The sequence below is a fragment of the Girardinichthys multiradiatus genome, chromosome 6, assembly GCF_021462225.1.
Source record: "Girardinichthys multiradiatus isolate DD_20200921_A chromosome 6, DD_fGirMul_XY1, whole genome shotgun sequence".
In the NCBI taxonomy this organism is placed as follows: domain Eukaryota; kingdom Metazoa; phylum Chordata; class Actinopteri; order Cyprinodontiformes; family Goodeidae; genus Girardinichthys; species Girardinichthys multiradiatus.
In genome coordinates, this window is record NC_061799.1 from 36983595 (window position 1) to 37187406 (window position 203812).

At 38.6% G+C, this 203812-nt stretch overlaps 8 protein-coding genes and 3 non-coding genes across 15 annotated transcripts; 1 reads left to right on the plus strand and 10 right to left on the minus strand.

The window, feature by feature from the left end:
* Nucleotides 1-14460: 14460 nt before the first annotated feature.
* Nucleotides 14461-27765, minus strand: acadm (acyl-CoA dehydrogenase medium chain). Its single transcript, XM_047369216.1, has 12 exons — nt 27627-27765; nt 23337-23442; nt 21349-21446; nt 20925-20994; nt 18677-18777; nt 18097-18177; nt 17709-17839; nt 17511-17619; nt 17272-17412; nt 16004-16099; nt 15650-15898; nt 14461-15576 (listed from the first exon to the last, which is right to left on the minus strand). Exons 1-12 carry the CDS (start codon nt 27639-27641, stop codon nt 15505-15507), a joined length of 1269 nt encoding a protein of 422 aa, XP_047225172.1. The 5' UTR covers nt 27642-27765; the 3' UTR covers nt 14461-15504.
* Nucleotides 27766-34023: 6258 nt separating this feature from the next.
* LOC124869438 (40S ribosomal protein S8) lies at nt 34024-36839 on the minus strand. Its single transcript, XM_047367279.1, has 6 exons — nt 36764-36839; nt 35927-36033; nt 35615-35714; nt 35261-35436; nt 34686-34815; nt 34024-34177 (listed from the first exon to the last, which is right to left on the minus strand). The coding sequence occupies exons 1-6, from the start codon at nt 36765-36767 to the stop codon at nt 34068-34070; spliced, it is 627 nt and encodes a 208-aa protein (XP_047223235.1). The 5' UTR covers nt 36768-36839; the 3' UTR covers nt 34024-34067.
* Nucleotides 34909-34977, minus strand: LOC124870720. The gene has a single exon (XR_007038878.1). It is a non-coding gene; the product is annotated as a small nucleolar RNA SNORD38 (small nucleolar RNA).
* On the minus strand, nt 35510-35577 carry LOC124870721. The gene has a single exon (XR_007038879.1). It is a non-coding gene; the product is annotated as a small nucleolar RNA SNORD38 (small nucleolar RNA).
* On the minus strand, nt 35785-35893 carry LOC124870712. Its single transcript, XR_007038871.1, has one exon. It is a non-coding gene; the product is annotated as a small nucleolar RNA SNORD46 (small nucleolar RNA).
* Nucleotides 36840-37406: 567 nt separating the features above from the next.
* hectd3 (HECT domain containing 3) lies at nt 37407-51071 on the minus strand. Its single transcript, XM_047369529.1, has 20 exons — nt 50980-51071; nt 50174-50632; nt 47719-47972; nt 47499-47634; nt 47212-47333; nt 45846-45959; nt 45592-45674; nt 44519-44684; nt 44297-44378; nt 42338-42520; nt 42209-42261; nt 41955-42123; nt 41747-41860; nt 40712-40801; nt 40164-40370; nt 39955-40084; nt 38842-38916; nt 38627-38708; nt 38470-38541; nt 37407-37634 (listed from the first exon to the last, which is right to left on the minus strand). Exons 2-20 carry the CDS (start codon nt 50525-50527, stop codon nt 37550-37552), a joined length of 2571 nt encoding a protein of 856 aa, XP_047225485.1. The 5' UTR covers nt 50528-50632; nt 50980-51071; the 3' UTR covers nt 37407-37549.
* Nucleotides 51072-56142: 5071 nt separating this feature from the next.
* LOC124869620 (bestrophin-4-like) lies at nt 56143-70692 on the minus strand. 2 transcript variants are annotated; one of them, XM_047367576.1, is made up of 10 exons: nt 70576-70692; nt 67935-68093; nt 67762-67862; nt 67447-67680; nt 65436-65590; nt 65044-65121; nt 63617-63769; nt 61726-61806; nt 61496-61650; nt 56143-56461 (listed from the first exon to the last, which is right to left on the minus strand). In XM_047367576.1, exons 2-10 carry the CDS (start codon nt 68084-68086, stop codon nt 56233-56235), a joined length of 1338 nt encoding a protein of 445 aa, XP_047223532.1. In that variant the 5' UTR covers nt 68087-68093; nt 70576-70692; the 3' UTR covers nt 56143-56232. The 2 variants fall into 2 exon arrangements, with proteins under 2 accessions (XP_047223532.1, XP_047223533.1); XM_047367577.1 differs by lacking the exon at nt 70576-70692 and adding an exon at nt 68181-68210.
* Nucleotides 70693-86001: 15309 nt separating this feature from the next.
* Nucleotides 86002-95599, minus strand: si:ch211-106k21.5 (peroxidasin). 2 transcript variants are annotated; one of them, XM_047368875.1, is made up of 3 exons: nt 95319-95599; nt 87793-87933; nt 86002-87711 (listed from the first exon to the last, which is right to left on the minus strand). In XM_047368875.1, exon 3 carries the CDS (start codon nt 87707-87709, stop codon nt 86489-86491), a length of 1221 nt encoding a protein of 406 aa, XP_047224831.1. In that variant the 5' UTR covers nt 87710-87711; nt 87793-87933; nt 95319-95599; the 3' UTR covers nt 86002-86488. The 2 variants fall into 2 exon arrangements, with proteins under 2 accessions (XP_047224831.1, XP_047224832.1); XM_047368876.1 differs by having other exon boundaries at nt 87793-87971.
* Nucleotides 95600-100786: 5187 nt separating this feature from the next.
* On the minus strand, nt 100787-163102 carry LOC124870293 (zinc finger protein GLIS1). The gene is made up of 9 exons (XM_047368887.1): nt 163008-163102; nt 135996-137076; nt 123162-123323; nt 120301-120414; nt 116961-117087; nt 113649-113805; nt 101526-101662; nt 101346-101444; nt 100787-101211 (listed from the first exon to the last, which is right to left on the minus strand). The coding sequence occupies exons 2-9, from the start codon at nt 136878-136880 to the stop codon at nt 101069-101071; spliced, it is 1824 nt and encodes a 607-aa protein (XP_047224843.1). The 5' UTR covers nt 136881-137076; nt 163008-163102; the 3' UTR covers nt 100787-101068.
* Nucleotides 163103-173601: 10499 nt separating this feature from the next.
* Nucleotides 173602-186419, plus strand: LOC124870251 (heterogeneous nuclear ribonucleoprotein C). 3 transcript variants are annotated; one of them, XM_047368817.1, is made up of 9 exons: nt 173602-173758; nt 175605-175715; nt 177062-177330; nt 178929-179001; nt 179162-179215; nt 179391-179554; nt 184510-184623; nt 184729-184916; nt 185872-186419. In XM_047368817.1, exons 2-9 carry the CDS (start codon nt 175711-175713, stop codon nt 185971-185973), a joined length of 969 nt encoding a protein of 322 aa, XP_047224773.1. In that variant the 5' UTR covers nt 173602-173758; nt 175605-175710; the 3' UTR covers nt 185974-186419. The 3 variants fall into 3 exon arrangements, with proteins under 3 accessions (XP_047224773.1, XP_047224775.1, XP_047224774.1); XM_047368819.1 differs by having other exon boundaries at nt 179165-179215; XM_047368818.1 differs by having other exon boundaries at nt 173635-174393.
* A 2285-nt stretch (nt 186420-188704) lies between these two features.
* On the minus strand, nt 188705-193998 carry LOC124870313 (putative ferric-chelate reductase 1). Its single transcript, XM_047368924.1, has 7 exons — nt 193913-193998; nt 193420-193499; nt 192632-192841; nt 190892-191002; nt 190334-190487; nt 190067-190192; nt 188705-189585 (listed from the first exon to the last, which is right to left on the minus strand). Exons 2-7 carry the CDS (start codon nt 193495-193497, stop codon nt 189533-189535), a joined length of 732 nt encoding a protein of 243 aa, XP_047224880.1. The 5' UTR covers nt 193498-193499; nt 193913-193998; the 3' UTR covers nt 188705-189532.
* Between the last annotated feature and the right edge of the window lie 9814 nt (nt 193999-203812).

Here is a 203812-nt window from a genome sequence, read left to right on the forward strand (position 1 = left end):
CAAAAACAAATATTCTTCTAAAATAAATAAACCACTATTGAAAAGACCTCGGTCCTGCTTAACTTAAAACAATATAAAAAAGCATAGCAGTATAATGCAAAACATTTTCGTAATAGTGCATTTAGTGCAAACAAGAAGTCTGTAGAAAAGTTCACTACAGTCTCTCGGGAAAAGGCGAAGTGTCAGTCCAGTGGAACAGCAGAGAGGTGGATGCAAGTTCTTCAGCAGCTGACATCCCCAACATCCAGGCTATTGTACCCTTTGTCCTCAGCATCCCTTCTTCTAGTGGGTTTGTAGAAAATATTTTCTCCATCATGAAAAATAGGTGGACTGATGTGAGGAACAAATGTTCTACTGAATTAATGAGAAGTGAGCTAATTGTCAGTCTAATTAATGAAATGTCCTGCTCAGAGTTTTACTCGGTAGTCCTGAAAAGCAAACAACTCCTTGCAGCAGCAAGAGCTCAAATGAAATATAAATGGAAAAAATAGGTTGTTTCCACATAATTCAGCACTGCAGTTTTTAGTTCACTAGTTCAATATTTTTTTCACTACACCTGTACAGTCATGGCCTTTAAGGCACAAGTGTTTATGTTTACAACTTTTCTACAGACTTTTTGTTTGCACTAAATGCACTATTACGAAAATGTTTTGCATTATACTGTTATGCTTTTTTATATTGTTTTAAGTTAAGCAGGACCGAGGTCTTTTCAATAGTGGTTTATTTATTTTAGAAGGATATTTGTTTTTGTCTAGCAATTTTATTTTGCAAAAAGAATAAATTATTTTATAAATTGCTGAATAATTATTTTTCCATGGATATTTGTATCAGTCAAAAACATGCATCGAATTAAACTTGGGTTCGAGTCCAATGTTTCCAAAGTCATTTCACACAAAGAAAAAGGGTGAAAAAAATCACCAGGCTGCTAGAGGTGCAGACAGTGGAGTTGGATAGCCCTACCAGGAGGTGTCCCTTATTTATTTATCAAGGAGTTGGCAACCCTACTTACCACTACTAGAAAACCGTGTAAGACACGGAGAGTTCCCAAACGTTAAAAGTAGCAACAGAAATTATGTGTTTTAACGTGCTTATATATTAGAACAAGTAAGAGATATCACAGTAGAGAGAAATCAGATCAATGAGAGAGCCTTCACACACCAAACAATTCACCGAGTGCAACAGTGAAAACAGGAAGTGATGAATACGCCTTACCACGCCTTCACCATGCCTCTTCTCTTACAGCAGAAGAGGCATTTTTATTAAATGGTTGTTGTTTATAATTGTCTATGTTGATGGTTGTGGTTTCATTTTTTTTCATTTTATACTATTTCAATCACTTTTTTCTCCTTTATGAATTTAAATTATTATATATGTGTATATTGTACATTGTAAATATGTATATTCTGTAATGCAAAAACAAAACCAAAAAGCAAAGTGTACCGGAGTCAAATTCCTTGTTTGTATGAACGAACTTGGCAGTAAAGCTGATTCTGATTCTGATTAAATACTATCAATATTTTAAAATCAAATTTATTAAAAGGTTTTAGTCATTTATTTTTTGAATCTCTTTTTGGCTATTTGGAAAGTAAATGGTGAACTAATAAATACAGGCAGGGTTAGGAAAAATAAATTTTATGATTAAGAATTTATAAAAAATGATTTAGGTACTTAAAAATATTTTATAAACAAAAATTATATACAACACTGGTTGAAGATTTTCTTTAATATTAGTTTTTTTCTGTTTGTACTAAGTCCCATACCAACAGGAAGACTGGATTATTATGGTTATGGCTGCCAATGCTGTCATTCGATTGGTGGAGCTGACCCAGGTTGTATTAAGAGGTGAGGGGTCAACTGATTTCAGATTTAACTCTTCTATTTTTTTCATTTATTTTTTCCATCTTCTCTTGTTGCGGAAAAAAGAAGTGTTAAATAAAAAAAAAAATTACAAGGTTTGGGAAAATGTTTCAATAAATAATTGTAATTAGAGTCTTGATGGACACTGAATGTGACATACTTGGTCTGTACTAACTTTTAAAATTACGGAATAATTTTGTGTTCTTGTTATTTTTGTTTCTATTCAGCCGTAAAGTGTCTGATAGATGGGATTTCTCGCTGTCTATCTGCCGTTTATTTTTCCATCACATCGGTGGAGCTAACCCTTGGACCTGGTCATTTCAACGTTGGTGTGTCCGTTGAGTTCAGATGTGCGTCATCTGTATTCTATTTTATACTCTTCATCCTCGTTTGTTGTAGAGGTAAAAATATAATTATTTTTGTTAACTTAAAAAAATTTAGACAAGGTTTGGGAAAATACATAAATGAATAAATTGCAGCCTGATGCAAATTGAGCTGTGAATGTTGACCTGGTCGACCTTTAACTTGTAGAAATAAAATCACAACTTTGTTTATTTCTTTTTTTTTTTCAGTCCTACTTCCTCCTCTTCTCCCTTTTGATCCCTTTTATTTTAACATCACATTGGTGGAGTGGACCTTTGGATATCTTCATTTCGAAGTTGTCCTCTCAGGTAAGTTCAGATTATCTTTTTGGTTCATGGTTGATGGGGGGTGAAGAAAATGACTTATTAAAAATGCATACAAGTCCAGGGAAAGTAAATAATATTAATTAAAATAAAAAAAAGTACAAATGTATTACAGAATACAGGTTATCAAAATAAAGTGTCTTCAGATAGAGCTGCTAAATGATTTATTTTGGATTCTGTTTAATCATATTAACCATCTAACCATCTGGAAGATGGTTAGGTGGTTAATGCACTATTACGAAAATGTTTTGCATTATACTGTTATGCTTTTTTATATTGTTTTAAGTTAAGCAGGACCGAGGTCTTTTCAATAGTGGTTCATTTATTTTAGAAGGATATTTGTTTTTGTCTAGCAATTTTATTTTGCAAAAAGAATAAATTATTTTATAAATTGCTGAATAATTATTTTTCCATGGATATTTGTATCAGTCAAAAACATGCATCGAATTAAACTTGGGTTCGAGTCCAATGTTTCCAAAGTCATTTCACACAAAGAAAAAGGGTGAAAAAAATCACCAGGCTGCTAGAGGTGCAGACAGTGGAGTTGGATAGCCCTACCAGGAGGTGTCCCTTATTTATTTATCAAGGAGTTGGCAACCCTACTTACCACTACTAGAAAACCGTGTAAGACACGGAGAGTTCCCAAACGTTAAAAGTAGCAACAGAAATTATGTGTTTTAACGTGCTTATATATTAGAACAAGTAAGAAATATCACAGTAGAGAGAAATCAGATCAATGAGAGAGCCTTCACACACCAAACAATTCACCGAGTGCAACAGTGAAAACAGGAAGTGATGAATACGCCTTACCACGCCTTCACCATGCCTCTTCTCTTACAGCAGAAGAGGCATTTTTATTAAATGGTTGTTGTTTATAATTGTCTATGTTGATGGTTGTGGTTTCATTTTTTTTCATTTTATACTATTTCAATCACTTTTTTCTCCTTTATGAATTTAAATTATTATATATGTGTATATTGTACATTGTAAATATGTATATTCTGTAATGCAAAAACAAAACCAAAAAGCAAAGTGTACCGGAGTCAAATTCCTTGTTTGTATGAACGAACTTGGCAGTAAAGCTGATTCTGATTCTGATTAAATACTATCAATATTTTAAAATCAAATTTATTAAAAGGTTTTAGTCATTTATTTTTTGAATCTTTTTTTGGCTATTTGGAAAGTAAATGGTGAACTAATAAATACAGGCAGGGTTAGGAAAAATAAATTTTATGATTAAGAATTTATAAAAAATGATTTAGGTACTTAAAAATATTTTATAAACAAAAATTATATACAACACTGGTTGAAGATTTTCTTTAATATTAGTTTTTTTCTGTTTGTACTAAGTCCCATACCAACAGGAAGACTGGATTATTATGGTTATGGCTGCCAATGCTGTCATTCGATTGGTGGAGCTGACCCAGGTTGTATTAAGAGGTGAGGGGTCAACTGATTTCAGATTTAACTCTTCTATTTTTTTCATTTATTTTTTCCATCTTCTCTTGTTGCGGAAAAAAGAAGTGTTAAATAAAAAAAAAAATTACAAGGTTTGGGAAAATGTTTCAATAAATAATTGTAATTAGAGTCTTGATGGACACTGAATGTGACATACTTGGTCTGTACTAACTTTTAAAATTACGGAATAATTTTGTGTTCTTGTTATTTTTGTTTCTATTCAGCCGTAAAGTGTCTGATAGATGGGATTTCTCGCTGTCTATCTGCCATTTATTTTTCCATCACATCGGTGGAGCTAACCCTTGGACCTGGTCATTTCAACGTTGGTGTGCCCGTTGAGTTCAGATGTGCGTCATCTGTATTCTATTTTATACTCTTCATCCTCGTTTGTTGTAGAGGTAAAAATATAATTATTTTTGTTAACTTAAAAAAATTTAGACAAGGTTTGGGAAAATACATAAATGAATAAATTGCAGCCTGATGCAAATTGAGCTGTGAATGTTGACCTGGTCGACCTTTAACTTGTAGAAATAAAATCACAACTTTGTTTATTTCTTTTTTTTTTTCAGTCCTACTTCCTCCTCTTCTCCCTTTTGATCCCTTTTATTTTAACATCACATTGGTGGAGTGGACCTTTGGATATCTTCATTTCGAAGTTGTCCTCTCAGGTAAGTTCAGATTATCTTTTTGGTTCATGGTTGATGGGGGGTGAAGAAAATGACTTATTAAAAATGCATACAAGTCCAGGGAAAGTAAATAATATTAATTAAAATAAAAAAAAGTACAAATGTATTACAGAATACAGGTTATCAAAATAAAGTGTCTTCAGATAGAGCTGCTAAATGATTTATTTTGGATTCTGTTTAATCATATTAACCACCTAACCATCTGGAAGATGGTTAGGTGGTTAATGCACTATTACGAAAATGTTTTGCATTATACTGTTATGCTTTTTTATATTGTTTTAAGTTAAGCAGGACCGAGGTCTTTTCAATAGTGGTTTATTTATTTTAGAAGGATATTTGTTTTTGTCTAGCAATTTTATTTTGCAAAAAGAATAAATTATTTTATAAATTGCTGAATAATTATTTTTCCATGGATATTTGTATCAGTCAAAAACATGCATCGAATTAAACTTGGGTACGAGTCCAATGTTTCCAAAGTCATTTCACACAAAGAAAAAGGGTGAAAAAAATCACCAGGCTGCTAGAGGTGCAGACAGTGGAGTTGGATAGCCCTACCAGGAGGTGTCCCTTATTTATTTATCAAGGAGTTGGCAACCCTACTTACCACTACTAGAAAACCGTGTAAGACACGGAGAGTTCCCAAACGTTAAAAGTAGCAACAGAAATTATGTGTTTTAACGTGCTTATATATTAGAACAAGTAAGAGATATCACAGTAGAGAGAAATCAGATCAATGAGAGAGCCTTCACACACCAAACAATTCACCGAGTGCAACAGTGAAAACAGGAAGTGATGAATACGCCTTACCACGCCTTCACCATGCCTCTTCTCTTACAGCAGAAGAGGCATTTTTATTAAATGGTTGTTGTTTATAATTGTCTATGTTGATGGTTGTGGTTTCATTTTTTTTCATTTTATACTATTTCAATCACTTTTTTCTCCTTTATGAATTTAAATTATTATATATGTGTATATTGTACATTGTAAATATGTATATTCTGTAATGCAAAAACAAAACCAAAGAGCAAAGTGTACCGGAGTCAAATTCCTTGTTTGTATGAACGAACTTGGCAGTAAAGCTGATTCTGATTCTGATTAAATACTATCAATATTTTAAAATCAAATTTATTAAAAGGTTTTAGTCATTTATTTTTTGAATCTCTTTTTGGCTATTTGGAAAGTAAATGGTGAACTAATAAATACAGGCAGGGTTAGGAAAAATAAATTTTATGATTAAGAATTTATAAAAAATGATTTAGGTACTTAAAAATATTTTATAAACAAAAATTATATACAACACTGGTTGAAGATTTTCTTTAATATTAGTTTTTTTCTGTTTGTACTAAGTCCCATACCAACAGGAAGACTGGATTATTATGGTTATGGCTGCCAATGCTGTCATTCGATTGGTGGAGCTGACCCAGGTTGTATTAAGAGGTGAGGGGTCAACTGATTTCAGATTTAACTCTTCTATTTTTTTCATTTATTTTTTCCATCTTCTCTTGTTGCGGAAAAAAGAAGTGTTAAATAAAAAAAAATTACAAGGTTTGGGAAAATGTTTCAATAAATAATTGTAATTAGAGTCTTGATGGACACTGAATGTGACATACTTGGTCTGTACTAACTTTTAAAATTACGGAATAATTTTGTGTTCTTGTTATTTTTGTTTCTATTCAGCCATAAAGTGTCTGATAGATGGGATTTCTCGCTGTCTATCTGCCGTTTATTTTTCCATCACATCGGTGGAGCTAACCCTTGGACCTGGTCATTTCAACGTTGGTGTGTCCGTTGAGTTCAGATGTGCGTCATCTGTATTCTATTTTATACTCTTCATCCTCGTTTGTTGTAGAGGTAAAAATATAATTATTTTTGTTAACTTAAAAAAATTTAGACAAGGTTTGGGAAAATACATAAATGAATAAATTGCAGCCTGATGCAAATTGAGCTGTGAATGTTGACCTGGTCGACCTTTAACTTGTAGAAATAAAATCACAACTTTGTTTATTTCTTTTTTTTTTTCAGTCCTAATTCCCCCTCTTCTCCCTTTTGATCCCTTTTATTTTAACATCACATTGGTGGAGTGGACCTTTGGATATCTTCATTTCGAAGTTGTCCTCTCAGGTAAGTTCAGATTATCTTTTTGGTTCATGGTTGATGGGGGGTGAAGAAAATGACTTATTAAAAATGCATACAAGTCCAGGGAAAGTAAATAATATTAATTAAAATAAAAAAAAGTACAAATGTATTACAGAATACAGGTTATCAAAATAAAGTGTCTTCAGATAGAGCTGCTAAATGATTTATTTTGGATTCTGTTTAATCATATTAACCACCTAACCATCTGGAAGATGGGACTCCTCTCTGTTTGGGTGCCATTTGTTAATATTAATTATGGCTTGATCCAGAGATGTTTTTATCATCCTCAAAACAAAATTTTCAGATGACTTCAGAGTTTAAACTATGGATAAGAAAAGTGGTTAATCCGATCAGTCTAATCTACAGATCTCTCCTGGATGGACGGAAGAATCAAGGCCAAGTTTCTGATCATTTGCACTTGGAATAACTAGAGGTCAGACTGTGCTCCTCATAGCACATTATCATAATTTGCCCAACACTTTGGTTTGGTTCCATGAGATCCACATCATCACTTGTGCTTAAATATTCAGTGGACAACATCAGCATGTGCTCTGGCACCACATCAATTTGATATTCTGGTATTCTCAAACCTCTGGTATCACTTGAACCAAATGATGATGTGGATCCCATTTCCGCTGTGCTTCTAGCTTTTCATTATTTTTGTTGTTTTACATTTTTCAACAGGGCATTATTTTCTATTTGCGATGTTTTAATCATTTAAATTTCAGACACAAATCAGCATAGGTCTGTTCTATGGGAAACAGAGGGGGTGCACACACTGAGGGCTGCAGGCAGTTGCCGGAGAGATGGTAGAGTTATGGTCCATATGCACTAGACACATTGATTGATGTGAGGCGGGTTGTTCCCACCTGAACAGGGGGATTGTTATGGCTGTATGATTCTGTGGCCTTTTCTAATTACCTCTTTGCTGCCTTAATTAAATATACAAGGGTTGGACAACAAAACTGAAACACCAGGTTTTAGACCACAATAATTTATTAGTATGGTGTAGGGCCTCCTTTTGCGGACAATACAGCATCAATTCGTCTTGGGAATGACATATACAAGTCCTGCACAGTGGTCAGAGGGATTTTAAGCCATTCTTCTTGCAGGATAGTGGCCAGGTCACTACGTGATACTGGTGGAGGAAAACGTTTCCTGACTCGCTCCTCCAAAACACCCCAAAGTGGCTGAATAATATTTAGATCTGGTGACTGTGCAGGCCATGGGAGATGTTCAACTTCACTTTCATGTTCATCAAACCAATCTTTCACCAGTCTTGCTGTGTGTTTTGGTGCATTGTCATCCTGATACACAGCACCGCCTTCAGGATACAATGTTTGAACCACTGGATGAACATGGTCCTCAAGAATGGTTCTGTAGTCCTTGGCAGTGACGCGCCCATCTAGCACAAGTATCGGGTCAAGGGAATGCCATAATATGGCAGCCCAAACCATCACTGATCCACCCCCATGCTTCACTCTGGGCATGCAACAGTCTGGGTGGTACGCTTCTTTGGTGCTTCTCCACACCGTAACTCTCCTAGATGTGGGGAAAACAGTAAAGGTGGACTCATCAGAGAACAATACATGTTTCACATTGTCCACAGCCCAAGATTTGTGCTCCTTGCACCATTGAAACTGACGTTTGGCATTGGCATGAGTGACCAAAGGTTTGGCTATAGCAGCCCGGCCGTGTATATTGACCCTGTGGAGCTCCCGACGGACAGTTCTGGTGGAAACAGGAGAGTTGAGGTGCACATTTAATTCTGCCGTGATTTGGGCAGCCGTGGTTTTATGTTTTTTGGACACAATCCGGGTCAGCACCCGAACATCCCTTTCAGACAGCTTCCTCTTGCGTCCACAGTTAATCCTGTTGGATGTGGTTCGTCCTTCTTGGTGGTATGCTGACATTACCCTGGATACCGTGGCTCTTGATACATCAGAAAGACTTGCTGTCTTGGTCACAGATGCGCCAGCAAGACGTGCACCAACAATTTGTCCTCTTTTGAACTCTGGTATGTCACCCATAATGTTGTGTGCATTTCAATATTTTGAGCAAAACTGTGCTCTCACCCTGCTAATTGAACCTTCACACTCTGCTCTTACTGGTGCAATGTGCAATCAATGAAGACTGGTTACCAGGCTGGTCCAATTTAGCCATGAAACCTCCCACACTAAAATGACAGGTGTTTCAGTTTCATTGTCCAAGCCCTGTATCTGCCCTTGTTGCTTATCTGCCACACCGCTCACTGCTACAGCTTACACAACATCCTTAGGTGCATGACTACAACTGTTAGGGTTTGAAAACTTTTGTATTGTTTATCACTCATGTCTGTACTAAGTGCCCATATGCCACAGAGAGGGGAACATCTGGGGGCTGCTCTCTGTTTAAAATCAAAGCATATGCACCCTAACCTTTCTGACCCCCCCCCCCCTAAATGTCTGTTGAACTGTGTGTGAACCAGCATGTATAAATAATGAGAGAGGGGTGCCAAAACTTTGTAGTCTGTACTGCAGAGCTACCCTTGCCGCAAGTAAAACTGACTGTATCGTTCTTGCCTCTGAGTTGACTAATTAATACCTAACAACAACCATGGACTTCATGGACTCAGGGGGTCCGAGAGTGACAACCGCCTATCAGATGCAAATAGTTAAGGGGTCGGGCCCCTGAAATCAAGGCTGTAAGAAAGAGGGGGCCGTGATCAGGCTCACTGGATTGACAGAGGATAACCCATAAGTGAAAAGGGGGGCCACCATCTGACCCGATATCCTTTACAGTGAACTTAATGAACAATGTTGATATTATAGGAATCAGAATATTTGATTTATTGGCATGAATGCTGTACAGATAATCAGATAAGTTAATGACAGATTGATTAAATAAAATTAGTTAAGCACATGTCATGAATGAAAGTATTAATAGGAACTCGCAGGTTATTTTTAGTTATGTGTTCACCTCCATAGGTTGATTTTTAGGACGTGTGTTTGGTAATAAATGGAAGCTGCTTTAAAGTAAAACGTTTTCTAATTGTGCTAAATAGGTACATTGTTTTTGATAATGATGACATATTTTTGACTAAGATCCATTTGATTAAGCCACTATGTGGCCTGCTTTAATGATAATAGTAGTAGTTGATAATTACCTACAATTGGGCATAATCTGCCCGGTATGAACATATGATTTTATATTTCATTTTAAGACTCACCTTTTCAGGTAGCTGAACCTGCCAAAAGACGCTTGGGGATGGATGTCGCTCAGAGGGCAGAGAAGACGGATGAAGACAATCAACACTTAGGGTCTACATTAACTGATTCACATGATGTTAGACAGAATTTTCTGCTGTGCTTCAGGCTGTTGTCCTTTCTTTCTCTCTTTTCTCTAAATCATATGCATACAGGTTTGATGGGGTTAGACTTGTCTCCACTAGGTGAACTGTTGCTTAGACACAACCAGGGGTCTACTGGAGAGATGGCGTTCCTCCGTGGGGGGGGGAGGAACCACATGACAGCTGGAAGGAGATTCCCTGGTCATATATAGGTTTAACACACACATACAGGGTTGAATGATTGTTTCGGGGGGTGGGTACCCAGTTGCAGGTGGTCCACTACCCAGTGCCTAGGGGGTTAACTGATCTAAATTAGTGAGGTGCCTTTAAATGACACCTCATCAGGGGGGTTGTTAGGAATAACCTTAATTAATATGCTCATAGCTGGTTTTCCCTTTTATACTATAGTGAAATAAATATAAGTTCTAATGTTTCCCTTTTGTTACAATAGGATAAAAATGCTCATAGACATACAGTACAAAGATAAATGGCCCAAGGTTTGTCACAAATGACCAGAAGCTGGGGCACTGGGTTTGATAGTGGAGCAGCTGGTATAACGGGGTTGATTAGAAAGCTACAGCACACTTAGATTAAGGATGGACACCTGCTACTACACAATCTAACAGATAGACACCACAATGGTGACACAGTCTACTGATAATCACTGAGGGAGGGAACATCCATTGCATTGGAGTCCCAGATATAAAACTACATGTGACCTTCTATCGAGGCTCTTCGTCATCCTCTAACAGACTGCGACGTTCCAAGATGGGAGCCTCAGCGCTGATGTCTGTAAACATTCCTCTGCCTTAATTTGGATTAAAAGAGCTAAAAGTTGGAAACTGGTTGAGAGTCGTTCCTTTAAGAGTCAGAGTTAGATAAAGTGTGTGATCGCTTCTGGGGACCAAGTACCGGAGGAGCTCCGAGGCGTCGGACCGCCAACAGGGTGAGGACATAGCTAAAAACAAAATTTAATTATCTTATAAATTGGGCTAATTGGCTAAACAGTCATAAACCTCTTCTTTGACTTCCATGCAATATTTGCACATTTCATGAGTTTTAAAAGGACCGTGTTGGAGTGAAACAGAAGGGACACTAGTAACTTTTAGTGTGCATCAGTCCCAAACAATCCCTCAGGTCTTTATAATTTGCAATAAAATAGTCAGATATTCCTGCATGTAGTCTTCTGCTAACTGCTCTTTAGGAACCACAGCTGTCTGGTGTTTGGACCACAAAGACACACAGCCTTGTTTTATGGGCCATTTGTTACCTTATGTCAGACTTACTTTGAAGTTTTAACACACAAACTCTGCACAGCCTATAAATCACTTTTATATCTGTATATTATAGAGTTTAGACGAAAATTCAACTTGGAAGACTCACATCCACTTCCGACTCCATCTAACTACTCCGTTCTCCGCTCCAACCAATTAGGAACTAAGGACAGTGTGGAATTAGTTGTACAGGTCCTTCTCAAAATATTAGCATACTGTGATAAAGTTAATTATTTTCCATAATGTCATGATGAAAATTTAACATTCATATATTTTAGATTCATTGCACACTAACTGAAATATTTCAGGTCTTTTATTGTCTTAATACGGATGATTTTGGCATACAGCTCATGAAAATCCAAAATTCCTATCTCACAAAATTAGCATATCATTAAAAGGGTCTCTAAACGAGCTATGAACCTAATCATCTGAATCAACAAGTTAACTCTAAACACCTGCAAAAGATTCCCGAGGCCTTTAAAACTCCCAGCCTGGTTCATCACTCAAAACCCCAATCATGGGTAAGACTGCCGACCTGACTGCTGTCCAGAAGGCCACTATTGACACCCTCAAGCAAGAGGGTAAGACACAGAAAGACATTTATGAACGAATAGGCTGTTCCCAGAGTGCTGTATCAAGGCACCTCAGTGGGAAGTCTGTGGGAAGGAGAAAGTGTGGCAGAAAACGCTGCACAACGAGAAGAGGTGACCGGACCCTGAGGAAGATTGTGGAGAAGGGCTGATTCCAGACCTTGGGGGACCTGCGGAAGCAGTGGACTGAGTCTGGAGTAGAAACATCCAGAGCCACCGTGCACAGGCGTGTGCAGGAAATGGGCTACAGGTGCCGCATTCCCCAGGTCAAGCCACTTTTGAACCAGAAACAGCGGCAGAAGCGCCTGACCTGGGCTACAGAGAAGCAGCACTGGACTGTTGCTCAGTGGTCCAAAGTACTTTTTTCGGATGAAAGCAAATTCTGCATGTCATTCGGAAATCAAGGTGCCAGAGTCTGGAGGAAGACTGGGGAGAAGGAAATGCCAAAATGCCAGAAGTCCAGTGTCAAGTACCCACAGTCAGTGATGGTCTGGGGTGCCGTGTCATCTGCTGGTGTTGGTCCACTGTGTTTTATCAAGGGCAGGGTCAATGCAGCTAGCTATCAGGAGATTTTGGAGCACTTCATGCTTCCATCTGCTGAAAAGCTTTATGGAGATGAAGATTTCATTTTTCAGCACGACCTGGCACCTGCTCACAGTGCCAAAACCACTGGTAAATGGTTTACTGACCATGGTATCATTGTGCTCAATTGGCCTGCCAACTCTCTTGACCTGAACCCCATAGAGAATCTGTGGGATATTGTGAAGAGAACGTTGAGAGATTCAAGACCCAACACTCTGGATGAGCTAAAGGCCGCTATCGAAGCATCCTGGGCCTCCATAAGACCTCAGCAGTGCCACAGGCTGATTGCCTCCATGCCACGCCGCATTGAAGCAGTCATTTCTGCCAAAGGATTCCCGACCAAGTATTGAGTGCATAACTGTACATGATTATGTGAAGGTTGACGTTTTTTGTATTAAAAACACTTTTCTTTTATTGGTCGGATGAAATATGCTAATTTTGTGAGATAGGAATTTTGGGTTTTCATGAGCTGTATGCCAAAATCATCCGTATTAAGACAATAAAAGACCTGAAATATTTCAGTTAGTGTGCAATGAATCTAAAATATATGAATGTTAAATTTTCATCATGACATTATGGAAAATAATGAACTTCATCACAATAAGCTAATATTTTGAGAAGGACCTGTATGTGTTATTCTGCACTTGATGTTAGATTTGAATACATTTATAATCTGGAGAAAAGCAGATCAGTTTTAATCCTGATACATGAAAGCCTTGAAGTGAGAGAGGGTTAATTTTTTTTCCTAGTGACTGTTAATCTCATTCATTATCAGATCTTCAGTTGTTGATAATTTTCACATAATTGGGTAACAACAGAATGTGGAATATAAGAATGATGTGATCATTTTTATAACTAAATTCACTAAGTTTCAAATATTTAAAGTTGCTGTTAGTTTGTCTCTGATATAAAGACACTGGATACCATTCTGCTGGAGGCCATCTTGTTATTCATTCATATAAATATTATACATTCATATTTTGGCATATTACATTTTTTCATGCACTTGTTGAATTTTAAAAGGCCAACTTAAAATTCTCTCATTTCAATCGGGTTTTTCTTTCTAGGAACTGCATGGCTGATGTTCTCATTCCTGTTTACTTTTAGGGTATTGACTGAATGTTCTTCAGTTACTTAAAGCTTGTGCTCATTCAATCCTTTCAGCGACTGGTGTTGAAGCACCTGAAGGACATCACAGGCCTCCTGCTGGACCCCCTAAAGTTTGCCTACCAGGCAAACATGTGACAGATGATGCAGCCAACCTGGGACTACACTTCATCCTGTAACACCTCGACCACCCAAGGATGTACACCAGGATCCTGTTTGTGGACTTCAGCACGGCCTTCAACACAATAAGATCAAATTCCTTGTTTATGGGCACAAACCTGCCAATAAAGATGATTCTGATTATAGCTCTTTCATTTCATTGTGTTCTTTATTGCCTGCAAGTAAAATAGTAAGTAGTTATTGATATTTTGTTCAAATAAATAAAATCATTCTCCTCTCTGGGCACCACACCTACATTTAATTGATGCTCCAGCAGTTATATTTTAATTATTGTTTCCTGGCTGCATTTTTAGGTCTTCCTTTCTGATCACACGTTTCTATGTTGTCCTGTAAGCACACCTTGTATAGTTGTTTCACAGGGAGCTATAGGGACAGACAAGCTCAAATAACTGATCTCCTTTATGCCCCTTAAATAAATCCAATAAATGTAAAACTATCTGCAGTCAGATCAGATCAAATCCAGGAGCATTTCTTCTATTTTGACTTGCAAAGCTGATGGAGTTTTTCCTTTTGTTCCGGCAAGTTCACATTGGAAAACAAATATGTAAGCAAAAAACAGGGTTTCACAAATAAATGCTCATTTTACTTTCAATATTTATTTTGTATATACACAATGGCCATTTTCATACTAATAATTGTGATCAATTAGACAAAATGAGCCGATAGAGGAAAACAGTCGAAAATACAATGTGCTTAAAATGAAATGAACTTTTCTTGATTTCCATATTAAATCATATCAACCTCCTAAATAATGAATTTAGTTTTAGTTTAAAGAATTAAGTGTATTAAAGTTTAACAAAAACATTCTCTATCAAAGACATTAGAGGAAACAGTGAACACTTTTCTTAAATTGATCAAATCTCTTAAAAATAAAAACACTCATTTCATAAATATAAAAGAACCAGAAACCCATCAGAACCTCTGAGCACAAGTATAATAGTTTAATGAGTTGATGGCATTCAGGTTTCTGAAGAAACTCTTACAGTCCAACATGACTGAAGTCTTACTGTAAAACAGTTTTAATCTCATTTTGAATGCAAAACGGGCAGAATATAAAGATATAAACAGCATTTAGACATCATGCACTTCTAAACATCTTTCTACACATTCTGTTCAAGTTTAAAGTTATTTTACAAATTTGATCTTTTAGAGATGTGAACAAAGTCAGTGAGATGTTTGAGGCAGAATAAGGCAAAAAAATTGGCAAGACCATCATCTTAAAGAGTCACTGAAATTTAACTGTAGAATAACTTTAGTTTAAGTTTACAGACAATCATTGATTATTGCTTAAAATGTATTTCTGAAGCTATAATAAAAGACAAGCAGTCTAAACAGTTCACAAGAGAAATGATGCTCCTTACAGTGAAACGTTTTCATTTGGGCACAAAAACTATTCATGTCGTGTTGAGCTGATAAAAGTTTTATTATATGATCTGAATCAAACCATAAGAATCATGACCTCGTCATTCAGATCATCAATCTGAACCACCTGTTAAGGCAGAAAACATTGGAGCTGCATCCTGAATAAGCGGCCCGATCTATTTTTACAGAACCTTTATGTACAAGAGCTACAGAAGTTAACAGTAAATTACTGTAAATGAGGACGGATCAGGGAACGGTTCATTTCTTGAACTTTCCCAGATGTTCTCTGGCAATAATGAGCCTTTGGATTTGAGCTGTTCCTTCGTAGATCTACAAAGAAAAAATACAGATTTAGAAAGTCTGCATGTTTGACGACCAAAAGTAAATAAAATATGTTCCTCACCTGGTAGATCTTTGCGTCCCTCATCAGCTTCTCCACCGGGTACTCGCTGTTGAAGCCGTTGCCTCCAAAGACCTGAACGGCGTCAGTAGCCACCTGATTGGCGATGTCTCCGGCGAAGGCCTTGGCAATGGAGGCGTAGTAGGTGTTCCTGCGGCCTTGATCCACTTCCCAAGCTGATCGCTGGTACGCCATCCTAGCCAGCTCCACCTTCATTGCCATCTCGGCCAAGAGGAACGACACGGCCTGGTGCTGTCAAAAACAGTTCGTAGATACTGTAATCGTCATGTTCAGCCATAACTTTTCTTCTCTCAGAGTCTAAACTAAATAAATTCTGTCATGGATGTTCAATCAAACCTCAGCAATAACTTTGCCAAAGGTCTTCCTCTCCAGGGCGTAGTTTGTGGCTTCATCGAGAGCCCTCTGTGCCAGGCCTGTTGCTCCTGCTGCCACCTGGAAAAATTCATCACATTAGTTACTGCAAAAGCAATCCATTAAAAGATGGAATCTGGGAGACACGAAACAGGAAAACACTCTCTGAAATACACTGATCACTCAAATGTTGTATATACCAGACATTTACTCATCAGGATTAATGGGACTGTTACGCATTTTGTTTAGATCCTGAACAAGTAAAGAAGGGCTTGAGCCAATAAAAAAACAGCTCACTGCAGCTATACCTTTTTCTAAATATGCAAATAGAACAAAGAATATCTAAACACTAAAGAGTAGCAGAGTAGGTGGTGTCCGAACCCAGAATTTAGGCAGTGGTCAGGAAAACATTTGCTGCATTTAACCTTTTTTTCACATTGTGTCAAAGTACAAAGAGTTGATGGAAAGCTGAATGGAGCTAAATTCAGAACAATCCTGAAAGAAAAACCGTTAAAGGCTGTGAAAGACTTGAGACAGGGACAGAAGTTCATCTTTCAGCAGGATGACGATCCTAAACATACTGCCAGAGTGACAATGAAATGGTTTATTTTAAAACATATTCAAGTGTAAGAATGGCCCAGTCAAAGTCCAGACATAAACCAAATAAGAATCTGTGGCAAGACTGAACAAAGCAGACGCTGTTTATCCAATCTGATTGAGTTTGAGCTGCTTTGCAAATAATTTTCATCCCTTGATCTGAATTTTAATTGTAAAAAAAATAATAATAATATTGAAAACCATGTTTTACTTTCCTTCCACCTCTAATATGCACATTATTGTGTTAGTCTAACAAACTTTGAGTTTATAATTTAACAAAATGTTGAAGCAGAAGAAAAGCTTTGCAATCTAATAAATATGCAAATATACGCCCTCAAACCAAGAAACCTTAAAGCTATAAAACAATATATTTCGCCTTAATGTGTAGTACAAACCATATTTTTAAAGGCATAACCTCACAATAGAAAAAGTCCATAGATATTTAATTCATCTTCAACTCAGATGAAAAACTCAAGCCATCATGTCCATCTTTCAAAAATAAAAGCATCATTTGCTGGTTTGGATTTACAAGTTAAGATTTTCTGGAAATAAAAATAAATACCAGTCCCCACTGCTGTCCAAGATCAGCAACATGATTCTAAACATTTTAATTATTTTATAACTGGTTTTATAACTGGTTTAAATGGAGCACTTACTGGTGGCCTGGTGTTGTCGAAGGCACCCATAGCGATTTTGAATCCTGCTCCCTCTGCGATCAGGACGTTCTCCTTCGGTATCCTGACTTCTTCAAATGTAATGCCTCTGGTGTCGGAGCACCTCTGGCCCATATTCATCTCCTGAAAGGACAAAACGGATCAGGAAACGCCACAAACATGGACCATCCCTGCTCGATAGAAGAGATTTTATTTTTATTATGAGATTTTGTTCATTTTACCTTCCTTCCGAGCTGAATCCCTGGAGTATCTGCATCCACAATGAAGCCGGTGAAAGCTTTGCTAGCTGAACATTTGGGATCAGGATTGGTGCGAGCAAGGAGGAAGTACCTGAGAAAATAACAGACGTTGTCTACTACGGCTGCAGCCTCATAACCCCCATGAGTGAAGGAGATCACCAGCCAGGTGCTAATACTCACCAGTTAGCCTTCCCTCCGTTGGTGATCCACATCTTCTGTCCGTTAACGACGTACTCGTCTCCAATCTTCACTGCTCGGGTCTTTAAACCGGCCACATCAGAACCGGCTCCGGGCTCAGTGACACAGTACGCCTGCGGAGAACGAGGGAAACGGTGTCACAGCTTTGGGTTTTTAATCATTTCTGCTGCTGTTGAGATGGTACGACAGAAAATTATATATTTGTTTTATTAAGAAAAAAATGTCTTAATTGAAATTCTTTAATGTTGCCTGTGTTTAAAAATGCTTGGATTTTTAATAAGGTATAAATAAACAAGTCATGATGTCTGTTTCGAACCTCAGGAAGCAGAAACAAACTAGAAACCAGCAGTTTGTCCGATCCCAAACTTACACACATCAGCGGCTCCTCCGTCATCCTTCCCAGGTATTTCTTCTTCTGGGCTTCATTTCCAGCAAGAATAACAGGCATTTGCTGCAAGGTGGAAGCAATAATTTCATTAATACTGAGCTACAATACCAATTATACATTATCGTTATGATCGATGCAGTGCAAAAACTGTCAGGAAGGAGGTGAAGAACCATAAGATCTGTCTGGTAGCAAGAAAGGAGCATCTGATTAATGACATACTAGATTTGAAACATTGCTGCACAAGATAAAATTATTCTCCGGCAAAAGAGTTTTGTTTTTGAGTTGGATCGATAGTGCAAGACAGGGAAGGACGGGTCGGGGGAAAGTTCATCTCAACTAAAGAAGAATTAAACAGAACAGGAAGTCAACGTTTATCTGTAGCTCTTTTTACAATCCATCGATCCTTTGATTAAACTAGAGACCCTTAAAACTTAAAATAAAACCCAACCAGCTTTCTTATAGAGTTTCAACTGAACAATTTACTAAAACTTTAAATGGCCCGATGTTTGTACGCGTGTTTCAACCATTCATGGATTTGCCATCTCGATCCAGTCATACTTACTCCCAGAGAGTTTGCCTCCATGGCCGTCTGCATTCCTGTGCAGGCGTAAGCCAGCTCCTCTGTGATCAGGCAGGCGTCAAAGATCGACAGACCCATCCCACCTTACGGGAAAAACACAACATGAGGAGCTCGTTTCAGCAGAACAGCTGGAATAGCGTCCCATTTAGATCAGGATCACTAATCTGAACATTGTTATGTTGTAAATGTGGCCAAAGTTTAGTTCATTGTGCATCTACTGATTCATATGATGTGGAGTTCATTGAGATGTATTTGACACCATAATTGATGAAATTTTTAAAAAAGCAGGATTTTTTTTTCTCCACCAGAAGCCTCTAATGAATAATAAAAACGAAGCCAAAATCTGAGCCATCTTATTTTGTTTTTCTTTACATCTGAAAGTGGAGATTTACCTTCAGACCTTGCAGTCAAGGAATCAACGGATTTTTCATTTAAAACTGTAAGGTTTTATGATTATTGATTATAAATATTTATCAAATATTTTTATTAAAAATCATGACAACTTCTAACGAAAAATCATTCCTTACATGTAGATATCAAATACACTCTGGGGCTGTGATAATTGGGCTAACTTACAATTAGTTAATTATCATTAATAAGTGATAATTATTAACCGAAACTACGCTGAATGTCAACCGTTTTACCAAATGGGATGATTGAACACTAACTTTAGTTGACATGTCCAACAACTTTTATCTAATTAAAGCATGCCCTATCCTACCAAAGTAAATTAATGATAAACAAAATGTAAGAATTCGCACCAAGATGGAGATCAATGGAGATCAAAGCAGCAGTTTATGGATTGAGAGGGAATAGATCAAAGCTTTGGATTGACTTGGAATACGGAACAACGGTGAGTCTTTATCTACAGAGACGATGCGTTCAGACCAGCAGCCATCAGCCAAACGGTAGAACCAGGTGCAGAGCAGCCGTGCTCCTTAGCCACTGGCAGCTGACAGCGAACTGGTCCACACAAAGGGACATAAAAAACTCAACATGGGAAACCAGCGAAAGACACAGGGGTGAGACAATGGGTCAGGAATCAGCCCGCTTCGACTGAATACTTCAATAGCCCAACTTTAACCTCCGGCTGATTTAGGGTCAGCCGTTAAAAACACAGTGAGCACACGGGCATTAATAAAGTACAAACATTAAAACAACACCCAGCACAGTTCAGCATCAGCTTTTCAATAAAACATTGTATCAAAGTACAAGTTTCCCCTTAGGCCAGGGGGAAAACTATGATAAACAGTTGGTGGTCGACTGGAACAAAACAAAGACAACAAGGAGGAAAGTTTGTCTTATTGGAAAACCTCTGTGGGATTTTTAATTGCAAGATTTTCAGATTTGTCGAGCTCTTCTTGTAGTTGGCCAGTGGTAGAGAATCGAGTCAAACCCGCCCGCGAGCTTCTGATTCTCCAGAGATGCCTCCTTTGTGTGGTTGTCGGTAGGGGACCACGTTGGAAAGACGAGGGCGTTAGCCTGAGCCAGAAAGACTCGGTCAGTGACATCAGAGCTCCAATGCATGCTGGGAGCCCGTCTTTACCTGACCAACATGGACAGTGGCCCAGAAAAACTATCCAAGGTTTTTCAGAGACAAACTTAATGATTTTTGGTTATAACATTGTGAACATCTGAGCACAGAACATTTACCTTGTTGTATTTAATAAGAGACTTGTTCAGCAAATTATGAAACGACAAAAATTCAGTTGGCTTCCAGTTCATTACTGTGATAAAGGGCTCTTTATTCAATCTATCCCACTGTTTTAATTTTGGACCAGTTCAGATCAGCTCTGTTCCAATATTGATAAAGTTCTGACGTGTTAAACCCGGACCAGGAAATCCAGCCCCAACATCAGATTCTTTCTCTGCTTTAAAAATATTTTTTCAGAAATTAAGTGTTATTGCTTTGTTTTGGTACCTACATCAAACTCATCAAAACTCAAGGAGGCTATAAAAACATGTTTTTTTTAAAGACAGTATACAGTTTTCCATTAGTAAATAAAAAAATGGAAACAATAAATGAGTTGGACGTTGTGATTTGGTAAAAAACAAACAAGGAACATCATCTACATCAAATAGCATCCTTTTCCTAACTTTTTTAAAACCCCATTGAACTGTTACTTAACATCTAATTAGAGCTTGAGTTGTAAATAAAATATTAATAAGAGCAAAACAAAAATAGAAGAACAGTTAGATTTATTGGAGATGTATAAAATGAACAGCATACCATATTCCTGTGGAATGTGACCATTCACCAACCCGAGCTCCCAGGCCTTCTTGATGATGGGGAATGGATACTGGGAGACAGATTTAAGGCAAGTTAATCATCAACCACATGATTATAATCATAAAAAATCCCACATATTCAGATAAAATAGCAACTGATGGACTGAATCTTGGGGTTCTTAAACATTTATTATCACATGATTGTGCTATATGTTACTGTACTTGTTATTATTTTAGTTCCAAATAACAGTTACGTTTTATAAATACTAAACAATAGAACCACGTTCTGTTGCAACAGCATTTAAACTCAGCTTTAGATCTTTTAAGAAAACACCACAGAGACCAAGGATATAACGTTTTCATATAAAATTCTCTAATTTTGGTTTTAAAATAAAACCTTCTGCCTCCCCCTTCACCACACGTACTTCAGCACTCCTGTCATAAGCAGCTGCAACAGGGATCATCTCTTCACGAGCAAACCTCCTCGCCAGCTGCTGGAACTCCTTCTGCTGATCCGTCATTTCTGTACATCCAAACAACAACAGGAGCAGAATAAGACAAGTCAAAGAATAGATATACTTTTATTTTTTGTTTTTTAAAGATGTGGGTGCAACCTAGGGATGGGTACCTTTCACATTTGAACCGATACGGAACCGAAGCCCGGTACCTGGGAATCAGTATTGATACCAAGTTTTGGTATTGTGTGTGTGTTTATGTGGTAGTAAATCTCAATTCGTTTAATAATAAAATCTCCAAGTTTTTCAATTTAACATATTTATTTCTCATCATATAAACATTAAGGAATATATCAAAACAACATCCAGCTGTTAGTATTGTAACATCTCAGTTGTTTCAAACATTTCTTCTCCCATGTTGCTGACTGCAGACGACGAGTCGCTAACGGATGCAGACGTGCCAACGTCTGCAGGAGTTGTAGCCGTAGATCTGAGGCTGATGAAAACTGTGCCTCTTCAGCCTTGAGAAAAATCTTGTGCTTAACCAGGAGCTTCCTCAGATTAGAAGTATTCCCACCGCTGGCCTTGCACTCCGCTTCACAAATATTGCAGCGAGCGTAATCTGCATCGCATTTTGAAAAGTGGAGCCATACTTTCAAGCGTTTTCTATCAGCCATGACTCCTGGATAAAACTATGAAGGACCAAGGTGGCAATTCATTTTGAAAGAAAAACTGTTTAACAATACAGAAGCAAAAGTGTTCTTTGTAGCATCGCGTTTGTACAAATGCGCAGCAGGAGTGGAGAGGCGCTGAAAGCCGGCAGAGATCACTGGTCTGGAGGAACCACTGCTTTTCCCATTTTGTTTAATGTAGGGATGCTCCGATCAGGTCCTGTGATGGACTGGCAACCTGTCCAGGGTGTACCCTGCCTCTTGCCCGTAGACTGCTGGAGATAGGTACCAGCTCCCCCTGACCCACTATGGAATAAGCGGCTATAAAAGATGAATGAATGAATGTTTCGATTTAGTAAGAAATGCTACTGGCCATGGGATCGGAAAAAAAAGAAACTATAAAAATCACCTTAATTTAGACAAAAGCATGTTTTACTTACTTTTTCATGAGAAAAAATACATAAAACCTGCAGGCACAATGCAGCAACTATTCAGTCGAAAGGACAACTGAAAAACCTGCCATCACTAATACAGTCTTAAACAGATTGCAAACAAGGCTCAAAACAGGCTAAATAATACAGAAAGTCAAATAAATCTCACATCATTGCCCGAATCAAATAATGTCAAGTAAAAAAAGAAACGTTCAAAGTCAAATGCTGGTTGCATTCCAATAAACTATCATAGGTTACTGAGAACATGGCTAACTGTTCTGTGAATGGGGCAAGGCTACATCTGTAACACCCAGTGTCTTCCACCAGTGAGAAAGGCTGGTCACCTACCCCAATTAATTCAATTATTTTTCGGATTTTTTGTTTAGCCTTCTGACTGTCACGCTCAGTAGGGCGAGTGCTGACAATTGCGGGCTGCATTAATAGCCGTGTCACTGCTCCGGATGTCTTTTCATTCTCTGCAGTTAAGCTCAAAAACTCACCATACTACGTCAAGTGTTTGTTCTTTAAATGTCATATTAAACTCCTTGTGTTGAAGCATTTTGACGTGTTTCCCTCGAGAGGTATTTTTCCATTGCATGTGTTGCAGGACGCAAACACAGGCAGGTGTTTAGGATTTGTTGCTGCGCGCTTGCAGAATGTGACAGAAGGGGGAGATTCACTACATTGTACTCAGGGCCTCTGCAGGCTGCACAGTATGAGGTACAAGTTATCAGCAACAAAAGACATTGAAGCAAACACCGATCACCAACTTTTTAAATGGAAATCGGCAGATAATGATCGGTGGCCAATCAATCAGAACATCACTTGTTTATTGTCATGTTTTTCTCCTACTCACCGAAAGAGAAGCCAGGGGGTCCTGCATGGCTGCTGGAAGGTGCTTTGGCTGCAGTAGCACTGGAGCTCTGCAGACGAATCCCAGACCGAAGACTGGCTCTGAACACCTGCATGAAGGGCATGATCAGCATTACAGTCACTCTATAGTTACTATCTACAGCAGGGGCCTGCCACTCCAGTCCTGGAGTGCTACTTTCCTGTAACTCTAAGCTGCAGCCTGGCTCCAGCACACCTGAATCAGATGAATGGTTAAAGATTAGGCCAGGGGGTAACTGAGCCTTTTGATTCAGGCATGACAGTGGCACTTGGAAGACTGGAGTTGCAGATCCCTGACCTATACCAATACTGGCTCGTTGCATCTCAGCACATTGTAAACAAACTGAACCCCGAAAGAATCTCCAGTTAAATCAAAGCCTGATAATGAAGAGAAGATAGACAAAGTCAGTCACACTTTGCCCTTAGCTTTAGTTTCAGAAGAAATATATCATTAGAACAGGAATTGTGGACAAAGACACTGAGAACAGATCAAAAGATATCATTTGTGACAAGACCATAAATCAGTGAAATATCTACTGAGTCGCAGAAGGATAAAGAACCTGCTGCATCAGACAGATTAGTTCGGCCACCCAGTGTTAACATGTTTCTTGCCTGGTCCAAGAAACTGATAAAATTATAATCTCAAATAAAAAAGTGATTGTAATAACAAAATTAAATTAATCACATCTCATCATTGTCCTTTAGCTGCATTGATTTCCAAATGTTGGCATGAACAACAAAAACCGTGTATCAGTCGACATCTAACAAACACACTTTATTTACAGCAATCTTAACTGACCACATTGCTACAGAGGCATTAGACTGACAAGGATGTTTTCTGCACTGCAATTATTGTTTCAATGCTTTGGTCTCATAGGAGGCATGTTACTAGGCAAGTCTGTCCCTGACATTTTAGCTTCAACTGCCTGATTGGCAATAACACTACTGCCAGTGGCTTCCACTCAAAAATAGCTTTTAATTTGGTAATGTGGGGCGCAGCCTCAAGATTTTCTGACACCAAAGTAAACATACCAAGAACCTCAGTAGTTGTCTTTTTTTCCCCTATTCCTATTAACGACATAGCCAGAGAGTTTTGCTGAGGTTTAGGTCGAACAAAACTGTTTCACTTGCCTGGATGCAAGTAGATTTTTATTATCATTTTAAAAATCAATTGATTTGATGAGTGATGCCTAAGTAGCACATGCAAGGCTCAGTTTCCATCATAAAAACGGAAATACTTGACAACCAATATTATAAATGTAGATTAATTTCATGGTTTAACCGTTAGGTTTATAAAAAGTAGAATTTTCTCCGAAACCTGTTTTAAGCTCTACAGTAAGAACAATGAGGAATATTCCAAATGAATTGCCAGACTTGTAATCCATCCATCAGCTGTCTATAAGTGTTTATCCTTGCAGGGTCATGGGGGAGCTGGTGCTCATCTCCAGCAGTCATCGGGAGAGAGGTGGGGTCCAGTTGTGTTTTTGTGGGAGGAAGTCAGAGTACCCAGAGAGATCATGCAAACCCCATGCAAAAAGACCCCAGGCCAGGATCCGAACCCAGGACCTGCTTGCTGCCAAGCAATAGTGCACCACAGTGCAGCCCCAGACTTGTATTCTAACCACTAAAAACACAGACCACTGGCCTAATACTCTTTTGGTGAGCAATATCTAAAAACATTAAAACCATAAAGTGCATTTAGCATTTTGTTAGATTTAGTGTCTAAATTTGGTTTTCAGTAATTGAGATAGCATTGATATATAGTGAAATACATCATTTATAACCCAGAATTTGAACGCCTCTTTCAGAACCTTTGTCAACATATCCAATTGTTATGTTTCCTCACTGAAAGACAAAGGGACAGTCCTGCAACCATCCTCCACGACGCCCCCCAACAGCTGCAGCCACAATCCACCACCCCCATCTCTCCAACCTCAAGAGGGGCCTTGGCACCTCCAACCCCCACCTTGAAGTTCCCCCCCACCAGCCCCCTACCCACGCCGAGGACGGCTCTTTCCATCCAGGAGAGGGACGTCAACAAACTCTTCAGGAGACAGAACCCCCGGAAAGCTGCTGGTCTGGATTCTGTCTCACCAGCCAGCCTGAAGCACTGCGCTGATCAGCTGTCTCCAGTCTTCACAGACATTTTTAACACCTCACTGGAGACATGTCATGTGCCAGCCTGCTTCAAGTCCTCCACCATCGTCCCTGTTCCCAAGAAGCCAAGGACCACAGGGCTTAATGACTTCAGACCCGTCGCCATGACCTCTGTGGTGATGAAGTCCTTTGAGCGCCTTGTGCTCTCACACCTAAAAGACATCACCGACCCCCTCCTGGACCCCCTGCAGTTTGCCTACAGAGCCAACAGGTCTGTAGATGATGCAGTCATCCTCCGGCACCTGGACTCCACAGGAACCTACGCCAGGATCCTGTTTGTGGATTTCAGCTCTGCCTTCAACACCATCGTCCCAGTTCTGCTACAGGAGAAGCTCTCCCAGCTGAGTGTGCCCAACTCCACCTGCAGGTGGATCACTGACTTCCTGTCTGACAGGAAGCAGCGGGTGAGGCTGGGGAAGCACGTCTCTGACTCCCTGACCATCAGCACTGGTTCCCCCCAAGGCTGTGTTCTCTCTCCTCTGCTCTTCTCCCTGTACACCAACAGCTGCACCTCCTGTCACCAGTCTGTCAAGCTGCGGACGACACCACCCTGATCGGACTCATCTCTGATGGTGACGAGTCCGCGTACAGATGGGAGGTGGACCATCTGTTGGACTGGTGCAGCCAGAACAACCTTGAGCTCAACGCTCTAAAGACAGTGGAGATGGTTGTGGACTTCAGGCAGAACCCAGCCCCACCTGCCCCCATCACCCTCTGTGACTCCACAATTGACACTGTGGAATCTTTCCGCTTCCTGGGAACCATCATCTCCCAGGATCTCAAGTGGGAGCCAAACATCAAGAAAGCCCAGCAGAGGATGTTCTTCCTGCGGCAGCTGAAGAAATTCAACCTGCCAAAGACTATGATGGTGCACTTCTACACAGCCATCATTGAGTCCATCCTCACCTCCTCCATCACCATCTGGTACGCCGCTGCTACAGCCAAGGATAAGGGCAGGCTGCAGCGTGTCATTCGGTCTGCTGAGAAGGTGATTGGCTGCAGTCTACTGTCGCTCCAGGAACTGTACACCTCCAGGACCCTGAAGCGGGCAGGGAAGATTCTGGCTGATCCCTCCCACCCCGGTCACAGACTCTTTGAGACTCTCCCCTCTGGCAGGAGGCTGCGGTCCATCCGGACCAAAACCTCACGCCACAAGAACAGTTTTTTTCCCATCTGCCACCAGCCTGGTTAACAAAGCCCGGAAACCACCTTGACACTCCCCCCCCCCCCCTTTTTTTTTTTTTGCTGACAGGACACCTGTAACCTGTAACTCTATGCGTTACATTAACGCTCAGCTTGGACTCCTGCTTTACTTGCACAATGATCACCTGCACTGTTGTATTGCTCTTGCATCTTATACTGCTCTATATTTACTCTCACTCACTTAAAACTGTGCACATATATTTATATTATATTGTAGATATGTTTATACTGTTTAATTTGTATTGTATTGCACCGACTACGCCAAAACAAATTCCTTGTATGTCCAAAAACGTACTTGGCAATAAAGCTTTTCTGATTCTGAATGGCAGAGTAACCTTTAACATACAATGAGTTTACATATTATACACACTTTATACCGGATTAAGTTGTACTCCTAAATGTAGCTTTAATCAGCAAAAACAGTGCAAACTAATTTAAAACACAATTCGTAATTTATGGAAGCATTGAAAGCACTTCCTTCTGTATACTCAGACCAGGTTTCAGTTAAAGTGAGTTATCTCTTTTTAAATATTTTCCCCGCACCTTGAAATGGACCTTGAGACTGTAAACATTCAAAGCTAAAGCTAATGTTAGAAACACAGGCGCAGATATAAGCCTGTGGTTAAGATCCAGAATATGCTGAATATAAGCCAAATAGTGCCTAAAAACACGAGCAAAATATACTTGCAATAAATCTTTAGAAACCGTATTTCTCAGTGTTTTTAGCCGTAATAGTGACCTGCTAACTAATGTTAGCATGTGACGTAACAGTTAATACTCGCCTTGTTTTAGTTAAAAAATAAAAATGAGGCAATTTAAAGTTCAGGCGAACAAGCTAGCTGGTTAAATACACATCACCGTGCCTGTTAATAGCATTTAAAGTGCAAAAACATACCTTGTTGAGCAGCATTGTTGAACCTTTAGCATAAACACAGCCAACTTGTTGTCAGCTATCCCGACTCCTCTTCTACGTTAACGTCCTCTCAACCAATCACAGTAGCGGAGGTCGGTCACGTGTCACTGCTCTGGTTTCTTCGCCGTGACTTTTGTCCCGGATTTTTTCCAGCTTGTCTAATGAGGTTCACCTCTACTGTTTATTGCAGGGTTCATTCAAGGTAATGGAAATTTTAAACAGAGCCACAAACAGGGGCCTCAACACCAGATAATACTACAGATTAGACGTGTTATAATAACACAAATGCAATTCACCAACAGCTCAGAAAAAGCATGGATGAATGAGTGAATAGGTTTCTGATCAAAAGTATATTAAAGGTTGGACAACAACATTCAGAACAATCACAGAGACACCAGACTGCAAACTGAACAATCACAGACATGTGGTGACCAACAACAGATTTAAAACTGCAAAACAGATTTAATATGAGAGGAGAGGACCAAAGTTTCTATAGATTTTTTCTCTTGTTTCAACGCACCCCATTTTGACCTCGGTTGGATTGATATCTGGTAACTGTGGAGACCATTGGAGTACAGGACACTCATGGAAGTAGCCATCAGAAGATAGGTACACTATGGTCATAGAGGCATGGACACAGTCAGTGGTTGTACTCTCAAACAACGATTTTTCACTGCTGGTCGACAACAACCCCTTGTAAAAAGAGCAGAAATCAAAGGAGGTAAATATATGTATTGTTAAGTTAGTTTTCTCTATGCCACTCGCACACACCTGTACACGCAGACACACTGAATGGTGGTGCCTGTTGACCAGCTCCTACATACAGTGGTACCCAGGTGCGTTGTTAGACCTGTCACCTGGACCTCTGGGGCTGAAGCTCCAGATGTTTTCAGAACTGACCCAAATCTCACGAAAGAAGACATTTAGGAGTTCATGTCTGTTCAAAAGATGCATTAAGCCCCACAATGACAGACTTCACATTTTTATTTAAAACAATCAGATTTGTTTCTAGTGAGTTGCATATAATCACTGCCCGCTCCACCTAACCTGACAATGAGTCTAAAGGAGAAGAAGACAAAAAGTGGTTATTTACGCACAGGCGCTACCATGAGGTTCACTAATGAGCATCATCAGGGTCATGATGAGGGACTTTCACCTGAGCTACAGGTGAAGTTAAATGACCTGGCCGTGATAGAAAACAGTAGAACCCTCTCTGTGAGCATCTAGCTGGATCTGCATCATGATGTGAAAAATATCTGATCCTTTACTTTAGTCAAAATCAGAGGTCCTTCAGATCACCACATTGCATCTCATGGCTGCAGCTGGTCCTATAGTCCAGGTCTACATGTAGACAGAACCAGGTGTTGCTCAGTAAACCAGGAAAACATCTCCTGGTGCCAGTAAGACATAGTAGAAAGAGCAAAATGTATGTATTCATTTATTAATAACTGTAAAATTAGTACTGATAACAAGACAAAAGATAACCATAACTAACCGGCTCAGTTATGGTTGAGGTGCAAACACACCCTTCATTTCTGCTACCGATGGTTATAATCAGTCTGACAGAGGGAGGTATCCCAATCCTTGTGGTTTTTAGTATAACAATGACCATCAGTGGGACCCTTTGTGGGGTTTCTTGAGACGACATTGTTGTAAATAAGCGCCGTTTAACTAAATAATCTGAACTGAAACTATCTCTGTAGTTATGCTGCTATAGGCTTAGGCTGCTGGAGGACATAATGACCACTTTAACCCTCTTCGCTACATTCTCACACTACTCTCCAATTTTGCATTATTTGCTGTTATTTCAGCTTTTAACTTTGTTCTCTTTTCTCTTCCTAGAAGCTACACCTGGCCTGACTCTGTGTCTACCTGTGACACCTTTCTGGAGAGGGGAATCGTCCGAGCTTCTGCTGGCAACAACTTAATGCTCACCCTCTACCAATGATCCACATGGCCTTGTCTTTCAGTGTTTAACCCTTTCTCTCCTAGACATGGCGATTGACTGAGCTTAACTGTGACTAACTCTATGTGCTCTTTTTCAGACTCTAACCTTGAAAACTGGCTCAGAGTTTATCTGTTCTTTCTTTCTAGGTGAAACGACTAAAGGAGCTACATCCATTAACATTTACTTTTCCTTCCCATAGAAAGTACTCCTGGATCAGTGCTTCTTTGTTCTCTTTGTGTCTCTGCTCTGTTCTCTCAAACCCCCAGTCGGTCGTGGCAGATGGCCGCTCACACTGAGCCTGGTTCTGCTGGAAGTTTCTTCCTGTTAAAAGGGAGTTTTTCCTCTCCACTGTCGCTACATGCATGCTCAGTATGAGGGATTGCTGCAAAGTCAACGCCAGTGACTGTCCACTGTCTCTACATGCTGATCCAGGAGGAGTGAATGCTGCAAGTCACTGACTGGATGCAATCTGCTGGGTTTCCTTAGACAGAAAAACTTTTTATCCAATTTGAATAAATAACTGAATCTGACTGCACTGTTCAATGGTTAGGATTAATTGGAATGTATGTACCTGACTGTTGTGAAGTGCCTCGAGACATGTGTTGTGAATTGGCGCTTTATAAATAAACTGAATTGAAATAAGAGTCCAAGAAAGGTCCAGGATGAGGCCCCATGTTCCATTTTAAACACCTTTTTTTGTACAGAAAGTGTTTAATAGTAAAGACTGAACTAATAACTCAGTGGAGAAAAACAGACTAAGTGGAATGAAGGGCTGGAGAGAAGGCAGTAAAACAACAGGTTCATGAAAGAAGGAACATATTTAAATGAAATGTTGGGATAGCTCACAGCACAATTAAAATAAATAAATGTGTATTTAGGGTCTTACCATTCCATTAAAATCTACGGAAATTAATTTTACACCAGTTGTCTTTTTTGGAAATGTAAGAAATTCTGACATTGGAGCTTCAGGGGTGTGAGAGAGAGTAAAATAAAAAAAAAGTAATTTACATAGATGAGAGAAGAAGCACATTTATTTGAGCCACAGTAAACAGTTTCTCTGAGTTTAAGAACAATTTTAGCCCGACGGACTAAGCAGAATGTTTTTTTCATCAGTTGTAAACTATAAACTGTACCAACAAAAAATAAAACCAAGTCAAATTATTGTGAAGCTTTTTAGTTTGATTCACAATAATTTACATTCAGTGGAAACCCAGCCAAGGCAGAGAGTTGCTACAACATGTCCTGTGTCACTTTAACTTTAAATGACTTATAAACTGGGCCGCCATCTGATGAAAATTAAACTATTTAGTGCCTGGGTTAAAGACCCCAATGGTTCAGACTCTAATAACGCCCCTGGTGGTGCTTCTACTTTATAAGTTAATTTGTTCCACGATGGAGCTCTTAACTGGAATTATTCATATGTGGAATCCATTTTCCACATTGAAATGAATTGAAATACAATTAATCCATTCTTGTCCCCCGAAACACTACAATGCAGCATTCATGAATACGAAGGTGCTCTAAAAATGTTAAATATTTGGTTCTGTGTTAGAAAAGTGATGAAGTAAAAGTAACCCTTTTATTTAATCCTGAACTGAAGTGGAACAGAAAAACTGCAGAGTAAATACAAAGAAAACAGAAAAGTTTAGTAAATCACAGTAAAAGCATTTAAATTAATACCTAATAAAGGAACACCAAATTTGCTTGACTCCTTTTACAAAAGTAAATGATCCAATAAATAGATAACGAGACAGAAAGCTTCAAGGTTCGACGTGTTGTGCGTTCAGAGATGCTCTTCTGCGTGCCTTGGTTTTGAGTTACTGTTGCCTTTCTATCAGCTTGAACCAGTCTGGCCATTCTCCTCTGACCTCTGGCATCAACAAGGCATTTATGCCCACAGAACTGCCGCTCACTGGATATTTTCTCTTTTCCGGACCGTTCTCTGTAAACCCTAGAGATGGTAGTGCGTGAAAATCCCAGTAGATCAGGAGTTTCTGAAATATTCAGACCAGCCCGTGTGGCACCAACAACCATGCCACGTTCAAAGTCACTTAAATTACCTTTCTTCCCCATTCTGATGCTCGGTTTGAACTGCAGCAGATCCTCTTGACCATGTCTACATGCCTAAATGCATTGAGTTGCTGCCATGTAGATTGGCTGATTAGAAATTTGCTTTAACAAGCAGTTGGACAGGTGTACCTAATAAAGTGGCCGGTGAGTGTATTTTTGTCATAACTTTTGGAATGAAAAGCAATTTAAGGGTAGTAACGCCTTTCATTTTGTTGGATCCATTGCTGTTGCTTTGTCTTTTGGCTTGTAGATAAAACGAGTATCCCAATGTAGGCGTATGAGTTCCATCCACCTCTTTCCAACTATCTCCATACACGCACCTTCCCTCTAAATTTGTTGCCTCAACTATATCCTTTTCAATTGATTGTGTGTATGAACAGCTCAAATGCTGATTATATGTATTGGACATGGCTGACAGTGTATCTGGTAGGCTCTGGAACCATTTTAACAATGTTAGCAGCACTGAGTCTACCCTGTTGTGGAAATGTGGATACAGACCACAATAACTTTCCATTTTTGAGAAGTAGAGTGTTTGCTGGGAGTTGAGAGATTACAGGAGGGTCAACACTGATTCATTAGTGGAATATGCCTCATAATCAGGGTCCTCCTCAATGTTATCCTCTGTTTCAGACATGTTCTCGTGTTACCTACACGGTCAAAGAGTTTGACAACTCCTCATTTACAGAAACCTTTTCTTAGGAGTCTTTTTCATTACAGCAGAGAGCAGAAAGGGAGCGCACAGCACCAAAAGAGATGAGTCAGAAGGCTGCTGGGGAAAACTTATATGGTTTCTTGTTTGTTGAGTGAAGTACAGTATGGTAATATCAAACTTCTCACAGTGTTTCCCCTTTTCCATGTCGTTTGAACTATTCGTCATTCACGCACTACTGTAGTTATGGTTATGTAGGGTTGCAAACAGTTAGGGCCCTTAAGTTTTTTAAGATCTCACATTATAGTGTCGTCCAAAACACACGTGTGTAAAATATTGATATTTCTGATATGTTTTATACAGCTAAAACAGCCTGGAGTCAAACTGACCCCAATGAACACTGATGCGTGCAACATGTGTACAGGACATTGAAAAAATATTGTCGTGTTATTTTGTTTACCCTTAAATTTGGAAAAGTAACAAAATATGAAGCCAAAAAATGTCAAATATTAATATGGAGACATAAAACTTTGAATAGTCACATTAACCCCATGGATAATAAGAGGGTTAAGATTTGATTCTATAAATTCTTCAAATTTCCTTATTTAGTTTCTTTACAATATGATAGTGATGTGAACAGATGGGGTCCCTGCCCAACATCTCAATCACCAGCTTATTTTTAGTCCACAGTAGATTGAAATAGATGTTACTTGTGATCAAGAGGTCATTCAGTGGCTTTGTTTGAAAAACATGAACTGAAGTTGCAAATTTATTCTTCCAGTTCTGTGAAACATCTTTGCATGTTATCCAATCCTAAATAAGAATCCAGCATGACACCAAGATATTTTACATCTGAGTATTATGTGAAAAGACCGAGCACGACCCATGTTGACATTTCAGGCCAGAGGAAATGAGCTCTGACTGCTGAAGAGTCGTGTTTCAGCCAGTAGATCGTGTGACATTTCTGCTGACGGGGGGTGGGAAACATGGGAGTACCCAGGGAAAACCCAGTTAGAACCTTGAAACTCAAAGAAAAAAACTTAGCTAGAATTCATTATCTTTCTTGCTGCAGATAGAAGTGAAATACTATACATAAAGTAGACCCTCTATGAGGTCCAGGCTTATTGTAAATCTGGTCTAAACTGAAAGACCGACAACAGGACAGATTTTATTCTCAAATGAAGCAGAGATGGAAGAGTTGTTAGTGTATAAAAAGTAAGTACACCTGAGGATTCAAATTGCAGAACCACCAACCTGTAGCATGAAGTTACAAAACGTTGCCAATGGGGAAAAAAGCTTATCTGAACAAGGCAGGTTCTGTCCTTTAGTGATCTGTTCTCCCCCAGACCCAGTTTTACACTTAATGGGTTCATTGCCAAAGAACAGATGTCCAGATAGTTCAAAAATGTGCCTCAAGTTTATTTAAAATGCAAAAATCCTTTCAAATTCTTGTAACACATGGTATTTACCTTCTTGTTTTTAACCAGATTAACATCTGATTAGTTTTTTTTTTTTGCTGAAAAACTATTTTTAACTTGGCCAAATTAAAGACTTTCCTTTAAAACAGCATTGATGATTTTACAAGGTCAGTTAATCAGAAGACATCATCTAAAAGTTTCCACTAGCTCCTGCACAGTTACACCTTTTCATTCTGCAGACCTCAGACAGAAAACTGTTCCTCTTTAACAATGACCCCAGAAGAAACAATCAGGTGTGGGACATTTGAGTTTTATTGGTGTATCAAACAGCTGTACATCTATTTGCCTTTCTTGGCCTTGATCTTCCTCAGGTAGAACTCCAGCTCCTTGCCCTCCAGGAGATAGCCGTCGGCCCTGCCACACTGGCCGGGTCTGGAGGCAATGCAAGCTGTGGAAAAACAAGCAAAACCAAATTTATTAGAGGAACTTAAAAACCAAAGCAGCAATCAGGTTTAACAGAAACATATTGTAACGTGATTTCTAAAGAAATTAAACACAAACATGTTCGTCTAGGTCCTTAAACTTTTTAAATTCTACACTACAGCAGTTTCAGCTGCTTATCCTTATTGATGCCTTGCTTTAAGGAGCATTCAACCCCCCAAATGCCTGCAGTATCAGTGCAGCTCAAGTCAAGTAAATTCTCATCCTGATGTGGGCGCTAGTAAAAACATACCAAACTACAAGCTGATATTCTAGAACAAAACCCATTTATGACCAAAAACTGACTGCAAGAGATTTTAAGCACTAAGGTACCCATGATTCAAAATGTAGACATTAAACAACGTTAGAATCTCTTCTTAGCCAGAGATTTACAGGTTTGATTTCTCGACAGTCAACTTTGTTTTCATCCATACTTTTAACTCCTTTCTGGATTAGGGGCCAAATGTTTGACTTACCAAGCAGTTTTCCCTGCAGGAACTGCTCCTCCAGGAGAGTGCTGATCTTGGATGTCTTTTTACGATCATCATACTTCTTCTGGGTCTTCTTGGACCTCTTCTTATTTAGGATTTCCTCCTCTTCAGGAGTCTGCAAGCAGAACAGGAAACAACTTAGGATAAGAAATAAATCTGTCTCGATAAATATAAAATTTCTGACTTTTTTTGGTGCTTCTAGCCAGTCTTTCTCAGAGACTCTGGTGTCACCACTTCCATTCAGTAGCAGAACTGGTCAAAGTTATCATCATGGAAAGACGTGCTTGAGATCAGAGGATAGTTGTGCCACGGGGCGTCAAAATACAAGGGTCATGTGACCAACCTCAACCAGCTAAAAGCTAACTTTTTAACTTCTAAACATCTCAAAATGTTATGTTCTAAACCAACAGAACACAGAAGGTAGGAGTCCTTAGAAAGCGACCATATACAATCTAATGATGTTAAACAAAAATCAGACAAATTTACTGAATTTGGCATCAATTTACATCTTGTATGTTAAACTACATCTTTAAAAACAATTTAAGAAGTATTAAACGTACCAGCTTGGCTCCCTTCTTGCGTCCCAGAGGAGTGGCGTAGTGAGCCTCATACCACTGTCTGAAGGGAAGGCTGTCAACAAGCACGATGCAGTTCTTCACCAGCGTCTTGGTTCTCACCAGCTCGTTGTTGGAGGCGTTGTAGACCACATCAATGATCCTGGTCTTGCGCGTGCAGCCTGAATACACAGAGCGAAGCAAACTTAGAAGAAAACCCAACAGTTGAAGAAAACTTTAGTTTTACAGGAGGTTTTTCTCAGAGTCTTTGAATTCACCACTTACACTCAGTAGCAGAACTGACAAAGTTATCATCATGGAAAAGAGGCATCATGGGAGGCCAAAACAGGAGACACTCACCCTCAGAGCCCCATGAGAAGTTTCCAACGTCCAGCCTCAGAGCACGGTACTTCTTGTTCCCACCACGGACCCTCACTGTGTGGATGCGACGAGGTCCAAGCTAAGAGTAAAGTTCTGTTAAAGCAATCCTTTGAACTACAGCAGCAGTAAAAGCAACTGGTTTGCACTGCAGCATGTCAGTGTAACTATGACAAGTCCTACCATTGGTAGGTCCAAAGTTTTGAACCAAAACGGCACAAAAAGGAGCCTACCTAAGGGCAAGTTTTCATCACCCATGCTGCTTTAACAAAGCAAGCCAGTCTTTTTGCTCACCTTTGTGTTTGCAGGTGGACGCCCGAGCTCATACTTCCTCTTCTTGTGGTACGGCTTGCGTTTACCGCCGGTCTTGCGGCGTTTATGCCAGTTGTCCCTTGAGATACCTAGAAAAATGTTTTAAAAAGGTGTCACATCACAGTTTCTGCTCCGACATTCACTGAAAACATTCCTGTGCTTGAGTGGTCAGTTCTCCAAGGTAAGGTTTGTCCGCATTTTGGATTTAGGATCCGCATAATAGAGCTTCATCACACCACTCAAGCAATTTCAACCAATTTAAGGCCTCTAATGTTTAATTGTGAAACAACATATCGCATAAAGCTTTTAAAACAGACAGTGACATTTCTAAACTAGTTATATTTACTAATACACATCATAACGTAGTGAAATGTACATTCCTTACCCTTAAGTGCATCAAACTCCGCAAGACATGATCGCCACCAGCACGCTAGCTACTACCAACAGCCCACACTACAGCTTCAAACTGTTTAAACCTTTTTAAATAAACTTCCACAAACCCAGCACGAAACGTTACTCATACTACCTCCCAACACGGCATCTGGCCCATTTTTAATAGCTCTGTGAACCGTTTACGACCACATTTCAGCTGCAGCAGCTAGCTATACATATGTGAGCAGCCATCTTGGAGCATTTCACACAACGTCTAAAAACTATAACATTAAAACACAATCTATTGATTTTAGGAAACAAAGTTCGAGCTAGACACATTTTAAAATCATTAAGCTGCAGCATTGCAACCCATTGATGGAATATTCCTTCACTAAAACAAGAGATGGACAAAGATTCTGCTTCGGAGCTTAGCACGACAACACGTACCCATTCTCAGGCGCCGGCTAGAAAGAGGAACCGCAAGGGCTCATGGGAAAGTTTGAAGCCTCGCGACTCTCGCGATAACTTTCGAAGTTCCGTTTTTGACAAACCCATCAATGGTCCAAATGAAACCATTACTTCTGGGTGCTGGGTTCTGTTTTTGTAAGTACATATTGGTTCAAAAGGACTCACTATAATCCAGGAAACGGATTCTCTGCGGTAAATAAAGCACCTTTTTAAAAATATTCCGTCAGAAACAATGTATCATGGGGCGGTGATAAAAAATATGGAAAAACATCCTTCGATTTTACCGTACATTGATTTTATCAGCAGAGGGCGCTAAAAACAGTCACAGCTCACTATTACCAAATAATTCCCTAGGTTTAGATATTTAGACACATCCCATTCCTAAAATTCCAAAACACCATTGATAATGTCCTATCTGTATAATCACTTTATTTCAATTTTTTCGTACTAAACTAAAGTTTCAGAGACCTTCAGAAAGACTGAAGAACCAATGATAGAAACAACTTGACACCATCTCTGTCTGCTTGGATGTAATGTAGAAAGATGTAAAGAACTGTACTTGTTTAAATCATTATTTTGGCTGGAACATATGACCCGTTTACACAAACATCAACGAGTCAGGTTCATGTTTCCTTATAAGTTCTTTATTATATACAGCTATTGTTAACCGGCAGTTGTAAAGATGTGATTATAAACATGGTGATATACATGTTTTTGTTTTAGAAGGGACTGTAGTGAGCAGCATTCAGTGAGGCAGCAGAGAGATCACTCTTCCCAGGGGCTCATGTCGGTGTCGATGGCCACACAGTTGTACGCAGCGTAACGCAGCTTTTCCTCACAAACCTTGGCACTGAAGAGGAGAGCAGTGAGAGTTTCATTATCAGGTCGCTTCATATATACACAATTCTGGTCAGAAATAAACTAAACAAAAAATTAGGTTACCTATGGTAACCCCAGATTCTACTTTGTACAGGCTTTGGCCTTTTAGGCTATCGCTGGTGGGTTAAAGGTGAAGCAGGATGTAGTCTATGCCTTACTGGGTTTGTCCGAACCACAAGCTAAATAATCTGCTAGGCCAGAATAGCTTCAAAAGCCCAGCCCTCCGCATGCGTACTTATGCACTCAGAAGCATCCTGCGCCAATATAAAAGTGCAGTGAAATAATAATCATTCTGTCAGATCTCAATACAGAATGAGACATGGAAAAAGTGAAAACTTAACACAGGTAAAACCTAATAAATAAGGAGATAAACAGGAAGCTGCCGTGCAAATGTCCTCTACGGTCATTTCTCTGTCCAGAGCTGTGGAGAATGGATCCCCCAGGCGGAGTGAGCTCTGAGCTTCTCGGGAGGATCCAGTGCAGAAGAAGTACAAGCGTGTAAAATAGCCTCACATAACCAATGTGAAAGGTGCTAAGCAGACAGCTGCTCAGCTCAGTTTAGGTTAGACCAGAAGTCTGCAGCCTGTGGCTCTGGAGCAGCATGCAACATTTACTTTGGCACATGTTGTCATAGAACTGTGCAATGTTTTAATTTATTCAGGTAATAAGAAAGGCCTTCATGCAAAATCTGGAAAGAATTTGCACAAGAGAATGACAATGATGGGACAAGAAATGTGGGGTTTTTTTTCAGCCTTTTTTTATTTGTCATTAGGCTGCAAAGAACAAGACACTTAACTTGGTCGTACCTTGGATAGTTGGGTAGATACAGGGTGCTGGAACACGTGGACGACTGTGGAAGTGCGTCAGTTGTGTCAGACCTGATTTAGTAAACAAAAACAAGTTGGAATTACTCTGTTATTCCACTATTGTTATACAACTCTTAAATATAACACTTGTGCATACCCTTGTTTGTCAGGGAAGACATAGATTGGTGCAGGGAGACGACTTCTACCCGTTACAAACCTCAGAAACCTGCTACGATCCTCTGGAAATGGAAAAATCACTGTGTTTAATCTGAGTTTAATTCATTTTTAGTTTGTTCAGTTGAATTTAAAAGACCTATCTTAACAGTTCATATATATGTTGTTAGTTAGAGTAAAATGTAACGGAGAACTAACCGTTGGTGAAGTTTGTCAGCGCCTCCCATAAGTACTGCACTCTGACATCACCTTGTTCCAGGTCTTCGTAGCGTGCTGGTTGGTAATGAAAACATTATTATCATTCATGTAAATTATCTAAATGAGTATTTTTTGGGTAGATTTTAACTTTTATTGAACACAACATGCAACAACACTTTAAAGGGCTCAGATTTCAGTATGAGCTGCCCGGGACAAACTGATCATTCATAAAATAGCAATGAAATGTTGAGTAAGTGTTTTGGTGCTAAAACACCCCTGATTGCTGCAGGTTTTTACACTTTAAACTTGCAAAAAGCTTCCTTGCTTTGCAAGATATTGATCCTAATCCTAAATGCCAATACAAGAACAAGAGTCTTTGCTTTCATCTTCCCCTTTCAGTGGTCATAATGTTATGGCTGGTAGGTGTAGGTAACATGGCCAAACCTGAAGCCAAGTTAGATGGGTAACTAGATTTCGTAATAAGTAACAGCCTAAATAATAATTAGGATGCAGTTTTTGATGTTTTTCTGGGAAAGATCACATATGAAATTCCTAAAGGCTGTGTTCTTGGAACACTTTTATTTAAGATCATCATGCTGCCACTAACTGAGGTGATATTGCATCTTTATCATTATGACACAAAAATTAGAGCTGAGTTTTATTTTCAATAGGTTAGATACAAAAAACCCATCATGCACAGTCCTTTGATCGCTGCATTGGCTCCAGTTTGTTAAATAAAATACTTTACAATCTTTCTATTTTTCTATCTTACCAGGACTAATAAACTAAACGAAGGGGTCCAGCATTTAGTTTCTATGCTCCTCAGTTCTGGAACCAGCTCATGAAAACCTAATATGTTCCTGAATTTGGTGGCTCCTTTATTTTTGGACTGATTCGCCACAGCTTTCCAGTGAATGAATGTTTTATAATCTATGTAATGGATTGCACTTTATTTGTTCTAAATTATTTTAATTATTTCTTTTTATGTAGTGCCTACATTTTGGCGCCATTCTTGTAATATATTTCCCTGCCTCTAAAACTGAAGTTGCCTTTTAAACTTGGTTTATTGGCTTAATAATGGTCGTCATCACCTGTTCTAAGAGTAAAACTTACTGAGCCGTTTTAGGGCTTCCACAGTAATCTCCGGGTCTCCACACACTTTCTTTTCCACCTCCTGCCATGTAAGGAGGTCCAGTACGGCCTGAGGAACCACCTTCAGCAGCCCTGCCTGCATGGCTGCGATCTGCAGCAATACACAGAAAATCAGACAACGACAACAAAACGCATGAAGCGTCAACAAGTTACAGGAACTCATCTCTAACCTGCTGCTTGCTCTCCTCCAGCCGAGCCTTCTGCACCAGGCGGATGAACTCGCTGCGGTCCTCGTATCGAACTGGCACGTTGCTGCCACCTGGGATGAGGTCCATCATCTGACCATCAGTCAGCTGGGTCGTGTAGACCAGCTCCTCCCCGAACCTGAACTCGAACGTCTCTTTGTCCATGTTCTCCATGGCTTCCAGCAAGTTTACCTGAACACAGATTGGAGCCAAATTTATGGAAAGCCATCAAAGACCAAGACACATTTATTTTTTAATTCTGTGCAAAATTTACAATTGGACACAGGAAAACCAAGAGAATATACCAAGTATTAAAAAAAAAGAACATAAATAATTATTTCACAGCAATTCAAAATATAACAAAATAACTTGTTTATAAGCATAAACTGTCACCAAATAAATATTGCAATAATTTTTGGCCATGACAGTTTACTGAACCTAGAGTCTCCTGTTGGTATTAAGCTCTGTTCAGAGTCCCCTCCTGAGGATTGAGATGTTTTGTATTTTATGACAGCTAGTATAGAAGTCCTCACCAGCACCGAGTCCACTGCTGGGAAGTCTTTGCTCCAGCTGACTGCCTCCCCTGTTAGCTGCTTCCAGACCAGGCCAGGCAGAGCCAACACCTGTAGGATGGACAGAGTAATGGACAAAGAGAACTAATCACCGTCTTCAAAAAAAGTCCCCATTGTCCCCTTTTTTCTCATTTAGTTGACGTTACAACCACAAACTTGTTTTTATTTCATTTTATTTGGTTTTCAGATACAGAAACAATGCACAGTCCATAATTTTGAAGTGGTTTTCAAAATGTTTCAGAAATAAAAATGTGAGGAGCACTCTGGGTCAATACTACTGAAATAGCAAAATAGCTTAAGATCAGTCAGACTGACCAGATCTGTAAACATCCATTTTCAAATTCTCGATTGGATTTAGCTTGGGACTTTGACTGGGCCATTCCAACACATATAAATGTACAAGTCTTTTGGGGCATGTCACTAACAGTTTTTCTACATCTAAAACCTTTGTGAACAGAAAACAAGACTTCTTATGGCTTTTCTCTTGTTGCTCTGTCATAAAGGCAGCATAAAAATTCTTCACTTATGTCGCTTAATTATTTATGCTTTTTACACCACGTTGTTTTTATATCAGATGGTTACTCTGACTGGAAATGATTTATGTTCTGTTCTGAGTGTTTCACAAAGGAAGATCAATGGTGGCGCACCGTCTCCTGCCTCCATTTCCTGTGTGAACAATCATCATCTTCTGTGTAAATAATTGTGCATCACAAACGAGTTTAATATGTTTGTAAAATACCACTTCCTTACAATGCTATGATGTTTTTGAGCTTGGAGTTATTTGAATATGTTAGAAGTCAGCTTTTGTGTTGGCCTCCTTAAAACTATCCCTTAGCTTCAGCCTCTGAGCTTAACTAATGTGGATTCATATGAAAAGAAGACACTAAAACAAGGTATGTATCAACAGCTTAATACATCTAACAGAACCTCACCTGAACTACGACTTTAGGTACTAAATTCTTGCTTCCATTGTCCTACAGAGAAGGTATAACTCACCAAGAAGTCTTTTCCCCTGAGAGCAGCACCCATCAGCTGACCGATCCACTCATATATTTGGAAGTCTTTACAGGACGGGTTAGGTACGTAGTAATCTCTGGCCTCAAAGTCTCCCTGACAGATAGAGGGAAATGATGGTTTGAGAAAAGTGAGGCTCATTGAAGCTTGGTGTGGTCCTTAGAAAAAGTGTTGGGGTTGGACCTGCTACCTGGTTGGATGTCCGAGTGAAGAACGGCAAAGGCATGGGACACTCAGCTGAGCTGGGGCAAAGCTCCTCCGACATGTCTGCCAGGCTGTCCCGAAATCCTCCTCCTTGGTCGATGATTCCCTCAGCAATGAACTTGCATTCCCACCACTGGTCATAGCGAGCTGGCCATCTGGTGAGACAAAACACAGTCGTTTATATCCAAGTTTATGATCAAACTTTACTGAGCTTAATATCATGAGGCCAAGAAGAGGTACCTGTAATCTAAAGTCTTTTCATGTTTGTCGGATGGCTTGAGACCTTGATACACCTTCAGGAGCAGAGATAAACATGAGACCACAGCTACAGCATCTGAATGAGCTGAACCACTGAAGTTAACAACCGACCTGACTGAACACGGCGTTCTTGCAGCTTGGGTCCAGAGACGGGTTGTCTCTGTGCTCCATGGCCAGACGTCTGTTGATGTAGAGGCGAGGCATGAAGTTAGGCTTGCTGGTCTCTGAGTCCTTCAGGCACTGAATGATGAGGGCGGAGCGCCGTTTGGACAGCAGCAAGAACTGCTTTATGCTCTAGAGGGCGCCACAGAACACACAAAGAGATAAAAACACAAAGAAGTGAGTACATTTCTTTTGGAGCATATTTCCTATACTTCCAGGTGTGCGATTTCAAAGAAAGACATGTCAGAGTCGAAAAAAATAAAATCTTCTGTGAAATGTAGATCTTATTCTAAAGGTCCGCTGCTTTAGTCCGGTCCAAAAACCGACTTTTATTTTTTCATTTGGTGCAGTTCGCTTACACTTTGTACTTTTGGCAAATGAACTATAACTTGTAAACAAAGCCACGTGGGTGAAGACAATTGTTCCCATTGGACAGAAAAGACCGGGGCGAAACAACTGTGGAAATCCTGCGAGCAGCACCTCTATTCTCCATATTTGTGTTGTTATTACAGCTGCAATATCATCGTGAGGGTCAAGAGCAGCTCATTCAACACTGATTTTGCAACGTTCTATTTATAATTTTGGAACGGCATCAGCGAATGCTTGCTGCACGCCGAGGGTGACGCTGTCCTCTGCACTGAGGTAAAACACGCAGGCATCAGTGTTGCTAAGCAACAGGGCACGGTTCAGGTAAGATTTCAGTATAACGTTCACTGCTATGGTGGCTTGTTAAGTCCAAAGAGACATATGTTTTCTGTTGTTGGGTCAGATAGAGGTTTCTATTCACACCAGAAGTGAACTGTACAAGAGTTTGTTTGGAAGTGGACCAAGACCACCACAAAAAGTGGGCCTCGGACCGGTTGTTTGGACCGAGGAGGGGAAAACGAACTCTGATCCGTTTAAAGTGGACCAAAAGTGGCTGGTGTGATCACAGCCTAAAGACTTTATAGAAGGAACAGTGTAACGTGGGAATCACTAATACCTTTCCATATTGTTTTACATATTTCCATACCTACCTAAATCTGGAAAATACTTGAATTAAAGTCCAGTTTTCCAGTCTGTATGGGAACTATATTAAGGGCAAAAGTCTCAGGAACTATTAATAAAAGCTTTTCAACCAGCAATGCCATAAAAAAAACTAGCAGGCTTTCTTATGGCAGAGGAAAGGAAAAGTACAAGTTTCTGCAATATGTGCATAACAGCTATTGGAATATACTGAGAAAAATAGAGGCTACTACTACAAAAACAACTACAATAGAAAATTACAAAATTCAGACTCACTAAAGACTAGACCTTTTATCTGCAAATTTAAATGTGATTTCTTCTTTTTAAAAAAAATCAGATTTGTGTTTTTTCCTTCAGTTTCATGTTTCGAGTCAGCTGATAAAATCCTGCTGTGACCCTGCAAATTAGGCAGTTAAAGAAAAAAGATATTTCCTATTTTTGAGTTTTACTTTTGTTTCTTTCAGATGAACGTTTTTAGTCTTGAGGTGAAGAAAGCAGCAGTAGAAAAATAATTCTGATCCTGCTGCTTTGAATAATGAAATAAGATGCAGCAACATTTGTGTTCTGAAAGCAGAGGCTTCGTTCCCTTTAATGCTGTCTTTAGTTTTGATTCTCAGATGTTCTGACCGTTTTATTCATTCCTTTATAATGTTTTTTTTTAACGATCTCACTTATATTTGCATTAATTCCATCACTAGGCACCAGAAGGAAACTTCTGTTTTATGAAACAAACCTTGTACAAATAAATGAACCTTGTCTGATTTAACCTATTCAACTGTCTGTTGATCTTATGTTTGTTTAGAGTAGTGCAGGTCACCACAATTTAAACACTAGCAGTGCCTCAACTTTCAACTGGTTTTATTTTATTTGTTGGACCAGATAAAGACATATGATCTGACTCACTTTGATCTGGCTAAACATTCCCAGGCTGTAATCCCAGGCTGGCACCAGGTGTGGCAGCACATTGTCAAGTAGACTGATGAACCTGAAACAGACCAAATATGAAACCAAACTGAAGGTAAAAGGCATCATGGGCAGTAAGAAAACATTACTGACCTAAATATAAAGTTCAGTCCAGCCATAGAAAACAGAACTGAAATGGCAGCAGGTTAGGTTCTGGCCTACCTCTGGATCACCAACGCTCTGCGGTACAGGACGTCGGGCGGCGTGCCCTGCAGACGGGGGTAACGCACCAGATTGGAAGAATCAAAAACATCGGCGTTCAGACCCAGATCCCTTTCACAGGACGACTTGATCTTTAAACCTCGAATTCGCACATCTATCCCCTCATCTGTGAAGGACAAACAAGTGGAAACCTTTTATCAGGATACACTAGAACAACAATTAAAAAATGGGAAGATAAAAATCATTTTCAAATTTAGTTTTAATTCTGGAAACCAAACCCTCATATCAGAGCTTTATTACCCACATTTTAGGCCCAAATGCTCTAGTTACTTTTCCAATAGAACATGTGTTTTGCAGATGGATACAAGTTCAGTTTTATTTTCTGTTTTTATTAATAACTTCAAGACGAAAACGATTAAAGCAAAAGTGCACCGTTACGCAGATGACACCATACTTTACTCAGTACGTTGGTTCTGGAGGGAGGCCGCATCAAACTACCTTTCACCTGCTCTAGACATCACTTTATGGCTTGAATTTGGCTCTTTAATGTGAGTTTTCAAAAATCCACCCCATCTCTTAGACAATGTTGGTATTTCTACCCGTGGTGGAGCTCTTCTGCAGAGAGTATCATCCTACAAATATATTGGGTATTTGGCTAGACGACGGCAATTCCTTCTGAGCGCATTCTGAGCATTTAGTAAAACAGCTGAAGGTTAGGCTGGGTTTTCATCATCAAAATATTATTTATCAGTCTGCAAAAACTTGTTTAGGCTACATTTATGAACATCACTGATTATAGTGACACTATTTATATGCATGCTGCCTTCTCTGAACTTTGTTGATCTAAGAGATCACATCAACTGCTTTTCTTAAGTTGGACATTTTCTCTGTGTCATGAAGACTCTAACCTGTTTGATTTTGTTTCTGTATTTCTTTATTGATGTTGAACCTTAAGCTTGTAAAATGTAAAGACATAACTTCTTGGACAGGTCTCCACTGGAAAACAACTGGCAATTTTAAGAGACATCCTGAAAAACAAAAACATAAATTTAAAACAAACAAAAACAACCCACCTCTACATTCCTCGATTCGAATTTCAATAACAGGCAGATGAGAAGTCATATCCTCCAGAACACACACCTCTCCAATCAGATTGCTACAACATAAATGAGAACCGTAAGCTATGAAATACACAAAACAAAATATTTTCTGGTATTATTCTGGTGTAAAGGCAATGATGAGGGGGAGGTCTTCACAAACCACCAACAATTCAGCTGATATAATACTAATCAGTGAGAGTAAGAAAAATGTATTGGCCGAAGCTCACTCATCTATGGTGACATCACTCAGCTTCTTCAGATTGTCTCCTTCTCCTCCATAAACAGTTACTCTCTTGGGCATGTAGTTGTCATCAGTTGAGTCAACAGTCAGTATCAGCTTACTATTGGAAGAAAAAAGGCTCTGGATAAACAATAAAACCTTGTACAGAAAAAAAGACTTAATGCTTGTTGTGTCAGTGTTAAGGTTTAGGTTGTAGGAACCTCTTCAGAAACAAATCCTCATGGTCACTTCTCTGTTTGCTGCAAATCTCTCCTTACATGTTTAACTATACTAGCAAATCTCCTATGAGTAAATGAGGCTTCGTACGTTGTGTTTTTGTTTTGTTTTTGAGGAGAAGGACTAAAAATGCAAAACTCCTGGTCAGAAACCAGACTGTGAAGCTTCCAGAAACAAAAGGCTGCAGGAGTTCCAAGAGGTTCTGGAACAAATTGGGTCTTAGGTAAAGATATGAGAAAAGCAGGGGCTGTTAAAAAATATTAAGATGAATACATTTCACTTTTTACACAGTGGAAACAGGTCTTTACACAGCGACTACAACATGCATCTAAGCAAAAACTTTAGGATGAAACTTAATAAATACTAGAAAATAAACCAAAAATAAATGCTGTCAGTTTGCAGATGTTGGGCTGCAAATGGTGGCGCTGCACAATATTTTCAAATACATCGTCATGGTAATACCACTCTGGGCAAAGTTAATATGGCACAGGACTCTTTGAATGCAATACGTTTGGGCTGATATAGTCCAGTTATCAGGAATTCACTTTTCATCCCAGCAATATATTAGAGCCTGTTGGATAGAGTCTCGCTGCAGCAGATCTGACATAAATGACCAAGAAGGTGAAAGTAATAGAGAGGTGGATTAGCATCGTAATGTAAGATGAGAAAAACACAGGTGAGAAATATTGGGTATCGTCATTGCAATATTTAACTATAATGTTGCCATTGCACGATTTCCTTACAGGGCTGCAACTAACGATTATTTCGGTAATCAATTAATCTGTAGACTATATTTTCGATTAAGGTGCTTAATAGGAGATTGTTTTGCAGAATTTGTACCAGATGAAGGTAAAACTATGCTACTTGAGGAGTTCTGGATAGAGCATATTTCAGACAAAGAAGGTTTTCCATCTTAAATGCCAAATGTTTATGTTTTGTTAAATTTTGGCCTTTTAGAGCCTGTATACTCCAGTTAACGATTATTCAATCACTAAATTAGTTGATGGTTATTTCAATAATCGATTAATCCGATGAATTGTTTCAGCCCTATTATCTTATATTGTGCAGCCTTTGCCAAGGGTTGATACAGAAAACACAAGTTGAGCTTCAAACATAAATAACCAGCAGACTCCTACTTGACCACAGTGCCTCTCTTCATGTGCAGGCGGATCCAGTGCTGCCCCTGCATGCCGTCGCTCTCCCAGTAGGTTTCTGTATCACCATCAGTCAGACAGTTCAACCCCCCGCTGGGATCCTCCTGCCATTGAAGATCAGGTCAGTTTGATTCATGCACATTATTCACAAACATGTTTGCACCACAGAAACTAAAAGCTTTACAAGCATTTCTGTCCAATGAAAGGGGATGAGTTCAGAGCTGTGAGAGTAAAAGCCGTTAAGAGTTAACTGTCTGAATGTTTCGCACCGAACTTGAGGACACGTCGATGCTGGTGACGCATTGCTTTACACTCCCCAGGTTCTCGTCCTCTTTTCCTATGTGGTCGTAGAAGTAGTGCACCAGGTCCTGGTCGCATTCATAGGTCCAGGTGGGAGGAACGTACCTGGAATATGCAAAGTTAGTTTTTAAACTTACAACATTACGACCTCATAAACAGTAAACGGTCACTTCATACGAACATGTTCACCTCAGCTTCTGGACAGCCTCGGAGTCGCACTCTGCGATTTTGGGTTTAGAGCCGATGTAGAGCGCGTTCTCCACGTCCACCACCTGCTCCCACCTATGGCAGGGTTTGTGGTCGTAGCCAAATAGTTGCTGCTGCCTGCTGATCGTCTCCGCTGACTCCACAGGAACCAACCTGTCGCCTCCCTCTGTGTGCTTACACACCAGGATCCAGCCTTCCTCCAGCTCCTGGCCGGGGCGGAGCTCCTCCAGCTGCTCCTGGGAGCAGAGGCGGGTCATTGGGTCATCAAAAACATCAACAAAACATTTCTCCAAATAACAAACCTTCCACTGAGTCAGGCTGCAAATGTTTCTTTCTGAAATGCTCTCTGCATGGGGGAAAAATGCAGCGTGAAAACCACCATTGGATGACCTTTCTAATTAATCTCAAACAAAAAAAAAAAAACATCTAAATGACTTTAAAGAAATCAAAAAAGCCAATATTTTTAATTAAACTTGTGCCAAATAAATGTCTACACTAAAGATCTTAGGTCTAAATCTAAAGGTCTGGGGCTGAGATGGGCCAGGTTAGCAAAGGAATAGTTACCTTTTACTTTTGAACTGATACGGTACCAATACCCGGTACCTGGGAATCGGTATCGGTAGTCAATGGTACCAGTTTTCGGTACTTTTGTGTGTGTTTATGTGGTAATAAATGTTAATTTGTTTAAAAATAAAATCTCAACATTTTTTAATTTAACATATTTTTTCTCAATATATAAACGTTAATGTATATTTCAAAACAATCAGTTGTTTCAAACATTTCTTCTCCCATGTTTCTGGCTGCAGACGAAGAGTCGCTAACGGATACAGACGTGGTAACAGTGCTGAATGCAGGAGTTGTAACCGTGGATCTGAGGCTGACGAAAATTGTGCTTAACCAGGAGCTTCCTCAGATTAGGAGTATTCCCGCCGCCGCCCAATTAAACAGAGCTCTTCTGTTTATTTGGTGCTGAAACGTTTCATACCAAATACTACCCCAGCGAACACCAAGCTTTCCATGTAGCACTATAACCACATATTTCATCATAAATAACTGCTTAAGAAGAGAGTAAATCCCCTTTTATTGTGTCACTGTCCTGTTTTTCTTTTCCATACTTAACTCCCTGACCAACTTGGGCTGAAAGTTCAATGCTCTGTGCACAACCAGTGACTGCCCGCATGCTGCCAAATAGCCATTAGCTGAAATGCTTAGAGGGGGCCAAGCACCAACTTCAGAATTAAATTTAAGCTACTCCTCATTAAATTCAAGACCATCCACAACCTTGCCCCACCTTACCTCTCTCAGCTCCTCCATGTTCACACGCCCTCCGGTCTTCCTCCTCCATTCACCTCTCTGTTCCAACCTCTGTCCATTTCAGCACCATGGGGGGCCAAGCCTTCTCTTACTCTGTCCCCCGGCTCTGGAATCAGCTGCCACTCAATATCCGTAATATTGACTCCCTTCCTCGGTTTAAAATCTGTCTCCAAACTCACCTTTTTAAATCTGCATATTCCCCTTAATGTCTTATTTACATTGAGTTGCTGGTGTTTTGTTGGTTTTTGTGCTTTGTTTACTGTTTTTAATTTGTCTTGTACAGTGTCCTTGAGTGTTACAAGAGGGTCTTTTAAATAAAATGTATTATTATTATGCTGCAATGTCAGCCACTTGAACCATTCTGCATTCTAAAGCTAGTAAATATTTAACTTTGCAGACAGAGCTTTGCATAGTGTTGCCTGATGAATAAGCAACATCGGGTAATTGCTGCAGCATTTGGGTGGCACTTGCTTAATATTTGGAAATACATAGAGCTGAGTTGCATATTTACTGCATTTTTTGACATCTTCTTCCAACCTAGCTTAGCTACAGATCACACTTCATGTCTTACTGTAACAGATACGTAGAAAGGCGAGACTGGAGCGTTGTTTACTCAAAGTCGCACATCTTAACACACCACAGAAACACCAGGCAGATATGTAATATTGTGATGGGTTAAAAGACATTAATCGCACTAGAACTGTAGAATTTATAAAACTGCAATCATCATAATTTCTGAGTGCTGTCACAAAGGACTATTTTTGCAGACACCCATTATAGCTCTAAGTGACCAGAATTGGAAAGCTCAGGGAGAGTGGTGGGACTTTATGCACAGCAAGAAAACAACAAAACACTTTTCCTAAATATTATTACACAGACCCCTGTAAAGATATGACAATAAACATTAACCATTAAAGTTGCTGCAATGTGATGAGGTTGTGGATTCATTCTAGTTTTTTATTCTTTTGATTCTGAGGTGAATTATTTTGAATAAAAGTAGTCAGAAAAATGTGTGAATCAGTTTTTACAATCTCTGGTTTTAACAGCGTTGTTGACCAATCTTCAGAGGGATGCAGTCCTTTGAGAAGCTGCATGAGAGTGAAGGGATGGTTGATGAGCTTACCTTATTCACTTTGACCCAGAGACCCTGGCTGTTGCAGTACTCCTCCCCTGTGGTCCTGATGCAGGTCCCTTTCTTCGGCCCAATGTTGTACTTGCATGACTTCTTGGTGTGTGGAACCTGATGAGGACTTTCAAAGACAGACAGGAGGGTTTTTCCCACTGTGGATCCTCCTGCAGAGGGTCCGGCAGAGGAAGCAGAGCTGGATGATGAATCCTTGCAGATTTTGTAGCACACCTCTTTGGGGACGTAGCACAAACTCTCTGGGACCTGTTCACCCTTCTTGAAACTCATGATGCACCTGTTCAAGAAGCGGATCCTTCCCAGAAGGAGATGAGGGTTGTCTCCCAGAGACATGATGGAGAGGATGAACAGATGATCAACAGCTCCGCAGCAGGGGGAGATCAGCTGACATTACACTTCTGTCCTGCTTTGTTTTCCAGCCTGGATGCAGGGATGATGCTGTCAAACCAAACAACACAGAACATTCAGAGGAAAAGTGGCCTCATTATTCTGCTCTAAAGCTCAACTTATAAAGAATGATCAAGCTCTCAAAGGTCAGACATGATTCAGTCAGAGTGTAAAGGTCACCCACTCTGCAATTACAAAGTCCCCTCATTTCAAAATGTAGAAGCCACTGGGCTAACGTTAGCATGGTAGCTGTTCTGGAATTACTGAGACTCTTCTACTTTATTAACAAAAACAAATAAATAACCCGCTAAATATTTTCTATACTATGTTGGAGAAACGTTACACAGTTTAAGAACAAATCCAGAGACTGTCTTCAGAAATAGTAACTGTTAACGTACCTGCTGACAGCGCTTTAGGTGGAGTAAGTCTCCTGTTCGTGTAGGTTTCTAACAACGCGGAAGTGCCGCAGACTAAACGGATCCTCTTTAACTTCCGTCCAGTTTACATTTCAAAATAAAAGCTCAAGTTTTTATTTTAAACGCTCAGTAAAACAGTTGCTAAACGTTGTGAGCTGAAATAACGTGTTGAAAAGTAAATACAAAGTACGAAGTACAAAACCAATTAATAAGAAAAAAAAAATGAAAGTAGAGGTAATCTTTTCAGTCAATCCACAATTTAGTTTTATAAATTCTAATAATTAGACATTGAATGTAAACGTTGAAATGCCTGCATATTTATTTATTTGTTTGGTTAGTATTCTCACTCACACACACGCACCCTAGGTGTGTGAATGAGTGTGTGCTTGGTTGTTTGTGTGTTGCCCTGGGATGATCTGGCAACCTATCCAGGGTGTACCCCGCCTCCTGCCCATAGACTGCTGGAGATAGGCACCAGCTATGGGAGAAGCGGTAGAAAATGACTGACTGACTTTCATAGGGGAATTAAATCAAATCCAACATGAATGCCAATGTGAATTAATTTATGCAGCACATTTAAAATAACAGAAGTTGACCAAAGTGCTTTACAATTCGGCAAGCAAAACAGTTGAACTGTATAAAACCCTAAAACAAAAGAGGAAACTAACAAATAAAGTTGATCTAAAGTTGGTCTCATATTTTGCTTCAGTCAAATGCCAAGGAGAAAAGATGTTTTTTGGGCATAGCTTTAAAAGATTTAATACTGTCAGCAGTCCAGATATGAGAGGGTAAACTATTCGGTTTGGAGCAGCCACTGCAAAGGTCCAATCACCTTTTAATGTGGATCATGGCACATGTAAGAGAAGGTAGTTTGTTGACCGGAGAGCTCTCAGTAGAATCTTGAGAAGATTGCACAAATTAGTCAAAAGTGGTCAGTAAAACGGACCTGGAGTCAGTGGACAGAAGAAAGAATTGGAGATATGTGTTCATGTCATGTTCAGTAGGTTCTAGCAGTACGTAATGTGTCCGGTACGATTTCTCTGTACTTCATGTTTTTAAACCATGAAAGGATCAGTTTCAGCTCATCTTTCTTTCAAGTTAGAAAAAACAACTAGAACATCCCCTGAAGCCATAATTCCTGCCTGGAAAGTTGAAGGTTCCTCAACAACTAGGTGAAGCTCAGACTAAGGCCACTGCTCAGAAATGTTGGTGAGGGCATCTGATCTAGATACTACCCTTAGAGGTTTTCTGAGCACATTTCACTTGGAGGCCCAGGGGCAAACCAACAACACATCGAAGGGACTTTACAGTGCTAAAAAAAAGTATTTGTCTCTGTACAGATTTCATCTGCTTTTCTTTTTGGTTACAGTTAAATGTTTCACAACATCAATAAAGTTTTTGTAAAGAGTAAAAACAAAATGCTGTTTTCAAACAATGATTTCAGTTAGTAAGGAAAAATGAAACAGATGACCCTACGTTCAAATGTATTTTTCACAAACAAAAATTCACCGGACTCCCTGCACCACCCAGTAAGCCTCTCACTCAATTAATCTCCATTCTCTGAATTCTCAAACCCACTTCTGTTTCCATTCCAGAGATCCCGGTTCCCCACGTCGCTGTTTTTCCCCGGAACAAAGTTCCCATTGCATAATTATCTCTTTGTACCAATAAACCTCATTTAACTGATTCTTCATCTCCTGAGTTTGTTCTGCATGTGGGTCAGAAGTATCCCAAAAACGACGACATCTGACTGTTTTCATTATTACCAGTCTGAGTAAAGGACTAAGAAAAACTTGGTAAGGTTGCTCTTTAACTCACAGAAACTTTGTTCACTATAAATATGATTCTCTCTGCATCTTTCTAAAGTTCCTAATTAGGTCTTATGGTCTAATCCAAGTCTTGCACTCCTCAGTTGTCTCAGGTCCTGGTCAGACTACATCCTAAAAACTACATTATTCTATTAAAAGTATTTTGTTAATCCTTAACAAAACTTTGAACACCAGTAAGCATACAAATGTTTTATCACTGGCTATAATCTTTAGACTTTCAAATGACCCTTTTCATTATATTGTCAAGAAGTCGGGTTTTATTGTGATTGCCTCATCCAAGTCTTTGTTTCTTTGTATGTATATTTTACGTATTCAGGTATTAGACATCTTTATGCTATATTAATTTACTCTTTCACAAAATCTTCTTTTTTTTGTTTCTATTTTTGTTTTTTCAGTACTTAGATGTTCCCCCAGAGACAGAAGACAAGTGAATACATCTAGATTTATAAGAAAGAACCAACTTTGTTACTGAGGAAGAGGTCTCAGAAATATGTGTATTGAAAATCATGTTTGGGATAATAGAATCAAGATTTATATTCTTTCTCTGTAGTTTAACTGCTAATGTCTAATTCTAAACAGTTTGCTTAATTTGGATAACATGAGCATATTTGTGAATAAGGGGTTCCTACAGCAAATACTGAGGAAGCACAGAGAGACAGAGACTTTTACAACATAAAACTAGAAAAGAAAGTCATAAAATAAAGGTTCAACACAGGTTAGATTCAGTTCTACGTGGCATCTAATGAATTGATGTCTAAAATATGGGTGTGACTGTCAGTCATCATAGCTATCGTCATAGCTTTGCCTTCTCTGGCATCTAATCATGATTTAGGTTTAACTGCAACCATCAACACTAAAACAAAAATTATGTTGGTTGCCTGGGACATTCTCATCATCAGGGGCATAGCCCACAAAATATTTTATCATTACGAGGATGATTATGTACACTAAAAAAGTTAGAAATCATTTAATCCGTTGGCGTGATCACAAATTTAAATCAATATTAAGCCCTTTACGCATCTTAAAGTTTAACCAGTTGTTCTTTAATTATAGTGACAGTATATACCAAGAGTATATATGTTCCCATTTGAATGATGAAATGGACAACCACTAATGTTAAAATTCTGTCTTGGTGTCACCCATCTTACTCAAAGTACAGAATTGGATCCAGTATGCCACCTATATATTAAGATTTATTGCACATTTAATTATTATTGCCAATTCAATACTGTTAGGGAAACAATTAGTCGTCTGAGGGAATATAAGTAAGGAGTAGGCCTGAGTCTGGATGTCTTATGCAGGAACAGTTCATTACTATAGTTGCAAGACCTTTAAGCAATTTCCCCTTGGGATCAATAAAGTCTATTCTATTCTAGAGACACAAAAACAAGACATTGTGTATAACTACATTAAAACTAGTTATACACAACAGTGTTGATCCATTTTAGAAAAAGTGGAAGAATGAGAGAAGAAGGGGTTTTATTTAAACAGAGATGCAAGCATTGAATATCAGAGGGGGTAAAAATGACCCCCTTTGTGGTTTCAGTATGTAGGATATTTATCAGGTTTAGCCCATCACTGCACTTTTTCACAAACCAATGCTCAACTAGTCAACTATGTAATAAAACTCAGTGGCACCACATTATCACATTCTATCACAAAATGCATTCATCCATCATTTTGAAACACACATCTTTGCTCACTGCATAACAACATAACATAATATCTGGATGCTAGCAGGGACCAGAGTTTGCAAGAGTTATGAGGAAGGTAATAAACTGTGGACACAAGCGGTGTCATCTTTAATGATAGGTTTGTTTATACTTAGCATACGTGACCACTAGCAACCAGAAAAATGTTAGATTGTGTTAGTCTGATCTCTTACTTCTCTGCTCTGCCTCCCGCCGTGAATTAATGTTTAAGACCAAGTTTAGAGGATAGTTACGACGTTTTTTGGACGGTTTGCACGTATTGTAATTGACAAGACTGCTTTTCAACTCTAATAATAATAATAAAAAAAGACTGATAAAAAAAAAGAGGGCTTTCGAAAAAACATCCCAGACTTAAGTCCTCCCCCCTACACTGGTTGGGCAGAAGTCTCACCTGATGCAATACACCTGCATTTATAAGCCAGTGAGGAGGTGTACCACTTCCTATTGCCATCGGGACTGGAGCTGAAAAGGTATGCGGTCCTCTACTTTTGGAACAATTGTAATTGTGAAGTTTCTCAAAAAAAAGCAAAAAAACCCACATGTATAATTGCTGTAATAACAACGTTAGGTTTCAGAGTGGATGTTTTATTTAACCTCAAACTGAAATTTGATGAATTGGGAAAAGGTTAATGTCTTCAGTAAGTGGGTACCATAGATGTGTAATGTATATGAATAATATTTTCTAAATACTTTATATGTAAAAGTTGTTTAGTCAACCTTTTGTCTTATCCTTTAAAAAAAGTTTAATCTGTATTTGCAATACTAACGAGTTCAGTTCTTGTAAAAGGTGTGGATCAAAATATTTTGGACATGATGGTGCCACGTAAGCAAGCTAAAAATATCGTCATACTAGAAGCTTCCTCGTTGTTGTGTGTAGGTTCCTGGTAATAGGAACAGGATGTAAATGATGTAAACCCATTTTTTTTACCTTAAATGTTCTCACACTTGAGATTGGCAAGATTTAAAGGTATTTCCAGATTTTGTCATGGAAATCTATAAAACAAAACAAATCGAAATATTTTCTTGAACTTCAAAGACACTTTTTCAAGTTTAATAACTTTGTTGTCATATTTAGGTTTCTTGGAATTTAACTTATTCCTGACTCTCTCTTCATTTAAGATTTGCTGTATTTTGTTGTCAGTAAAAACATTTTTACCAAATGTTTTTAATAGTTTTTATGTACCAAGGTTGGATACTGTATGAGATTTATTTTGAAGGCATCTGTGGCATTTGATTGATAAAAGTTAGCTAGTTAACTGCAAAATAGCAATAAGAGTACAATACAACTAGGAGTGAGCTCTTCCTAAAGGGAGTGGACAAATTCACAATTAACATGGAAATGTTCCTGATGGTTGTAACAATCAAATTAAGATATGAAGCCAATAAGGAAGAAAATCTTTAGAGACATGCAATTGCTAATAAACTTCAATGTAATATGTTCCAGTCTAATACAGTGACATGTCATAAGGCAGAATGTCAGTTTACACAAATCAACACACTTTCTTTCTCAAACCCTTCAGGTATTCTTATTTCTGATCCTCTGCATGTAATCCAGACCAGTCCATGAAATCAGATGCTTTTATTAGAACAGACGTTTCTCTAAACAGGTTTCAACATTTTTTTATTTGACAGATTTTCCTTAGTCTTACATGTGAAGAGTGTTAAGACATCTTAATAATTACCAGTATTTCACTTTATTTGTCTTTCATGGGATTTGTGTCTGGTTTGGCTTCAACAGCCTCATCTTCCTCGTGCTGAGTCACCACATCCAATAGGTAAGGGAGACTCCCGCTGCGCTGGATGCCCTTACTCTTCTGAGAGAAGCTGTCCAACCCGTCTGCCAGAGAGGCCCGCAAAGGTAAATACTGCATGTTAACAGGCACGTCTGTTGGCTGATGAATCTCAAGATCTTCGGCACTCACTCTGCAAATGTGTTCAATATTTTAGGGTCAAATATGGCTCAGTGTGTTAGACATACAATTGATGCTTTGTTTTTATTTGATTTGAATATGTTATGTGTTTGGATTTAAAGAGAAAATTGTTTTTAATCTCACAAAGCGAAGCTCTTTTGTTCATCATGCAACTTCAAAGAAAACAACCAAAACCACAATTTTTATAATTAATGTTTTTATTTTATTTTATTTCATTTTTGTTTTTATAATTTACTCTTTTCCTTCCACTTCACAGTTATGCACTACTTGTGGTACACTACACTACTGTGTTGGTCTGTCAGAAATATTAGCCCAATAAAATATATTGAAGTATGTGGCTGTAAAGGGGTAGGGATGCTTTGGAATCAGGATCGAGATTTAACTCCCATAAGCCCATAACAACCCATTCAACATCATGCTGGCTGGGCGTAAGTCTCACCTAAACAAACATGATTCAAATCACATGCAAATTTAAGCAAACAAGGAATTTTATTTGATATTGCCATCAGGAGTGGGGCTGAGATGGTATGCATGTTGCATCTATTCTTATTACTATTGATGTCAAGATACATTAGTGAATTAACATTATGATTTACAGGGGCTTTTTTCATCTTATACTGAAATTTGTTAAACTGAGCAATTGTGTTGAAGGTTAATGGCCTCAGTACATTGGTGCTCATGGAAATTTCTACTTTTCATCATTATCTTATGTATCAGTAAAGATAATATTGTTCTGTAAAGTTAGATTCCGATTTTAGTCCATAATTTATTGTCAAATATTCACATTATTGTTACAGTATTTTTTAGGGGACGTTACTTTAAATGAAATATTCTATTCTCTTGAGTAACAAAATACTGCAGCTAAATTTTTAAAGTTTAAAACTGGTTATGTATGGTATACATAAATTTTTAAATTGTTTAGATTTTAGTATTTTAAACATACAGTATACCATTTCTTTCAGTGATTAAAAGTTCAAATTTCTCTTGTTTTTTGTTTAGTCCTTACAAGGAAAGAAGGAAAGAAAATAAACTAAACATGGAAATATTCCTGATGGTTGTGTAACATTCAAATTAACATATGAAACCAGTAAGGAAGAAAATCTTTACAGACGTACAATCGCCCACTCCCTATCCGTCTACTCAAATGACAAAAAATGTATAAATGTATAGTACAATATTTATTTCTAAAAGAAATGGGAAAATATTCAAGCTACAAATCTCAGTATTTTATAGAACTTTAGTGAAACCATCCAAAGCTCAGTCATATTGTTGCAACATTTTCATTTATTTTCTTGCCATTTTAAACATTGTTGTGCATCTCTCTGATGAAGAATGAATAGACTGTCCACTGTAAAACTTTATGACTTCTAGGTTTCGGAACAACACATCTTGTGATCCTGAGCAGTAATCGAGCCTAAATGACAGGACAATTTAGCTTGAAATTTTGACACAAGTAGGCTTTCGCTGAAAATTGCTAATGCATATGTTGCAGTTCACTCTAAACCACAAGCTACCACACAGCTGAGAGCCAGGAGGGAATTTCCTGTGGTGTAATGTGAAATATCTTTGGAAACATCTACCAGAAAGATTACCAGTAAGTACATTTAATTACTTTAATTCCTTACTTTATTCTGTTTCATTATCACCAAACACTTAAGGAGGTCTGATGGAGGTATGTTTGGAATAAATACTCCAAATATTTTGTTGCCGCAATCAGGATTACTACCATTCTTCCAAAATACAAATAAAAATTATTGCAAGCGAGCAAAAAAAAAAGAAGAAAAGGGGTAATTACATTAAATATTTGCCAGAGGAGGATAGTGACTAGTTAAATTTACTTTGTTACATTTATTTGAGTAACTTCTTGAAAAAAAACATCACCAGTAGTTTTACTACATTAAACTTTTTTAGCTCTGCTTGAGTAAAAGTTCAATATAATAAAGTAACACTTTTCTTGCTTGACTACAATTTTGGGTTTCTCCACCCACCTCTGGGTTTTGTGTCAACATTGAGTGAAACTGTTTATAACTCCCTGTACCTTGGCTGAGGTTACACAAAAACCACCATGCTGCCACCACCATGCTTCCCTGTAAGTGTGCTATTCTTCTGGTGATGTTTGTTGTTTTGTTTTGGGACGAAACAGCTGAGGATTATGTTGTTCCAACAATATGTTGGTCAAATATACCAGAGACAGTTGTACTTTGTTTCATTTAGTTACTATTGATTTTATACTCTATTCAACGCTTTGGTTAACTGTCGCTGCTTTAAATATGTGGTAAAAATAAACTTTGACTTAACTTCTAAACGTCATTTTGTCTCGTAGGACCCAGAAGACTAGGGGAAGTTGGAGAATTTTCAGCTGGACACAAAATCAAAGGTTACTTGGGCTTCCTGCTTTCTCCAGGCCAAACATATAGATTTAAAAAGAACATATCTTACTAACGTGTTTAAACCTCACATCATCTCTTTTTTTGTGCCACAAACATTAGAGTAAACTAGATTTTCTTTAAGTTTCATTTCTACTATTTTCTAACTGTAAGTGGGATATTTTAGCTTTCCTCTCTTGTTTTTGTCAGAAGCATAATGGCAAGAGAATTCAGTGATACTTATTACACTTTGGACATTTTAGATGTTGAACAAGCTTTACATCATTTCAGAACGTCTTTCAATGCAGTAGTTAATAAGCACGCACCTCACATCCATGCAAATTATAATCAGAATAGATCTGGGGGATACCGCTCAGCAAATGGGTCCTGTCGCTTCCTCCCTCCACTGGTCATTGCAGATGAACGCACAATATCAGATCATAAAGAAATCTGTGAAGCTTTTAATAAGCATTTTGTAGATACAGGTAAGCTGTTTGAAAAAACCTATAAAGGACCACCTGTACAAACAAATGATGCCGAGGTGACACCAAGGTATTGTTTTGAGTTGAAAGAATTTACTTGTGAAGAAGTTTCCCAAGCATTGCTACATATGAATTCGAATAGTGCCCTTGGTGCAGATGGTCTTGAACCTTCATTTTTAAAAAGTGAGGCACCTCTGGTGGCTACCTGCATTACACACATTTTTAACCTCTCAGTTTCAACTGGGACCATTCCTGAAGTCTGGAAGGTGGCTTACGTAACCCCCAAACATAAAGATGGTGAAACATCTGACCTTAATAATTACAGGCCCATCTCTAAACTATCATGTTTGGCCAAAATTCTTGAACAACTGGTAAAGAAACAGCTAATATTGTTTCTCACAGAAAATTCAATTTTATCCGAACACCAGTCTGCATATCGAGAAAAGCACAGCCCTATGACAGCATCCACTGTTGTTTTAAATGATATTATTACTGATGTGGACAATAGTAAACACTGTGCAGCTCTTTTTGTGGACCTCTCCAAAGCCTTTGATACAGTAGATCACACTGTGCTTCTCCACAAAATTCACAGTATTGGATTTGATAAAACTGCTTTCAACTGGTTTAAAGATTATCTCCAAAACAGACAGCAATGTGTCTCCATTGGAGAAGCTAAATCGGATTTTCTACGAGTTGAAAATGGTGTTCCACAAGGCTCTGTCCTTGGGCCAGTTTTGTTCAACATCTACATGAAAGACATAGCTTCATCTGCAACAGGTTGTAAAGTGCACATGTACGCTGATGATACTGTTCTGTACTGCAGTGCAGGTGATGTACAAACTGCAGTCACAACCCTTCAGCAATGCTTCAGTGATTTACAAAATGAATTCAATAAACATAAACTAGTTCTTAATGCAAATAAGACAAAATACATGATTTTTACATCAGATGAAAATGTGGATGCTAGTCTTGTCATCTCTAGTTTGGATGGCACAAATATTGAAAGAGTCACAAAATACAAGTATCTGGGGCTGTGGATTGATGAGAAGTTTAGTTTTGAACATCATGTGACAACACTAGCGAGTGATTTGCAAGAAAAAATAGATTATTTTCAAAATCAGTCACAGAATAAAAAAATCTTTATTAAAAATTATATTTTGCACAATTTTAATAAGTGTGACATTTTGTACATGCATGCCGCACCTGAAAGACTTGTACAGTTGGATGGTGTTTATCATTCTGCTTTAAAGCTTCTCCTAGGGAATGGAAATGATACTGATCATCATGAACTGTATCATAGAATGGGATTGCTTTGTCCCTCTCTGATGCGTGAGAGCCACTTGTTACTATTTATTTATAAAGCTCTGAAAGGCCTTTTACCCTCTTACATTAGATCTATGCTTGTCTGTGATGAAGCACACTCCAATGGATATATTCGGTTACACGAGCCAGAGGTCTTTACTATAGTTGGAAAAACCAGATTTAGCTACTTTGGACCCATAACCTGGAATAAAATGCAGGAAAAACAAATACTCAATCCTTCTGTATATGTAAAGAAAGCCAAGTCATTAATTTTATCGTATCTGACTTCCAAATGTTCTTGTCCTTGTCGGAAATTGAAAAATCCTAAATGGGGACTCTAGATCTCATTTCCTTTGTTGACACTTATTTTTTGTGTCAAACAGAAAAACAGGAGTTAAAAGTAAGATATGCATGTTTATAATATGATGAAAGGTTAAAGATGGTTGAAAACTGGGAATGTGGATCAGGTGTTTTCATTCAAATTTGTTATGTTTTGTCCCAACTTTTATGTAGGGAACTTCTAAATACGTTTTGCCTTGGGGAAATGGTTCTTTAGACTGGACAACAATTTATTTTAAATGTAACATTGCTTAATGTTTTGTCTCTAATCAAATTAATTTGAAAAATATTATTTTACATTTAAATGGAGCTAACCTAAATTCATATCTTGCAGAATTGTATCCAGCAGTTGCATTGTACTTTTTCTGTTTTACTTTAAGCTATTTTTTGTTTCATGCTGAAAAACTGTAAAATGAAACTGACGTTTGTTAATTTCAAATAAACCAGATTTATTTCACTCAAATTCAAGCTGTTTCTTTTTTTATCGGAATTATTTTAATGATAAATTGTAGTTACTGCTCAGCTCTGTCTGCTTACCTCATATCAAAAGTGGAGCCTTTGAACGCTGGTCTGAGCATCTCCGCTGCTGTCGACTGGGTGTAAGGGACTGAAAAGAGGCTATTCTTCCAGTGTTTGTCCTTCACAATCGGAGCCAGGTTCTGGTACATGTCGTCCACAGCCAGCATTGAAACCTGCAGGAGATAGGAACCAAAATAAACTCCATATTAAGGTCTGGTTGTATCAGAGCGAGGCTTTGAAATACAAACCTGAATGTTTCGGTCAATCAGCTGGTTGGTTTCAAAGTCATCATCGTCTTCGCCAAAAGGGTTGATGATGAGTTCTCCTACCTACAAAACAGAGATGCAAAAAATCAACTTTAACTAACACAATTTTATTGATTTAGAAAGATTATAGTCTTGATAGTATTAGGGCGGAAACAATTAATCAGATTAATTGTGAGTAATCAATTATTGAAATATTTGTCAACTAATTTTGTAAATGAATGATCATTATATCCAGACTCTAAAACATGCTATTTGCCGAAAGAACAACCCACTCAGAGCAATAATTAGGCCAAAACTGTACAAAGACATATATACATTTTGATGAAAAACCTTCTTTGTCTCTAAATATGTTCTATCTACAACTCCTCAGGTGGCTTAGCTTTAGTTTCACCTGGTTCAAATTCTGTAAAAAAACTCCTATTAAGCACCTTTTGCTATCCGATTATTAATCGATTAATCAAAAAAATTGTTGACAGATTATTGATTAGCAGAATAATCATTAGTCACAGCCATAGATGGTATTCCAAATTGATTGAAACCGATTTACAAGGCTGCCAATGCAGAAGCATCTAACCACCCTTATTACTATTTGGTTTGCTACTTTGTAATTACAGCCCGTTAAATCATAAAGAGAACAGATTGATAATAGTTGTCATTATGGGTGGAGGTGAAGCAGGACTAAAGTGCATACAGGAGGATGGGTGCCGCATGGTGAGTAGAGAAGTGATTTTAATATTGCTGAACAGCAGACTTACAGACAGGGAGGACTAGACACATGGCAGGGCAGGAACAAGGAGCACACAGGGTAGGTCTCAGGAATAGCAAGGATGACATCAAGGCGATCTTGGGGAAATAAGGTGGTGATAACATGAGGAACCAGGGACGAACTGTGAAAACCAGGGAGCTTAAATACAGAGGGAGTGGGAATGTGGATCAATGGACTAGGAGGAGAGCTGATAAGGAGATTTAGAAACAGGTGGAAAAAAAAGGAGCCTGAACAATACAGGGAGAGAATGATTAATTAAACAATAATGAGCAGGAGAACAGGGAGGAGGAAGGAAACAGGACATGTCTAGATAAACAAAGGGACTAAATAGAGGACATAAACAATTGGAAACCAGATCTAGAAGGAATTATAACTAAACACGTCTAACACAAGAATCCAGGAAGAACCAAAAACTAAACAGAAGAAATCTAATAACCTGAGACGAACAGAGAGGAACCTGGCTGTGCAGAGAAAGTAAACAAACACAAAACCTAACACAGGTGGATCATGACAATATTGTGCTTTGACTTTTGGTAGAAATACAAAATGTGTTTACAAAATCTGCAAAAGCATCTTTGGAAATGAGAAGACTTAGTCCTTTTTGGAATACCATAGCTCAGCCGTACTTTACAGTAGAAATACTGTTTAACATTTAAATAGATCATAGACAGTTGGGCTTTACATGACAGAGTTGGCATTTGCTGCTGAAGCACTTCATCCCCATTATATTTCTGCTCTGAAAGATTCCTTTAACCTGTAGCATCTCCGACATAAAACACTGTAGACTCATAAGAATACAGCTGTGAATAAAATATGCATTTGTCAATTTTACTCATAGTTTTCACATTGTGACGTTTTATTTTAGGCTTAAATATTTGTTTGTTTGTGTTTTCTTTGCCTGGCTGTGGGCTACGCCCTCTCCACAGCTACGACAGGGTTGCTAGGAAACCTTAGCTTCATAGCAACCATGGAATGCTATCGCCATAGCAGCCAGTGACCCAGCAGTTCCACCTAAAAAAAAAGCTTAGAAATGAAAGAAAATACAGAATTTCCTCCCTGAAATGTAGCGAAGAAGAATTGTGATGCAGTGTGGAGGTGTCAGGTCACCTTTAGCCAGCCGGTGTAGAAGAAGAACTGCAGCAGGGTGAAAACAGGGATGTATATGTCAAATCTGTGACTGCTGTAGCCCTTCTCTGGGTTTAAAAATTGTCGGCCAATCACGCAGAAGGCAAAAAATGAGTAAACTGCAATGGTCACCACCTATTAGAAAGAAACAAATCCTCACAGGATAAGTACATACACCTCAGCTTTGAGTTCATCCTAAGCAAAACGTTGGTGATGATTCTCAGTAATCCAGGACATGACCATCCTAAGTACTTAAATGGAAATATATTGGACTTCTTCTCTTGTTTCTTAAAGATGCTTCCATTCGGATCCAAAAGGCTTCCTCAGTTCTGATCAGAGGTTGTAAGTTTTAGGATTATGTTATGGTCAAAACAATTGCACGAAAGGGGCCTTTAAGGTCACAAATAGGGCAGTGAAGATCACATGAGACACTCATACTATCCTGTGTTTGGTTCAGTGTTTCGGGCCGTTTGCACTTGACAATCCAGCCATTGGCCCAAATGATGCCAACATGTGGATTGTTGTGGTTACACGTCTTGGGTTACAATGATCTGACTCCAATTTATAACCCTGATACTTTCAACTCAGGTTCAGAACTGAAGAAACTTATTAGATGAGAGGTAAAACATCTCAAAGAAACAGGAGTAGAAGACCAGTTGCCTTCTATTTGTATGTACCTGACTTTTGTGAAGTGCCTTGAGACAACATGTGTTGTGAATTGGCGCTATATAAATAAACTGAATTGAAAAACTGAACTGAACTATTTAAGCACTTAGAGATCCTCAGCAAAACAAAACTGAGGAAAATAAGAAGCTTAAACAGGAAACAATCAGCAGTTTACCTAATTATTAATTATGCTTTTATTAATACTTATACATTTAAGGATGTTTTGATTGATTTTATTATCTAATATTACCATTTACAAGAATGTTCTTTACACCCTAAAAGCATTTGAGTTTTCTACAGTAGGTTACCATACCACTTAAATTTTAAAAATAATATTTATAACATTTCTATACCATTTTTCTGTAAAAGATTGTACTGTGTCAGCTCTATCAGTCAAAAGTATTTTCTTGTTAAGTAGCATCTTGTTATTATTTTATGCCAGCCTGCTGACTAATCAGTATATTGTTTCAAAACGTTTGGAAAAACATCTTTATACTCAAACATGTTTTTAAAAGAAGTCAGTCATGCGATCATGACTAGTTTATTATGTAATATTTATATGCCTTGGGTTTTGGTGTGTCTTAAATGTGTGCATTGCAAATTAGCCATGGCAATACATGCTATAGTACATGTCATGTAAAATGTATATACTTGTCACTATTAAATAAACAGATAAATAAATAAATAAACCTTAAAAACAGCAGATTTTATTTTAAGTATTTTGATGAGTTTCCAAAATGTACCTGAGTGTAGACCAGAGGGATGCTGATCCAGTCGTAGTGGAACAGCAGACTGCACTTGGCTCGGTAGTTGTTGAGCTCCTATTGACACAGCAGGAAAACAACCACACATCAAATATGTTTTTATTCACATTTATAGTACTTTACTTCCAACCATGTGAACCACCTAATCTTGATGAACACTTCTTCAAGATTTCAAGTCTTGTAAGGATTTTGTGTGGAAAAAAACAGCCAAAGTTAAAAGAATTATTGATAATGACCACTAACAAATGGCAATAAAATCTGGCTCTTTAAAAGCTAATATGTACTGTATATATGTTAAAAAGGAACTATGTCATGCATGAAGTAGTTGTGTTTTAGTTGTCCTCGTTTGCACAGAATAACAAAGCACTTACGTCCATCAGCAACCTGAGAGCGATGTCGTCCCTGACTCGGCCCTCCTGTCTGGCTTGGGCTGCCAGGTTCGAGAACCACGTCAAGGGCATCCAGTACTTGTTGAAATCAGAGTGCAGAGACTCAAAATTCTTCAGCTCGTGTGTTGTCATGAAACCTGCATAAATGTTGGTAACACAAACATATTTTATCTTCTATTTTTTTTACCTATTTCAACTATTTTGATCAATGTTAATAGTAAATGATTGGTGTGAAAATTATCCAAGTATTCACATAGTAAAAATATAAACGCAAATCTGAAACAGATACTACTTCAAATCTCAAGCAGCGATGCCATTTCTAAATAAAACAAAATATAACTAAAAGAGCGATATAAAATGAAAGAAACCAAGTAATTACTAGTAATTAATTAACAGAAATGATTTATAATGATGATTAACAGACATTACTTTTAATTTCTGGAAAGGGCCCCAGTCTGTTTTAGCTGATGAACCTCAGGCTCCAAGTTTATCAGCCCAGCTGCTTTCACCAGTCTGACTTGATATAAATACCCATTAGATATATCAAGGGAAGTTGTATTCAAACATAAACATTAACTGTAATTTTACTTTATTTTGGATGCATCTGTCTTACATGTTCTCCCCGTGCATGCGTGGGTTCTCACCGGGTACTCCGGCTTCCTCCCACAGTCCAAAGACATGCCTGTTAGGTTAATTGGTCTCTCTAAATTGACCTTAGGTGTATGAATGAGTGTGTGCATGGTTGTTTGTGTGTTGCCCTGTGATGGACTGGCGATCTGTCCAGGGTGTACCCCGCCTCTCGCCCATAGACTGCTGGAGATAGGCACCAGCTCCCCCGCGACCCACTATGGAATAAGCGGTAGAAAATGACTGACTGACTGTCTTACAGGTTATGGGACCTATACTGCCCTCATGTGGAGGACATTGTAAAATATGTGTGCAGGTAACTGTGGGCAAATATAATCATGATTTATAGAAAGCTTATCTTAGTGCTGTAAATATAAACCTTAACTGTATCTCTGAGGTATTTGTAACAAACTGTTTCAGTTTTATGTTTCTGCTGCATTACATTGCATCACCCTGAAGACCAAGGAACACAGCAGATATATCAGGGAAAAAGCTGTGGCGAGATTTAAAACAGGGTCAGCTTATAAAAAAAAAGGGGACACGGAGCATTAATCAGAGGAACAGCCTAGATATCCATATCACCTCTGAGGTAGCCGCAGAGATCCACAGCTCAGGTGGATGAACCAGAACAACTCTTTATCATGCACTGCACAAATCTGGCTGACATGGAAGAAGGGAAAGAAGAAAACCATTGCTAAAACTTAAAGCTTACAACAAGCCATGCAGGAGGCGCAGTAAACATGTCAAAGACAGTGCTCTAATAAGACGAGAACAAAACTAACACTACACACCTCCCTAAACCCATCATCCTCAAGGCAAAACATGGCAGCAACAGCATTATTATGTGGGGAAGCTTTTAGTCAACTCTGACTGGTAAGCTGGATAGAGTTGATAAGGGGGTAGCTGATGTTAAATACAGGGAAATCCTGAAGAACAACCTTTCAGAGAATACAGAAGACTTGGGGCTTGTGGCGATTCACCTTCCAGAAGGAGAATTACCTTAAACATACATCCAGAGTTACAAAGAATGGCTTAGATCAAATAATATTTACTTATTAGAAAGTCCAGTCAAAGCTGAAACACAAATCCAACTGAGCATCTGTGGGAAAAGCTGAAAATGTATGTTTACAGAGACTTAAGAGATATATAGTTACTTGGAAATATGGTTTTCATTTCAGCTTATAGGCAGGTAGCTGGCTGCAAGTGATTAAAGGGACAAAAAGATTGTTTAAAAAAAAAAGATTAGCAAAATTATATATCTTTATGGCTAAAAGGGTCCACACCAAGGTTCACAGACAATGGGCTGTGCATGCTCTCTTTTTACCCCAATAAAAGGCAGTTTTTCTTTAGTTTCTAGTGCTCTTACCTGCCTCCACGATGTGCTCTAATGTGGGGAAACGTTTGCGGACTCTGGTGCTGATGGAGCGCAGGATCAGGACTGAAGATAGGTTGGCGTATCTCATGAGGGTCCGTCGCAGCAGACGACCCCTCTCGTCGGCACCGTGCACGTTTCCTGACACCACCATCATCAGGTTGTCCGGCAGAGGGAAACTTGTGTACTGACCCCACCAACGGGTGAAGGCCTGGTTCACATAAAATCCTACATATAAAAGACAAACAGATAAACATTTAACAGGGAATTTATGTTCAAATCAAGGCGAAGATGATGACTGAATTTTACCAAGGACAAACAGAACAGGGATGAAGTTTGTGTTGGTGAACTGATCACAGTAAAGAGCGACCCGCTCAAACAGATCCTGCTGCCTTGGCGTGAGGAGGAACCTGGATAAAGAAAGAGCCGTCAGCGATGCTGCAGTAAAGAGCCGAGTGAAAACGTAAAACAAGTTAATTTACCTGTAAAACACACTGAAAAACAGATACACTGCACAGAAAACCAGGAACTCCTTATACATCAGCTTGTAGATGCTTCCCTTCCACCTGAACAGCAGCCTGGAGAATCCATGAAACCTGGCATTGGCCACTTCAAGCGAGTACGAAACAGTCATGTTTAGGCTGCAAAAATATATGAAGCCACAGGTAAAATGTGTAGAGCGTTAGATATAAACATGTAGGTGAACATGTAGCTGCAGTACGTCTCACCTGGGAGAGTTTGTAAGTGTTGTATCTGCAGTCCACTCTGCAAAAAGAACAGCTGTTCCTCTAAATCTCAATTTAAAACTCTCTGCTGAGCTGTCATAAATTACAGCCTCAGCTTTATGACCTGAGAACCTGCAGCCAGAGACAATCACACCTGCTGAGATTGAAGAGCATTTCTCTTATCAAATAAAGATTGTTTAGGTGTTTCTGATAACATCAGAGCTTTTATCATTTGTGTGGCTCTCACAACACTGTTGATGTTTATGTTTCAGTGGCAGATCCTGTGGTGATAGACCTTTAAAAGCCTAAATTAACCATTGATGCATTTCTTTTTAAGAAATGACACAAGTAATAGCCGTGGGAAATTTCATGAATATTATTTCTAAAGCGCCAAAAAGCATTAAAAAAAACCCATAAATTTTCTGTAATTAGAAACTTTTTCTTCGTAAATAAGAAACCTTTTGTTTTGTATGCTACTCTCAGGGGTCTCCATAGCAGATCTCCATTTTTCAGCCTGTCACCTCCGTCCTCTACTGTTACTCCAACCACCTCCATGTCTTCCTTTGTCTCTGAATCCTCTCTGTGATCTCCCTTTTTTCCCACTGTCAGGTAGTTTAACCAATTTTATCAAGCAGACTGCTCAAATATTCGTCCAGAATTATAGCGTCAGCTTAATGGCTACAAAAAGGAAGGTGCAATTGGTCCACAAATCCCTAATTAATCCAAACCTTCTTGTTTTTGAACTGATTTCAAGTTGGTTATTGTATAATCATCCATGCATCCATCCATTTTCAATACCCGCTTCTTCCATACAAGGTCGCGGGGGACCGGGGGACACCCTGGACGGGTCACCAGTTGTATAATCATTCTCTAATAACAACCATTCAAATGCATCATTTATAGCCAAACATTTTTATGACCACAAGCTGAGAATATGTAAACGTTTGACCAGAACTGTACATTATTATGCTAATGGAGCATTTAAATCCCAGTTTTTTTTTTTATTTGAATATATCAATAGCTGTTTTTTGTTTGCATTTAGAGGGCATACAACATTTTGACAACGTAATATGCTGACTAACAGAAGAAAAATAACCTTTTCTCTTTACATGTCAACTGCAAAAATGTCAGCTACGATCTTTGAATCTCCCATCTTAACTGAACAAATATCTCAGCATAGAAAATCAAACAAGACACGCAGCCTGATTGAACAGCAGAGGTTTCTGGTCTATTGTGATAAGAAAGGTCCAAACGTCAGACTGGTCGAATGGTTTCATCCTCCTGTCTATTAGGCTTTGGCACTGACTGTTGTGTTTGGTTCACTTGTTTGTTTTTCACATCGTTAATCCAGTCCACTGTAAATCAGACCCTTACGTTTTAGTCGTATTTTATCCTCTGAAATGAATTGCTTTATACTGGATGGACATTTATAGGGCAATCCTGTATCCTGCATTCACCAGTGGACTTCCCTTTTCCCTGCTTGAATCTGCAGACGGACTCATGAACCTTACAGGCCCATCCTAAATCTCAGATTTATGCAGGATGTTGGTCACTAGATGGCGGTGTTGCCTACAATATGACATGACATACTCTTCGCTACAACTTGGCTATAGGACCGGTGTCTATCTAATAAACAAAGATATCTCAAGAGTCTTTTAGAGCCAGAATACAATCACAGAATACATTAGCATCTGACACATCTCATGGGTCATTGGTGAGGTTTTTTTTATGACCACTATGTGATCTTATCTATTACATAGTGGTCATATGTGATAGATAAGATCACATATGACCACATATTTTGGTGGAAATTTCTTGTTTTCATGTGTCTGAAAACTTAATCAACTACCCAATCTAATTTACGTTTTTGGATTGCTTCTAGAAGCAGTAATATTTCAATTCAATTAAATTCAATTCAATTTGGTTTCAATTCAGTTTATTTATATAGCGCTAATTCACAACACATGTTGTCTCAAGGCACTTCACAACAGTCAGGTACATACATTCCAATTAATCCCAACCATTGAACAGTGCAGTCAAAGTTAGTTATTTATTCAAATTGGATAAAAAGTTTTTCTATCTAAGGAAACCCATTAGATTGCATCCAGTCAGTGACTTGCAGCATTCACTCCTCCCGGATGAGCATGTAGAGACAGTGGACAATCACTGGCGTTGACTTTGCAGCAATCCCTCATACTGAGCATGCATGTAGCGACAGTGGAGAGGAAAAACTCCCTTTTAACAGGAAGAAACCTCCAGCAGAACCAGGCTCAGGGTGAGCGGCCATCTGCCACGACCGACTGGGGGTCAGAGAGAACAGAGCAGAGACACAAAGAGAACAAAGAAGCACTTTCCACTTTATTTGGTTCCCTTCCTGTCACATCACACACTAGCTTACCTTTGATCCTGATGGGAGATATTTGCACATCACTGTTCACGGATAGCCTACTCCAACAAGTCATTTCCTGGCTTCAGCCACAGGATCCACTGTCAGAGCTGAGCCCTTTGAGAAAGGCACAGGCCGAGCCGTTCCATGTTTATCCCCTCTGTAACCCAATGCTGTAATTACAACTTCCCACGGTGAATGAAACTAGAGCTCGAGGAAAGGTGGGATTTCAGGTAGATGAGGTTGGCCCGAGTCCTTGTTGGGGCTACAAAGCCGAGGGGCCACAGGGAATGAAAAGGTCTGGAGAGTGTTTTCCATGACCCAGTTGAAAACAACTACAGATATACTCTGGAATTTCTCTCCTACATCCTTTATTGAGGTATTTATCATTTCAAAGAAGTAGGCTTAAATAATGAAATATTTTCACTGCAGTGGTCTCAGTGCATTACTGGATATGACAAAAGCATTGGCATTTTTTGTAAAAGATCCTACATGTTTTGCTATAACTAAGGCAGTTTGGGCATGTAGGTTAACAAGTCTGTAGTGCTCAATTTTAAAGTTTCATGACAAAACAAAATGATCAACCTTATGCATCTACCTGCAAGTGTTTACCTTTTCATTAGCTAAAATGCAACAGCGACCAATAAACACTATCAAAGTTTGGGTTTCGTGTGATTGTAGTAGCACTCATGTACTCATATAGTGCTTAGTGGCCTTACTGCCTGAAAGCACAAATACAAAAAAATGGAACATATTTTGCTGCATTTTAAGTGCCATCCCAATTTTTTACATTTAAAGCAGTCGTACTGGATTTCTAGATTGGAGCTGGTGAGAAATACTCTTGGCAAATTGAATTTTTTTACCTTAGAGGGAATTGCACTTTATTATCCATTTTCTAATTTCCATTTACAATGGGAATGCAACATTGTTTAATTTTTTTCCCCAACTGCATGGCAGGTAAAAGAAACATCTTGATAGCTCATCATGTCAACTTGGTAATCTTGAGTCTAAAATTAACTAAAAGGCTGTTTTTGTTTAGATTATTTGAGTTTTTAGTAATTTCAGGAACTTTTTCAGCATATTTACTGTATTTTTCTGTGTTTCAGTAGTTACCTGATCCCTTAGTTCCCCTGTGTATTTATCCTGTCAGCAAGTAATTTTTCAATCAGCTCCTCTAATCATGCTAGAGGAGCTGCATGACTAGCAACTGTAGGGCATTCAGGTGATTTATGCCTTGCTCCAGTAATAATTGCCCATTAGTAGGTAATGATGTAGTCTTCATTGACTCGCTGGAGTCTTCTGATGTAACCTTTCATGATTCCTACTGCTCTTATTTTATCCTCTGTGTTTCTAAGTTGTCATTTCATTGCTTTATTAAATCATGTCAACATAATTTTGCCTGCCTCCTGCCTGCATTTGGGTCCTAAATAGCAATAAAAGGCAACACAGTATGTTATGGTGCATTGTGTTTGTCTCTAAAGCCTGGAGATGGGAATGTTGGCATGTCCTACTTAACCATGTTCTAGTAGGACAATCAGTGAAATTTGATGATTGCTGTGTTTAGCAACCAGGCTAGTACACTAGCAATGGAAGCTTAAAGCATTCAGTCAATGAAGGAACATGTTCGCTTACAAAGGTCGTACAGAATGTGGTGTACTTTGGAAGATTAGATTTTGAGGTCAAGGTTGGTGAGAAACCTTCAAGTCAGAGTTAAGACTTCATGGGACATTGTAGAAATTCTGACCTCAAATAATGAATGTGCCATAACATATTACAGCTAATTTTAAATATTAGCACCTTAAGCTAACCAGCCAAAAGTTGTTACTGTTCGTGAGTTCCCCAAAAAATAGCACACAATTTACAAATATTATTTATCATATTACTATAGTATATTAGTATTATGTGTTAAAAAGGAAGTTGACAGGTAAGTTCCCTGCAGTATTTTAACAAAATATAGACACTGAACATAAACAGCATTAGCTAGCTAATGACTGGACTTTGGACCCAAGTCTACTGAATTATGGTACAAATTATTAAGTGAAGATATCTCAGCCACCTATACTTAAAAATGAACAGTAGGTGATTACCTATGTTGCCAAATGTGCAGTTATTAAACTTCTTTTAGGTACATAAGCTCCTTCAGTAACAATTCATGGCTGCCTGCCACGCATAAAACTGTAAAACATTGTCATGTGATGAGTAAATGATACATAAAATTACTACAAGTTTTGAATGAATTTAGACTCCTACATGTTCCTAAATTGTCATTTTCCCATAATATTATCTACAACAGTATATTTTCCCTTCAGAACCTCATAGTATTATTTGCCTTATATGATTTAAATCAAAAATACCTTTTGTCTGATGGATCAGCTGACTGGTGATGTCATCAAGACAAGAAGGAGAAAGCCTGAACTGCAGAGGAGGCATTTTATGCTGGTCCCTTTATTTCCTACATAAGGCAGCCATGATACATTTTCAGCTTCCTTTTACAAATAGAAGCAAAAACTTGGAAACTGGGAATGTTGTAACCAAGTTATCAATGTTTCATCTGTACGCTGGAAAACTGGTGGAATTTATTAGGCCCGAGCAGGAAAACTGCAAGGGCCTATTGTAATCGCTCGAATTCTTATTATTATTATTCCGGGGACTTTTGGCGGGGCAATATGGGGACTTTGCCATATCCCACTACTCACCAAATTTTACCCAAAATTGTCCCCCGCGTGAAATTTTTGTTCTTTAATGTCGTCGTCAGTGGGCGTGGCCAAACCACTTAGCCACACCCCCAAACGTGAGATAGGCCAAACCGTAAGTCGTACAGATATGAAATTTGGCACGATGCTAGAACTCCTCAAACCAAGAAAAAAAGTCTCTTGGGGGTATGCACTAAAATGCACAGGAAGTCGGCCATTTTGGGTCAAAGGCCGATTTTTGCCCATTTTTTACTTTCACTCACCTCGAACTTTAACAAACTCCTCCTAGGGATTTTGACCTATCGGCTTCATATTTGGTCAATATGCAGTTAAGGCATGGGGGGTTAAAAGTTATAAAAATTTTGAGTTTTCGGCCATGTTTAGGGGGCGTGGCCGGGGCACGAACTTGACGTTCGCGCCAAAAGTGAAAAATTGCAATAACTTTCCCAAAAAAATTCCAAATCACACCAAAGTTGGCATGAAGGAGGACCTTCGGGTTCCCGACAATCCTATGGGGTCATATGCTGACATCATCAAAGCCACGCCCCCTCAGAACCGGAAGTCACTTTTTTCACTTGGAAAGATGCCTCTCTGACCCTCTTGACCCAATCAACTTGAAAGTGTTTCAGAACACAGATAACTAGTGGGTCTAACTTCGTTTGAGGCACAGTGACTTTTCATAAAAGGGCGTGGCCATGGCGGCACGGCGAATTCAGACGTCACGCCATGGCCATACGTTTGCCTCTAATTTCCACATAGATCATCTGATCTGCAACAAATTCAATGTGATTGATCCTTGTCCAGTCCCCAACAGATATCTGATGACATATTCGGTGGGCGTGGCCTAATTCGTCCACAGCGCCCCCTAAATAATTAGAAAAAATCAGCCCCAAGCCATGCTTTGACCGAGGATTCTGAAATTTGGTACACATATGTAACTTCTCTGGAAAAAAGTATATTGGAGCATTGGTCCAAACCCAACAGGAAGTCGGCCATTTTGGATTGAAGTTGCCATTTTGACCCAGTTTTGACCGTTTCTAGCACGCATATCTGAGCGAACTCCTCCTATAGCTTTGGACTTACAGACTTCAAAATCACTCAGTATACTCTTAAGGCACCGGGGATTAAAAGTTATCAAAAACATTTTGATACATGAAAGCGTGTGGGCGTGGCCACGCCTCAAAATATGACTTCTCACCATAAAACACTAAATTGATATAGCTCCTACAAGGAAAGTCACAGACAAATGAAACCTTCTGGGATTGATCTGCCTCTAGGCCTCAACAATATTCACTTGTCAGATGCTGACATCATCGAAGCCCCGCCCCCTGACAACAGAAAGTGTCCCGTTTTCCTTTACAGAATCAGTGTTTGATGTTCTTCACCTAATCAATGTGAAACTGTCCCAAGTAACAGATAACATGATGGTCTTAGACAGTCGCCAGTACTTACTGCTTTAGCTGGAGGGTGTGGCTATGATGGCGTGGCGAATTCTGATGTCACGCCACAGCCAAACGTTTGGCTCTAAATTACACATGCATGGTCCGAATCACTCCAAACTGAATATGCTTGATCTTTGTCAGCCCCCAAACAGCTCTATTGGATTACATTTAAATCTGGATCAACAGCGCCCCCTTGGACACTTCAAGGACTATATCTCCCTCATTCATCATCGGATCCACTTCAAATGTAGTATACATGATCATGAGTTAATGATGGACATTTTGACACAGTCAATTGATGATTTTGTTTTAGCCCCGCCCACAAACAAACAAGCGACTACAGCGTCCTTCTGGAAGGTCCGATTTACTCGAAATTTTGAATGCTTTTTGCCACACTGAAACTCTGCATGACCGAAGATCATATGACATGTTGCTCACAGTACCACTTAGTGACGACGTGTTGAAGTGAAGCGGTGTCATCGTTGGTGGTGTGTATGAGCTGATGCCAGGCTCCTGCGGTCGCTCAACAGCCCGAGTTGCGCTGAGGGGTGCGAGGGCCTTCAAAGCTGCTTGCAGGTTTCTAGTTAACTGTTGTGCTCAGTGACCAGGCTAACTAACTTTAGGGTCATACAAGCCAAGCAACTAGGGATTTAAACATTAAATGAATAGGTTAACAAACAGGGATTGTGCAGTATTATGTGTAAGCCATTGATTTAATCAGATGAACACTGATAGTGCTAATGATTAGTTTATTGCTCCAATTTCCACACTAGCCTACATTTTAGTTGCATGTCAGCCACTTTTTCAACTCAGAACCTGAAAATTGTGACTTCCAAGAATAAATCAAGCTAGCTTTAGGCTTCAAACATTAGGATTTTGAGCTAAGCAGCCACCTAGCAGTTATTGTTACTCAGTCCTCTAACATATTAGCACACAATTAACAAAAAGTGTTTTATAGGTTGTATTTAACAAGCTATTGAAATTTACATAGAAGTGAAACTGTAGTGTTTTAATAACAACGTGCAGGCCACACAAGTTAAACCTAGCATTAGCTTGTAACACAGTTTATGCAAACATGTAGATGCACATGCAAACAAGAGAAAACGTCTTGCTCTATTAATGAGTATTTCTCATTTTTCTGTGCCAAACATATCAAGTTAAAGCAGGTCTCTACTTTGCATTGCAGCCTATAGTGCATGTCATTTAATAATATGACTTTTTAATTACTGAGTCAGAAAAATTCAATACAAGGGATAGAAACCTCAAGAATGTGGCTAAATATTAAAATAAAGCTACAAAAATAAAGGAAATATGTTTGTTTAGTGTCTGAATACATAAAATACATTTCTATCGGCTTGTGTTGCAAATAGCATTCAGCCTGGTCTCTTATTAAGTCCTCCTGTTTTTTTTTATTTGCAGCTAAATCATGGTTTAGTTGGGTGTATTCACAAGTCTAAGTTCATGCTTAGAAACCGTATGGATCACAGAGAGACCTTAATATTGTGCAGTTGTATCATATTTTTTTCCACATTTATTTATTAACAGCAAAATGAAACGAATAATGTACTTTATGATTTATGACTTTAACTTACTTTTCTGTCTCACATCAAATGTGTCCCTGACCAAGGAAGAATATGAGAATAGAACAAAGGAAGAATATGTGTACAAATCTATATGTATATATATATATATATTAAAAAAGATAAACTGTTGAAGAGCAGATACGGGTATTTTTACAAATAAAAATAAAAAGGTTGAAGTAGAAGCATTATGGAGAAAAAATGACATCTGCTGTATGTTCTTCAGCTACTCAGATTCTCAGCTACTTGGTGTCTGATCAGATTTACTAAAAGACAAAGACATTTTTTAGCTGTCAGTCTTTCATGAAGGAGTAAACCTCAAATAAAGCTTAAATGGAAAATATGTGTAAACCCGTCTGGAAAATCCTCCTCAGCTCTTTCAATTCCAGGAAGTTCCACACCCTCGCTGCACCATCCGTCTCCCACACAGAAGCCAATTAGCTTTCAGAGGTACAAAGTGTGAGAGTGAGCCATAAGTCTGTTTTCCACATCAAAGATTACAATCAAGTGTCTGTGTCGTGCACTTTTACAGTGACCTCGATGTTCGGCCTTGTCTATTGTGTGGCAGGTGTGCTCTTCAGCTTACTGAAGAAGCTCTCAGAAAGATTTTGATCTCAAACCAGCATTCATGCGCACTTAAGCCTCAACATCTCTGGCCTTTTCCAGAACAGTTGTGAGTTATGTCAAGGCATTCCTCAGTGTTGAGCAACGAGTACATTTCTGATTGCAGAGCTTCAGTATGAAATGCATTGTTTATTATAATTTAAAATTTGGAATTAATGTAACCAGTGCAGTTAGATTTGGTTAAATTATAATAAATACAACTTCAATGCTTGGAAAGTATTCATTCCTGTTAAACTTTTTCACTTGTTAGGTGACTTCTGAAGGTACAACACAGCGCTGGATTTTATTTTGAGGTATCAGAGTGAAGGTGGCTGAATACAAACTTTTCAAATTCGTATGGTTAAACATAACTGAAAACTACCCATAATATTCCTTCCATTTCCCAATTATGCACTGTTAAAACTGTTTTTTCTTTTTTTTCATTCTCCTTTAGCAGTTGCTGCGTTCTTTATGTCCCACAGGGAAAAGGTCCAGATTAAATCATTTCCTCTTACATTGTGATACTTCAGAGGTTGGACTTCACTCAGCTTTTGTGTAACACTCTCCAACAGTGCCTCTCTACGCAAATAGGGGAAACATTTTTAACATTTCAACACAGAGAAAGAGAGGTGAAGCTCTTATCCAAGCAAGTATAGAAATTGGAGGATTTAAAATGTTTGACCTCATTTGCCTAAAGATTGTAACCAACAGAGCTGTGTACAAAACAAAGACACTGAATTGAATTCAAGCATTTAACTATATGAAAATTAATAAAGACAATTAACCCACAATCAGGTGAGGTGGCTCAGTGGGAAAAGTAGTCCCCAAAAGTTGTACGTTTGACCCCAACTCCCTGTCGATGTGCCCCTGGGCAAGGCACTTATCCCCAAATTGCCTACCAGTCTGTGCATCGGTGTATGAATGTGTGCGTGTTTGTGAGTGTGAATGGGTGAATGTGGCTCTAGAGCATGGGTGTCCAGCTCCAGTTCTCAAGGTCTGGTGTCTGGCCAGTGTTTGGCTGTTCCAACATAGATGGTTCAAATGGTCCACCTACCTCCTCAGCATGTCATAAAGCTCTGCAGAGGCCTGCTAATGAACCATCATTTGGTTCAGCTGTGTTTAACCAGGGAAAGAAGTAAAACATACAGGACTCTTGAGGACTGACTTTAAACACCACTATGTAAATTGATACATATAGATGCATTGAGAGCTGCCACCCAATGACAACATGATTTATATAGGGAGTCTCTCTTCCTTTCCCTGTTTAATTACAGAACTGTTGCTTGGTTTGCTGGAGGAGTATGCAGCTGAGTGTCACCTTCTACCACCTAGAACAACCTCGACTCTACAGCAACTCGTCACCAAATCTTCTGAGTTTTACAGTTACTGCTGGCCCCTTCTAAGAAATTCAGAGTTGTTCAGTCTCATTTGTTAAATGTACCTGAAAATAACAACCTTTAAGCAGGTATTAAACATAGTTTTCATTAAGCTCATATGTTTGCATTAAAAATGTTTTTTACTGGTCTGATGTAATATTCTAATGTTATCTAATATTATGTTTTTATTAGCTTTAAGCAGAAAATCATTTGAAACATAAATCTGTCTGTAATTAATGCTTTTTATGTGTTTTACTAAGTCAATTAAGTTACTGAACTCAATTAACTTTTCAGTAATATCCTACTTTTTTGAATGGGTCTGTATTTTGAATACATTTCAACTGTTAAATCTTCTAGAGAAACACATTATGTTTTTATAAATTGTGCATTCTATGTTTCGTCAGTAATATTACCTCCAGCAATATAATTTTTCTTTAAGTATAAAGAAAAGAATGTTTTTACACATTTAATTATATTCAAAATGTCTTGTGTCTGTTTGATCTGCTGACTGGGTAAAAATTGAAGAGTGTGCGAAGATGTCATGAGGACAAGGAAGTTAAAACCTGTACAGCAAAGAAGACATGTAAACTTTGTTTTCTTACTTTGTTGACATTAAATTAATAAATGTTTCTCATTTTTTCCTCTTCCCTAAATGCCAGACTAGTGAGGAAAATATTATTTTTAGACATTATATTATTAAACATAAAAGCAACATGTCAAAACATCAGCTGGGAGGGCTCAGCTGGCACACACCGCTGTAACATACCACTAGATTAATTACAAAGTGGTTTAATACTGACAATGTCAATGTTTTAGAGTAGCCATCACAAACCCCTGATCTCAGTCTCATAGAAAATTTGTGTTCAGAGTTGAAAAGGTGTTTTGAGCAAAGTGGCAACAAACTTGACACAGTTACACCAGTTCTGTCTGGAGTAAAGGCCAGAAATTTCAGTAAACTATTTTCAGAAACTTATGAAAGGATGCCCAAAATGTTTGACCCAACTCATAGAGTTTAGATTTGGTGTAAACTTTGGAATCCTGCAAACCTACAAAGTGCCTTTTTAATCAAACCACGGCATGAGGTAAAATAGCTCTTGTAAAAAGTAACAAGATTTTGTTTTTTGGTTTTTTTGCAGTATTTTGATGTCACTGGAAGTTTAGTGTAGATCAAATTTGCTGGAGACTCAGCCAGTGGCTGTTCTTGCATAAATTGCACAATAAGTGATTGGGAAATGATCTAAATTCTGGGGCAAAATAAATATTGGAGTCCCACACAAATCACATAAAACATCAAGCACCATCTCCCTGCAGACTGCACCTGTCAAAAAATAATGGAAAACCTGTCAAGATGCAACTGGCAGATAAGTTATATTTTTTTTAATCTGGTGCTTGTGCTCCTTTCTATGCCGCCCTGGGCAACCACTCAACTGGACAATGTCACAAACTCCCCTGGGCTCAACAATAAAATAAGTATCTAAAGAATCAAAAGCAACTTTATCCTTGGGGAAAAAAAAGAAGAAAAAACAAAATTGTCGAGTTTCATAAATATATAAAAAGTAGATTTTTATTGTAAAATGAAACAATGGCTGTTTAATTTATATTTTGAAGTTAAAGAAAACTTTTATAAAAAGGGTAAAAATATACAATGTAGGATAGAATGAAGTTAGTTGAGTCCTTTGTAAATAATGGAAATAGTCTGTTGTTAACTTATATGCAGTTAATACAGATAAAAGAAAATGTAAAGTCACTATTTCCTGTTTACTTAAAAATAATTTTTTATTTTATTATAATTTTCATTTATCTGTAATGTGTCACGGTGTGACATTTTGGGCTTTGGTTTTGGTGTCTGGTGAGGGTTTATTTTGTCTAAATGTTTCTATTTTGGTTTTTGCATCATGTTTATTTGTTTCTTTTCCTCCCCCTACCATCTCCTTGTGTGTACTCTGTTCCTCTAACTCTTAGTTCTTTTTGTTGTTGCTTTCTTATTATTTTTTGTATTATTATTATTATTATTATTATTCACCTTTGGATTCTTATTTAGTATCTCTGTGTTTAGTTATGGTTTGGTATTTGTTCTTATTCCAGCTTTAGTTATTTTTTACATTTGTTTATTTTGTAATTTAGATTCTTTTGGGCTCTTGTTTATTTCTTAGGTTATTGTTTTAGTTTCTCTGTTTACTTTAGTTCATAGTTATTCTAGTTCTTTATTTCCTCCTCTGCTTTATGCTCTTGCTTAGTTTGTGTTTTCTGTTTGTTTCTTCCTTTCACTCTTCCTCAGCCTTTGTATTTGTTTCACCTGTTCCTTCTGCTTCCCTGCCTCCTTGTCACACCTGTTCTCTGTTCCCTTGATTACCTGCCTTTGTCTTTCCACAGTATATTAGTTAGTTTGGTGTTGGCTCCTCCTGTTCTCTACCCATGTATTTGTGCTGAGTTCTTGTAATTCTTGTAAGTTTTTGCATCTGGACCTTTGTTTGTATCTACAGTGCCTTGATTAGTCTCTTTGGAAAATCTCTGGAAATAAAGCTGAAGACTTTTTACAACATGTTGCTGCCCAGCTTTTGTCTGCACTTTGGTCCGAGTCAAAACCACATCTTGACATAATGTTTGTCACTGAAATTCATCCAGAAAGGTCAAGGAGCTGTGTGTGGCCCCAGAGCAGTAGGTTGCAGCCCCCCACTTTAAACATTTGTAGCTGTTAATTTTAAACATAAAAATGTGGCAGTGTTTAGCAGGGAGCTTTTAAATGTCAACAATGTTTGTTATAATATGGCATATTGTGACCCAGCAGTGACTGCAGCCAACATTTCCTTTAATCAACTAACTAAACTGCCTCTCACCTGTTGTGGGAGGATAAAGATCCTTCAAACTTATTAACAAATGTTTACATTCTTGAGAATAAAATCTTTAAAGCTGAGCAGGTAAATTATAGAAAAACTGAGTGACTCCTCCACTGAGCTTTCAAGCTGGTGACAGATAATTGTTTTAATTAAAGCACAGAACAACAGTGGTATTTAAGTACTTTGAAGCATACTTTCCAAACTTAAGCATCTGTGCAGCAGTGTACAGGTCCTTCTCAAAATATTAGCATATTGTGATAAAGTTCATTATTTTCCATAATGTCATGATGAAAATTTAACATGCATATATTTTAGATTCATTGCACACTAACTGAAATATTTCAGGTCTTTTATTGTCTTAATATGGATGATTTTGGCATACAGCTCATGAAAACCCAAAATTCCTATCTCACAAAATTAGCATATCATTAAAAGGGTCTCTAAACGAGCTATGAACCTAATCATCTGAATCAACGAGTTAACTCTAAACACCTGCAAAAGATTCCTGAGGCCTTTAAAACTCTCAGCCTGGTTCATCACTCAAAACCCCAATCATGGGTAAGACTGCCGACCTGACTGCTGTCCAGAAGGCCACTATTGACACCCTCAAGCAAGAGGGTAAGACACAGAAAGAAATTTCTGAACGAATAGGCTGTTCCCAGAGTGCTGTATCAAGGTACCTCAGTGGGAAGTCTGTGGGAAGGAAAAAGTGTGGCAGAAAACGCTGCACAACGAGAAGAGGTGACCGGACCCTGAGGAAGATTGTGGAGAAGGGCCGATTCCAGACCTTGGGGGACCTGCGGAAGCAGTGGACTGAGTGTGGAGTAGAAACATCCAGAGCCATCGTGCACAGGTGTGTGCAGGAAATGGGCTACAGGTGCCGCATTCCCCAGACCTGGGCTACAGAGAAGCAGCACTGGACTGTTGCTCAGTGGTCCAAAGTACTTTTTTCGGATGGAAGCAAATTCTGCATGTCATTCGGAAATCAAGGTGCCAGAGTCTGGAGGAAGACTGGGGAGAAGGAAATGCCAAAATGCCAGAAGTCCAGTGTCAAGTACCCACAGTCAGTGATGGTCTGGGGTGCCGTGTCAGCTGCTGGTGTTGGTCCACTGTGTTTTATCAAGGGCAGGGTCAATGCAGCTAGCTATCAGGAGATTTTGGAGCACTTCATGCTTCCATCTGCTGAAAAGCTTTATGGAGATGAAGATTTCATTTTTCAGCACGACCTGGCACCTGCTCACAGTGCCAAAACCACTGGTAAATGGTTTACGGACCATGGTATCACTGTGCTCAATTGGCCTGCCAACTCTCCTGACCTGAACCCTATAGAGAATCTGTGGGATATTGTGAAGAGAACGTTGAGAGACTCAAGACCCAACACTCTGGATGAGCTAAAGGCCGCTATCGAAGCATCCTGGGCCTCCATAAGACCTCAGCAGTGCCACAGGCTGATTGCCTCCATGCCACGCCGCATTGAAGCAGTCATTTCTGCAAAAGGATTCCCGACCAAGTATTGAGTGCATAACTGTACATGATTATTTGAAGGTTGATGTTTTTTGTATTAAAAACACTTTTCTTTTATTGGTCGGATGAAATATGCTAATTTTGTGAGATAGGAATTTTGGGTTTTCATGAGCTGTATGCCAAAATCATCCGTATTAAGACAATAAAAGACCTGAAATATTTCAGTTAGTGTGCAATGAATCTAAAATATATGAATGTTAAATTTTCATCATGACATTATGGAAAATAATGAACTTTATCACAATATGCTAATATTTTGAGAAGGACCTGTATGTCTCACTAGAACATGATTTCAGTTAAATTACAAAACCAAAATCTGTTATTTATTTCTAATCCCACAATATCAATGGTAAAAACGATCTGGAATGTGTCTTTTTGTTGTTGTTTATTGGTAAAACCATAAAGGAGAATTTGTACAGTCATGGTTAAAAGAAAGTACACCCTCTTTCAATTCTAGGTTTTTAACAGATAAATTATTTTGTTTATACAATGTTCTATAATAATTAATTATTAAAACCAGCCTCAAGTGTACAAAACTACATACTTCAGATTCTACCATCATCACTCATTTAGTGAAGATAAAATCCCAATGAGACAAAACAAAAACATTTGCTAGTTGCTGTAACATCGATTCAGGAGCTGCGATTAGATATTTCCCGTAGGTCCATTTTCATATCCAATTATGGAAGTACTTACTTTTTTACCGGCTTCTTGACCACATTGGCAGCATAAGACCCAGGAGAACATTAGATTATGGTGGATAACCATTATTGTTAGAATTCTCATTTTAAACTTTTACTGTGACTTAAAACACAATAAGGACACCAGAAATGGTTTAAAACGCATGCTCACATAAATTTTGATAATCTTATAACTGATGGCTAGCTCTGCTGCAGTGGTAAACAGGAATAAGTGAAATATTTATTCTTGTCTGGCTTTATTACAGAGTTCACAACATTTTTATTAGCTTTAACTCCAATAAAATATCTTCTTTGCTGCAGAGTTTCTGTTGGGTTTAGCTATATTTTTAAACATCGCATGATGCTAATGCTAATACATTGTTGTTAGCCGGATTACACCTGAAACAAAAAAAATGCACAAATATGTTACCACAGTGAAATCTGATTTTTAAGGGCTAAAGTGGATGTTTGTAATTTTACTCGGTTTGTATCCTGCCTGGAGCCAGACTCAAGTCTGAGGCTAATGTAGCAATGCAACTTGGACACAAATAGTAGAGCTTACATAAAAACAGCTTTTCCTCTATTCTAATGTTGAGAGAGTTCTTCTCAGGTTTTTAATCTTCATGCAAATACATTTCACAAGAAATCTCCATTGTGGGAAATAATCATCTGTTAGCATCAATGCTAACTCATAGCTTAATGTAAAACTCCACTAGAAAAAACCCTTTGAAACCCAAAACCAATAAAAAACTAATCTTAAAAACCTGAAGGTCTGCTGGTTGCCATTTCTCTTTAGTGATGATTTGCGACTGTGATGATTTTTTGGGGGGAAAGTTTGTTTTTATTTAATCAGATATTTGTATCAGTGTTCACAATGTGAAGAGCAGCACCTTTCATGTTGCTTTGTTTTAGGCTTCATGATTTGTCAGTTGCCTTAACTTTGATGAAAATAGGAGTCTTACAAATCATTAGTTAATAGTTACTCTGAAGTTTTCATACACTCATCAGGGCTATTAATGTCACAGTAATTTAGCTTTTTAATTAATCATTTGAAAACAAATTTTCACATGGAAATTAATTATAGAGTAAACGTCAGTGAATATAATAAGAACTGGATACACACGTTTCAGCTCATGGCTTTTCTCAAAAAAACACAAAGTCCAAATTATACACACAGACTCAAATACAGTGCCTTGCGAAAGTACTCGGCCCCCTTGAACGGTCAACCTCTTGCCACATTTCAGGCTTCAAACATAAAGATATAAAATTCTAGTTTTTTGTGAAGAATCAACAATAATTGGGACACAATCGGGAAGTGGAATAAAATTTATTGGATGTGTCAAACTTGTTTAACAAATAAAAAACTGAAAAGTGGGACGTGCAATATTATTCGGCCCCTTTGCGTTAATACTTTGTAGCTCCACCCTTTGCTGCAATTACAGCTGCAAGTCTCTTGGCGTATGTCTCTATCAGTTTTTCACATCAAGAGACTGAAATTCTTGCCCATTCTTCCTTGCAAAACAGCTTGAGCTCAGTGAGGTTGGATGGAGAGCGTTCGTGAACAGCAGTCTTCAGCTCTTTCTACAGATTCTTGATTGGATTCAGGTCTGGACTTTAACTTGGCCACTCCAACACCTGGATACATTTATTTGTGAACCATTCCATTGTAGATTTGGCTTTATGTTTTGGATCAAAATCTCCATCCCAGTCTCAGGTCTCTTGCAGACTCCAACAGGTTTTCTTCCAGAATGGTCCTGTGTTTGGCCCCATCCATCTTCCCATCAATTTGGACCATCTTCCCTGTCCCTGCTGACGAAAAGCAGGCCCAAACCATGATATGATTGCTTGCACAGTGCTCTAGGGATGTTTAAAACTTGGGAAATCTTTTTGTATCCAAATCCGGCGTTAAACTTCTCCACAACAGTATCTCAGACCTGCCTGGTGTGTTCCTTGGTCTTCATGATGCTCTCTACGCTTTGAACAGAACCCTGAGACTATCACAGAGCAGGTCCATTTATATGGAGACTTGATTACACACAGGTGGATTCTATTTATCATCATCAGTCTTTTGGGACAACATTGGATCATTCAGAGATCCTCACTGAACTTCTAGTGAGTTTGCTGCACTGAAAGTGAAGGGGCCGAATAATATTGAACGCCCCACTTTTCAGTTTTTTATTTGTTAAACAAGTTTGACACATCCAATAAATTTTATTCCATTTCACGATTGTGTCCCACTTGTTGATTCTTCACAAAAAATTAGAATTTAATATCTTTATGTTTGAAGCCTGAAATGTGGCAAGAGGTTGAAAAGTTCAAGGGGCTGAGTACTTCCGCAAGGCACTGTATATGCATTCACCCTCAACAATTTGGTTAAATTTCCCTTAGGGAGCTGCTCCATGACCATATGCTTTTTGTAGCCAACAACAAGCTTCTGGCATAAGTTATTTATCTACCCTTTTTATCAGAAATGGTAGAGCACATTTAAATTTGTTTTCTGTCGCAGATCCGGCTTTTAATATCTCACAGATTTTTAAAATGGTTGAGGTCAACGCCATTCCAGATGCTTTTTGTATTCCAAAACCAGTCTTGATATGTGTTTGGGACCATTTCCCTGTTGGTACATCCAACAATGTCCATGTTTCAAACATGTAGCTTTTGATTTAAAATAAAGTTGAAGAAGTTGAAGGTAGGGTACCTTAATCATTATTTCATATACTTTATGTAATACACTAGTGTCACTATTAAAGTCACTGTTGATGGTTTTGTTGTATTTGAAAGCCTCACATAGACTTTTTCAAACACATTTCTTGTCAACAAATTTAAGAAGATGAGTTGTAAGAATTTTGTTTTTTCACATATCATTGCATACATCTTTTATGAATTCAAGGACTTAAAACTCTAATGTGGCAAGTTTGCTACCATACATTTCTGTACCAAGAAACTAAGCAGCGTATTAGAAATTTCTACAAAGTGATAAAGATGCTAAAGTGTGATCAAGATAAACACAAAAAAGTATCCAAAGATTAGTTAGACGTGTATGAATGTATTTGAGTCTGGAAAAAGAACAGGTGAAAAATATTTTTAGAAGTCTACAATTATTTCTGACATTGATGCTCATGATGATTGCAAGTCATATGTAAACTTAAACATATCTCTTCAAAATGTTTAACTCTTCTTTTCGACAGTGTCATGACAGATTTACGTTCTCATACTCCCCATGGTCAGAGTCCTCCAGATCGATACCCGGCACCAGGCTGTAGTACTCAGTGGACTGAGTCATATAAGCCTTCTCCCTGTCAGCCGAGTCCTTCATCACTTCTGTCACACTGACCGTGTCCAGCTCTGTCTTGCTGGCCTCGTCGGGCTCCTGGGAACCTTGCCTTCTCTCTGTGGAGCTAGAGCAGGAGACTCGGGGAAGAGACTCCACTGGGCTAAGCTTGATCTCCACCTCCTCGTAGATGTCCCGAGTGCTACCAAGGAGCGCCGAAGCCGGTCGAAGAAGCAGCTGGTTGTTTAGGATCCCCTCTTTCCCACGGTCAGCTCTGCCCTGCTCGGCACCTGAAGGCTGCTGTTTGTTGTCGTGTTTATAGTTGTTGTAACCAAAGTTGGGAGTCCTCTTTTTGGAGGAGCTGAAAGCAGATGTTTCCTTTTTCTTCCTCTTCCTTCCACAGCACCAGCAGAGCAGCAAGGCAGAAAGGATGAGCAAGGGCAGCACGATGAAGAGCGCTGTAAGGCCGGCTGGGCGACAAATGTCACTGATCTTCAGCGACCACACGGTCCTCCGGACCAGGTGTCTAGGTGAGTAGCACGTCAAGTTCCCCACGAGATCCTCCAGTCTGGTGGTCCTGTTAGCCTGCCTGCCTGCCTCCAGCCCTTCCAGTAGCAAACAGGAGCATTCCCAGAGGTTCCCATCCAGATCTAGTCTCTGAAGACTAGGTATCTGAAATACATCATCAGGAAGGGAATGTAGTTGGTTCCCCTGCAGATCCAGCTTCTGGAGACTATCAGAGTCCTGTAGAAAGCCTTGGGGAAGCTCCTGAAGGAGGTTCTCACTTAGGTCCACCTCGGTAAGACTAGGCTGGCCTGCCAGGAACTGCTTTGGCAACGCTCTCAGTTTGTTATGATCTAAATAAACTCTCTGCAGTGCAGAAGCTTGTTTACCACTAATATAAATAAAGCTGATGTTACAGTTGGAGAGATCCAGAATCTGTACATTGGTCCCATTGCTAAACACAGCCCAGTGCACATGACTGAAGGTAGAGCTGGAGAAGTTCAAGCAACAGGCATCAGCAGGAATCTCTGAGGGAAACTGGGACAAAACAGTAGCTGCTGGACAAACACATCCACGAACTGGTCCGGTCAGCAACAGCAAGGTAAAAATCACAAGAAGGTACCACTGGAGAACCATCTCTGCAACACAAATCACAGGAAAAATGACCTCATCAGCACAAATCCCTACAGTGACCCACTCTGCTTCCTCCTCCACCCTACCTGCCTCCCAGTCTGTCCCACGGAGCAAGATGGAAGCTGATATATGGTGGTAAACTCAGCAGCTTCTCTGAGGACTCCTGTTTGCTTTGAGGACTGTAAAAGTTGGCATGGCGACAGGGATCACTGGGGAGCGGCAGTCCTCTGCAGGAGAGAAAACAGATGCTCCAGTGAAGGTTTCGCTGTGTATTACAAGACAAAGACAAAGATCTTAATTTAAATTTTTTTTAAAGAAATTTGTCAAACTTTCTGTGGAGGCATAACCTTCATGTTTTATTGCCCCAGAAGCAATCCTATGTATTTGATTTACTACAGCATCATGTTTGGACTGGTGTGTAATATCAGTGATAGCACGTCTTGTTTTATTACCATTTAAAGCACTCCCCCTGTTTTAGTGAGGAGGTGATTGTGCTCTAGGAACAAAGGAGCAGGGTGGTTGTGAACTTAAAGCGTGCATTCTTGCTGCTCATGGACACCGAAACCACAACTTTAAAACCTGAACAAGAGTTAATTTATTTTAGTAATTCAATTTAAAAAGTGAAACGTATACATTATATTTTCTCAGAAAAATGTGAATATCACGTAAGACCAATAAAAAATAATTTTTTATACAGAAAATGGACAATGTCAGCCTGATGAAAAGTATATCTGGCTGGTGCCAACGTCCAATAGGCATTGAGCGAGTGGCGGGGTACAACCCAGACAGATGCCCATTCCATCACAGGATGGATTTAAAATTAAAACACTTTATTTACTTTTATCTGAAAAGAACACTTTGGACCACTGAGCAATAGTCCACTATGAGGCCTTTTTCTCCTTATCCCAGCAAAGACTTTTATGACATTATCTCCAGTTCAGGAGTGGCTTAATACAAGGAAGGTGCAGTTGTAGACCATGTCTTGGATAAGTTGGTGTTTGGTTGCTCTGGAAGCTCTGACCCTAGCTTTAGTCCACACCTTGTAAATCTCCCCAAGATTCTTGACTGTTGCTTACGCACCCTTTTCTACGACAGTTTTTTCTTATACTCAACCTTCCATCAATATGTTTGGAGACAGCACACTATGAAGAGACAGCTTTTTTAGATTTTTTGATGTTTTGAGGTTTACCCTCTGATTATCTGCTGCACAACTGAAAGTCGCCAGTCTTCCCCATGACTGTGTAGCCCATAACATTACATTTCTGTGCTAAAAAATTTTTTTTATCGGGTTTATTTGATATTCAAATTAGGGAAAAACGGAATTTTGGAGTTTCTTCAGCTAAAAGCAATTCAATTAAAAACCAACATATACCGTTTACACGGCAAAGCGTCCACAAACTGGCACTGAAGAGGGTCTTTTTTCACACCTCCATTTGCTGTCACCTTATTTTTTATTTCTGTTTTGAGAGACGAAAACACATGGGAAAAACTAATGTTTCCAAGGCACAAATAAACTAATTACTGGTCACATCCTGAAATACTGGTTTACAGTGTGGCTGTCTCAGCCTAACTGCAGCACATGTGGTGAACATAAACAAGGCCTGCCATCCCTAAATGACCTACTGTACATGTGAAGCAAACAGGATGCAGGAAAGGGTGTTTGTTTTAACAGTGATGATGCAAGCTGGTCTCCAGTGCTGAAGACAGGAGCTTCATGTGATCACGTTGACAACAATTGTACACAAAGTACATTCAGCTTATGAAGTAAAGAGTAAGAAGATGATATTCAAATATGCAATTAATTCTGAGGCCAACAATACTTATCACGATAAATATGCGACAAATAAAATGCTGCAACATGAAGGTTTTGTCCTTCATCCCATGTTTCTTTGCTGCAACAACCTATAAAGCAGCATAATTATTAAAGGGGTTCTGGTTAGCTTAGATGATCCACACTAAAAGATGATCATTGCATTGTGCTCCAACTGAGAACCCCATTAAAACTGCAACTGCTATCTGGATACAAAGAGCAGTTTTTTCTGATGACTTCATTTATAAAGGGGAAAAAACTATCCAAACCAATCTGATCCTATGTGAAGAAGTAAGTCCTGCCTTTGTTAAAGATACTTGAAAGGGATTAACTTAATTTTGTTAGCTCAGTTTCACTCACCTAACCCAGGCATGAATACTTCCTGACCTGCAGAATTAAGAAGCCCCTTAAAAAGACAACATGAAGTAAGCTAAAATACCTCAAAAACCAATCCATCAAATCCTGATCTAAAGAAGTTAAAGAACAAATGAGATACAAAGTAACTGGCATCTATCAGTCTGGAAAGGGTCAAAGGGCCATTTGTGAGGCTTCGGAGAACCACAGTGAGAACCTTTGTCTACAGAGGAGCGGCCAAAAGCACAACAACTGATCCAGGAGGTCACAAATGAACACAGAACAACATCTAAAGCTCAGGGAGGAAATCTGTTCATTTAAAACGTTCAACATGTAAATGAATTATTTTGCAAAAAACATACTTTTTTAGCACCAGCAGACAAAAAAAGGGACATATTTACTCTTGTGCATATGAGCTGACTCCCAGCATCCCTTCATAAAGCTGGGTTATTTCTCCTGGAATTACAGGACTTATAATAACATTGTTACTGTCGCAGAAGCCAGTGGGAATCTTTGAAGATATATAAACAAAATAATTATTTTCCACATTGTTTAAGGTCAAGTAATTTAGGCCTGGCTTGGATTAAAGATAAAGATAATGGCTAAAATTATCGCTAAACAAAGAATGGTGTGTTTTTTTTATTTTAAAGGTCATCTGTGCTGTCTGCATAAGCACTGAATAAAAGCAAAACTTGAATGTGGAACAGCTGTAAAGTCTTTTGATTTCCCACGACCCGACCTTTACTTTTTTAATGTGATGCAAAGCAAAAAGATGCAAAGTAAAAAAGACAAGAATGGGCTATTTCTGAGAATATCAGCAGGTCCAGCGAGACTCTTAAACAAAGGCAGGAAATGAGGGTCTATAGAAAGAAACCGAGCGCGTTTATGTGCTTTCTGTAACAAACTGTTTCTAAATAAACCTAAATCGACATTTCTTGCTGCAATCTCCTGTTAATTATTTGCTGGCTACAGCTGCAGAGAGTCAGGGATTTATTGGTCCAACATACAGGCTGAACTGTCCAACCCGGCAAACATGTTATTTAGCAGACATAGAAGCACGTATCTGTTGTTAGTGAGATCCAGATTATGCCCCCTTTGACCTCAGTTTGGGTCGACACAAACTTCAGAACATATCAATGCCACAGATCAACCATACACTCGTTTCACAGACAGAAAGAATCACAGTAAGAAGATTGGAATTAAAATTCACACAGTTCACAGATTAAATTGTTAAAAGTGAAAATTTTAACTATTGTTAGGCATTACTTAACAGATAAAAAGAAAAAGGTTGATCTATGTTAGATAAACTGTCTTCATGGACTGTATTCCTACACTGAAACTAAGAATACAGCAGAGAGAGGTTAAAACAAAGACAAAGGTGACATTAACATGATATAAGGACAAATATTTGGTTTGTTTTTGGAAAATAAACCAGTTGTTAGCTGTTTTTTTCATTACACTGGTAAAAAATTAGATAAGAGATGCCCAGCTTAACAATTCATATTGATGACTATATCTGGAGACAAGCTATTCATCGTTTCATTATATCGTTATATAAAGTTAAAGTTTATTTTCCCTTCTGCTCTTTTTACAAAAACAGATTTCTATGTATTTTGTTGAGATTTTATGTGATAGACCAACAAGATGCAAGATAAATCTGAAAAACATGTTTCAGAATCCATACTGTGTGCATTCTGCTCCCATTTCCCTAAAACCTCTAAATAAAATCCAATGTAACCAATTGCTTTCAGAGGTCAGACAGGTCAGGGATGGAGTTGTGGAGAAGATTAAAGCAACATCCCAAGCTTTGAATCACAGCAACTCAACTAAATTGACCTGCCAGGTAAGAAATGTTATAATCAGAGAAGTAGATAAGAGATGTGTTGTAACTCTGGAGGAGCTGCATAGATTCACAGCTCAAGTGGCAGAATCTCTTGACTGGACGACTATACAGGTCCTTCTCAAAATATTAGCATATTGTGATAAAGTTCATTATTTTCCATAATGTCATGATGAAAATTTAACATTCATATATTTTAGATTCATTGCACACTAACTGAAATATTTCAGGTCTTTTATTGTCTTAATACGGATGATTTTGGCATACAGCTCATGAAAACCCAAAATTCCTATCTCACAAAATTAGCATATCATTAAAAGGGTCTCTAAACGAGCTATGAACCTAATCATCTGAATCAACGAGTTAACTCTAAACACCTGCAAAAGATTCCTGAGGCCTTTAAAACTCCCAGCCTGGTTCATCACTCAAAACCCCAATCATGGGTAAGACTGCCGACCTGACTGCTGTCCAGAAGGCCACTATTGACACCCTCAAGCAAGAGGGTAAGACACAGAAAGAAATTTCTGAACGAATAGGCTGTTCCCAGAGTGCTGTATCAAGGCACCTCAGTGGGAAGTCTGTGGGAAGGAAAAAGTGTGGCAGAAAACGCTGCACAACGAGAAGAGGTGACCGGACCCTGAGGAAGATTGTGGAGAAGGGCCGATTCCAGACCTTGGGGGACCTGCGGAAGCAGTGGACTGAGTCTGGAGTAAAAACATCCAGAGCCACCGTGCACAGGCGTGTGCAGGAAATGGGCTACAGGTGCCGCATTCCCCAGGTCAAGCCACTTTTGAACCAGAAACAGCGGCAGAAGCGCCTGACCTGGGCTACAGAGAAGCAGCACTGGACTGTTGCTCAGTGGTCCAAAGTACTTTTTTCGGATGAAAGCAAATTCTGCATGTCATTCGGAAATCAAGGTGCCAGAGTCTGGAGGAAGACTGGGGAGAAGGAAATGCCAAAATGCCAGAAGTCCAGTGTCAAGTACCCACAGTCAGTGATGGTCTGGGGTGCCGTGTCAGCTGCTGGTGTTGGTCCACTGTGTTTTATCAAGGGCAGGGTCAATGCAGCTAGCTATCAGGAGATTTTGGAGCACTTCATGCTTCCATCTGCTGAAAAGCTTTATGGAGATGAAGATTTCATTTTTCAGCACGACCTGGCACCTGCTCACAGTGTCAAAACCACTGGTAAATGGTTTACTGACCATGGTATCACTGTGCTCAATTGGCCTGCCAACTCTCCTGACCTGAACCCCATAGAGAATCTGTGGGATATTGTGAAGAGAACGTTGAGAGACTCAAGACCCAACACTCTGGATGAGCTAAAGGCCGCTATCGAAGCATCCTGGGCCTCCATAAGACCTCAGCAGTGCCACAGGCTGATTGCCTCCATGCCACGCCGCATTGAAGCAGTCATTTCTGCCAAAGGATTCCCGACCAAGTATTGAGTGCATAACTGTACATGATTATTTGAAGGTTGACGTTTTTTGTATTAAAAACACTTTTCTTTTATTGGTCGGATGAAATATGCTAATTTTGTGAGATAGGAATTTTGGGTTTTCATGAGCTGTATGCCAAAATCATCCGTATTAAGACAATAAAAGACCTGAAATATATCAGTTAGTGTGCAATGAATCTAAAATATATGAATGTTACATTTTCATCATGACATTATGGAAAATAATGAACTTTATCACAATGTGCTAATATTTTGAGAAGGACCTGTAAAATGAGCACTAAATAAATCTGACCTCTGTGGAAGAGGGGCACCTATTACACACAACATTCCACTGTGAAACATGGTGGTGGCAGCATGATGCTGTTGGGCTACTTTTCTTCAGCAGGACAGAGAAACTGGCCAGAGTTAATGGGAAGATGGATGGAGCTAAATACAAGGGAATACTGGGAAGAAACCTGTTAGAGGCTACAAAAGACTTGAAACAAGGTTCACCTTCCAGCAGAACACCAACCTTAAACATAAAGCCCTACTTACAATCAAATGGTTTAAATCAAAGCATGTTTAGGTGCTAGAACGGCCCAGTCAAAGTCCAGACCTAAGTTTAACTGAGAATCTGCAGTGAGAATTGAACATTGATGCTCACAGATGCTTTTCATCCAATCTGATTGAGAAGAACAGGCAAACATTTCAGCCTCTTGATGCGTAAAGACAGTAGACGGTTTATAACACGACAAAAGAGTTCTCCAGATCACACTATTGAACTGATTGGGTTATCTTGAGATAAAAAAAATAATTTACTTGTGTTTTTAGGAAACCCACATAAAAGAAATGCCTGTATTTCTTGGGTTTAGTAAGTACCGCTTGTAGCAACAGTTCAGAACTATCACCAGATCCACTTTAGTGGAAAAGGGGTGAAAAAGATTTTGTAACAAATGACTGAAACTTTAAAGCTGCCAGGTGATTTAATAATTTACACTAACTCAGAAGATTTCCAGAAAATGACATAATATTAATGGTTTTTTTTCTTTATTAATTTCTTGAAGTTTTAGGTAGAGAGCAGTAAAAAGAAGAAGAAAATTAATATTTACTTCTTGCATTGGTGCAGGACGTTGCAAAGACAAAATTTGGACAGAAACACAGGTCCTAAAGTCCAGTCTGGTACCCTGTATGTTTTTGCTACCATCTAGTTTGTAACTATTAATAAAGATGTAGCGTCATCATTTACCTGCATTAATTCAAATTAATCATTTTTGAGTATTTTAGGAATTTTTTTTAACCCCTGTGGTGCTTTGTGTATATATATGGTATCCTACATGCCATGTCCTTTAGCTCCATGATTATTTGCATGCTGTGAGACCATGTGCAGGGCTTTTGTTTCAGTTGATAGCTATCAACAGATACACTGGAGCTGCATCAGTCTCATGTGCCTTGGTTATTTGATTAAATTTGAAAGTTTTAAACTAGGACAAAAATCTCCGCATTCTTCAAGATAACTGAGATGTCAAACTCCGGTCTGAGTCAGATAAGTGGAGTGAAGGTTGGGGCCGAATCTGACTGGAGGTTCCTGTATCAAACATTCAGAGTAAACACAGAAAAAGATGAGCTGATTACACCACACAGAACAAGAATACGCTGGCTGACCTTTTGAAAGTCTTAAAGAGTGAACGAGGATTTAAGTCTGGAGACTGTGAATGATCTCAGTCTCTAACAATGTGAGCTGCTGCTTCCTTTTCGGCAGCCAGGCCTCCTCTGAAATAACGGTTCCATGCATCCTTTCATCTGGATCTATTAGGGTCAAGGCTGCAGCTGCGGACACATGACGCAGGTCTCCTGTACTTTTAATGTCCAAAGGTTTAAATTTCAAGGCAACGTGCTACATTAAAACACACATTTTAAGTTATGAGAAATGGAAATAAACTTGACTTTATAACTGTGGTGTTTAACATGTTCTAATTACCCATTAAGCCCCTGCCCCAAGATTTGGCCTCAGTACCTTACTTATCTTTAGTTCAGTTTTAAGTTTGTACTGTAAATATGAGTAATCCAAGCTGTATATGATGACCAAAGTGACAGGTACAAAAAACAGTTAAATCACATATGTTTATTTATGGCAGTCCAAGTGTTAATAAAAGGTCAGCGAGGTGTTTTCTTACCTACTGTCTTGATCATGTCTGCAGCCTGTCGCTCTCTGAGACTCCCATGATGGAGGGTTCAGTCACACTCTGTGTCTTCTCTCTGTATCCCATCAACTCCTTGGGCTGTAGCTCTCCTCCTGATCCTCCTGCAGATCCAAGGGCGTATCTCCTCTGTGCGGAATGTGGAAACAGTCTCCTTTCTGAATGGGATTGTGTGAACAGGCGGTTTATTTATCTGAGAAGGAGTGTTGATAAGGTTTATCCGCACTCAGTGTCCGCTTAAGGAGACTTTATGTCGCTGTTTAACTTATTCTGTTCGACTGGTTTGATTCTGAAAGACTTCAGGGCAAAGTTTGAGCAGAGTCAACGCGGATTGACAGTAACAAAGCGCCACCTGGTGGCTGAAATTACAACTGCGAGAGTATGTCTCCCCCAGCTTGGCACATCTAGAGCATGAAGTGTCGGTCTGTTTTAGATTGGATGGAGAACGTCTACAAACAGCAATCCTCCATTTTTACTACAGATTCTTTAATCTGAGCTGCGCAGTTGGTAGCACTGTTGCCTTGCAGCAAAAGGTCCTGGGGTTTGAATCCCAGTACAGAATTTCCTTGTTGCTCTGGTTGGATGTTAAGGGTTGTTGTCCTGCTATAAGGTGAACCCAGTCTCAAGTCTTGCTACCTATAACAGGTTTCTTCCAGGATTGCCTTGCTTTGAGATAAAGCTTTCCTGTCTGTGCTGAAGAAAGCATCCCCACAGCATGATGCTGCCACCACCAATTTTCAATTGCAGATGGTGTGCTGATCAGGATGATTCGTTTTGGTCTCACATGATGGCCAAATTTATTAAGTATACAAGTACTAGTTATTCTATCAACATATCCCCGTTGAGCTGTAGAAAAATTGCAGGAGAAACCCCTTTTCCCAGGTTCTGTATGTGCTGAGGAAACACTGAATATAATAAAGGTTTATGAGCAGGTAGTAAGGCAATTATAGATTTGTAAATGAAAATATACCAGGGCAAGAGTCTGCATGAGGATAATGGTGGCCAGTTGACCAGTTGGTATGGTGGATAAGAGGCCTAACTCATGTGATGAATCTCAGGGCTCCATGTTAAACATCTGCAGAGAGTCAACTGGAGTGTTCATGTAAATGATGTCACTGTAGTCAGTATAAGGTAACAAGGTGGCTGCAACAAGTTGTTCTTTTTTTTACGTTAAATGAAAAACATGATTTATTTCTGTGAAAAATGCTTGTTTTATTTTTGTTTTTTTAACAAGATGTTTAAATTGATCAAATGTATTCAAATACCAAGATTTTTACAAGAAGACCCAAAACCACAGTTATCTTGTGCAGGCATAAATGAAGAGAACCACAAGGATTTTGATTTGAAAACAATAAATCCTTGGTTTTCTCAGCACATAGTCCCAGTTTGAGGTGGAACAAATGTGGCAGATTAATGTAGATGCAACTTGCAGACGATCAAACACCAGGGGAACTGTTACCAGTGAAAGTAAACAACTGTGTCATCAGCATAAAGACAAAGAGATAAATCAGGTGAATTCTGACCCAGATTATTAATTAAATTAGTAAAAAGCTTTGCCCTAATACAAAGCCTCGAGGCACATCTTTTTCTCCATTTAGTTAACAGGGGAGAGACCACTGTGTTGAACTCTCTGCTAGTAACCAGAAAGATCAAAAGATCTCTGGTATACCATGTGATAATCTACAGTGTAGATGCAACATACTATAAATGTAATGTGACAATATGTGAAAAAGTTTAAGGCATACAAAACTTTTGCAAGGCAATGAAATTGTTACATTTGAACAATTGCCGGAGAAGGGCTTACTGTGTAAAAATAAAATAATCTAGCTGAGGTACAGCAAAGGCTACTCAAATGGAAAATTACAGTTAAGGAAACACCTTTACAGAGACGAGGTAGGACTATTTGGACACATACACATAAGCTGTTTCTGGTTCCTGAACGTTTCAACCAACAGATGGCAGCATCAGCTCACTGAAGTCATCCACATCTGCTCTATTAGGTCTACCTCTATCTCAGGTCTAACATCCTCAGACATATTTCATGCACAAAGCTGGAATAAAACCCTTTAGCTTGGTCTTGACTAAGTATTCAACCTGGCAGATTCCATACTTTGGTGATTTATTTTGAAAATAAAAGAGACGTTTCTGACAAAATCATAAAAACCAACAAATACTGTTTTTATTTAGATGTAAAAGACAGAAGAATGTTTATACAGTCTATACAATGATCAGTGATAATGAGACATTTCTGATATGCTACAAAATCAGTGTAAACATTTCCTGGTTGGTCGGTTTTAAAGGGTATTTATGAGAAAGCAAAGAGTCCAGAGAGTTAATTGTAAACATCTCCCACCTTGCCCTCATTGTATATAAAACACTGTACAACAGATATGTTAAAGACAGCCCACTAAAGTAATGATGAAACATATATCTTTTAAAATAAAGCTTTCTTTAGGGTTAGTTTGTTTTGTTCTCTTTCACTCTGCACATTTTTTCTTTACAGTTTATAGAGTATTTCTGTACATTCACTCTGACACTAGGGAGCAGCTGACTCATTTTGGTGCAGTTTCAGTTATGAAAGCAAGCAGGTCAGCATTTTAAAAATGTTACAACTTGAATGCTATTAGAGTAATATCACTTTAAATGAGTAGAGGTTTAAACTCAATATCTCTGGAAATACCTGCTCAAAACCTGCTCCATCCATCCAGCCTGACAGATACTGGAAGGATCTGCAGAGAAGAGTTGGAAAATATACCAGGCTTCCTACAAATTTCCAACTAAAAGTTCCTTTTGGGCATTTGAAGCACTTTTACTTTGGGTTTTATTATCAGCATGTTCGGCAAATGATTAAACAACAACATTCCGAGTATGGCTTCGATTTGTGATTATATCACAGCGTTTCTTGACATCTGCAACAATGTGGATCAGCTCTATTTAATTATTTTTAGGGCTAGGATTGGGCTTATATTGTGTTGTATAAAAATCCACAAATTTGGCATAACAATTCCTTGGCATCTAATTTAAACCAGGTTTAAGAACCACAGGTCCAGTTTAAAACCTCGATGAAGAAAATAAGTTATCTGGGATTTCTGTCTGTAACCTAAAAACCAAACAATCAATGAGTATGGAAAAAAGTCTGGTTTTGATGTGGTAAAGATAATAATAATAATAATTTAAATCAAATTCTATCCTTTTACAGGCATTTTAAAACTGTGTAGGAACTCTGAAATACCCTGAAACAGGCGTGACAAGTTTGTAGAGACATACCCAAGAACACATCAGGCTGTAATTACCGCTAAAGATGATTTAACACATTACTAAGCCATGATTGTGAATACTCATAAAAAGCAGGATTAACAAGTGTTTACAACATAAAAAAAGGCACATGGTTCTAAAAAGCTGGTTTTGCCTAATCAATATGGGGTCATTAAGAGAAAACATCTAGAATAATCTTTAAGGTCATTGGATTGTGTATTTTTCAAACAGGTGGAAATATACCTTTCATGGGTCAGTCGTACAAAATAATGACCTGATACTCCCTAATGATGGATCACTGAGTGTCTAAAATACAGACAACATGATTTAATGTTTTGTTTGCTTTTGATTCTCTTAAAATAAATCTTTTGTTAAGGTTTGACAGCCATTCTTCTTTCAGTCATTCACACATTTCTTTTAGCTCTAAATAGTTACTGACCTCTTTTATAATCTATTGGCAGTTATTCATTGACCCCAGCTGCAGAAAATATGTGTCATACTGCAGTTTGTTGTGTTGTGCAAGCAGAAACATTCACAATAGTTGAGATTGGCATAGGTGAAGGAGCAGAGATGAATATGGAGCAAGTATTGTAGCTCGTTTCATCCAGATCACAAATGCTTTGGTCATCTCTGAATACAAAGTTCGCTGCTATTTACAGTGCCTTGCGAAAGTACTCGGCCCCCTTGAACTTTTCAACCTTTTGCCACATTTCAGGCTTCAAACATAAAGATGTAAAATGAGAAGAATCAACAACAAGTGGGACACAATCGTGAAGTGGAAGGAAATTTATTGGATGTGTCAAACTTTTTTAACAAATAAAAAACTGAAAAGTTGGGCGTGCAATATTATTCGTCCCCTTTACTTTCAGTGCAGCAAACTCACTCCAGAAGTTCAGTGAGGATCTCTGAATGATCCAATGTTGTCCCAAATGACTGATGATGATAAATAGAATCCACCTGTGTGTAATCAAGTCTCTGTATAAATGCATCTGCTCTGTGATAGTCTCAGGGTTCTGTTCAAAGCGCAGAGAGCATCATGAAGACCAAGGAACACACCAGGCAGGTCGGAGATACTGTTGTGGAGAAGTGTAAAGCTGGATTTGGATACAAAAAGATTTCCCAAGCTTTAAACATCCCAAGGAGCACTGTGCAAGCAATCATATTGAAATGGAAGGACTATCAGACCACTGCCAATCTACCAAGACCCGGCCGTCCCTCTAAACTTTCATCTTGAACAAGGAGAAGACTGATCAGAGATGCAGCCAAGAGGCCCATGATCACTCTGGATGAACTGCAGAGATCTACAGCTGAGGTGGGAGAGTCTGTCTATAGGACAACAATCAGTCGTACACTGCACAAATCTGGCCTTTATGGAAGAGTGGCAAGAAGAAAACCATTTCTCAAAGATATCCATAAAAAGTCTAATTTAACGTTTGCCACAAGCCACCTGGGAGACACACCAAGCATGTGGAAGAAGGTGCTCTGGTCAGATGAAACCAAAATCAAACTGTTTGACCACATTGCAAAACGATGTGTTTGGTGTAAAAGCAACACAGCTCATCACCCTGAACACACCATCCCCACTGTCTAACATGGTGGTGGCAGCATCATGGTTTGGGCCTGCTTTTCGTCAGCAGGGACAGTGAAGATGGTCAAAATTGATGGGAAGATGGATGGGGCCAAATACAGGACCATTTTGGAAGAAAACCTGTTGGAGTCTCCAAGAGACCTGAGACTGGGACAGAGATTTATCTTCCAACAAGACAATGATCCAAAACATAAAGCCAAATCTACAATGGAATGGTTCACAAATAAACGTATCCAGGTGTTGGAATGGCCAAGTCAAAGCCCAGACCTGAATCCAATCGAGAATCTGTGGAAAGAGCTGAAGACTGCTGTTCACGAACGCTCTCCATCCAACCTCACTGAACTCCAGCTGTTTTGCAAGGAAGAATGGGCAAGAATTTCAGTCTCTCGATGTGCAAAACTGATAGAGACAAACCCCAAGCGACTTGCAGTTGTAATTGCTGCAAAGGGTGGAGCTACAAAGTATTAACGCAAGGGGGCCGAATAATATTGCACGCCCCAGTTTTCAGTTTTTTATTTGTTAAAAAAGTTTGACACATCCAATACATTTCATTCCACTTCACAATTGTGTCCCACTTGTTGTTGATTCTTCACAAAAATTAGAATTTTATATCTTTATGTTTGAAGCCTGAAATGTGGCAAGAGGTTGAAAAGTTCAAGGGGGCCGAGTACCTTCGCAAGGCACTGTACTTCTGTATATTGGTAGCAGATGTCCTGTTTTGCTCAATCATGCATGTCAGTTTGCCCGGAAGTCTCCCTCTCTCCAGTTATTTGTGTACAATTAAAGAAGAATAATCCTGGAATGACACATATTGTACAATAGATAAATGATCCTTTATGCTGCATTTCACTTGGTCTTTATAGACATTATGTTCAGTTTTTCATCATGAATCCAAGTAGATGGAGTAGATCTGACTTAGGCAGCGGTCCACACCTCCACTCTGAAAGAGGAAGCTGTCCTCTGGGCATGGAGATGAGGAATAATCATCCTCAACTTGGCCTTGCATGTCCTGCAGCAAGTCAAACCCTGACAGAAGGAGAACAGAAGGCTCAGCCATTGTGATTCTGTCTCAATGATGCACAATCACAGCAAAATGTTCTTGTTTTGCTAAACTAAAGCTGTATAATTCTCAGATGATTGGATAGAGACAAATATCTTACCTGCAGAGTGAGAGGCAGATGGGTTTGTGAAGTAACTGGCAGGTTCAAAGCCTCCATTGCTAACTGGAGGAACCACCTTTCCCTCTTGATAGCCACATTCTTGGAGAGGCACAGAATAGCAAACAAAAGTATTAAACAGAAGCATTTGGCGTTTCCTGAATGTAACTAGGCTATCAATACCTGGCTGGTGCTGCAAGAACACTGACTGCTGATGACTGAAGGTTTTCTGGAAACCCTGGAGCTGAATGTCACATCTTTTTGAGGAAGAGCTCACTGGTCGCTGCTCAGCAGACTCAAACATGGGTGTCGATCTTTGCCTAATAAAACAAATTATGCTTACATTATTCCAAATATTAATATTCATGTAGGTTACTAAAGTACATCATCCTTCCATGCATCTATTTTCTTCTGCTTATCTGGGATCAGGGTAACAGGTCCAGCAGGGAAACCCAGACATCGCTCTTCCTAACCTGATCAGATGCCTGAACAATCTCAGCGCACATCTTTCAATGTGGAGAAGCAGCAGCTCTATTTGAAGCTTCCCCCAGAAGACAGAGCTCCTCATCGTGTGTCTAAGGCTGAGTTCAGCTTGTATCCGGGATCTTGTTGCTTTGGTCATGAACTATCTCTCATTACCACAGGTAAGGGTCAAAACATAGACTGCAGTAAATCAAGAGCTTGTCTTTTTGGCACACCTCTTTATCCACCACAACGGACCGGATCAGCGCCCGCATTACTGCAGACGAAGCCCAATTCCACCTGTCCATCTCCCACTCCATCCTTCCATCACTCATAAACAAGACACCTAGATACTTTATCTCTTCTGCTTGAGGCAGAGACGGACCCTCAGCCCAGACATTGTATTCCACAGGTCATATCTTTGCTTCGTGGTTCTTTGAACTTCTTAAGGGCATGATTTGCAGCGTACACTGGATCGGTTTGCAGCTCAATGTGAAGCAACCGAGAGGCCCATGGAAGCTCTGGAGGAGCTCTAAAGATCCATAGCTCAGGTGGGAGAGTCTGTCAACAGGAGAACTATCAGCTGTGCACTCCATAAATATAGCCTCAATAGAAGAGTGGCAAGAAGAAAAATGTTAAGACCATAGGAAGTCGTGTTTGCATTTGCCAAGTAGAAAACATGGCTAACAAATGGACAGAGTGGTTTTCAGGTCAAATGTGTGGATGAAAACTAAAACTGCACATCACCCTTGAACAAACTATCCACCTTGGTGAAACACCATGAGGATTATGCTTATCTTCACCATGGACTGAAGTTAAGCATCAACAGTGCTAGAGTTGATGGGAAGATTGGTGGGGTTAAACACAGGGAAATCCTGGAAGAAAACCTGGTAGAAAGTAGAAAAGACTTGGGACGGAATCAAACCTAAACATACCGCCAGAGATATAGTCAAATGGTTTCGATTAAAGCATCTTCGTGTGTTGTTAACTGCCAGCTAGCTGTAGTTTTACATTACGCATAAAAGAAGTACATGAGATAGGTGTTGTGCGAGTTGCTTTATAGTGGTATTCCATACATTAAAGCCAAAATACCAAATTACTTTGAATTACCCATTTCCTGTAGATAAACACAAGCACTTTCACTTATTTCAGCTTTAAGTTAGCTTAGCCTTCACCTTTCTGTAGCTAAACTGAAACATCCAGGGTTAGCTCACCTAAAATCACAGAAAGACATTTTTAAAATACACAAAAGCTAATTTAAAAAATCCAACTAGTCCTTTAAACCTAAACATCTGATGGTTAAGTTACCTTTTAGGTACCCTAAAATGTACCCTAAATAGGGTACATTTAGGGTCAGCTAATTTTGTTAATTTTAGTTTAGCTTTAGGTTAGCTTAGCTTTAGCTAAGCTGTAGCTAAGGCCAACCTTATTTGTGGGACTCTAAAACCTCATGTATGTGAATCACATCGCCAGAACCTCAACGGTCCCTTTATGTAGTAAAGATTTGGTCGTTAAAGTCTCATTGCCAGTTATTACAAATGCTTGATGGCAACTGTTGCCACCAAGGCTGGCACAATCAGTTATTAGGTGCGCATTTACTTTTTCACATTGGGCAAGGCTGATTTGGATGACGTTTTCTCCATTAATAAATTAGATCATTGCTTGAAAATGGCATTTTATATTTTTATTTGTTTTATTTGTTTTCTTTGTTTCCTATTAAAATTAGTTTTGTGATCTAAAGCATGTAAGTGTCAGAAAAAAAGCAAAAACAGGAAAAAAAAAAAAGTGGGAAAATATTTTTTCACAGCACTGCATATTGATAAATTTATTGATTAAAGATTTTGCTTCCCAAAATGGGGTTGGACTGAAATACACCTCTTTTATTAAACCAACCTGGCATTTTACATGATGTAGAAAACTATCAATCATCTTTTTTCTGAAGAAACACTTTTAATCTACAAACAGCATGGTATGTAAAAAGTGTTTTCCACCTCAGAGAGTGTAATGTTAACACCCCCTGATGATTTGTGCAGAGCTGTATCCGTTGCTGCAGAGCAGGAATGTGCTGACTGTGCACAAATAGTCTGACTCAACATGGAAACAAATGAGTCAGTGCAGCCAGTTCGACTAGAAGGAAGAAGGGAGCTGGATATCTCAAAGGAGATATGCACCTGAATCCCCCTATCCCCCAGTATGGTATTTCAATCCCTCTCTTCAAAGAGTCCCAGGACTCTACATTTCACGAGTCCTGGGACCTCTCCTGGATGATGTACTGTAGCATATCCATTCCTAGGGAGCCGAGTGGCCTTGTTTTCTGCTGGGAGGGTTTTAGTGGGGTTCATAAACAAGCTGGACTTTGTCAAACACTCGGATGGCTACTGGCCCAAATACAGTCTATATTTGCATCTGACCAGCTGTAAAAAAAAAACAAATATTTAGAGATTTCTTTTCATTTCTACCATTTATCATCCTCAGAGCCCTTTATTATGGATTTACCACGTCAAATGCTTTTACATTTAATTTAACAGCCTCTGCTTTCAGTGGACAAACCCAATAAAAGCCTAAATTAATCAGAAGGGCTTTCTGAAACTCGAACTGATATAAATCACAGATGGCTGCGGTTTCTTGAGGTAATAAAGACCAGGCTTTGTATACGATTATGTAAACAAAGTAGGCTTTGATATAGTGGGACTGTTAAATGCGCTGCAATGACTCTAAGCCCCAAAAATCCAGCACGTCTCTGGATTCCCCTCAGTGGCCCCTGAAACTTCAGGGCTGACCTTGGCTATAAAAGTCTGCTCCACAGCTTACATTCCTGTAACGATGCAGCAACATAGCTGAGATGTTTCAGCAGCGCTGGGCTGATGTGTCGCTTTGCGGCCGCTGTTCCCCAACTACTCCGATGCATAAGATTAAGATGGTATGATCCCATGTCTGAGAGCGCGCCTGTCAGCAGGACCTTAGGAAAATGGGTCCTCTGATCATATATTATCAGCTAACCACACTCTTACTCAGTTTTTTCTTTCTTTAACTAGAGCCAGCTGTCGTACATACTGTATATCTAGAAGAGGAGTGGGCAACACTTTGCTTTTAGAGCCTCATATTGACTTAATAACAACATTTGAAAAGTAAAACTTTAAAATGAAATATTGGCTCAGTATGCTGTCCACTTTTATCATCTTTCAATATTGTTAACTCTTACAGTTTTACTTCCCTTACAGTAAATTCTGGCTGCCCATATTACTTAGCAAATTAATATATATATATTTTTAATGTTTTTAAGATCTAGTGTTTAACTTATGGCAAATATTGCATTTAAGTACAATTGAAAGGTAGCTCCCCCTTACAGTTTCTTTTTGCTTTTCTGCCATACAAATATTTCCGGTCATCAACAAATTTAAATATCTGAGCAAATAAATAATAATTCATACAAACTGCAGTGGGACTGCACGGTGGCACAGTTGGTAACACTGTTGCCTTGCACAGTCCAAAGACATGCCTTTTAGGTTGATTGGTCTCCCTAAATTGACCTTAGGTGTATGAATGAGTGTGTGCATGGTTGTTTGTGTGTTGCCCTGCGATGGACTGGCAACCTGTCCAGGATGCACCCCACCTCCCGCACATGGACTGCTGGAGATAGGCACCAGCTTCCCCGCGACCCACTATGGAAGAAGTGGTATAGAAAATGACTGACAAACTGCAGTTTTGAAATTATGTTTACATTTTTTTTATGGAAAACAAGAGCTATCCAAGCCAGCCTGGCCCTATGTGAAATCGAGAAAGACAGTAGTAAACCTTCATAAGAAGTGATTGGCCTAACAAAATTACTCCAAGATCGCATCCAGGGGGTCATAAAAGAAGGCAGAACAACATCTAAAGCACTGCCAGCCTTACTTGCTTTGATTAAGGTGAGTGTTCAACAATAAGAAAGAGACTGGGCAAAAATGGCATCCATAGGTCGAGTTCTAACGTGAAAACACCTGCTTACCAAAAATAGACATCTCATCTTGCCAAAAACATCTTTGTAATCCTCAAAACCTTTGGGCAAATATTCTGTGGTCTGACAACACTAAAATTGTGTACATGTGGTGTAAAACTAACAGCACATCATACCGAGAGTCAATCGTGGTGGTAGTAGTATGCTGGTTTGGGAGTACAGGTCCTTCTCAAAAAATTTGCATATTGTGATAAAGTTAATTATTTTCCATAATGTCACAATGAAAATTTAACATTCATATATTTTAGATTCATTGCACACTAACTGAAATATTTCAGGTCTTTTATTGTCTTAATATGGATGATTTTGGCATACAGCTCATGAAAACCCAAAATTCCCATCTCACAAAATTAGCATATCATTAAAAGGGTCTCTAAACGAGCTATGAACCTAATCATCTGAATCAACGAGTTAACTCTAAACACCTGCAAAAGATTCCTGAGGCCTTTAAAACTCCCAGCCTGGTTCATCACTCAAAACCCCAATCATGGGTAAGACTGCCGACCTGACTGCTGTCCAGAAGGCCACTATTGACACCCTCAAGCAAGAGGGTAAGACACAGAAAGAAATTTCTGAACGAATAGGCTGTTCCCAGAGTGCTGTATCAAGGCACCTCAATGGGAAGTCCGTGGGAAGGAAAAAGTGTGGCAGAAAACGCTGCACAACGAGAAGAGGTGACCGGACCCTGAGGAAGATTGTGGAGAAGGGCCGATTCCAGACCTTGGGGGACCTGCGGAAGCAGTGGACTGAGTCTGGAGTAGAAACATTCAGAGCCACGGTGCACAGGCGTGTGCAGGAAATTGGCTACAGGTGCCGCATTCCCCAGGTCAAGCCACTTTTGAACCAGAAACAGCGGCAGAAGTGCCTGACCTGGGCTACAGAGAAGCAGCACTGGACTGTTGCTCTGTGGTCCAAAGTACGTTTTTCAGATGAAAGCAAATTCTGCTTGTCATTCGGAAATCAAGGTGCCAGAGTCTGGAGGAAGACTGGGGAGAAGGAAATGCCAAAATGCCAGAAGTCCAGTGTCAAGTACCCACAGTCAGTGATGGTCTGGGGTACCGTGTCAGCTGCTGGTGTTGGTCCACTGTGTTTTATCAAGGGCAGGGTCAATGCAGCTAGCTATCAGGAGATTTTGGAGCACTTCATGCTTCCATCTGCTGAAAAGCTTTATGGAGATGAAGATTACATTTTTCAGCACGACCTGGCACCTGCTCACAGTGCCAAAACCACTGGTAAATGGTTTACTGACCATGGTATCACTGTGCTCAATTGGCCTGCCAACTCTCCTGACCTGAACCCCATAGAGAATCTGTGGGATATTGTGAAGAGAACGTTGAGAGACTCAAGACCCAACACTCTGGATGAGCTAAAGGCCGCTATCGAAGCATCCTGGGCCTCCATAAGACCTCAGCAGTGCCACAGGCTGATTGCCTCCATGCCACGCCGCATTGAAGCAGTCATTTCTGCAAAAGGATTCCCGACCAAGTATTCAGTCCATAACTGTACATGATTATTTGAAGGTTGACGTTTTTTGTATTAAAAACACTTTTATTTTATTGGTCGGATGAAATATGCTAATTTTGTGAGATAGGAATTTTGGGTTTTCATGAGCTGTATGCCAAAATCATCCGTATTAAGACAATAAAAGACCGGAAATATTTAAGTTAATGTGCAATGACTCTAAAATATATGAATGTTAAATTTTCATCATTACATTATGGAAAATAATGAACTTTATCACGATATGCTAATATTTTGAGAAGGACCTGTATTTTGATGCTTCAGGAACAGGATGACTTCCTGTGATTGATGAAACCATGAAAGCAGAAAATCCTGATGGAGAATGTCTGGCTATCAGTTTGTGACCTTAAGCTCCAGAGTTTTTAGGTAATGTGGCAGGACCATAATCCAAAACAAACCAGCAGGTCCACCTCTAAATGGCTAAGGAGTGGCCTAGTCAAAGTCTAGTCGAAAGATTCAAATCGGATTGAGATTCTGAGCCATGCCTTTAAACAGGACATTCATGCTTGAAATCCCTCCGATATGATTAAATTAAAACAATTCTGAAGAGTGAACTAAAGTTGCTCTACAGAGATGTGACTTGAACACTTAATGTTTTTTTCCACATACTCTGGCTATATTTGTTTGATATAAAACTTTGTTTGTTGATCTGAAACATTTAAGTGTGTTTAAAAAATGAAAAATAAAACAAATCTGCAGGAGGGCAAATACTTTTTCAACCTTCTGGCCTGAGAATGTCTTGAGCTCTTCTATCCATGGTAACTGAAGTGTCACTGGGTAGAGGGATGTCCTGTTGTACTTCTCTGTATAGATCTGTTACTTCTGCGACCTGATCTCAGCTGAGCGAAGGTATTCCATGATGTGACCGACTGCCTTCACCCTACTGTTTTTACTTCTTAAAATTATCTTTTTCATTGTGTCAAGGTTCTGCTACTTCTTTCTTTCCCTAAACCTCTGAAAGCAAGCCGCTACACTTTTATAAAGCCAGCAAGGGTAATAAAAACCTATTTTTGTTTGGTTGAGTTTCTTTCGTAATGTAAGAGTTCTGCCATGAAAGATATGTTACGCTTCCTGTACTTCCTATCTTGACTGGTTAGACATAATACGCTGAAAACAACATAGCAATACAGCAGTAATGGGACCAGAAATCAAATCAAGAGAACCTAAACTCCTTGTCTATAGTTTTAACTTGTAACATTTGTGTCCTAATACAAGTATAGTCTAAAAGACTTAGATGTCTACAGTGTTTTATTTTGGCCTTTTCTTTGCATTATTTGCTGTTATTTCAGCTTTTAACTTTATGTTCTCTCTCTTTTCACTTCCTAGAAGCTACGCCTGGCCTGACTCTGAATCTACCTGTGACACCTTTCAGGAGGGTGGCATTGTCCCAGCTTCTGGTGCCAACACCTTAATGCTCACCTTCTACCGATGATCCACATAGCCCTGTCTTTCAGTGTTAAACCCTATTTTTCTCCTAGACATAGCTACTGACTGAGCTTTTACTGTGACTAACTGTATGTGCTCTCTCTCATACTCTCAACTAGAAAACTGGCTCAGAGTTAATCTGTTTTTTCTTCCTAGATGAAACCACTAAAGGAGCTACATCCATTAACATTGACTTTTCCTTCCCATAGAAAGTACTCCTGGATCAGTGCTTCTTTGTTCTCTTTGTGTCTCTGCTTTGTTCTCTCAAGCCCCCAGTCGGTCGTGGCAGATGGCCGCTCACACTGAGCCTGGTTCTGCTGGAGGTTTCTTCCTGTTAAAAGGGAGTTTTTCCTCTCCACTGTCGCTACATGCATGCTCAGTATGAGGGATTGCTGCAAAGTCAACGCCAGTGACCGTCCACTGTCTCTACATGCTCATCTGGGAGGAGGGAATGCTGCAAGTCACTGACTGGATGCAATCTGCTGGGTTTCCTTAGATAGAAAAACTTTAACCAATTTGAATAAATAACTGAATCTGACTGCACTGTTCTATAGTTAGGATTAATTGGAATGTATGTACCTGACATGAAATCTGTATGATTTGACTGAATTCATTTAGTCCATTTTAAACCTTTCACACAATGCAACAGGAAACAACACTCTCCAATTATTTTTACCTCTGCCTTCCTCCCTCCCTGTTGGATGGAGTAAGGGGGAGTCAGGTTTAGCCTAAACCGGCTCAGTTATGGTTGAGGTGCAAACACACCCTCCATTTCTGCTACCTGTATGACCCCTTCTCTTTTCCAATGGTTATAATCAGTCTCACAGAGAGAGGTACCCCCAATACTTGTGGGTTTTAGTATAACAATGGCGACCAGTGGGCTCTACATGGACAAACGTTATCAGTTTATTATTTTACTTAGTACCCCTTCAAATAGCCCATTCTAAAATGGCCAAACTCTAACACTCAGTAGTTTAATCTAACCTACCCAACAACCCCGCACCATTCCAAACCCTTTGTGAAGTGCCTTGAGACGACATATGTTGTGAATTGGCGCTATGTGAATAAAACTGAATTCAATTGAAAAAATGAATTTTCTTTGAGTGGCATCAAGATTTATTCACAAAATGTTGGTTTTCTATGATTAAAATTTTTTTGTTTCATTGCAGGGCATCGAGATTATCCAAGGAAGGCTAACTTACCCCTTTGGGTTTTAGTTTATCCTAGGACGATCCGTATTTAAAAGGTTCCAGTTTGTAGTTTGCTCGCCCTGAAAGTGGTGCAACAGACGCTCACAAACACGTCAAAAATGATGGATATTTAATGTTAAACAAGCATTACCAATAAGAAGCCTAAGAAAGCTTAATTTGTGTTGTAGTTGAGTAAATAGAAAAATATACATGTGTCAAACTTACTCTTGTGTCACTTTGAGTTTCTGCAAAGAAAACTTCTCTTTCCTTCGAGTTGTATACCAGTGTTTCTGTGTGAGGGTCATCCTTTTCACTGCCTCCATCCCACTCTTTTTCCCCTCCACAGCAAAACATACAAACACTGCACATCACAAATACTCTCTGATGGACACGGCTCAATGCAGCCGCTGAATCCTGCAAGTATTAAAGGGGGTCGAAGTGGCTCACTCCAGCCAGAGAAAACAGTCGCCTTGCTATGAGGTCAGTGCGTGATGCTGGCTGGGCTCTGAAGCAAAGATGATTTACGTTCACGTGTTTAATGTGTCGCTAAGTTATTTAGAGAAAAAGCAAAGGCTTGTCTGGTGTTGGTTTTGGCAGGTTTTTGAGTACTATGGGCACTGGTAGGATTAATTGACATTCATAATCTGTAAAGACGTATTACAAGACAGACTGAGCTCAGCTTCAATGAATTTCTGGCTGTGTAACTTTGGAGGGAAATATGTTGTTTTTAAGGCATATTAAAGTCTGCCATGGCCTCTGTATTTCTAACATGTTTACACTTAAAAATTTGTCTCAAATACCATTGGTTTCTATACTGTTCCAAACATGCTGTTTCAATTTTTGGAACTTTATATTAAACAAGAGGCGGTTTCCTTTTTTAGGAAGTCTTGTGCTGTCTTTTAAACTGCCATTAGGCATTCTGGCTAATTAAAAAGCACATTTTGACCCGGGCTTTAAACAAAACAACTCTGAGGTGACATTTTGGGGCATATTCATTTAGGTTTATTCAGCTCAATAAGAATATTAAAAGTCTATGTATTAAATCAAAATAACAAAGTTATAACATAACCTTAACATTCAATGTTGTATAAACAACAGCAAGAATAATTTTGTTTTTCTGCCTTAAAAAAATAATATACATTTTCTGTTACCTCTGTGTTATCATAATCCTGTGGTATTTTGAGGAAGATTATATTAAATGAGAGTCTCACAATGATTGATGCACATATACAACTAAACAACAATCTGATGTCCCAAACTTGGTGTCATTCAGCATGTCATTACCTATAAAGCCATTAACACTAACTATACCCAGCTTCCTTTCTGATTTATTTTGGATTCAGCTCTGCAAAGTTGTAATATTATTATTCAGCCCAAGAAATGCACATTTTTGTTTCCTTTCTCTAATTGGTGGGGGGAAAAAATATAAAAACGTTCCACATAGTCTGTATACAACAAAAAAAAAGCCCCTTGAGGATGGTAAATGACGTAGGATTTCATGAAGTCACTAATTTGTTGCTTTTAAAGACGCGGGCCTTCAGGTTCTTGGATATGCTACCTTTTTAAAGTGCCCAAATAATGAATAAATATTTTCAGGCTATACACAAAAGTACTCAGTGAAAATGGGGGTACTACTTAAGTGGAAAATATATATTTTTTAAATGTGTACATTTCTTTTTATGAATGATGAGGATGTTGAGCTTTAGTAAAGTTGAACCACTTGTTGTAGACATATGTAGTTAAGTTCTGGTTCACTGTAGAAGTTACTACTTTTGCAAGTAGTGTCAGAATAAATAGTTTTTATTTATAATTTATTTATTATGTTTCCTCAAAACACATTTATCAACAAACGTCCAAAACACCACCTGAACTCATCTAAAAACTGCAAATAAGGTAACAAAAAAATGTCAGGATTTTATTCTACTTAGACTTTTAAAAATATCCTGTTTCTTAAAAAAACTGCCATTATCAATCCCATATTACCAATAACGGTAAGTTTACATGCAAAGTTTGAAGAACCCCGGATTTGAGGCCATCATCTCCAGGAACTGAACCTTTGAAGGTATTCAGGTGTATCCTTTTAGGGGCTTTTCACACCTATAGTTCATTTACACTGGTCTAAATCAGTTGTTAAGTTGGCTTACTTGTAACTGTTTCAGTTCCTTTTCACACAGAGAAAACTCAAGCAAACCATAACATGTCACTATAAACTATGTGACAACTGTTTATTGGACAAATTTGTCCAGGACAGGAGAATCAAATGTAAATACAGGAAGCAGATGCAGTGTTCTAAGCTACTAGAAAACACTGAGAATTTAATGTGTTTCTGGGTGCTATTTCTGCTTAAATTATCTAAGAAGGATGCTCAATGTTTTCGAGAAAATATCTTGAAAGTCACATTGGGCTTTATGCTTTACGAAAAAAAGCAAGGCCTTTGTTTATCAGTTGGTGTACTCTACTGCATCCCACATACCCTGCTGTGGGGAGGTGTTTGGCTCTAGCTTACATTGTACACTTTGCAGCATTTACCTGGTTGTTAGGACTTGAGCAACGTAGGACCCCAGAATGCAGACGAGCAGGCAGCATGACGGTAGGTGAAAAAAGATTTAATTAACAAAAACTCACTCACAGGAAGAGGCAGGAACAAAACAACAAACGGGCAGGCAAGACAGGCATGGCATGATCCAAACAAAACATGAGCATGATCTGAAAGCAAGGCATGAACATGATTTGAAAATGATTCCGCGATGAATAACTGAACAGGTGTGTATTTATGGAGCGTGACCAGATGAAATAAGAAGACAGATTAGCTTGGAGCAGGTGAACCAAACAAAGATAATTAACAGACAGAACACAACGTGACAGGGGAAAAACAGAACTTCAAGGATACAAACAAATAGAAATCTAACTAGAAAAACATGAAACCAAAGTATAACCAGAAGCCCAATCCAAGAGCACAACTTAGCAAAGCATTAATACAAAAACTAAAGCATGACCAGGAAAACAAACAGAAACATGATTCAAAAACTGTGAGAAGCATATATGAAAAGAAAAAACAGAAACCAAACAACCCGAAATCATAACACTGGTAGCTGTGTCAGACTGAGGCCGAATCACATTCACACCATAAAAAAAACCGCTCTAGCTTTCGTTTGGAACTGTACCGAGACTACCTCCTCCAAACAGACTCAGTACGGCTGTTTTGGTCTGCACCCTAGTCCATTTAATGTTTTCACATCCACGCAAACAAACTGCACAAAAAGACAAATGTGACAAACTAAAACAAGGTGGGGCAGCTCATAAGTGATAATTAATTATCTATTAGAATTATAAATTTAAGTGCAAACACAGAGGAGCTATTTTATCTTCAGCATAAAATAGCTCTGAATATGAAATGCCAAGAGAAACTCCAACTCAGCTTAGCTGTATCAGGTTTACAAAAGAAATCCCGGCAACTTCAGACTTTGCTAGAAACCACAAGGGTTAAGAGGTAAAACATGTTTTCTCGATATATTTTTTGGATTTGAATGAAGTGAAGATTTAGGATTTCCTCTGGGTACATAATTAAATGTCATTAAAGTGCTCTGTTCTCCTGAGAAAAATCTAAGATAACAGTAAGGAAATGTTAAAATACTGTGACATTTACCATGTCATGCAAGAGGTTTAAACAAAATCAACAAACAATAAAATCAGTTCTGATGTTACACTCACCCATCTCTCATGCTGCCCAGGCTTGTCAGTGAAGATACTGGACTGTTAGCATCAAAGTTGCCCTCCAGGCCTGGGTAACGGGAGCAGCTATCTCCAGATGGTGGCAACAGATCTTGATTTCCACTGCTGTGGGATGAGTTTCTGTTTGAGTAGACACCTGAAACAGAGCCACAGCTATTTTGATATTTTAGGGGATGTACTTAAATTAAACGTAAAGAACATTGGTTCCTAAGGTTTGGGTTCAACGTCATCTGCTGGTAGTGAGACACCAGGGGTCTAAAACTGTTGGTGAAAAAACAAAAATCACATAAAAATTTAAGAGCATAAAGGTTTTGGCTGTGGAACAAATTTATATACTCCAGTGTAAGTATTTCTGTACGTTTTAAATGATGTAGTAAAGACCTAATCCATTATTTAATAAAACTATTTCCATTAGGTGTCAACAATGCTAGCGAATAACTTCTAACTGCTTTAGCTAGAAACAGTATTACTGTTAGCTTTTAACAATGCTTGTGGTTAAATATGAACTGCATTGATTATTAAGTCTTGTTCTGTTAGCTTTCAACAATCTTAACAGTTAACCACTTTGTTACAATAGCCAAAAGCATTATTTCAGTTCACTTTAATGATGCTAACGGCTAACCACTAACTGCAATGTCTAATAATAATATTTCTGTTAGGTTTCAACAATGCTAACAAATAACTGCTTAGTGCTTTAGCTAAGCAAGTGTTTCAATTAGCTTTCAACAATGCAAACAGTTGACTATATTGGCTATTAACTTTACTTCTGTTAGCTTTCAACAATGCTAACAATTAACTGCTAAGTGCTTTAACTAAGTCCGTATTTCTATTAGCTGTCAACAATGCTAACAGTTACCCACTATGCTGCTTCAACATAAAAAGCATTTCTGTTAACTTTAAATATACCATTAACTGTTTACTGCATTATCTACTAACAGTATTTCTGTAAACTTTCAACAATCCAAACAAATAACTGCTAACTACAATATTTACTGTAGAAACAGCATTTCCGCAAGCCTTCAATGATGCACACTTTTCACCACTTACTGCATTCTCTAAGGATAGTTTTTAACTTTTAAGTTATTGTTTTTATTTGTTGTTTTTGTGTGCTGCACTTTAGCCAGCAGCAGCTGTTTTTAAATGTGCTATATAAATAAATTAGTTTTAATTTGATATGGGTAGTATTTATTTTACCTATTTCACCTAACGGCAATAGATAGAAACAGTATTTCTGTTTTAATGATATTAGTTAAGACAATAAGTGTGATAATTAGCACATTAAAAGCTAAAATAGCTCAGCTCAGAACTAAAAGCCAGAGAGTAGCATTAAGACACTTAAAAAAGAGCAATAAAGTCTTAATTAAATAGATCCTGACATGAACAGGGAGCCGGTCCAGAGAGCCCAGCACAGGTGTAATGTGGACATAGTGCTTAGTTTTTGTAAGGCGGTATGCAGTATTTTGTACAGCTTGTAGCCACTGATTTGAAGATTTATCAAGACTATCAAAACAGAGAATTGCAGTAAACCATGCGAGATGTAATAAAAACACAAATCAGGAGTTGTAGGTGGAATAGCTTTCTCTTTAACCTGGAAGGTAATTTGCCTGTCAAATTTAACGTTACGGTAGAAGATCACACTGTTTCTTGCAAGTGAATGAATGTAAGAGCAAACAGAAAGAACAAAAGTAAGCAGAAGGCATCCAAGTGTTATATTAACTGTTAACTGACTGCATTATCTAATAATAGTATTTCTGTTAGCTTTCAGCAATGCTGAAACGGTTCATCGTTAATGATATTGACTTTTTATTCCTTCATGTTTTTTGGAATATTTCTGGATTTCAAAAATCAGCTCAACTTTTGTGAGCTACAAGCCTGAATAGAAATGGCAAGAAAACTCTAAAAAAATTATGCTTTACAGATAAGCCCAAAGTTATTCATACTCCTGACAGATTTCACCCAGGTTTCTTCTGTATTGAAGCACTATTAACATTTTGGATTGGCCTAGTCAGAGTTTTAACTTGAATTTGATATTCTGTGGAGAAAGTTAAAGATATCAATCGAAGCACTCAAACACCTGATCAGCAATTTTGTTACTGTAAAGCCAATTATTTATCATTTATTATTGTGAAGGGTATAAATATTTTTTGGCATGCAGTTTTTTTTAAATAAAATGTAAATAAAAACAGTGTTTCTTTCCAAAATTGATACTGTACTGTTTAAACACATTTTGAAGTAACCTGTCTTATTTCCTACCATAGACAAATGTCTTGAATGAAAGTAATTTTACACCTAAGTCTGTCAGGGTGTGAAGAATTATAATTTTGGGCATAACTGTTTGCTCTTTAAAAAACAGCACATAGAATAAAGAAAAGCAATCAGATGTAAAGCCTTGACATAAAGCACAATGCAAAAATTAGACAATGAAGTAATGAATGTGTATGCCTTTTTATAGCAACACCAATATTTCTTTTTTAATTTGTTTGAATTTCCTACTGGAGATGCCTGGAAATGGTTAACAGTTTTGAAGAAAGAAGCAGACTTCAAGCTTCAGAGCCACCTGTTCAGCCTCTATCAGCCGACTGTTAATACAAAAACATATTTTTTTCATGTTTATATAAAGCTCTGACTGTATCTCATAAGCTGGGTCCTAAACACTTTGAGTTCATGCAAAGTTTATGATAACTATATCTGTCCCCATGAAGACAGCAAAAACACAAACAATTTATTCAGAATAAAGGAATCTTACTCTAATGTTTGTCCATTTTTGATAAGGAGAGAGTCCTCATGGGATAGTTTCAGAATTAAACACTGACACGCTTATTTTACCCTGAATAAACATAGCTCGCTGTGTGCTGTTTGAGGCTTTTCCTCCAAAGTCCTCAGAGTAAAACTGCAAGTAGTCTGAAGTAATAGACATGGACAGCTCTCCTGGACACACTCTCGTTCTCTATGCCAACTCAGCTTCAGTATTCCTGACAGCTTCTTGAGCCGCGTTCAGCCATTGAAGCAGGGAAAAAATAGAGCTTGGCTCAAATGCTGGTGTTGAAGAAGCTGAAAGAGCGGGTGGAGTGAGGGGGGCCAGATTGCTCGCATTCAGTGCCCGGTAATTGGACAAGGTAAACACCGGCACGATGAGCTATCGTAGAAGGAATGAGATGGGAGGGAGCGGAAAAGGAGCAAATGAGGCCATGGGAGAAAATGAAAGAGACAGTTTAAACAGCCCAGGTGTTTGGGTAGCTACAACATCTCTTTGTTGGAGGGTAAACACAGACATTTGCTACTGTTTCATACCTGTGAAGTCATCTAAGGCTGGTAGAGGTGAGCTCTTTTCCTGGTGGGAACAGGCTGAACTGTGGAGATGCTGCCTCGCCAAACAATCGCTCAAAATGTCTGATTCCAACACGGTATGCACACGAGCCTGCAAGTAAGACAAAATACAGATGTTCGTCCTTAAATATGGAGTGGTGCTTTTATGTTGCATGTGAAGGAATGAGAATAATTACAGTGCCTTGCCAGACTGTGCTTTCCCACATTCTGTCACATTATAACCATGAATATCAGTGTATTTTATTGGGATTTTATTTGATAAGCATCTCTATGAATAATCGTGAAGTGAAAAGAAGATTATACATGTTATTCAATATTTTTTCTGAATGTTGAAAAAAAAAAATTTCAGAAAAAATGTGATGTGTATTTATATTCAGCCCTCTGAGCCAAAACTCTGTAGGCGCACATCTTGATGCTATGACAGCAGCGAGTCTTTTTGGCTTTTACACATCAGATTTACACATGTAAAGACTAAAATGTATCTTTGAAAAATGGCTCAAGAGTACTCAGCTTGGATGAGAAGTGTTTATAAATGTCTATTTCTAAATCTTACTCCAGATTTCCAATTGGATTTAGGTTTGGATTTTGACTAGGCCATTTTAACACAGGGGTGAATCTGAATCAAATAATTAGATACTAACAGGACTCTGTAGATACCGATGACATGCTAAGAAGATCATTTAGCCATTTGACTCAGGTGCATTGGAGCAAGGATGCATCTGAAAGAAACAGAAGGCTGACGCTCGGGGTGTAGAGTTTGAGACGCCTGATTTAAATTGTTCCATTGTAGCTCTGACTCCTGTTGGCAGGCGAACATACATCTCAGTCTCCACTCAAGTTTTTGGAGCCTATATCAGGGTTTTTTCCAGGATAGTGCTGTATTGAGATCCATCCATTTTCCAATCAACTCTAAACAGCTTCCTTGTCCCTTCTGAACAAAGACACAGCATAATGCTGCCACCATCGTGTTTCATTGGGAGAAAGGTGTGTTCCGGTTGATAAGCAGTGTAAGTTTTACTCCAAACAAATAATTCAGTTTTGGTCCCATCTAATCAGAGCACCTTTTACAATGTGTTTGTTTATTTCTTACATGGCTCGTGTCAAACAACAAATGGTACTTCTTATAGGTTTCTTTCAACAATAGTTTGCTTCTAACCACTTCCATAATGGCCAGATTTATGGAGTGCATTACTAGTAGCTCTCCTGTCAACAGATTCTCCCACCTGAGCTGTTGATCTCTGCAGCTCCTCCAGTTACCATGTGCCTCTTGGCTGCTTCTCTGATTATTGCTCTCCTTGCCCAGCCTGTTAGGTGGACGACCATGTCTTGGTAGGTTTGAAGTTGTGCCATCCTCTTTCCATGATCAGATGATGGTTTAAATAGAGCTCTGTCAGCCGTTCAAAGGTAGGGATAATAATTTCTAACCTAACCAAACGTCTCCCTGACCTGTCTGCTGGGCTTCTTGGTCTTGGTCCTGTTCACTGATGTTTTCTAACAAACCTCTGAGACCTTTACAGAACAGCTGGAGTTATATTGTGATTAAACTACACCTAGCTAGATTAAATTAACCTATCTAGGGACTTCTGGGTGTGAGTGGTTGCAATGGATTTTAGTTTGGAGCATTAGAGTAAAGGGAGGTGGATACGTATGCACGGCACACTTTTTAGATTTTTATGTGTAAAAAAGGTTTGAGAATCATGTATCATTTCCACAATAATGAGTTTGCGCTGGCCTATGTGTGAAAAATGTGTAAAAGATTATGGGGTGTGAATACTTTTAAAAGGCACTGTATGTAAAAGCTGCATCTTAGTCTTGTCTTCTGATTTTGTTTAGGCTGTGCAGTTCCCATGCCGCTTCAATTCAAAAGGACTGACTTTGATTACATACAGTAGATCAATAGAAAGCACATTTATTTTTGGGTTCTACTGTTCATTTTTCCACCGATATGAGGCCTGGTTCTTATTTGAAGTTGTACTTCAGCCTCACGAGGAACAAAATCCAGAAATCTTGTCAGGCAAGTTATTCCAAGATGTTTAAATAAAATAAAAGCAGCAGAATTTACTTTATTATCCTCAGTTAACAGAACATCCCTGAGGACCTTCTAAAACATTTAACTGACACAGGAGGCTCTCAGCGACTGCCAAAGAGCTAAGCATGTATAATCAGCGAAAAAATTTGCCCAAATCATTGTTTATGAAGATGCAAGCTTCAATAGCTCGGTCACATAAGCTTTAAGAATATTCTAACCGAAGGGAGTTTTTAAATTGAATGTTTATGAAGTTTGCGTTTCAAAGTTTTATTTAGCCCAGAGGGTTTACTGCAGCGCAGGGTGTGTTGGGTTTGTCATAACACTGAAGCCCATGTTGTTCTGTTTAAACCAGTAAAGCATCTGCAACACACCAAATGCACTGTCACTCATGGTCCATAGAAAACAAACAAGGCCCAGATAACGCAGAACAATAGCCCCACTATTCTGACTTGTGTAATAGTTTTGTTGTATTTCATCCTACTGAATAATAAATTTATTTTTCCTTCATGTTGCTGATCTTCATCTCCTTGGCACAGAAAGAAATCAGACCTGCTGTATACCCTCTTGACCTGAAAATGTTTTTTCCCTTATTGAAAGGAAATAATCTTTTTAACCCTTGAGTCCTGTGGTCTGATGAAACAAAAATTGAAGTCTAAGAAGTACATCCCAGCTCTGAAGTACAGGGGTGGCAGCATCTTGTTGACGAAGTGGTATAGCTCACAAAATAGATGGTATGATAAAGAAAAGACCATCAACAAATCAGCCATAAAGTTAAAGCTTGGGTACAAATAAGTCTTCCAAATGAACAATGACCCGTAGCATCCAGCTACATTAGTCACTTAAAACATCTTTTACTTGCCGGAGCTGCTTACTCCTACAAGATTTCACATATGTAATCTTCTGAGATATAAAAAGGTTTATTTCAGCCTCAAATTTTTAATCATTACAGCATAGCTGTTGAAGTCCCAGTAAAAACTTCAGATCTGGTGGAAGCGGTTAAATGAGTAAAAAGGTCAGATCTGTAAAGTGTGTGTGTAAAACAAATAAATAATTTTGTCAGCATTTGAAAACTGTTTGTTTGCTGTTTATGCTATTATGTTTAAGATAGGTTTCCAGTTGATTCCACATGACTACTGTCATAATCTGTGTGCTTTAAACATGCCTCTAAACATTTAAAATCCTGCTACCACCATTCATCTCTATAGAGGTTTTAGTAAAGATGCGTGTTTCTCATGTGGATGATCAGAGAAGTAAAGTGGGGGTAATGGTGAGTACCTTGATCTCCCTCTCCTGCAGGCCTTTGGCAGAATGAGCTTTGACATGCTTCCTTAATGAGCTAGGGTCTGTGTAACGTTTGGTACATCCAGGGATCTGACAGGCATACGGCTTCTGTCAATAAAAACACAACAAGAAAAAACTCAGAAAAATACAAAAGGGGTGCTTCTTTTACAAGATAGGACTGTTTTATTTGCTACTTTATCTTGTAGTTGCTCCTAAATGTTTCATCTTGCCTATACTTGTTTCAAAACCTGTGAACCGTAACGCATGCAAAACATGTCAGTTCATTATAATGTCAAATACATATGTTTATTAACTGCATTACAAATTAAATAATGATTATTTACATGTAAAGGTTTAGGATAAATAAAGAGAATTATGTGCAGACTGCACAGAAAAAGGAAACAAGGAGCAGGTCTTTCTCTTGAGCTGAAAATGCAGCATATTTACCTTTCATCTGAAAGCGTAAAGGAAGGAAAACAAAAGAAGGATTCAGAAACAAACAAATAAAATTTGCAAAGGAGCAGCAAACAATTTATTCCTAGCAGAAATTTTTATTTTAAAGCTTCATTTTTTTGTTTATAAGAAGTCAAATAAAGCAGAAATCCATATAATCAGTGTAGAACAATCAATTTGAATTACAAAAAAACAAAAAGAAACTGACTCTAAGATGCTTTAAGTGGACAAACCACTCAAATAATTTATATATTGTACTCTGTTTAATTTTAAAGCCAACAGTAAGTTACATTTACTGACAGATGGGGCTGCACAAAATCTTGCAAATATTTCATCATGATAACATTAGCGTGTTAATGAATGGGTGAATGAACACACGAATGTTGTTGAAATCTTAATTTCGAACATGTAAACAACAAATGTCAGCAGAAAAACATGTAACAAAAATAAAAATAGGAACAATAAAACAAAAAATAAAACCTTCATATTCAGTTCGAAAAGGAGCAGGAAGAAGCCAATGCTTATTACATCCGACCCCTGTTAAACTCATAAAAATTATGCATTTCATTCTAGAGTATCTAAGTACTTTAACATTATATATATTTCTACCTGTAATTTGTTCTTCATGTCTCAGTTATCCAGTCTAAATCATTCACAAATTACCAATACATCTCCCTCATAGAATTAACAACATGCTCATTAAAAAGTAGCAGATTTAATGATGTATTTAAACTGTGCTTTATTCATGGTTAAATACTTATACAGCAAACAGGTCTTTGAATTTATTGTGGATGTTCTTTAATCCATGTAGGGTCAGGTTTATTTATGCAGGCACAAATATTTAAATACACCACCACTAATATTTGGTTAAATGTTCCTTAGCAACTCGCAGCAAAACCAGGTGCTTTTAGCAAACCTGCCACAGTTCTGGCTGGACATTACACTCTTCTTTGTGCTTTGCGTTATTATTTACACATTGTAATAATTCACATCTAACTCTTTTTAGACACTTAAAAATCCATCCTTCTAATCTATACCCACTTGTTCTTGCAGGGTCGTGGGGCAAGAGGCAGGGTACACCCTGGGCAGATTGCCAGTCCATAGCAGAACTTAAATATCCAATATGCTAAATTAATGCTTGTGTTTACCTTTAAACATATATGCACAGACACAACATAAGTAGGGAATCCAGAAATAAAAATGATGGACAAATGAGCTGAACAAATGAATGACAAAACGTCCTCTCTGCGTCTGAGATTTCTGAACTTCTCAGCTGACGAGAAGAGCAATTGCAGTGCAATTATTACCATATTTATCATTTTATTCCTAGAACACGAGTTAAGCCGCCTTCCTATCCAACCCACTAATGGGCTTGGTTTCCAATTTAAAATTACTTTGTTTGGCTAAGTTAATTAACACCAACAAAACAAGAGAGTGGATGGAAAAAAAGCCACAATTTACAGCAACATCAACAAAAATGATCATGTTCACATGTCAGCTTATTCTACTTGAAGATGTGGAAATATAGAGAATAATTTCCATCATGAAATGCTTTTTAAGCACCAAATGTTGTAGAAACCTAAGGAACACTAGTTTTAATACTCAATAAGCCAAATTCTTCAGGCCCTATGAGTTGGAGTCTTATGTTTATTTTATATTTCTGTGTGCCCTTAAATTATAGGTAATAAAAATCCCTTCATCCTAAAATTACAGCAGCACAATTCAAGCTGTTTAATCAAACTTACATAAAAAAAATGTCAGAGGTTCTTATGTTATATTCTGCAATTACTTACATACAGACAGTCCTTTGCTGGGCCTCCAAATGGCGCCTGATTCTTGATTTGTGACGCAACCGAGAAACCGCCATTAGCCGGTGTGAAACCACAAAAGGGAGGGACAGCCTTTCTGCTTCTGTTGTTATTACAACAGAGTGCCACATCTCATCCGTGTAATAAGAGATCTGATTCGCTCGATTACAGCTAAATCCTCATTGCTTGTCAGCAGGAGTAAAAATAACTGCAGGCTTTAGGAGTAAATCCACAGATTGTCTCCAGTTCAACCGTTCCACTGAACTGAGACTGTATATCTGGCGAAAGGGGAGTAAGAGGAGCAATGGCTCTTTAAATTACACTGGTTTTATATGTGAGTCCTGGATATGCACTCCCAACTATTTTAATTTATATTTATAACATATTTAAAGCTATAAAACAAAGTTATGTGTTAAAGCATATTTGAAGTCCTTTGGACCTTATTTAGAGTCAACTACAGCTTTCGATCATTTACACATGGTCAAGTTTATATAATTGTTTCCTTTTTATGCTGAGATAGATATTTATAGAGCACATTTTATGATTAGTTAAGTAGCACAGCAGTTTATCAGGCGAATGCATGTGTTAACTGACTGTGTCCAGGTGGGTGCGCTGGTGTTTGGCCCGGTCACTGGAGTTGCTGAAGGCCTTTACACAACCTGGGTGTTGGCAGATATATGGTTTTTCTCCTGTATGGCTCCTCAAGTGGATCTTTAGGTTCTCCAGACGTGAAAATGCCTTGGAGCAGCCTTCAAACTACAAAAAAGATTAGGAAAAAACAGACATTATAATATTATAATAATCGTCACACTATTGCATATCTGCCTTTTGTTTCAATGGCATAGCAAGACTTGACAGCATAGGAAGGTAACACTCTAACATCACCTCACTATACATTTGACAAAGTAGCATACACAATTTGTTGAAGATTTACTCACATCAGCATGCTGGATGGTTGAAACTCAAAGTGTGCCTGACAGCCTGAACTACTTTCTGGTAAAATTATCTGACTTCCTTAGCACTCATACAGAATTAAAATTCTATTCCTAATGTAATCTTAAACATGAAAGTAAAAAAAAGCAATGTCCTGGCAAAAATAATGTATCTCAACAGGACACAGCAGGACATTGTGTATTTTTTCACTTTTGATCCCAATACACATGTACTATTGTAAGGAGTAGCACATCAAAACAGACAAACATTGAAAAAGAAATGGCCCATTCCACAGCAGTGCTTGTTGCTTTACATGATGTGTTTAAAATAAAGTAACTGTCTATTAAATCTAATATGTCGGTTAAACACAAAAGCTGCAGTGTACCGACAAGAACACATAAAGGGATTAGGGTCCCTATATTGGGCATAACATTCCTTTAACTGAAAGGAAAGCTGAACCACACTGTTATGGTATTATTAGTGAATTTGAAAACAGAAATTTATATCAAGATCTAATTGCTTTTATTCAAAACAAAATAGCAACAGTAATTACACTGGTCACAGGTTGAATGTCAGCAACATTTATTTATTGTAAAGTTACTAAAGTTAATTTTTACTTTAAAACACAGAAACAATTTCTGCAGGACAGAACGTGTTCTTCCCTATGATCATTAACACTGCTGCTATACTTTAGAACTTGAAGATTTGATTAGTTTCAGACAGTGTTCTTGGTGAAAACGTATCTCTTTGATACAATAACTGATAAGAAACATGATTTTTCTCATAAAATTATATAGCATCTTGTTTGTCCTCATTAAAAAAGATCAAAGCACACAAAAACACGTTATTTTATGGCAATGTTCGAAATTTTCAAATTAAACTCATGTTTAAAAAAAAGTTACATTAAGACGGAAATGGGTCACCATTCAAAACCAGAAAATCGAGTAACCTTTTTTCCTGGATAGTCAACTAAACCAAAAACACACGGCCATGGTGGCTTGTTCTAACAGGACTCTCTGGGCTAAATCCAGACAAGAAGCAAACATCACCATCGGCGGTTAGTTTTTCTTACTTAAGAGTTATAATGACGAACTTTGTAAGGATGACATAAAAATTAAAAAGCACAGTTTATTTGCTTTGTAAAACCACTCATAATTTCTTGGAATAAGGGCTTTGAGGTATGAGTCTAAGAGCAGGAAGAACGACTTTCATCTAAACTGTTTTTCTTCCAGACATTCACTCCTGGTTTTATTAGTTCTCACTAATGACTCTGTAAATGTCACTCACCTCGTTTATTTTGATAAGTCTCTAAGTAAAAAAATATCCCACTACATCATGATGATTAATTAATACACAGTTAAAAACCACCTCAATATAAAAATACAGTTCAGACCACATGTAAACAGATGAAATCCTGAGAAACTTCTTCATTCAAGAATCTGAAGATTTGAGGCTCCAAAGCTGTGAAAACAAACTTGACTTTAACTCATAAATTAACAAAGGAAAATTATTTAATATTTTAAAACAAAACTTTTTTCTTTCACTTGGTGGTTTTAATAACTTATGTACAGTATGCGTATGCAAAACAAACATTTAAAGATTTAATTGCATGACTTGATAACATCTTGACTTTTCTACACTTTCTGTAGCTTCTAGTCATTTTGTAACTCTTCCCTATTAATCCAGATACTCATAGATGCAATGCTAATACTCAAATAAATGGCTCATAAACACATTAAAGACAGTTTGATGTTTCAATTCAATTCGATTCAATTCAATTTCATTTATATAGCGCCCATTCACAACACATGTCGTCTCATGGCACTTCAATTCAGTTGCCTCATACAGATTTCAATTCAGGTACATTCATTCCAATTAATCCTAACTATCGAACAGTGCAGTTAGATTCAGTTATTTATTCAAATTGGGTAAAAAGATTTTCTGTCTATGGAAACCCAGCAGATTGCATCCATTCAGTGACTTGCAGCATTCCCTCCTCCCGGATGAGCATGTAGAGACAGTGGACAGTCACTGGCGTTGACTTTGCAGCAATCCCTCATACTGAGCATGCATGTAGCGACAGTGGAGAGGAAAAACTCCCTTTTAACAGGAAGAAACCTCCAGCAGAACCAGGCTCAGTGTGAGCGGCCATCTGCCACGACCGACTGGGGGTTTGAGAGAACAGAGCAGAGACACAAAGAGAACAAAGAAGCACTGATCCAGGAGTCCTTTCTATGGGAAGGAAAAGTAAATGTTAATGGATGTAGCTCCTTTAGTCGTTTCATCTAGGAAGAAAAAACAGATAAAGTCTGAGCCAGTTTTCAAGGTTAGGCTATGAAAGAGAGCACATATAATTAGTTACAGTAAAAGCTCAGCCAGTAGCTATGTCTAGGAGAAAAATAGCATTAAACACTGAAAGACAGGGCCAAGTGTATCATTGGTAGAAGGTGAACATTAAGTTGCTGGCAGAAGCTTAGCCGATGTCCCCCTCCAGGAAGGCGTCACAGGTAGATTCAAAGTCAGGCCACGTGTAGCTTCTAGGAAGAGAAAAGAGAGAGAACATAAAGTTAAAAGCTTAAATAACAGTAAATAATGCAAAACTGGAGAGTAGTATGAGAATGTAGCAGAGATAGCTCAGGATAACTTCTAAGCCACTCTAACCATAAGCTTTTTTAAAAATGAACGTTTTCAGAATCAGAATCAGAATCAGAATCAGAAAAGCTTTATTGCCAAGTACGTTTTTGGACATACAAGGAATTTGTTTTGGCGTAGTCGGTGCAATACAGTACAAATTAAACAGTACAAACATATCTACAATATAATATAAATATAAGTGCACAGTTTTAAGTGAGTGAGTAAGCCTAGCCTTAAAAGTAGACAGGGTGTCTGCCTCACGGACTAAAACTGGGAACTGGTTCCACAGGAGAGGAGCCTGATAACTAAAGGATCTGCCTCCCATTCTACTTCTAGAGACTCTAGGAACCACCAGTAAACCTGCAGTCTAAGAACGAAGTGCTCTGTTAGGAACATATGGAACAATCAGATCTCTGATGTATGATGGAGCTAGATCATTAAGGGCTGTTTATTTTTCTGGTCATGTTTTTGTTCATGTTTTGTCAAGTTTGGTTTTTGGATCTGGTTATTCGTTTCATGTTTTTCTAGTTATTTTTCTATTAGTTTGTATTCTTGAATTCTTGTTTTGCTCAGTCACGTTTGTTCTCTCCTGTCAATTAAGTTTATTCGGTTCACCTGCACCTAGTTAATCTGTCTCCTTGCTTCACCTGGTTCACACTCCATATATACACCTCCGTTCTGTTTATTCCTTGCGGAAACATTTTTCAGATCTTGCTCATGTCTTGTTTTTCAAATGTCATCTTTCTTGAAGTTAAAGCAAAAAAAGTTCTGGATAAATGCAGAGAAAGCCTACATGCATTGACAGTCAGAGAAGTGAGCAGTCTTTTCTGGTCACACAAATATAAAATTGCTTTAGAGATTTTACTTGCTGGGATAGTTGTCTGTGTACCCTCACAGTAATCTGACTGCAGTCGCATAAAACATGACTGGAACATGGTGGATTTAAAAAGTCTTTGGAGACTCGTGTTTATAGCCTGAATAACACCTGCCGACGTTACGAGCTAGTAAATAATTCAGAATATGTTAATAAACACTGACCACATTCATGTGAGATATTTATTTTCCACTGCAGCACCAGCAGTGACTTCACTGTCATGTCAGAGCGCTTTATTAAAATGAAATTACGTTATTTGACTAGTTCAAGTGTGACCAGTGACTAATGTTTGGTGTTGATGTTGATTTAATATTAATCCAGAGTAAAACCTTTATGAGCGGGCAGCAGCGCAGGACACAGTGATGAAGTGATTCAGTTAAAGCGTGTGTCCCCTGAGTGAAACCTTTTAAATGAATTATTAATCAGAGTTTTGGGCTTATGACAGAAGGGAATAACAGAGGCTTAGTCACTCTCAGAGACGAGAATTTATGTCTAAAGAGAAGGTCGTCCTGGTCCAGATGTAATGAGTTGAGCTGCAGAGAATGACTGACGACATGACTGATGAAGAGCGATGGCGCTGTGGGCTCTGATGTGATGGTTAAAGCAGAAACCTTACAGGTTGTTTTTCTAAAACAGGATGCGGCCCGCTTTATTCTTTATGTTGGTGTGCTTTTTTTAAATTCTAAAATAGTGAAACTCAACACTGGCATTAATGCTGAGAGTATGCATGGGCTGGTTAACCCAGGCTAACATTTTATGCTATTCTTACATAATAAAACTTTTCATGAGATACCAAAGAAAGCGTCTCTTGTTGTGTGGAGCATGGAGTAAAACAACCCCTCCCCCACTTGTTACCACATACTGCCAGTTAGCTGGCTGAATGATGGCTACCAAACTTTACACGTGCCTTAAGAAAGGACAAAATTAGCTTTTTGGAAATACAGAAAGGTGTAAAAATGAAATAAGGGCCCCCTGTCATTTTTACTAGAGTAAAACTTTTTTAAACTACATTTGGCAACCAATGAGCAACGTACACTCACCGGCCACTTTATTAGGTACACATTGCTAGTACTGGGTTGGACCCCCTTTTGCCTTCAGAACTGCCTTAATCCTTCGTGGCGTAGATTCAACAAGGTACTGGAAACATTCCTCAGAGAGTTTGGTCCATATTGACATGATAGCATCACACAGATGCTGCAGATTTGTCGGCTGCACATCCATGATGTGAATCTCCTTTTCCACCACATCCCAAAGGTGCTCTATTGGATTGAGATCTGGTGACTGTGGAGGCCATTTGAGTCCAGTGAACTCATTGTCATGTTCAAGAAACCAGTCTGAGATGATTCATGATTTATGACATGGCGCGATATCGTGCTGGACGTAACCGTCAGAAGATGGGTACACTGTGGTCATAAAGGGATGGACATGGTCAGCAACAATACTCAGGTAGGCTGTGGCGTTGACACGATGTTCAATTGGTACTAAGGGGCCCAAAGTGTGCCAAGAAAATATCCCCCACACCATTACACCACCACCACCGGTGAGTGTAACTAATAATACCACAGTTTTAAAGTGGGATGAAGATCAGCTCCTCCAAGTCCGAGGCCATGGTTCTCGACCGGAAAAAGGTGGCTTGTCCTCTTCAGGTTGGAGGGGAGTTTCTGCTTCAAGTGGAGGAGTTTAAGTATCTCGGGGTCTTGTTCACGAGTGAGGGAAGAATGGAGCGGGAGATCGACAGACGGATCGGTGCGGCTGCCACAATAATGGGGGCGCTGTGCCGGTCCGTTGTGGTGAAGAGAGAGCTGAGTCGAAAAGCGAAGCTCTTGATTTACCGGTCGGTCTACGTTCCTACCCTCACCTATGGCCATGAACTTTGGGTCATGACCGAAAGAACGAGATCCCGGATACAAGCGGCTGAAATGAGCTTCCTCCGTAGGGTGGCCGGGCACTCCCTTAGAGATAGGGTGAGGAGCTCGGAGTAGAGCCGCTACTCCTCCACATCGAGAGGAGCCAGTTGAGGTGGCTCAGGCATCTATACCGGATGCATCCTGGACGCCTTCCTCGGGAGGTTTTCCAGGCACGTCCCACCGGAGGAGGCCCAGGGGATGGCCAGGACACACTGGAGGGACTATGTCTCTCAGCTGGCCTGGGAACGCCTTGGGCTCCCCCCGGAGGAGCTGGAGGAGGTGTCCGGGGAGAGGGACGTCTGGGCATCTCTGCTGAGTCTGCTGTGCCCACGACACGGTCCCAGATAAAGCGGAAAACGATGAGTACGACGAGTACGAGTATTTAGACCAAATTTTAAAGGAGAAACATATAAAATGATTTATTAAATTATGTTTAAAACAGAATAGCAACCATTTTTGCAGCCGACAAATCTGCAGCATCTGTGTGATACTATCATGTCAATATGGACCAAACTCTCTGAGGAATGTTTCCATTACCTTGTTGAATCTATGCCACGAAGGATTAAGGCAGTTCTGCTTCTGCTGGCAACAACTTAATGCTCACCCTCTACCGATAACCCACATGGCCCTGTCTTTCAGTGTTTAACCCTTTCTCTCTCCTAGACATGGAAATTGACTGAGCTTTTACTGTGACTAACTCTATGTGCTCTCTTTCAGACTCTAACCTTGAAAACTGACTCAGAGTTTATCTGTTCTTTCTTTCTAGGTGAAATGACTAAAGGAGCTACATCCATCAACATTTACTTTTCCTTCCCATAGAAAGGACTGCTGGATCAGTGCTTCTGTATTCTTTGTGTCTCTGCTCTGTTCTCTCAAACCCCCAGTCGATCGTGGCAGATTGCCGCTCACACTGAGCCTGGTTCTGCTGGAGGTTTCTTCCTGTTAAAAGGGAGTTTTTCCTCTCCACTGTCGCTACATGCATGCTCAGTATGAGGGTTTGCTGCAAAGTCAACGCCAGTGACTGTCCACTGTCTCTACATGCTCATCCAGGAGGGGTGAATGCTGCAAGTCACTGACTGGATGCAATCTGCTGGGTTTCCTTAGATAGAAAAACTTTTTATCCAATTTGAATAAATAACTGAATCTGACTGCACTGTTCAATTGTTAGGATTAATTGGAATGTATGTACCTGACTGTTGTGAAGTGCCTTGAGACATGTGTTTTGAATTGGTGCTATATAAATACAACTGAATTGAATTGTTAAAGTTTTGTGCTCGTATATAAAAGAAAAAATATAAAAATCTATTTGTAAATCTATTTGTAAAAATGTAACAATTTAAACACTAACATATTAACTTTAGGAACAACGTATAAATCAGTTTATTTGTAGTGCATAAAAATAAAAGAACTAAACATCAACATTAGATATCATCTGACTGAATTATATCTGTGTTTAACTTCCATCCATTGGGGAAACCCAGCAGGAGCCTGAAAACGTGCCGGGAGTCAGTTGTTCTCTCGGGGTTCATCGGACCTCAACCCCCCCAGTCAGCTGTGCGCTGGCGAGGCGAGCCGGCTGTGAGTCCGGTGTCAGGGCAGCAGAAGCGGACGTCTCCGAACACGTCGGAGCACGTGTGGAATTAAGCGAAATCTTGATAAACCGAGCAGATATTTCAGGTGTACACAGCTACATTCTAGTCTAAAAACAAGTTCTTTTTGTTTCACAGAAAGCGCAATATATCCAACTTTGCTCACAGCTTTTCCCTCTCCTCCAGGCTTTGCTACTTCCGTTAGCGCAATCTACTTTGACCTGCAACAAATCATGGGATAGTGTGGCCCGCGAAGGATACACTGGACCCATCCTTCATATCTGGGGAAAAGAAGGACGCATTTGTCGGCCCCATTTGTCGGAGCCTGCGAAGCTGTAGTCTTCATTGCCTCACAATGACGTAATCGGCCAACAAATGTGTCCTTCAAAGAATGCAGCCCCTCAAATTGGACACAGCAATAGAGAATGACATTTGTGAATCGGTGAATCTGTGTTTGATTAATCTGTGGCTTCAAGGACCCGGATGTGTGACACAAAAAACAGAATTTTAGAACTGAAAGTAAAAGTAGTGAAACTGAATTTTCAATTCAACAAAATATATTTTCAGAGCAAATGAATTCAGTTTCAAACCATTAAATTCAGTTTCAATTAAGTGAAATTCATTTCAAACCAATGCATTTAATTTCAAATTACACAAATACAGATTCAGTTTGAGAAATTCAAATTCAGTTTCTGATGGCACAAGTTTCTTCCCATATTTCTCTTGACTTATCAGCAGTCAGTATCTTTTCTGCAACAGATGGGTCTCCAACAAGATCTTAGTGTATGTAAAATATTTGGAAAGATTTGTGTTAAATGTTTTGATGGGATTTTTGCTTTCTGTAACCTGCTAAAAAACATATTTATGTCATTATTATAGAGAAATTATTCATACCCCTGAACGATTAAATTAAAATAGTTTTGATTCAATCATGACAGTTTGGTTCTGATAGAGAATAAGATCCCAAAAAGATGACAAATTAATGAAAAAGATCTAATTCTTCTGACTAGCTTTTTGTATGGTTCCGCTGGTATTTTGAAGATAGGAAGGCCTCCTTGCCATCACCATAATCTTTTGAATGCTCCAGGGTAAATTCCAAGGCTAATTTTTGCCACATTGAAACAGCATATAGCTCAGAAGGATCTGTTATTTCTAGTTTATTAATCTTTACACTGTCATAGATCTAGTTTGTGAAAGATAGTTAAACAGAGGAATACTGTAATTTACAATAAAGATTGTGTTAGGTCCAATAAGGTAACATGTGAGACACTGTATCCTCCAATTTCTCCAGTGAGAACTACTTATGACTAAAAAAAAACAAAAAAAACGTAAATACATGCCAACTTTTTGTTTGTTGAATTTCTCCTGTGCCAAAAGTAGAAGCAGTCTGAGAAGTAGGCTATTTATTACCCCATGAATCCTGGTACTTTTATTTTAAACACATGCTTCGTGTAACTAAGGACCATGTGCAGACATATAAAAGAGACTAAAGCCAACAAGAGAATGTGTTTGGCATATCAATAATCACAAAACATAAAACCCAACACAAAAATTACTCAAAAATCCTTAACATGTCACTAAAAATATCAGCATTTTTTCTTAAAACTGCCAAAACACCAACAAACCGGAAACTTCTCTTAGAAAATATTGACATGTTTTAAGACAGAAAAAGACAAAAGTTGTTTCAGAGAAGAAAAGGATAACGAAGCTGCATTACTCTGCATAAAAGGTAGAACATACATACTGTCTTTATATCCCTAAAAATGTTCAAACATCAGACACAATATGATAAAACACTTCATTGAGATTAGAATAAACTGTTGTTTTCTAAAACTGTGGCAGACCAGTGCATCCCAGATCAATGCATTATGTCAGTGAAATAACTAATTTTGACTGTATTTTTAGGTGATTTGTACGTCTTCGACTGTTTCAGTGTTGCAGACACATCCTGCATTCATGCATTCATTCAATGAAGCCCTGTTTCTTCCTCTGTGTCCATGAGTAAGGGAAACATCCTGCATGGAAACAGATTATCTGCATGTCTAACAGACAGTCTGATCAGTCTGACGCAAATTGAGACAAACTAAAAGGCAGGTTTAGTCCAGTCAAGCCCTATTAAACTCTTAAAATGACCTGACGTAAAGGTAAAAATCATGAGATTTGTTTGGTATAGCCTGTTTGTGAATGGCTTCACATACCCATTATTTCCAACATCAGGTCACTGAGAGAACTGTATATCCTGTAAGCCCGTTAAAATGACCGTATGGCGTCATGCAACCCTGCATGCAAAACCTGTCAAACTTCATCAAGTGCTGCTAATGATGTCTAATGCATCCACAAGCCATCCTTTTTGTTTGGTGGCATTCGCTAACTTTTTGACAGACTGTTGGATGCTCCTGCAATTGCCTGTAACACATCAATCTACTCATGATGCCTTGAGGTTACTGTAGAGAAGTCAGTGCCTGAGATTTAAATTATTTACAGTCATGTGAAAATTAGTACTCCCTATGACTCCTGTGTGTTTTCCTAATGTATCTGGAGAAGTGGATATTAACATAAATTTTAACAATACCAGAAAATTAAAATTAAAAATTTGAAAAATGTTATAGCAAAATAAACAATTTCTGCTGAGGAATAAATTATGACCAACCCCCAAGATACACACACACACACACACACACAGAAGTTTCTATTTCTACCCATATTAGGACCATTCATTTTAGTAACCAGATTTATTTCCTAACCCTAAACCATCCCAAACCCATTACTAGTAAATTAATAGTGTCAACCTGTCAAGGTTTGCGGTGGTGGGACCAAACATCAGAAGTAAATGAACACATAAACTTCTATATGATGATATAATTATTAATATTTAGATAAGATAAACGTTATCCTTCCCCTAGGGGGTAATTAAAATCGTTTCATCAGGCCAGGTTAAAGATCCACCATAATAATAAATAACTATGAATAAAAAGTTAACAAAATTACAAACAATACAGTACAGAATTATTTAAATATTTACAGACTGTAAAATGCTTTATAAAAATAAATTTGGAAAATATCGGAAACACTATATATAACTCTATATATACAGTGCATATAAGACAAACTAAGATAAACTCTAGACTTCAGTTCAACAATCTTAGCACTATTTATGTAGAAGGAAGAGGTAAATGAAGTGAATAAGTATTTGTTGTACATGATGATGTCAGTAGCCATAACCTAAATGGTCATCTTCAACACTCCTCGTCTGTGGAGAAGTTCTCTGATGTACTAAAATCTTCTGCGTAGCTTCTGATTGCAGCAGGTAGCAGAGCTGTTCGCAGTCCAGGCTGGTGCTGACAGCAGAGGGAATGATGCATTGATCTGCTTGGGAATGCCTGTTTGTTCGCACCGTAATCCCGGGACCAAATCTACCTTTCAACACTCCTCTCTTCTCCTCCACCAGTAGGCTCTTCTCCTCTGTTCAGTTCAGTTTCTCCACGTTTTTTTCTCTGTTTTGTTTTGGTCATTTTACCAAACTAAACCTCATTATACAAGAAGACAATCAAAGTAAAATGCTGAATTTTAATATTATTATTAAATTAATTAATATGAAATAGATGCAGTATGAACATGGCCAGCATGACATAATAATAAGCTAATCAAGATAATGACGAGCATATGAATAAGCCACGTTCAAACATTCTGATACTGTGTGACAGTTTAATTTTGCTAAGTTTTATCATCATGATTTACACATTTCTGAATCCAGTCTAAATTCTATCGTTGGTTAATTTTTCTCCCTATTGATTGCTAGGAGTGCATTTGTTTTATTTTGTTGTTTCTTTCACCAACCAATCACAGCTCTTAGAAGACAGCACCACACCTAGCAACAGGGTCAACCACACCTAGCAATGGGGTCAACCACACCTAGCAACGGGGTCAACCACACCTAGCAACAGGGTCAACCACACCTCCTCACTAAGATAGGAATTTCTGTCGTCTCCTCGCTCAGAGTCGCTCTCAGCAGAGACCTGAATCACTCTTAAGCTAGGAGTCCTCGGTAAGAATATTTAGGCTAAGCGAGAAACTCTCTGAGAGGACTCTGAGAATCTTTGTGAATACATGCCCAGATGTTTAGCATGGTGTTGCAGCTTACGAGTCTGATAAGGGATGTAAAAAGATCTCAAAACAATTTGAAATCAGCCATTCAACAGTAGGGAGACTAGTGTACAGGTGGAGGACATTCACAGCAACTGCCAATAGGCCCAGGTCAGGTCGTTCCAGCTAGTTCACGCTGAAAGCAGACAGCAAGATGCTAAAAGAAGTCTCCAAAAACCCTAAAATGTCATCATGAGACGTTCAGAGGGCTCTTCGTACTGCACAAGTACCAAGAGCAAGAGATTACACAAGTTCAACTTTCTTAGGACTCGAGCAAAGAGGAAACCTTTGTTTATGAAGAGAAATATGAAAGCCAGAAAAAAAAGTTTATTACAGACAACACAGATAAAGTCTGGGGCTCATTGACTAATGGTCTTTGGACAGATGACTCTTAAACTGAATTATTTGGACACCAAAACAGAGGACATGTTTGGCATAAACTAAACGTCATTCCAGAAAAATAAACTCGTACAAACTGTGAGCACAAAGATGAAAGTGTGTTGTTTTGGGATTTCTTTCCTGCAGCAGGACCAGTTTGGCTCAACATCACAGAATCCACCATGAATGCCTCCATGTATCAGAGGCTGGTTGGAAAATATGTGAGATCATCTTTAAAAATATTTAAACTGAAGCAAAACTGGACCCTGAAACATAACAATGATCCCAAAACACACAAATAAATTCACCAAGGACTGGTTGAGAATTAGAAATGGAAAATCCTGGACTGGGTCAAAGCAAGAATTTTGATGTTATTGAAACACTACAGGAAGAACCAAATGGGATAAGAATCGTTATTTGGGGCAAGGTGGTTCTAACTTTTTTCCTCACCTAGAAAACATATTTTTGTTTATCTCTTTTATTAAAACATAAATGTTACAAAAATGTTAATTGTGGTTGTATATATGCATTTAAATCACTTTATTACATTAGATTGTAATAAAGAACTCAATATTTAATGGGGTGTTCTAACCTTTCCTCGTCTATACATATAAATGAGTGTAGTTAGATTAGAGCTAGACCTTGTTACCATTTCCTTTTGTTTGTTATCTTCTGAGATGGTTCTTGTTGTCAGTTGATGTTTTGTCCTGCCCAGAGACTACAGGTGGAAAGTAGCAACATTTGCTAATACATGGTATAAATAAAAATAAACTGTTTAAACTGATTTGTGTTGACTCTGCCAGAAAAATAGTTTTGCCAAGAATAATATGTTGAAACATATCAAATTAAGCTTCACGGATGTGTTCTAGGACATTATTTTTAAAGTTAAAGATAACCATTTAAACCTATTATCATTTGGCTGTTTAATATTAATTAAAATGTTTGAGACTAAAAAATAAAGACTACTCACCATGCATTTATTGGGTTTTTCTCCAGAATGAACCCTCATGTGGATGAGAAGCTTGTAGCGAGCGTTGAAGGGTTTATGCCGTCTGACACAGCCGGTCCAAAAACATGCAAACTCCTCCCCTTTACGCTGATCGATGTGCACCTTTTCAATGTGCCTCACCAGCTCCTCCTGGCTGCTGTAGGTGGCTCTGCAGTCAATCCAATGGCACGACTGCTCCTGCTGGTCCAACGTGAGGTCTTTTCCTGATGGTCTATTGAGGCTGGGGGAGTGAAGAGGGGACTGGCTACTGTACTGTGCATTGCTACCCCGAGGATGCTGGCCAAGACCGAACAGTTCCTCCTGCTGATTGTTTATTTGAAATGACTCCCTTTGACACGGCGAGAAATCATCTAGAGGTTCTTGTTTAATTGAACAGTAATCCTCCTGTAGATTACGCTGTTGTGCAGACACTTTATGATGGTACTCAGAATAAGGCACGTGTGAGGTAAGAACTGTAGATAATGAAGAGGAGGAAAGGGATGAATGTAAAGATTCAAAAGATGGAGACTTGGCACAACTGGTCAGCATGTAGGAAATAGGAAGGGAGGGCTGAGGGTAGCAGCTGACGCTTTGACTGTTGGCTTTTAGGTCTGTTTGACCTGTAATGACAAAATCCTCCACAGTCTTTTCTAAGTGGGGTCCTGCTGTCTTACAGCTGAGCAGGGAATTGGGGTTACATCCCAGTGAGGTCCTGGGAAGGGAGCACAGACCTCCTCGATGTAGTGACGGCTGGCAGAGGCCCCCAAAGGACACCGGCGCCTGAAGCTCCTCAGCTTCCTCAAACACATTCCCAAAACTGGGAAAAGTGAGCTGCACATCTGGAGGGCCAAGGTCAGGGGGCCACATACCAACCACCTCTACCTCCAAGAGACCCTGCTGATAAAACTACAGATCTTTTTAGAACAACCTTAACAAACCACTGGGGGTAAAACCTTCCATAGTGCCCTTCCAACATGGTGAATGAGAAGTGGATGGCATCTTCTAGAGAGGTAATCTTGTCTCATTTGCTCCAAATTGCAGCTTGGTCAGTTATCACCCAACGCTGTGGAAAACAAAAACCAAAATGATTGATCAGAAAAGACAAAAGCCCCAGCTGGTACTGCTACATTTTACAACACACTAATGTCTCCAACTCTGTAATCTTAATCCAACAGGGTGATACGATACACGTGAAGGAGTAGGTAGAAAAGTAAAGGGCAAAACATAGTCCCGCCTACTTGACTCCGCAGACGTACGCGCAACTCCGGGTAGAGTCAAAACGGACGTTCGCCTCACATGTCCACGGAAAGCGCAGTTTTTATGACCACGTACGAGGTGCCACACAATGAACTGCTCTTCAGGAAAAAGTCTCCGCATCGAACTATTTTATATGTGACACACTGCTGCGAGTATGAGAAGCGTCACGGCCTGCCTCGCACAGACAGGTGTATTCCTCTTCTTCGTCCCTAGTCTGGTTTATTGGCCTTAAACAAAAACCTTCTTTTCTTTTTTTTCCCCAAAGCTACACGGCAAATTTGTTCTGCGTCCCGGTCCGATGATGCCATGGCAGAAAGTGTAGGAAATGTAGGAATTTGTCACCAGAAATAAAGGAAATTGGTACAGGCTCTGTGCCCACAGCGTCTGTGCGGTGTCTCCATTCGTCACAGAACGCCCAACTATGTTCTGCTCTAAACACTCAATAAATTAACATCACATAAATGCATTATATGTGAGGCTGGAGATGAATAAACCAACATTTATTGAAAGAAAACCCAAAAAGCTGTAGATGGAAGTAAATGACATTTAAAGTCCAAAACATAAAGCCGACACGTAACATTTATTAAACTTTGCACTTTTTTTTTTCAGCACTAGAGGCCTTTATTTTGATAGTACGCAGACAGGAAGGAGGGGCAAAGAGAGGGGAGACATTCGGCAAAGGTCACCGGGTCCGGGACTCAAACCCGGGACGGCCGCTTTGAGGAGTATAGCCTCTATATGTGGTTGTGCGCTAACCCCTACACCACCAGCGCCACACCCACAATTTATCAAACTTGAAACTATTGACAGAAAATGACAAGGAGCTTGCAGAAATAAAAGGAAGAAAGACATTTAAACTGAAACAAACCAAACAACAAAACAGGCATGGTAAGATTAAGCATGGACCAAGCTGATCAGGGACAGGGTCATGAAAATACAAAAGGAAACAATGTTTTTAAATCGAGACAAACCAAGAAATTGTCCAACCAGTGGCCAGCTACTTAGAAACTCAAACATTAAAACTTTTTTGTGGACCAGGGCATCTTAACAGGACCAGGTCAAGCATGGACTCTTCTACTTTCAAATCTGAGGCCTTGTGTCTGACAGCTACATCCTGGCACAGTTTGGGTCATCAATCGTACAATGATCCCAAAGACAGAAACAAGTCCACAACAGAATGACAAAAAATAAATAAAGAATCTACATGATGCAATGGTCCAACCTCTGCAGAGTGGACATACTGTGGTGGGACATTAATTCAGCGTTGCATAAAGTATACTTAATAGACATGAGGGTTTCTCCACAATACTTCCAGAAGACAACTACTTAAAGGTTTTCCACTAAAGGTGGTTCTAGATTCTGCCTCATCAGTTGCATTTAGTTTTTTGCCCAGGTTTGATATTTTGCCTTCACCTTTGTTGAATAGATAATGACAGTAGACCTGGACTGGTAATTGGTTTCAATATATACCAAGGTTTAAGGTTTTAGGGTGCTAAAATTTCCCACTAGACCAGTTGTATGATTTAAGGTCTGTTTACTGAGAAAGTGCCCATGTGATCAGAGTGTTCTCTGGCTGTTTGAGGCATTGAGTAACATGGCTTTATCCCTCTGCCACGTGTTGCTTTGCACTGCTGATCAGCTGGCTGAAAAAGAATAGGTTAAAAGAAAGACAAACTGAACTTTTTGAGATTTCCTGTTGAGAAAAACATGGCAAGTCATGGTGTGGAAGCTGAATGAGCCGTTTTTTTACCGGCGCTTATTTTGCTGGCAGGCTCTGAGTGGCATGGCTGTTTAGGGCCCAAGCAGCTAGCTGGAGTAATTAACCAGCTATTATCAGTTTGTTATACCTGTCGTGATGTACAAAAATGAGAATTGCAGAAAGGGATAAAACAGAAACTACTACTACATTTACTATTTTTTGTTTTTTAATTTGTGCTTAACTTCATGTACACAAATTAAATACCAACAAAGAAATTTTACATTATATTGAAACTATCCATGTTTGTATTGTTTAGCTATAATTGTTGCTTTTCCCCTTTAAATGGGAGTAATTACATCTGCCAAGGAGGATATGTTTTCAGCTGAGTTTGTTAGTCTGTCTGACTGTCTGTGTGTGTAAGCAACTTTACGGAAAAAGTTACAGACGGATTCTTATGAATATTTTTACCAGAGGTGTGTCCTAGTCCAAGGAAAATCTATTAAACTTTAGTGGAGATCCGGAGCTCGATCTGATCCAGGATTTTCTTTTTCTATGGTGTCAGTGACCCTACATTGGGCAGAGGTATGCGGTCTCTGACTGTCTTGTTAGATAATGTTATTCACTTTAGTTTGTTCGAGTTACCCTTTCCATCACATAGATGTGCATCTGCTGCTACAGAGATATCTTTGTGCTCCTCTACGTCGCCCTCTTTTTGACTTTTGTATGGAGAGGTCATCTTAGATTTGTTGCCATATGTATGTCGAAATACCAACATACACTGCCTACAATAAATAACACTGACATTATACTACAGCGCAGCTTGTTCATACCATAAACTATGACCCACAGGAGAATAGTATTCCCACCCGCAACAGTAGATATATCTCATCTCACATGTAAGCAGCCATACGTTGCCAGCATGCATTACAAACAACATATGTACATGTGAATATGTAGTTTTATGTACATGTACGGGTTTCCATTGCATTATAATGAAGATCAGACATCAGTAAATCATGTTATATATAACAACCTTCACATTCATTGGCACCTCTACAAAACATTTATAAAAATCCTTAAAACAATGCACTAAAGTTTTGTTGCAGTGAATAACCACACACTGAAACACTGGACAAATCTAACCTTTAATTTCTTTACAAATATTTGTTCTTAATCATAAATTAAGAAAAAAAAATTAAAGAAAATCACAGGGCACCTGAATTATTTGTATTAAATAAATGTACGCGAGTTTTTAATGTGTGCTTTACTTTCTTTTGTTCATCAAAGGGTCAAAGGCCCGAGTCCATGTTTGTAAATATAAGGACACAACAGCCCATTTTGGTTAGCAACTCTTCAAAATTGGAAAGACAAGAAACCTTGACAATTAAGTAAGTACAGTGCATCCATTTTATCACCCAACATTATCCAGCCTAAATATCCACTTAGTACTTAAAACTATGTTACAAGTTCTAATACTGTTGTATTGGGCTATTAATGCTATTTCCTCATTGATTTGCAGCTGTTAACAAGATTTCCCCCAGGATTGCCCTGCATTTAGCTTCATCCATCTTCCTATCAACTCTGAACAGCTACCTGTCCCTCCTGTAAGAAAACAACTCTTCCTGGTTGAATGAAAATAATTTTAAATCTAAATATGTCAGGGGTATAAATAATTATTTATTTTTACTCAAAGTTGCCATACCGGAAAAATCTTACAGCAGGTCATGTATAAACGACAGTGTGTTTTTGAACACTAGAGGTTTGATTTTACTACATGCAGAACCTGGTAAAACCCAGATCATTTAGATCATGTGCTGTTTGTTACATAAAACCCTGCAATTAAAAGTTGGTGTACTTATGTTTTCCCAAGACTGTCCTCAAATTACTATCTTTTCATAATTTATTTAATGCTTTAATAAAAGTTCAAAGAGTATAAAACTCTTATTTGTTTTTACCCTGAATATTTAAAATGACTTGAAGTTATTTTACTGAAATCCCTCAAAATGCCTCAAAGGACAGATGTTGGTGTGTTTAAATTGGTGGATTGATCCTGCAAAGCAGCACATTCCACCATGTTGGTTAAACTGAGTCAGGATCTTCAGAGATGTCGTGACTCAGCTAAAGTGGCAGTTTACAATTCAACAGTCTGAATCGGGAAACCTGAAATCTTTCACTCTCTGACGTTTACTCCTCTTATTTTTGGTTTGACTTGAGCGGCAAGTTTGCATTTAGCGTCCAGGGCTGCTTATTTACAGACAGTGTTGAGACCATGCTGGCAGCTGATTTTTCACTGATCAGAATTAACAGGCAACGTTTCCCTACACACTGCTAATGCAGGGCAGGGAAAGTGGGCTGAAAATGAAGTTCTCCTCATCCCTCTCACTAATACAGTAGCTCTACTGTGTAAAACGTCCTTCACTGTTTATTAGAGATGACCTATTCTCCACCATCTGCCAGATATTGATGATCTAATTTGCAGCCGGATCCCTGCTACATGTAATTAGTCATCTGAAGGCCTCAGCAGGAATCCATGCTGATGCAATCCTGTTGATCCTTTATGGGCTCTAAAACAGCACAGCTAAGAGGATGAGTAAGTTCACTTCTGTATTTATATTAGCTGATGATGGAGTCACTAAGTGTAGGTTCAGGCCTGTATTTCCTGGTATGCTCTGGTTTACAGTTTTATGATTCTTCCCGTAAATCGCTGGAGTTCCCCCCAACCGGAGTCGCGCAGCAGACCAGTCATGGGAACTGTGGTTAGATCTTAATTAGAGAGGCTGTGATGTGTCTGTGCCTCAGCAAACTCAACAGGATTAATAGCAAAGTGGTTTGGTGTGACTGAAGAATGATAATTGCAAACCACTACCTGCTGGCTTTGAGAACTGAAACCAATATTAGAGCTTTGAATGGAAATAAAACCATCAAAGACAAAAAAAAAATATATATATATATATATATATATAAGAACCACTCAATTGTTCATAATCACATCCGCTCCTCCATAAATACATCAGATTTCCAGCTGTAAGTGCAGCTGTGTCTGTTCACCAAGAACACTTTGGTCCTGATCCAGAAAGAAGAGCCAGACAGTGAAACTAAGAAAAGTGTCCCACAAACCCTGAAGTGAGCCAGTGAGCGCTGTGAAATAGCAGACTCATCTCATGTGGTGTCTTTTAAAGACTCACTTGCTGAGGTTAGCTAAACACAGCTGTGGCATTTCAGGACAAGCAAATGTGTACTTATCTCAACAATAAACACAAAGGATTTTTTATATGCTTTCAAGTTTAACTGCAACGTGGGAAAAATATGTTTTTGTTGTTTTGTTATCAAATGAGCCAAAACCCACAAGATACATATTTAAATGTGTTTTCTCCTATAATAAAATGCCTTTTGGAGAAATCGATACCCCTCAAACTTTTTTACATTTTGTCACATTACACCCACTAATTTTATAGGATTTTATGTGACAGACCAAAAAAAAGTAAAACATATTTCTAAAGTTGAAGGAAAAGTGCACGATACTGCTAAATAAAGTCTAGTGAAACCAATCACCTTCAGAAATTCCCAAACAGCTACCCAGAGTCCACCTGTGTGTAATGTAATCTCAATATAAACCCAGCTGTTCACTGAATGCCTCAGAGGTTTGTTGGACAACATTAGTTAACAAACAGCATCATGAAGACCATGAAACACAGCAGGCAGGTCAAGGAGAACCTTGTGGATAAGTTTAAAGCAGAGTGAGGTCATTAAACAACATCCCAAGCTTTGAACATCTCACAGAGCTCAGTTCAATCTATCTGAAAACAGGAAGAGCAGGACACAGCTGCAGACCAACTAAGACTGGACCGTTCTCCTAACTAATCGGGCAAGGAGAGCATTAGCCACCAAGACTCCTTTGGCAACTCTGGAAGAGCTGCACCTCAGGTGGGGGGAATCTGTTGGCAGGACAACTATCAGCCTTGCGGTACACAAAGCTGAAGTTTCCGATGGAGCGGCAAGAACAAAGATGTTAGGGCTGCTCAAAAAACATTAATTAGGGGGCATTGCAATATCACTGGACACAATATAAATATCACTAACAACTACTTGGAGTGCAATAAATATTCTATAATGATATAAGTACCACGCACCCATGCTCCATGTGTCTGTAATATATTCGATGATGCTAGCTGTTCAATACAACAGAAAAGGTTTAAATCTTTATCAAACTGTATTATTAAGATTATTGTTATTATTGAAATTCAGTAGCTTCTCTGCCAAAGCATCGACCGTAGCCAGTTTCATCAATAAAACCATGTTGTTGGGATGGAAGTAATTAATTTCATTTATTTATAGTACCTGGAAAGACTCCTCACTCATCTAGGCTCTTTGTTTGCAACAAACTAAAGGCATAACACGGTTTAGCTAAGTGTGTCTTTATTATTCACCAACATTATTGGACATTGTCTGTATACTGTCCTAAACGTCCTCTGCTCTGGTCAGATCAGACAAACCTTTTGGCCTCCAGCTAATATTGCACATCATAAAGAACACACCATCCCCATGGTGAAACATGGTGGTGGAAGCAATATAATGTGGGGATGCTTTTCTTCAGCATGGACAACTGAGCTGCTCAGACTTGATTGAAAGGTGGATGAAGCTAAATACAAATCAGTCCTGTGAGAAAACCTGTTGAAAACAGTTCCGTTAGTAGTGAAGGTTCATCTTTCAGCAGGAGAACCCTAAACATACAGCTAGAGCTGCAATGGAAGGGTTTAGATCACTGCAGACTGGGTCATTTTAACAGATGAGGTGTTAGAGTGGCCCAGTCAAAGTCCAGACATAAATCCAATTGCAAATATGCGGCAAAAATGAAAAATTGCTCATTTTAGAGAGTTTTTAGATTGCTGTCCAAACTGGGCTTAAGCTATTTTGCAAAGAATAGAAAACATTTTCAGGTAGATGTGCAAAGCTAGTGAGGACATTCCCCAAAAGACTCACAGCTGTAATTGCAGCAAAATTGGTTCTACAAAGTATTGAGTCAGGGGAGAATTAACATGAAAGCACACCACATTTTTCATAATTAACTCATAAAAAAATCTGAAAACCATGTATTTTTTTTGCTGCTTTTCCACAGTAAGGATATACACTGCTTTGTGTTGGACTGTCACACATTATCCAAACGAAATACATTGATGTTTGTTTGAAAAATTTCTAGAGGTATACTTGTGCAAGCCCCAGAATATGCACAAACTTTACCTTTATAAATTTAGAGAAAATCTTATTATGAAGTTAGTTTGCCTTCAAAAATTCAGCATGTTTCCACTTCCTAGGAGTATGATAGATTTTAGCACACAGCAGCTAGATTCCTGCTGCTTTACAAGCTGTGGTACTAAAGGTTTTCCTTTAAGGTGTTCAAAACAGACAGTTATCCCCAAACCTGTCCTTCAGTGCTTTAAGTCTCATTTAGCTCAGGCTGAGGAAACAGGGAACAAATATATTGAGCAAGAGGAAAGTAAACTCATTATTCTCGTTTCCAAATGAACCTGATCTTGAACTGAAAAAAAAAACCACCCCAGAAATAATGACCAGCCAGCTTTAGAACATGGCAGCGTCACCTCAAAATAGTTTTAAGGTTCTTGCTGCTAAAAAGCTTTATTTGAAAAGGCTTTTTCTCGAAGCAATCTCTTGTTTTAAGGTTAAAAAAGGATAATGAGTTTATAAAGAATTACTTGACTTTACCTAGATTCCAGCTCTTACAAAATGATCAAACCTAAACAACAAAGAAAATCTTATCATTTTCAACCCATTTTGCAGCACCTAAATACTTATAATAATCATTTAATCCTGTCTTTAAAACAACTATTAAGGTCAATTCTCTGCATGCAGCTCTGCACAGGAGCAACATATTAACATAAGAGAGCTAAACCCCAAGTCTGACTCTGTATTAAAGAAAGCACTTGGATTACGTAACTAGTTCAATAACATTCATTTGTGTCTCTTTAAACAGAAAAAGGAGACCAGTATCCCAGTAACAAACAGATGGCTGAATAGGGAAAGTTTACACTTCACAGAATAATTTCTGCCTCATGTTCTCCCTTAAATTACGTTAATCCTGTGAAACCAGTTCAGTGGGTTTGTGGTGTTCATTATTTAATTTTCTATCAGGTCAATTATATATATGTGTCTAGTGAAAATTAAAGGATTTTTGTTTTTCTAACTGTATTTTGCTGTATGCTATAACATTTATACAAATTTACACCCTGGTCATCCTGTTCTGACAACTGGTCTCCTCTTGTTCCTGGATAAACACAATGTAAAACATCATTTCCAGGTTCAGGTTAAACTGTCCTATAAATAATGATCAGACTAAGTGGGCACAAATGGGCCTTCAGAATGTACAATGATTGAAATCATACCGCTAATTTAGTTAAAAAGTGGCTTAAAGCAAAGTTTTGGAGTGGACATTGCAATGCTACAGATTCAATCCCCTTGAAAATTTGTAGAAATACCTGAAAAGCTGTGTTTGAGCCAGCTGACCTCCAAACCTGACTCAGTTAAACCAGTTCTGTTAGAAGGAATGGGCCAAAATACCAGTAAACTATTGTGAGAAGCTTGTGGCTGATATTGAAAAAGGCTTGGCCCAAGTCATACAGTTTAAAAGGCAATTCTACCAAATACTAAATAAATCAATGTAAACCTTAAAAATTGAAATTTGTTTTTTAGAAAAATCTGAAACAATCCCTCAAATTATTCTAGCATTGATAAATGACTTTCTGCCCGCAGCTGTAAGACTCTATAACCACCACTGATCCCACTAAACCCAATAGGTTGTTTACGTCTCTGGTATGATTCACACAGTTTTTCATATTCCTATAAAAAGTCAAAATTTTTTAAACGAATATACAAGGCACATGTATACTTCTAAATGATATTACTTAGTTGCATATTTCTTAAAATCTGAATATGCTATTTTTGTAACTACATAGATTTTCTTATGTTGTACACTTAACCTTACTGCACAGTATATTATTTTTATTATTATTATTTATCTTTATGTGTCTACGCCCTTCTATGTGCTTTCACTTTACTGCTGTAATACTTGAATTTCCCCATTGAGGAACAATAAAGGATATTTATATTCTATTCTATTCTATTCTATTCTATTTAGGTACCTAAAGTTACCTAAAGACCTACAGCATGCGCTGGGGTGGTTCGCAGCTGAGTGTGAAGCGGCTGGGATGAGGATCAGCTCCTCCAAGTCCGAGGCCATGGTTCTCGACCGGAAAAGGGTGGCTTGTCCTCTTCAGGTTGGAGGGGAGTTCCTGCTTCAAGTGGAGGAGTTTAAGTATCTCGGGGTCTTGTTCACGAGTGAGGGAAGAATGGAGCGGGAGATCGACAGACGGATCGGTGCGGCTGCCACAGTAATGGGGGCGCTGTGCCGGTTCGTTGTGGTGAAGAGAGAGCTGAGCCGAAAAGCAAAGCTCTCAATTTACCGGTCGGTCTACGTTCCTACCCTCACCTATGGCCATGAACTTTGGGTCATGACCGAAAGAACGAGATCCCGGATACAAGTGGCTGAAATGAGCTTCCTCCGTAGGGTTGCTGGGCACTCCCTTAGAGATCGGGTGAGGAGCTCGGCCATCCGGGAGGGACTCAGAGTAGAGCCGCTGCTCCTCCACATCGAGAGGAGCCAGTTGAGGTGGCTCAGGCATCTATACCAGATGCCTCCTGGACGCCTTCCTCAGGAGGTGTTCCAGGCACGTCCCACCGGGAGGAGGCCCAGGGGACGGCCCAGGACACGCTGTAGGGACTATGTCTCTCGGCTGGCCTGGGAACGCCTTGGGGTCCCCCTGGAGGAACTGGAGGAGGTGTCTGGGGAAATAAACCTAATGTTAAGTATGGTAGGGGATCTGTGGTGCTTTGGGCCACTTTCTCTTTCCAAATGCTGTTTTATTTCTGCTCAGGATTTACAGATTGGTCTAAATACACGCAGACACAAACATGACCATCAAGTCCATCAGATGATGACAATTTGCTGTTAGGGTCAAAAACAAACCTGGTGCAGTACTGAACAACTGTATGGAAGAAAATATTTTCTGCTAGAGAGACCCGAGTCCTTATTTGACAAGACTTTCAAATGATTCCTCGCTTTAACTGATGGATTCGAAGTTAAAACAGATCCGATTGTGGTTTATACAAATAAGCCAAATATTGGACTTTCAGATAAATTGTCTTGATAAGGTTACATCCTGTTTGTTTGTTTTGTAATTACAGGATAAAGTTTGCAAAGGAATTTTAAACATTTTAAACAATTTATTTGATTGTTAAAATTAAAATATCAGGTGGACCTCAAGAGAGGGTTTTGTCTAATGCAAAATTCACCCAATTACGTTTTTTGTAAAGTCAGCAGTGCATCAAGTCACTTTTTTCTTGTTGTCCTACATCAGTTTTAGCATCATCTGTCACCAGATGGTATCTATTTCACCAAATCCGAATGTCACAAACAGCTGTGGTCTTTCAGAATCCAAAGGATTTTTCTCTGGCTGTAATTTACATATATATACATAAATCTGGGTGAACCTTCTCCAAAATGCATGCATAAAACCTCTTTTAAATGTGGGCAAAACTGTGTAAGGGCAGTCAGATGCCATTAGCTTGGTGGTGCTATTTTAGGATCAGATCTGCCATTGTGGAAATTAGAAGGACATGCAAACTGTGGTTTACACATTTTTATGAGTAAAAATATACTCACGAAATGATCTCCTAAAGTTTGCAGCTTGAATTTTGACCATAGCTAAATGGAAAATCATAACTTTCAAGCCATCACTGTTTTTAAAACAAGAACTATCATGGGGAGTTGCTGTGTGTGACTGTGAAAAAAACAAAAATAACATTTCAGGGATAAACATTATAAGCAGCAGCAATAATAGTAGCACTTGCATTTCTTCTTCTTTGCAAAAGCAATGACATCACGCTTTTAATTTTTAAACTGTGGTTTTCAACTATGGCATATTTATTTTATTAGTTTATTTCAAACATGATTAGAAAATAAGAGTAAAATAAATAGAATATTATTATTATTATAATATTTATAATGACAACATATATAATCAGCCAAGATTTCCCACTGTTCCCAGTAAAACAGCTCCAGGTTATATTATGTTCATTATAATTTTTACATAAGGATAGTTTGAAGAGTTAAAATGCATTTTTACATTATAAACTAAAACAATGCTGTGTAAACAATAACCCCTTGCTACTTCTGTCAATCTTGTTAAATATTTGAAAACTGAGAACTGAAACAAAAAACTAACATGATCAAAACTGAACTGTTGAATTAAATTAGCTATTTAAAATAAGTTTAACAGGCGGACAATGAAAACGCATATTTACGAGTGTAAAAAACAATAAGTGCACATTTTAAATTTGTCCAACATTAAAAAGAAAGAGGTGGGGATTTAACCTTCTGTGTCACAAAAAAACATTATTGCATTAATTTGGTGTGGAATACGGTACATAGTAGACTAATCGATTCATTTTTATAATGGCGCTTAAAAGAAAGAATCTTATAAAACACGGAAATCCTCTTTTGGATAAAAGAGGTAATCATCTCTGGCTGACCTGTATTTGTGAGAAACAGGTCTGTGTATTTTGTACCCATACACTCACAGTTACACAGTTAACATTTAATCTGGAACAAATTATTTTGCAAAAACTAAACTGCAGTGAGAAGTATTTGTTTCCCCACAGATTTCTTCTTCTTATGCTTTTTGGCACACTTAACTTATTCAGGACATCAAACAAATTTTAATATCGGACTTAACCTGAGTAAATACAAAATTCAGTTTTTAAGTGATGATTTCACTTATTTAGGGAAAAAAAGGCAATCTAAGCCATTCTGAGCTCAAGTTAAAAGTAATGATCAAAGCTGAAGGAACACCTGTAATATGTGCGGTGCAGTGCTGCCAACCAAAGGTTGTGCAGAAAATCTGGAGAGATTCATGACACGGTTGAGGACCACTTGACAGGAAGGTGTCACCTCCTTTCTGGACCAGTCGCTGAGCTGCCACTCAGACTACAGCCAAGTCAGAGTGAGAAAAAGCTGCTGAATGCATTTTTTCCATGTGGCTGATCAGCTTAATGAAGAGGGGCAGTGTGAGGCAGCAGCGGCACAATTAAAAACCTTGGTGCGAGTGCCATTAAAGACAAAAGCAGAGACTCACACATGAAAACCAAGACAGTACCTAAAAGTGACGCTTATCCAGGTGATAAAACCACTGATGTGCGCAGAACCACAGCATAACTAGGAAATAAGAAATGAGAAGCTGCACTAAAAAACCTTTCAGACAATTTGATTACTACACTGTTACTTTTTAAGATAGCCCTGACATGGTTGCATATGAGCCTGTATGATGACCCAGAGTAGAACTTCCTGCTATCATGGTTTGGAGACAGACATTTACTTGACAAACTTGATAAAGCGCTACACAAGTTCAGGCCATTTACCATTTACTGTTCAACCTTCAGGATAAGAATTGCTAATTGCCCTTGCTAATCAAAAAGCTAAAATAAAATGTGACATTTCTTTAGTTTGTGTTTTTGAGCATATTTCTAAACAGTTAATTATGCATGATGGTGCTTACTGGAAAATGGGGAAAAAAGCAAATGGGCAAAAAAAATGTGCAAAGGCAGACTATGGATCAAGACAAATATGTTTAAAATGTCTTTATTTTACATGGCAGTTCCAGTGAGCAGAGCCTGAAGTTTCTGGAGGGCGCCAGGTGTGGATGAGATTCTGAAGGCTCTAAACATTATGGTGCGGATAGCCAGTTGACACGCCTCTTTAATGTCGCAAGGAGGACCGGGACAACACTTCTGGGGTAGTGGTCCAAATTTTTGGGAAAGGGGACCAAGGAGCGTCATATCGAGGGATCGCACTTCTTAGACTCCCTGGACACACTTACTCTGGGATGTTGGAGAGGAGGCTCCGGATGATAGTTAACCCTCGGATCCAGGAGGAGCAATATGGCTTCCCTGAGGATTTCTGAGAGGGTCGTGGGAAAGGGCTTCTCCAGTCTACATGTGTTTTGTGAATCTAGAGAAGGCCTATGACCATGTTTCCCAACGTATTTAGTAGGGTGATGCTGCAGGAGTATGGGGTATCTGGGTGGCTTTTAAGGGCTATCATAGTTCAATTATTATTATTTTTTTAATTAAGATGTCATTCCACTTGTGAGGTCTGCTGAAAAAAAAAATCAACTTACAATAATACAAAACAAATCATAAAATAAACCACACATCTGATCAGGTCTGCTCTGGGTTTCATACCTGCTTTTATACGGCACAGCGGAAACGTTTTAAACAACCCTCGTTATATTTTAACAAGCTGCTTTATATTTAGTTTCCAAAGAGCCAATTGATGTTCTTATCATCTTTGAAAGTTTTTCTAATGTTCTTTATAAATAGTATAATAAATAGTTCAAAACATATTAAATGTTTTACTCATTTGATGTCTAATCCTTGTACCTGTGCTAAAAGAAACTGTGCAACTGTAGGACAAAATAAGATGTGAGGCTTAAAAGCTATCTGCACAGTATCTGAGAAATATCTTTGAGAAATTTTAATACATCTACGAAAGTTCTAAGATAGGATCTCAGAAATCCATCATCCTTCAGCTGGATGTAAGCTTTCTGCTAAAAGCTCTATAGGTTGGTGCCTAAATACTGTTTTCCGTCTGTCAAACTGTTTTATTTCACATTTTCAAAGGCCCAACTAAAGTAATATAAAATGTGTCTAATCTGCACACAGCATGCACAAATTTGGTCCTAAAAATATCACCAGGATGTGTAAATGTCTTCCTCAAAAAGGACCCCCAGGTCCAAATATATCCTTTCAATATCCGTCCCAGTTTATCTGCTTGATCGTGTTTTTTCCACAGACATGTCACATGAAGAAGAAACAAATACTGCCATAATTATGAACTCTTTTATTTTAATTCATGCAAAAAGATCTCATAATTTGACCAAAGATAAATGAGGCTATCAATCGTCACTACCTGAGCGGATGTGCAAGGCCAAATATTTCCAAGCAGGTGTGGATCTGTCAGAAACTTTAGGAGCAGATGGCAGGAAATTCCCCTGGAATGAGTTGGGTTGGTCCAAACCACAAAAGAGAGCCTATGGACCAGATATAGCAGCAGCAGCAGCAGCAGCAGCAGCAGAGCCTATGGACTGGGTCTGAAACATGAACGGCTTCGCAGGGCATCTGTTAAATTTCTCCTCCAATGGATTTAAACTGGTTTGATAGACCCTGACTGCCTCTTTCCAAACATTTTTGGGTGGTATTTGGTGAGAGGAAACCTTGTGAGAACAGACTATGTTTTACATGTTGTGGTTTATTATTGCCGATGTTTGGTGAACCGTCAGCGTTTCAGCCGGTGGATCCATCAGCACATCGAGCAACAATTTCCAGCTCTCCTACACATGATATCATAGGAGCTAGTGGATAATGAACACAAGAAGGGGTCCTTGGAGAGCCTAGAATTTAAAGTTTGTTTTCCCTTTACAACATTGAATTATTAACATCATGATGAATACATCTATGCTGCCTGAATAAACAGCCGAATGTCATGATGTCACATTAAGGATAGCCTGTTTCTGGTTTATTTAACCCTGCAAAATACAATGAACTCTTTAATTGTTTCTATTGTGGCTTCTTTGTCGAGAAAAATACTTATTTTAGGTATTTTCAGTGGTTTTCTATAGTTTATTGAGAAATAAGCTCTGATGTTTTAGACGTGATGTATGAACCATTTAACCTCAGATTAAATATTATCAGAAATATGCTGAAAAATATGAACTACTTCCTGCAAGTTGGGGGTCAGTTCAAATTCAGTGCCATGAAAAAGTGTTTGCTCCCTTACAGATTTCTTCTTTTTGCTTTTTATTTTTTGTTGTGGTGCAGTTGGTAGCTATTCAATTCAATTCAATTCAGTTTTATTTATATAGCGCCAATTCACAACACATGTCGTCTCAAGGCACTTCACAAAAGTCAGGTACATTCATTCCAATTAATCCTAACAATTGAACAGTGCAGTCGGAGTTAGTTATTTATTCAAATTGGATAAAAAGTTTTTCTATCTAAGGAAACCCAGCAGATTGCATCGAGTCAAAGACTTGTAGCATTCCCTCCTCCTGGATGAGCATGTAGAGACAGTGGACAGTCACTGGCGTTGACTTTGCAGCAATCCCTCATACTGAGCATGCATGTAGCGACAGTGGAGAGAAAAAACTCCCTTTTAACAGGAAGAAACCTCCAGTAGAACCAGGCTCAGTGTGAGCGGCCATCTGCCACGACCGACTGGGGGTTTGAGAGAACAGAGCAGAGACACAAAGAGAACAAAGAAGCACTGATCCAGGAGTACTTTCTATGGGAAAGAAAAGTAAATGTTAATGGATGTAGCTCCTTTAGTCGTTTCACCTAGAAAGAAAGAACAGATAAACTCTGAGCCAGTTTTCAAGGTTAGAGTATTAAAGAGAGCACATATAATTAGTTACAGTAAAAACACTGTTGCCTTGCAGCAAGAAGGTCATCAGTTCAGCTCCCAGCCGGGGGTCTTTCTGCATGTTCTCCCCATGCCTGCATGGGATCTTTCCAGGTACTCCGCCTTCCTCCCACAGACCAAAAACGTGACTGTTAGGTTAATTGGTCTCTCTAAATTGCCCTTAGGTGTGAATGAATGTGTGCATGGTTGTTTGTCCTGTATGTCTCTGTGTTGCCCTGTGATGGACTGGCGACCTGTCCAGGGTGTACACCGCCTCTTGCCCGTAAACTGCTGGAGATAGGCTCCAGCTCCCCCGCGACCCTGTATGGAAGAAGGGGTCTAGAAAATGGATGGATGGCTTTTTTGTTGCATGTTAATGTTTCAAATTATCAAACACCGTATCGTGTTCGTGTCAGACGATAATTGAGTAACTACAAAAATAAAGTTTAGAAACCATGACTATTTTTATGGGAGGAAGGATGTTATACAAGCCAGCCTATCTGAAATCAAAATGGTCCCCCAAACCTAATAACTGGTTGAGCACCCCTTGGTGGCAGCAACTGCCATCAGTCATTTGTAATAACTGGCAATGTGTGTTTTACATCACCTAGGAGGAATATGCCCTTACTCCTCTTTGCAGAATTGTTTTAATTCAGCCATTTTTAATTCAGTTTTCAAGTAAGAACAGTCTGTTTAATGTCATGCAGCTGCGTCTGAATTGCTTTTAAGTCTGAACTTTGATTAGGCCACTCCGAAACCTTTACTTTGGCTTTTTTAAGCGATTCAGAGGCGGACTTGCTGGTGTGGTTTGGAACATTGTCCTGTTGCATAACCCATATCTGCTTGAGCTCAATCTGATGGCCAGATGTTCTCCTGCAGGATTTTCTGCTCGAGAGCAGGGATCCGCCTTTGAGATAGGCGGGGGTGCTCCATCATTCGAGGAAAGGTCAGGGTATAGTAGGTGCTGCTCTGTGGTCCCAACGTCTAATCTGGATGCCTCCTGAGCACCATCCTTTGAAGGTTTTCTGGGTCCATCCCACTAGGACGAGAGGCTGGTGCTGAACCAGAATACACTGTAGGGACTACATATCCCTTCTAGCCTGGAAACGTCTTGAAATCCCCCAAATTGACCTTTAACCACCCTCCGACCCAATCTCAGCTTAGATGACGAGGATGGACTGCGAAAATACTATTTTTGTATTTCAAGTTGAAGCAAAAAGGGTTCCCACTGGTGCCAAAGATCACTTCTGGCAGAAAATTATAGTTTTCTCTGAATGCCTGTGATACTGTTGGGGTCACATTTAAAATGTATGCAGGAGAAGGAGAGAAAAGAAAACATCAAAGAAAGTTACCTAAATTAAATAATACTGTGAAGGTGCTCTCGTTTCAGGATTTGCTCTGAACTTTACAGCAAGTATTCAAGCTAAACCCACATTCTGAACAACTATTCCTGCTCAGCATCAATTTAAACACACAGTTTTGTCCTAATTTTACCCCTTGTTATTTCAGTTAAACCTCTCTCTACAGCCTTTAAAATACACATTTTGATCTGTGATGTAAATCGGTTACCCTTCATTAAACGTATAAATGCTGTGCACCACTGTTCTGCTGATTCTGCAAGGCAGCGTCATTAGTCTTGACAGTTCAGTTTTTTATCATGTTTTACATGCTATGTTTATTATCCTTTTGTGTTAGTCTTAGAATGCTACCAGGAATAATTTTGAGGAAGAAATCCCTCAACACCAAATCTGGTCTTCTCGTTACTGTTAGTGTCCCAACATAAACTAAGGCAAAAAAAAAAATAGCACCATGCTGCTACTGACCATTACCTCATATCTTTAAAAGATTAACTTTAATTTAACCAAATAGTTTTTCCTGCTTGTTTTCGGGTTAGGGTTAGGTTAATCTACTTAATGGGGTATTTTGCCCTATAAGGTAGAGATTCAAACAGAAGTTGATATAATTTGAAAGATGGTTCAATATTTATGGTAAAGATGCATATTTAACAAATAAACTATGACATTTTATTTGCCCAATCTTCCAGTAATTTATAAAATTGTTTTTAACACTGAAGAAGCTGCACATATTTCTGGTTGGTACCATTGTGTGACAATAATCTGCTGTATTCTCAATGTGTCTGGATTAAGAAGTATCACTGAAACACAGAAGCCTTATCTTCCAAAACAAAACCTTTAGGTCCTTCAAAAATGTCACGCAACCCAAAGAACTGATTAGACCAAACTTGAGTTTTTGGGCCATAATTCCAAAATATACCTTTAGCACAAAAAACATTCAGTGGAACATGGTAGTGGCAGAATCATGCTGCGGTTATGTTTCTTCAGATAGAACCAGAGTTTTTGCCAAGGTGAATAAATCATGAACTGCTATACATAGCAGTCAGTTTTGACCCAAAACCTTCAGGTGTCTGCTTGAACAATGAAGATCAACAAAAGCATGATTTCAGCAGAAGAAAATTCCATATTTGGAATGGCCAGTCCAGAGTTCAGAACTAAGTATGACACAAATGCAATGGAGTCACCTAAAGTGGGCTGTGAACAAGAGATGTTCTCACAATATGATAGAGTTGGAGATCTCTTGCCAGATAGAGACAGCAAATTTAGCTAATTAAAGATCTGGGACACTGAGAGACTTACCAAAATAGACTCAATGCAACAGGGTAATTTGTTTTACATTTCCTCTTCTAACAGATGGTTGTTTTTTAGTTGTATTGCACAAAATAAAGATCAAAATATGTTCTTTTAAGTCTCAAAAACCCGGCTGTTTTAATAGAGCGTGTAAACACGTTTTAAATCAACTGTACAATCACTATTTCTTGAAAAATTGAGTATAGCAAGGCTTTAGATGTGAATGCCTTGCTACAGTGCACGTGATGCAAGGCAATTCACAGATTTATCTATTTAAACTTTATAAGAACTCTATAAGAATCTCCACATAGAATGAATAATACGATAATATTCTACTCTGTGTTTTTATTATTTTATATTAAGCAGAGAAAAGTAATTTACCCTGAACAAATGTTTTTTGTTTTTATCCATCCTGACCTATGAAATGCATCCAGATTTTTAGAATTATCCAATTTCTTACATTTCCATGTACTGGTGTATTCATATTCTCATTTATCTTCTTGACATCGGAAAATAAGAAACAGGATGATATTGGTGTCATCAATCTAACAATCTATTGTATGGTACAGTTAAGGGAACATGAGCTTAAAAAGATTTAAACCAGATGGGGGTTTTAGGCATATTTCATGACTGCCTTTTTTCATAGCCCTTCTAAATCAGGATTTTTTGTTTACTGCAGTTTTTGATCAAAGACTCTGTTTGGTCTGTTTACCTTGATGACTAATCAGTTGTTGGGGTGTAAGATTGAACATTGGATTTGGATGTTAATTAAATAAGAAAATTCTATTTCAATTTCCATTTTAAATCTGCATTTTAACATTTGTTTCTTTCATGCAATGGTTGTTAAGTAACATATGAAGCCTTCTTTTTGAGCAAAACTTAAAGCTTTTTTTGCCTTTCTTTTGACTTACTGTAAACGCCCTTGGATTTCCTTCTGTGTAAATTGTGATAAATAAATAAACTTGGCTTTCCTATGTCTTTTTATTAGGGGTGTAATCTCACATTATTTTATAATGTTAGAACGCAACTATTTTTCTTCTGAAAGTGTAGTTTGTCTTGTGAAATGCTATCCACTTGCTGCCAGCATGTGACTTTATGTAATTACATAAGTGGGAGCTATTATTATGGCCAAGGTGTCTACAACAGAGTTAGGCTTGACAACCTATTTCTATCTACTTTAAAGCATATCTATTTCAAAAAGTAAAAGAGGTAGAAGTTCTTGAGTTGCCATGCTAAGCTGGAGGGGTTGACTAATAAATATTCCTAGCTAACAAAATCTGGTTATATTTACATTACAGAACACCATGTTTAAAATTTTAACTTCAAAGGTTAAAGCAGTATTTTGGGTACTGAGCAAGAAAAAGAACCAGTAAATGAAAAGATAGAAATTATTTGTAAGTAGTGTGAGTCTCCAGCAACTGGCTAACTGTTAGCCGCTAAAATCTCTTAGCTACCACTGTTAAACCAAGGGCCATTTCACTGTTTTTTTAATAAGTCTGAGATGTATTTTAATTATCTCTAGTTTAACATCTAAAATACTATTCTAACTTGATTCTTTGCAAAACAGAGATTGTTTAAACACTAGAATGCAAGCACTAATTCAGTTTTTGTATTCTGACTGCCTTGGGATTCGTTAAATGCAACCATTAATGGAGCAGACAAATCTACACTGATTCCAGATTCTTTAAAACAGTGTCCCCCATTTATTTCGGCTTCAGACAACAATACTGAAGGGGATGTGGCAATTTCTCCTTGTTCTCCATGTAACAACCGTCTCCTTTATTCTCCGTATGTCTACACTAAGAAGCAGGATTTAAAAACATAATTATTTTCTTCCAAAACAATTGTGGGAAAATGTGTTATATTCTGGTAAAAACAAATTTGAACTTTTAGGCACAACTCCAAAAGATACATTTGGCCCAAAAACAACAAAGCAAATCACCAAAAGAACACCATATCCACAAAGAAACATGGTGGTGACATTATCATGCTGTGGGGTTATTTTTGTTGAGATGCAGCTAAACATTTGGCAAGGTGGATGACATGATGTCCTTTTCTAAATGTCACCTTTGACACTTTAGGTGTTTGCTTAAAACCTGAAGATGATTGACGATGAAGGAATGTTTACTTAGCAGCAAGTGATTGAGTCAAGTATAACTCCAAATAACCCAAAAACTGGATTCATGGGAGAAAAATTACAGTTTGGAATGGCTTAGTCCAGAATTAAATCTGACAGAAAATCTGTGGAGCTGTGAACAACAGATGTCCTCACAGTCCGATAAAATTTAGGAACCTATGCAAGGTAGAGTGTGTAATATTACCAACTTAAGATGTGAGACTCCTACCAAAAAAGGCTGAATGCTGAAACTGAATCAAAAGTTGCTTCAACAAAGTGCTAGTTCAAGTTTGTGCACACTCATGTAGTCAGGTGGTTGCGTGTTTTTTTGTTAAAGACATGTATGGACAGGAACTTGTGCCATCAGAGACTGAATTTGAAATGGTTACACTGAATCTGGATTTGCGCACTTTAAAAATTAAATGCTTTGGTTTGAAAACTAATTTAACTGAATTGAAAGTGAATTTAATGGTTTAAAACAGAATTAATTTGCTTTGAAAAGCTACTTTCACTTTCAGTTCTATATTTCAATCTCAGTTCCAAAGTTCACATTTTTGTGTCACACATCCAGTTCCTTGAGGAAACCCAGAGTAATCAAACACAGATTCATCGGTTTACGTTTCTCATCAGGGTAACCTTCCTTTTTGGTATTTTAAGCTGGAGCAGTGCAGCATACATGAGCTTAGCGGATGTCAATCACCAAGTCAAATGACCATCTATAAGAAGCGTTATGTAAACAAATGATGGACTAACTGTAACAATTATGTTACCTGTAGCTATTAGGTAAAGATGCCATATTAGCATTGTGTGCAGCCGGTTTTACATTGGTCTGTGTAGGTCTAGCAGCTGTGATAGCTTGAAACACAGAGGTGTGAAGCCGTAGAAATGGAGCTCGAAGTTTAATCCCGCTGTCTCCACTGTAAATAATTGCACATGGTTTTATTTACCCCTTTACATATTCCAGATGGCTGTTTTGTTATTTATTAATCAGCCTTTTAAAATGTTCAAAATAATTTTAGTGTTTATAGATAAAAAACACTGATGACAAATACCATTTGTTTACTTTATTTGTAAAATTTCTAACAACTTAAACATTAACATATTAACTCTCTGAACAAAGTTTAAATACATTTATTTGTAGAGCATAATACAATAGATATCATCTGATTGAATTAAATCTGGGTTTAACTTACACTTATTAGGGAAACCCAGCGGTAGTTTGAAAACGATGTGGTGGGAGTCAGCTGTTCTCTCCGGGTTTAGCGCGTCTCGACCGCCAGTCAGCTGACAGCTGGCAAGGGGAGCTGATCTTAGCGCAGCGGGAGCGGACATCTCCAAACACGTAAGAGCACAATTAAGCAATATCTTGATAAACCGATCAGATATATCAGATTTACACAACTACATTCTCATCTAAAAACAATGAAAAGGTTAATTTTGTTTCACAGAAAGCGCAATATATCCAACCTTATTTTCTGCTTTTCTCTCTCCTCTGCCATTACTACTTCGGTATGAACAATCTACTTCAACCCGTAATTAACCAAGGGATTGAGTGGGCTACGTAGGATACATCGGAACCATCTTTCAAATCTGGGGAAAAGGACACATTTGTCGGTGCATTTGAAGGAGCCTTCGAAGTTGAACAGCCTTCGCCGCCTCACCATAACGTAATAGGCCTACAAATGCCACCTTCAAAGGATGCAGCCACTGAATTTGGACAGCAATAGTGAATGACATCTGTGAATCAGTGAATCTAAGTTTGATTAATCTGTGGCTTTCCTCAAGGACCAGAATTTTGGAACTCAAAGTGAAAATAGTCAAACTGAATTTTCAATACAGCAAAATACACATTTAAAGCAAATGCATTCAGTTTGAAACTATTAAATTTAGTTTCAATTTAGTGAAATTCATTTTCAAACCAATGCATTTAATTTCAAATTACACAAATACTGATTCCGTCTGAGCAATTCAAATTCAAGTTTCTGATGGCACAAGTATCAGCTGAAATGTTTGTGATATATGTCACATAATACTGTATGTGGAAAATGTTTTTAAACAACTTATATGGTCTCATTGTAGGGGTGTTATTACAGGGGTGTTTTCACTTTAAAGAGCCACTGTATATTTAAACATTAAAAACATTACGCCCCCTATTTTATCCCACTTTTGTATTCCAAATTTTTATAAAAGGAATTGAGCAACTTTTACACAAAAGTTGGACCCTGCCACTGATTTTGGATTCAAATCTGAACCCAGGAGGATAGATTCACAGAAACAAATGTGGTAAATATATTAGTTCTTCATTCATCTTTTCTAAGAATTCTACAAAACACATCAACTGGGGGTAAAATACCCCACATATGTTTACCACTAATTTACCGCATTGCACAAAAGAAAACAAACGTTCCTGGACTCAGTGATTTACCAAGTAAAAACAATTTATAAAAGCCCTGGTTTTCAGCTATAATGCACCCCAGAAACGATGTTGAAACAGTTACCTCTGACACTGGCAGCGGGTCATATTACCCAGCTGTGTCACCCTTGGGTGTTGCAAAAGAGCAGGCACTTCTAGCCAGGAATAATATTTCTGCACCAAACCAAAATGAGCTCTGCCTATGGCCAATCACTGTCAATGTCCAGCTAAGGAAAACATGTGACAAACCATTTCATCGGTGTGGTGTGGAAACAGAATAACGGTCATAAAACATCCGTTCAAACTAGGAAGACAAAAAAATGTGACAAATTCAGACTTCAGGCTGTTTTTTGTCATGGTCACAAATATTTATATGAGCCAGCAAATCCTTTTTTTGCCTAGAAGTGATGAATACCATATGATCAGAGTTGTTTCTCTGTGGCTTTGAAACCTTAAATAAATGCATTAGGTCATGCTGTGCTATGTAATGTAAACACAAGTATTAAACGCAGCTTAGTAACGAAACTGTGACAATAAATTAACTCTCCACAAATGGGAATACCAATAATGAGTTTTTTCATTTACGTGTTGTTAAGACTAAAGAAATGTACAAAATAATATAAAAGAAAAATGTTAATTTGAAGGTTTTTTATGACAGAAATGTCCTAAATTTGGCGTATCACTACTATAATATGGTCATATCTGTGTATTGGCCTTATAAAGTCTAAACAGCGGTAAAGAAAACTTGCTGAATTTTAACCGGTTCTGAAGACCCGATTCAAGGATAAGCTTGACAGAAGATTTCCATTACCAAAGGGGTCAACAGCTCCATGGATTGTCAGCTCTGAACAGGATCCAGTAACCTCTGCTTCTGCTTGTTTTGCCATGGTGTTAACTAATTGCCTCCACCACACCAGTTTTGTACTTTAAATCAGACTCAAATGTTAATGTTTTTTTGTGGTTTAGCCTTGATCCTCCATTTCAGCCTCTGCTCTGAGGACCTTGCTCTATGATAAAAGGCTGTTCAGCTAATAAGTGAATAGAAAAAAAATTGCTTTGAAACTTTAAAGAGTTTTGTCATTGCAGACACGTTAGAGTAATTTTATTAGGTTATAAAATGAACAGGGTACACCACATTGAATAGTTTTATTAAAGCTATGCAATGGTAAGTGTGTGTTTTTACACGCCCCAGGTAAGAGATAGGATTTAAATACCGTGTTGCTTACCCTCTACCAGGAGATATATGGTACCATATATACCATATATATGATATATGGTATATATGGTACGTTTGCAAACAGTGAATGCAACAAAATATTATGTTAAGTCTATGTCACACATCCTTATTCAGGATACAGTAATCTAGCCATGTGTCGGTTACCAGTATCGACATATACCAAGGTTTTAAAAAGTTATAATTTTAAAAGTGCTAAAGTGTTCAGTTAGACTGTTCCTTTGGTCAAAGTCATTTTGATGAGATGCCAAAGAAAGTAACTGGTGTTTTCTCTGTGCTGAGAACTGCAGACATAATGCAGGTATATACAAGTATGGTATTTTGCAAAATAAGCGTGCCTACTTGACAACTGCTGGTAATTTATTTTTTTGCTTTATTTTACATAAATCTATGCAACAAAATCTAAATAACATAAGTCTTACAGATAACATTATTAGAACTGTAAGGATGGTATGTTTCTTCTTGAATTGTTTAATATGTGTATTGTTTTTGTCAATTTTACTTATTTATGTGTAAGTCATAACTGCTGATTTGTAAAGTTATAACAAAGTGATAACTTTATACCTTCCAATTTGTTATTTACATGTATCTATATCTACATGTTCAAAATCAACAAACAATGAAACGTTTAAATACTTCTGCGAAAATAATATTTATGTGAACATAGTGCTTCCTGAATGGAGGGAACCTTGCTCCATCTATAGACATTATGGTCTAGATGAAGACATTTATTTATCACTCATATTTAGGAAACAGTTCCTGTATGGCTTTATATCACAGGTTCATAAGAACCTGTCTTATGTTATTGAGCTTAGTTAAATTATTATTTCCCCTTTTCTAAATAATGAAATCAAAGGTAAAAATGGCATTAGAGTTCAACTTTAAAAATATCTCCATAATACACACATCGTTCCAGATCAAGTCAAAATTGAGGTCTGCAGTACTGGTTATAATATGGCATTTTGTTAAAGCATGGGTTATCTTTGCACTACTCAGGTTGATCCATTTGTGTTGCAACCCAAAAACACGTCATTTACATTTACAAAGCCGTGTATTAGAAAAACAATCCACTTCATCTGAAATGCTTTTGTTATTCTCATTTCCTGGCATGAAGCTGAAGCGAACATACAGAAGATCTGCCAATCCAAACAAATATTTCAGGTCGACACAAATCTTGGCTTGCTGCTGTTTCCCGGTTGCGCTGCGCTCCAGCTGAGCACTTGACCAAACAATTTGAGCATCTGGAGAAATAAATGTCCAGTCACTGGTATTGATCAACAACCCCAATCAGCCTCTCAAAGGTATATTAGGTATGGGCTTTTACAAACACTATAAATTTTGTTTATTACTATTTTTTATAGCCACGTGTTTAAGATAATATAAAGCAGATAATAAAATCCAGTGATTTACCCCTGGCTGCACACACCTCTGTGACAAGGCATTGCAATCATAAACCATAATCCCTCTGCACAAACTTCATGCCAGTGATATCATGAAACTAATGATTAAAACAATCCTCCTCATCTGTTGGACTTTCAGTAAGCCAGATTTCCACCCCCTGCACAGGACTTTTCATTCCAGCTACATTACATAAATCAGTGAACTGCAGAGGAGTGGAAAGGAAGAGTCCCATAAGTAATAAGAAGAGGGGGAGAAAATATCACAACGAAGCCATTTGGGGATGATCTCACCACAGTGTAGGCTATAGCACCCATTCTATTAATTTCACAAAACGTTGTTGCACAATCCAAACAAGTTGTTGTGTCATCACATGGAAGTAAATTCAGACCTGAAAACTAATTTTCCTAACCACACTGTGGAAGTATTTTCTTCTGTCCTGGGAAGATCTTTCCTCAGTAATCATAAAACAGACATACTTTAACAGAACGTTGCTTCAGCCTTTACCTGGAGCCTATTTAGAGAAAGCGATGCATCCTATTTTAGCACCATTCCTGCGGTCATATAAAGTCCCATTATCACCATAAAAGTATTCTTCAAACATAACTCCCGATAATACAGCATAAACATTGTGTCTACCGTCGCATTAAAATGCCGGCACGGTGAGTAGAAACAACAGTAAAACACATTAGGAGAGCTCCTCTTACCGTATCACGTCCAGGAATTCAGCGTCGTTATAGGTGTCGTTCTCGCGCTGGCTGCACGCGGACTGTAGTCCCGTCACTGCGGCGCGCTCCCCTCGCGTGCTGCATCTGCTTTGTTGCGCGCGCACACGCACGAGCCCCCCTAAACCCCCCTACCTCACCCCCACCCTGACGTGTTTCTAGTAATAATACTGCATCATTAAATGTCGCCGGTATCACAATAGCCCTGTCATTTATTAAAGAGTCCATTGTTTAAAATGTAGGTTAAAACAATAAAAAAAACCAGCAGCTTAGAAATTTGGTTAAAGAAAACTAGGTCACTGTTAATTTTATGATTTTATTAGACTGACTAGTACACTCTAAGAATGGATACAAATTAGTTTAGGCAGGTCATTTCGAAAAGTGAAGTCCAGCAAGGGTCAGCTGTCAAAATTAAAGTATTTTGTGAAATTTTCTGAGAAACTGAATTTTGGGTTTTCATCACCTGAAAGCCACAATCATCCCAATTAGCAGAAATAAATGCTCTAAATATATGACACCATGCAACTAATTTATAAAAAAATGTGTTTTACTTTCTAAATGTAGTACTGATTAAAACCAACTGTTTGATTATATATATATATTTTTTTTTAGATGTGGACTGATTTTGAATTAGTTCTCACAGTTTATGACACTGGACAAAAATAAATCAGATTTTGCGCTTTCAGTTTAGTATAAACAGTATGGTAATTAATTTCCTCAGTTCACGAAACTCTATACAAAGATTTACAGTCTTGTTGTTTGGTGAAAAACAAATTCATAGACATGTATTTTTCTCATTTGAGGAAACTTCACAGCAGTACGATCTGTTTCAGGGTTCCTACATATTTTATGTAGAAATTCCATAATTTTGCAGATTCAGATTTCCATAGTCCTTAGTGCATTTTTGAGCTCAGGCTTTTAATATGAATCATACTAAGAAAAATAACGTATGTGCTCTGAATTTGTGATCCATTACTGAGCAAAAACGTAAAACAGTAATGCAAATGACCGACAATACTAGCCGCCAGTGCAGCTGTTGGTTGTCATGGATACTCAGGTTGCAGTCTGGTGGATAGATATTGCAGGCCAAATAGTTACCAACAACACCACTGACACTGACTGTGTAAATTTTGACCGAAGACCTTGTTAGTTATTGAATAATATTAGAGGTTGCATATTGGTAAATCTGTTTGGATTGTTTGTGATGACAATTGTTATGATCCTGGTTTGTTAGGTTTTGATTTTGATTTGTTTGTGTTTTTACCATTTCCTTGTTCATTTTATGTTCTTTAGTTTGTGCCTTCTTCCTTGTTCTTTATTATTAGATAGATTTTGCCTTTTTCCTTTGTGTTTAGCTTCCTAATTTATTCAAATTTTCTTTGTACATTTCGATTTATTTACTGTTGGATTTGGTTTTCTTGTGTCTCTGTCCAGCTTCTTCAAGTTAATTAGTCTCCCTCCTTCAGCTCCCTGCGTTCAATCTGCCTCAGCTGTTCTATATTTTCCCCCTATTACTCACACCTGCATTCAATGTCATTCTCCACTCATCCCTCAGTATTTAGCCTCACTGGTTCTTATTGTTTCATCCTCCCGTTATTTTCCCATGACTCTTTCTGTGACTCTAACCACGCTCTGTGTTCTGTCCTCTTAGTGTTCTTGTAAGTGTTTTGCCTTTATTATTAAATCCATAATGTCCACCGCTTGTTCTTGTCTGTGCCTACGTCCTTTACCTAACTCAAGCAACATCACAGCATGAGCAACTCAATGAATATAGGAGTGTAGATGTAATGAAGATGACTCAATGAAGAGCAGACTGAGCATTAGAATGGTAAAAAATGGGGCAATTATGTGAATTTGAATCTGGAATGATTGTTGTTGGTGTCAGACGCTGTTCTGAGTATTTGAGAAACTTATTGATGAGCTGGGATTTATACTGAAAATCATCTTAAGGAATGTTTCCTGAAAAAGAGAAAATACCCAGTGAGCATCAGTGTTGTGGATAAAAATGAGATCAGAGAAGAATAGCATATGCGTGGATTTGTGATCCATAGCTGGGCAAAAACCTAAAGCGGTGAATGTAGTGAACGGGACTCCCGACACCATTGGCTAGGACAGCAGTTGGTTTGTCAAGGATACTCACACTGGGTCGAGATGGCAGAAAGGCCGTAATAAACTGAAGCAAACGCATGCAGAATATCATTTTTGAATGAACAGCACCTTTAACTCAGAAGCAGAAGCACTACAGCAGCAGAAGACCATGCCAGATACCACTTCTCTCTGCTTAGGGCAGAAAACTGAGGCTGCGGTTCACACAGACTCTACCAAATTGGACAATGAGAGATTACAAAAACATTACCTGGTCCAATGAATCTTGATTTCAGCAACCCAGTTCAGTGTGGGGCCAGAAATTGGGTTTAAACAACACGACAGCATGGATCGAACGTATTAACGGTTTAGACTGGTGGTGGTGGTGATGGTTTAATGGTGGGTGGGAAATGTTTTTTTCCACCTTTTTGAAGATCCTTCAAACACCACAACCTACATGAGTATTGCTGCTGACCATGTCTATCATGTTATCACCATTGTGTACCCACAAAGTATAAATCCTCTTCTACTGCTTTTGTGAACATAAAAGGACTTTACTGTTTTCCAATGGCCTCAATTAGAGCGTCTTTGGGATCTGTTGCAACAAGTGATTTGCATCATTTATTTGCAGCAACAGTGTCATGCTATTATGTCAAAATGAACCAAATTCTCTAAGAAATGCTTTGGACAGCTTGTTCAATCCATGCCAAGAATAATTAAGGCAGTTCTGAAGGCAAAAGCGGAACCAGCCCAGTACTAGCAAGTTGTAACGTGGCTGGTGAGTGTAAATTAAAACCTCATTCAGCCTATGTGACTGTTGGGCATTTTAGAAGCACATACACGACACGGATGGCCTACATGAGGTTTTATGGCTGTTTTTCCACTACAGTTTACTAGTATTCCTATGTAATAACTGACAATTTACATGGATTGCGTTCACATGGTTCCTCTTCACTTCATGGTATTTTTATTTCCAGTGGTTTCCCTGCAATTTTATCTCATTATGCTTGAGGTCCTCAGTACTGACCTCACACTGACCACGTTCTGGTTTCTGGTCTGCACAGTTTCCAATGGTATATCTCTCTCATCATCAGCTCTGTATAATTCGTAATGGGCTGAAACTTAATGACACACTTTACCCCCCTATTACTGCCAGCCCTGACATTCAGATTGTAAAGGGCTTTTATTGCTCCAACGTTCTAAATAATCACAATCAAAGGTTTGACACAGCGTACAAAGGGCTGTAAAACATCCTGCTCCTCCTTTCTGCTGTGAAGAATACACAAAGGAGGGAAACAATACGAAACGTTTCATTTGGGTACATCACAGCACAGTGAAACCTGCAAGTCAGAGTTATATTTCTGAGTCCCGAGATGATGCTCAGAGCTGTAAACAGGTCCTCTGAGATGCTGCTGCTCAAAACAAAACCAGATGGGCAAAAACAATTCACAAAAGAACATATTCTCCAGGAACAATTGGGACATAGGGGTTTCTCCTCTAACTAGATACAGAAAACAGCTGGTATCAGTCTGTTTTATTTGCAGCCCTTTCTCCCTAAAGTGGCAAAGTGAAAATCTAAGCAAGGGGTCACACGAATATTTAATCTAAAAACGACACACCTCCTCCTGTGAACTGCAGCTTATTTTCATCTTTAATGGACCAAAAGCCAAACTGGAAAGCATTTCTTGATGTTGCAATTGGCAGAATGTTTTTCTCTTCTTTATGTATTTATATGAGCTTTTTGTAGTTACATAAAAGCCAGGAAATAAAAGATTAACCTTTTTTAAGAGGCAATTTAAATGAGGTCATAGAAATAGTTTGATATTGACTTTAATCTGTTCAGGCTGTGAAAAACATTTTGACTTATCATGGAGAAATTATCTAATGATGGTTGGGCAAGAATAAAAAGTCATAAAGGGTGTGACCACTGCAACTTTTTATTAACATCCACCTGCATGGATCACCTGAATGTCTCAACTTTATTTATATAGCACTCTCTGACAAACACATTGAACCAGAAAGTGCTGCATAGGAAGAACAATAATAATAATATAAGAGTAATATTTGCCGAGTAACATAACATATATTGGTAAAATCCACTCTCTGTGGCTACTTTATTGGGTATAATTTCCTAGTACCAGGTTGGACCCATGTTGTCTTAAAACTGTCTTTGAGGGATACATCCAGCAAGGTGTGGGAAACTTTCCTCAGAGATTTGGTCTAGTTGTTGTAGATTTGTGGCTGCACATCCATGATGGGAATCCCCCATTCCTCCACATCCCAAAGGAGCTTTATCAGATTGAGATTTGGGGACCATAGAGACCATTAGAGCACAGTGAACTCATTTTCAAGGTTAAGGAACAAGTTTGATATGATTTGACCTATGTGGCCATCAGAGGATGGGTTCACTGTGGTCATAAAGGGATGGACAAGGTCACCGACTATCCTCGGGTAGGTTGTGATGTTTAAACGCTACTCAGTTGGTACAAAGGTGTGCCACCCCTCACACCACAGCAGCCATCACAAGCTAAGTGATGGCAGTCCTAGCCATGATAGGTTGTTTCCTATCTATCACGTCGAAGCAGTCTCCCCATTCTCTTCTGACATCATCAGAGTATTTTCAACCACACAACTGTTACTGATTGCTTATTGTTGTGACAAACATATTTGAAAAGGAGTGGGTGGAAGTACAAAGTTCTTTAATCCCAACCAAAACGTACTGATTATAAGTTGTTCTGATTCTTTTTCTAAATTATACAATATTAGTTTGAATGATAGGCACTTGCGTCTTCTTAAATATTATGCAAGTCTCCATGCAATTATTAAGTATGCTTTAGATACAGTTTCTCACCTAATGGGTCTCTTTATTTTCATGACTGTTTACATTGTAGATTCTCCCCAATGGCAACACAACTGAATGGACACACATGGGAATATATAGTAAACAAAAAGTGTGAAATTACTTTAAACATTTTTATATTTTAGATTCTTCAAAATAGCTACCCTTTGCTTTGATTACTGCTTTGCTCTCTTGGCATTCTCTCCATGAGCCTTGTAATGTGGTCACCTGAAATGGTTTTCCAAAGAGGTTTGAAAGAACTTCCCAGATGTTCATTGAGAGACGGCCAAAGGTTAATATTTCAGTTATCACTGCAAAGGGTGGCTACTTTAAGGAATCTAAAATAACATATTTAAAGTATTTATTCTTGAAAAATAAACTGTATGTTTCACAAAATTTTGTTGATTATTCCTTTCAAAACAGATCAAGGTAAAAATGAAACCTCAATAAAAGACAGAAAAAACAAAATTATTTATTCTTTCCTGGTAACACTGAATATCCCAAATATATAATATTTGTGCGTATTTTTAAGTGTCCCTTGATACTTTTACAAAACATTTCAGCATCATCCCTTTTGTTTTACTGTTAAAATACCTGTATTTACAGGTCTGATTAAATAACCATCTTTCTGCAACTATCACCCTTCAGCAGCAACAGTGAAGGCATCATTCTCATGCAGTATGAGTATAAAGTAATTTTAAAAACTGCACATAAAGATCATTTATGATTTTTGCAATGTGTTGCTGAGCTTCCGGGTCTTGCAAATGTTTAGAAACATGCTAGGCGATTAAACACGCCAGTTGTTATCTTTTCCTTTTTTTTTTTTGTAAACTATGGAATTTATTTTTTGAGTCAACACTTCCCTCTCCTGGCTTTCTGCAGTAGCACATGACCAACTTTCTAGGTTGGGTTTATTTTAAATGTTATTTTTATTATTATTACTTATAATTGTCACTATGCATTGTTTCTATGTAATTTGGTGCCTAGTATAGCCAAAGTTTTTAAAATATTCCAAGATTGTCTCCTTTACTTCAAAATAATGGAATAAAAGTTTTAGATTTTATGTAGGTCAAATTTAAGATTAATAATAATACAGACACAATTAATTCAACTGTTGCTTAGAAGGACCAACAATTAAAATATATGTTTAATCTTATATATGTAGGAGGTCACAATAGGCATTTTATTACCTATAATACCCTATTAAGACAGTGTCTCGCCCACGGCCAAAATTGAATAGATTAAAAAATAATCTAAAACGAGGAAATCAGGAAAATCTAATAAAAATAAAACACAACTCAGACTAAAAAGAAAATTAAAACAATTAAATGTGGCTTAATGAACATAAGATCTCTCTCTTCAAAGACATTGCTAGTTAGTGACCTGATTTGTGACAATCAGATTGATTTATTTTGCCTCACAGAAACCTGGCTGCAGCAAGAGGATTATGTTACTATAAATGAGTCAACTCCTACTAATTATTAAAATTTTCACATTCCTCAAAATACTGGGTGAGGAGGAGGAGTAGCAACCATCTTTCAGTCCGATTTATTGTCTAGTCCCAGACCAATCAATAGCTACAACTCTTTTGAATATTTAATCCTTAGTTTTCCTCATCCAAATTGCAAAGCACTAAAACCACTTGTTTGTTGTTTTGTACCGTCCACCAGGCCCTTACTCTCAATTTTTAGATCAGTTTTCAGACCTTTTATCTGATTTAGTGTTAAATACAGATAAGGTTATTATAGTGGGGGATTTTAACATTCATGTTGACACTGAAAATGATAGCTTAAATATAGCCTTTGTTGCTATCTTAGACTCAATTGGCTTTGCTCAAAACATTAACAAACCTACCCACCTTTGTCTTCATTCTCTAGACCTTGTGCTGACATTTGGCATTGAGTGTAAAGACATAACAATATTCTCTCATAACCCTGTCCTGTCTGACCATTTTTTAATAACCTTTGAGTTTAATTTAACTGAGTACTCCACACCTGAAAGAACATTTTTATTATAGTAGATCATTATCAGACAATGCTGTAACAACCTTTAAAGAATCTGTTCCACTTTTGATTTTTTTCATTATCACAGAAAAACACAGTGGAGGGCAATAATTTTGTTTCTTCCCCTTCACAAATTGATTCTCTTGTTCATTGTGTTCCTTCCTCATTGCGTGGTGCATTAGACAATGCAGCACCTCTGAAAAAGAAGGTAATTATTTATAGGAAGCTGGTTCCCTGATTTAATTCAGAGCTGCGTATTTTAAATCACAATGTTAGAAAATTGGAGAGAAAATGGCGCTCTACACACCTAGAGGATTCGTACTTAATCTGGAAAAATAGCCTACTGTTAAAAAGACACTTCACCAAGTTAGAACAGATTATTTCTCATCATTAATAGAAGAGAACAAGAATAATCCTAGGTTTCTCTTTAGTACAGTTGCTAAACTTACACAGAGTCATAGCTCTGTTGAACCATCCATTCCCTTAGCTCTCAGCAGTCATGACTTTATGGGATTCTTCTTAAATAAAATTGATACTATTAAAAATAAAATATTTGACATACTCCAGAAGATGATTACTTCATCCTCAGCAAGTGAGACAACATTGGAAGTAACTGCAGAACCTGATTTGTGTTTGGACTGTTTTGATCCTGTGGAGCTTCCTGAGTTATCAGAAATATTAGCTTCATCTAAACCTTCAACTTGTATGTTAGACCCAATCCCAACCAAATTATTTAAGGAAGTGTTCCCTCTGATTACCAGCCCCATTTTAGATATGATTAATCTATCTTTAGTAAATGGATATGTACCACAAGCTTTTAAAGTAGCTGTAATTAAACCTTTGCTTAAGAAAACTTCGCTTGATCGAGATGACTTAATAAATTACAGACCTATATCCAATCTTCCATTCTTAACTATAATTCTTGAGAAAATGGTTGCTAATCAAATGTGTGAACATTTACACAGCAATGACCTGTTTGAAGAGTTTCAGTCAGGTTTCAGAGCTCATCATAGCACTGAAACAGCTCTGCTGAAAGTCACTAATGATATTCTTATGGCCTCAGATAATGGACTTGTGTCTGTTCTGGTTCTGTTAGATCTCAGTGCTGCATTTGATACAGTCGACCATAATATTATCTTAAAAAGGCTGGAATATACTGTAGGGATCAGGAGAACAGCGCTAGGCTGGTTTAAATCTTATTTGTCTGACAGATTCCAGTTTGTTCATGTAAATGATAAATCATCTTTAAACTCCAGGGTTAATTGTGGAGTACCACAGGGTTCAGTACTTGGACCAATTCTCTTTACTATATATATGCTTCCAATAGGTGAAATTATCAGACACTATAGGATAAACTTTCACTGTTACGCTGATGATGCTCAGCTTTACTTATCCATAAATCCTGATGAGCCCAACCAGTTACTACAAGCATGTCTTGAAGACATAAAAACTTGGATGACTTTAAATTTTCTGCTTCTAAATTTAGACAAGACAGAAGTTGTCGTCTTTGGACCAGAATCTTTAAAAAAGAAACTGCTTAGTCAATCACTTAACCTGGATGGCATTAAATTGACCTCCGATAATAAAGTAAAAAACCTTGGTGTTATTTTTGACCAGGACATGTCATTTAAATTCCATATTAAACAGGTTTCTAGGATTTCCTTCTTTCATTTCCAGAACATTGCCAAAATTAGAAATATCCTAACCAGGAGTGATGCTGAAAAACTAGTCCATGCATTTGTTACTTCAAGGCTGGACTATTGTAATTCATTACTATCAGGATGTCCACAAAATGCAGTTAAAAGCCTTCAGCTGATTCAAAATGCTGCAGCAAGAGTTTTGATGAAAATTAAAAAGAGAGATCATATTTCTCCTATTTTAGCGTCCCTTCATTGGCTCCCTGTTAAATCCAGAATAGAATTTTAAATTCTCCTCCTCACATATAAAGCCCTTAATGATCTAGCTCCATCATACATCAGAGATCTGATTGGTCCATATGTTCCTAACAGAGCACTTCGCTCTCAGACTGCAGGTTTACTGGTGGTTCCTAGAGTAGAATGGGATGCAGATCCTTTAGTTATCAGGCTCCTCTCCTGTGGAACCAGTTCCCAGTTTTAGTCCGTGAGGCAGACATCCTGTCTACTTTTAAGGCTAGGCTTAAAACTTTCCTTTTTGATAAAGCTTATAGTTAGAGTGGCTTAGGTTATCGTGAGCTATTTCTGTAGTTATGCTGCTATAGACTTAGGCTGCTGGAGGACATAATGACCACTTTCACCTTCTTTGCTAAATTCTCATACTACTCTCCAGTTTTGCATTATTTGCTGTTATTTCAGCTTTTAACTTTGTTCTCTCTCTTTTCTCTGCCTAGAAGCTACACCTGGCCTGGTTCTGTGTCTACCTGTGACACCTTTCTGGAGAGGGGCATTGTTCAAGCTTCTGCTGGCAACAACTTAATGCTCACCCTCTACGGATGATCCACATGGCCCTGTCTTTCAGTGTTTAACCCTTTCTCTCTCCTAGACTTGGAAATTGACTGAGCTTTTACTGTGACTAACTCTCTTTCAGACTCTAACCTTGAAAACTGGCTCAGAGTTTATCTGTTCTTTCCTTCTAGGTGAAACGACAAAAGGAGCTACATCCAATAACATTTACTTTTCCCTCCCATAGAAAGTACTTCTGGATCAGAGCTTCTTTGTTCTCTTTGTGTCTCTGCTCTGTTCTCTCAAACCCCCAGTCGGTCGTGGCAGATGGCCGCTCACACTGAGCCTGGTTCTGCTGGAGGTTTCTTCCTGTTAAAAGGGAGTTTTTCCTCTCCACTGTCGCTACATGCATGCTCAGTATGAGGGATTGCTGCAAAGTCAACGCCAGTGACTGTCCACTGTCTCTACATGCTCATCCAGGAGGAGGGAATGCTGCAAGTCACTGACTGGATGCAATCTGCTGGGTTTCCTTAGATAGAAAAACTTTTTATCTAATTTTGAATAAGTAACCGAATCTGACTGCACTGTTCAATGGTTAGGATTAATTGGAATGTATGTACCTGACCTTTGTGAAGTGCCTTGAGACAACATGTGTTGTGAATTGGTGCTATATAAATAAACTGAATTGAATTGAATTATAAGAGGTTTCTAATGTGATCTCAAGGAATGCATATTTGAAAAGAACCAAATAAACATTTTCGAAGTTTAGTGGGTCGGTGTTAGAAAACCAACTAGTGCAGTTTCTAACTTAAAAATGGTCAAACTTTCAGCCACAATTATGTCAGGAGTTTGTTAAGTGCTACAAAAAAAAACTGTTTTTTCTCAAACTTGCAAAGCAACATTAAACCAAATATTATTGGGGGTGCATGTATATAGTTTAGCCAATATGTATAATTTTGACCATCTAGGAATTACAGAAAATACAATGAACTGGTGAAAAGTCAAATACCTATACCCTCACATTAACAATTTACACAGAAGCAATTTTTCTAGAAAAAAAAATGTAATCCCAATGTTGAATTTCAGAAACAAAGAGAAGATAGGCACAAGTAGCTAAGGCAAATAACTTTTAGTGCACTATTAGTGCAATATATATAAGCTATTATAGTGATAGTGATGTGCTCTTGCTAGAGAGCACCGCCCCTCCAGGTTGCTCTGTAAAACAAAACCAACGCTTCCGCTCACCATCACTGCGCCATCGCCTGTTGCGTTGTGTTAGCTTGCTGTTGAAAGGGGGCGAATCGCCTGTGCACCAAAAAGGACGACCTAAATTGCAATTTGACAGATTTTACGAAAAAACAAGACATTTTGCCCGTAAAGGTCGTGGTGAGTATTTTGTCCCCAGACATTTTTTTCGTTTTTCCCTCCTTTTTCTTTTCTTTTTGGATTTTTTCCACGGTTTTTCCATCTTGCGAGTGGACAGGACAGAATGTGCTGGCTAGCAGGGTTAGCTGGCTTAGCTAACGTGGAAATGTTGCTCCCCCTCAAAGACAGAAAAACGCAGATTGTTTTTTTTTTTTTTTAGAGCCACAACATGTTGGATGTATTTTAGATACACTTTGAACTATTTTTGCAAGTTTGACCTAGCTTTAATTTTTGTAGCGTTTAAAGGGGATATTTTTCTTTGACGGGACTGATTTGTTTTTTGGTGGCTTTTCAGACAGTCGGACAGCTAACGTTAGCTTCAGCTAACAGCGTCAGAGGCAGCATCATTTTAATCCACGATCCCTTACAGATTGTTGACTGCATATTTATGAGACATTTTTCAGGCTTTGATTTTTACACAAGAACTGGTTAGAGTTGTTTATTTTTTCGTGCTTTTTTTAGTTGGTGGTTGGCTAATGCTAGCAGTGCTAGCCAGCATGGAGCGCTACCAAGTCTAGCGCAGGCCCTGTGATTCACACATGAGCCCGGAGGAGGGCGCTGTTGGTGTCCAGGCTGGTGTGTTGTTGGTTGGTTAGGTAATTTTTAGTCACTTTGTTTTTGTGAATCGTTGTCTTCAGACTTTATTTTTTCACTTTTTGCTTTTTTTTAAACGGAGTTTTTCCCTCGCATGATGATTTTTAAAAGCTGTGGATTGCAAGTTATCACAAACATGATAAATACAAATTTAATTAAACATGATGTATGAAAAGTGTCTTCTTTTGGCTGTTATTATGTGCTTCTCCGCATTCATTTAAGGGCCACAGACATCCCCACTCCCCCTCTAAGTCTCAATTAAAGGCCCTTTGGCTACATTTACAAACATGATTATTCAGTATATATATATAAATAAATATGATTATTCATACAGTTAATTTACAAATAGAGGGAGAATGGCCAAGGGGATTATTGGGCCTGGGTCTCATCCAAGGGATGGAATCTATACTTGTACACAATCACATAATTAAGAGAGTTCACTAACAAGGATGCTGTTTTATGTAAAACGTTGTGACTTAATGATGAAACGCCTTTTTCCCATAACCACTGATTTTCATTGGCGGTTTACCTGCATCTATCAGGATATCGTGTTGGAGTGGGTTCTGGTCATTTTTAGTTAGTCTTGCATGTTTTAGAGGTCTTCCATGTTGACCTTTCAATCATAGGGTGCTTGAGCAAAATGCATCTAAGACCTGCAAGATACTGAGTGTCTTGCAACCACAGTTGCCCATCCTTGATATTTCGCCCTACAAAATACAGTTTATAATCCCATTTGTGGAGCTAGAATACAGCATCTTCATATGTGAGTGATTTTAGTTTGTTTAAATGTCAAAAAGCTCTAAACAGTTGGCTTGACATAAGTAATGCTTTTATTCATTTACGACTTGCTTGTAGGAGTTTTGAAAAAGCGTTGTTGGAAACATTTGAACATTTTATTGCTAATGTATGAACTTCAGATTGAATTCTGTTCACACATACTCTGGTCACAATAAACAGACACTCAGGCACAACATATCTGGGTTAGATTAGGTTTGAAGTAGTGGATACTGTATAATGTGTTTTTAGATTGATTTCTTAACCTTTATCTTGGTATTGTCTAGCTTTAGTTTTAATGTGGTTAGCTGCAGCGCCTGGTTTCCTTGGTTTATGTTCTTGAGCGCTGTTCCTGCACACACTCCATCCTGCCCAGGTAAGATTTGATAAACGATAACCCTGCCCAGTTTGACTGAGGATGTGTTTTCTGTCGCCTCAGTAAAAATCCCCACGGGGGCGAAGGTGAAGGTCGAGACACCAGTCCAAACTGAACCCAGCCCACAGTGTCAAACATCAGGCAGACGAGAGCCCCGCACACAGACGATATGGAGTGAGTGATGAATGTTGAATAACCCCCACCTCCTGCCTTTCTTCCCTGTCAGCAGCAGGGGGCAGACTTACTGATGCTTTCATGTCCGTATCTCAACTTGCACCAAGGTTTCTCCCCTGTCACAACTGCAAAAATCTGATCTTAAATCGGTGGTTCCCAATCTGGTCCTCAGGGCCCCCCTGTCCAAGATATTTTTGATGCTTTTCTGCTTTAACACACCTGATTCATGTAATTGCAGTTCAGCATAGCCTGTTAATCAGCCATCAATTGAAATCAGGTGTGCTGAAGCAGGGAAACATCTAAAACATTTGGATTGGGAACCACTGACTTAAATTAAGACTGGTGGTGAAAAATCCTATTAGGGTTTAGAGAACATAACCTTACTAGGCCACACAGTTGTCCTTTGCTGTCTTATCAATACATAACTTAATTTCTTACACATTAAAAAATATCTCCAGATAATATAAAACTAAAACACTGAAATACTTTATCAGTTACTCTACATAGGTTCCTTATTTGTATTTAAAATTACGAAAGTTCCTTTTTTCTGTCTGCCTCACAAGCGTGCCATCTGTTACTGGGAAATGAGGCTTTATTGTCGTAGGTTTCTGTTTTTCCAAGTGAGGAACTTCTCTATGGTGTCTGTTAGGGGAACAAGAAGCATTTGGATTGTTTTTGTGTGAGTGAATGTCCATAGAATTTGGTTATTTATGTTTAGTATTTGAATTAAGCTAAAAAAGTGAAAAGGCCCTGCTTCCTTCTTAAAATAATTTGCATGTTTTGGACCTCTTCTCTGATGTATATTAAAATTACAAACATTTACATATACATGAGAACCTTGTTCCTTTTGCCTGTTGAGTTCGTCACAAGCCTTCATTTGTGTTGAATTCAAACTTATCAGAAGCCTCCTGGTATTTGTTTCTATTTTTCTTCCAAGTACAACCAGTGTAGCCTGTTTAATAATAATAAACAAATGAAGATGATAACTTATGGCTTTTATGCATAGATGATTTTTAGAAAACGTGCCTCTGGTTCTTGGATAGAGATAGCAGTTTTAAATCCCAAAAAAAAAAAAACATCAACTTTGACCTGTAGTCCCCAAATCAGAGCCAATAAAATGAAAATTGTCAGATTGATGCATCTCTAGTTTGCTTACAACATGAGAATGTATTCTTTCCTCTGTTTTCATCAGTAGTTTTTCTTTCCCGTTGATCTTAATTACACAGGAAACTGTATGAAGTCCGACTACTTAGGCCTTCAGAGGCGGTGAAGCGTCTTACATCCTTCCATAAAATCTCAAACGCGCGTCTCCGTTGTGTGTTTATACGTGTGTCTCTTTCTGTCAGGCGTTCATCCTCCACTTCCAGCCTAATGGCAAGCAGCAACGTCACCAACAAAACCGACCCGCGCTCCCTCAACTCCCGGGTCTTCATCGGCAACCTCAACACCCTGCTGGTCACCAAGGCGGACGTTGAGGCCATCTTCGCCAAGTACGGGAAGGTCCTTGGCTGCTCCGTCCACAAGGGTTACGCCTTCGTCCAGTACGCCAATGAGAGGAACGCTCGGGCTGCCGTCACAGGCGAGGACGGGAGGATGATCGTCGGGCAAGTGCTCGGTGAGGACTCAGGTTTTTGAACGTACCTAAACCAGGGTTGTTATTGTAAAATCCTCTTTAAACAGAACTACAAGCTGTGCTTTAGATGTAGACGTCTCCCTCCATGTAAGCATGGGCTTGTTAAGGCTATCAGGGAGACTTGTCTCCCCCCATATCCTTCTGTTCTTACGCACTGCTGCTCAGCTGGCTTAAAAAAAAAAACAACTCTGTTTTTACAACTTGCAACAAAGACAAATTTAGCTTGTTTGGAGATATTTCCAGTTGCCAAAGAAAAAACATGTTGTGGAAACAAAAGCAGCTCCACTCATCATTCCAATTAAGGTAACAGTGTTAAAAGTACAAATGGCTTGCTACACGCAGCAGACAATCCCACCTAATGAACCAGCCCAATTAACTTCTTACTCCCAAGAGCAGAACAGAAAGTTTGAACAAGAATAAAGTGACTTTATCTTCATTGGTGGCTCATCATTAGCCCCTGGTCTCTTCAGCCGCTCATCATGCATCCCATTTGTGTTTCTGTGGATCGCAACGAAACTTTACAGCATCCAAGACCTTGTTTGTCATTTCCCAATAAGACTTGTTTCAAAACACTTGTTTAACTTAGGTTATTTTACCAAATGTTTGCTTCGGTGCAACCGCCCAGTCACCGGAGATAAATGCAGCGGCAGACTCCGTTCCATAGCAACAAAGAGGAAAAAAAGCTTTTACTTGTTAAAATGTTTGGCAAAAATATTAAACAATAAATTCCATACAAAATTGTTGACTTAAATACATGCATTTTGTTTTTAAATAAAAGCAGGTGGATCATGTCTTACTTTTTTTGTTATAAAATGCCTAAAGATGACATTCGTTGTGAACTGGTGCCATATAAATAAAATAAATAAAATCTTGTGTAAAAACATGCAAAAATCAGTTTTGTTTAGGAGCTTTTTTCCTAAAAATATTTCTCACATTTTTGCAAGATAATAAACATCACAGCAAGGAAAAAGAACATAAACATAATTTTTATTGTAATTTTTAAAGTCTCCCAGTATAGGTGAGCTTTGTTCTGTGAAGGCCTCAAAGGGTTGGAACATTAGTGAACCAAAAACATCACGATTAACAACCACAGAAGCAGCCGTGAAGCCCATGGTTACTCTGGAGGAGCTGCAGAGAGCCACAGCAGCTCAGGTGGGAGGATCTGTCAACAGGACTACAATCAGTCCAGGAATTCTGGCCTTTATTGGAAAAGTAGCGAGAAGAAAGGACTTGTGGGATAAAAGATGCAAGATGTTTCTTTTTTCAGTTTGTCATGAGCAACCTAAAACCTAAAGTAGCAAAATACATAAAAGAAAACATGAGACCAATCATATTTTCTCAATAAAAGCTCACAGCTTGATAAAAGAAACACATTTATAAAATTCGAATGAGAAACACCAATATTAACCAGACAGGGTTTCTACAGGAATTGATCAGTTTGAACCAAAAATGCAGCGAAGTTACAACAATGTAATCGTAAGAGTTTAGCTTTATTTAGGTTCAAGTTTTACATGTTTTGTCTGAAACGTTTTGTTTTTATGATCGGTCTGTTAATGAGCTGTTATCTGATTTTATCTCAGACTGCAACCTTGCTGGAGAACCAAAACCACACAGGTCAAAAACCTCCAAACGCTCTGCTGGAGACATGTACAGGTCAGTGTCTGGGACTCGGTCACAAAAATGTTTGAAGCTTCTCAAGAAAAAACTGTCTCTACTTACTGGTGCGAAGAGAACCGATCAGTACGGACTGCTTTTGTTTTGTTTGTTGACGGGTTTTGCATATTTTCATTGACTTTGTTTATCTTCTGTGTAGCAGTAGCTCGTCGTTTGACCTGGACTATGATTTTCAAAGAGATTACTATGACAGGTGAGTGAAAACTGAAACGATCACGCACACGAAGTCTGAATGCAAACACTTTCTGCCACATTATAGATGCTCTAATTCAAACAAAGTGCTTCGACGATGATCTAGTGGGACCCTCCCCGTTCACAGCCGCTAGACGAGGGTTCAGTTTGATCATGGTTTCTGTATCTGATTCCAGAGTGTACTCGTACCCGTCCCGAGTCCCCGCTCCGCCTCCTCTGTCACGGGCCGTGATCCCGTCCAAACGCCCGCGGGTCAGCCTGAGCGGAGGAAGCAGCCGGCGAACCAAGACCAGCTTCTCTTCGTCCAAGAGCAGCCAAAGGAATTCATCGTCCAGAACAAGTCAGTTCACTGCCTTGTCATAGTTGAGATAATTCAGATCTGTGCCAATTTTTATGAAAATAATCAAAGAGGTTGACAGTCCAGCGATACTGATGGGTGTTGAGCCCTGCCAACGATCTAACTCGGACTCGACCTGACACGGCCCTGCGAGACTCTGCTTACCCACATCTCATCACATTACAACATAAAACCTCAGTGTGTTTCATCTGGATTTTATCAGATAGACCAACACAATGTGGGGAATTAGAAGAAAAATAACTCATGGTTTGAGTTTTTCAGGAACATCCAGAACGTTGGACTCCAGCTGCAGTCCTTGAGATCTATTTTCACATCTATAGTTTGACTTTGGTCCAAATTGATTGATGAGTTTACCTTGTAACTTCAAGAAAAGTCAGAGAAAACTCCAAGTGAACCAAAACCAGGCGAGAACATTCAGCCCGTATGTTGGTCGGATGTGTGCAGGGGGCGGAGAACCAAATGTAAATACAGGAAGCAGATGCTGTGTTCCTTGCTAGTAGAAAACAGAGAATTGTATCATATAGTTTAGTGTTTCTTTGTTGGGTGTCGGGTAAGATCATCTGAGAAGTATAGCGAACAATTTTGAGAAGATGTTCTGAATGTTACATAGGCCTTTACAGGAAAGACATGTAGCCATTGTTTATTAGTTTGTTTACTCTACCGCTTCCCACAATGCAACTCAAACCTGGCTACGTTAGGTTGTTTGGCTCAAGCTTGCTGCATACACCCGGTAGCTGACTCGGATTACGTTCACACCATAAACGAACTGCTCTAGAGTTTGTTTAGGTCTGTACCGGCACCACCTACTCCGAACAGACTCTGTACGGAAGTTCGGTCGGTGCTCCAGTGCAATGACTGTGTTCACTTCGACACAACCGAACCTCACCGAGGGGGAAACGAACCAGAGTTCCCGGACTAAACACTTCAGGTGTAAAAGCAGCCTTGGGGCGCATTCACACTGCTGGTCTGGTCCAGCATTCTGTAAAAGTGAAGAAATTCACACCTGTAGGAGGCCTGGTTTGCTTTCACACAGAGTATTTTAAAAGTTTTTTTTGTCTTGCCACTCTTCCATTATTAAGGTTTGTAGAGTGCCCAGCTAATAGTTGTCCCATCAATTGATTCTCCCACCTGAGCTGCAGATCTCTGCAGCTCTTCCAGAGTTACCCTGGGCCTCTTGGCTCCTTGCCATGTCTGTCAGTTTTGGAGCGCTGCCATGTCCCATTATGTTTTCAGTCGTAACCAATCTTTCCATTTTCAGATGATTAATTTAAAGTGGCCCCATGAGATATTTTATAACCTAATTCTGCTTTAAACTTCTCCACAGCTTCATCCCTGACCTTTCAGCTGTGTTCCTTGGTCTTCATGATGCTGTTTGCTCTGTTACAGACCACTGAGGCTTTCACAGAAACTCTGGATTTATACTCTGATAAAATTACACACATGTGGACTCTATTTGCTAATTAGGAGTCTTCTAAAGAAAATAAGTTGCTCTGGGTTTTATTTAAGGGGGTCAGAATGAGGGAGACTGAATACAGGTCCTTCTCAAAATATTAGCATATTGTGATAAAGTTCATTATTTTCCATAATGTCATGATGAAAATTTAACATTCATATATTTTAGATTCATTGCACACTAACTGAAATATTTCAGGTCTTTTATTGTCTTAATACGGATGATTTTGGCATACAGCTCATGAAAACCCAAAATTCCTATCTCACAAAATTAGCATATCATTAAAAGGGTCTCTAAACGAGCTATGAACCTAATCATCTGAATCAACGAGTTAACTCTAAACACCTGCAAAAGATTCCTGAGGCCTTTAAAACTCCCAGCCTGGTTCATCACTCAAAACCCCAATCATGGGTAAGACTGCCGACCTGACTGCTGTCCAGAAGGCCACTATTGACACCCTCAAGCAAGAGGGTAAGACACAGAAAGAAATTTCTGAACGAATAGGCTGTTCCCAGAGTGCTGTATCAAGGCACCTCAGTGGGAAGTTTGTGGGAAGGAAAAAGTGTGGCAGAAAACGCTGCACAACGAGAAGAGGTGACCGGACCCTGAGGAAGATTGTGGAGAAGGGCCGATTCCAGACCTTGGGGGACCTGCGGAAGCAGTGGACTGAGTCTGGAGTAGAAACATCCAGAGCCACCGTGCACAGGCGTGTGCAGGAAATGGGCTACAGGTGCCGCATTCCCCAGGTCAAGCCACTTTTGAACCAGAAACAGCGGCAGAAGCGCCTGACCTGGGCTACAGAGAAGCAGCACTGGACTGTTGCTCAGTGGTCCAAAGTACTTTTTTCGGATGAAAGCAAATTCTGCATGTCATTCGGAAATCAAGGTGCCAGAGTCTGGAGGAAGACTGGGGAGAAGGAAATGCCAAAATGCCAGAAGTCCAGTGTCAAGTACCCACAGTCAGTGATGGTCTGGGGTGCCGTGTCAGCTGCTGATGTTGGTCCACTGTGTTTTATCAAGGGCAGGGTCAATGCAGCTAGTTATCAGGAGATTTTGGAGCACTTCATGCTTCCATCTGCTGAAAAGCTTTATGGAGATGAAGATTTCATTTTTCAGCACGACCTGGCACCTGCTCACAGTGCCAAAACCACTGGTAAATGGTTTACTGACCATGGTATCACTGTGCTCAATTGGCCTGCCAACTCTCCTGACCTGAACCCCATAGAGAATCTGTGGGATATTGTGAAGAGAACGTTGAGAGACTCAAGACCCAACACTCTGGATGAGCTAAAGGCCGCTATCGAAGCATCCTGGGCCTCCATAAGACCTCAGCAGTGCCACAGGCTGATTGCCTCCATGCCACGCCGCATTGAAGCAGTCATTTCTGCCAAAGGATTCCCGACCAAGTATTGAGTGCATAACTGTACATGATTATTTGAAGGTTGATGTTTTTTGTATTAAAAACACTTTTCTTTTATTGGTCGGATGAAATATGCTAATTTTGTGAGATAGGAATTTTGGGTTTTCATGAGCTGTATGCCAAAATCATCCGTATTAAGACAATAAAAGACCTGAAATATTTCAGTTAGTGTGCAATGAATCTAAAATATATGAATGTTAAATTTTCATCATGACATTATGGAAAATAATGAACTTTATCACAATATGCTAATATTTTGAGAAGGACCTGTAAATATCTATGCCAGGCTTTTTAGGTTGTTTGTATAAGGAAACTATCATTTTACCCCATTTTGATTTTGGGTTGCAAACTAGCAGTCTTTTTTTTATTCAAATTACATGATTATAACCCGAGTTACATTTTGGAGTTGCGTGCATTAAAATAAAAACAACCTTTGCAGAGCCTCACTCTGAACAAAAAACTAATATTGCACCGTTTTCGGTGTTCCAGTACATGCACTTGTGTTTTTGTTGCTTAACAAATTCTCAGGATAACCATGACCTGAACTACTGAGAATATGCACAGACTAAACTGTTGTAAAGACAAACATTACATTTCTATTTCGCTTTATCCACGGAAAAGCCTGAAGATCCCAGAAAGTGGGGGTTATGCATGATCTTTATGTTTCCTGCACCGTGTCTGTTTATCACCGTCACAAACTCCCGTTCACTTCATTTCCATGATGACGAGTTTCTGTTTGCCTTATTTTTATGACTTGAATGCAAATGGGGGTTTTTTTCTGCCTGGAAACTTTTCACTGACTATCAATGATGTTCAGCCCACGTTTTCCGGACACATTTCTTTCATTTCCATTATCACAGTAACATTTTCTGTGAGCCTAAGCATTAACCCCCAAGAGCAGCTGGAGACCATCCAGCTAGGCAAATTAATTGTTAGCATGCAGAGGGTGAATGCACAGCACTCAGAATATGACATGTAACCAAACCTCTGTACAGTCATATTCAGTCAGTTAGAATATGCGTTCCAATGAGGCTCATTTGTCAGATTTAAAAGTACTTTCCTAAAATAACAACTTTGAAGCAGGTATGAAACAAACATTTCATTAAGCCCACATTTCTGCATTAAAAAAGTGTTTTGTTATTGGTCTGATCTAATTTTCTAATCTTAAATCTCATTTTAATTAGCTGTAAGCAAAAAATAATCATAATTAACAGAAATGTTGGCTTTTGACTCGTCAGTCTGTGTGTAAATAGTCCATATAATGTGTTTTACTTAGTGATATGAGTTACTGAAATAAATGACCTTTTCAATAATCTAATTTATTGAATGACTGTATATTGCGCGGCTCTAAGTGAAATGCTTCTTTTAATGTTTCACCTTTCATTCTCAGAAGATAACTAGAAGCAGTTGTGCTTTATCAAACAATTTTACTAAAGAAAATGAATTTAAAAATCCCCCCCCCCCCCCAGCTAACATTGAGCGCTGGTGTATATAAATAAAAGGGAAGTCAGCCCTCTTCTCCTAGGGGCAGACGATGAGTTTAATAAGACAGTTTCTAAAAGAAGGAATGCAGTAGTTCCCAGGTCCTCCAGAACTTGTACGATTTGTTCCCGAGTCAACTTCTCAAGGGGAATAAAAGCAGAAATCTGTCTTTTCCACATGTCGACTGTGGTGACCTGGGGAATTTGTAGCCAGAAACAGAAGAGTTACCAACAGAGATTTGGGCTCCATGCTAAGTAAATCGTCTGGAGAATGGTGAAGCAGACAGACAGAAGTCAGCAAATATATTTTACCAGTGACAACCTGGATTACAACGTGACGCCCCTTCCAGAAGGTCTGAATATGGTCACATGACCAATACCAGTGGAAAAATGTACCTTTTTGTGAATTATACGTTTATAACAAAAGTTCAATGGGTCAGGGAACATTCTCTGGAGGCAACTTGGTGTGTAATAAAGTTAAATTAAAAAACATGAAGTTCTCCTCAAACAATTTTAATAGATTGTAATGTTTAGGATGTTAATATTGTATAAAGGTCTTTAATCTGCCTCTTGTTTCCCTGCAGTGAGAGTGGACGAGCTGCAAACCATCAAGCGTGAGCTGTCGCAGATCAAAAGCAAGGTGGACGACCTGCTGGAAAGCCTGGAGCGAATGGAGAAGGACCACAGCAAGAAGTCTGGTACGAGGACCGCAGTTTTGGTAGTTTACCTCTATGAGAGTCGTGGACTTCATCTTAGGCAACAGGTTTTTGTTAATGAAAACACCTCCTGATGTTTGTAAGCAGCGAAGAGCATAAAGCCAGAGCCAGGAGAGGTGACTTCACCTCCACACTCCAGCAGTAAGAAGAGTGACGGAATAAAGAGAGACAGGGAGAGCCAGAACATGAACAACTCTGATGAAGAGGAAGAGGACGAAGAGGAGGAGGAGGAAGAAGAAGAGGAAGAAGAGGGAGACCTGCTGGAGGAGGAAGAGGTGAGATTACAAAGTTTGGCTTGATGAGGGTGTGGTGGGTTCTCCAGAGTCCTGCTACGGACCTAAATATTTGATTCAGGTGAGACACGTCTAGATGCAGGACACCGGCCTCCAGGCTGGAGTTTGACATCTGTGCCCTGGAATGAGGTAGATTTTGTGTTTAATAAACCCTTCCTGTGCTGAGTTTGCCATATAGAGTCCATGATGCCATACACTCTTGATATGGTTCAAATGAAGAGAATCCAGCCCACAGCACCACACATTCTCCACAGTCCTCAACAGTGATGATTAGATGCTTCTCTAGAAATGAATCTATTGTTTTGCACTGAACCCTCCTGGAGTGTTGGTTGCTGAAAAGCTTTCTTAGTCGCATCAGATCAAACCCCACAGTTCCAGTTAAAGTTCCAGTAGAGTTGACCAAACTGCACATTATCTTTTGTGATGGCCAGACAAGAAAAATCCATTTTGTTTTTTAGGTTTTGGCATGCCTCTCAAATAGGTGTTTTTAAGAAACATCCACACATGTGCTTTCAGTTAACTCAAATGTTGTTTATTAACCTGAAAAGCTATCAAAGATATTTTTTTCGGCACTAGTGGCCTTTATTTATTTATTTTTTACAGTAGGGAGACAGGAGAGAGGGGGAGACATTTGGCAAATGTCGCCGGCCGCTTCGAGGGTCGCGCGCTTAACCCCTACACCATCATCACCGCGCCAACCTGAAAAGCTATCAAAAGCAAATCCTCATCTGGGCTTTCCCACATTGTTCAAAAAGGCATAATAATCTTAGTGTATGTAAACTTCTGAATTTAAGAAGAACAATAAAAACGTCTTTATTATTATTATCGCAAACAGAAAACATTTTGGTAATTCTAACTGACCTAAAACAGGATTTTCCTCATTACTAGTTTCAACATTGCAGTTCTGCTCACAGCTCTGTTTGGCTCCACCCTTCAGGTAAAGAGCCAGGAGAGGGAGGAGGAAGACGAGGAAGAGGAGGAAGGAGAGCACGTGGAAGGAGACGAAGACGACAGCGTCAACGGTGACGACGACTCGTAGGCCAAGACTACACGCAGCTTCCACAAGGAGCTCGGACTCCTGCTTTAACACTCACGATGTAGATAGAAACACAAGTGTGCACACAAAAACACAAGCATGGTGCGCACACCTTATTGTCATGTTGTTTCTGAAGATTTCCTTTTAGTTTCTTAGTTGTCACGTATTACTGTAACACGACTATCTAGCTGTAGGTTTGTGTTTGTGCTCGTCTTCAAGGAGAGACAGGAACATGGACTGATAATGTTCTCAGAGACAACATCTCGACGGACATCTCGTATAGCGAAGACGGGAAGTCAGCCACAGATTAGTTTTTAGCTTCCTCAGCCCGTTTGTTTGACCTTGTGTGTATGTTCATGTCAGTTTTTTATATATATAAATATATATAAACACACTTTTTAGTTTAACTGTAAAGAAATAAATTGCAATAAAATAATAAAATCAAGTGAGCCAAGACTCTGCTCTTCTTATCAATTCAGCATGAACTAGAATAAAGCAAGAGATTCCCAGCTTTGAATTTCATCTATTTACACTTTCGCTTTGACTAAAGACATGCTACGGTCTCATGATATAAAACAGGTTTGATTATGTGGTAAGGTATTCAAGTCTATTTTAAAAGAAAACAGGAGGAAGGGAGCCTTTTCGACATGCCCCGGGGCGTTGGAGCGGGGTAAAGCTCGCATCTCATGTACGCAGGCTTGGTCCTCGACACGGCTGTTATTTTTTCATACAAAGATAAGCTGAATCACAATCAGCTTTATTGCCAAGTTCGTACATACAAACAAGGAATTTGCCTCCGGTACACTTTGCTCTTTTGTTCTGTTTTTGCATTACAGAATTTACAAATTTACAATGTACAATATACACATATATAATAAAAAGATGCATTTGCATCATCTGTATGCTGTTGTTTTGTACTCTATTGAATGTTCAACAGAGAAACAGCCTGGGGGAAGAAACACTCTGTGGCGGCTGGTTTTAGTAAACAGTGCTCTGTAGCGGCGGCCTGAAGGTAAAGCTCTGAACAGTTTATGTGCAGGGTGTGTGGGGTCAGCAGAGATTTTAGCAGCTCTTTTCCTGACCCTAGACCTGTATAAGTCCTGGATGGAGGGAAGGTCAGCCCTAATTATTCTCTCTGCAGTCCTGATTGTTCGTTGCAGTCTGGACCTGTCCTGTTTTATGGATGAGCCAAACCACACTGAGATGGATGAAGACAGGACAGACTGAATGATGGCAGTGTAGAAGATGACCAACAGCTCCTGTGGAAGGTTGAACTTCTTGAGTTGCCTCAGGAAGTACAGTCTCTGCTGGGCCTTCTTTCAAACAGTGTCTATGTGTGAATTGAGGTGTTTTTAAGAAACCTTCAGTTAACTCAAATGTTGTTTATTAACCTGAAAAGCTATCCTGAAGGTCCAGGAGACAACACAAGCAGCCGATTGTTGCTTTAATCAGATTTATAACCACTGTATTCGGTTAAATTATGCACTACTCAAATAACAAAAGATATTAAATCAAAGTTTACCAGTATTCTAATCAATGGTGCAGGTGCCTGAAAATGATACAAATTCAAAATCTTGAATATTTTTCAGGATGAAAAGGCATCAAGTTTGGTTTGGAAAGTTAGTAAAGCCATGAGTTGCACTAGCAAGATCAGAAAGATGATAAATGTGACAGATTTTTTTAAAACCTGTAAATATTCCTTTTGCTATCTGACAAAGTTACCAGTTTTTTGCGAAAACGTGTTTTATTACCCAGCACTATTCGAGTGTTTAAGGAGATGTTTTTCTTTTGGCTATGCATGCTAACTATCCCAAAGCTTAAATAGTGTCATACATATTTTTAGTGTGTTGAAAATAGTCTATGTTTTAAATCTATGATGTTTAAACCTTGATTTTTAAACATACGCCTCTAGTTGGAGTTGCCAGATGGTTGGGTTTTCTTTAAATACAAAAGCCAGAATGAAGAAAACAACAACAAAGGAAAAATGCTTTGTTGTACCAGCTAAAAACTTTGGATACGTGTCGGATTACCAAGGTTTCTAATCTGACTGTTGGTGTTTGTTTTCTTTTTTATATATGATGTTAAACCATCTAGCAACTGAAGTTTATTTGGAAAGCAAACCAGTGTTGTAAATGTTGAGGTGACTGAAAAAAGCTAAAAGGATTGGATGTTTAAAGTTTAGGAGTGTTTTTTTGGGGGGGTTTTTTTAGATTTTTTTTTTTACTTTTGAAAGAAAAAAAATATCCTTGGAAGTTTGAGTTGCCATGTTTTTTAGCCCTGTGGTTTTATTGGCAAAATCAGAATGAACATAAACGTGACAAAAAAACATTTATAAATTTAGCATCTTTTTACCACCTGAGAAAATGTTCATTCATGCTACCACATAGAAAACTAAAAGGCCCTCAAATTTATTCAAATATAAAGTATATGTGACAAAAAGATAGGTTGTAGATTTATGAATTTGAAGCTGAAAGATGATCTATTAAAATGAAACATTGGGGACACCGCAGGGCTGAGTGTCAGAGCACCTGCACCATGTTTGGATGCTGCAGTCCTCAACGTAACTAAACTTCCTTCCCCAGCCCAGTTACTGCATGTCTTCCTCTTCTCACTCTGCCTGTCTTTCTGTCAACATACTAAAAATTAAAGGTTGTTTTGGAGATGAAACATTTGGTGTCAAAGACCCAAGCTGTAAAACAACATTGCATAGACTTAAAGAAACACAAAAAAATACTTCAATTCAGAATGTTTATTGTCATAAACACAGAACTGTGATGTGCTTATCAACATTTTCTCCTGATTATTCTATTATTCCTTCTTAAATGTTTTATGCCTTCACATTTCATTTCTTCTATATCTTGTTAGGAAGCATAGGCTGCATAAATATGTGCTTCATGTGCATCATCTTGTCCAAGTGGCCCTTGGCCTCATTGTCAAGGTTTAGTCATCTTTCACATTCTCCCACACACTTGCAAAAGGTGCAGACTGCTGCCAAGTGTCTTATCAGGTGGCTTTTCTTATTGGTTAACCAAATCGTGACAAGACAACCTGTTTACTATGAACATCAGAATGTTGGTTGACCACAAAGGAAATTGAAATCTTTCTTTCAGTTAGAACGTTTTTCAGGTAAAGTGAGTTCTTCATGTCGTGTTGCTAACCGACCAATGACTGTCTCTACTGAATAATTATCAATATGGCAATCCTGAGCTGGGATGAGCACCCCTTAAGGAATGTAATCAGACTTAATAAACAGATGAGACTTGCTCACATTTTCCACAGTAAGAAACGCATTTAAAAACATTATTTGTGAGGCTAAGTGATTCCAAACGGCTGTGTTATTAGATATATTTACAACATTAAAAAAAATAGGGTTTCAGAACCTATATTATTAGTTTCTTCATCTATAACTTAGAACAAATAGGGCAAAATATAATCTATATGTCTGCAAATAAACATTTATAAAAACACTTTATAAACAATAGGACACTCGGTTTTTGCTGCTTTAAATCAGCTTCCTTCACTGTGTCTGTTGGTTTATATTTGGCTTCATCTCTGGACTCGATCAGGCAAACTTCAGGATGGACAATGTGAGGAAGCTCAGCAGAGGCAACACAGCTGGAGGGGAAAAATACAGCAAAACGTTAAATAGAACTTCTGAATGTAAAATCACACAACACAGGACAGATTTAAGTAATTAACTATAGAAAACTGTATAAATGAGAAATTTTATATTAGTTTCAGGTTCAGTTTATATTAAAATGCAGATCTATCAAATTTTTTTATCTGAATAAAATCTCTTCGCAGCAGTTTTCATTTTTTTTCTGAAGACAGAACTTTTATTTAAACAGTTTAAGTCTGTTTGCTGCAGAGGAACAGGATTAACGTTTTGGGAACTACGAACATCCTGTTAATACACTTAAAAATGTTTCCTTTGTTGTTGAGCAGAAACCTTTAATAGCTTAAAGGAAAATCTGTGCAGTAATACTTGGAACACTGTAACATGTTTTTCAAACATATTATTTGGAACTGTTTTAAATGTATGCAAGTTAAATATATACAGCATTTAGATGCAAATCTTTATTAAGTCAGTGTTTACCATTAGAGTAGAGAGGACGGTTGGCCCCTGATGGTGCTGCTGTGGTGTTTGTTGTAGAGTTTGGCAGAAAGACGGAAAGATCTAGGGATCCACTGTTTCGAGCAAGGTTGAAGCGTCCGAGTGTATCTGAAAAAGAAATCATGGTTATTAAGTTGTGCTTTAAAAATATGCAAATTTGTATCCTTTAAAAATTTGAAAGAACGAAGCATTGAAAAAAATTAACAATGAAACATAAAAAAGTGTTTTCCTTTAAGTTTGTGCTCTTACTTCCGTCGAATGGTCCAGATCCGATGACCACTTGAAAGGTAGTATCTTTGTTGGCCCTGGTTTGCAGGGCGGTGGCGGTGGCATTCAGATTAGAAACACTAAACTTGCACTTGATGTTTTCACCAACAACGCTGCTTTGAAGGCCTGTCACATTCTGTAAAGTTGAAATCAGAATCATAAATGCTTTCGCGTAGAGTTAGTGGATACATTTGAAAACAAATGTGTTGTTCGCAGTGAGAAGCACATATAAAAATATTTTTTAAACATATTTTTTAGTGGTTGCCAATTTTTAGGGATGATTTGTGAACACGTGTCCCCATTTTGTTTCTGATTATTTAACATTTTTCTATATTATACCAGCATAATGTGGTCTTTCAGCTGGAATGAATATATTTCAAAATTCAGTGTTTGATTGCTTCTTTGACCTGTATGATCCACATGGCTTTTTAGTGAGTTTTGAATACTCTTATTCTCCTTTACAGTGCAGAAATAGTTTAATTCCAATAATTTTCTAGAAATAGGAATAAAGTGATAATAAAAGGGAAGTCAAGCTCCTACCCTAGCAAGTGATGTTAGGTTTGCATTGACGTTGTCTAAAGTCATTGTCATGAAGAAGAAAGTCCTGTTGCTTGAGCTGTTTTGACCACAGACGAAAAGCATGGTGGAGCCCTGTAGAGAGAAGCAATGATTGTTAGGAACAATTCAGAGTCATGAAATATAAGAAAGCAAATTCAAAAGTGTCTCTATTAAAGCCAGGCATCAGTAAATAAAGTGACATTTAATATAGTAATTTTAGTCCACACCTTCAGAAATCGTCTCAGGAGCTATGCTCCTGTCTAACTTTCACAAAGTGGCTTTAAAACCAAACGTTTAGTGCGCCTTTAATTATTTGTTGTGGAAGCTTACTTTTCTGGTGTCATTACAATATCCAGCTCTAACATTAATTAAGTTTCTTCAGAAAGAACTAGCCTTGTAAGTTTTTAGATCTTAATGTTTAAAAACAATCAATGGTTTTAAAAAAAAAAACAAAAAAAACAACTGGCACTAAAAATAATAATTCAGAGCTGTATAAGTCTATAAATATAATTGTTAAAAAAATGCTTCATGGACTCAGAACTTTAAAGCAGGAGTAACGTTTTTGTTAGATCTATTCCAAGACTTATGGATTTAATTAGTTACTTTGATCTTGTTAAAACAATGCCTCATTTTTTACGTTCAGACAGAAATTATGAATATCGTGTAAAGTGTAAAGTACTACACACATTTGAAGGGATTTTCAGGAGGGTGGCTAATGCTAGTGCATGAACCTTGCTAGTTCCTTAAATAAAACTCAGATTTCTGACTTTGTTTTGTGTATTTAAATTTTTTTCAGTTGACGTTACTGTAGACCGTCTAAGCCATCATCGATCGTAATATTTAAGTAGCTTGACTTTATTACGATAAACTGAGTCTAGCTAAGTTAAGTCAAGCTAAAATAAACTGAGCTAAGCTAAGTTAAGTTAAGCTAAAGGAAGCTAAGGTAAATTAATATAAAGGAATGTAAAATTAACTGATCTAAACTAAATTAGGCTTAACAAAAATAAACAGCCAAGCCTTCCCGGGCGCCGTAGTTAAACTAAACCAAGCTAAAATAATAATATATATTACTGGTAAATAATAATATACCAGCTATAACATAATATTGTTATATGGGTATTAATCAACAAATCCAAAAGATTTTTTGGTGCCACTTACAATATAGTTACATATAGTTTATGTATACAATTTTCATACAAAAACAAATCTATCCTTGTCATAAAGCTTTCTTTAATGAGGCACAAAAATTTTACGAAAATGAAAAAAAAACCTGTAGCTACTTCTTATTTTAAATTTATTATTCAGAGGTTTGTCGTTTCTAAATACGTAACCTATTAAGCTCATAAATGCCTGTTGCTATGTCATATTCAACTGTTGCATTTGATCCCTGTTGCTATTGACTGAGACCAATAAATGTCCAAATAAAGAACTGTGCTGATAGGAACATGATGAAGAACAGTCGATGCTCTGGCTAGGTCTAATATTTGCTCATTATATTACCAGCCATTACATTTTAGGGACCATTAAACCTAATGTTTGCATTCTGTGTCTAGAAATCACATGTTCCAGTGAATGTCTGTCGTAGTAAAGCTACAATTGTCATGGATTATGCATACCTTTAAATTTATTTGGTGTCAGGAGACAATACTAACAAAAGGCCAATTTGTTCCAAACACTTATTTACATCTGTCTTTGAAAATATAAAAAAAATGTGTGTTTTACCACAGATGCATTCTGGGAGAGACCTAGAGCGATGTATCCTGTAGAGTTTCCACTGAGTTCAAAGGTGAGATCAATGCCAGTTAGGTTGTTGAAGGCAGTGGCCTTCCCAGATCCAAAAAGACATGGGGTGGTATTTACTGCAGGGTCGCATTTGACAGGTTCCTCCAGGCAAAATTTGGTTGTGCCACATCCGGTCCTAGTAATCTCAACCTAAGGAGACAGAAACATAGCCAAAGTCAAAAAAGAGTCAACAGATTCTTCAAGTTGTTGGTTCTGGTAGAGATGATCTCTTAATTGACCCAGTATGGCTTTAATGTGAAGAATATAACAACATAAACAACACTTTAAAGTTAATTAAACTTAGAGGAAACTCTGACAGAGAGAATTGGTTTAGTTTTATTGCACAAAACATGATACAACAGTGACTATTGAAACCCCTTAACAAGGTGTTGTTAAGCTCTAAGTAAACCACCAGTTACTGTTACAGTTTAACATGACCAAATCAAAACATTTTAACCTTTCTTTGTTGCCCCTTGACTTTTATATTTTTCTGAGTTTGTCCTCTGAGTCTATTAAAGGTTGTTCAAACGGCAACGACAAAAATCTCTATCGGTCTTAAAATCACCAAATCAGCGTGAATTTGTGTTGGTAAAATTAAATTGTAGACATTTTTGAAGGTTCAGATCTTTAAAATTAAGCATAAAACAAACTTTTGCTTGTAAGTACAACAAGGTTGCTGATAGGAATGTAGTTTAAATTATGAAATTATGATAATAATAAATACTAACCTGTGAAAGCACTGGCTGGAAACCCAGAGTCAGGAAAACCATCATTGTGGCGATAACCTGGATCAATGTACGCTCCATTCCTGCCAGGAAAACACACGTCATTCACATAAACCATGCTAGAAACAACAAAATCTTTGTTTTGAGAATTTCTACAATTATAATTACTAAAACATTGAAAAGGTTAGAAAAGTTCAAAATGTGTGTGCACCATTAAAATCTAAGATTTTAAAATCAGATTCCAGATATAAACATTATAGAACAACATTTAACATTATCCTGTACTATATGAGAAAATACAAAGGAAAACAAATAAAACAATTAGACCATTTTCTATTTTTTTTAAGGTTTATTCAATTGTTTCAATGACATTTAATCATTATGTTGTGTGGTGTACTAAAAAAATCACATTTAACCATCTGCCCAATGTGTAAATTATTAGAACTAACCAAAATAGTTTTTGTAAAGAGACAGATTAAGTAAAATCTTGACTTACTTTTTGTGAAGGTGAAGGTTAAAAGCTGGGTTGAAGCAGTGATAAGCTGTTTCAGCTTTAGGAGCAGATATCAAGTTGCATTAACGTGGGGAAAGCCGACCGAGCTTTATACATACACCTGAGGAGGGGCGGGGCTTTAGAGGAACACCTCTCTTTGTTCGGGATACAGTGGGTTTGCTTTCCTTTGTGTTTGTGTCATTGGAAAAAGGTTTCTGAGAAACAAGTTCTGTCACTGAGGGAAATTTCTTTTTAGGTGAAGCTGAATGTTTGAACTCTTCATATGGCTTCTCTGAAAGATTTATTATAGTCCACAGTTATCATAGAACTGTTTGAATCATAATATAGCCAAGACCTATTAACAAAAACAAAGATTAAGTGGCACGACCCATAGGGTTAAATAAGAATGTATGCTTTTGCTGGTACTCTGAGTTCAACGTGGACCTGATGGTGCGCTCTGGATTTTGGTCCTGATGCATAACTCAAGTGTTGCTGAGCTTGCTGATGGCTGGACATTTTCCTCCTGGAGATTCTGTCAGAGAGCAGAATTTATGGCTCCATCAGATACAGCAGGTGATTCAAGTCCTGTTGCAGTAAAGCAGTCCCACACCATCACACTACCACCACTGTGTTTGACTGTCAGTAGAATAGTCTTTTTTCAAAATGCCTTGTTAGTTTTACTCCAGATGTCGAAGGATGCACACCTTCCAAAAGGTTTTTTTCGTTGTCTCATCAGTCTGCAGGACATTTCTTCAAAGGTCTTGGGGATCATCAGGATGTTTGTTGTCATACAAGCCATTTTTGCCCCAGTTTCTTTCTTATTGTTGAGTCATGAACAACGACCTTAACTTAGTCAAGTGGGGGCTTTGGAGTTTCAGAAGTTGTTCTGGGTTCTTTTGTGACCTTCCGGATGAAACATCGATGCACTCTTGAAGTCATTTTGGTAGGCTGGCTCTTACCTCCATTAGGTAAAAGCTGAAATTACGCTAAAATTGAAAGAAATGTGTGTAATCACAGTTAATTCACGATTAAAAAAGGTATTTTAAGTATATATTGACAAAGGCTCAGGTCGGATTGTATAGCCTTTGTGCCTAATAAATGAAATTATACGTTAAACACTGCAGTTTGGATTTTCTCAGGTTGTCTTTCATAAAGGACAAAAACATGAAATCTGTAAGGGTGCAAATACTTTTCAACCTGAAAAACCTGGACAAAATATTTGCCTGCATAACTGTGACTTCTTCAAAATGTTTTGCAAGTGATGGAAACTCATAATTAGTTCACAACCTGGAATGTTACACCTGAAACAGAGTAAAAACATTGACGTCATCAGTTAAAGGAAACCAGATGTTTTGGCTTTATGAAGCCAAATGAGGTGGTGCTGCATTCCTTCCTAGCTACGGCCTCGTTTTACGGGTATCAAAACTTTTCGATTAGTCATTTTGTTGCTGGATTCTTTCCAGTTTGTATCATCTGGATTTGATGCCAAGTGAGTTACAATGAATATATTAAAGAGACACAAGCAAAACAGTCGTTCTGTGATGCGGATGCAGAATATTGATTACATTTAAGAGAACATAATTAGACGTAAACATATCCAAATATTACAAAGATTTCCCCTGAAACAGTGTTTTAAAGATTGATTCACACGTCGTACACAAAGAGGGTCCCAACCGTATTTAAATGCAGTCTCATATCTATGAAGGGAGTTCAATTTGTTTCTCTTTTTTCCTTCATTCTCCATAAATTTAGTTTTGTTACTAGAAGAAAGTAAATGATTAAGTAATATTAAAAATCTTATCAGCGGGTATTTGAGACGTTCAATTGACAGTAACTTCTCATAAAGTCAACAGGATGAACTTCCTTGTTTGTAGACTAGGTTGTGGTTTATTCTCAGGGTGAAATAATCTGTTTATTTAGTTTTGGTGAGGAAGGCCATGCAAACTTATAACGGATCAGTTATCACCGAGAACGAAACTGCATTTCTGAGTCAAGCTTTGAGTTTTACATGAGGTTAAACTGGACTCACACAATGTTCATTTATTGCACTGTATTTTATTTAATCGTATTTATTTACAGTCTTCTTTTTGGATATAACCGTTTTATTTCTCCTTTTCAAGCTTTTGGGGTCTAAATGTGTGTTTATAGCATCTTTTAAAAATGTTATTCATTTCTGGAAGTTTAACATCTCTGTTTGGGTTTAAACTTAAGAAGACAAGTTTTTACCAGTGCATTAGAGGTAAATTATGCAAAAGAAAATCGCACAAAAGATAAACTGACATTTGTAAAATGAACTTTTTTAAAGCTTTTTAACTCAGATGGAGATGCTTAGAAATGCCATGGTAACCGTTGGTAAAATTCAATCTAGTTCATTCAAATAAGTAAAAGTGACCCTCTTGTCTCTCACTGAGTTTAGCGCTAAAGTGAAACACAAAATTTTGTTACACAGCTTCTCTCAGGGAAGTTTGACTTTATTGTTGTGTTATCTTTACAAGAACATTTAGTTTGATCCTAACCCAACAGACAGGCTTTTTGTTTGCTCTTCAGCTGTGAACTCCTTGTGGCACAGTTTAATCAGGCCGAGCCCTGCTCAATTATGTGTTATTGCGAAGGACAAAGACCAGAATAAAAGCAGTCTGTAAAACAACAATGAGACTTTTAATTGAGGGAAACTTCATGTGATTACTGGTCTGAGCAAGGCTGGCTGTCATGGTGATGCTATTGAAATAAGTGTGGACATCTTAACACGTAAATAATCTGTTAAATAACCTGTAGTATTACCAGTGTTTCAATATACCAGGCTATATATAGAAAAAAAGGATATTACTATGTTGAAGTACTTATTGGTTTGCGAACTACTGTCTCTCTCCTTGACCTTCAGTTCAGTTTTATTTATGTAGCGCCACTTCACAACACGTCATCTCAAGGCTCTTCACAAAGTCAATTCAATCGAATCAGACAGATTTCAAGTCAGGTTTGCTGTTGCTATCAAATTATAATTTTTTTCTGTTATTTGTTTCTGTGCCGGTCCGTTGTGGTGAAGAGAGAGCTGAGCCGAAAAGCAAAACTCTTGATTTACCGGTCGGTCTACATTCCTACCCTCACCTATGGCCATGAACTTTGGGTCATGACCGAAAGAACAAAATCCCGGATACAAGCGGCTGAAATGAGCTTCTTTTGTAGGGTGGCCGGGCACTCCCTTAGAGATAGGGTGAGGAGCTCGGCCATTCGGGAGGGGCTTGAAGTAGAGCCACTGCTCCTCCACATCGAGAGGAGCCAGTTGAGGTGGCTCGGGCATCTATACTGGATGCCTCCTGGAAGCCTTCCTTGGGAGGTGTTCCAGGCACGTCCCACCGGGAGGAGGCCCAGGGGACGGCCCAGGACTCGCTGGAGGGACTATGTCTCTCGGCTGGCCTGGGAACGTCTTGGGCTCCCCCCGGAGGAGCTGGAAGAGGTGTCTAGGGAGAGGGACGTCTGGGTGTCTCTGCTGAGTCTGCTGCCCCTGCGACCCGCTCCCAGATAATGCGGAAGACGACGAGTACAAATACGAGTATTTGTTTCTATAGAAAGTATGCCTTGGATAGATGGAGTCATTGATGGAGCGGTTGCTGCTATTAACCTTATATGCTCTTTGTTTTTTTTTCCCATAGAAAGTGTTACTGTTTCAGTGCATCTGTCTTTAGCCGTGTCTCCTTTCTGGATAGATCTACTGAATGAATAACTGCTGTCCTTAACCAAGTATGTTTTTATTCCCGACAGCTGGCTCAGTATTTCTTTGAGTACCTGTGTTTCTTTCCTGGATGGAGTCACTGATGTAACCTTTGCTGCAACATAATTTGTGTGCTTTGTTCCCCTTTCCCATAGAAAGTAGCCCTTTCATAGACTGAGTCATTGATAGAGAATTTGTTGCTTCTAACTTTGCCAACTCTTTGTATTTCTGTCCCACAGAAATTACTTTTTTGCTGAGCCTTCTTCCAGATGGATTATCTGGTGAAGCAGCTCTGCCATTAACTCTGTGCTCTATCTACGTTTTTTTATTATTTCCCACAGAAACACAGAAAGTACTCCTGGCTCAATGCTTCTGTGTTAAGCTGTGTGTCTTTATTCTGCCACTATTTATACCAAATACCCCCTGTTTAGTGCTTCCCTGTGTAGTGTCAGTGTCAGTTTCATGGACAGAGTCATTGGCAGAGGTATTGTTGTCATTAACTTTATGTACTTTTTGTATTTCTTTCTCATAGAAAGTACTAGTAATTCAGTGCTTCTGTGATTGTTATGTTTGGATGAAGCCTTTAAAGGAGCAACTGCTACCATTACCTCAAAGTTAAGAACTTGATACAAGCTGCTGGACTTCCTTAGATAGACAGGTTGATCAACTGGCATAAACCGTTTGATAAAATTAATAGGTTTATTTTAATTTGAGTTCATTATTGTGACTGTATTAAAACGAATTTGATGGATTTGAATGGAATCTGTATAATTAGACATGAATTGGACCTCTTAGTCTTGTAAATGCCTTCAGATGACATTTGCTTTAAAAAGGCATTGTCTAAGTAAACTGAACTGAACTGAATTGAATGACTTAGCAATTAAACTATTTTCAGAGTCATGGATGGAGATGGAGTGACTCTTGCTAATAACATCCTGATGTTTTTTTGAGAAATGTCCACTGACAACCTTTAATCATCTGCGCTGTAGTGATGCCTGCCTCCACCCTGATCATCTTGACCCACATTTTGATGCCATGGAGGTATACTAATTATAATTTTCCACTTTAAAATGGGACACTCCGCTAACCACCTGACATGCCTGTGGCTGTCATAGATTCCTTTTTTACAAAATGACTTGAGGCAGTTCCAGTATGCTGAGTAACTAGTAATTTAGCGTGCCAAAAGTGTTGACAGGTATAACAACTTTTGAATGACTATTCAGAAAATTGAAAAAGGGTCTGAATGTAAATGTTGAATCCATTAAAGATGACATAATTGGAAGGTGTGACAGCAAAGCTGTCAGCACACTGTTTCCTATCTTACCATGTATGTTTGTTTATCTAAAACAGAGTTTTACATGAAGAATTTAAGTACATTTTGGTAAACGCCAAACAGTCCAAAGCCTATGAATGTTTGAATAGTTTGAATAGTGCCAGTGTATTGGGATGAAGGATGTAGAATTATGTATGATACTGTGTAAGGACAAAGTGAGTTACTTTTGGGGTTTTTTCATACTTAAATGGTCCCCTGACCATCTTGGGATGAATGTTCAATGCTCTATACACAATCTGAGTTCCCCCAAGTAGTCAAAGAATTATTAGTGTAATCATTTAGATGACATAGTTATCCCCCCTACCGCGTCAACCACCAAGCTTTTATAATGTGAAGATCAGTTAGTCTTCTTCAGTGGAGATTTTGTGTTGCATAGTGCAGCATGAGATTAGGTGATAATGTTAATGGGTCGTTGTTGCGATATTTGAGTAGCATTTTAGTATATTCTGTAGCAGTGACCTCTTAGCAAAAAGACGTGAGATATAGGTCTAGGTTTGGTGTCTGATAAAGTGGTCTGCTGGGCTGTGAAGCTTGTTTGACTGAAAATTTTCATCTGTACTACTCTGCAAGGGTCCGTTAGGTACTCCTACAGGTTTGCATGATTATATGTAAAACGCACGCCCACAAATGACTTGTCAAAAACAAAACTATCAAAGATGTCAAAAAAACACCAAGAACAGTTGTCTCAAAGCAAAGAAAAGATTGCAGTGTAGCTGATCCAGAAACAACTCATTTCAAGATGGTAGCCAGGGAGTTTTTAGAAGTTCTGCACCTAGCGGCCACCAGTGGCATTGCAATTAAAGCAAATCCTTTTTGAGCTTCACCCTACAAGCAATGTAGTATTTTATTGAATTAAAGCACAAACAGCAACTAAATAAATTAACAATAGAAGGATAGTTAAACATCTGACTTGATGTATCAGAAGAAACTGTTTGGACAGGATTAATATTAGGTTTGGAAGAAAAATAACGCTTGTTGTTTACTCTGGAAAATAAGCAGGGATAAGACAGATATCAGGTAGCAAGTTTGGTCTGGAGATCAGACACCAAGAGAAAAAGGAAAAGTAGGCAGGCTCTCATTGAAGCATCTGAAAGATCTTAATGAGGTATACAGTGAATTAAAAAACGTATTCATAACACATGAACTTTTCCATATCTTGAGTTACAACCCAAAACTTCAGTATATTCTAATATGATTTTATGTGATAGACCAATACAAAGCAGTGCATAACTGTGAAGCAGAAACATGAATAAGAGATGTTTTTCAATTTTGTTTTACAAATAAAAATCTAAAGAATGTGACCTGTATTTGTATTCAGCCTCCTTTTTTCTGATACCCCTAAATAAAATCCAGTGCAACCAATATAAGCAGAGTTTGAATAAGAAATAATGTCCCAAGCTTTGAACATCTAATGGAGCACTGTTTAATCCAGCTGGAAAACCAACAAATGACTGTCCCCTTAAACTTACAGGGAGATTGAGGAGAGCATTTATCAAAGAAGAAGAAGCCAAGATGCCTATGTTAACTTTGGAGGAGCTGCATAGATCCACAGCTCATGATAACGTGTTTGAACAGGATGAAATAAGTCATGAAGTCCAGAAATCTTTACTTTATGGAACAGAGGCATGAAGAAAGACATAGAAAGTCTTATCTGCTCTGCTTTTTAAGCCAGTAGGTGACACATTAAATGATTCTCCAGGCTGATCACACCAAAGTTTAACCTTTTGGGCCTTTTCATGCAAAGGAAACTGTGGCACAAATGCTGGTGGCAGCATCATGTTGTGGGATGCTCCTGTACTGTGGGGACAATGCAGCTGATCAGACAGTTTGGAGATATCTTTCATATTTTCATTTGTAAATCATTTCAAAATAGCACAAAATGTTTTCCTTCCACTTAATAATTTGACTTTACTTTCTGCTTCTCCATAACATTAAAATTTGTTCCCGCTTTGAAAACACTGTGTCCATTCATGGGATCTGATCATGTGTGAAATGCATGACAACATCCTACAAACACGATGGAAAATACTTTTCGCCTAGACTCACCGCCTTAAGTTGCGTAATCAAACACGGATATGTCCAGTCATTTTGTCAAAACGATCACATAGTTTTGTAAAAGCAGCTTTCCTGGAAGGATTGCATTTATTTGAAAAAACAACACAATGGAAATGTGTTTTAGTATACTTCATTCTCAGGAAGACTCCTTTAACAGAGAAAATAAAGCTGCTTTTATAAGTATGGAGGTCACGCAAAGGCTCTAAAACATTTCCAGAGATAAGAAAGTACTAGACTGTAAGATTAAAGAAGCATCTCCTTTGGTAAATAAGCCACAACTCAAATGTAAAGAAAGTTCTCCTCATTCGGTTGTGCCTTTATGGTCCAGTTTAGCTTTATGTCCCTGTGTCAACACTGAGGAATCAGATTTACTGATTCTGATAGAAATTGAAGTGAGCTTCAGTGGACAGCAAACATAGAAATCTGATAAGTTTTCCCTTTACATGTTGCCGATCAGAATGTGGGTATGTCGACATTTTAAAAGTGAGCTTGCCTGATAAAATACTCAAAGAAGAGATAAATAGATGTGATAGGTTCCTTTTAATTAAAGATTGGTCCTGGAGGTGAAGCACACATATATACAGGGGTTGGACAATGAAACTGAAACACCTGTCATTTTAGTGTGGGAGGTTTCATGGCTAAATTGGACCAGCCTGGCAGCCAGTCTTCATTGATTGCACATTGCACCAGTAAGAGCAGAGTGTGAAGGTTCAATTAGCAGGGTAAGAGCACAGTTTTGCTCAAAATATTGAAATGCACACAACATTATGGGTGACATACCAGAGTTCAAAAGAGGACAAATTGTTGGTGCACGTCTTGCTGGCGCATCTGTGACCAAGACAGCAAGTCTTTGTGATGTATCAAGAGCCACGGTATCCAGGGTAATGTCAGCATACCACCAAGAAGGACGAACCACATCCAACAGGATTAACTGTGGACGCAAGAGGAAGCTGTCTGAAAGGGATGTTCAGGTGCTAACCCGGATTGTATCCAAAAAACATAAAACCACGGCTGCCCAAATCACAGCAGAATTAAAGGTGCACCTCAACTCTCCTGTTTCCACCAGAACTGTCCGTCGGGAGCTCCACAGGGTCAATATACACGGCCGGGCCGCTATAGCCAAACCTTTGGTCACTCAGGCCAATGCCAAACGTTGGTTTCAATGGTGCAAGGAGCGCAAATCTTGGGCTGTGGACAATGTGAAACATGTATTGTTCTCTGATGAGTCCACCTTTACTGTTTTCCCCACATCTGGGAGAGTTACGGTGTGGAGAAGCCCCAAAGAAGCGTACCACCCAGACTGTTGCATGCCCAGAGTGAAGCATAGGGATGGATCAGTGATGGTTTGGGCTGCCATATCATGGCATTCCCTTGGCCCAATACTTGTGCTAGATGGACGCGTCACTGCCAAGAACTACCGGACCATTCTTGAGGACCATGTGCATCCAATGGTTCAAACCTTGTATCCTGAAGGCGGTGCCGTGTATCAGGATGACAATGCACCAATACACACAGCAAGACTGGTGAAAGATTGGTTTGATGAACATGAAAGTGAAGTTGAACATCTCCCATGGCCTGCACAGTCACCAGATCTAAATATTATTGAGCCACTTTGGGGTGTTTTGGAGGAGCGAGTCAGGAAACATTTTCCTCCACCAGTATGACGTAGTGACCTGACCACTATCCTGCAAGAAGAATGGCTTAAAATCCCTCTGACCACTGTGCAGGACTTGTATATGTCATTCCCAAGACGAATTGACGCTGTATTGGCCGCAAAAGGAGACCCTACACCATACTAATAAATTATTGTGGTCTAAAACCAGGTGTTTCAGTTTCATTGTCCAACCCCTGCATATACACATATAACCAGCCCTACTCCCCCTGCATGTGGGAATCAAGAACGGATAGGTGGATGGATGGTTTGATCCAATACTGATCAATAAGGGGCTGCAGCATCCCCTTGTGGTGACATAAGGAAATAGCAACCTAAACTTGTTCAGAAGCAAGTGTTCATTTTGCTCATGAAAAATAAAGCAGTGGGAAATATTACATTTCCATGAATAAAATAAAATTATTTGAGCTGTAGCACAGTTAGGGTTAGGGTGAAAACAAAAAAGCTTCAACAAGCAAACAGACAAATCTAGTAGAAGACTGTTTTAACTATTGTCACACTTGTTTGATTTTTCTTATAATGTAACCTCAGACAATTTCTCTACTTTTTTATTTCCCTACTTGTATTTTATTGTATTGTATAGTAAATCGTGTAAATAGTTTTGGGAAAAAAAATGCAAAGTCGTTGTTAAACAGTATCTTGCGGTGGGGATATATAGGTTTAAACTTAAACCTGCTGCATTTCAAACTTCTTAGAAGAACATGTAACATGTGAAACAAGACAGGTGCAAGCTGCTTTGCCATTACTGATTGCTGATTGGCTGGCTCAGCTTTGTTTACGTTTCTCCGAGGACCCTGCAAAAGACAACCGTCCTCTCTGATTGGACGAACTTCTCCTCCAATCAGTGGAGAGAGTCGTTTAAACCCAGATGAAATGAGTATACTGCTTTCTTTGTCTGAAATGAACTAAACAGTGTTGTAGTTTATTGTTGTGTATTATTACTTTATTTTGCAGCTGAATACCTTGTTACAGGTCTAGTTTTATACACAGTGACAAAACCTTAAGCGCCTCTTTGTAAAAGTATTTTTAAAAGTCTACTTTTAGGGGATCCTTTTCTTTAGAAATTACAACTCACTACTTTTACTTTAATTTAGAGATTTATAATGTGTTTAATAGACAAATGTCTTCTCTAAG

Excerpts from the sequence above, each read along its gene's own strand:
- LOC124870313 (XM_047368924.1), bottom strand. The coding sequence starts at position 193,497 with ATGGAGCGTACATTGATCCAGGTTATCGCCACAATGATGGTTTTCCTG. Across the intron at positions 190,488-190,891 it reads ACCTAACATCACTTGCTAGG|AATGTGACAGGCCTTCAAAG; the intron begins GTAGGAGCTTGA and ends TCAACTTTACAG. Across the intron at positions 189,586-190,066 it reads CCGTCCTCTCTACTCTAATG|CTGTGTTGCCTCTGCTGAGC; the intron begins GTAAACACTGAC and ends TTTCCCCTCCAG.
- LOC124869438 (XM_047367279.1), bottom strand. Across the intron at positions 35,437-35,614 it reads CTTCTCATGGGGCTCTGAGG|GCTGCACGCGCAAGACCAGG; the intron begins GTGAGTGTCTCC and ends CTGTGTATTCAG. Across the intron at positions 34,816-35,260 it reads GCAAGAAGGGAGCCAAGCTG|ACTCCTGAAGAGGAGGAAAT; the intron begins GTACGTTTAATA and ends TTCTGCTTGCAG.
- hectd3 (XM_047369529.1), bottom strand. The coding sequence starts at position 50,527 with ATGTCTCTGGGAGACAACCCTCATCTCCTTCTGGGAAGGATCCGCTTC. Across the intron at positions 45,675-45,845 it reads AGTGATGTCACCATAGATGA|CAATCTGATTGGAGAGGTGT; the intron begins GTGAGCTTCGGC and ends TTTATGTTGTAG. Across the intron at positions 38,709-38,841 it reads GCTGACAAACTTCACCAACG|AGGATCGTAGCAGGTTTCTG; the intron begins GTTAGTTCTCCG and ends TTCCATTTCCAG.
- acadm (XM_047369216.1), bottom strand. Across the intron at positions 20,995-21,348 it reads CTTATGACAGGAGTGCTGAA|TATCCATTCCCCATCATCAA; the intron begins GTACGTGTGGTG and ends TCTGTCTCCCAG. Across the intron at positions 15,577-15,649 it reads GGGACGCAAAGATCTACCAG|ATCTACGAAGGAACAGCTCA; the intron begins GTGAGGAACATA and ends TTTTCTTTGTAG.
- LOC124870251 (XM_047368817.1), top strand. Across the intron at positions 179,216-179,390 it reads CAAAGAGATTACTATGACAG|AGTGTACTCGTACCCGTCCC; the intron begins GTGAGTGAAAAC and ends ATCTGATTCCAG. Across the intron at positions 184,624-184,728 it reads GGACCACAGCAAGAAGTCTG|CGAAGAGCATAAAGCCAGAG; the intron begins GTACGAGGACCG and ends GTTTGTAAGCAG.
- LOC124870293 (XM_047368887.1), bottom strand. The coding sequence starts at position 136,880 with ATGTGGCCCCCTGACCTTGGCCCTCCAGATGTGCAGCTCACTTTTCCC. Across the intron at positions 120,415-123,161 it reads AGCGCACCCACCTGGACACA|AAGCCGTATGCCTGTCAGAT; the intron begins GTCAGTTAACAC and ends TTTTATTGACAG. Across the intron at positions 101,445-101,525 it reads GTTCTTGCAGCACCAGCCAG|AATGTGGCTATCAAGAGGGA; the intron begins GTATTGATAGCC and ends TGCCTCTCCAAG.
- LOC124869620 (XM_047367576.1), bottom strand. The coding sequence starts at position 68,086 with ATGACTGTTTCGTACTCGCTTGAAGTGGCCAATGCCAGGTTTCATGGA. Across the intron at positions 67,863-67,934 it reads TTTTTCAGTGTGTTTTACAG|GTTCCTCCTCACGCCAAGGC; the intron begins GTAAATTAACTT and ends TTCTTTATCCAG. Across the intron at positions 56,462-61,495 it reads GGCTCCACTTTTGATATGAG|AGTGAGTGCCGAAGATCTTG; the intron begins GTAAGCAGACAG and ends ACACATTTGCAG.
- si:ch211-106k21.5 (XM_047368875.1), bottom strand. The coding sequence starts at position 87,709 with ATGGTTCTCCAGTGGTACCTTCTTGTGATTTTTACCTTGCTGTTGCTG.